Source organism: Chelmon rostratus, chromosome 6 (assembly GCF_017976325.1).
Source record: "Chelmon rostratus isolate fCheRos1 chromosome 6, fCheRos1.pri, whole genome shotgun sequence".
Lineage (NCBI taxonomy): Eukaryota > Metazoa > Chordata > Actinopteri > Chaetodontiformes > Chaetodontidae > Chelmon > Chelmon rostratus.
In genome coordinates this window covers 25,890,247-26,178,604 of record NC_055663.1, presented here as the reverse complement: position 1 = coordinate 26,178,604, position 288,358 = coordinate 25,890,247, and the positions used below count along the sequence as shown (strand labels likewise).

Here is a 288,358-nt window from a genome sequence, read left to right as displayed (position 1 = left end):
TCAGTTATGTAACCTCCTTACCACTGTTGTCATGGTATGCTAGTGTTGTCATAGCAACCTGCTGCCAACAAGTTGCAGCTAGAGGAAAAAGGGGAGACACCAGTGTTGACAGAGAGGGAGCTTAGAGGAGTATTCGTGGCAGGGCAGGACGTACGTCATCTGCGGAGTATTCTGGCTCCCTGCATTGTGGTTTTACAGTGATTGTGTCAGTGTGTGTGTACGTGAGCGTGTGTGTGTGTTTGCATGTTGCTCATTGAGTGATTTTGTCTGGGTGGATTAGCAAGCTTTTTGTTTGTGTGTGACTGTACATTTTTGTGCGTTTTGGCCTATAATTTTGAGAGAATGTGTGCAGACTCATACAGGACTCGCGACACATTTGTTGTCCTTGAGGGTTTCTAGAGAGTCAAGTGTGGAGCGAGGCCTTGCGGTTTGTCGTTGGGAGGCGTGGGGAGTGAGGAAGCCCAGCTGGCATCAGAGGGGGAAGAGGTGACGAGCAGAGAGCCAAAGATGGCCGCTGCTGGGTGCCTGGTGGGACACGTCCAGCAACCAGCATCACCAAATCCCTCCTCATTCATGAAAAGTAATCACAGTCATTTTGTATATCAACCTCTGAACATTCTGTGTAACATAACTCACTATATTTACTCCTCCTATTTGTTAGCCAGTATTGCTTTTGTTGTTCCATAAATGCATGATCTATTTACTAGCTACTAGCATACCCATTCACCTATTGCTGTGTCTTGCTAATCAGCCCATGATTCTGATACGTTTTCCTTTTACTGTTGGCGATAAACCACCAGCATCAAAATTCAAAGAAACGAGATGGAAACAAGTGGAGTTTAAACAGAGTCTGTGTGAAATTTTATCATGCTTTGTGACATGTTACCAGTTGTTGTGGGAGGAGGTGTAGTGGTCATACTTTTCTGCTAGTGAGGCCAAGTGGAAGAAATTATTTCCAAAAAGCAAAAGTGTTGTTCATTTAGGTGATTGGATTTCAGAGGTTTTACTGATTTGGAGCTTGGATGAGCATGAAACTCTCCGGAGATGAGCACTGACAAGAATCAAGGTTATCTGAGAAAATGTCAAAGTGCGAGCCAACTCAAGGAGACTTCTCCTGAGAAACAGCCAATCATGAATCATTATTCATTGCACAACAGTCTTCATTCTGCACAGTTTAAAGTAAAGCCTCTGTCACACACGGCCCTTTGTGTTCCGCTCTCTGTTGAAGGCATTAGGAGTTGCACGCACTGAGAAAACACATACTGTACTGGCCGGGCGCACAGAAAGGAAGAAGGGAACTCTGTTATTCAAAGGCAAGACTGAGTCACCAGAACAGAGGAACACCAGAGAGGGGGAAAAAAAAATTCTTCCTTCACCGCTGAGGACTTCAGGATCACGAGAAAGAAAGGTCAAGGAGAGAGGGAAGGAGAGGACTGTTAATAAAGAGAAACAGGAAAGTGACGTGACGGGAGAGGAGACAGAGATGTGAGAAAGAGGCAATAAAAAAGTTGATGGATGTCATGGAAATGTGGTGGCACTTTACCACGCTGCTCTCATTTTTAACTGCTCTTGAGCAATGTCACATGTTGGATGACAGGTAGCAGAATTCTTCATTCTAACTAATGAATAAGGACATTGGTGATAAACGTATTGTGTATCTGGGTGGGTAAAGCAAACGAGAAGCAGGGATGAGGAACCATCGTGGTCACAACGGTTGCTCGTTTTTTATTAGAGAGGAGTGAAGAAGAAGAAGAAGAAAGACCCCCAAAATGTTGCCTTGCCATCCTTGTTCACAGCATTGTCCATATTTTCCCATACTATGTCTTGATAACAGGGACACCCGGACAGTTTGCATGATTACAAGGGCGGGCTGTGTGTTTCACCCTCTCAGTGTGTGCGTGAGCGAGCGAGAGTGTGTGTTTGTGTGTGTTTTATTATTGTATCCAAGGCAAAGCAGCCGTCTCTAAGTTTCCATCCTCCTCCTCCTCCTCCTCCTTTTCCTCCTCCTTCTTTGGAGCGGCAATTTCCTGAACCGAGGCCAGGAAACTCTGCGTCGGCCATTTAGGCTGAGAGGCCGAGGAGATTGTGGGAAGAAGGGGGCGGGGGCGGGGGGGTCGGATGGGTGAGGGGTGAGGGAGGCTTTATATAGTCACTGCGACGCAGCTACACCTCTGTCTGCTGATAATAGCGCTAACAGGGCGTGTAGAGACACAATGAGAGATATTTTTTTAAATAAAGAAGAAGAAAGGGGAGAAACAAAAAGAGAAACGAGTGAGAAATGGAGTGACAGGGCGATGAGAGACAGAAACAGGAGGTGTCAGGATGAAGAGCAGAGCAATGAGAAACAACTGCGGAGACAGATTGTCAGTTAACGAAGCACAGACTAACAGGCTGCACAAAGAGAAACACGGAGGGCCATTACTGTCACCCGGGGGTAAATGAGACCACCTGAACCCCCACCACCCACGGACATAGCACAGTGCAGAGGAGCGCTTGATTTGAGCACCCACACACATTTTTTTATGCTTACGATCTAATAAGTCATTAACATTTCTTCAACGGTTTTCTTAAAAAGATGAATATGCGTGGAAAAAGTAATATTTGTTATCTGAAGCTGCATTAATATATTTCTGGCCACTAGAGGGCAGAGGAATGTGGAACTGGCATTTATTTTGTTGTGGCTAACATCATCATTCATTTGGAAACATATTTGTGGCCACCTGATGCATGTAAATCCAGGATTGACTCTCTCTTTAGTTCTTGTTTGATCTCCACCTGCTCCTGACCTTCAGGTTGCACCGGACGCTTTTCCATGCCGCATCTGCAGCGCGTTTTGGCTCCGTCCTCCACGCGGCTGCAAACCCCAACGGGTGCGTTTCAGAGGCAGAGCATCTGATTTTGTTAACTTGCTCAGATTTTGCTGATTTGGTCATTTTTCCTTGATATTTGTGCTTCTACGATGCGGGAAAATAGGCTTCATAGTGAAATGATTTCTTTTGTTTGTCGGTTTTGACTTTGACTTTGACTTTGACTTTAAATGTGTTTATTTAACAAATGCAATGACTCCGTAGAACGGAGTCACGAACGGAACGTTGACCTTGGAATTTAGGGGTGAGGTAAATAACAGGCTATTTTCCAGTGAGATGTTCCACTTTTTTAGCCTGAGTCTGAGTTTGTAAGATTTGAGTGTATGCCGATGAAAGAGTTTAATTTCTGTAAGTCCACCTTCACGTACAGCTGCGTCGATCTCTTCTTCGCCTGTCGGAAGAGATTCTGTTGGAATTCCTCATGGATGTGGTTTGGTAACCTGCTAGCTTAGTAGGAAGATGACGCCCATTCTCCCGCCTACGAAGCTGTAATTGACCTGTTGAACAGATCGGACATGTGGGTCGACTCATGCAACGACTTCATGTTATCTTTTGAACACAAACAAAAATGAAACTTTCCGCTGCCTTCAAACTGTTATCCCTCCCCAACCACTGTGACGCGCCCTCCATTCAGACGTCCACCAGCTCCACAGCTGTTGTTCCACAGCCTGACCTCTGAACTCAGTTTTCCAATGGGGATCAATTAAAAATGGCGACCGGGGGCCTGACGGGCCGAGATAATGCCTCTAATGTCATGTTCAGCTGCACAAAGAAAACAAATCTCACACTTCCTGGTTGTTACTAATTAGCCATAGCTCGGTCACTTGTGTTGCTTATCCAAGATTTTATGTCAGATGTTCACACAGATACAAACGCATGGACGCTCAGCTACACGCTGCCCCCTCCCTCCCCGCTCGCTCGTTATCTGCCTTACACCACTTCCTGAGGGGAATGTTGAGGAAGGCTCGTCTTGCTCTGGCACAATGTTGACATCCCTGGCACAGCGAGATGCTGTGTGTGTGTGTGTGTGTGTGTGTGCGTGTGTGTGTTTGTGTGCGTGTGTGTGTTTGTGTGTGTTTCACTTTGAGACAGGCTGAAGGAGAAGAGGTGGGATTCCTGAGGAGTGAGCTCAGCCGAGGCTCACAGTGTCTTAACTACCTGCCTGAGCTCTGTGCTGTTCGCTGTGTGCAGTGCTAACGCTGATCAGGCATCAGTTTGACATGAAGACAGTCAGGACGACCTGGGGGGGAGAAGTTTTGTGACCATGATTAAATTCCAAATAAGGGTCAACAATAACTGCTCAGGTCAAAAAGTAGTTTACTGTTGTGTGATAGCTGAAGTATAGAAAAGTCATTATGAGAACATGTCTGTGCTTCTAAATAGACGTTCTACTTAAATGCATTAAAAAATAATATACTAATTCTGCAATACTTAAAGTGGTATTTCAATGTACTGACAGAAAGTGTACTTTATTTTAAGTGTATTATAAATTGTACTTAATTTTATGTTCTGTCTCGTCGGGTCTGTTGAGGTGTTGTTCACTGGTGTATGGTCTGTGTCTTCCACTTCCTGTATTATTGTGAAAACTAATTCTCCTCTGGTTTCAGGCCCTTGACTTCCTGGTGTTTCCCGCCTGTCTGATTGTCTGCCCCGCCCTGATTGTCTCCACCTGTTCCTTGTTATCTGGTGTATATATAGTCTGCGTTTCCCCTGTCTTGTGCTACCCAGTGTTACATGTCAGTCCAGCGTTCTGTCCTAGTCTACCTTGTATTGAGAAGAGAGTCTTTTGTTTGCATTTTGCCAGAGAATATCCTTAGCGCTTTTTGTTGTACTTTTGTATTTTTTGTTGTACTTTTGTATTTTTGAACACCCTGAGTTTCTACTGTTTTGAGAGCATCCTCAGGTTGTTAATAAATCGGCCCAGAGCCTTTTGTTTTCGGTGAAGTGTCTGAGTCGTGCATTTGAGTCCAGAACCTTGAGCCTCTGCCAGCATTATAGTTTACTTTTAAAAAGTGTACTAAATTACAAACAATTTTAATAGTAATAAAATGTACTTATGAAAAGTGAACTTATTGTAAAGTCCTTTATAATACACTGCCAGCATGCTTAATTAAAGTGAACTTTAATTTCACTTAATTTGAAGTATATTTAAGTATATTTCCAACACACTGGTTAAGTATTACTTAACCACTTAAGTATTATTTAAGTATTACTCAAGTGGTACTCAAGGACTACTTGAACACACTTAAGTATACCTGAAGGCGACAAAAATAATACATAGTGTACTTTTTCAGAAAGTATTATTTAAAGTATGACATTTTTGCACCTGGGTGTGGATGTCCCCAATTCATTTCAGTTACCTGTGAATGGGTTAGATGTTATGATGTTATCATTGTTATAGTTTTATTCTGTTACATTAGTGGAACATTCAACTTAGAGCATTATCATGCTCAAACCTACTGAGGCAATGAAATGTCAAATGCAATGAAATTCACCTTAGCTAATGTTCATAGTCCAATTCCTCCTCCCAGGCTTTGCTTGTTTTGGATGCTTAGCCTCACTGTTGCTGTGCTGGCTTACAGTTAATACTGACATCTTTAATTCAGAATTGGAAGAAGACGCCTGCATCACAGGTGACCTGATTTATCAAGATGCCTTTTGTGTATTTTTGCTAACTTAATTAACTTATTGTCATTTCAGAAGTGCTGCGATTTTTCTTTGTGGAGCTTTTTCACTTCTCACCAGCTCGTATCAGGACATTCCACTCATGCAATCTCAAATATTTTGCTTTGGCATGAAACTCGACCATCTTCTTCACCAAATGACATGTAGTACGTGCTGAGTGATTATGCTCGAGGGTGCAGTCCCTGCAGTCACAAATAGCTCTGCTTGTCATTTCAAAAGTGACACAGTTTGCCTTTGTAATCTGTCAGTCGTGATGGGGTTGATGCCGACGGGCCAAAAGTGCCACGAGGAAACCCGAAAAGGTTTGATGTTGTCAAAAAGAGGCTGAAATCACAGCAGGAGAACCAATCACATTCAAGCAAAGACCTGGAGAATGATGGTCAGATGTGCGATGTTACTGGAGGCCAGCATGAAGTGCAGAATATGTCTTCATTAAACAACATTACAGTACATGCCCGGTCTGTGAAAACAACAGATGACAAGCTGAAAATGGAAAAACAGTCCCAGAGGTGGTTTGCTTTTGGTGGGAATTGCCTGAAATGTGGATAAAACTCATTGATTTACATGAAAACTTCAGTTTGGACGGTCTTCTAAGCATAATAGAAGTCTGGATGTGAACCAGCGTGTTTTTGTCTCGTCTGCCCAGAATGTGACAGACTGCATTTCTTCTCCCAGCACCGCCTGATCCCACGAGGAGTCCAGATTTTTCTCTCTCTGTTCTGTTGCGACCTTTTGGGTTAAAAATGAAGCTCAATTTGAGACAAGTGCAGACGTTTACTCTAAAAATAGTGGACGCTCAAAATAAACACTCTCTCACACACAATTTGAAGTCAGAGTCCATGTGTAACGTGTCTCAGTTCATTTTCATATGACGAAGGCATAAAGTATGTCTTCTAAAAAAGGAGCTGAATGGTTTAGTCTGCTGCCATTTCAACAACTGTTGGAGGAAATTACAAGTGGAGGGATAATTTGTTTGAGATGGGTGTTAATGAGGATACATGATGAAATTTAAACATCAAAATTTTCAAATGAAAGTTTTCAACAAAGTTTCCAAGAGAATCCGAGCAGATTAATGTCTCCATGAAAGGTGTTCGACACCATTTGGCTTCTGGCTTTGCTGCACACAAACACACACATGTAAACACACTTAGTGTCAACATGCTCAAACGCTCGCGTGCACAAATTGCAGTGAGGTGCTACTCGTGTCAGGACAAATGGCTGCATCTAATCAGTCTGACAGTTTCCAGGCGTCAGCGACGTTACACAGCGAGGCAGCGCCGCTCAGCTCCAGTAAACACTGAAACATTAGGGTTGGATAAACAACACGGACGACCTGCGAGAGGAAAAGCTGTCAGTCACACGGAGTCTGGCTGCTGTGATGAGCAGAGGTCAGCAGGTTCTCCTCCATGTCTCTTTCAGATCTCAGAAAGCTTGATTTATAACGCGTAGACATGTGCAAGGACGTTCAAGGTGCTGTTCTTCAAAAAAGCACAGCAGAAATACACATTAGTTACAGAATACGACACCAGACTGGATTACAGAATCCCAAAAAACACCTTTTTCTGTTAGTGCACGTGTTTGTTAGCTGCAGCTGCTCTAATCTTATCTCATTCATTTATTATTAATGCCTGCTGCAGCCGCCTCATGCCCATTGCTCTTTTTATTTTTATGTAATTGTTTGGATTTTGTCCTTTTTCTTGCCTAGGTACAGCTGTACTGAGGAGGTCTTTGCGCATTTAATGAATAGTCTGTTGTGTGCATTGCCTACAAAGCGCCAGTCAAGACATAAAGACAAAGTGTTGCAGTAAACACCCCAAAGAGAGCTAGAGATCATCTTAAGATGGGATCACACCAGCTGTGACAACATGTTGATGTTTCCACCCATGTGTACGGGTCGGACCACGCCCAAAATCTGTCCAAAGGCATTTAAACACCTGGCAAAGTCCTCAAAACTGCTTCTGTGGTAGTTCCTGCTACAGTAAGACCACATTTTGCCATGATCACACACACACACACACACACACACACACACACACACACACACACACACACACACACACACACACACAGAGATTCACTCACACACTGGTAAGTATGGAATATAACCATAACCCTTCTCTAAAGCTATGCCCAACCACAGTCCTTACCCTAACCTTAACCTAAACCTAATTCTACCTAGATTCACTCTCAGGATCTAAAACTTAAATCAGTCCTTACAAAGCCACACACAAATGCGATACTAAACTCTGCTCAGAGGCTTTGGAGGAAACAAGTATTCAGACAGGTTACAGTCTGTCTCTCTCACTCAGCTCATCTTTCGAGCAGAAGATTCGTTCTAGCTGTTCTCCACTAGGGGCGCTGTTTCCATCACATACAACTCAGAAGGCTGAATATCATTTCACATCAGGAATAAACCACCAGCTGCAACAATTTCCTCCCTGGCCATCAGATTAACTGGTACCAGCAAGCTTTTTCTCAGCATATTATTAATTTAATAGAGATTTTATTTGTTTCAGCAGCTGTGTGTGGTATAATGGTAGACCACTATGATGTCAGTCCAGATCTACATTTAGCAAGTGTATATTATACAAGGTCAGTGTGAGATGATCCTTTGTAGTGAGATTGTCATTGTCAATGCAGATGCTCACCTCAAGTCTGGCCACCATAAACGCATCACAAACCTCATCATATAAATAAAGTCATTTTAGCAGTAAGTCGTCAATATACAGTAAAAAAAAGAAACAAATATTTGCTATAACATTGTACAAAGCAAAATGTTAGTATAAAAAAGCAAGGCAGTGTTGTTATCAGAATATTTATTCATTTATTTAACGATGAACAAAGCGTTCAGGTGTGCAGTGTGACTGGTTGAGCACAGTAGAGCTGCTATTTGCACTTGGCAGTATATATTTATATAACAAACCCAACAAGGTATTATGATTAATAATCATATAAAAATTTAAATGATGGCTTTTTTAGCAGTTTAGGTAGTGCTTAAATAAAAGGTGTTTTTTATGTATTTCTCAGAACTGCAATTACCTATATATTCATTTCACAGGCCTCTAAATATCCGCCTGTGGTGTAGCTGCACCCTTTGAAAATCCTCTATGTAAATGACCCCACCCTGTCCGCCACTCCCAGATTTAGTCTAAATTCACTCCCCTCATTTAGCTTCTCATTCTGTTCGTCAGCACTTCTCTGCCAGCTTGTCAGCACAGTTCTGCCAAATTGCCCCTGTCCTCAGGCAATGATTTTTCCACTTACGAGGCTCAACCGCTGTGTCATTCCCCCATTCAAAACCTATGGAACGTGCCAACACAACAGAGCGGTGTGCCACAGCCTCCAGAGAGGCTCTTCGCTCCATCCTTTCATCTCTCCTCATCCAGAATTTATTGCTTGTACCTGAAAATCCCGGGAGTTGTTGCAAGGCGGCCATGATTCTGACTGGTTGCTGAATGTTGATGGGATGCTCTCTGACAATGCCAAAAACGTCAAATACGCGTAAAATATGTGATCGCTGAGTTGAAGGTGACACACTCCACTTGAGGGACTTGAGGGTTTTACTCTGGGATGAGTCCAAATACTCAACAAACCAGAACTTCTATGCTTTGGACTGAATCCTTTTAACTTTGTGCTGAGGATCATTTCATTATGGAAACCCATTTCTGACAAGTAAAGAAGAAAATGAAGGAAAGTTAATGAAAAAATAACAATATTAACATCACTGTAAATCAAAATTTTGACATCTTATCATTCATACTTTTCATTCCTAACATTTCATCGACTTTGTTCTTGTCCTGGCATGCATGACTTACATACTTTATGAGAGAAAGTGTTGCTTTTCTCAGAAGGACCATGTGTTATTTTGGATATCTTGTCCTTGTCTTTGTCCTTTTTATCTCCAGCTTGTGTCTCCGGACACCCTGCACACCCCGGACCAGCTGCTCCTTCTGATTCTCCTCCTGTGTGGAGGCACCGGCTGCGGCCTTTGAACCCCGAGCCGGGCCTATCCTCCCTCCAGCGCTGCAGGTTGCATTCCTAAACGGAGGAAATGTGTGGTCTGATATCTGCTGCTCGCTCTTACACTCCTATTTTTCCAGGAATGTTCCTTGGCAACATGCACGTAACAATGAGACCCAAAAGGCCAGAGCCACGCCCTCCAACACAAAGGCTGGATGACAGCAAGGTGGAACACTGGCGGTGTGACCTTTGACTGAAGTTCACTGAACATTACTGAACATCCTGCAAACTTTCTGATATTTTGAAGATGGCAATGTGAGAATCTGGGAATTCTGGGAAATACAAGCCATCGATAACTTATCCTGCTGAAGCTAACAAACTGCTGTCTGTGCATATACTCAAGTACTTACCTGTATGCATTTGAGGTACTTGTACTTGAGTATCTTGATTTCATTTACTTAAAGGTATGCTGTTTGTGAGCACAACATTCAGACTTGTGGTGTCCATGACTACCTGCAAGAAAATTAATGACATCTTGTCAGTATTTCATCAAATAATATGTCATTAGTGTCATGCGCTAACTGTGTTGTTTGTGTATATGAACATACACTAATAGTTGGATTATTGGCTCTAATTAGTCAGCGAGTCATCTTAGCTCGTTTAGTCATAGTAGTACACAATAATTATGCGTCTCGATAGTAACACAATTACAACACCTGGTAATCTGTTGAGTTTCAGACAGCAGTCACCAAGCCAGGAGCAACATTAGCTAATTGATTGTGAGTCCAGACAGGAGAATTTAGCAGAGCTTCCCGAGCTTCCGATACAGATTACAGCGTCAGCCTGGTCGCTACCTCTTTATAAAGTCTGGACCTCACCTGCGTGCTGTTATTGGCCGGTGGCTACACACCCACTGCCCAAAGGCTGCAGCCCAGAAACATCCCGACCGCAGCAAAATGAGAATAAAAGAAGAAAATACAGGCAGAGGGACGAGTTTCTGCCACAGACTTCAAAGAATCACAGGTTGACCTTCATTTCTTTGCCTTAATTCATGTTTAATCCTGATCTACAGTTCCTGACAAGCCACGAAGAGCGCCATCCTAAAAGCGAGATGCAAATTCATCCCAAATGGCGCTGGATTGTCTTTAAACCTGGCACCACGCTGCCCTGATCTGGTCTTCATCTTGTCGTCTGTCGACAAAGAGGGCAAAACAAACAGCTGCTTGGTCAGCGGCCTGAGCTGTGCATGCCAGATGAGGCCGTAATGAGTGAGCCAATTGAGTTTCCCTCCTCCAGAAGTGGAGTGAAGTGCTTGTTTGTGGAACAAGGTGGAAAGAAAATGGGAGGGGGCGACCCCCTAAAAATATCGTCCAGGAGCTGCTTTGTCAGAGCGCGAGAGGAGGGAGCAGGAGAGCAGGGGGAAGGCAACAGAGTGGGCAGTGTCTGGGCCTGGATGGAGTGGGTTGAAGAGGGAGAGCGAGAGAAAAGTCCAGAGAAGGATGAGAGAGGAACTGAAAGTGAGTGAGTGAGAAATCGGGCGCAATTACAGACAAGTCAGGACGTTTTTAGCGAGGGAACTCCGTGGACCGGAGAGAGGAGGGAGGGGGAGGCTGCCCGTGACTCAGAGAGGGGATGTTTGTTGACTGGCCCTGTGGTTCCTTCCCAACATGGCAACCGCCTGTTCGCAGCGTAGCGACCACTCCTTCCACTTGTCCGCCACAGGGAGATTCCTCGGCACAACGTGTCATTTTCATTAAATGGGAACCAGATACTCATCCTTATCATCAGCGTTACCGGGGCAACTGGCTGAGCTTCCCAGACCAAGCAAAAATGAAAAACACTGAAGATTTACTGACAGACAAGATTGTAATCACAGTGTAGCCTGTGTAGACCTGTTGAACTGTGGTTTGGCGCCATTCAGCAAGTAATATTTGGAATGGTTGGGAATAATAACATCAATTTTTTCTGATGAATTCCGTATGAATCCTTCACGTTTACTGTTTTATTTGCCTTTACACCAAACTAGCTTTGGTTCTTGAACCGTTTCTCTTCGGGATTCTCGCATCCTTGGTGCTCGAGTTTCCACCGAATTTGTGTGGAACAGTTGCACAATGCACAGCGGAAGAAATCAGGAACAGCAAGACCAGTTTATTTTTGGTTGAAATGCTCTGAACAGTTCAGAATTAGGTGCGCTAACTGGAACAAAACTGGTTCCATGTTGGTGGAAAAACGGTTAAAACTGCAAAAACCTGAAAGCTGCAGTTTGTAGAACACCAGAAAACAGTATGAGCAATGCAACCAGCATTTACAACAGAGACCTTCTTAAAAGTGTCACTAAACATTAAATTTCTCTTCTTCTTTGATGCAATTTGGCATCTCAAATACCACACGTTCTGTTCAAAGCTGGAACAACATGTGTTACTCGCAAAACCTCAATGAATCCTCTGTTTGCATCCCTTATTAAACTGGTGCTGTATCAGCTCAAACATCTATTGGTGTTTTTATCAGGATGTGAAGTGTTGATATTTGTAAGAGGGGAACTCTGGGTGCTGAAGTCTAATACAAAGTAACACAGATTCAAAGCTATCCGTTCATTTCCACAAACTTTTAAGGCCTCATTTTTCCTCCCGCCGCATTCGCAAACTGTCAAAAGTCTTCAAGGTCTGTGGGAGCTCTCTCCATACCATGAGTGCATTGAAAGCTCTGTGAAATGTCTCTTTGGATCAGTGCCACCAAGACAAATTCCTGCACGTGGATCGACTGGATGAGTATCAAAGCTGGAAATTAAAAAAGTGACGTGCAGATGGTAAGTAGGTGCACACAGCGACGGACAATGCAGCGCTGTATTCAGGAAAGTGGACTGGGCCGCATGCTCTGTCTTGAGGGGGGAAAGCATGCCACTAAGTAGCATCATTAAAACTGCAGATTTCCTACGCAGTGTTAAAAGAAAGCTTTGTGCCACTTTGAAAGCCGTCCAGAGGTGGCCATTTTGTGTGAAAGCATCATTCACGTCCACGGCTTTAGATTTCTGTGGAAAACTACCGGGGAGGCTCTGTGTGTGTGTGGCTCCTCAGTTCACCACACCCTCCATGTGTGTGTCAGGTGTGGAAGTACCTCAGGAATGAGAATACCTCAGCGCACTGAGAAACCTTACACAGCCGATGAAGAATGCGTTTTTAAAGCGGTATCTGCAGCATTGTTGACCTGGTAGCACACACAGCAGCATTAGTGCAGTTTAAATCTCCTTTTAGCTGCACAAGCATGATGCTGCTTACAAAGACAACAGAGAAGAACGTACCATCAGCATTTCTAAAGGTTTATTGGCCCACTGAGGGACTCTGATCTGTTTACTATCAGCATAGCAACGGTGTTTATCACAATGGCAACACAAAAACAAAAAACAGGAAGTCAATACGTTTGTTAGATTTAGGGTGAAGTTGCTCACAGAAGCAACAGAGAACCTTATTCAGTCGGCGCATTCAGTTTTTTTAGGGGTTTATCTGCAGCTTTATCATCCGGGGCTGTGAATCTACCCCCCCGGAGGACAGTTCTGGCTCACAAGACAATTTCAGAAGTACAACTACATGTTTACAAGCATTTATTCTGCGAATTGGAGAATAAAAGTGGGATCTTAACATTTAACGTTTAGCAAGACAGTTTCTTGGAATTACTGTATGTCCAGAATAACAGTAGCTCATCTCACCGTTTACATTCAATTCCAGAGTTCAGTGCATTGGTGAAAATAGTTTGGCCTGTACGTATGAGGCAAGGTAGAAAGGTACGGAAGGTGTGTATGGTGGGGTAGTGGATGGGTGTAGCATGTAGCAGGTAGCATGTAGCGCTTCATAACCAGTCTTTAACTAACCTTAACCAGGTTTTTGTCACCTGACCCCAACCATGTTTCTTTGGTACAGGAGAAATGGATGTTGAAAATACTCCGCTGCTAACTTTCTGTAACTTCAACCATGCAGCAGTTGGCGAGCACCGACATTTTACAAAAGCATGTTAAGTTAAAAAAAAAAGTTTTAAATTAGGTTTTGAAGTATCGTCCAATATCACTGTTCTTATTTGGAGGTAAACTGTGCAACTTGTCAGCTAAAAAACTCACTGTTATTCACTGTGGCACACCTGTCGAATGTCCCCGCTCATCTCCACCAGCCAGAAACCTAAAAACAACAAATAAAGGCAAGACTACCTGCATGACTAGACGCCACAAAGGCAAAAGTGAGAAAAACTGTTGGTTGTTTCAGCATTTGTGTTTTGTCTGTGTCTTTGTGAGGACAGGTGAAATGGGAAACTCCAACTGTGATACACCTGTCCAGGTGCCAGTGCATGCTCCAATGGGCTCCAGCCTCCCGTGAGGAAGAGGATCGGCAGTGTGTCAGTGGAGGCGTTCAGTCATTGTGTTCTTTGCTCTTCTTATCTGCTGCTCTGTCGAAGTAAACAACCACACGTCATGCATAAATGAGCGGGATGACAACACATCTGTCAGGAAAATCGGTGCGGTGTGTTTGCTATATTTGTTACTTGCATAGTTTCACAAATCTTGTTTTTGCCAAGTTAAAGCCAAGCCCTCGCATTCCTCCGCCTGATGGAGGGTGATGGAGCATACAGGGCTAAAAAAAAAAAAAAAGCAGACATCTTTAAACAGTTATTCAGAGCTTCCAGTCAGAGCTGCTGTGGTTTGGGATGTGTGGGCTGGTGCAGATGTGTGTGTGTGTGTGTGCGTGTGCGTCTTGCAGAGGATGTGCTGATTCTCATGGAGAAGCTGGGTGTGTCACGACCAGCCCATATTTGTGTCAGGGTTAAAAACATGAGTAAGGCTTTATGGTTGGAAGAAGCAGGAGCCTCCTGAGCGATGGAAGCTTATATAATGTTAACTCCTGGAAAATGTGACACACTGTGACACATTGTAAATGTTAGAGATTTGATATTATGGGATGTTTGTCAAGCTCATGCATCATTTCACCCCTGCTATTAGATGAGATGGGCACTCCAGTGGCCCAAATGCTCTCTAAATGCACCTTTGCATCAGTATTTTTTTTTTTTGCTGCAGCCCTGATCCTTAGGCCATGCCCAGCCAAGAATATCACAGCATGAAAAAGCACAGCCTCTTCATTCATTTTTGAGAGGCCATTGCCCGTTCCGGTCTAATCACGATCTGACTTTCAAAAGATTTCCCAAATGTGACTAAAAGCAGAACTTCTTTTGCCAAAATTTGGAGGGCACAGCAAACAAGCAGCCCAGATAAAGGTTAGACAGGAAATCATTTTTAAACTCTCTCAGTGACTAGTTCTACTGTTAGTTTGGAATCAGCTATCATTTATTTCTTGTCCTGAAGCTGTTAGATGGCTTGGCTGTGTGATAATATAACACCTACTAAGGACCTTTTGTGCCACACAAGGGCAGACGAGAGGCAGCCGAGCCTGTGCAGAGTATCTTGCGGCAACAGTGGAGTAAATAACAAGTGATAAAGGACAAGAGTGAAGCAACTTGGCACCATTTGAGTCGGTGGTATTGTGAAAACCTGCAGCTGCACCGCCGAGCGATTTCATAAACAGTTTCACCTATGACTCAATTTACACAAACGTTTAACTGTGCTGTTGCTGTCTGGAGATGAAGTCTGACATCCAGGCGCCAAGACTTGCCAGATCAGAGTTGAAGTTGTCTGTGATAAAATGTGCAACACTGTGACAGAGCTGGAAAATACTGAACTTTAATATAACCTAATCTACTCTTGCAGCTACCACTATTGTTCATTAAAAATGCATCTCGCAAACAACAGCTTCAAAACAAATAGTGGAGCAGCCACAGTGAGCTGCTGGATGAAGCGCTACAGGCAACAGGCTGCAAACCTCCAACTTCTCAGCAGGGAATCAAACTTTCGCTGCGCCCTGCTGTCTCAGATTTGCCACTTTAAAGTGAGCCAATAGAACTGTTGGTATACAGTGGCCACCATGACCACCAGGTCTTATTATGAGATAACGGTACAATGAAGATTAAGAGGAAGTCTAGAGGAGACTGAAAATTGAATCCACTGCGCAGCAATAACTATCGGGAATATGCCAACATTAGCTGATATTAGCCACAACAAGCTACTGATTACCAGACCAAGTAAGGCTGCAAAACCTCTGTGTGTAAAGAACTGAACGATACTTTGAACAAGAATTTTATTGTTTCTAAATTCAATTTTGCAGGCAATACTTCTTCACCTTTATTTATCATTACTCTCTCAAGGCCATAGATGGTCTTCTGACTTCGTCTTCACCTCTGTGTTGGTGGTCAAGTTGTTGAAGACTTCTTTACAAGAAAAATCTATGCGTTAACACCAAATGACCAATATTTCAGGTTTACTGGAAAGAATGTGGACACACCAAACCTGAAGCGACACTGTTTTTGTTTTCATGCTTAATCGCTTTTGTCCAAAACAGCAGAAAAGGTTGCCAACATGCTCAGTGGGTCTGTCAGCTCTGGCTGACTCAACACTACAAGCATTGCACCAGTGTGGTGCTGTGCATGACCCAGCAGCTGCTCCGCATACCTTCCAGTGCCGTCATCCTTCACATTCACGTGATCCGCGGCCACAAAATCGCTTCCAAGGAGGCAGCAAACATCAGCATCTTCCACCTGGTTGGAGCCAGCACTCATCACTTAAGAGAGTAATTATTTGTCTGCCATCCGTGAGAGGAAATTACATCCCTTTGGCACGAGGCGTGAAATCTCTATCAGGCCTGGGATGACAGGGTGTTGCCAAAAGATTAGAGGGAATGCAGCGCAAATGAGGCTATTGCTGTTTTCTCTTTGAGATACGAGCCACATAAGTGACTCCGTAGTTTCACTAAATACGAGCGTAATAACCATATTCCCCCCCGGGATCTCTCCACTTTCGGGTGTTTATATTTCAGTGAAGGAGAAAAAGCAGGTGCACACAGTTCTCCTGCTCCTCAGCACGAGGTAATATTTTCCATTTTTAGATAAGTTCCCTTTGGGTGTTGACACAAGAGGCCGTTTTATGGGTTTTGCTCTCAGCAACAGACCGACACACTGAACTGTGATCAAAAAAGCTATTCAACTGTTTTCCGGGCAACAATAGTTTCCCAAGTGATCAAAGCTACAATGCTGACTTTTCTATTGTGGGGTTTGGTAGATGGCTTCATTCACAGCTCCACACAATACTCTGAATGTACCACAATGTATATGCTGTCAATGTGGCTGCCTTTATAAGGAAGTTAACCCTTAATCATCACGTGTTGACAGTTCTATAACTGCAGCGGCACCGTGATTACAATCCCAATCATTTTTGCTTTATGTTGAAACTTTAACTCAGGAAGCTGATAAACAAAGCAACATTGAAGCAAAACTTCTAGAAAAAAAAAAATCAGGATTTTTCAAGCTAGTTCCACATGCTTCCATTTCTGTGTCCGTCTCTGCAGATCCCACATTAGTGAGAGTGTATGTTTAATATCCCCAAATTCGCTTTAAAAGATGTGCAAAGTTTCAGAGTCTCATACAGACACGAGACATATTCTTTAGCATCTGTATGAGACGCAAAGGGCTTTCAGCTAACTCCAGTTTAGACCCATGTGCAATATTAGACACCGAGAGCAAGGTGATGTAGTATAGAGAGCAAAAAAGTCCACGTATAGGGCATCGGGTGGAGGCTGGGGTAAAACACAAGACTCAGGAGACTGGAGTTCGGAACAATGGCTTATCCTAACTTTTGTTAGGATAAGCCATTTCACAGCATTAACCATGTGTTAGAAAGGCTACCTAGGTAAGTCATACAGACACTAAAGGGCACCTTGTGCGTCTTTATGAGACACTGAGGGCCTTAAAAAAATGTCAGTATCAAACAGGTTGGATCTGCTGTGGCTCCTCAACTGGCAACTGTGACTACAGCGCTATGATTAGGGTGAAACTGAAATGATCCTGTGAGGGTTAATAAAGTAAATGAAGCAGAATGAGCGGTGGGCATGGGGGAGGGCTAGCGTTAGTAACTGTGATTCCTGTTTACAGCCCAAACACAGCGACGCTGCCCCATTCTGCTATCTGTTGTCACACTTGGTCCAAAAAATCTCAATTGAACCCAGGTTTGTTTCTGGGAGCTGGGGAGGAGTCATCGCTGCAGTTTGTCTTGACGTGCTCTGCATCACACTCATAAGACACATAACTTTATATATCTTATTATGGATCTTTCTGTCATCTTGATACCACAGAAGAAGATGTCAAAGGCATTGACAGCTGGCTGCGTGACATGATGATGTATTTCTATTTCAATATTAATTATATTCATACTGTACACAATGAGATATGACACTAATATGGCCGCACCTAACTGGTGTTTGGAGCTCAAGCAGAGGCTTTTCTGGGCTGCACCCGAGTCCCCAACAGCTTCAACAAACATACCAAACTCTCAGGGAAAAAAACAAACCCGCTCCAATCTGTCCAAGCGGGAAAAAGAGTAAAGCTCACAGTCTCTGGCGTCAGAGAACGTGTCTTCTCTATAAACCATTGCATCAAAATGCATTTTACCACTTTTACACTATTACAAACCATTTAATGTGAACGCTGGACGAGACACGCTTCAGTCAGCTCGTGCTCACTTCCTGTGCGACAGACACACACACGCAGGTTTATGGAAATACAGAGCGACAGAAAACTGCTCCCATCAGCTTTTATGATGTTTGTTTTGTACTAGTCATGGCAGCAGATGGTGCCTGCTCCCTTTCCACAAGACAACAGGAAATGATGTCGCCGGATGAGCGCCGAGGCAACCTGCGTGGAAGCAGCTGATAGGAGGGTGGCTGATGCACGTTCACTTCTGGAATATAAACATAACTTATTAAATGTTATATACCTTATCACTGTTTGTGAATGAAGTCTTTCTCGTGCTAGGTTTCCGTCCAAATGTAGAGCAAATTGTAACAAAGTTTCCAGAAAATCATCAAAAGAAAATTGAAATGAACGTGCGTTTCCTTCCATTACAGCACATGAAGACAAGCCATCGGGGCTGCTAATGTTCCTGTCAGGTCCCATTAAACATTTGAGGAAGAAGACAACGCGACAAGGTGATTTAGTTTAAAGAGTGCCAGTCAGATAATGTAAAACCATCTGCACAAAATACATAATATGCACAAACAGAACAGATGAGGCAAAGGTGATGAAGGTGTTAGGATGCCTCTGCCTCCTCCTCCTCCCCTTCCTTGTGTTTTCCTGTGTGTCCTCTCCTTGTGTATATATTGTTTGTGTATGTGTTTGGACTGGGCTGCTGCTCCTCATTCGTGGCTCACCTACACTTGGTCCTCGTGCCAGCCAGCCACCACAGCTGCAGCCAATCCACGGATCACCAGCCGCAGGATAAAACCGGGCTCTCCTCACCGGGTTTCGCCAGATTCTCTCTAACCCGGTGACGCGTCTCGGCCATCTTGCTCTCCTCGTGCCTTGTTCTTCGCTTGCCTATTCCTCGTGCATAACCTGTGTGTCTCAGGATGATCCACCTCGTGTGTCAACCTGCCGAGTCCGCCCTGCTTCAGTCCTGAATCCCGCTGACTCACCTCACCTGCCTGCCCGCTCCTACCTGGATCTGCACAGATCATCGCGGTGATCAGCTACCTTTTTTGTGACAATAAATCCTTTTCTGAATCAGAGCCACGTGAATCTGTGTGCTCCAGCCATTTACTCAGCATTAACAGAAGGTGTTTACATTGTCAAATGTTATTTTCTGTATGTTGGACGTGTCTTTGAATTGCACGTTCCCTTTATGTTCTTCGCCTCCGTTTCACTCAGTTAGTTTTGTATCAGGTTACGCTGATACGTCATAATCCATTTTATAAAGGTTGTAAGTATTGAAAATGTGGCACAACATTTGATCAAATGCCAGAAGAAGCCTGTCCTATCACTGGCTGTGTAAAAATCCCTTTTCCAGCTGGCAGACTGAGAGCAGAGGGACAGGTGACACCAAGTTTACAGATGGCGTCCGACGTATTGCGAGACAGATCTGCACTATTTTGGAAAATGGTTTGAGGGGCTTTCAAGCTTGTTGTGAAATGTTTCCACCGCCTAGAACAAATGTGACAGTCAGTGCCTCAGTATGCCGGGGCCTGTCAGGACATTCCTCCCTCCAAACCCGACATCCATCTTCTCCCCCTCTCATCTCTCCATCCATCCATCCATCCACCACATCTGAAGGCTGAGCAGGAGGAGAGCTGCAGATACAAATCCTGGTATATCCTGGTACAAATACTGCACATACTTCTATATTTGATGCTGAATCTGTGGAGCTCTGTGTGTACTTCTTCCTCACAAGTCTGCACATTGTGCGTGCTTTGACCGACTTGTTGCTTAAAAAGGATCAATGACGTTTTTTGTGTCCTGTTTGAAGGTGATGTTGACACTTTCATACATGGCTGCTTTATATTTCCAAGGCTGTGGTTCAGCTAATTCATCGAGTGACTGTCTGCCCATTGCTGAAAAGCCACTCAGCATTACGAGTAGATGTTCAAGTTGGGTCCCTGATTGAATGAAATCACAAAATTCACAACCTTCACTGCAGTTTGTGAAGCTCCTTCGAAATGTTCTTGCTCTCGCTGTGTGGAAATTATTAGTGTCTGGGTTTTCCTCAGCAACTCAGTCACATTCCAGCATGCACACACAGCAGTGTCGCATTATATCTTATGAAATATTATGCAAATTTGATTTACAGTGCACCACGTATGCTACATGAGTTTGCGCCTGAGCCAAAAAAACAGTCCTCTGGTTACAATTAGCAGCTTCAACCACAGATTTTGACCCAGAAAGTGTGAAAAGTCAAATTCTGTTTTGATGCTTTTGCTTTTGTGTATTAAAATGTGACAAATTATCAGCAGTGTGAATATTTTTATGGAAGAAATTGAAATTCTTTCAACCCCTTGTAGATTTTTCCCACCCTCTGTGTTGTTTTCTTCACATTCGGTATTTACTGGCCTGAGGAATGATGAGCGTCCTCGTCTCTCAGGTTACCTTGCCCCAGGTGATGAGGGGCGTGGTCTCGCTGCATGTCTGACTGGGTACACTGATGGTGAGGACAACAACCTTAGTCCTAATGAAGAGACTCAACTCGACAGGTTTATGATTTCGGTTATTGCTTGTTAACTTGCCAGGAAAAACAGGAGACGCGAGTAGACGGAAGGTGATGCTAAATTTATCTGTTTCTCTCTTTAACAGTAAGAAACCTGCCTCGTATTTTAGGCGTGTCACTGGAGGCCTGTGCATGTTATTCCAGTATTTCTTTACTTTGATATCCATTCATTTATCACAGCTGTGTTGTTTCTGCTGTGTATTTCCCAGACATTTAAATTAGCTTTAAGTCAGGAGTCCCTTAATTCCTCAACTTACCTTCCTTACCTCTCTCTGTGGCAGAATGATGCATTCAGGGCCTCGGTTTCATTTAGCTAAAGTCATTTTCTTTTTATAACAGACCCAATTCTTTACCAGCTGCTCTGAGCCAGAAAGCAACACTCATTATGACTGGAAAGAATTCTGAATGAGTCACTCCCAGAGACGGCAGCATCACAGAGAAAATGGCCACTGGGTTTGCCAGACTGGGCCTGGTTCACCCACCTCCTCTGCCCAGAACATTTCAGAGGGAACTACACATCACTTCAGCCGGGATCAAACCTGCAGCCTTTTGGGGTACGGGACCGTCAGCAACCTCTTGTTCTTTAAAGCAGACTCTTCTGTCCGTGCATCAGCCCGAAAGCGCCTGCACAAGCCTGAAGTGAGAGAAATAAACCACATGGATAAAGAGAAATACACTGTAGCACACATACAGTATACCACGTGTGTGCGCTCCTAAACAGATACAGACATGCACATACACATTTATATACAGACCATCACACAAATCCCGCTTTTATACGTCTTTATCTGCATTTGCAACCTTTGCTGCTCTGTAAGATAAACCGGCTCCTTCAAATAAAAGCTTCCTATGTAAATATGAACTGAGATACAGTAACTTCAGCTTTCACTGTGGTGGAAATGAGGTTCACACACAACTTTTCTGGTTTGGCTCAAATCTGAGCCAAAATCTGTGATTTATTGTGTGCAAAATTACCATGATGCAAATATCTTAAAAATTTTAATTGATTTCTACAATAAATAAAGTTAGAAGTGAGTTGGGCTTCCTTTTCTGGGATCTTTAGTACATAATAAAACTGTCTCAGGTTAGCAAGTGTAGATGTGATGAAATTACTTCAATTCTCTTTTGTGCTTGTCTGCTCTATTGTTTGTTTTTATTCCTTTGAAACTATTGTGTGATGATATCTGAGATTAAGTCAGAGCACGTCTAATAAATATGAGTGTTGGAATGCAAAAACACATCTGAGGTGGAGAGTGTAGGAGAGTTACAGCACATACACCTGCACACATGTGTAAACGTATACATGCATACGTCCGTGCTTGAGTGCATGCACCCGTACTCCCACCAGTTCAGGCAGACTTAAGGTGATCAGTGTTTCAGACCACAGAAATGAGGGTCCTTTGGGTGTAACAGGAAATCCCTTTGCACTGCGGGTGCGCTGATATCATTGTTCCCCCTGGAAACTCCTGGACAAATATACATTTGTTCCCAGTGAAATCATAGGAAACGTTCCACGCTGTTCCACATCAGGACGCAGACTCTCAAGGGAAGGCAGGCCGGGATGTCCTGGAATGTGAATTCATTAAATATTAACCTGCTGGATGGAAGAAGCCCAGAAGAAGGTGACGCCTGTAGGCTAAGCTGCAGCAGCATTCAGCACCTCAACAGGCTATTTATTGTACAACGGCCTTTTTGAGCACTTTGACATGTGTGAGTTCCTGATGTTACCGGCTGTATTCATTGATTGTTGTGAAGAATCACTAGAGCTATGAATATATTTGATGCCGAAGGTTTCAAGTTCACTTGAACTTGAGCTTTCTGCCTTCTTACCGCCCGATCTACCTCTGAAATCAGAATAAACCAAGAGGGATGCTACATGTACAAACCTGCCACAAAAGCCAGAGGCCAAAATCTTTGAGGTCCAACAGGCCGTAGTTTAGTCCAGTGTTTTCCAGCCTAGGGGTCGGGGGCCCCCCCCGAAGGGTCACAGGATAAATCTGAGGGATCTTGAGATGATTAACGAGGTTGGAAGTTCTGATAGCCAGTTTGTATTTATATTTAGGCTTATTCTCATATCTTTGATTTTTTTTGTGTGTGTGTGTGAAATCCAGGATAATTCATTGTCTTTGACCCTCAAACAGCAATTTAAATGAAACTACAGTTTATCCGGGAAATGCGGCAGCTTACAACTCATAGACATCTGAGCTCCAAACCTAAAGGGTTGAGAGCAACTGGTTTAGTCTTGGGCAATTCGAAAAAGTTGGGACACTTTGTAAAACGTGAATAAAAGCAGAATTCAAATCATTCTCAAACGAACTGTGTTCACTGGCAACAGTTTTACAAAGTGTCCCTGAGTCCATGTGTTAATCTCCTTTGTCCAATCATGTGTTCACAAAGTGTTGAACTTCGCTCCTTCCTCGCTGTGAACCACTGAGCCTTTCCAGGATGATTAATACCCAATCATGACGCTATCACCTGTTATCAATCAACCTGATTACCTGTGGAATGTTCCAAACAGGTGTTTTTGGAGCGTTCCACATCTTTCCCAGTCTTTCGTTGCTCCTGTCACAACTTGTTTGAAACGTGTTGCTGCATCAGATTCAGAATAAGCAGATATTTACAAAAATCAATGAAGCTGATGAGGTGAAACATTAAATATATTGACTTTGTGCGGTTTTCAACTGAGTTTATATTATTGGGATTAGCAGTTTTTCACATTCTGACTTTTTTGGAAGCAGGGTTCATGTGTTTTTAATGTAAAATCATAATTCATTATAATTAACTAAAGACTGTGGCTGCCAGACAAATGTATGTAATATTATACAAACAGCAGATACAAATTGCACATACAGTAGGCATCACGTTGGAGAGCCAGTAATGAGTGAAATGCCTGACACACTATGACAACAACATGGTGCGTTTATGTGCACGTGGTCAGAGCCCCGGGATGAAAGAGCAGCTGACAGACGGGATCGTGAGGGACGAGTTGTAAATACTAACTGATGTCCACTGGATCATCCACTGGGATAAAGCTGAACATCGAACAGAGTGGTCCTGTGGTTGTAACTTTCAGCCATCTGCCGGTCAGACACTTCACTCCTCCACAGCTGGACATTATGAAACACTCAAATATTCAGGTTTACCTGCAGTACATGAAGTGGACACGAGAGCATCAACAACACCTGTAAAAGTTATTGTAAACAAGTATAACAGCCCTGCAACAAACACCTCCTCTGTGACGCCTCTGACGTATGTTTATGATGTATTTAATGTGTAAAAGAGGTGTAAATTTTATATGGTCGTTCCTGGGGCTGTACTTTTCCTCATTTTTGAACGACATTAACGTGATTGTGTTTCATCTTGTTAGGCTGCAAGAAAAAAATGAAACAGCATGAGACTGACGTGAAGACTGGAGACGAGAAGACAAGGTGAAGACTTGCAGTTTTTGATTCAAATGGTTCATTGCTTAGTGGATCATTCAGATGTTCTGCAGAATTCAGGACCAAAGCGGAATGGCCAGACATGCTCTGGAGAGCATGAATGTACTTATTATTAATATTATTATTATTATTATTGTTGCTGTTGTTTTTATCCTCCGGCGGCCGAAGTGTCGGTCAAGGGGAAACTTGACCTGAGCTAAATGTCAGGAGGTCACCAGAGTCATCAGCTATCATCCTGTGGAGGCTCTGCATTTTTAAATTTCATGTCAACCTGCCAGTATTTGTTTAAAAATCTTGTTCTGGCCCAAACTTTTGGACAGACTGACCAACGTCTGCGTCCTTATTAGGCTCTGCCACTGGCTGAGCAGAAATCTTGTTGTAATCTCATCACACCATTGGTATCCAAACTGTAACACAGCCCAAAGGCAAGCACTTCCTCTGCTGCTGTCCCTTCCACACACTCACATGCTGTCACGTCAACACCGGCCTCTCTCTCCACCTCGCCCTCAGGCCGGCCAGGTCTCCTCTCCCTGAATGCTCGTCTGTCAGAACGCTTCTCTGTGTGTTAATCCAGGAGCATTGTGGTGGTGTATTGTCGCTTTGCTCGCAGCCAGGGATCGCCCTGATCGCTCTGAATGCCCAGCATCCCTCTGTTCTGCCTGCTGTGTTTCTGCTTCGCTGTCACTCACTCTCCTGGCCTACTTTTTTTGTGTGTGTGTGTGTCCATGCATCACGTCCAGGCCCTGGTGTCTAAACAAAAGAGGGTATTGTTTACATGTTGCCAGTCAATAAGCAGGACGTTGGACCTGCCACGTTAACAAATGAGATGCAAAGTGCAGCAGACTGCAGGCAGGTTGGCCTTTTAGTGAGAGAAACATCAGCCAGAGCTGAGCTGGAGGGACAAACTTGTGCTGGTTGAGTTAAACTCAGACTGAGCACCTGCAGTTTTTCTGTTATGTAATATCTGACAATCCAAGCTGAAAGAGGCCAAACTTTTTCTTGCATTCAGTTTGCTGATTGATGTGAATCAATAAAAATGTGATAGTAACTGACGTCCTTTACTTGTAGCATATTTTTGATTTTGATATTTTGTTACTGCAACCTGGCAGTTTGACAATCTGCCCTCTGAAAGCACCTCCTATTGTTTGTATTTGCAACCTTGGAGACAAGAGATGCATAAAAGAGTCCCAGAAACTACAAAAAATAATCCTCTCTGCAGACATTTATCCACACGTGGTGAAGACAAACCTTCCTGGAACACCACTTCATCATTTTTTCTTTGTCCATTTTGTTGTTGTTGTTTTTTTTTTAACTTGATTTCAGTCCTTGTTGATTGTGTTGCAAGTTAAAATACTTTCTGCAATCCTCCTTTTTCTTGCAGCACTTGTCAATAATTTGTGAAACTCTATCCCACAATTCCTTTAAAGGCAATTTACTCACATTGAATAGGAAATGAATAGTGTGGCTTTCACTGTCACACAAAAACTTACAGTAAATACAGTTCTTAGATAGTCTGCAGATATTTGAGTGTCATTTTGGAAGAATTTTTAATTTTATGCCACCACATTGAAAATGGAAATGTTGCACTTTAACTTACAACTGCAGCACTAAGTTCTGTTTTCAACATGATTGTAGAGTGTGAATTATCTCCATGATATAAACATTTCTTGATATTATGAATATAAAGAGTTTCAGAAGATGTAGATAGATGTTACATATATGCACATGATGAATGCACATGTACATAGGCCGACATTCAAGTGTATGCAGTAAATATACTGTTCGTTTTTATGCATACTTATATGCAAGCTCGATCACACACAGAGAGACTTTAAGACGACTGGACCCCTGCATCACATGTTTAATAAGAAGAGCAGCACCCCCAAACACACACACAACTGCATATTCTTCGTAAATATCGTAGAATTTCTTATGTTGACTAACATCCAAACATCCATGTTGCTGAGGGGTCATATGGTGTGGTCAAACCTCCATCATCAGAAATTAAATCCTCTCCATGTGCCCCCCCCCCCCCCCGGCTGCCTGAGGACAATGTCTTCCTGTTGTGATTCGTGTTTAGACATCTGAGGACCTGCAGTCATTCTATCAACGTCAGCAGGTGTGTCTTGAGCGCGAACCTCCGGAGAGCCATAAATCCACACTCACCAAAAACAGAATCTGTGGTAAATCAGCTCAACAGGTAGAACAGTGCGTTCAGCTACAGAACAATAACAAGCAGGGTTTTATAGTTACAAAGTGTGTGTGGGTAAACATGTGGGTGTTTCTTTCCAAAACACGCCGCCTGGGGCAGACTGATGTTCTCTGCACAATAATTCAAAAGTACAGGTGGTTACATTTTCCAAAACAGCACTTTTCATGTCAGAAAAAGAACAACTCCACTTCACTGACCACTTTTTAAAAGATGAGTGCCTCAGTGGTGAAAAGAAAAGAAAAAAGGCCTGCAGCTTCTGTTGTAATAATCACGCTTTATCACATGTTTGATGAGGCTGCTGTGTTCGGCTGGCTCTCCGTGGCTCATGACTGCAGGCCAGCGCGCTGCACAGTAGTGTCAGTCATCAGTGAGCCGGTGAAACGGTCTGAGGATGTGACTCTGAGCTTGTTGTGTCTCCTCGGCCCCACGCTGCGCTGCTTTCCATACGGGGCGGGGTGCCGATCAGTCCGGCGCAGAGCGCACCGCCACCAGCTGCTCTCCCCGCGCCGTCTGCCCGTCTCACCGTACAGCATGGGTCTGGAAAAGGAGAAATCGGACACCAGCATAATTATGGACGAAGATGAGTTCAACAGATCGATAGAACCCATTCTGTCGAAGAAGGGGAAGGTGTACGAAGCGGCGCCGGACCGAGATCCAAACGACATCAACGCGCACTTGAAGGTAAACTGTTCATTGTGCGGAATTACTCTTTGAAAGTGAAACTACACAAGCTGGCGGTTGTCGGGTTGAGTTATCTCCAGTTTCTGAGTAATGTAACCTCATTGTTTTCATGTAACACACTGTGAGACTGGTAATCTGCAGCGTGAATACCTGGAAGTCGCCGCCTGCGCGTCAATCCATCACCTCCACAGACCTTCCTGCTGTCACTGCTCATTATCTTCACAGCTCATTGTGTGCCGTGACTTGTGCGATCTGACAGGTTGGTTTTGAAGATGTCATCGCGGAGCCCATCTCCTCTCACAGCTTCGACCGAGTGTGGATCGGAAGCCACGCCGCCTTTGAGCTGGTCAAATTCATCTTTTACCGCCTGCTGACCACGCTGCTGGCCGTGCCCATGGCGTTCATCCTCGGCGTGGTCTTCGGGGTGCTCAGCTGCATCCACATCTGGTAGGAAGAAGTTGCTCTCAGTTTCCCTCGCAGGTTTCTGTTTGGTGCTTTTTCAGCCATATCTGGCAGTGACAAATGTTGTTTTTCCAGGAAACAGTACAGAAACATCACATTAGAGTGATCAGACATAAATAAGTACACATAAATACTCAAAAAAGTTCCAGTCAAACATTATATTGTAGTAATGCAAAAGGTATAAAGTGCTGCAAAATATCATAAAACTTATACAGAGTGCTTCAAACACACTACCTACAGTATTACAGTGATATAAAATCTTAAAATCTCTACTATTAAAGTATCATAATATGACTTGAAGCCTGTTTTTAGGAGCAAAAACACACTTTAAATGGTGCGAACATTACAGGACCCTTGTTTTCCTCGGGGGCCACCGCCTCTTGCCAGCATGCTTGTTCTGGCTCTTTAGAGGTTATTTTTAAAGTTAACGTCACGTAGTTTAACATCGAAGCATTTTGTCAGCGTTTTGTTTTTATACCTCTATTTGGATTATTACGTCATGCTTGTGGCAACTATACGGGCCTGCATCAAGTTAGACCAGGTGCCCCCAGGTTTGCATACGTTCTCAGCCGCAACCCAAAGAGTCCATTTATTAACACTTGATGAAACAACATTTATGCCCTGAAGTAAGCGCTCCATGGAAAGTTGGGAGGAATGTTCAGTCCCACTGGTAGTGGAAAAAAAAAAAAAAAAAAAAGACGCCCTATGCCCTTTGCTGGCATTCAGGCCTGTTTGCAGACCAGAGTGGCACATTCTTCAGATGCAGATAGAGAGCTGCAGAGTTACTTTCGCATGACCTTTCACCTCTAGGTGAGGTCACATGCTCTGGATGATTCCTTCAGTTGTTTGAAGGAGGAAGTCACCGCAGGTATTCATTAATAGAGGACCGAGGGGTGACGCAGAGCGGGTCAATACTTGTGGAATGTCAGGAAGGGAGATCGCGCAGAGGGGTGCTGCTTCAAAGGGGAACACAGCGTTCACAACACCTTCATTTTAATGGAGTGAAGTGAGAGAAGCAGAACAATGCAGGTCTTTATAGAAAACAGATGCAAAGCACCTTGCAGATAAGACAATAACAGTAGCTGATGAGATGACGCAAATATCAGACGTTCATTTAGAACATGGTTATAGAATAACATGTCAAATACATATCAAAGCTCCACATAAACTGGGCTGGACAAAGTCTCATAAATTAGAGTAAATGCATCAAAACAGGAACATGCAAATCTGGGTTATGCCTTTGTTAATGAGTTTAATGTTTAACTGTTTTAAGACGTTGTGCAGAGACACTGGAAGCATCAACACAGATGCCCAACAGGCCAAACAAGGAGCGAAATCACAGCATCCTGAAAATAGATGCTATACAGAAACTTAATTCAGTGTCCCTGCAGTGACAATGGAAGAAATAAAATCTGTTCTTTAGTCATTTTAGAGCCGCAGATCATGCACACCTTCACGTTGCTGGTTTGGACACCAGGATGGAGAGTTTGTTGCAATTTCTGGAGCGAACTATGTAGATCAGCAGCATCTTTGAGCAACATTTTCGAGGATACGGGTTAATAAATGTTGAGGAAAGTCGTCCTGTAGGTCAGCTCGTTTGCTCAGGTGAAAGCAACACCTTTTGGGCACAGATAGCACTTAATAAAACCTGCAAATCTGAGCCTTGGTCCTCCTCCCAGAGATGGAATTGGGAGTCAGACAGGCATTTGAATGACATACTTTTTGTAAGCTATGCAATGGAAATGTTTGAGGAACAGCTTAATGCACGTGTCATTTATTGCATGTTCTGAAAGCGTCATTTCTCAGCATCTGATGTGACCTTCTGACCTTTGTTCTTCCAGGCTGGTGATGCCGGTGATCCAGTGCTTCTTGATGCTCCTACCGTCAGTGCAGGTGGTGTGGAGGAGTCTGACAGACATGTTCGTAACTCCGCTCTTCCACAGCATGGGAAAGGTCCTGTCCTCCATTCAAGTGAAGACCACCGAGAACTGAAGCGGACGCCTCTCTGTCCCTGTGGGGAGACAAACGCAGGACAGATTACAGTCAAAGAAAAAGGGTGAATGATGCTTTAGTGGAATACATGAGCTCTTTATAAAGTAAAATACAAAATGCTGAAGAGTCCTGCACAAAGGGCTCATAATTATCGATTCACGCGACTATACAAGAACACACTGGGTTTAGTGATTTGATGATTTGCATGGAAAAGACAAAGCCAGGCTAAATTTGGTGAAAAAGTTACATTTGTGTAGACATCTATGTATGTTACATAGAGTAAATTAATATATTTCAGTGCTTAGTTTGGACCTGAGACAAATAGAAATCACTCATTAAATGCTGTTAAAACAACAGTTAAATCTGACTGAGAAATGTTCACCTTTAAACCAAATTTATCCCAGTTTTATGTTGTTTAACCTGCAAATCAACAAATTAATTGACACACATGATCATTTATGATTTATTAGTCTCATCACTAAATAGTTTTGATACTACAGTATTTGGGATTTTATGAAAAGCTCATGTGCGCCACAGAAAATGGAGTTGTTTTGCAGATTGTGACCAAAAAAAAAAAAAATTCTTGTCATTCCATTTTACTTTGTGGCTGAGAGGATCAGCTGGAGGAGTGTAAAGCTGTTGTCAAGGCAAACATGCTGTTGACTTTGCTGAGAGATGTAATATTTCTGCTTTTTTATATATTGTATATATTGCAAATAATTCAGCTGGAATCAGAGTCGATATCTGGGAGAGCTTCAGACGCTAAGATGCAGCTTGTTGCACATTTTCATGCTTACTGTAACTGCTGTGTTGATTTCACGGTGCGTTGCCAATAACAGTGGACATTTGCTTTTAAGTGAACTGAAGTTATACGCAGTAGATTTGCTTTAACGTGTTACTGAACTATGTCAAAAAAAACAGGACTGGATATCATCCGAGAGGCTTTCTAATTTATTATTTATGCAGCAACCAACTCTTGGTTGGCGAACACTTGACATTTGCAGCATCTGACCTAAGAGGACTTCACTAAAAACAGCGTGTCGAAGGCGAAGCACATTTCCTACTGTGTTAGGACGACGCCGCAGTTGAGCTGAGACTCCGGTACATGCGTATTTAATCTAGAGGCGCTTAGTGTTTGTTACAGCACTGCTAATCTGCAGACTGCATTTTGTCTGCACTGTTTGTTTGCAGTGGAATTGATAAAGTTGAGTTTTAGGTACAAGCATGCACAATCTAAAATTTAGAAATCAATGTGATGCACAATTTTATGGGCTCTGGTAAATGAGAGCAAACAGCTGACCGTTTCACATCCAGCAGACACGGAGCAACGTTTTTACACCTGAGAAAAACATCTGGCTGTTTACAGCAGTATTAAAAGCTAGTTGCTAACTACGACTGCAGTTTTGCAAACAGCAGTTGTTGCTAAAAAATATATTGATTAGTGAAGCACTACTGGTTAAAGGCTATAAACAAACTGTCATTGTAAAGTGCTCCTCCAACATTAGGTGGACAAATCGAATTAATTTCATGAAGTAAAGATTAAATGATCACTGTGCTAAAATACAAATTATCAATCTTATAAACCTGTTGAAAGTGGGATTATTCGACAGCTCCACCTTTTTAACTCAACATTGCACTGCCAGCTAGAAAGCTAACCCGGTGAGCGTCTGAACCAGAGCTCGCCACAGGTTTGGCCTCAGACAACGATGCTGTATGACGTGATGTGTTGTTGCCAGCTGACAGCTGAAGGCCGGCGGCCCTCTCAGAGCTTCTTTTATTCCTTTCACTGATGTTAGACTGCTGACGAGCTGCCACGCTTGTGTTTAGTTTTTCAACTCAGTTCAAGGTAGGGTTGTGCAATAGTGGAAGACACAGGTGTGTGGCTGAAGCGCTTTCTCTCTGCAGAAATACAGCGTGCAGCACTAACCGACCCCAGCTCAGCCCAGCTAATCTTCAAACGTTACACATCCTCACTTCACATGCATCCGCTAATAAAAAAAATACTACTTTTATCATCTATCATCTCTTACTGTTCCTGAACTTTCGAGTTCTTTGTGACCAAAATAAAGACATTTTTTTTCCTCCAGGCCGTTTTTTCTGTGTGTGGTTTCTTCCTCTGTCACAAGAGATGAGTGTGGTTGGGATATGCAGCTGAGTGCCAGAGACGTCTCATAAATCACTCCACTGAGGTTGCATAAGACACTTTCCTGTACAGAGATGAGCTGTGGGTCCATGGAACATGACCTGAGGCTTCGCTGTTGGACCTGCAGGCCTGCACAGCATTTCTACCTGTTACACCTCTCTGCACAGCGTGTTCACTCAACACGAGGGTTGTGTGTATTTCTCTAAGCTTGTGATGCTCCACGCGTCACAGTGCTGTGATACTACTACCGCTGATAGTACTGCATCTATGACGCTGCTGCAGTGTCCTCCAGCACTGCTGCTGCTGTACGTTGTACCACAGTCACTGCTTTGTGAACACTATCCAGCTGTTACAACTACTGTCACCACTGTTGCTCCAGCTGTTGCTGCTGCTGCTATTAATAGTGTCTATACAGTTTTACTGCTGTAGTAATGTTATTTTGCAGCTACCACTCCGGCTGTGGTTATATAAGGAGAATGGCTACTTCTTGCTTGAACAAAGTGCAGGACTGTGACAGGGTTCGTGTCTAGACTCTGTGGTCAGGTTCAGGCAACAAATGCACTTTGGTTAATGTTAGACAAAGATCATAATTTCAGTTCAATGTGATTAAAACGATGTCTGAAGTCGCTTTATAGAATTCACTCAAGCTACGTTTTTCATTCTAATTATCAAGATGCTTTAGTTGCTCAAGTTATCTTATTCATGTGGTGTCGAGTCTGTTTTTTGTTTTCTAGAACAGACCGACATGGCATACATTCGATGTCCGCCTGTATTTAAACATGTCTACTGAGATATGTGGACATGTTTCTGTCTGTACATGTCTATATTCTGTATATCTCTGTGTATGCATGTTTGTGTGTGCATATATTTGGATATTTTTTGGGTGTCTGGAGTATGTGTGCTTTAATGTTTGAGTATATATTTTCTGAAAATGTTATAAATAAAGTTTGGAAGGAAACACTAATGCTGTAGTCCCTAAGAGAGGGACTGCCTATTTTGGTGGAAAACAAATGAAATAAATACTGATACGTTCATCGTCAGCGTTTTTACGACTTTACAGGTAATTAACAATTTTTCCCCATTATGTTAATTGAAAACTTAATTCGGTCAGCATTAGTTTTCCCTCAAAGTTGTACATATACATGATGTCTAGGAGACAGGGCTCTCAACTGGCTGCAACTAAGTTAGATAAGTCGGTTCCAGTCTGAGCCTTTATCCTGCTGTACAGACTCATTATCAAGCCTTTAAAGGTGAATTTATGTCACTCTCGAGCGATTAGTTTGTTTTGAGCCTTCATCACTGTTTCAAGGTCAGAGAGGTCATCCAGATGTTGAGTGTTCACTGTGATCACCCTGCAGGCTGACCACCGGCACTGAGACAGAATCAGCTGTTTAACGACCTGCTCTGTATCTGCTCTGGCTGACACATCTCCATCATTAACCAGACTCAGTGTAAAAGTTCCCACAGATCCTGTTCTGCTATGGTAAACCCTAATTCACTCGTTATACAGCGATGTTGTGTTGGTGGAGGAGAAGTCAAATGTTAACGGCACTCTTTGCATCCTGGAGCCTGAAAGCTCACTTGGTGTCGAGTGAACTTTGATGTTAAATGATAATATTTGCTATTTCTCTGTTGTTCATATAGTTCAAATATACATATTCCAATATTTCTCATACTGTAGAGCTGTTTTCAGATACAGAATGACTCATTATATGTGGACCTGCTGATGTAGCATCATCTGTGAGTCTACAGCAGCATAACATCTTTATCTGAAACAGGTTTACATTTGGATTTCTTTTGATCTGTGTTCAGTGCCACACCCAGCGCAGCAGAGCATCTTTCCAGAGCAGGTGTCACACCGGCTGCATCAAAACCAGCAGAATCAGTGATGTCAAACCGAAGGCAAACTGGTTCACAAAGACGCTGAGGTGGTAAGTTAACAGGCAGAGTGCTGACAACTTCAAACGAGGACTGTCAGAGCAACAGGAAAGGAAAAACAGAGCTGTAGTAAGGCACCATCATCACATGTGGAGATTTCTCATGATGGAAAATCTCACTTTCAGTTAATACACCTTAACATAATCAGTCAACAATTAGCTTTATTAATTGTTAATTAATTTACTAGACTTTATACATACTAGAATGCTGTTCCATACTTCTTTCTCATACTTCTAGACTTACATTTACTAGTGTTGAGGTTAGTTATAAGCCATTAATAAGAACAAGTTGGGGTTTGCACGTTATTAAAAATCCCTTTAATAGATATTCACACCTCCCATCTTATGCTGACATTCACAGCTGCAAGTTTAATGGATTATTTTTATTATTTTAGCAACCAGCGACCAAATCTGAATGCTGCTCTGAAAGAAACACACATCTGAAGGCTAAAAGATGTGGAAACAAGCTGTTATCGAGTGCCAGCTTCTCTTGTTTCAGTATCCATCCCATCATACACACCCAAACATTGCTCCTGTCATGACTTCATGCAGAGAACAGCTGAGTGTGCCAGCTGGTGTCACTCCAAGGTGAGCTGATGCAAGAATGCAACCAAACCAGAGTGACCAGCATGGCTTCCGAGCTTCGTCAAGCTGACAGCAGGAGCGTCAAATCACCAAATTCTGGTTCAAAGCTCCACATATTCATGTATTTTCTGAGGATGGACGAAGCAAGTGTTGACAGACAGGGTTGTGTATATGCTCAAAGAGCAGAGTGAATTCTGAAAAATCCTGTAATTTTCTTTTTATTAATTTCTTTTTCCAGTATATGTTTCTTGGTCTCCTCTGCTGCTCTTCTTTCCCTCTTCCATAACCACTGGATTTGGTTTCCCTGAGGCTCAGGTATGGCAGATATCCACACCTTGCCATTCCCAATTAACGCCTACATTTCACTGCACAAAAAGGTTATTATGCACAGCCCTGAGCCCCGAATAAAGTAATTCCACTCCAATTACAACACCCCTTTAGTATGAGATCAAGTCAGTCTCTCCTCCTGCCGGGCACGTTAACGGTGGCTCTCCTCCCTGCTCACAGGTGACTCCCGGGCTGCAAAGACGCGCTCTGCGGGATCCGAGGAAACACCGGAGGTTTCCCTCACGACTCCGGCATTTAATTCTCGTCACGTTCACGAAAAGGGCAGGCATTAGATCACTACACAGGTCCCTGAGAAGAGCCCCAGTCCTCTCAGTTTGTCTCCACGCCTCCCATTCGGCTTCCTATACTGTCTTCTTGTCTGTTTCACCGCGCTAATCCTTTCCAATTTGAGGACAGCATGACAGGAGGACTGAAGGACGGCGAACCAGAAGAGGTACAGTATGGCTCTCATTAACAGCTGACACTGTTTGTAGTTAAAAGTTTTTAGCTGACACGGAGTATTTTTCATCAAGGAGCGGATTATTCTCGCTTATAATTTGCATTCATAAAGGAAATTTGGTTGTTTTTTTCTGACTCCAGAGCGCTGTGTTTCGATCGTTGCACTTTTTTCTGGCACCTCGTCATGAACGCTTCTCCCGCACGCGCACAGGGAATGTGACACACCATTGAGTGTACATTAGTGTGTGAGTGTGAGATTTTTCCAGCTAAAACCTTTATTAACATTACCGATTGTTGTTTTTACGCATCAAAGGGTCACACTTTTGTGCGTAAAGGCGCACAGGAGAGGAAGTTTTTCAAACATCAGATGCCAGCCTAAAACCATGCACATGCTTTAACACTTCCTAACGAAGCCATACGATTTTTAGTGTAAATGAGAATGTGCTTGAAAGATTCACGGGCAGTGTACGGTCGTGGAGACCAAAGGGGTATTTACGCACACGTTTTTAAAGCCAGCTATGTTTTTACGTACTTTACTTTGTCCATATATTCACGTACATGGCCAAGTCAAATTACAAACACAGATGATAACTCGTGTTTGTTTAAGAATATCCTAACTATATTAAGAAAAGGCCAAAGAGATATGTATTTAACAGTTGGAATGTGCGTTTTTGCGCATATCTGAAAATGTTGCCATGGTCACGAGTACATGTTGAATCAACTGTATGTCAGGTCAGGGCGTTAGGTTTCTGTCCGGGTGGTGAGGACCCCTTGCGGCTGGATCGAGGGGTGTGGTGCTTTACTTTCTATTCATTTAAACCCATCCCTGTTAGTGGGGCAGGCTGGTAACGCGCAGCTCCAGTCGCTCTCACTCTCAGCGCGCTGCACACTATCCCTCCTCCTCTTCACTCTCTTCTTTCTCTGCCTCCTCTGGATCCTGACAGGAGTTTCTGCATTCGCCGTTCATCCGAAAACAAGGGAACATATACAAACCTAACAACAAAGACATGGACAACGACAGTCTGAACGAGAAGACGATGGAGGACGTCCACACCAAAGAGATCGACCTGGTCAACCGGGACCCGAAGCGCATAAACGACGACGTTGTCAAGGTGAGTCAAACCTGAAGGGCTGTTAACTTTTGAGCCTTATTTTGGGGGTTAAACGTGCAGCTGTTGTTTGCGTTCCTTTTTATTTTGATGGCAACTTCACCAGAGTACCTGTTGCACAGTTTGCGCTTTACCTCTCCTCTGTGGAGCCACCTGAAAATCTCTGAAAACTGAAATAAACGTTGGAAAACTGTGCCGAGGGGCAGGAGCTGTCAGATTGGTGTGGTGTGGATGCGCGCGTCAGAGGCGCACGGTAGTTCTTTTGCGCACTGCATTGCGCGCTGTGGTTCCAGCAGGGTTCCCCCTCAGTGACTTTCCCCTATTAGGAAGAAGCTTTGCAGAGGTACTTCAGTTCATTAATGTGACACAATGGCAAGCTGTCCACATGTGTAAATATCTGCGCGTCCGCACAAGCAGCGGGTTTAGACATCCTCGCTCCCCACAGAGGAAACATTACGAATTTCCTGTTGTTGGAACACACATTTCCCACACTCCTTGTTGCACACGCCTTGCTGTTTGGAAAGTAGAATTCTTTCCATAAGAGAGCAGCCTTGCCGCATAAATGGCGAGCGTTTATTTTGTTAAAAGGAGTTAGCAGGGGGAAAGGGCTTGTAGCAGCAGAGGAGTGCCGCGCTGGAAGCCACCTGACGCGTCTGCATGGTAGCGGGGAGCAGCAGCTGTCTGAGCCCGGCCGCCCTGCCTCCAGCTGGGGCCGTTTTTTTCAAAAGAGTGGGGTCAAACGGCTCGCTGCGCGGGACAGGAGGGGTCAGCTCTTTGAAATGCCTGAACTCTGCCTTGTTAAAACAGGGAAACACCCAAGGAGCTGGTTAAGCTGAGGGGATATCCCTCACCACTCCCCATCTCTCCTCCCTTCTTTCCTACCATTCAAGTCCACTCTTCCCTTCCCTCCCCGCCTCCCTCCTCCCTGCATGCCTGTAGTTGCGTCAGAGGAGCAAATGTCCATGTGTTGCTTTTTATTGGCTTGTGTCAGATTCCAAATGATAACTGACAGTCTGATGCTATTGATTTTGTTCACTGGAAAGATTACCCTTAATGGTAGCACTAGATGTAGTTTTCTCACTGTTTGGTGATTCTGTGAATGCATTCAGTGAGGCTTCATTGGCGTTTGGATCAAACATGTTGCCAACATAAAAGCATAAACTTCTTACATTAAAATTGTGATATGTATACATGAAATAGGAAATCTTCAGAATGAGAAGAAAAGCATGTGTGAGATCATGCTTGCACGCCACGTGTGAGTTTTAATAGGTGAAATAATGTCATTTTTCCCCATGTGACATGCTGCTTCACTTGTGTTAATATGTGAAAAGGGTTTCTCGTGTGATAAATTAGGTTTTGCTTTTAAGCGAAGGAAAGAAGGTGGTTTACTGGAGTATGGAAAACCCAGTGCTACATAGATAGCTGCTGATGAACAGCAGGTTTACGTCCCTCTTCCAGATCTGTCACGAAAGCGAGTTTGATTTTCATTTGAAGAGAAGCAGAGACTGAAATCTTCATTTCATCTTTTTTTTTTTAATCTTTTGGGCGTTCTATAATAAAATGAAGTTCAGCCTCTGCTTTCTCCGTTTCCTGCCTCCACTTCTTCCACCCCTCACTGATTTCTCTCCCTCCCAAGTCTCCTCCATTGTGACAGTGAGTCAGAGTCTCCTTGCAGACTCAGAATAGAACGCATTTTTACGATTGCCCCCCCTCCAATCAACTCAGCAGACACTGTTGAATTTATCTGAAATCACATGAGTCTACACTGTAAAAAGTTCAACCGCTGTAAGGAACAGTGACCAGTGGTGGAAAGTATCTAAGTACATTTACTCAAGTACTGTAGTACAGCTCTGAGGTACTTTTACTGAAGTTTAGTTTAGTACACTGCTCAAATCCCAGCGTTTAAAGTAAAATGAGCATATAAAATACGGTACATTCTTATACTCGCCACCAGGGAGTATGAGTAGTAATACTTTAAATGAGCTGCACCTCAGCCAGCTACAACATTTAAATGCTTTGATCATAATGCATCACAAATGCTAGCACAGTGTTATCACACATAACAATCTAACACTGGAAGGGATACTTTGGATACTTTAAGTACATCTTTGGTATAATACTTTAACAGGAATTTTTAAATGGAGGGCTTTTACTCTTAATGGAGCAGGTTTGCGTTGTACTTTTGTTACTTTTATGTAAGCAAAGTCTCTAAATAACTGGAACAACAGACGAAATCCCTTCACACAGAATAAACTCAGATGATCCTATAGTTTTTATAGTGCACCATATACAGCAGCTCAGAGGTGCTTTGAGGCCAATGGAACAGTTCTGTGAAGTGGAAGCGTGTGTTTTGTGTGCCACAATGAAAAGCACAAGCAGGGAATCCCTTCCAGCAACCCCCATTCTGCAATCCACCGTGACCACACACGCCCCCATATATGGTGCTCACACGTAATGTGTGTGCTGTGCATGCACAGATGCATGCACACACACACACACACACTTTAATCATGTAATCAAAGGAACACAAGCTGTTCTCCTGTCTGCTGCAGCTGGCCTCAATAACCTTGCCACATCAAATACGTTCCATGACTGACATGCATGTGGAGTTCGCCCGGCGAAGAGAATTTCTGCCTCTGGAGAATTTGTGCGGCCTTATAAGGCAGAGAGGAGGGGTCAGCGGAGCAAAAATGCCCACACTGGAGACAGTTTTTTTAGAGGGAGCTGTGAGAAGTTTGAGCTCCGACAGCAGATCTAAAGTCCAGAAGGTCAAAGTGAAAGGAATGAAACACTCCCTCTGGGACGGCAAAGCCTATGATTGGTTGATTCTCGATCATACTTGGTCACCTCGTTCTGGGATGCTAGAAATCGTCGTTGTTGTGTGAGAATTTCGTACCTCCAGTTTCTGAGCTTTTATCACAACCAAACTCCTGTGTGAGCGAGATGTTGAGAGCTCATGAAACTCTTTCAAACTCAGTGCAGTGGGATTTGCTTTCATGCAAATGTCATGGAAATCTAACAAAATTCTGGATATGTCACCAAAATATATGCAAAAGAGGGACTGCATCACACAAAAAAAGCACCCAATAAACTTTTCTTTCACAGATTAAAATTGTTTAGATATTTCACAAGTAGTTATTACTAAAAGTTAAAAGTTGAAATTAAAGTTAAATAAATTTTTATAGAGGTTCTCAACTGAAGTGGTTTTGTGATATCAGGGAAATACATGGGATTCTGCTAAAAACATTTCGCTAACAGGCTAATGTGTTGAATTATTTTGCTAATTTGCATTCAGAGCATTATTACAAGATATATGATATTAACTTATGCCCCCTTCATTATTTTGTGAAGGTGATGTCTGAATCAAAAGTGCTTGTAATTAAACAGTTTTTTGTGTATTTTTAAGTAGTAGCATGAGCCTGCAGTCTGTGTCTGTTGGTCACATTCAGTAAATCCCTGCAGCCAATCATCCTAATCCCTCTCCTGAACCAAACCAAACACTTGCTCTGACTACCAAAGCCCTCAAACCAACAAAAGAGTCCATTACCGTGCTATACTCTGACCTTCTCCTCCAGAGGCCCACTTTGTCTATTCAAGCATAGTTGACAGCCTGAAGATAGAGCTCTGGAAATAGCACATCGCCTTATTTACTCAATAATACAGTTGCCTTGGCGACTGGTCACATGCTGACCCTGAGACTCCATTGTTTCATGTCAAACCTCGGATTGGGCCACAGAGGTCCACGCTTTTGACCCAGCATGTCTGTGGCTGCTGCAGTAAAAGTACAAGCTTTTCATGTTTTGAATGCTTTTTACACTGCTGACACTAATCTCTAGTCATTATTATTGAATTTCTTTATTTAATAACTGCTCAGTCTTGAGAACGCAGCCATAAATTGTGCCTGTGACAAAGTCTTCAGAGACCAGTGGGTTGATGTTTGTCCCTTTCTTGCTAAAACTGAAATACAACAATAGAAATTGTTGAACCTGAAGCTGATTATTTTTTATAGACCAGATACCAAAGTGACGAACCTCAGGTAGCTGTGGTGACTCATGTTGCAGACAGAAGAGTATTTATAAAGCTCAAACTGTGGAAAGAACCAGCTTCATGATGTAGAGTCAAAACTCTGCACCGTCCTGCTGCGGTTGTGTTTGTGCCTCTCTGCAGAAGGCCCTCATTTAGTCTCAATCAAAGTTCTGGAAACTGCAGCAGAGTGGGTCCACTTTAAAATTTGTAGCTGTGGAAAAATTAAATGGACGGCTCGCTGGTTTTGCGGTCGCAGTCGGATTTAGTATATTATAAGGCTGTAGTGAGCACCGCCAGTCGGTGCCGTGTGAAAGCCTTGATGCTGCAGCTCGGAGTAAAAGAGCTGGACTGAAGCTGCTGTTTCAAGACAGAAAAAATAACACTGTTGGAACATTTGAAGAGCAAAAACAACACATCCAGGACTGAAAAAACATGACAATTATTCTTACATAATGACTAACAGCATGAAATCAGGACCTAAGATGTGTTTTGTAGTCTGCACTGAATTGTGAGCTTCAGGGAATGATCTATGTGTTTTATTGATGATAGTATATTGTATATTCATCATGTGAGTTTGGGGTTATTAATGCATTGATTCTCGTTATATATGTCAGGTTAGAATATTCATACCACTTATGCAGGTTTTTTACATGTAGTTACAGGCCAAGTTAGGTCAGAAGATCAATGTTGCTTTCATATCTGTCCACTAGATGTTAAGCCGGAGCCAGGAGACAGTTAGCATATAGACTGGAAACAGCCAGCGTGCCTCTGCCTTACCTTCAGGCAGAGCCGCACTAGCTTTTTCCCCTTGTTTGAAGCCTTTATGCTACTGCAAGCTAAGCTAACTAGCAGACATGACAGTGGTCTCAACCTTCTCGTCTAATTTTGGGCAAGAAAGCATTAAAAGAGAGTTTTGCAGTCTTATTCCATTTGATGATAAATAACTGTGTTCAAACATGGATATATGGCGTTACAGAATAGAATTTGATTACAGTTTCCTGTTGTTTGAAGTCATTATCTCGAGCTTGTGTAAGTGGGCATCACGTCTTCCAGACAGTGGATGGTATCTCGGTTTGGAATGAAACACTTTTCCATCTCACATTCCGTGTGACACTGGATAATATCTGCATGACTTACTGATGTTGCAGCCATCAGTCCTCAGTAGCCCAACTGTTCTGTTCGACGGCACGCAGTCTCCAAGTAACTGTAAGATAAATATTGACTCTGCACTCGGAAGCCGGCGGAGAGGATGAGAGAGCGAGGGAGACTCTGCATTGTTTTCACAGTGAGCGAGTTGCCACTTTTCCCTCCATTCCTCAGGCCGGGCCACGCACACTTGCAGATATTGTCTCATTTAGAGGCCTGGGAGACGTGTTTACAGCAAGAAGAGGCACGATGTTCTTGCTCATCGTTAATGGGAGGTGGAGGAGGGGAACCGCCGTTCACCCGTCAATCAAACACTGTGGGCGGTATGGGATGTCTTCCTCTCTGGGTTTCCTGTCGACCAGCTTCTGTAGGTGGCGCTCTTTCTGTTGTTTTTCCAGTTGTAGTGACCACAGCTTCTGTTTATTCCGCAAAAACCAGAAAACTGAAGCACATCACATCCTGTGCACCACAGATTTTTTTTCTGATGAAGATGTAGCAGATGCAAAAGCCTGATATTAAAGAAAAAGATTGTATTCCACTACATTAAACAGTGGCATGGTGTCTTTAAGATATTAAGCAGACGAAGTCCTGACAATGTTTTATAGGCTACATCTGGTCCATCTGCAGCCATCATTTAACTTCAGAAGAGCTGAAACTTTCACTGTTTAGTTTGTCCATTTCCATCCAAATTTAGCCTCAGAGTGACATCTGTTTTATCTCTTTAGCCATTAGCATATTTTACACATGTAAGGCTTAAATTCCTGAATCTTAAGGCTCATCTTTCTGTCTTTCTGTCTGTGTCGTCGAGTTGGATGTTTTGAAGAAGCTCTGAAGACAAAAATCCCAGAGTTGGATTGCTGCTTTGCAGAATTCAAAGCAGATGCCAGAGATAGTGTGTGTAGCAATCAGTTTTTCGGGCGGGGCGGTTTGTTGGTGGTTAGACTGTGTACCAGTCACCGCCAGGGGAAGTGTAAATCTTGTCAGGATTCCTACCCTCCATCTTAGCAAACTGACATGCACAGTATTCAACGGGAAGTGAAGCAGCTGATTTATGTGGAAATAATGAGTTCAGATTTGAAGGATTATTGAGTTTATGTGATGGTTTCATTAGCAACATATCAGGGCTGTTGTGAAATGCTGCTGGCAGTGGATGGAGGCATTTGAGTCTTAATGATGAGTCTAATGTGAATGGATCTCTGTATTCTGGACCGTACAAGTCACTTTTAGTATGTGATGGTTGCTCGTTTTTTGTTTTCGCTTTCAATACTTTAAAGAAATTTTCTTACTGAGCTTCTGTGTAATTGATCATTGCACTTTCAGTTTAATATGACACTTTTTCCAGATACTCATCTAAGAGCTTCCTGCTGCCACCCACACTTGTTCTTGTTTTTTCCTGCTGAAAGCATTGAAAAATTATATTTAACCCGCGCGACACAAAATGAACTTAAAGCAGAGCACTGATCGGCTAATGCTTGCATCAGCTGATTGGCCCTCAGCTGTTTGCAGGTGTACAGCGCAGCCATTATAACCCGACATTTATCACTTTTACTCTGCCAATGTGCTCAGCTTTGTTTGCTGCTGCAGATCCTATGTTACGAAGCATACAAAAAGACAATACCATCATACACCAGCCACGGCCTATTCATCCCGATGCCTGCTGGCAAGCAATACAGAAGTATCCACTGCCTCTTCAGCTCGTCCTCTGCACAGCATTGCCATAAAGAGTTAATAACGAATAGTTTTTTCTTTTGTGTGTCGCATAAAAGGAACAAAGCTTGCATTTCATTGCACAACCCTGCGTCAACCCTGCTTTTTGTTTATAATGATGAATAAATTAACTTTGAACCTTGAGTAGGGATAGAGCATTGATCAGGGTGTCGGCTTACAAAGGATCCTTTTGGTTGGTTTTATCTTTTCTACTTGGTAATTAATGTTAGTCACAACTGTTCAATTCATTTCTCTCTTTCTTTTGCCTGATAGATGAAAGTCTGAATTAAGGTAACAACCAGGGGGGATCCAGATAAGCAGCAAACAGTGATCTATAATAAGTCTTTATGTCAACATTTTCTTATTCTTTCACCTCCTCCCTCCTCAGGTAGACTTTGAGGATGTGATCGCCGAGCCTGCAGGGACCTACAGCTTCGACGGCGTGTGGAAAGCCAGCTTCACCACCTTCACTGTCACCAAGTACTGGTGCTACAGGCTGCTGACGGCGCTGGTCGGCATCCCCCTGGCGCTGATCTGGGGAATCTTCTTCGCCATCCTGTCCTTCATACACATCTGGGCCGTGGTGCCGTGCGTCAAGAGCTACCTGATCGAGATCCACTGCGTCAGCCGTGTCTATTCCATCTGCGTGCACACCTTCTGCGACCCGCTGTTCGAGGCCATGGGCAAGTGCTTTAGCAGCATCCGAATCCGCATGACCAAGGAGGTGTAGCATCCACGGAGGGGAGGAGGAGGATTAACGGAAAGAGGGGAGGGAGGACGGGAGGGCTGGAGCCACACAGATGGAGGGAAAAGTCAGAACAGAAGAGAAGAAGAAAAAAATAGACCTCTGGAAAATGAGAAGTGAGACTTTTCCAGATCGAGTGAAGGGGCGTGGTCACATGGCACCTGACCCCGCCTTTTTCCATTGGCTGCTTTTTCTCTCCAGTGTTGGTGTAACCAAACGGGTGGGCACAGGAAATCAAAGGGTCATTCTCCGGGGTTTTTGCTGTTGTTTTGTTTGTGTTCTCTGTTTTTTTTTAATCTTTGCTGTTAACTTTGTCAAGCTCCATATCTGTTTCCTGTTAGCTTTACCACACAATGTCAATTCCTTCCATTCTGTGGAGAGCTTATCACTTTGATTGACTCATGTGAAGAGGGGATGTCAGGGTGTATCACTGTCTTCTCTCGTGCTTATTTGTGTTTGTTTTTTGGAGCCGTTGGGCAGGGCAGGATGGTGGGATGTTGGGGGGTTGGGAAGGTCAAAGCGGAGAGAAAGAGTGAGCGCTGCCAAATTCTGTCTGACTCAGCAAAAGCAAAACAACTGCACGGACCGAACAGCACAGCAACACGCCGCTCTCTGCCCCCCCGTGACCTCCAACCCGCCAAAACCAACCACCCACCCCCACCCCCCCCTTCACCGGCTTTCCAGCAGTCTCACACACTGAACCTGCCCTCGTTCCTGCATGCATCTGCGTCGCCTTGCCAGCAACTCGCCGTCCGCCACCGCCACGCCTGCCGCACAGCCCCGCGATGCAGAAACAGTGCATCTCGGCTCACTCGCTCTGCGCACCAGCTTCCTACTTCACCTCCACCTTCGTCGTCATTATCCTCATTATGACATGAGAGTGTGACAGAGAATGTTAGCATTTGAATCTTATATGAACATTTGGTTTTCTGAACAGTTTTGCCCTTTTTTCAATTTTCAGTGAAGCTCAGTGCTTTTAAATGCATCACAGTTCCATGAATGCTTTTTTTTTTCTACACTATGAAAATGAAGAACTTTAAGGGGTCCATTGTTTTAATATCCTGTATGTACTGTATGGGGTTTTTATACAAAAAAAAAAATGAGACTTTTCAGGCTATGGCCTCAATCCAGTGCACTAACTATGGCTAAGTATCGTTAGTGAAGAGCACATGAAGATCTCCTTCCTATATTGCAAAGGTAGTAGAATACTCACAGTTACTTTTCTACACTTAGGATGTGTAGTTACAAGCTTGTGTGGAGATTTTCCATACGCACTGTGGTACTTACACAGGTTAATGCATTGGAATTGGACAATGTGAGGTGGAATGTGTGATTTTTAAATGCATTTTTATTTGTTAGCTGGTCATAACTTTGCACCCTACCCCTTTTTTGTCTTCTTTTTCTTTTAACTCTCCCTTATTAATTTGTTCTGCTTCCCTGCTTCCTGACTGTAGAGATGATGCTGAAAAGCATCAGACTGATGCCCCCCCCACCCCAGAGGTGGGTGAGGGGAGAGATGGTTTGGTGGGGTTTCTGGGATGGGCTGGGGGATTATGTTTTATTGAGACATTAAGCTCACTTTGACTCCGTCACCTTCAGTCTACCTGCTGTCTTCTCACAGGGACGATAATATCATAGCACCTGATCTTTGAATTGAGTGTTTTTAAGCTCCAAAGGTGATATTTTTATAAGAAAAAATGTTTTTTTCTCCTCCCTTGCTTTTACTGTACAATCACGCTGTGCACATTAAAATTTAATATAATCCAGTGTGCATTTGTTTGTTTCTTTATCTACAGTTTATGTACCAGGATGGATAAAGCGATCACGAGCATGTGCCTCTGCATAAAAGTCAGATTTGAACAGTAGATTTTCTGTTCTTTTTTCTTGTGATATTGAGTCATAGCAAATCTAATTGTGCAGCGATTCACAGCAGATACATGGTGACTGGTTTCATTCATCTGTACTGCAGGAACCAGCCAGCTGAAGCAAAGCTTTTCATGGAAAATATACATAAGAATGAAGCCGGAGCAGCTGAAAAATAATTTCCAACAGCGGTGCCCTCCGAACCCTCTGTAGTATTTGAATCCGAGTCTGTGTCAGCAAGGCCTCATGCCTGTAGTGCTGCTCACAGGCTTGTTTTTCCAAGCCTGGCACAACATTTCCATGGTTACTCGAGAAACAAATAAAAGCGCTGGGCAATGCTCATGAGACTGGAGTCAAGTCTCTTGACCGTATTCAAGTTAATTTACACCAAAAGCAGCCACATAATTATCCAGCCTGAGGCAAGCCTGGATTCTTAGTGTAAGCTATATTGTTCAACGGCAAGATGTTGAGAATGAAGTCAGGTCGACTTCACAGTGCTTCATTGTTTTAATCTTATGAGGGTGATTTTCAAGGATGCAATGGGTACAATAGAATGCTGCCTCCAGGTTTTTGTCTCAGTTTATGGAGCAATAACTGGTTGCAGCCAAGCACGAGTACGTGCCTCTCATGTATTAACATGCAGTACAGTTACAGAGCTACATTAAATTGCCAAAAGTATGTGGACAGCCAAAAGTTACTCATGTGTGATTGTTGAATATTTTCAAAAGTCGTGTGCATAAATCTGCTTTTATAACAGCTTCACTCAACTGGTTTCAGTCTCTCCACCAGATTTTGCAACCAGACTGCAGAGATTTGCTCCCACCCGGCTGTGGTGTTAGGCGATAAGGTCTGGTTCATATTCACTCTCCCGGTCCGACCCAAAGGTGATGAATGGGCCTGAGGTCGGGGCTCAGTGAAGGCCAGTCAAGTTCTTCCACAGCAAACTGGGAACATCATTTTTTTATGAACCTGAAACTCTGGTTCTCAACCTGAGAGTCCTGACCCCCCACTAGGGGTCGCCAAAGCTTTACAGGAGGTCAAAAGTTTTTGATTTTCTCAGTTTCAAGTGGTGTAATAAACCAGAGCCTTCACCCTCTGCTAAAGAACTTCATGCTGCTTTCAAAAAGTACGTAGTTTAAAGAAACAAAGAGCTAACAGACCAATGGCCAAGTGTCAGGAAGAAAAAAAAACAGAATAATATGATTCAAGATTAAAAATAATACATAATACAGATAATTGTATAAAAAACTAATCCTCAAAAAAATTCATCCTCTCAAAATTAATCCAAACTGCTCTTTTTACAGATGTTGTGTTCACTGTTTGGGTTAATTTAAAGTTTGCCAGGTGTTCTTTACAGCTATTGTTTTGCATTAATATATAATCAAGATTCAAGATTGCCGTTATTGTCATTGACCAAAACATGTCAACGAAACATTTACATTGCAACTCCTGTGTTAGAAACAAGATAGTAAGAAAGATAAGAAAGATAATAAAATGAAATAAAGATAACAGAATAAAATAAACTAACACTGAGTAAAAATGTGCATAAATGCAATAAAAATATACCAGAAATAAAAATATACTAAGACAATAAAAAATATACTAAAACAATAATCCGAAATATCTATAAAATATGTCACTTAGTCAGGGCTCGTATTTACTGAATGATAGAAAAAGGATCCCTTAATGTCGGAAATATCAAATATATGTTGAGTATTTTAAACATTATGATTTGCCCTCATTGTAACTGATGGCCCAAAAACAGGCAAATTACCCAAGAGCAAACATACACAAACACACCTGGACAGAAGTGTGATTCTCAAAGTTTCTTCTGTCAGTATGGATTTTAAAAAATCCATCCACCCCACAATAGAAGTTATTTTTAACCAGTGTTATTGAAAGGTTTTATCATCATGGACATTTATGTGTCTCCATGTGATTTTCCATTACTTAATCCTGTTTGTTCATACCTTCTGAGTTTTTCAGCTATCACGAGCATCAGCTGTGTGATGTACAAGAGAGGCACAAACTGGGGTGGCAGGCAGCCTACCCAGCATTATCTAACCAAATGATGTGAAGTTCAGCCAAGGTGAGCTGAAATCACAAAAGAGGAAAGAAAGCATGCAAAAGGAAGCTATGGTGGAAAATAGAAGGGAAAAAAAGCTTGTGGAATCTTCTGAACACCCAAAACACGTAAACCTAAAGATGCAGACCAACCTCAACAGTCTGCACTCAGACACTCAGGCAGCATTACAGTAACACATCTGAGCTGAGCTGCAGCAGAAGACTCATGAGAAGGACGCAAGAAGTCCTGCAAGAATAAAACCTGCTCACTCCAGAGGGGGAAGTTTCACAGTGCAGGACCGCAGCAGACATAACAGCAGGATGAGAGAACACAGAGACGGCTCTGTTGCCATGCAACTCTGTGACGACAGGTTTGGACAGTGGCACTTATGAGCTAACGGCAGTGACCCGGTCCAACCAGCGTGAGAAGTTGCCACCAGCCGTTAACTCAATGCTGCTCTGTGTGGTGGTGGTAAGTTTGCCTGTTCATCAGACATCTTTAACACAAAGCTCCCTGCACAGTAAACCGGGGGTCTCAGATTAAAATATAACAGTGATTTTGTATGTTTTTACCCAGTTTTCAACAAATCATGTATAATGCACATCACAGGTAATTCATTTGACAACTCACAAGGATATGCACATTTATTTTCAATAATATGCTTCAATAATTGAATGTAAAACAATAAATGCATGGAATGACTGGAAAAAAAACATCCAAGTGAAATGTAAGGTATAGTATGATGGTTTGATTTTGAGTGAGGAGCAAACATTTGTAGAAAACTCGCTGTCCAAGTTTTTGCAGGTTTTTCTGCAAGCCCACAGACCTCCACAGGTCAGTCGAGCATCAGGATTTCTGTGCTGAGGCCAGGGTGGAAACCTGCCCTTGGGGTTCTTTTGACAAATGCATGCTGGGAAAAGCTACAGCATCCTGTGACCATCTTTATAAAATCCTTTTGAGGGGTTGTGTTTTGATCTGTGACTCTTGAGACAGCTCTTGGGATACGAACCTCAGCTTTTCCAATACAACAGCTCCCTCTAGTGGTAAAAATAAAGAAATGCATAGGCATGATATATGGCCAAAATTATGTGGACACCCAGACATGACATCCATCCTAGAACAGCCTCCAGATATCTGGTTTTCAGGCTTTACACCACATTTGGGAACTCGGCTGGAGGGATTTGCTCCCATTCAGCCAAAAAGAGCATTAGTGAGGTCCAGCACTGATAAAGCCTGGCTGGCCAGTCAAGTTCTTCCACACCAACTGGGGAAACCATTGCTTTAAGGACCTGGTTTTGTGCACAGGGTTGCCTTCAAACTGCCCTGACCAGGAGCAGACAAGCGTTTGTGCACAGGGAGTTCCTCATGCCTCGCTTCATGTAATGTAGCCCACTGTTTCTACAGAAGTGTACGTACCAGATAGTGCACAGTAATTATTTTGACTGGGTTGTATCATTTTTAACATAACTAAACGTGGACATTTTTATGAGTGCTGACTGCTTTATCTGCCCTCTGCAGGTGATTTATTACAGATAACTCACTGCACCGCAGCGTCCTGTGGCAACAGGTAGCAGCTCACAGATGTAACAAACATGAGGCAGACATGACGTTGACTCACTCGGAGTCAGGGCTGTTCGTCAGTGGAAAGTCTGAGTCCAGGTGACATAAACATCGTGGTTTTTAAGCACCTGGAAGGCTGCAGGATCAGCAGCTGTTTCCTCTCGCAGGTGTCACTGATTAGAGGGATCTCAGAGATTCTGTGTGATTTGTTGCTGTAAAAATGCATCAAGTAGAGACACTGAAGACGGTGCTGAGGAGGATGCTCTCACAGCTACGCCACTTCAGCTCTGTAAGCTTTGTTTAGCTCAAATCTTTTAAGGCCTGACCCCTGACCTAACTGTTCGGCTGTCTTTTGAGCGTTTACATTGTGAAGTTTAGCTTTGCATTTGCCCGCTGTGTGTGTCCTGCCTTTCCTTTCTTGAACAGGTCACACAACAAGAGATGTTTCTGATCTCATCTTGTTAACTTGGTTATGAAATGTTTAATTTGTCCCTTTGTTCCGTTTTGCGTCCACTTCTTCTTTAATCAGTCTAGACCGCCATGAGGGCAATTCAAGTATTATTTTCCAGAATAATTAAATCCTTTTTTTCTTACCTAAGGAAATAATCACGTAAAGCACCATTTGCACAGTTGATTAAACCTGTTTTAATTTGCTGTGATTTGCCCAAGTGAGTTTTCAATCACTTTCTCAGCCAGTGCTGACAAGAAAACAAGTCTGAAGAGTTGATTTTGTGGTTTTCACTCTAATTTTCACAGCTGGAAGGCAATTTTAAAACCAAGCAAGACTTAAAAAAGCAATGTCAATTGCCCTTGGGTTAAATTTCCAGGTTTAATTCCACACTATGTTCAGAGCAGTCGTTCAGAACAGTCCTCTGTTTGCTGCGTCCTCTAGGGGGCAATATGAATAAAATCATCACAATATGTCATTTTACCATATATCACAATATCATTCTATATTGCATCATGACCTGTGTTGAAATATCTTTGCTCATCCTCACCCACCAGCTTTTAATTTTATTCTCTTCTGTGCATGGTAGTGTTACCTATGTCCTTCCTCTTGATTTGTGAAATGAGAAAACTGAAAATAGAAGATATTCTTGAAACAACTTTGCTTATTTGATATCTGCACAATGTTTCAGGTGGATTTGTTTTGCAGCGTGCAGCCTGTTGCTGGCGGCTCACAACCATCGGTGGGCGCAGACTGACTGCACATTCAACTGCAGTCCAGAGGAGCTCTAGCCGTCCTGATCTGCTAACAGGCGTCTGCAGCTGAGCACATTTCTGACTGTTTTTACAAAGCCAGTTCCTCGGGTTGGGTCGTGCACACTGCCCTCTGTGTTCTCCAGCATGTCCCCTTTATCTGGTTTCAACAAACAAACCCTCAGGGAAGCTGCTGCTGTCCTGGTTTGCCCCCACAGCTTTGACAAGGTGCTGCATCTCTGCAGGATTTTAATTCAGTCCTTTACAGCTTCCCGTACATTAACTTTGTAGCAGATTTTATACACATCAATACATGAGATACCACAAACAATACAATAGTCATATACTTAAAAATATTAAGCTAAGTGTGGTTAAATGACACCTCTGATGATTTCTGTGGCTTCCTGTTGAGCAGAAAGGAAGAACATTTGCTTTTGATGCACATCTGCACCACATTTGTAATGTCTTATGCTTTATTTTGCTTGCTTTTTCTACAGTTTGTCTGGCTGTTGCTAAATTTACAGAAGCTCCTTTGCAACCAGAACTCGTACTGGAAACAAGCCTTGACACACACACACACAGAGAGAGAGAGAGAGAGAGAAACAAAGGGAAAAACCAACATTTCCAGAGAAACAGTCTGAATAGTTTCTGGCCTCTCGCTCTGTCAGCTGTTACTGCAGTGAATACTGACTATGATGAAGCGTGCTATGACATCAAGCAAGAGGAAGGCTGGCCCAGATCCATTCCCTCAGGCTCGGCGTCCTACCACCACCAGCCCTTTACAGATGTTCCTCCCCTCCAGCACACCTGGTTCTCCATAAGTCAGTCAGTGCACTCTTTGAGCGGATACGTCACTTTTACCACATCTGTTCGAGACAGCGTAACAAAGAGGGAATCTGTGACATCCTCCTTTGATGATTCTGTCTCAAATCTTGTTGCTGTGCTGCACTGAAATCACCCATCAATCCGCCTTTGTGACGACATTTTTTCCTCTTGATGAACTTGATTTTCTCTGGCTGCCGCTGTTAAAACAAACCGGGAAGTTGCTGGATCATCTGTGTCGTTTGAGCACCGGCTGCTGCGTTACCTCACAGAACGCTTTTGTTCACCTCCCGGTGTGCTTAAAGTTGACTTATGCACCTTTTGTTAATTCACAGACTCCAGAACAAAGACAAGCAGGAAGTGCGATGACATCAGCATTAACTAAATCAACAAGACAGCATCCTCAAAGATCTTCAGAAAAAAAAGTGTTTTAACATGTTGTTTTGTGACGAAAGTGCGGGTCTCAAACTGAAAACAACAAGAAGGATGTCAGCCAGTGTCACATAAACATGAAAACTTACAGCAGATACTGTTTGCATGAAAACAGGAGGGAGGAGATGAGCAAGAAGAGGAGAGTAGGCGTATGTACAATGCGGAGGGAAAAGTCAAATGCACACGCAGCACGAAGTCAAGATGTCACGCTGTGTTTCACTGGCACTTGAACGTGGTTTATTTTAGTCAAAGCTTCCTCAGATAAACAGGCGGGACGGGTTTAAGAGCTCTTGAAGGTTTCCCATAAACAGTTTAAGACGAGAATGACGCGGCAGAGGGAAATGGAAGTGGAGCGAGCAACCCGTCTGACTGCAATAAAGACCTGAGACTTTATTTTGTAAAGAAAGAATGCATTTTTATCATGTTTCATTTGATGAGATTACAGACACAGTTTGTCAAACAGGAGCAAGGCTGAGGAGGATTTTTGAACTTGGGTCAAGGAGCAAAGACGTTTGTCCTGTAAATCTGCAGCTGAGTTATTTCAGCTACTTGAGCAGAGTGTATTTTTACAGTGTCCTTGCAAAAAATGATGAAAAAGATCTGCGTCGACCAGATTTTGAATCCTCAGTGTTGTCCTCAGTCGCTCTGAGACTCGTGTGAATATTAAGAGCCGTCTAATAAACTGAAACTTCTGACCCGTATCTGTGTAAAACATCTCATCACAGGGATATGGATGCACTATGAGGCCATGTGTGCACTTTCTTGAGCTGATAGCGCTTCTTTATTATACTTATTCCTGATATGAGCCGTGTCGTCGCGAAGCATCCGTGACAGACTGGCAGATACAGACGCAGCAGCAACTTATTGACTGTCAGTTTTCCTCCCTGTCTGCTGCAGTGACCATTTCCTGTCATGTATGAGATTGTAATCTTTTGATTTCCTTTTTCATTAGCACTGCTTTTATCTAACGCGCAGGTAATGCAAGATGAGAGCCCTGATCTGTGTCTGCAGACATGAAAACATAGAGTCTAGCCCTCCAGCATGGCGGTCTGGTGACTGGTTAGCTGTGACCAAAAGGTTCAGACGAGGCAGGAAACAATTTGAATATCAGTGAGCAAGACATGCATTAAAAGTGTTAAAAATCAACATGGCACAAAAATCTTCTATTTCCTTGAAATTTCTTGAATACAGGCCTGATTCTTCAGAGTTTCTTGACTTCAAATTCTAAAAACGCCTGAGTCAGAGGAAAATGCCAGACTCCAGATGGGTTTTTATTTTATTTTATAAACAAATAAATGAATTACCTGTTCAGGTAATCCAGAAGCTTTTCTTTAGCTGTTGTCCAGCCCACCAGATTTTCAATTTATGTGCAGAGGTTTTGAGATGTAATACATGTAAATGGCAACAATTCCAAAAACATCTGGGGAAGAGTTTTATGACCTGTTATTGATTTAAAGCTCGGATTTTGACATCTATTGTTCAAGATCAAAGATTTTGGCTGAACTTCATTATTGAAATGGGCAGAGGCTCCTGTTTCTACCTGCAGAGTCGCAGGAAATAAACCAGCATGCAATGCAGCTGCAGGACAGGTGACTGTTTGAGAAAAATCTAATCATAGCGTTTTTAGTGATCTTTGCCAAACTGCAGAGCTTCTTTAACTGCAGTGACTCTAAACTCTGAACTGCTCTCCCATTGCTGCAGAACAGACAAGAGACTCAGCTAAATCCTGCCTTGCCATGTAACCTTTTATGAGCGACTCTGTCGTTATCTGTCATGAACTGAAGAGGCCTGTCTGTGGAGATGCACAGCTGAGTGATGGAGGCTGCACACACTTAATCAACGCTCCATCCATGAGCTAAAAGATCTGCGAGAGGTAAAAGAGTCCATCTGCAGAATGAAGCAGCCGCGGACTCTGATGGCTCAGGAGCATCAATCAGAGTTTACTGTCCTGGTCAGCAGTTAACCAGGGTTTGTATTGACCCTGCAGGTGATAAATAACCTCTGTTGGACAAGGTTTAGGTGCACAGGAAGGGTTGACATAAACTGTAAAATCAAGACTGAGTGCAGCCCTCCTCCCCCCTGATAATCACTCGCTTCTGTCTGTGTGATTACTCTCCTCACTTTCAATTCAGGAGCTTGGAAATTAGCCTGACCTGAGGCTCCCCTCAGGGCTCTGGGGACCAACAACACCTGTTCACCTGGAGCACCAGCAGATGGCGCCATACTAAGTCAGATACCCGCAGCTGTGGTAGGATTTTAAGGGTCAGTCCATCCAAGTGACAAAAAAAAACACTTGTGAATGTGCATCTCATTTAAGAGTTATGGGCTTCAAGCTGCAGCTATAACAGCCTTTGCTCGTTTGTTTTATTTGATTCAACAGCAGCTTTTATTTCCAGTAACAGTGAACTGACCCTTTAATGCCACTTCAAACTTTCACGAACTACACAGCCAAACCTTCTCCCCCATGTTTTTTTTTTTTTAATCTCAGCTACTGTGCAGCCACAACCAAAATATACAGAGAAAATAGGAAGTGCATAGTTGTTGTGCTGCAGGTGTTCGTGGTTGACAGATGCAGATCATTCCTGCAGCTTGTGTCATACTTTAGGGTTTCCACAGCCTGCATGCCAGCAGTGTGAGGTTCACCACCGAGCCAACCTCCTCCTCCTTCTTCATCTACTTCTACTTCTTCTTCTTCTTCTTCTTTCACTCCCAGCCAAGACACAGGCCCAAGCCAAAATGGTTCACTACCACAGGAGCCACACAGACACACCCCGAGGGCCTACAGTCAGACACACGCCCTGTTTCAGACACACCCCTCGGCATCTGCGTCAGGAACGCCCTGAGGTGAGGCAAAGCTGAGTTCCTCTAACAGACTCCAAAGAGTTATGCAGTGTGTTGTGAAACTTCTGGCTCATCAGTAAGAAGTAAAAGGACATTGAACTTCAAACAGTGTGCTTTTACTGTATGAGCCTGCTTTTTTTCCTGCAAGAACACCCTGGAATTGAATCACATTTGGGGCATTTAGTTGATGCACGCAGCCAGATTTCATTCAGAGAGGCGAGCCGGTAAAAGCAGAGGTTTCCTGGACAAAGTGGCTGCATCCAGTAAAACCTTGATTCCTGAACATAAATTTGATTATAATTACAGTAACGTTTGTGAACCTAAAGGAGTAATTTGACATTTGGGGAAAGAGTCTCTGCTGGCTGCCTGGAAACCTGTCAACAAAACTCAAAGACGTCCTGCACATAAGACCCTGTTAAACCATAAATTGATGTTTTTGCACTTCAGTTTTTGTGCAGATTAAACAAACACAATACAATGTGTTTATTAGTGAGCTTTAGAAGTGCTGGTGGGTGGATTTTGTTGCCTTAGGACAGAACCAGAACCCAGAAATGTCCTGTGTATTTCTGGTTTGTTTCTGGCGTTTCACTTTCAAATTAAACAGCTTTTTTCGTTATTATGCTATTTATGCTCCTGTAAATGAAGACTGCTTTGAGTGATGTGCGGTGGTGGCAGTTTAAGGGCTCTCTGGTGTGATGCCAGAGGTAACGGTGCTCTCCTCTGGGAAATCAGGCAGTTAAGAGCAGAGAGGTTGATGAATTTGTGGGTTTTGTCCAGAAAACGTCTCCATGTGAAGTCAAAGATGATGAGCTCCAATCCTGAGAATGAATGCAGCAGACGTTAAAAACCAGCTGAACCTTTCTGTTATTAAAAGCTGGAAAGGGAGAAGAGAGGACACTATTACTCCATAATGACACTTCAGCTCATTGAAACACTTATTAAATTCACATACAGTTTCAAGATGTTACAGATCCCATCACGTCACTCGACTTCCCACTTGAACACACTCGTTCCCTGACTGTCCGTCTCGTTAAACCTCTCATGTCACAGTGTCTGTCAGACAGTGAGTGCAAACAGCCGCTGTGCAGCTCTGTACCTATTAATTCTCCATCCACACTCCGTTATCAGGGTTTCCAGTCTTCACTGAAACTGCCCTCCATTCAGGAAGTGGGACAAAGGATTTTTGTGTGCTGGTCGCCGTGATTCATGACTGAGGCACACACACATACAGTTGGTTTAGCCTTTATAACTTAGCTCATTATTTATGGCTGAGTGAGCCGTTTTAACACGACAACCAAGTCTGACTCACAGGGGTGCTGGGGGAGAGTCAGGTGAAAGCTGGAGAAGGAGGACAGACCTTCCTTCATGTAGCCTGTAGCTGACCTTTCTGTGGGTTTGTTTAATTCTGAACAACAGTTTTAATGGTCAGCCAAGGGCACCTTGCTGGGCTGTGAAATGTGCTTTATTATTAGTTTAAAACCCCTTCTTCAGAATTTGTTTCAAGAATAATTGGATCTAGTGGATAAATCCCTCCCAGTCACGTAGTTTTACGTCAGGTAGTAAGAAATTTGCACCTAATATGCACTGCTGTAGAACATAAAAATTATATCAAACCAAAAAAAGAGATAAATCAAAGTTCTATGAGGTCGTTACGCATAAAATGATCAATTAAATCTCGCTAAAATAGGTCTTTGAAAGTCTAACTGATTCTGTTGTAGTCTAATTGGTGGTTCTGCGCCACATGATAATCACCAATTAGAGGTCATCATTTGCTGTTTGCTCAGTTTGCCATCTCTGCCTTCCTACCTGCGGGCCCGTCTCACCTGAGCTCCACACACCGAGGAGCCGCGGCAGCACCTGGACGCGTCACACGGTTTGGAGAGGAGGAGGAGGCGGAGCTTTACGCGCCACGAGAGGAGCCGAGCGGCAGCGGCAGCAGCAGCGCGTGTTCTGCTGGATGCAGTCAGTTAGTCAGTGTTGAGTCTCACAGGTTTCAGCCGGAGCGCAACGAACTGGAGTTTAACTGCTGGAAAACAGGCAAAGTCGTTCTGAGACATAAGCCTGATTACTTTTTCTGAGCGCTGGTTCAGGGAGAAGCAAAGAGAAAATCCACAGCGATCAGTTTGGGCTTGATGAGAAAGTCAAGAAGTCCCGCTCTTGGAGACACCAGTGGAATATGATTTGAATCAAGGGAACGCGCACCACTGTTGCTCGCTTACAGGTGAGTTTAGTCTGCTTAAATTTCCTCCCAGTTCTTGACTTTGCTCTTTTTTATTTTTTACCCAAACTGGATTTCCATGCGTAAAAACGCAGAGATTGTGACCCTGGAACTCCCGCACCTCTTCTCCTCCTCCTCTGGATATCACAGCCTGTTTTGAAATGTTTTCTCTGGCTCCTTAACACTATTCGACCAACTTCCCATTTGTGTTTTCTGAGACCTTTCGCCATGAGTCACTTCCCTCTCAAAATGAAAACATTTTCACTGTTTCCCACCGCCTTTTGTCCTTTAAAAAACACGGGGCTGTAAATTCATTGTTTGCTGCAGGTGTGCGATAATATGCCCACTATTACTCATAATTTTAGACCAAAACAAGACGATACTCATCTCACCATAGCTTTAATAAACGAAAACTGTCTCTAATACTGAGAAATGAGAATCTTAAGGTGCGTTTCAGGCTCTAAATTTCAGACTCCTTTTATCTTTATTTTCTACTATATCACTGCTCCTACACTGTTGACGCAGATGCTTATATTATGTCTTTGGCACTTCTTAATTATATTTTATACTCAAAACTTTCATGGGAGTTTTTCTGCAAGCACCTGTTTGTTCTGTCTGTCTTCAGTGTGTCCTTTGAAGATTGTGATACATGAAAAACAGCACTAAAAAAACAAATGAGCTGCGACAGTGAGACATCAGTCATAAATCAGCCAGAACGCTCACACGGGGAATTTCATTGAGTTTATGCATCACTGTGGGCACGGATGTAAAAACCAAACCTACTGTGCTGGTTGTTGTTGCCTTGTTTTGGTTTACATCTGGGGATCATGTCAAAACCACATCCAGATAGGGAACATGCAAATGTTCATTTCACGGATTCTCTGGTGTTGCTCCCCCTCATCCCTCCCTCCCTCCACTAAAAGCATCTCCCAGCGGACTGCCATTTAGTTGCTGGGGGTTATTTATCATTTTGCAGGATGGTCCCCCTTGCCTTCTCCCTCCAGCCTCGTTTGTTTTAATTGAGTTTATCTCCGCTCCCCTGGGCCCTTGCTGTCTAAACTTAGGCCCGTGGTTGCGTCTCCCTGCAGATCGGCCTGCTCTCTGGGTGATTCACTGCTTTGCCTCTCGCTGTGGTCACTTGGGAGCAGAGCTGAGCACCGCAGAAGTGCTCACCCAGGTCCCGCTGCTGACTTGTCAAGGGTCAGTGGAGTCAGAAGTGCAAGTGCTGATGATCAGGACGCTGATATTAAAGCTTTGTGTCTCCATAAAGCCTCCAGTCACTTTAGTCGGAATGATTTCACTGCTTGTGGTGAAGTGAGTAAACCCTGGTTTTATACCCTGACACTGTTCCTTTTATGAGTCTAAAAAGGGATTTCGATGTCCCTCTTGTTTCTCCTCAGTGGTTCCTATTCAGAACAGATTGTGCCTTTTTCCACACATTCACGCTCCAGACAATTGAGGCCACCTATTCAAAGCTATCTGCGATGAATGTTTATGTTCTTTGTGTTCCAGCAGGGATGTTTTACCGACTCATTTCTCGTGTCTCTTATTTCTGGAACAGGATGAATCTCCGCTCGCTTCATGCCTTCCTGCTGCTGTGGGCCTGGTGCCCCAGCACGCAGAGCCAGTGTGATAAATCGCCCGACACCAACAAACTCAACCTCTCAATCACTTACGAGCTCCCGACGTTCACTGCAGACTTCCCCATCCAGAACATGGTGACGCTGGATGGGATCATCTACGTCGGGGCTGTGAACAGAATCTACGCCCTGGCCCCGAACCTCACTAAGCTGTCGGAGTACCACACCGGGCCTCTGCTTGCGAACCAGACTTGTGGCCAGATGCTGACCAACACAAGCCGCAGCGGTAGAGTGGACAACCACAACATTGCCTTGGTGGTGGAGAACATTTATGACAAGGGCTTGTACAGCTGCGGCTCTGCAGACAATGGCGTTTGCCGCCGTCACGTCCTGGATGACGACATCAGCCCGAAAACCGTAGACGAACAGGTCTACTGCTTCGCTGACAAGGTAAGGCAAGGCAAGGGCCAACCCAGCGACTCGGATGTTGTGGTCAGCCCTTCAGGCTCTCAGGTGCTCAATGTGGAGAGCAACGTCATCAAGTTTTTTGTCGGGAACTCTGAGATCCCGGGCATCGGAAACATAACGGGCGGCGCAACACATCCCCATACCATTTCCCTGCGGAAGATGAAGACGAGCCAAAACGGCTTCACCTTCTTCTCCGACCGCTCGTACATGGACCTGATTCCGTCTCTGCGTGGAAACTACTACCTGCGGTACGTTTACTCCTTCGACAGTGGACCATTCACCTACTTCCTCACAGTGCAGCAGGTGAACAGGGACTCCCAGGCCTACCACACCCGCATAGTCCGTATGTGCTCCTCGGACCTTGTGATCCGCCGTTACATTGAGATGCCCCTTGAATGCATCAGCACCGATAAAAGGCGACGACGCACCGCGGAAGATGTGAATGTGTTCAACATCCTCCAGGCGGCACACGTCACCAAGGTGGGCAGCGACGTTGAGCTGCAGAGGCAGCTGAAAGTGGAGGAAGGCGACGACGTGCTGTTCGCCGCCTTTGCCCGGGGAAAGCCGAACTCTCCGGAGCCGACCCCGAACTCAGCCGTCTGCGTCATGTCCCTGAAACACATCAACAACATGTTCAAGATGTACATGCAGAGGTGCAGCACGATGGACCCGTATCACTTCACTGGATCGGACAAGAAGTCCTGCTACAATGTGGTAAGAGCTGGGAGGGGGCTGGGGTTACTGTGGAGGGGCAGCAGCCATTGAACTCCTACTTTGCATTTGTATTTTTTTGGAGGGAAATGCAAATGCTGCACTTTTCTCAACTGTCAAAAAAGCACAATGAATTTTAAAGCCTCGACTTTATCGAGGAAAGATTTGTCCTGCAAGTTTCACCTTTTTTTTTTTTAGCAAAAAATAACCAAATTCTTCAAAACAAAAGGGCTAGATTGTTTTAAACTGCACACTCATAAGTTTGTTCATTTAATTAAAACTCAAATGAATGAGCCTAAAGTAAATGTATTCAGTTTAAGACTGAATAACGTGGGCGGCTGCAGTTATGTGTGATGACCACCTCTACTGTGGCAGCTGCTGTATTAAAATGCAAATCTCTGGCACTTTTTATTACTCAGCGGAGAAAAAATTAATAAATGTTCCATGCATGCATGGTGTCCAGGTTATGTATGGTTTTTCTGCACACTAAAGCCGATGCCAAACACCAACACCAGCAGTAAATTGTAAAATTCTGTGTTCTCAACAACAGCATTTTAAATATTTTAGTTAACTTGGTCAGAGTGATGCGGATTGAACTATAAAATTACAGTCTCTGCAGATCAGCAACCAAGTTTGAGCATCATCACGATGTTTTACGACGTCTTTTAAAGACATAAAATGAGCCTCTATCAGTCATCTGTTGTACATGTACGGCTTGGTTTTTATCTGTACGAGTTGTAGATCTTGGCTGTTTATTCGCTGCAGGCATGTTGGCTTGTTGGCTGGAGAGACCGTCTCAGTAACTGGGTGGTCTCAGGTTCAGGCAGCCAGCGTGTCTACAGCATCTCTGCCCTTGTGTCACTGTGTTCAAGTGTCCTTGAGCGAGACGCTGAAGCACGACCTGCTCCGGACTTGCCCCCCAGACCTGGTCTTTTTGCATCTGAGAGCGATATGAAGAAACAAGTAGCTGATCAGAGTGTGTTTGATTTGATGTTTGGGTTGCTGTAAAATTCTTACACGCCTGTTCTACATCGTGGTTTATGTTTATGGGTCGGTTACAGGAAAGGGGCACATGTTTCATTGTTTTTGCTCTGTTGGATTTGAAATGAAACTCTGAGGTTAAAGAGTAGACTTTCCGCTTTAATTTGACGCTGTTTACATCCATATTTGGTGAACACAGTGAGACTCTTAGCAAAGTATCAGGACTGTGATCCTAAACATGCAGACAAGAGCAGTGGAAACGTCTTGACCGGTTGGGCTGCAACCAACTGATCATGATGTGTTTCACTTGCTGAAGACTGAAGGCAAAAAGGCAGTTAAACATGCAAAAAGTGAAGGTGTTTGAACTACAGGCCTGGCAGAGCATCACCAGGGGAGACACCAAGTGTCTGCTGATGCATTTCAGTTTCGGCTGACAGGTGTTTGAATTCGTCCGATAAAACTGGGCCACTACGTATAAAACAGGGCTCTTGTTCCTTCAGCGGTCATGAAATGAATTAAAGCTGAAAGGCAGCACTTTGCATCGTAGCCATTGCTTCAGTTCACATGCACTGTACTGAAGTAACCCACCCCCATGCTCCTGCAGGCACGTTGTTACCTTGCTTGAACTAACCCCTCCAATCCATCAGCACTGACTCGATCAATCAGCTGAATCACCTGATCAATAATGACATGAAGTTAACTGCCGACCACCTGCCAAAGGGTCCGTCAATATGTGCGCTAGCACTGCCCCCTCTCCGGCGTCATCTTTGCTTAGCCTCAGCACCGGTCATTACTGTATATCTGCAGGATTACTACAGGTTCCTTCATATGTTATACACTCAATACACATACAGGAGTCGTGTGCAAACACCCAGCACGCTTCTGAGGAAAACATTAGCTGTGCGTGCTGCTGTGCACATGATTGTGTTGCCCTGTGAGCTAGTGAGCTGCATGCATCTTCATAGCGGGAACATTTATTACACAATAAGCCCCAGCTAATAACTCTGAAAGCCGGGCTGCTATGTTTCAGACATTTCAAGTAATTTTTCTCCAGATATCCACTGGTTTCCATTCATTTTAATATGCCATGAAAATGAAACTAAGCTGCATCAAGTCACCATCAAGTCTGCATTAATGTGCCCTGTTAAGTTTTGTAGTTCACCTCCTGTAAACACTCAGTGTGTCCTTGAAGCCTAACACACATTGAATTAATTTCCTTACTCATGAATCAATTAGGTGTCTTCTTCGTTCCTGCCTTTTTTTTTTTTTTTTTTTTTTTTTTTTTGATGCATTGCTTCATTTCTTGGCGAGTTACTGCCACTAAGTGCAAGCTTGATGGCAACAATGACGGATTGCACAGCTCAAGCTGACTTAAGAGTCTGCTAACTGATTTTCATAGAGTAAATAAGCCAACAGTTGCATGGAAAGATTTTAAAAAAAAAATCTAAAAGTGTACAGCATGCATTACAAAACGTTTGGCAAAAGAGTAAAGTATCCATGATTTGTAGTTAGAGTTGTAACTTGCAATCACACTGTCTGGTCCTTTAAGTTCAGTGCTGCATGTAGTCATTTTAAAGACTCAAGCTGCAGTGAAGACATCAGACAGACAGACGTGAAGAGTGACATGTGGTTAAGCTCTCAAAACAGATTCAAAGCAGCTTCGCAAATACATGCAAATGCATGGTGGGTGGGTGTTTGGGTACATCAGCACGGCCCTGACAGCTATCAGTGGTGGAGAGCCACAGGGGAAAGTGAGGAATGCTGGGAGCTGGAGGGTTTTGGGGGCAGCGCATATCTGACTCTCAGCGAGCCGTGATGAATGGCTCCGGGATAACAGGGCATCAGCAGCTGGGCGGAAGACGATCCCCTGGCCCGCTGTGGCAGCCGGCCACGCTGGCGAGGCCTCTTCCCCACTGCCCACGACCCCCACCTGTTACCAGCACCTGTGGGAAAGTGGGATTCGCATCAGTAACACTAAAGTGGCTTTTAACTGGGACGATGTTTTCATTCATGAACATTTAGCGTCATAAGGTACAAATTAGAGCCTTTTCACCCAACTCAGGAGAAGCCTCGACACATTTCAAAGTGATTTTCTGGGCAGGCAGCTGGACCGCTGCGATTCTTTGTGACGGAGGGTGTAAGAAAAAGAAAATAGCTCAACATTTGAAGACCTTCAGGCGGAACCTCTGGCTCTTTGTGTGAACAGATGTGAAAAGTTCTGCACAACAGTGAGCAATTTTCATGCACAACTCAGAAGCAGTCCTCAGCTGTAACTCACGGAGCCTGTCGAGCTACTGTGCTCAGGATCAAAGCGCCTCATGCTACTCCGGACTATTTAACAAGCATTACATTGTGCCAAGTGATGAACGCTGAGAAACACCTTTCTCACCTGAAACCCCAAACAGTAATTGTCTGTTTCCACCTCTTGACAGCAACTGTCGGTATGAAAACTGCTGTTTTGATCACTCTGAGCGAGAGTGTACTATTCCATTATTAGACATTCTTTCCTCTTGACTCACTTGATTACTGGGTCGACGTGAGGCATGACATCAGTTTTGCGAGAGGTAAAGGAGCATCTCTGTGCAGTATAATTATCAGGGAGTCGTTCTGTTTCTAACTCTGCTTTGTACTCTGTAGCTTTAATATATCTGCAAACAGTCTGATTTAAAAGTTTAAATTATGCTGACTTCATTCTTTCGCAGCTGCAGTTGTGTCCTCGCTCCGTGATCCCTTTTTAGTTCCCCCAACTCAAACACATGCACGCTCAAAACCAGGGCATTGACTTTTTTTTTCCCTGCAGGACTCAGCAGAGACAAATAGCACAAGATTTGTTTGAGTTTGAGCCTGCAAACATGCAGACGCAGCAGGTCAAGTGTTGAATCGCTGCAGCCAAAAGAGCTTTTATCTCAGTGCAACTGGGAAGGTTTTCCAGTTTCTCTTTTATTGCTGACAGTCTCTGAATTCTCTTGTCCCCAGCTGCCAGGTTAAGAAACAAGCTGTAACGACAAAAGACCATTGAACAACTGCCCATCTGATGCTCGCGCTCCGATCCTGGAGAATGATCTAATCATAGCTCTGCTTAATAGATTTATGACCTGTATTCAGTGGCATATGGCAGGTAGACTCTGTTATCATGAGGTTTGGGCGAGATAAGCGCCGCCATAAATTCATAAAAGGTATAAACACCCAGAGGAGGCATATTTAAGCACATAGGAGGTTATTTTTATCGTTTGCGCCACCAAACTGTGTATTTCTGGTGGAAAACTCCCAGTAGGGATCTGGATGAGCTTTAAAGCTCAGTGTAAGAGCATGTTTGAAGTTTTTAAGTGGTGGTTGTCAGCTCAGACGTACCTCTTAACTCCAGTTTAGAGCGAGATATGATAAATGTTGTAATGATGAGTGGCTCTCTGCTCGGCTGTCTACGTGAACGAGCTGATCTGCTAGTCTTATTGTTTCTGCGGGGCCATATCTGTCTTCAGGCTGCTCTCGGGGACATGGACAGCATAAAACTGAGGGAATAATTACTGTTCTTCACCACGAGACGTTGAGTATGACGCAGCACTGATTGCTGTTTTAGCCCATTTTTTTGATTATGCTACCTCTCTAGGTGCAGTTTCGAATTTAACAGCAAGCCTATCACAAAGGCCTCAGTTAACCCAGTTGTTGATTTGAGCAAAAGGAGAATCGATATTAAAGGGTTGAGCTGATACCATTATATTATTTACAGAGGCCACGTGGAAATGAGTTATCACTAATCTTGGTACACACACTAAATTCTGTTATTGAGTCCGTATGCAACCCGGTGTCATTAGTGTGTAAAGAACCTGCCAGTCTACAGTGTCAAGGTCACGTTTTATCTGTATTTTTCTCATGTTGTGGTCAAGTTAGCAAAAATAAATATGCAAATGTTCTGAGTAACATTTCAGGTGATGGTCACAGTTTGGTTTGGTTTAGACACCAAAACTACTTTGAAAATTTCCTGGTTTGGGTTAAAATAAGCACTTTAGTTACGTTAGTCCTGCTAGAGACACAAGTTAACTTGTGTTATGCATGTGAGTTAATGTTGAGTTTTGGTTTAGGACACATCCGTCCACCCTGACCACCAACTTAATCGGACTTTCTCGCTGTTAATTCTTAATTCGTCCTTTGCTCCCGTCATTATCGCCCCCTGCTGGTACTACACCTTCATACACACATGTTTAAATGCCTCCATTGGATCGGCGGGCCTGTTACACGCTTTGCTGGATGCTTTTAACTGATTAATTCCCAGGCATGTAGCTCTCCACCTCTCATATCAAAAGCACTCTTTAAGCTTGATCTGGCCCCAGAATGCGCCGCTGCCTGACATCATCTCATTAAAAAAGGACAAGTAAGGCCATTTTGTTGGGTAATGTAGTGTGCAGAGCCATGGCAGCGATTTGGAGCATCCCCAGCATGCCTGGCACCCATTCCCATAAGTCTATTGAGGGAGCAGGAACATTTGAGACTAAAAATAAAGAACAGCCATGGGTCAAAATTATCATCAGATTACTATTGATTCAAGAAAACCCACCAAATGCTGATTGCTTTTAAATTGAATCTTTGGTCTGATTGATTATAGTGTGTGTAATATAATTCCAGTCGGGAGACGCTTTTGACCGACAGTCATTTTAATTAGCTGTTTTAATGAACAAGCTTTAAATGCTGCCTTGAAAAAAGCCAAACAAGCAGCCACAGCGGCCCACTGATTCCACGTTGTTCTGCTCAGGAATTCCTTATAGTGTCTTGATCATGAAACAGAACAAAGATCGCGTTACGTGACTTCCAAGATTATATTTGGCTTTGCTGGCCAGTTGTTTGGTCACTTGATAAGACGGGATTTCATTTTATTTGCACATAAGAAACCGGCACATAGTATCGAGTATAGGAATGTAGAGATGAGCATGCAGGTTTTGCTTTTTGTGGACCTCGCACAACATTGACACAACACGCAACTCAAACAACGAGGAGTCCGTAGCTATAAATCTGTAAAAGCCACAGCTGGTGACTTGGTGGAGGTCGAGTGGAGAATTAAGTGTGTAAATACTATCTGCTGTTTTTACTCTTTTTGCTTTGACTTGTTATTATGTGTCTTCATCGTGTAATTATTGGTTCTTCTGTCCACTCAGTGTATATATAGTACACATCGCATGTCGATGCCTTTCCTGAGGTTGCTCCCTTTTTTAAAAAATGTAGGCTGTTTTTGAGGTGTTTTACGTTAGTCAGATTGAGGGTCTTAAATATATGAGGGTGATGCAAGAAAAAGAAAAGCAGCCAGTTTATTGACTTGAGACACAAACATGTGGGCTTGAGACTTGAGTCACTTTATTGAAAGAGACGACAGAGTGCAAACCCATGGTCAGCATGATGAAAACATGAATTTACTGAATGTGAAGTTATCTTATCAGTAAGAATCCCATGTTGGAAATCTGCATTTAGCAAACTTTAGCCTTTGTCTCAGCCGATATGCTGCTAATCTGAATTTAACTGTGAGCTTTGATGTGAAACTCACATTAAATGTAGTATTTACTTCCTCAGACAGTTTGCATCAGTTGACTTTCAGCTAAAACGCTGCAAACTGCGTCTTTGTCAAAGCTTTAAGATCTACATCTCCTGCTGTAATAACAGCAATTACTCATCAATCAATCATTAGTTTAAGTGTTTCTGATATTTGATGCATTCTCTGTAGTTTTCCAGTGATGAATGAGGAGACCCGCAGCAGCCTGACAATAGATGGACTTAATACTGTGCAGCTCTCAGTAATGCTGCTGATTCAATGGGTTCTGATGTGGATGTCGCTGTTTTAGCCCCGCATGCCCGAGCCTGCTCATGCCATCACTAAGCTGCTATTTGTTTGTTTGAACTCTCCCCCTGCATGAGCCAGATGCACAGAACGGTTCTTCTGGGCTGGTACACATAACATCAGCGTTACCATCACCTAGAAGTCTGATTCTGGAGCCCAGAAAAGATGCATACGATGAATAATGAGATTTTTATGTCGGGGTAGTTCTTTGATCTCTTATTTTGGAAATCTATTATCTGCATTTTGTCCTTTGACTTTTTTAATTAGGCACTACTAGACAAGACAGTTGGCACTCAAATGATGAAACACAATACGCAAATGGAACGAGTGGCACCCTGTAAATGCATCATCATTGTCTGGAAATCTACTGGTTTCTGTTTCTCTCAAGCTATTTTCCATTTCACCTCCAGTGTAGACAGACATGCAACAGGCGCCGCATGTGCAAAGTAGACAAGTACAGCAGATTTACATGGAGAAACGTAATTACAATATTTAGTAAATAAAGTAAGCACTGTGGATCAGAGAGAAAACCCCAAGAATTTTTCAAACTTTGTCACAAATTATCTTTAATGCGTTTTTAACTATTAGAAGCTCTTGACATATAGAAGTCTGTTTATGAGTGGCATATTAAGCATCTCTGGTTTCCTGATTTCCAACCTTCCAGGCACCGTTGTTGATGGATGCAGAGGTTGTTTTGTGTGATAAAGCTAAATTAGATTATAGATAATCATATTTTATGTCTTTGCCACGCCACACAAGAAGTCACATCAATTTTATGTACAACATCGCAAATTTGCCTCAAGAAGCTTTGCAATCTGTAAAATATACGACACCCTCTATGCTTAAAACCACAAGCTAATCCTTCCTATGGTATGGTAAACACAAAAATTAGGAAAAACTGGCGCAGAGACGCAGCTTCCCTTTACAAGGTTTTTCACCGCCGATGTCACAGATTGCGCCCCGCATGCCCGAGCCTGTCCGTGCCATCGCTAAGCTGGGTGCAGAACCCAGTGGTGCTCTGAGCAGGCGGGCGCGTCTCCAACAGCGTACGGGAATCAACAAAAGAATGAAAATACTACGTTCTTGTCCTGTCCTGTCCTCCTCATTTTACTCCGTGTAAGCCTCCGATTTGATAAAGAACAACCGCGAGCGCGTTTGCAATGAGATCGAGATTAGATCTGCTGTGTTTCGCTAACCTGCAACTATCTCACAACACACACTTTCACATGTGTGCACAGGTACAGTGACGGATCAGCTGACCACGGGAAATCTGTGAAAACAGCAAATAACTGCAAAATGAGAGCAAATTTACTGCGCTTGGTTTGGATATTTTAGAGCTTGATCTTCCATTGACTGAACATCGTCAACCATTCTGATGCTCAAACAAAAATGTCAAAATTTCGCTGGTTCAAGCTTCTCAAATGTGAATATTTGCTGATTTTCTTAGTCTTCCATGATGTCACAGTAAGTATCTTTGTTAGTTTAATGTTTGGGCAATTGTGATCGGACAGTTTATAGACCACGATTCTTTAATTAAAAAAAATAATCATCAGATTGTTCAATAATCAAATAATTGTTAGCTGCAGCCTTAAAATACTAATTTCAATGTTAATTAATGAGTTTCAATGGAGAGTTTTATTGTTGAAAAAGCAAGAAAAGTTAAAAATAAGGATACAGTAATAAGCAGCTTCAGTACAACAATCAGCCATATCAGTGGGTGCAGAACAAGGTTCAGGCTGGTGCAAGCTGCTGTTTATGTGTTCCAACTGCGGTCTCTCCCGGTATACTCATGGCCATATGGCGATGTGTTGTCAGTGGGAGCTGGCAGCTGCGTGCCCTCCGCCCCTCCACCCTCAGGTGGGCCGTTGCGTCACCTGGCAGCCGAGTCCAGGCAGGTCCCTGTACGTGAGGAGAGGCTTGGTCAGCGCCCACATCCAGCTGCACAGCACATCAGGCGGGAAAAAAACAGAAAAACAGGCAGTCGATCCAGAGCAATTCTAAAACACAAAAGCTTCCCTTTCAAATGACCTTTCCTCGAAGCTGTGCCAGCCATGACGAGCCTCATGTTGATACGCGCTCCAATGGATCATTAATCTCATTGATTCTGTTACTAATGATCACCTCACAGGTTTCATCATTCTTCGACAATAAGAGCTTAAACTGTTGCGCTCGCATCGCACCACCTCGGCGGTATCGGGTCAGCGCGAGCCCGCTCACGTCTGCAGGCATTTCCTGCACCATTTTCTACACGATTTCACACTCACTCAATGCCAGTGTTTAGCTTTGAATCCGCAGAGTTAATCATTAGGCCAGGAGTTTGGTTTCTTGTTTTGCTGGAAAGCTGAACGTGTGTGTAAATCCTTTTGCATTGGCTTTTGTATGCACATCTTATCTTTGTTCCCTAGATAAAGAGCAGAGTAGTAAATATGCAAACCGTCAGTGCCTGCAAGCTGTCTTCCACTAGCAGGGTGGGTGGGAAATTACCATCAGCCGAATACTGTTAAATTTAGGCCACGGCTGATAAGATTTTTAGTGCTACTACCGCTCTGTGAGATAAAGCTGTCATTTGTTGTTGTTTTGTCTTCTCTTTGCACTTGTTCAGTTGCTGGAAACTGAATATCTTTCAGTTTTGGAGCGTTAATGTCAAGTTGTGCATCTGAGAAGTGATTCTACTTATTTTTTTTTAGAATTTATCTAAAATAATCATCAGCTGAAACCCTACTGCAAGCTTTCAAACATCGCCGGTGAGTCTGAAACGTCACTGCGGTTTTCCGTCAGATGAAATCATTGCGGCTGAGTCATGTCACCTCTCTGTTCTGACACTGCCTCGCAAACAAGATGCCCTGCTCGAGTGCCAGACTGCCGAAAGATTCGTCTTTGATTGGATTTCTCAAATGTTTCTCTTAGCAGCACGAAGGCGTTTGCCAGCAGTGCCGGAGGCCATTTGTGATACACTCGTTTAGTGTCAAATATGGAGGGGCTTTGCTCTGCTGAGCTTATGAGTCAAAGCCCCCGAGCTATTTCCTAATCAGTGGCATGCCTCCTACTCTTCTATTTCGTCACATGGTGATATCCTGCTTTCTACTGAACTGAGGCAGCGCAGATGCTTATCTGTCAGCCCCCTCGCTCTCAATGAACGACCAAAAGCAATCTCCTTCTCTCCTGCCACCGTCCTGAGCAGCAGCCTCACCTTGACCCCAGATCGCTCTCATTTCCTTGGCTCTGGATCCGTCGAGCTTTGTCATCAGGTCTGAGTCCGGCCATTCGGAACGCTCATAATCACAAAGGTCACTAGAGCAGCAAATTGTCCCGGACGGGATCTCATCTCCATGTTTCTTAAGCTGAAAGAGCACATGGAAAAAGACAATGTGTGTATTATTTATGCACAGAGTCTGGTCGATAAGACGAAGAAACCTAGACAGAAATTTTCAGTTCTTCCTGCAGATGCATGTTAACTCAGCAGGGTGTTCAGGAGGCACTGGCCTGGCCACCCGGAGCCAGAGCGGGGTTCAGGACAGTTTGACATGTAGACATGGAGAAGCTGCAGGTGGAGCCACCGGTGCTGCAGTTTATGGACCCTTCTGAGCTACAGCCACCCCATAGTGACTGAAATACAGTACATGTAGATTCTGAGACCGTGCAGGGAAAAAGTCACCGCTGTGTTCAGGGCTGAAGACTCTAAATCTTTAAATGATCACACGAATTTTCTCACTTACCTCCAGTGGTATCTGACCATGTAAATGGGTTCTTATCCGTCTCTGGGATTTGTCAATCTGTCAATGGATGTCAGTGGAATCAGCAGCATGTAACTGTCCTTGTTACTCAGGAATCAACACAATTTCACAGAGAGAATTTACTTGATAGAAAGTGCATCCAAAGATACTTTTGAGCTTTTTTTACTAAATTTACTAAAGTTAACCTCCATCGTTGAGTTTAAGCGGAGACTCTGAGGCACATAAATGAAAATTTGGACAAGATTAGATTAGATTAGATTAGACTTTATTGATCTAACAATGGGGTGGGGTGGGGTGGGGGGTGCAAACAGCAAATGGAGGTACAAATAAGAACAATAGGAACAATAAGGTGCAAAATAGGAACAATAAGGGTGCTAATAAGAACAATAGGAAGAACAAGAACAAGGTCCAAATAAGCAACAACGGAGCAAAAAAATTACAACTGCAAGAGTTTAAGTGATCTTTTCCCTGCAGTAGTGGATCTGGATGTTTATAATCAGAGAAGAACAGAGGTTATTGCACATAAAAAATATAATAAATAATAAATTTAGACCAAAATCATCTGCAAGGCCACATACCACCGGAGTTAAGAGGGAACTGAGCCTGTAAGTCTCTATGATGAGGGCAGTCTTCTGAATCTGATCTGACCTTTATCCTTCTATCAAAGATTTCAACCTATTTCCTGAAAACACAGATAACCAATGAAGTGGTCGCCATTTTTTAACCAAATGGAAGTGGACAACAGGTCATTCCAGGGGAAGGTCTCACCCCAGATGAGGACTAATCCCTGGCCATTCCATTCAACCAGTAATCTCCACACAATGCAAGCAAAGGATTGTGTCTGAATGTGAACTCGGGTAATGGAGGCAAACAGAGAAGAAACCCTCATCCCCGCCTCTCTGTCCGCACACTTGTATGGCTTTTATCACCCTGCTGCGCTCCCAAACAATGCACCACAAACACAGACGCTATCAAGTCAATCCCTGGGACACCGCAGATATTGTCTCCTGCAGGCTTTGATCTTATCCTCCTCATCCGTGGCCTGAATCATCGCTCACACCTGAGAGGGCTGAGTAGCTTTTCTGGGAATTGAATGGCGTGTTTTACGGTTAAAAGCCAGATTTTTTTGCAGCAGCTGGACTCCACTAAGGTTGTTTTGGTTTCAGGAGTGACAAGAAAGTCTTAAAAATAACTTAAAACATGTTTTCCCAAAACAGCTATTGACTATTTTTAGTTTTATGGGAATATAGAATTTGTTGTTAGGTTTGCAAACCTGACTAAATTGTTGTTTTTGTTGTTTTTTTGGGGGGGGGGGATGATTACCAGTCTGCTTTCAGGTCAAGAAACCATTGTTATTGTTAGGTTGCATCACACACCTTCCAGCCTGCATAGTTTTCAGAGTAAAACATGGAGCCAAACCCTCAGCGTGAAGTCAGTACACTGACATCCTCCAGTCCTGAACATTGAACACTCTGGCTCCAGGCCCGGTGGCTCAGTAAGTGAGCGCAAGCAGATGCGGCAAAATTATTCAGAACCCGATCCCTGAAGATCTTTGATATGTGTGTACAAGTGTGTGTGAAGGAGGTTGCGCAACACTGCAAAGCCAGACGCCAACTTCCAGGAGTTTTACAAGTGTGAAAGAGCAGCACAATGATGCATTGTTGCTCTCGTGGTTTGCTTGGCCGTGCTGCGTGTAGAGACTCTGCAGCACACGAGTGGCTGCCACCTGCAAGTTGTCACAACATGCAGTGAAGTATTTTATGGTGACTTCATACAGATCTGCCTCTACTAAAACCGCGTCTGTTTTCTGAAGTTTTTTTGATGAGGTTTTTGGCTGTTTGTGTCTCCCCGGGATTTTTGCATTTATATTTAGCTCTGCCGGTTTCCGTGCAAAGCTGCAGGAATATGACATTTGCTTATGTGTCACTCGGCGAAGAGGGACAAATATGAAAGGCCGTGCAGCCGAGCAATAAAAAGATTCTTCCCTCCCTCCCACTCTTGCGCCGTTGCCGGCGCTCTGCACTTGTATTTGTTTGTTTTTCTTCATCTGGCTCTGATCTGACATCTACTATGAATACGAGCACAGTCTTACTGCCAGCACGGCGCCTGCCAGTGATCTCCTCCCATCCAGGACCGTGCTGAGACGAGGAGGCCCGCGTGTTCAGACCTTACATTGACCCTCGGTTGATAAGCTGCTTTGCTGCTGAGGCGCGGGCCGGCGCTGTTTACAACCTGAGGTTATCTGGCTGCTCCTCAACGGCTGCTGTTGGGCTGCAGCTCTCCAGCTGCTGTTTCCCTGCCTTACCTCTTGTATGAGCCCCCGCACTTCAGTCTGTCTCCAAGATAGAAAATCGCCTCTCAGGTCTTAAAAAAATGAGAAGCAGAGCGAGCCACTTATAGTCATGAAGGCAGTGTGCTGTAAATGGTAGCGAGAAGGCCCGAGGAGCTGTTGGCAATTTCTGCTCACAGTGAAATCTTCGCTGTGAAGATTCTGCCAAGTGTCTGCACCGGTGGATGGATCTGATTATTCCAGACTGCTAGGAAGCAGGAATTCTGGGAAAAAAAGAGCTTTGGCTGAATAACTTTGAAAAATGTCAGCTTGAATCTTTCAACTTGTGTGCATATCCTCGCTTCAAATCAAACGTGGTCCTCCTCGGCATAAAGGCCCAATCATTTTGACATTGTCAGTGAGGCTGTCCTGACTGTGCACAACAGAACAGCTGTACTTTGCAACCCCCCTCTGACTGCAGTGATCAATAGGAGAGGGTTATGCTAATGCTAATAAAGTCACTGCAAGATGATTATTGGTGCTAACTCTCTGGAGCAGCCTCGACTCTAAATCACCCCCCTCAAGTTCATGTGTTTCTGTAATTAAGAGCACATGTAGGAATGGCAGCTGCTTTAGTAAATGCGACTGATCGCTCCACTTAGCTGTCAGATTGGAGATTGATATGACCTCAGAAAGACATTAATGCTCTAAAATAATGGTCCTGAGTGAATAATATGCAGGCTGAAAAAGCAAAGCATGATGTGGCGCTCGTTTGCACCCTGAACATTACCCTGTGTGGTTATTCATTCAGTCACAGTGCAGTCTGAAAGGATTAGGACAGGGTGTTTCGGGGTGTTTGCATCCATATTCATCCACGTTGTACTTGTAGCCCTCCTCACCCTTTGGGACTATATATAAAAAGCAGTGCAGTACCTTCACCATTCATCTGTTATGAAGGTCAACTCGCCTCTCTCACAAACATACTTTCTCATATACGCGTTGTCCACTCATTGAGATTTCGGATTTCGACCAATACCCTGGAGGTGAACCGTAAATACAATCAGCAGCAGCGTGTCTTTGGGGCTACTTTCTACCAGGAAATCTTCTCACAGCGAGGAATTATTCAGGGGACGTAATATAGAATATAAGTTTTTCTGGGTACGCTGACTCTTTAAAGCTGAAGGCCAGCACTTCAGCCTGAAAGTCACTGTTATATTTCTTATTAGCTGATGGAGCATTTGCTGCCGGGGCCGTGAGGAAACGGCATGTCTCAGCAAAAAAGAGCCAGTCATTTTAGGCTATTTGTGCACCTTGAACTTGGAGCTGTCTTGGCGTTGCATCTCTCCTCATCACTCTCTGTCACACCCACAACAACGGGATGCAGATTTTAAACTACAAGAGCACAAGGTCAGCACGCACTTCCTTTTAGGCAGCTAGCTTGCTATATGAATGAAATAAATGTTAACATTACATTTGAGTGAGAGCTTGAGTTTTTTTCACGGGAGAAGTAAAATGACTGTTTGGCTTGCATAATTACAGTCTAACCCTTTTTTCAGTAGCGATACCCCCCACCTGAACCCCCTCAACCACACCCCAGCCCTGCGTCCTGCAACACCGTCCATATAGAAGCAGTCAACAATGGAAAAAAAATGGCTGGGAAGCTGCTCCGTACAAAATAAAGCCAAAACATATTAGAATTTATGATTGCACAAATGCAAAAGAAGCTTTAGTTGAAGCTTCTGGGCATCTTAATATACCATTACAAGCAGCTAGCGAGGGTCCCAGCCACGGCAGCCTCGCAGCAGATGTCACAAATATCGACGTGGCCTCAGTATTTAAACAAATAAAAGTCTGAGAGGAAAGTGTGAGTCCGCTGGGAATGTTTTACTGTATGTTTCATGCGGAAAGTGCAAGCCAGGCATGACAAGCCTGGCTTTATATGGTGCAATGTATCTCATGTGTCAGGAGCCTTTATGAAACACCTTGGGTAAGAGCTGCTTGGATGTAGCATGGTATCAGTCATCAGTGGAAAAAGCACCCATCTGTTATGCAAATACCCCAGAAATAGGCCTTATTGAGCAATTTTAGAAAAGAATATCCCATCTCTTAATATCTCGTCTCTATCTGTGAATGTAAGAACGTTTAAAGGAGTTGACCTTTCTAATTCTTTGATCTGTTGACCGTAACTTCAGCTGCTGTGTCAGTCTGACCGAAACGTTGGATTTGCAGGGCAGCTCTGGAAAGCTCATCTGAAGAATGCGCTGCTTGGTAGAAGTGGAATCAAAGAGGTTCTCAGCCAGAACAGAAATAGTGTCTTTTGGCCCCCGATCACCGAACTCAGCAGTCCATCATTCTTCCCCTTGTTTTGAATCGCATAAATCCCAGATGAAGAAGAGAGAAATGTTGATACATGCTGGAAAAGACGTCGCAGCGTCAGGCAGATATGAAAAATCATCCCTAACCCTGTTCTCAGGGATGATATTTGAGTCTCTTATTGGAGGCAGAGGAGGCTGAGGATGCAGGATCATCATTCACCCAGCCTGCTTTCATACAGTTTAGGTGATTTAGTGGCGCTGAGGGGCTGGAAGCTACATTGTTCCTCTGTGGGAGCCTGGAGAACACACACAAATATACACACTCACCAGCAGGTTATTTAGCTGTTAGAATGGACAGTGTGTGGGTGTGTGTGTGTGTGTGTGTGTGTGTGGGTGGGTGTGGGTATGTGTGTGGGTGTGGGTGTGTGCAGGGAGGTAAAGGAAATAGAAAAAAAAAGAGGAAGGCAGTTAGTCAAGAGAAGAATTGAAGGGGAGTCAGGAAAGAAGCTGGGTGATGGGGCAAAATTTAACTCAGGACTGTCTGGAGGGAAGGAGGAGGGACGGAGACAGAGGCTGAAGGACACTCTGTTTAACATTTAACACTTATTTATTTTCAGTGTCTGGGATAAACAACAGAATATCCTTCTGCCCTGCTTTGGTCACTGAAGAGCTTTTGCACAGGAATCGATTTGTTCTGCATATTAGAAAATAATGAGGCCATGGTCTGTGAGGGATTGTGGATGGTTGTAGTTAGTGGATCGTACATCATAGTGGGCAACAAATACAAAAATTATGCAATTAAAGGCTGTTCTGTCCTGTTTCTTGCCAGGGAAAAACTTTTGCACAGGCTCATTTTCTTGAAGTAAGCGTGAACTCTGAAATTCAAATTACATGTTGCGAGCATGAATAATGTAAAGGCCGCATTCCTTCAGAGGAGAGGATACAATATCACATCACGGGCACCATAATTTTCCTCTTTGTGGAGAGGTCAGCTAATGGTTAGGGATGGGCAACTTGAATATTTTTGGTTAAAGAGTATCCCAGCAATGCAGCGTCGTTCTATAACGTTGGAGAGAGAGTAAAAGTCTTTGCAGCAGAGGCTGAGTTATGCTTACTTTTACTCCCTGCTATGGTTAATAATCCAAAAACACCGGATCTGGAAAGTGGACGGATGCACATGTTTATCTCACCGCTCGTGCACAGAGTGAAGAGTTTTCAGTCGTTGCTGCTTGAAGCCTGAGATACTTGAAAATGACATTCGTGGAGTTTTACATGAAGGATGTCGTTCCAGTTCGCTGCATGGCTGCACCGAGGCCGCCACAGTGAGTGATGTGATGATGACCGTCATTTCCAGAGTGCACAGAGTGTCGGTTACCTGTGGCCATAACAGGCTGTGTGCCGCGAAGCATCGCAGGAGGCAGGAAGTCCACTAAATGTTGTAAAATCTGTGAGGCTGAGAAAAGAGCAGACGCTTCTGTTATTTCTTCGTCTTATTATCTTTTTTGTTGTTTGTTTGTTTTGTCCAGTTTTGGTGTCAGATGTGTTGAACACAATCTATTAGACTAAATGCACCTGCACCTGAAAACAATGATTACAGCATTTCATATCAAAGCTATGAGCACTACATCACCACAAACCTTCAAACATGGATGTCCAGATTGCATGGAATGAAAATATTCGTCATTATTTTGTTTTTGGGTTGTCTGTCTGTCCCTCACGTTCTCATAAACGGGATATCTCAGAAACTTCGCTTCGGGAATTTCTTCAAAAACGTCCGCTCAGACTCGACTATGAGGTATTTAGACTTAGACTTGGTGGTCAAAGGTCACTGTGACCTCCCTTTGGTCATAATTTAAGAACTCATACGCTAATTATGGCAAAAAATTTCACACAAATGTCTCAGGATAAAATGAAGTGATGACATTTTATATCCAGAAGGTCAAAGGTCAGCTTCACTGTGACATCATAATGTTGTGCAGAAACTCTTTCTGGTCATTATTCAGCAGCATAACTCAGGACCAGAAGGCAGATTGTGACCATATTTCACATGTGGTCAGATCCTGAACTGGTGTCTCTAATCTTGGGCGTCCACCTTAAAACTGTGCTGATTGTAAAGATCTTCTGAGCTGCAGGTTGAACTTGTGTGTGTGAAGTTCTTCAGTTTGTAGCTTCTCTGCAGCAGCGTCCATATTTGAAGCATTGCAGTCCATCCTGATTGGTTGTGCCGATATTGATCTTCAGGTGATTGTTGTTGCACCATGTGATGAAGCTCTCTATCAGTCCTCTGTCCTCCTCTGGACAAATAGTCTCTAAGTGAAGACAACATGTTTCTCACTGGACATTATTCACTGGAGTCATATATGTCAGTGTAATGAGAGCTTCCAAAAAACACACCAACACGTTTTATTAAATTCCTTCAGAGTCTTCAGGACATATATTAAATGAGTCTGGACACACATGGATGTAAATGCAAACTGACGGTTGGCGGAGAGTCACAACCGCGAGGTGCTAATTCTAGTTTTCTTTGCGGTTTCACGTTTCTGAAAAACAGCACGTCTCGTCCGCATATTATTCTGCGTCTTCTGTTGGACCTGTTTATGTGTGAGGCCATTTTTCTGCGCACCTCAGGGCCCCATTATAAACAAAGCTGTGCTCCTGCCTGGCGTCTGGGGGGTTGGGGCACGCGAGGGCGAGGCCAGCTGTGCCAGGATCTGTCCTCGGCTTATTGTCAGCTACTCTCGCTCCCTTAACTGTCCCCAACACCCTGACAGTCCCCTGAGGCAACACACACACACACACACACACACACACACATGCAAACACACATTAACACATGACAGCACATGCTTGGTGCCACCAGCCACCTGTGTGCTGTGCAGACACACACACACGTCACGGTCGTTACAGCTACTGAGGGTCGGGTTGCAGAACAGCGTGCACCCTGAGTCCTGGTGGAGTACAGTAATGTGTGTCCCAACATACTGCAACAATACACACACACACACACACAGAGACCTCCACATTCCTTTGCATTTCACTTTCCCTTAAAAATGCATTTCCACACTCCCCGACGACAACCAAACCTCTCCACTGACTGGAGCGCACATGCAATCCGGAGGTCAAAGGTCTGTTATTCCAGTGCGAGAGCCAGCTGAGCGGCCAGCAACGGGACAGACTCCACGGGTTTGTGCAAGTGTGCTAACTCGGGCTAAGCCTCTGCAGCACAGTGTGTATTTTTGTACATTAGCAAGAGTGCCTTTACCCTATTTTTACACGGCACTGACAATGTTTACATCCAAATCCTCTCCTGCCAGTAACCCAGTCCATGTCTTATAATTCAGGCATTAGTGAGTCTATTCACACAGGACCCAGGGGCCACAGCGAGAGTATGAAAACGACATTAGACCACGCAGATCACCTTTCACCCCCCTCTTGACTCTCCTGAGCAGCGCCGGAGGGTTCAGGCGCTCCACGACACCGAAACCCTATCGCCATGGCGTTGTTTTGGGGACAATGGCTGCTGGTTAAGTATGGAGCAAAAGGTGTACAATATTTCACGCATCTGCCCCACGGTTGCCTGTTCTACGGCTGACAGACACGTTCACAAAATGCCCTGAGAGATGTAGAACATCAGGAGCACTTCCCAACACATAAATCTTCCAGAAGTTGAATGCAAGAGAAGGGTGAAGAATTAGCTTTAAATTCAGCTTATGCAGAGCGCTCGCTCATTTTGGTATGGCTACTAAAACTCAGCGAGTATAAACTAATCTGCCAGCTGATTTATGTGTTGTGCTCGCCGGCGACGGCAACATTCCTGCAGTGGCGGAGTCAAACACATTTTCACTGGTGGTGAAAGCCGAGAGCCGCCACCGGTGTGATCGTGGCATAAGCTTTGAATCAAAAGTACCGGTTCAGTCCGACCTGCGCTGGCCAGCACAGCTGCTATCAGCACATGTGGTTCTGGCGACTTGCAGGTGAAAAGATGACTTGCCGTCAATCAAACCTGTGGTGCTTTTCACTAAAGTTGACAAGATCATAACATTTATTTCATTTCATTCCTAGCTCTAAAGAAAAATCTAAAGTTATGAACCACTCCCCTTCAACATTTCAACCTTTTTTGAAGTCTTTTAGCTCGTATTCTTGTTGACAAACTGCCGCCAGTGTTATAAAACCACCATTGCCCGGCAGTAAAAGGAAATATGTTTTCCTGGCTCTTCGCTTTTCGTCCTATTTCTCATCTCGTTAGCTCAAAAGCTTATCATGAAACTCTGCAAGCTTTTCAGTTTTTGTGGTCGCTAATAGAGTTTTTTTTAAACTTGTCAGTACTTAATTCTTCTTTAATTAAAAACATACATATTTAAGCTCTTTCTGGAACTTTGTGCACCACTTTGAGGAACAGCAGTGTCAGTGTGACGTCCTCCAAAAGTCTCTGTCTCCGTGCCAAGAAGCAGCCATGGATAACAGCAGCGGAGCTTCAAACGAGGCTTGTCAAAACAGTCTTTCCACTGTCCAATTTCATTGCCTTGATCCTCAGGAATACCTTACAGAGGCAGAGGAATGCCTCGCCGACCCCTCCGGCCCTCCCTCCCGTCGCCCTGCTCCGCTTCAGCAAACACCCCAAAGTCCTGTTTGTTTGCTCTGAAAATAATCAGCCCAGGGCCTGTTTTCTGAGCCGCGTGGCTTAACCTCCGCGGTCATGACGTCTCCGTCTGCCGTGATTTTGAGTTAAGTTTTAGCCGATTCCCATGTTTTTCATATTCGTGCAGATCTCATCGTCTGTCACGATGATCCCAGACTGAAGTTCTGGTTAATGGTAGACATTGTAAAGGTGCACACATCAAAGACGACCTGCCCATCGTGTTTGAGGAAGAGGAGATGTTACTTCGTGCTCAGCTCTCGGACTTCATCAAACCCCCATCGCTTGCTACGTGTCCGAATCTTTATCCAAGTTCAAATCAGTTTCAGTCACAAACTGTCATTCAGTTCTCCGCTCTTTAACGCTGAGTAATTCAGTGCAGATCAGCTGGCTGCACCACCTCACAGCTGTGCGCTTGGCATGAAAACATCCAACCTTTCTGCCAGCTTTCAATTTCCTCCACATTTTCCCTCAGTTTGACCTAACCATTGTCTCTCTAAGTGCAGCCACTGGCCTTGAGGACATTTAATTCGACCAAGGTTTGTTTCTGCGTGCTTGTCAGATAGCCAGGTTCCTCTGCTCTCCGCGGCTCTCCTCTTCGTGCCGTCCCGTTCGCCTCGGCTGCGTGATGTCACCAAGAAAGCTACTTTCCTGATTTATAGCTCCACCATTGTTCTCCTCGTCTTCAAAGCTCTCCTTTGAGATCCACGCTGAACAAATGATGCAGCATGTTTCATGCAAACCACAAATAATGGCCTTATGACCCGGGCAGTGCTTTAGGTTGGGGCAGAAAGCAATCATGAGTCTGTGAGTGATTAAAAGCATTTTTGTTTGATGCAGCTAGATCAGTTTTTTTCCCACAAGTAGCAAGAAAAGGTCAGAGCAAAGGTCAGCAACATGTATGTGAAGAAATCAAGACGTTTAGCATTAGGAGGTTGGTGCTAAACCTGTATGCGCTCTGTGAGGCGTCGTCACAGTCGTTCTACCTGTGCCCCCTCCACTCTCCTTGTGAGTCCAGTGAAGAGGTCACCATCCACTGAAGCTGAGAAAACAACAGAACGCTCAGGCCTGGTCAGGCGGCCAGGTCAAGGACCTTAAGAGCCACTAGAGGCTCGCCACCCCCTGGGTCATTAATAATTAATGAAACCTGAGGCTGGGACAGGAGGCCATGACTAAACACAAAAAGAGCCGGCGCAGTGAGAGAACAGGGCAGGGCAGTGAGCGAAGAGGGGGGGTGCTGAGAGAGAAAAGGCCGTGAATCCAGCTCTGGCTACAGTCTGTGCTTTCACTGTATGCTCCAAAGGCTCCAGACACAACAATCTGCACAACCCAGCGACGTTTGAAAACCAAAGAGGGGAGCTGGAGTGCCAGCTTTTGGTTCAAAACTCCAGCGAGGAGACGCGAGTAGAGGAAGAGGAGGGTGTAGACAGAAGGGGGGGAAAAAAGTGGGGTTGCCCAGTTGGAGAGAGAAAAAGGCGTTTCTGGAATGAAAAACAGCGTGAAAGTCTCCTCGCTGTTTCCCATGAAATCCTGCCGTCCAAAAACTTCTATTCAACAAAGCGTGGACTCGCCCTCGAGGTACTATCACGCCGAGACCTCCATTACGAGCACAGCCTGATGAAAGAGTAGCTAAGGGGGGCTTAGGAGGTTTGGCTCTTAACCCTCCCCCATCGGGCCTGATATGAAAGAAGATAGTTCAACATGATATTATAGAACGAGAAGTTTTTAAGAGAGCAGCCTGTTTGGAAAAAATGACCCAATCTAGCTGACGATTCCCAGAAAGTATGGCTAACAATGCATGATCTAATATTTGAAGCAATCGGCCGTCGTTACAGCTCGTTCCAGATTCAGTGAACTCCTTTGAAGTGGATGTTCTTCAGCGTTAAACATGACCACACGGATGGTGCTGACATCTCCCTGCTGCGCTTTATGTCATATCAGTGTCATGCCTTCAACCACAATAAGAAGCTCCCTGTCCACGGTTATTCTCGCTGTATATTTTGTTATTCCTGGAGCGCGCTGCGGGGAGATCTGTCTAACCGATGCCTTTGGTTTCTTTGCAGAGTTCGTCGGACGACTGCGACCCACATGAGGGAATCCATGAAGGGAAAGAGGGCAAGTACCGCCTGCAGGTGACCCAGTTTGTCCAGAGGCTGGAGTACTGGCACAAAGAGCTGACCAACACCCTGGTCACCTCTATCAACGTGGTGCCGGTGCATGGCCGTGCGGTGGCATACCTGGGCACCGCCGACGGACGCCACATTCAGGTAAAGCAGTCACGTTGTTCTGGCAAGAGCCTAATTTGCATGGAAATACTAGCAGTTAAGCACAAACAGATACCCTGAGGCTGCGGTGGCCAGGGAGGTTTCCTGCTCTCGTTGCTCATGTAAATGCAGCAGGATGTTGGTAGATGAGGAGTGAAAGCACCCCGCTGGAGACACAACACACCGTCAGCTGCAGGTGCTCCTGCTAGAGGCAGGTTGGGGGAGACTATGACCGAGCAGCAGGACCTTTCTGTTTGCACTATTTGCTTACCTTTAACCTTTGCTCAGCGAGCCTCCAAAAAGCCCACGTTCCAGTCTGCCATCTGAGCAAACAGTCCATGTTGTCTGTCAGCACAAACCAACCATTGATTCCAGCTCCTGATCGTTCGTTAGCTGCTTTCAACATCCCGTACGTGACATTTCAGCGTGGCTCGGAGAGGATTTGAGTCAGGGGATAACTTGAATGAAGGCAGGACAGCGACCAGAGGGTGCTATGATCCACATTTCTGCACTTTAATAAATGAGGACAGTTTTAGGGAATAAAATTAGACCCGTGGCTGTCACCGCTCACAGGAGGGGTTTAGTTTTGTGAGTTTGCGTCATGTGGAGCAACGATTATGATTCGCTTCGAGCTTCTTCTGTTGTATTTGCATAGAAATCCATTGTGAACTCGACTCTGACTCACCTCGACTGTCGTCAGTGCGCTGGTATTTCTTCTTCACTAGAGTGAAAGTGAGAGTTTCACATGTGATTCAGGAACAAGGACCTCACATGCAGAATTGACAGCACATGACATAGACAGTGGACTATCCCACGCTGCTTTGTAACAGAACAGAATAATAGAAACCCTTGACAAGGTCTGAAGAGGAGACCACTCCCGTCCTCCATCTTCTGTAAATGTGCTTTTTACGCCAGGATATGCATCCTTGAGCACTTGCCTTGATTGCAAGTTACTTTTGAATTGCAGCGCTGACATTAATACGTGCTTTCTGAAGCTTTAATTAGCAGTTTATGCCAAGACCGTCAGAGGATTTAAGTGTCTGTACAGTCCTGTTAGAGGCCACTCTTCCTTTTAGCAGGTGGTTTCCATATAAGCACTGATTTTGTAATTTGCAGGTCAAAGGATGTCTCGACATCTCGGTTAAAAGTAGATTCAGCTGGTTGAAATACAACATTTTCTTTCAACTTTCATACTTTATAAACAATGCTTGTATGTAACTAAGATGTCAGGTTTCTCCTTTGAACCAGTTTCAGCCAAGGTTTTACATTTAAACATGCAAAGCATCCAATCAGTACTAAGCACGAATATGTTTTCATGACTTTCCAGACTGAGACCTGGCACACGAAATGATTTTTGTTGCTTTTTGTGCCAGCGCACCTGCAGTTTAAAAGTGGATTTGGTCTGTCGGAGGCCTGTTAGTTGCCTTATGTTGTTTTGAAGAGTCATACAAGCACTGATCATCAAGGTAAGATATAACCTAACATAACGTTTTGGCATTCAACTTAATTGAGTCAGTATGACTAGCCTGTGTAGCTGCGTTTCACACTGTGACTCACTGGAGTCACTTTCCCTCCCTTTTCATGTGGTGTTTTCTGTCCATCCACTCTAGCAGTGTAGCTCTATGCAGCTGCAGGGTGAGGTACAGCGAGCGATGCTCTGTTGGTGCATCATTACGGCGGCAGTCGACCGACGGCTACAGCGAGCGGAATGAAACACATGAAGTAAACGCCGAATTACCTCACGTGTTTTTGAAACACAAGAATGAAAAGACACGCCTGGAAGAAAAAAAAAACGGCAAGAGAGACGTGGAAAAAAGGCTCGACAGCTGCACGGAGAGGGAGGGGTGGACGGAGGATGGGGAGGGGGTCGAGGCGGTGGTAGTGGGGGTACAAGGGGGCTTACAAGCCGAACGGCACGTTAATGGTGAACGGCGGGCTTCACTGACACGTTCCCTCGCACGGCATTTTCTGCTCACGGAGCAGCTGTTGCTGTGTGTTTTCTCTACCACCGAGGACCCCCCCCCTACCTCCTGCAGGCCCTGCTTCAGTTTCTTCCTCCTCTTTTTGTTTTGTTTTTTTGTGGTCAGCTGAATTGGCTGAATTTCATTGTTTTAGCTGAAGGGTTTAAGAAGGTCTGAAGAGGAGAGCAGCTGTCCGGCGCTGCAGAACTCCATTTAATCGAGCGTTTTCTGCCGTCATTGAGACAGAAAGCTCCGACAGAGGGAATATTTGCTCACTTTAGCACATTAGCTATCATACCGCTAAGTGTTAGAGAGAGACCAAGCAGGACAGATGTTTAAAAAGCTCACTTTCCAAGAAACATAAAGCAAAAAGCAAAAGAAATCCACAAACTTTATTTAACTAGGAAGTCACATTGAGATCAAAACCTCAAGCACATAACAGGACAACAACATCAAATCACAATACCAACGCTAATTATGACAGAAATGCACCATGTAATACATCTGTGAAGATGCTCATTCATCATATAATACAGTGCATGAGCAGGGAATAATAAGCACACTGTTTTGTGCACGTTTTAAATGCATGCCCAAGTACTTGCTGCAGATGTGTGGGCACAGAGTTTTCCTGTCAATGAGGGATTATTGCCCAGATTTCAGGTGGGTGTGACTTTGTTAATATGTTAGAGTGCTATGATAAGTAAACTTGTGTGTTTTTGTGCTCTATTCTGTGCAAAGACGTCACCTCATTCCTAAATCTCAGCACTTATCCTTTTCAGTAAATTCTGTCACAACGGACAGAGCTGCTGCCAACAGCAGGCCCGAGTTGTGTGACTGCAGCGCCTCGTTCGCCTTCCCAGCAATGATTTTCCAATGCGCGCGCTTGAACTGACGACCCTCCGGCCACCTGCCCTCCCCCGAAGCGAAGCTACATAAAGAGTCTGAGAGAGGGATGGTCGTCTTTGCTCAGGCGGCTCATTTCATTGTTAGATGATAAAAAGAACTTGTCAACTTTTCATGTATTTCAGTTTCCTGCTCGCTCCCAGTGGACTCGACAAGATGGAACATGGAGTTGAGGCAGTGAAAGAAATAGAGCGTTGTACCCCCCCTCTCAGGAAGTGTATCCCTCGGCTTCAGTTGGGCCACTGTGGGAATAACACAGTGGCCGTGTTTATAGGCCAAACTTCCCCCCGCCTGCTTAATACAATAAGCTGTAATTTACACCGCTATTACCTCCAGAGAGATGCCTGTTGTATGGCCTCGTCCCCAGCGGAAAGCCACCCATTATACTCGCTGTTACAAAGCTAACGTTGATCATGAGGCTCAAACAGTGGGAGGAATGACGCTGGAAAACAAGGCATTTGTGAGGGCGAGGAGAGGGCGAGCAGTACATCAGCCAATCAGCAAACTCACAGTTCAGATTTACAGCGCAGAGGGTTGTGGGTATTTACTGACACACACTAACTTTTATTAAGTGGCTGGAAAAATCTTCAAGTGCATTGTACGGTGTTTGGTTTAGTCATAAATCATACACACATGTCATAACTCCCATCCCTGCAGCATCGGTGTGTTACGGGCAGCCAGGTGTGTGCTGTGTGTGTGTCAGTGTGTGCATGTGAGTGTGTGTGAGATTGATTTTGCTGACATTATAAATGTCGCACTGCAACTCCATCTTGACATGGCAGAAAGATTGTGTCTGTCCATGGACTCTGTCTTTCTGCGTGTGTGTTTGTGTGTGTGTGGGTGTGTGTGTGTGTGATGGAGGGAATGGTATAATTTAGAGGGCTTCATGTAACTGGAGCAACCACACACCCCATTAGAGACCCTGTTCTGTTCTGTTTGCTCCCAGGCCTGTAATTGCAGCGTAACCGCAAATGATAAATGCAGTTCCAGGTGTGCGGGTGTGGGTGTGTGTTTGTGGGTGTGGGTACGTTGGAGTGTGTGTGTTTATGACGTATGACCTGTGTGTTATTTAAAGTGTTTGTGTGTGCATGCGTGACACCGTCTGTGCAGACTCGTGCATCTGTGTGTGTGTGTGTGTGTGTGTGTGTGTGTCTGAGAACACAGTGTTTCCACCGCCGGCTGCGTCTTCTTATTCTTTGCCCTGAAATCAGTGTGCCAATTCCCTCTGAACCGTGTTAGAAGTTTGTTTGAGAGTCTCTCTTAAAAGTTAGCTCTTAGCCAAAGATATTTACCGCTTATTAGTATACAGACAGTGATGTGTTTCAGATAAAATGTTAATTCAAGACTGCAGGCATTGCAAAGGCTGAAGCTGACCAGTTTTAGAGCTCTTAAACTTGTGATTAAATAAATAACCCGTTTTTTAAATATCCTTATTAAGCGTTGGAGGGACAACGTCTAATTTTGTCTGTGTTTAAACAGTTGATGCATGAAGTGTTTTATGTTTTAGCTGGAAGCAGGCAGCAGAAATCACCTCAGAATATATACGCCATCCAACTGCAACTTTACATGCAGTGTCTTGTTAGCTACAGTCACTAATACATTTTCTGTATTAGCGGTTTCTGAGTATTCTGTTTCTACACATGTTAAAAACAGAAAAAGATGTTTAAAAAGCAGCTTTGTTGTTGTTTGAGGCCCCAATTGATGGCTCGTTCGCTGTTTCTTCTTCCAGTGTTTGTTAAGCGAGGCTTTACAGGTCCTGGATCAGTTTGTTTACTGAACACACAGAAGTGAAATTGATATTGTTCTTTCTTTCTATCAAACTCTCAGAGAGATAACAAAAGACGGAATCTCCCAAAATGTCAAGTGTGACTTTGTTTGGTCGTTTTAGACAAATAACATAAAGCCGACTTTATGATTCTTTTAAAAGCACTAAAAACATCACAGGAGTTTAAATGTATTAAAGTATAGTTTTTCCCTCTAAATGACGCATAATCTAAAATAAAAACCAGACCTTTGACAGGACAAGATGACACAACCCGGATCACTTTCCTTCACCAGCTCCCGGTCGAGGTGTGTCGTCCGCTTTTTCACCCTCGTGGCTTGATTCGTCTTCAGGTGATGCTGCGGATCCATTGTTGACTCCAGATCATGTGTTCCTCTCATTTAATGTACGCTGTGTGCCATGACCAACGTTGCGAAGCGTTCCAAATAAACACAGCGACAATGAAAAGCTGCGGTGACGAGTGAACAAGATCCCACGTCGGAGCCAGGTGTCCTCACCTGACCTGCGTGCTGGTTGCTTTTTTAAAAAATGAGCGTACACAGTTAGGCATCAAATGGAGCCACTGTATGAGAAAAGGTTGTGATTATTTAATGAGAAATTCAAAGGATTGACTGCAGCTGACCATCCAATAAAGAACAAACAGATTAAGGTGTCATCTGCTCCTAATTCCTGACAGATTATGTTATATCATACAGGAATTGTATGATTTCTACTTCTACACGTGGAGTCTTCTGTGAAGATGTTTTGGTGACTGAATGATTGAAATTTTACAGTAAAAAATGTCCATAAGGGATCTGTTGATCAGTGCCAATAACTCAATACTTGAATCGGCCAAATTTTGAATGGTGTCTGGTTGCCTGCATGCTTCATGTGTCTGTTGGAGCTCGCCTGCAGTCGGCTACCTTCATGCTCTGTTATTTGACTTTATTGTTATTTTCAGTTACAGTCAGCGTGAGATGATGTAAGCTGAGTCGTGACGATGTTGTAGCGTTACGTTTAGAAATTCCCCTTTAAGACGACTGCGTTAACGCGTCCTCTGTCCTTCAGGTGCTGTTCTCCAGATTTGCGTCTCCTCATGTGAACGTCCGTCTGGACTCGAGACCCGTCTCCGCCAGCGTGACGCTGCTGGACGCTGACCACTCGGATGGAGCTCTGCTGATGGCCACAGGAAACAAGGTGGGTGTCGTGCCACAAAAAGGATTGCTGTGAGTGTTAAAGATATTCAAACTGGTAAAAATGATGGTTGTAATTGAGCAGGTAAAATAATGCAGAGTTGGAAGGATAATTGCAAAAGGAGATGGTTTCTTTGTTTCTGTATAACCCATCATCTTCAGTACAAGCTACTTTCCAAATATTGGCCTAAACAAGGACAATATACAAATTACACACATATAAACATCAGAAACAATAGTATAGTGTTGCCTTGAATCAAATAAGTGTCATGACACTTCTTAGATTTCATTATTCGGTTATAAAAAGTCAGACAAAGACTTACGTTTGATATTACCTCAAACATAAAGTTATGTATATTTGCTTGTTAGGACTGTTTAATCCAGATAAAAGCGGCTGTAGACGCAGAAAAGTCCTTCTTGGTTGTATCCTCTGCAAACTGGGAAGAGGTTTGAGAAAACGGCTGTGCCATGTAGAGAATATACTGCTGTTCTACACATTCAGTAGGATCAGACGGTCCCGCGTTCCTCTCTGAGCCACAACCAGAACATAATCCTGACAAATTTCTTACATTAGTGAGAAAAACAATCTTTCACTGAGAGCAGAAAAACAACAGCAGAGCAGAGGCAGTAAATAACAGAGAACGATGTTCCTGCAGGCTCGCCGCCAGCGTTCTGCACCCAAACATTTTTCCTTTCTTCTTCTAATCTCTTTCCATCTGGCACACTTTGTTCTTGTGTCTGACAGGAATTAAGAAACATTTAATCTATGTTTTCTGTCCTCTTGCTAGATCACTAAGGTCCCTCTGATTGGCCCCGGCTGTGGTCAGCTGACCACCTGTACTTCCTGTTTGCTGTCGTCACGGGTGACCGAATGTGGCTGGTGTGACGGACGCTGCACCAGAGCCGGCCAGTGTCCCTCCCCCTCCCTCTGGACGCAGGACTACTGCGCACCTGTCATCACTAAGGTGAGCTCACGTCTTTGCTGCTGCGTCAGTTTACTGGGACGCCGATCACGTGATCAAATTAAACTTTATTCAAACTCTCTCTCACCCTGTGCGTCTGCAGAGTATTTGTCTCAGCAGTCGTGGTCCCTCCTGAAACAGCAGCGCTGTCCTACTTAACGCCGCTCTGGCACTGTGAGGCTTTACCGAGCTCAGTGTGGGTGGTGTTCATTCTTTATGACTTTAATGCTGCACCCCATGCTGTCAGGTTGTCTCCAGAAACAAACCCTCCACTGCCCTGAATGCAACAAAATGGGTTAACAGGACAAGAACCTGTAAAAGCTTCTCTTCCTCTGGGCCTGTTTTAACAGGCAGGATTATGAAAAGAGCTGGAACTCACTGCAGAAAGGTTGTTTCTTACACAACACTTAGCTGGTGGATCTTCCAAGTGCCAGTTTATTTTTCTAAAATCTTTTACTGCAGTAAGTGGCAGCATTGTTGATCTAGCAGGTAAACCAGTTAAATGCTTAAAGAAGCTTTAGCACAAGAAACTTCCAGAAACAAAATCCAAGCCTATCCACAAGCTGCATGATGAATATAATTATGGCAGCGGTCAATCTATAGAAGGAATGAAGCTCCACTGGAAGACTTTCAGAGTCGCCATCAGGCTTCATGTAGACTGTAGACACTGGCGTTTCAGATCAGGTTCAAGGATCCGTACCATGGCAGCTGGTGGGCTTAGGGAAAAAAAACACCCATAATGTTTAACCTCCCAGCAAAGATGAGAAAACAAATACACCTGGAACAACACCAGGCAGGTGGTGGAGCAGCTACATCCTCTTTGAAACAGGAAGTGAAGAATTTATGGCAAAAGTTGCATTAGTTATATCTGTAACATTAGATTGTAGTCACTGCTGATGCTTCATTTTATCATGATGACCTCGAACCGATGAGTAAATGCTTACAATGCGTGTGTGCTGTAGGTTTTCCCAACGTCTGGACCAATACGAGGCTCTACGATGGTGACGGTGTGCGGCCGCAACTTCGGCTTCGACAAGACGGAGAGCTTCAAGCCTTCTCTGGTGACCATGGAGGTGGCGGGGGCTCCCTGCAGACTTTCCAGACAAGAGAGCATCAACAGGTGTGTGTGTGTGTGCTGTGGATCGGGAAGCACGCAGCGTCCGCGTCATGCTAAGCGCATCCCGGGCCGGCGTGCGTTTCGTGGAAAGCCGATGCTTTGCACTGTGTGTGCATTTTGAGACGAGCATCTGAAAAGGCACCTCTGAGAGGCAGAGAGAGACAGTGTGTGTTCGGTGGTGGGTGTTTGTGAGGTAAAGGGACCCGTACGCTGGCGTCCTATAGGGGCAGAGCAGGTTTAATAGAGCTTATTGTGTTGAAGAAAGAATGTTAAGAAGCCCCCCTCCCTCTCTCTCCGCCGGCCGCATTCAACACATGACTCCTCTAACTGAAAAATTGCTGGGAAAAATCGCTGCATCCAGACTTTCCACTCTCCCAAATCCACCGGGGCCATGTCCCATTCAAAAGGCGCTTTCACTACAAACAACCTCATTACAAATTGGGGGGGAAAAAAATAAAAACAGCACCACCGATGCCAGATGAAGATGGCCTCTTTGTGCACTACTGCAGGGCAGTAGATCATCATTGAATTAGGCTAAATGCCGGGTGGCTCGGGGTATAATGCCTGCTCTGTGTTGTGTTTGGGGGGGGGTTGTGTCTAGGTGGACTGAGATTCAGTGTTCCCCAGTGTTCAGTGGGAACTTCACCCCATCAGGACACACAGTGAAGGTCACCAGTGGCCACAAGGTAGCCAAGATGGAGGGCTTCACCTTCGTGGTAAGAGTGGTGCTTTTTCTTTCTTTTGATTGAACTTTTTAAAAAAATCTGCGTATGTTTCAAGAAGTTCATGAGCCAGTTTGGAAAAGACACAAAAACAACATATGTGCATGTGGCATGTGTCGTACTGTAAATTTAAGTTTGATGAAGTAGAGAACTAGCATGTAAACAGCTATTCATCATGTCTGGTGGTCTCTGCATCCAGGACCCTGTGATCCACGAAATCTTCCCGACATTCGGGCCGAAGTCTGGGAACACCATGCTGACCATCAGAGGAGCCTTCCTGGACACTGGAAGCAGGCGAGAGGTGACGATAGGGAAGGCAGCCTGTAAGATCCAGAGGTCTGTCGCCTTTTTATCCGTTCTTTTCTTTCTTTTCTGCAACATTTCTTGTCCTGGCCCACTGCACAGCAGGAAAAGTTTGCATATCAAGCATCTGCCTTCTTTTTTTCCGTTCTTAGAAAGGAATTTGGAAGGTTGCACTGTACATACTGTGGAGGAATTGTTTGCACACACATACTCCAGTGTCCCTTGGCATTGCTGTAATTTTACTGGGACAAATTCAGCCTGGAGGATTTGTTAGTGGTTCTTTTTGTCTCATGTATTCAGTCACTTCCTCATTGTGTCTCCTTTCCCGCTCAAGCAGGAGTCTTCGGGAATTATCTGCTTGAGGCTTGAACAATGGCCACCACTGTACGTGCTAACACAAGAATATATCCTGTGTGTTTACTCATTCCCCTCAACCCCCCCCCCACCCCCCCCCCCCCCCCCCCCCACCCCAATCTCCACCATCAGCTTGTCGTCGAGCATGCTGACTTGTAAGACTCCCCCGCACGCTGTTCCCTCCAAGCAGCCCGTGAAGCTGATGGTGGATTGGGTGGAGCGCCACGCCCCTGTGCTGTTCACCTACAACCAGGACCCGATCATCAACAGCATCCAGCCGTCGCGCTCCTTCGTCAGGTTAGAGCGACAGTTATCCTCCATGTGTGTGCTGACCTGTGTTGAGCTGCTTTTAAAGATCACAATTCCAGCTGGACAGATTTCCTTCAAAGTTGTGCTCTTGTATGTTCCTTCGCCTAAAAAGAGGACATAGAGAAAGAAAGCGAGGGCGATTTTTAGCTGAGGATATCTGCGGACGAGCCGAGACAGATTAAAGCTGTAGTTTTACAGCCGGAGGAAACGAGTAGGAGGTGATGAGTGGCTAAACTGCTAACGCTAACAGCAGGTCCCTCCCAGTGGGGATCTACTGTGTCTCCGTCTGAGGCCGATGCTAACATCCGTTCTCCCCCCCCTCGCTGTAGCGGAGGCTGCACGGTGGCGGCTCACGGCTTCTTCCTCCAGTCCGGCCTCCAGCCCCAGATGGTCCTCACCACCGGTCAGGATGCTGAGGTGTTTCATGTGGTGAGTGCAAGAAGGGTTTCATAGCCCAAAATGCGTTGTCCGTCATTTGGATTACAAAGATTGCACAGCCTGCCCAGTTTGAGAAGAGGATTCCTGGAACTCAGAAATATTTCACGGTGCTTTTCATGCATTAGATTTCACATGACTTAATATTTATTTAGCTGACGGGTTTATCCAATGCAGCTTACAACGAGTGCTTGCTCTCTGACTGTAAGGACCCAATGCAGGCTCTTAAAAACCTCCTGTTCCTGAGGGAATAGTTTCCAGGCTGCAAACAGGGAAGACCCTGAAGCAGGGTCAACCATACAGCAGCTACTTTTTAGCACTTGGGATGGGAAATTCTTTTAATGCTGTTAACACTGAAACTACATTTGTGTAGAGAGAGAAATACGAATGAAACACCCCCTTATACATCCCTGTTCATCTCCTTTCCAGCACCTGTTCAAACCTTAAACTGACATCATAAATAAAGCCATTGTTTTCATCTTTGCAGTTCCTGAGATGCTGTGCAAACACAAACATGTTTTAGTTCCGTAGTTTAGTCCCTCTGGCTCCTTATATCCTGGATCTATCTGGTTAAAAAAAAAAGATTAGCAAAGCACAAGATGAACAGCAGGCAAAGCTGAATAACTCCTCTAGCTCGCTGTCACATGCATGGTATTGTCATTATACATACTAACGCCCCCCTCCAAAAACCATCAAGAAGAAAAAAAGAGTTCTCGACAACGGAAAAGAGCTAAAGTGTCGGACAAACATGAGAGGACAGGAAATGGAAAATCCACAGTCTGATCTGTCGGATCCAGCTGTCACCTCTGACGCAGGTACGGTAGCAGAGCGAGGCCTTTAGGATGCTCTGGCTCTCTTCACCTCCGTCAGCCTTAATTCTACTTATTGCAGGAAAATGATACACACACACACACACGCACGCATGCTTGAAGCACGTCATCGCTTGGTTAGCCTGGCTGGCCTTTACGGCGATGGCCTGAAGGTGTTTTAAATTATCCGACCCTGACGCTCACCGGCCTTTCAGCGCGCTGTCTGCAGGCCCTTAAAACGTCTCAAATTGATGTAGCTTAATTATAAGGGGTCTTAAAAAGGTGCTAAATGTATATAACATGGCATTTATGAGTCTGTGCCGATTCCCAGTCATCCAGGTCATAAGTCAAAGGCAGCGGGACTTGCTATGTGTTTAGTCATAAAGACATTTAGAGGCTTCATCAGTGCGACTGGCTGATCCCAGGCATGCAGAGCTAGACTCCTACAGCTTCTGTGTTGTGTTGCCTGAACAGGAGGATGGGGGATGAACAGAAGACGGTGTTTCCACCTCACTGCAAAAATGTGTCGGCTCAACTTGTGTTTGAGTTTTTATTTTCTTTAAAAAAAGTGAGAAGGATCTGCAGCTTAAATTAAGCTTGATTCTAGCGCAGGGATCGCCTTTATTTCATGTTTCGAGATACTCAAGACAGTCGTTTCTAGAGAAAGTGTTGATTTATATTCGAATATAGTTGAATTATCCTCAATAAAATTGCTTCTTTATGACAATATACATAAATCGAGGATATGCAGAACTGTGCTGTGCTTCTCTCTGTCCGTGTGGTTTTTGTTGGAACATCTTTAATAACTGCATGCAACCCTCCATGGGAAGATGTCGACCTTCACTTCCTAACACACAACATTCAGGAGGAAAAACAATATTCCTTTGGCCAGTGTTGTGCAGTGCGACCAAAGTTGCAGCCAGACGAGAGTCAGCGCTGTCTGCGGTAATAATACCGACCACAGAAACTACCCGCCGCGGCTTCCCTCTATGTGAACTTACTGACCGTCTGATCCACTCTCATAACGCGCTTGGATAACGGGCTCACAGCTTGGGTTTCATTGCAGTTGTTGCTGAAATGATCCCGCAGCCTTTGAAAGAGAAGAGAGGAACGGAGCACCTTTTTTATCGGTTGAACTGCACAAAATTCTCCTTGTAAAGAAGTAATTCAAGCTCTTGTGGAGTCCTGCTGTACATTAGCTGGACTGAAACAAAATATGTCGCAACAGGAAGAGTTGATAGAAGTTTTTTTTTTTTTTTGCTCTATAAACGTGTCGAAATTTTTAATGTTTTCACCAATTTCAAGATATTGATCATTTTTGTGGCTTTTTAACAATGTGCACTTTATTAGATGATAGAAGTGGCTTCTTGGGTGTGTGTGTGTGTGTGCTTTGAGTGAAGGTGACATATTGTGAGTCCTAACAAGCAAACAGCCCTTTTGTTAACATGAAGTGTGTTGTTCTCTGTGTGTGTGTGTGATGTTTGCCTTTGGGAGGCGGTTTGAGGACAAGCAGTGCTTTGTAATGATGCTATCTGTCATCCTGAGGCACACGCTGCTGCAGGTTCAGTCAGGAGATAATAATACACTCAGTAAACACACACACACACACACACACTGATACAGAACGTGTACACTCATGGAATAAGACTTCCATCTCAAACCTTAGTGACACAATATCCCTTTATCTCTGATCTGTCTCTCTTCCTCTGTCTGTCTCTCTCTTTTTCACACACACACACACACACACACACATACGCACACACACACACCCTCTGCAGTGTCTCATCTTTCAGTTTTCCTTTCCCTGGTCATTGACCTGTGTTCAGGTCAGTGGCTGATGGGTCTCTGGGGAGCTCAGGCTTCGTTACACACAAACAGCGCGAACAGATGCAGCTTGAGGACTCTGAAATCAGGCTTGTGATCCAAAAACTGCTGGTTCGAATCCCGGATTCACCCAGCGAGTATTTGGACCGCTGCTCACGTCCCTCAGCAGCTGCTCTGAGGGTCGGCTCAGTAGGTGATGGCTGCTGCGAGTGGACATTTCCAGGTGTGAATGTGTGCAGCTGTTTGTATTGACGCAGGATGATTGGTCAACTCCCTGACGATGAATAAAGGTTAAAAAAAAACAGTTGAAAGGTAAAAAAAAAATGGTACATAGTTGCTTTTTACCCACAATGCCCTTATTGTATTACTTCATTTTTCTTTACCCACTTTTTGTGGCACCAGGTGAAGCTGTGTTGAAACTGTGAGTCAAGTTAACTCATGGTTTGGTCTGTTTCACCTGTGAGTAACACAGGACAAAGCAGAGACACCGTTGCTATGGTTACCTGCAGTTTAATATACTTTGCTCACTCATTTAGAACACCAGTTAACAGACTGGAACTGTGTTTCAGGTGTCGCCTGCCAGCCAGGTATAATTTAACAAACATTTTCTTACAGATGGAAATTACAGAAAATTAAATTTTTGCTGCCACGTAAAAAAAAACGCCCAAAATGTGCTTTTTCGGTTTGTTCTGAACTGTGATTGAAAGTTACAGCCAAGATTAGCGGTTGTAACCTCAACCGTAATCTTAGACCCACAGGGTCGTTCAGTGTGTTCGAGTGCTTTATGTGTCACCTGGTGCTCCAGTAGTCAGGGCTCATTTCACTTTCCAGTCAATAGCACATGCTGCGACTGGCTTTAAAATCACGCAAACTTTTTTTTTTTACTCTGAAAACTTTTTTGAAACCCTCTCTGCTAAGCTGTGAGGAATGAATGACTCTAGGATGACTGAAGCAAACCTGACCTGATAGTTTAAACTGGAATAACAGACCAGAGAGAAACGGCAAAAAGAAATTTCAAGCCTCCCAGCGAGAGAAAGAGGGAGAGCATGAAGTGAGCAGCCTGTATAAAATAAGACTATCATTACTAATGATTTAGGATGGGATCATGCCCCGTAGGGCCCCAGCTGTCGCCTGTTAAATTCCTTCCAGTAAACGGGATGAGTTAAGGCTCAGCCTGGGAAGGGACAGTATAAGTGTCTTATTGTCTTAACCCCTCAAAATAGAGGCAAGGATCTTTCACATCCCAGAGGTTTCCATCGCCAGCAGAGTGGAACTCTGGGTAATGTGAGCCAGGCTGTCATGCCTCCAGAGCTGCGTTCATAAACCTAAACGGCGGCCTTGCAATTGGTTCGGTCTCTGACAAGAAGCCGCCGCAGCTCGCTTCAGTCTCTCCAGTCAGACGAGAATCTGTGAGATCTTCAGGCTGAAGCAGGTTGGCGAGGGGAAGCAGCAGAGGTTCAGAGCTCTCAGCTGGAGCTATAGAGCATGACAGAGAAGAAGAAAAGGAAAAACTTCCAGCGTTGACTTGATATCTGCCTCTCAGATCTCCAGTAAAGCCTGGTCTCAGCCAATCTCAGCTTTCCCACAAACATGAAAGAGATCCGTCGTGAAAAGCTGGCATGGTCGCAAAGCTAAAGAGGGCTGCGCATACGCAAAAAAAAAGCAGCAAAAAAAGTCCTTCGCAGGTCACTCACGAAGCTCGGGGAGTTCAGACCAGCGCCGCTCCGCCAGGCTGCACCATCACAGATAGCCAGACACCTGTCGCCTCCACTCACACATCGGCTTGTTCCTTGTCAGGCTCCTCTTCCTCTCTCATCCCAGCGGGCTAAATCCCTCCAGCTGACACCTGAATGCCTCGTGAAGCCTCGTTCCTTTCCCATACCCCCCACAGCTGGGGGGTGTCCGAGAGAAGGAAGTGACTGGAAGTGGATGAGCAACATGTCGATTTATTAATGTAAAACAGGACATGGAAGCAGGCATCTGTCGTCGTATGGACACATCAAACTGGAAGTGCTGTCATGCTTTGGCCTCAGCTGAACGATTGCTTATCGCTGCAAGACATCTCTACCAGACGACCATTTCTTTTGTTCCTGCGTGGGACATTTGTACATAATTTATGAATTTGTAGAACATGCTGCGAAACATGAAACGACCTGTGAAGAGGTCGTTTAATCTGGAGGCTCCTGCTGCAGCTTCTTTTTGTAGATCAACAGTTTATAGCTTGATCTGTCTTCGTCTGTGTGTTTTCTTTTCAACAGATAAGCTGTGTGTGCCATAGGCTCACATATATCACAACATCAGGATGATATAGTTAATCAAGGTACTTGCAATAAATAATGATAATAAACTTTATTTGTACAGCACTTTTAATACAAGAAATGCAGCTCAAAGTGCTTCACATTAAAAACACATTTAAGGAACATAAAAACAGGGATGGAAGATAGAAAACTAGAACCTGTTGAATGCATAAAATCGGGTAAAATACAACATAAATAAATAAATGAAGTGCAGCAGTGCGAAGCAAAGCACCAAGGTTTCAGGAAAGCCATAGCTAGTTAAAGGCTAAACTGAAAAGATAAGTTTTTAAAATATTTAAGGAGCTGCTTCCCTGATATCTGCAGGTACCGTGTCCCAGAGCTTTGCTGCATAATTGACAAACGCTGCATTTCAGAGTTTCTTCTTCTTCTTCTGGCATGAATCAGTCGTAATACTGATGTGCAACATGGCTCACAATGGCAGTCTCAGCATAGACATCACAGCCAACTTCCCTCTCGTGCTGTGTAGCTTTGTTATGCGCATATCATGTGGAGTCCTAATGGGACAAACAAACAAAGGTTTGTTTTAGAAAGATTGCATGTGGTCAAACTTGGGCCAAGGACTGGATCGCATCTTGGAGATTTTGCAGATTTTGGATTCAAACGTGAGAACCTGCAGCTCAGAAAAACATCAGTAAATGATTGATTACTGTAGGTGAGTGTTTGCTCGTTTGCACAATAGCAAAGAGCGAAGTCTAAAGCACAAACAGGGGAAGCATTCGGGCGCAAAACAGAGCGAGATGCGAAACACATTATGTGCAGGTAAAAAAACATCTGATGCAGAAGAGGAAAGAGTGAAATTTACTCCTGAAGAATCAAGATAATAAGCAAAGACATGTCTGAATTGGAGCCCTTAAATCCAAAGTCAATAATAGCAACACAGCAGGGTAGGAAACTGCAGAAAGCTCCACGGGTATAAATCACTCTAGATTTGACAAGCACTTTTGTACGTGGGAGCTCCGTTATGACTTGACTTTTTCGCAGGCTGTTACGCTAATGATCCTTCAGGGACGGCGGAGGTTTTCGGGATCGCTGCTTCTCTCATCACCCCACAGTAAACCTCTCGGCCCGCTCGCTGCCCGGCTCCGCGAGCGATTGTATTTACAGCTGCTCCCAACCTCCAGCGCCTTTGCCTCCTCAACCTTAAATAAGAGGAGACATCTACTGAACAATGAAACTGACTGAGGTTTCCACTAATTCACAGGATATTTTTCCTTCGGCTGCACCCCTGGGAGAGCGGTGGAGAGGGGGTTTACCCTGCAGCCCTGCTCCTCTCGCTCCTTATTGGTGTGTGGAGGAGGGAGGTTAATTGGATTGCTTTTGTTGGGCGACCCAGCGGTACCCTCAGACACACACACACACACACACACACATTCTATACGCCTGCGTGTGTGTGTTTTACATGTGTTTTTGCCTGTGTTCGAGCGTTCGCGGATGCCTGTAGCCTCGGGTGCGTGTTCGTGTGTGTCCATCTGGTCCGCTACAGCTCGCTGGGGAGTCAGGTTGGGAAGTGTATGAGGAAGTTTCAGCGATACTTCGACAGAGCTGCTGCTGCTGCAGTCAAAGCGACTCCCCCGGAGACTCAGATATCAATCAGCGTGTTGGAAGTCAGCGTGTTGGGCTGCTTTTTTGGAGCATAACGCACTTTACAGACCAAAGTTCACAGTGCAGTGGTTCCCAACTTTCTTCTTTGTCATCAAGTCGTGGTCCACATAGGGTGGTCCCAAGAGGATTTATTTCACAAAATAAACATATGAATAAAGTGCAGATGGGGCTAAACCTCATGAAATGAGCAGTGCTGCAGAAAGAAAGCACAACCTGTGACAAGAGCATTAACCAAATGTCTTGTGAAATAACCAAACTTGGAAGAAAGTAGTGTTCATGTCGAACCCTGTCACTCTTAGTGAGCAAACTAATAGGAAGCTACAGGAATTGGGGAAAAGTTGCTTATTCTGGCTTTTATAACGGTGTTTTAGAAGGCAAACAGTAGCTTATCTGAAAAAGGTCTGGAGAAGAAAAGTTGTTTCCCAGCCTAGCTTAAAGTCAGATCAGCGCTTTGCTCCTTGTGACCACTGTGAAATTGAATATATGTGTGTGTTTCTGGATCAAAAACTGTGAGACTGCACCAAGGCCAGTATGTCCAGAAGGATCCTCAAGCCCTGCTTCCCTCTCTGCTCTCTCAGTATCAGTCATTGTGAATCAATTAAACAGCCACGGCAACAAGCGCCCACTCACTGAACAGCAGAGTAAATGTGGCATTTGTTGTGTTCAAAGGTTAGGCGCATTGATCTGAGCATCTTTTTTTCCTACCTCCTGTCCTCATGGGACGTGGACTCAAGGACACGTCAGCCTCTGTAGCCCAGAAGACAAACACACTCTATCACCGGCCACCGCAGCGCAAACATCGGCATTGATCTCTCAGCGTGCAGCCGGACGAGTCCGGTTAGTCGCGAGCGCACCTGTGACAGGAACTATCATGCCATCACACTTTTTAACAGCTTTCGTATCGCTCATATCACATTGGTATTTGCTTTGCATGATGAATAAACCACAATTTCTGCAGTGATAGATCACATCCGCCCTTCATCCTCGCCTCAGGTTTCCCACATGGAAGCGAAAATTCTGGAGCAGACTGACGGGCAGAAAAGAGGATGATCGATCACTTTATCAACACCACTGGCCTCTTAACTGCTCCTATTACTGTTTCTTGTCAAGTCATATAAACAACAGCTTTCAGATTAGTGCGCCCATTTATTTCCCATACCTCTTTCAGTCTGTCTGTGATTTCTTGTTTCTGGGAACATTGCCCCAGATCTGGATCCCAGTAACACCCCCGTCTGGATGCTGTTCCCTTCCTGGACGGCTCCTTCCCCAAATTCCCTCCCACTCTGTTTGTGAAACTGTGGACGGATCAGTGACTTTGCTGTTTACTGCACGGTATAAAAGTGTGAGTTTTACAACATGTTGAATTTCAAGCCTTTAACCAACACTGGATTTTGCACTTGTGTGTGTCTTCATGAAATCCTGACAGCTGGGTGAGATGAGCCACATTTTACAGTTTGACAGATTTCAAACAGTGATTGGTTTGGTAACAAAAAGCAGATAATTTGGCGATGAGCCAGTTTAGTTAGATGTGCCAAAGTCAATTATATTTTCTATCATAATAAACAATGAGCAGAAAGTTTCTGACTAAACATTTTAATAGAATGAGTGAGCTGCAGGTATCCAGCTGGTATCTGAGTGTTCAGCACACCAGTCTATATTTGGCTAGTGCTTACATGACCTCTGCCATACTTTCTTCTGCACAAGTTAATTTCCCTTATGTGAGTCTGTGGCTCTGTGCCGCCTTATCAGTACAACGCTGCATTTCCCAAAATAACTGCATGTGGCAAAAAAATTAAGTGAGGAAAGCTCTCAGAGTTCCTCTTTGAGCAGCCGATACAAGGCCGGGTCAAACCTTAACGCAGGCCCAGGAGTTTCAGATCTTTGCCATGTGAACACAGGAGATGTCCCTGTTAGATACCCGTGCTCTCTTCAGACAAGCTGAAACTCTGCCACACCTCAATAAAACAGGGCTTAGGGTGTTTTCTGAGCTTTCTGGCTCTCACTGGGCGGTCTTAATGAGCACAAAAGCTGGGAGGCCTTTGTGGGCTGAATCCAACATGGGATGAAACTCTGTTGTGCCTGCAGGCCACGCGTGTAAACACAGCAGTGGCGTCTCATTCAGTGTGTCGAGTATAAAAAAAGCTACTGCGGATTACTGCTTGCTCGTTCTGCATTGTGACGGAGAGAAGACCTGGAGGGAGGCTTTACTCTGAGCAGAACCTCAGGAAGGTTGCGGTGTTTAATCTCTTTATGTAGGGAGTGTATACAGTGTCTGTGTGCGTGCGTACCGGTTTCATTATACTTTACAGGACCAAAATATCATGAAAAAGTGAAAGGTGTGGAGCAGTTTTGGTCTTTCACCTCTTCATGGGACTAATTGAGATGTATGACCAGGTTAATAGAAGATAGTTTCAGGTAAGGGGTTGATGTTTTGTATGTATGATGGAGGTCAGTGCAGTGCAAGTGCAGCAGTGCAAACCTTTGGCAGTGTTTGCTTGACAATGCTTTAGGGTGCAGAGAGCTTGCACGATGATGTATTCAAAATTTGGAAACATGAATGCTTCTTCTCAATCAGTTACAGTTGAAGTATGGTTCCTGTGCAGTCAAAATGCAATACACACACCCACAGGAACAGCATTTGCATGCACATATCATGATGATATTGGTGGTATTCCTGTATTGTTAGCAAGAAAATAACAATAGTAGAAGAAGACGTGTGCACGTTCTTCACATTAGCTGCAGCACCTACAGGTGGTCGTGTTCCCTTTGGTTGTGCTCATGTGACTACGACCACACGTACATACTCCAGCTTCCCTGCAGACATCAACACGTGTGCGAACAGTATGACTAAACCCCAGCCTGCATTTACACGGAACATGTGAGTGTACCTGCAGGCCAGGTGTGCAGTTTTTCAACCTGTGTCGCCTCTCTCCTCTAGAGCTGCGTGTATGGCGAGAACCGGACCTCCATCCAGTGCACCACACCCTCTCTGGCCAAACTGGCTCTGCAGCCGCCCGTGGTCACCAAGGTGGCGTTCGTCCTGGACGGCTACTCGACGGATCAGTGGGACCTCATCTACGTGGAGGACCCCCTCTTCCAGGACCCCAAGCTCACCTCAAAGGACAACAAAAGCATCGTGGAACTCAAGGTCAGAGAACAGTTTGCGTCCTCGGTCTTCAGCTCCTTTGTAAGGCTGAAAAAAGGCTCAGCTCTAGTTCTAACAGCAGAGGTAAGAGGTCGGAGGTGTGAGCCAGCTAGAGAACTGCACCCTTTGGTAAAGAGTGAACTTTCTGAGAACTCCAGCAGGGCAGACACCTGCAGAAACAGGTGCAGAAACTCAAGACACCAGCAGAAACTCTGTCCGGTTGTTAAGTAAGGACATTAATATTTATGCCCTCTAGAAAATTTCAAAAGCTTAAGAGGCTTCGCAGAACAGCAAGAGCCAACGAGTGGAATCAGAAACCAGACCCGTGCACTGCTCTGCTAGCAAACAAACAGCGCTGCCACGGGTCTGCGGAGCTGCAGTGTTTAACGAACTCCACAGATTTGTGAGACTTTTAAACTCTGCAAACAGCACAGCACTTTATTCTGACTCAGAGCTGCAGTTGGCAGGTTGATGTTCACGCTGCTGGTTGCCTCCCAGTCCACACATTCACACGTACAGCCCTCCATGGTCCAGGTCAAGTTGGGAAGGAAACAATACTGAAAGAAAAACAGGAAGTGGAGTCTGTTTCCCATCGTTTACACCCCCATCCCAGCGTCTCCACCGCTATACATCTCTGTGTATTCTCTCTGTTGACTTGCATTGTTCTGGCTGCCGAGGTCAAAGCTCTTGACATATTAATGCTGCTTTTCAAACAAGCCACCACGTTCCCCAGAGCCTGTTTTAGGAACACAATGAAATACATATTTCTCCTCTTTTCTTTCTTTCGTTTTTTTGTTGACTGCAGCTCGACGGTTTGTGGCAGCTGTGCTGAAACTCTCGCAGGGGATCCTGGCTGCGTTTTTTTTTTTTCCCTTCTTCTTTCGCTCTTTTCCCAGACGTGACCTTGGCCCCGATGCTAAATCCACCACCGACCCAACCTCCACCCCCCCTTCATCCCTCCCTTCAGCCCAGACAAACCCCCAGCTTTTACCCAGGGGGGGATGGTACCAGCCATTGCACCGAAACAGGCCACATTTAACGCCATCTGATAACCCTGCCCTGCAGTGGCCTCCAGTAAGGGGCGAATGCTGGGCTCATTTAGTGCCATCTGATAACTCTCGCTCCAAACTGGCCGCCAATAACCGACAAATGAAGGAATATTTAGCTGTGACTGACAGCTCCGCACCAGTGCGGCGGCAGATGAAAGAACCGGGCTGTTGTTGTGGTTTGGAACGCGGCCATGCTCTTATCGCTGCCGATAACGTCACGGGAGACTGAGAAGCACCTCACTGTTTCAATTACCATCCCAAGTTTATTTAGAGTGAGTGGTTTTACTGAGACGCCGTTCAGATCGTTTGAAAAACTCCTCGCCGTTGTTTGTGCGTACAGTATCGTCACGCCTGCGGCCGGGAAACACGGATTGCATTGGATGATCCCGTTACAAAGTGTTGTCTTTGTGTGCGTCCTAATTGCGAGCAAGTGGGTGAATCGGTGGTTTGTGTTGCTGTGTGGACTGCAGTGTGTGTGTGTGTGTGTGTGTGTGTGTGTGTGTGTGCGTGTGTGTGTGTTTGTGTGTGTGTGTGTGTGTGTTTGAGAGTGCAGGAACAGGTGCGAGCCTCCACTCTGTGTCAAATTGGAAAATCCCAAGCTGTCACGCAAGGAATGTGATCATTCTCTTTATTGCCTTCTGCTGCACTCAAACAAGTGTGTTTATGTGAGAGAGAGAGAGAGAGACTGAGAGAGAGAGAGAGAGAGAGAGAGAGAGAGATGGAGTCAGAGAAACAAGAGTGAACAAGAAGAGAAAGCAAGCGAACGAGACGTAAAGAAGAAAATTAGGCCGCGTTGTGCTTTCGCCATTTCCCGTCAGCACACGCTCACTGAGTTGCACGCGCTCACGTGGACGATGGCTGTGTTTGCTTCCAGTCAGATCTCAGAGGGGGGGGGGTGTTTGCTGCCATCCCAGCAGAGGTCACACGAACAGAATGAGCTGCTCTGTCTTACTCATATCAGAAGCAAGCAAGCAGCTCATGCTCGGTCCTTTTCGATCACGATGAATCACTCTGAGCTCTGCCAAGAACAGAGATCTGCACCTAATTTCCTTCACTCAGGATGCTTCTGCTCTTCCAACCCGGTCGAAGCCTTCTGTTATGTCCTAAACAAGCCACGGCGTCAGACTATAAAACCTCTGTAATTTTGTCAACCATGTGCACATCTCACTTATTGAAAAGTCCTATAAATACGGTAAGATATCTACTTTAGCCCCCCGTCCATCCCCAAACAGCCCCCACACAGTGTGCATCCTCCACTGTGAACAAACAAAGTGCCTTGTGAAGGATTTGCAAATCTTTTTAGGAACGTGCATCATACAGGCAGAACATCTGTATGATAAGGTCCTTCATCTTAAAACAGGGTCCCTCCACATAACAGGCCAATAGCACAGAGCCCCCCCCCCCCCCCCCCCCCCCTCTCTTTGTCTTCTTACTGTGCAGATTTCCAAAAGTACATGCATTCACTTATTTTCACATGGAATTTTTTGTTCGTTCCATCTACTATCTGGACACACTGACCTTTGACCTTTCAGTAATAGTCACTTGCTATGCTGCAGGCCTGGAAGTTGACCCTTTTGCAATTGTCGACTCTCACAGGTCTCTCTCCCCCTGTTTCTCAATCCATTTCTCCTCCCTTTTTGCCATCCTTCCTTCCATCGTCGTTTATTCTCTCCACCTCTCGCCCTTCCCTCCGCTGCAGGGTGACCGGATGGACAGGGAGGCGATGAAGTGTCAGGTTCTGACCGTTTCCAACCACAGCTGTGAGAGTCTGACTCTGGTTGGAAACACGCTGGAGTGCACCGTTCCCACCGAGCTGCAGGCCGCCACCTCCAAGGAGCTGCAGGTGGAGGTGAGACACACACACACAGACGTGTTCACCCAGCCAGACTGCAAACACATACATGGGAGTTCACACACAGGTGCACACACCTCCAGTTGGTCAACAACACTTTCTTTAATTAAGATGGCCTTTTGTATAAAGAAACACCCAGCTCACCACAAACACACATCCACGCCCAACCACACACACACACACACACACACACACACACGTATCCTCTTCAGTCCACTCAATAGAGGTCTTGTTCCAGCTTCCCTGCATGTTGACAGCAGAGAGAAGCTTCAGTGTGTGTTTGAAGTAGTATTTGGATGGCTGTGCGGTGTGTGTGTGCGTGTGTGTGTCAGGGTGTGTTAAACTTATTGTTGCTCATGTTAATTTAATTTGCGTGTTAGTGAATTAGCTCATTATCCTTTTAAAGAAAAGAACAGAAGAGCATGCAACAGTTTTCCAATCGTAGCGAGCGTTTTACAGACATATCTGTATGTAAAAAAGCAACGTCATTTATTAACTTTTAAACTCTCCCCTGTCAGTCTGATTTTCTTTCCAATTCAAATTAGCTTGTTTTAAACACTGAAAGGACTGAGAGCCCAGACTGATCATGTCTGACAGCGAGGCTTTTGATGTCTGAACTGAAATACCCTCTATCAAACGTCGTCTCCGAGGTGGATGATACAACACAGCAGAGATCCATGAAGCAGCTCATAATGCATGTGCATGAAAATTCCCCTTTGTTTGTATTATCGGGCTCATGAAAGGAATTTTAGCAATAAAAGGTATCATCATATCACAGCGCCTGCTGCAGGAGGAAGAGGCTGAGCAAAACATAGCACACAGTGGTGATAGACAGGCAGAGTATGTGCACTAAACTTCAGTTCTTTAACACGATTATTTTTTGTGTATTTTATTGAATCTGACTTCATTTCAAACTAATAAGTCAGGTTTTATTCTGTCCGCCTCCTGTTTTATATTTATTTAATTCCAGGCTGACGGTAATAAAACAGAAAGTGCAGACAGACTTCACTGTGAGTTTTCTGACGCCGGTAACAGGATCATTCTGCCACACTGAGCTCTTCATTCTGCGCTCTGGGATCTTCATGGAAAACACCACATTCCTTCAGTGTTCCAGATCATTTACAGGAGACTTCAGTGACTCTCCTGTCCTAATGCAGCCCCTTATAAAACCGGCTCGGGGAGAATTTATTGCACGGCGTGTTGAGTGAAAGGGCTCAGCATCCAGCTGTCTTGTCACTTGAATATAAGTCAAGCATCCTGTGAGTCGTGAGAAGGGGACGAACAGTATGGAGATGTGGAATGAAACCGCCACGCTCGCTGTCTCATTGACGATGAAGCCGTTTAAACACGATAGATTTCTTAGATTTGACTCCTGTCACTCAAAAGAAGATATCAGTGATCATAAAACATTGAGAAATTAGTTTTTAAAGAGTCTCTCCAGCAGTTCAGTTTCTCACCTACCTGCAGTGATGTACAGTTGTACTCCAGGACCCTGTGACGTCACTGTTGGTCGTGGTTGCGGGTGCGACAAAGAACCTCTGACCACACAGATCAGAGTGTGGTCAGAGGTGAAAACAGACGTACAACTTTTCAGCCGGAGAAACACTGAATCAACCTGGTGAAAGTGGTCTTGTTATAACCTTTATTCTCATCAGTAAATACATAGAAATGATTAAACTCACTGTATGTGACAGTGTTATAGCCTGTGGTTCGTCGTGCTCCATTGAAAACTCCCAGTTCAAGGGAAAAACTGCTAGTTTGTTGCCTTTTTTCTCCCCCAAGTCCATTTCTTTGTTTTTTTTTTGTGGATACCTGGCTAAATGTACGCACCACAGCCGCATGTCAACGTATTTCCAGCAGCTTAAGTTTGACAGCAGGAAATGTTCCAGTGATCCAGAACATCAAAACTGGACCAAAAACATTGGATGATGTTTAGCGATCATAGACGAGGTAGAAAGACCAATTTCATCATCAGATTTTGTGCTCTGGGGGCTCCTCTGGAAGTTTTTCATCGTTGTTTGCAAGAAATGGCCTCCAAACATCCCTGTAGGTTATACAAGGTTTGATAAGAGCAACGTCTAACCTTTATGATACAAACTAATATTAGATGCTGAGCTGGAGGCGTCCTCATGTCATCCTTAACGACAGTATCTGCCGCCTCCTGGCGAAACAGCGGCGTGCTCCAGACCAGACGCTATCAGCCTCATCACTGTTGACTTGTGAACTGGCCTTCAGAGGAAAGCCTTTATCTCAGGGGATGGTCAGCCAATATCCCTCAGCACCGCCATCCTGCATACACACACACACATTCATATATCCCCTTCCTCCAGACATGCCCAGATACACGCTTATGCACACACACACCGTCTGCAGCAGCAGACAGCAGCAGAAACCTCATTTCCACTAAACCTAATAATGGCAAAAGCAATATCACTGATGTAATCTGCCTCCAGACTGTGGCAACAGACTGTGTGTGTGTGTGTGTGTGTGTGTGTGTGTGTGTGTGTGTGCGTGTGTGTGTGTGTGTGTGTGCATGCATGCGCGTGCACTCAAACGTGTGTGTGTTATTGCATACCATATGTCTGAATGCCAGTTGCATGCCTTTTAGATGCTTGCATGTGCACCATATATACCACGCACAGCATGCTGTATGTGTCACGTAGGCAGTGGTAGTTGGTGTTTATCGAGCAAACGCCTTCATGCAGCGCAGTGTGTGAGAGTTAAGCAGTGACACACTTCTGAGTGCCACAACAGGCAGTGATTGGACAGCAGCAGACACTTGGTGATGCTCTCAGGCCTCTGCTGCTGCAGCCGTCGTCGACTTTCACGTCTTTTTGCCTTCAGTCTGCTCTTCAGCAAGGCTGAGCAAGAAACAAACACGCCTGCTCAGTTGGATCGAGCCAGGGTGGTTTACATACATGCAACCCAAAAACAGTCCACTGTTAAAAATACATCCTTGGTTGTTATTGGTTGGTTCACCCAGCATGGATTTAAACATCGTCAGACACCATTACAGCTGGAAGTGAGAGCACTAGCTACACTGTTTCAGTTCACATCCATCGTGGTGAGTTGAAACAGTGAAAAACTGCAATATTTCTGATGCAGACATGTACTCTGAGTCAGGCCGGCTGGATCCTGCAAAGAGATGTCAGACAGACAACTTTTTTCTCTAGACGTGTATCATTATAATTTGATATTTAGATTAATGTTTTTATATATAAAACAATCTAATTGTTAAATTTAGGGTTTAAAATGATGCATTATGCAAATGAAAATGTACCATAAGTCACCTCTGACCGCCCGATGGATGGAGGAGAGTTCAGTAGTAATGACTGGTGTTATTAAAATTCACTTCCTTCACTCTATGACGACTGAACCTCTCCGCTTCTCGCAGTGGCGCCAGGCGGACTCCATCAGGCACCTGGGCAAGGTGACGCTGGCTCAGGAGCAGGACTACACAGGCCTCATCGTGGGCTGCGTGTGCGTCAGCCTGCTGCTGCTGCTGCTGGGAACTCTGCTCATGTGGAGGAGAAACAAACACATCGATGGTAAGAGCAGAGAGGTCAAAGGTCGCTTCACTCCACCAGCGTCTGACATCCTGAACTCAGTTTTTAATCTCAGACAGTGGCCGACTGGCGTTGATTTCTCAGTAATGTTATGTTTATCAGACTGTTAAGAAATGTGTGGCAGGAATATCTTAAACTATTATATTAATAATAAAAATATTTTGTGATAAGAAGGTCGCCGCACAAGTTAGTAAAAATTGTGAAAATCTGCCAAAAAGAATGAAATACGTGACTCAGGATGATAATGATTAATACAAAAACATAATTTATCTGTCACAAATAAGAGGAAAAGAAAGTTATGAGGTTAGTGACATATAGTTTGATATATAGAGACTTTAAACTTATAATATACATATTTTATACATGTATATTCTTGTGGCGTGATGCCGTATATCAGTGACAAGTCAGTCATAGTTACAAGTATTTTATATTTTGAAGAAGTTGAATGAAAAAGTTCATTGACCCCAGCCCTGGTAGGTGTGCTGTGTGTGTGTGTGCGTGTGTGTGTGTGTGTGTTCATATATTTGCGTACTTGCTGTGTGTCTTTTCTAACCTGTGTGCATGTGTGTCTGCTGGGTTTTGTTTTGCCTGGTGGGTTTACAGGAAGTTGGTGCGTGGGGCGCACTGGTGAACCGCTTTGCCTTCCGTAGTAATTCTCTCATCTCTCCCCCTCCCCTTTGTCTCGCTCTTCATCTTCATCACCCTCACTTCCCTCACTCTCTTCCTCCCTGTCTCATCTACGCGCTCCTTATCCCCTTATGTCTCTGTCATTCCTTCTTCACCCCCCCTCCCTCTACTTCTAGATCTGTCTGAGGTGTGGTATGATGGCCGGGGTCACATCCAGCATCTGGACAGGCTGGCTAACGCGAGGAGCGTCAGCCCCACTAACGAAATGGTCTCCCACGAGTCAGTCGACTATAGAACAACCCTGCTGGAGGGTACGTCAACCAGATAAGCCCCTCCCCGCCCCCCACCTGACATCTTCCTCCCCACATCCCACCTCCCTCCCTCCCTCCCATCTACCTGCTTCCCTCCCTGTGGGGCTGAACGCTGTGCTGGAGGTGCATGCCTTACATCTTCTGAACTAACCCCCGTAGCCATCAGGAAATGCCCAGCGTAGATCATCGTGACCCCTCAAATAATGATTGAGTTTTCATGTTGCACCCAGGAGGTGCACTTAAATGAGCTCAAGCAGTCTTTGAGTACTACATGAGTAATACTTGAGTGTGCTTGAAGTGTAAATTAGTTGCTTAATTGGCAGAACTGAACTACAAGCTGAAGTCCACCAGTGAAAATCAGGATTCATGAGCATCAAAACACACTCGCAGTACAACTGTGTGAAACTATACTTAAATATACTTAAAATGAAGTAATATTGAAGTACACTTTCATTATTGCTCACAGTGTATTAAAAGTATTAGTACAATTTATAATACACTTACAATAAAGTACACTTTTTTGAAAACCCACTTTAAGTACTACAGAATAAGTAGCATAATTAGAACTTAATGACATTTATTTAGTACACTTTAAGTACACTTTTTAAAAGTTTTTTTAAATCAAGCACAAATAGTAGAAGTGTACTTGTAATGACTTTTCACTAAAGTAAAATATTTTTTGACCATCTAAGAGCACCACTAATGCCATGAGACTAAAACAATGTACTATAAAAGGCTAAAAAGAGATAGAGCTGTGGGTTTGTGGGTTTGTCACTGCGAGAGAACTCTTACATATCATATGCTGTGATTTGATAAATTATTAGAAAAATAGTAACTAGTGGAACTTTACAGACAACAGGTTGTGTTTTGCATAATGTGGCCTGTTGATTCAAGCAGTCAGACACTGAATCTTAACCTCCCTTCAGTGGGTTTGTCTGCTGCAGACTGAGTTTGTCTTCTGTCACTTCACCAAGTGTGAGCACAGTCTCAAACCTGCTGGTGAGACGTGGATGATTCTGTGCTCTCGTCACAAGTTGACCAACCACACTTTGATGGAGTCTTTAGAGGCACCTGTGGCTTTGGTTTCCTAAGCTTGAATCCTGAGGGCGTGAGAGGGGCTCCATGTATTATGATCCCGAGGATGATGGGCAAAGCAATTTTCCTTCTGCTAAAAAGTGACTTGAAAGGCTTAAAATCTGAGAAGATAGTCTTACTAATGAACTAATGCTTGTCCTCAGGGAGAGTTGAGCAGGATCAGTGGCTGCAAATGCATGTACAGTCCATATTTGAGCTCTCTGTTTATGTCTGTAAGTCCTCTGTGTCTTCTCTTCTGGATAAAATTTGGATATTTTTGCTTGCATTTATTTTCCTTCCACTTGCAGCATCAGGGGAGAAATCAGAAACTTTGTTTTTCCAGCTCAGCCACCCTCCATCACAGTCTCGAGTTGCTCTCTGCCTTTGTAGACTTCCCTTTCTAACCATGCAACACACCTTGACCACTGGAGGCCCCGCTGATACAGTCGCTGACCTTTCACCCCCTCCATCTCCTTTGCTCCTGCAGATCAGGGCACCGACAGGCCGGAGACATGCCGGGCTGCTCCTCCCATCTACGGGGGCAACGGCGAGCTGCTCTCTCCTCGACTGGGGGCACTGGGAGGTGGGATGGGTCTGGGAATGGAGGGCGAGCTGGTGTCACCCTTACTGATGGCCCCGGTCCACATCGACCCGTCCTGCCTCCACCCAGACCTGCTAACTGAGGTGCAGCACGTGGTGATCGCCAGGGAGCAGCTGCTGCTCCACCTCAACCAGGTCATCGGCAGAGGTCAGTCCCAGAAATGCTTTCTTTACTGTTAGAAAAGATAATTTTTAAATATTCCACATCACTAGGTCTCTCTTCTGGTGCTCAGGTGTTTTTGTTTTTTATGCATCACATGTTGCTCAAACAGTTTATTTTATTGTAGATGTGTTTTATTGTCTGCTCATCAATGGTGCTGCTTGTGACAGCTGCCCAGTTCTTCCTCTATATAGGGTTAGGGTTAGGGTTAACCCTTCTAAGCAAGGGGGAAATGTAAAATGCATTGTTTCCTGTGCATTTTCTGGCAAAAATATTCCAGGAAAGAGCTAATGGCTGCACACTCTTATGTAGTTGAAAATGTTATATATAAAGATCCAGTCAAGGCAAAATGCTGCGTCAAAGCTTTTAAAGCATAGATGCAGAAGTGTGCAATCATTAATCCAAGTGCCAACAATGTCACAACCTACTCAGGGCATGAGGGGGATGCAGTGCTTCTGATGCTCTGTTATCACTGAGGAATGCATTAAAGAGCCTCATGAGGGGGGTTCATGGCTTTTTATAGCAGCTACAAATGGATGTGCATCATCATAAATAACAATGAAAAATAAAAGAGAATGAATTCGTTAAAGCATGAACGATTGTCAGACCGATCAGTGTCTGCCTAAAAACAATTATTTTGTAAAGGCACCATCAGTGTATTCATGCACTACATTTGCAGCTGTAGCTAATCGACTGAGCTGCTCCACAGAGCTGAGATCAGATCAAATACTCACACACAGTCTTAATCGTAGCCACGATTGTTGCTCTGCCGTTCCTGCGTCAGTTCATTCTTATTTTGGACTGTTGCACTGCAGGGCTAAGCTTCCTGTATCGTATCAATCACTACATATTTGTACGTTTTTACACAATATTGAGACATAGAGAGAGTAATTTAACTCGCATAGGCTGTGCAGATATTTTTATGTTTGCATTAAGAAAGGAAAAAAGTGCAACCACGTGGAAAATCATCCAGAATCTTAAAAAAATCGTGTTTGTAACTTCTGACCTGCTAAAAAAGAGGAATAATAATGAAAACCTTATTTTTTTTGCAAACAGTTCATGATGGAATTATAACTGATGTGGAGTGAAACTATTATCCAGCGATCTTAGATCAAATTTGGGGTTTATGTAAAGCTATACAAAAGCTTAAGTCGCCCTCAAAGAGCTTAATTGCCTGCTTCATCAAACCGCAAGCTCGACATGGAGACGCGAAATCACCTCATATTGTGCCGTTTAAGTAGGCGGGTCAGGCCCCTAGATCAGATTTAACATGGAGAGGAGAAAGACCCCAAAACAGCCCTGTGCCCCCTCAGCTGAATTATCCCCTGAAGAAAAGAGCCTTGATTTCGAGGCAGGAGTTTTAAAGTGGCGTAGGATGATTTGTTCACAGCTAGTATTCCCAGGGTCCATTGTTGGGAGTCGTAATCCAACACCCTCAACCATCTGCGAGGACGTGATAGGAGAACGCCGCGCTCATTTTATTCCTGCACCCCTCCCAGTCTGGGCCAAGCCCTCGTGTCTTAAGAGATATAATTCAATAAAATGCACAATAACTCAAGGAGGTTTGGCATAGGCTATTAGCTTGTGGGGGTATTAATGAATAAAGCTTCGTACTGGGTTACTTGCGGGGGCAGATTTACTGTGAGAGTGACGGCAACTTGAGATAATCAGAATTAGCTGTTAAAGGTGTGAAAGCATGCAAAACACACATGCAAGAGTCAGAAATGTTTTCAAAACCAGAACAATAAAGCTGCACGCACTAAATGAAAGCACCTCCATCCTTCTGTTCCAGACTTTAATTTCTATGTGTCAGCGGTGGACAGAAATATTTTTATCTGATTTGTGGAATTGCTGTGATCACGGAGCCAACTGGCAGCACGCATGTTCTTAATCACGGGGCTTTGTCGAGAAGAAGGCTTCAGCAAGCCAAGATATGAATGAATGATGCTGACTGCCTGCGCCGTCTTCCCGCAAGTTGAGTTGCTAATTTAGATGGAGCCATGTAGCTGCTACCTTTCAAAGAAAGATGTAGAAACTGTGGTTTACTCACTCATCTATGAAGGCATGGAACACATGATCAGAATCAGGAGTTTATTGGCCAAGCATGTTCACACGAAGGAGCTCTCTGCGTGCATCTGTGCTGTGCCACGATAAATGTGCATGCTCGAGTGATGTTTCCCGGCCATGGTGGAATTCATCTGACACGGGCCCAGCTGATGTCGTTCACCTGCCTCACAGCTGGACCTGAACGCGGCGCATGTCATGAGCTGCTGTCTTCTATCTGGAAGGACGCACTGACGCTCATTCTGACTAATGCACCGTGTTGTTCCTGCAGGTCACTTCGGCTGTGTTTTCCACGGTACTCTGCTAGAGCCAGACGGCCAGAAGCAGCACTGCGCCGTCAAGTCCCTGAACCGTAAGTACAAACCACCCCACGCCTTTATAGGTTAGCTTCCAGAAACAAGGCAAGTTTTCATCTTAACTGAAACAGTTTGCTCAGCGTAAAAGCTGCTTCTCAGTTATACCCTTTTGCACACATTCATTCAAACCGTCTTCCCAGTGCAACAGCAGCTTCAGCAGTTTTTTTGGAGAGGTTTAGGGGTGATGTGTCCACCTGAAGTGATTAGCGTAGAGCGCTGTCATTACAGCTCAAAGCTGAAAATTCAGAAACGTCTTATTACACATTTTCATTTAACCGGCTATTGTTGCAGTGTCTCATGCTTTGCTGTAAATCAAACGTGGTAAACTGATATTAGTTGACTGCTGACTGCATGCCATCTTTATGTGCTGTCTTGTCATAAACTACAATTTACAAAAATGCGCCTGACCTCCTGATGTTTGTTTTATGGTTCTTTTTATTGGGCCTGAGGAGTCCCGATTTATGACTTTACAATCAAATGCAACAAACACACACACACTCACACACTCTCTCCTTTCCCTTCAAACAAATTCACATCCAACCACAATTATTCCATCCTACATCTTCTTATGTTGCATACTTATTGTATGATATCACAACGCTCCAATAGCATTACGGCCCTCATCTCATCAGAGCCCTGAATCCCTTTTGGCTGAGCTGATGGTGATGAACGAGTGTCTGATGGTGAGGACGGCATTAGGGTCCCCCCTAATCGTGTAACCTGTCAGTTGGACCAGAGAGATTGATGCTGGAGTAATATGGAGGGAAGCTCAGAGCAGCCACAAGGAGCCACCAACCATAGAGGGATGGGATGAGCTCGGCCTGCTGGGGTTTGGTCCGCTGGGATTTGAGCCCTTTATTACGTTTAGTGATTTCTCAGGGCACCGTGTCATTGTTTTTGTCTTCTTTTGTTATATTTGAGACCTTGAGTTGATGTCCTCATATAACTATTACTAGGACAAGTAGTAGACGAGCCAAATACACATACTGATGATGAGCAGAATGATCAGTGGATGAAAGAGAAAGGAATAACCATCCTCCACTCAACAATAACGTAATATTCCTCTTTAACGTTCAGGCTCTCACATCAAATGTCCTCTCTCTTTATCTTTGGGGTTTAGCCTCAGTGTACGACCAGTCAGCTGCTTTCTCCAGACGTAAAGAGCTTCCATCTATAACCCGATTACAGCGGAGTCACTGGGGCCAAAGTGCGGGACATCAGAAGCAGGGATGCAATTGGCAAATGGGAGTATGTCTTAGGTCAGGTCTGGGCGAGGAGAGCCGGACTCACAGGAAGTGCGATGTCGGTGCAAGCCTGGCCCACTGTTTCTGTCAGCATTCTCCCCCTCTTCTGCTCTCTGCATGTTACCGTTTGCAAGGACACCATCGCTGCATTCACGATTGTGGTTTAAAGAACTGCAAACAAGTCAGAGCGGTTTTTTTTCCCCCCATACCAGAATGATAACGCATGCAGCCAGACCTAAAACGAAGGGTGAGGACGTGTGGTCTGGTTTTGCAAGATGAGGATGAGGATATTCATGGAGGTTTACTTATTTATTTACCTCCTATTAGAATTGTCATCCTTTTTTCTGTCAGCACAGCCGAGTTGCCTCCACTGTTGTCCTCTCCCTGCTCCTCACTAGCTCTAGAACCTGAATCTGTTTCTTCATGTCCAACGTTTTAATTTCTTCTCTCTATAAAGGCATCACAGATCTGGAAGAGGTGTCCCAGTTCCTGAAGGAGGGGATCATCATGAAGGACTTCAGCCACCCGAACGTTCTCTCTCTGCTGGGAATCTGCCTGCCGCCAGAGGGCTCGCCACTGGTGGTTCTGCCCTACATGAAGCACGGCGACCTGCGCAACTTCATCCGCGATGAGGGACATGTACGGCAACACACAAAATACATGCATGCCTGTCGTCATTTATTCACAGCACATATTGCTACATGTAAGGCATCCCTGCTCAGAAAGTGCAATCCTCTGATGCTGTTTCCTGCAGAACCCGACTGTGAAGGACCTGATGGGCTTCGGACTGCAGGTGGCCAGAGGGATGGAGTATCTGGCCAGCAAGAAGTTTGTCCATCGGGACCTAGCTGCCAGGAACTGCATGTGAGTTCACATTTATTCATCAAGTGTCAGAGCAAACTACAACAGATCAAACTAAAGTAGAGTTAAATACAGCTGGGGAAGGAAGAAAGGGCAAGAGAAGAGAAAAGGGAAAAAAACAGCACAATAGAAAGTCATTTGTTCTTGCTTTGCGCTGACAGGTTGGATGAGAGCTACACGGTGAAGGTGGCAGACTTCGGCCTGGCGAGAGACGTCTATGATAAAGAATATTACAGCGTCCACAACAAGAGTGGAGTCAAGCTGCCCGTCAAATGGATGGCTCTGGAGAGCCTGCAGACACACAAGTTCACCACCAAGTCGGACGTGGTGAGGAAACCGTGATGTCACAACACCCAGTTCTTCAATTCTTTTACATTCAAACAGAAACGTGCAAAATGACTTCTTTAAGCTGTGCTATGATGAGCTCATTTTATTATTTTTTTCCCCATAGTGGTCATTTGGCGTGTTGCTATGGGAACTGATGACCCGTGGAGCTCCACCGTATTCTGACGTGAACTCCTTCGACATCACCGTGTACCTCCTGCAGGGGAGGAGGCTGCTGCAGCCCGAGTTCTGCCCCGACGCCCTGTGAGTGCACACACACATTTCTATATAAACACTTTTCATTCACCTCCTCTCGCAAAGTGCCACGGCTCGGCTAGTGTGAGTGATACACTGTGAAGCTGCACTTAAAAACGTCTTGAGGAGAGTCTGAAAGCTGGAGGGAGCAGCGGGGGGAAAACAGTGCAGGTGAGAGAGCTGCAGAAGTCATAAATAAAACCCACTCAAGTTTAGGCCATCCATCATCTACCTCAGCGTGAGTCTGAAACACACTCACAGCTCCTCAGTCTCTTCAGTCGAGCATTACACCTCATCGCAGCTGTGGGTCATATAAAAGTCACTTTTCTTGCTTCACCACAAAACACGAAGCGAGTTTTAAATGGAAATCCAAAGCCGGTATTGTATTTCTTTTTTATTTGTCTCGTCCTGTTGCTAAGCACTTGCTGTTAAAGAACACCCATCATACTGAACCGCGCTGGCAGGGCTGAGCTTCCCTTTTTCTCTTGAATTTTCTGTCAGCAGAGTTTTTTTAGTTTTCTTTGGACGTGTTCACGTCAGGGTTTGCCAGGCAAATCTGCCGACATGCTGCGGCGAAAGCAGACTGTTTAACTGTTTCAGGTGAACTCGCCGATCGCTGTGCGCTGAACGTCTTTCACAAAATGCATCGTTTCTGCTGATAACGTCTTGCCACTTCCCGACAAGGCCAAAAGCAGCCTCTATTTTGTGAGCAGTGAGTGATATAGAGAAGCAAAACATACAGTTTTGTGTATAAAAATGTCACATCTGCGGAATGTGAGCTGTCCTTAAACTCTGACCCGCTGGTTCGGTGAAACGGATGCCAAGTGTGATCTCATACCGGGCCGATAACATCACGAGGTGCGCCTCATGTCTGCAGTGTGTGTGGAAATTACAGGGGAGTGGGAGTGTTCAGGTGAGGGAGGCAGAGGCCCGAAGTTAAACAGAGACATCGGGAGGTGATGCACGTCTGCAAACATTCCCGCAATTCTTCTGTTTTGGTGATAGCGGTCGCTGGCAGATAGCTTGGATGTGTGGTGATGGGGCCGTTTCTCTTCATTTCCAACAATGATAGGGCGGCTCTGCCAAGTCAGGAACAGGAAAATAACAATGGCGATACCAGAGGTGTCAGGGTAAAAAGGTTTGTTGGAAAATGATAAAAGTGACAGATTGTCGGTGTGAAAGTCAAACTTATCTTTGAGACACATTGAAAGAATTAGCAGACGAATAACACCAGTAAGAACTTGTGTGTTTGTGGACTAATGAGAGACGAGTGACAACTATTTATAATAATAATAACTTTATTTATGTGGCACCTTTCATGCAGCGATGAGACTCAAAGTGCTGACCAAAACAGAATAACAATAAGTGAAAGAAAGCAAAAATAGCAATATTAATAACAACAGTTTGATCAGAATTCAGTAAAAAGGGAAAGAGAGTTAGCTGTTCTCAGATCTGAGGGGAGGATATCTCCAGGCCATAAAAACGAAAGCAGCCGGATTGGGACACTTCAGGAACTTCTCTGCCTCAGAGAAAGGCAGCGGAAGAAGAACAATCCAATAAAATGAAAATGTTGGCTAATGGATGATTTATCGTTACAAGAGGAGAAGCTCAACAAGGAGTCTAAAAATGCAGCAGATGTCTCGTTTACTGCGATAGAAATTACAGAAAAGCAGAAAATAGTCAAATTTTGAAGCTGGAAAAAGTAAATGTTTAGAATTTTTTACATGTTAAAAGACTTGAATGATTGATTATCAAAGTATTTTACTTTAATATATTTACTGCAATTTCCCAGCTTGGGATAAATAAAGTATATCTATCTATCTATTTGATGGTTAGTTCTCAGTTTATTGACTCATGATTAGTATGCACCCTACTGAAATGAACCCACATCAGTGCCGTCATTGCTTCTTTACCAGCTGTAGTTATTGAAATATGCTAACGCTAATAGCTTTAGCGTGTCCTGCCTGAGCTTCGTCTGACTCCTCTGCCCTCCTCTTCCTCCAGCTACACGGTGATGATCGAGTGCTGGCACCCGAAGCCGGAGCGGCGGCCCTCCTTCTCCGAGCTGGTGTCTCGCATCTCCGCCATCTTCTCCAGCTTCAGCGGGGAGCACTACGTCCTCCTCAACACAACCTACGTCAACATCGACAAGATGAGCCCTTACCCCTCCCTCCTCGCCTCCTCCTCCACCGCCACCACCGCCTCCTCCTCTTCGTCTTCCTCTTCCGACCCCACCACCTCCTCGTCCCTGCCGACTCAGTCCCCCCTCTTTTGCCACGTGGAGCGAGACTGCTGTACCTGAGAGGGGACAATGGAGGTGTGAAAGGCAGGCGGGAAAAGACTCAGAGATTGAGAACGAGAGCAAGGAAGAAAGCAGTGAGGTGATGAAGAACTACTGTATGTACTCGCCAAACACTGGACGCTGTCTGCTGGGGAAAAAACACAGTGTATATAGATCATCCACCTTTGACCTTCTCAAGCATCCCCGAACAACAGGATCCACCGTGAGCTATCGGGCCGACCTCATCGACCTTCCGGACCTTTCATCGACCCCGAGGAGCCGATCAGCCTTCCTGCGTCCTCCAAGAGACAATTAGGCCCAGGAACTCATCCTCGAAGACTCCCAGCAGACAAAGCCACTGTCACAGAAGCACAACGCTATCCGTCAAACACCCACAAAGTCTCACCGACCGCTGCACCCAAGCAGGGAGAGGCTAGATTTTATGTTTCCGCTCTCCCCTGGGCGCCATGTGCTTCGATATGCAGACGTGGCTCGGACCTTTCTCGCTGTCTGTAATGTGAATGTTTGACCAATGGCCGTGCATTGTGTCGTGTAGAAAATATCACACCTCCACACACTGTAAACATGACATGCGTGCCACCCTCGCATGCCCTGCGCCTGCACTCGGAGTGAAAGAAGCCTGGTTTTGATCGATTGTGGCGCCTCGGGTAAGTAAACCAAGGCTCTCTGGGGGTCTGTAACAGGGGAAGGGCAGTGTAGGTGTGAGGCGGGACGTGGAAAAAAAAACCTGCTGCCTGTGTGCAGTTCACTGGATGTTTTATTTGTGTAATTATCTTCAGACGATTAGCTTTTGATGTGCTCAGAAAAAAAAGCCTCGCCGTGACTCACCTGTGTGAAAGCCCCAGATGTTTCCACGTGAAAAGGGTTAGAAGTGCTTTTTATTTTCCTTTTTTTTTTTTTCTTAAACCTGAAGCGTCTCTTCATGTCAAAACAGTACAACTTTAACATGCACACGCTTGACAGCTTTGAGGTTTTCTTGGAAAGAAGAAGAAATACGAACCGTAGCCTCTGGTTTTTCTGTCGGCTGATTGTCTGTTCAAGTCGCTCACGGTGTGTCCGCTCTGTGTCTGTTCTGTGTAACTTACATTTTATTGATGGAGAACATGCTGTAGCTGATAAAAGACACACTTGACAAAGGACATGAGCGTTTGCAGCATGAAGTTTTTTAACTCACGTTTGGTTGATTTAAGCAGAAACCTGAAGGTTAATCTGCACTATTTTAATAATTGAACAAACTTTGCTCCAATCTTGGAGCCCAGCGGCTAACATCTGACAACAGTTTGGCCTGTGGGGGCAGCAGCCAGTGTTTCAGGGCTTTGAGTGCTGCAGCGGGCCAAGACTTCCTCCTCCTCCTCATCAGATGATGAGATTTAATTTTCTTCTGTTCTCCACACAGGCTGTTTACCTGCATGCAACCAAAGCTCAAACGTGATTCTGCATTCATATGCAGATTTCTGTTTCTAGAGATAAACAAAGAGCTTGTTGGTCCCCGTAAAACTGCTTTCAGTCCAGCAGGGTGTTATTATGTGAGTATCAGTGACAGCTGTGTATCACTGTATCTTTATGAGGACTGTGCATCAAGTCATTATGAAGAAATGTTCTAATGTTAAAAGAGCAAACCAGCGTGTTTGCAAAGTTTAGCTCCTTAACCACAACTCATGTACAGACCGTTTCACAAAGCATGCTCCAGGCAGACACTGGCTTCCGTTCATATCGTAAAGTATGAAAATCAATGAAAAGATTTCTGAAACGTGCTCGACTTGTGTAGTCAACATCAAGTCTCTATCAAGTGTGTCAGTAAGTGTGTATTACATGACCAACTAATGATCCCATCAACTACTGATGACTGAATAGCTGAATGGGGCCCCTGAGGATTTATTTTTGATGGCGGCGACGCAACATGTAGCCAAAAATTGTATAAAAATCCTCATCAGTTTGCTCTAGTAATCCAATACTAATTTCCTGAATAAAAAGTTTTACATGTATGACTGAAATATGATAGAAAATAGGCAAACGTCTGCTTCCTTCAGCGTATTTTCTATGTGCGATTATATGATGATGGATTACACAACGCAAGCAAGTTTCAACAGTAGTTCTCGTATTTAATAGAAACTAAAAAACATTAAATAAAGTAAAGAAATGTGTTGTTAATGGGCTAAAACTTGCAAACCACTGAAGAGGTCAGTTCCCCCTTTTATCTTTGCTTTGTGTAGCAGATTATGTTTTTGTGTTTAATCTGAATGGCTGCTGATGTGACTGGGCCATTGACGGACAGGTATGAATGTTTGCTATGACAAGAGAATTGCTGTACTATATTTTTGTATTGATGATGAGCCTCTTCTTTTAAATCTGGTCCAATTGGAGGACCAGCGGTGAGTGAACGGCGCCGCGGACAATGAACAAAGCCGCCTGACCGCTCCTTCGCTTTCGAGACGAACCACTGCCATTTTGTAAATAGAGAGACGGGATCGCAGGGATGCGTGTGCAGCACGCGGAGCTGCACATCCGCCTGTGATTGGATGCTCATTCGGCCTGTGATCATTCCTGCTGGATCGCTGTGCAAACACCTCACGCCCCGCACGATGCTCAAAGACTGCTGTCGCGTTGATTATGTGATTCTCCACCACTTCGTCTGTGCTTGACACTGTCTGTTCTGTGTGCTGGTTTATGTATAAAGAAATCCTGAAGGTACATGTTCCTATGTATTGTCAAATCAACTTTGTCAGTGTAATAAAGCTATACTATCAAACGTCTGTTACATCCTTTGTTGTACAAGACAAACAGCTGTAGCAGCCATGTTAATCTTCTGTGCTGAACAAACCTGCCCCGGAGGCGAGCGTAGAGCACGGCTGCACAGACCTGCTTTTACAAGCGCCCACTGTTTGAATTACTGCCTGCTCTCACTTTATTCTTGCATCATACTTTCAATGCAGTGGGTGTTGTGCAATTAATGTGCAGCAGCCACAGACGCATCAGTGTCCCAGTGGCAATGAGACTAGACTCTGCAGATGTGGGAAGCCTCAAAATGCTTTTAAACCTTCAACCTCTGAAAGGTTTAAAGGCCAGAAAAACCCTCATCATTTAGACAAAGATGATGATTATCTGTCCTTCACTGGGTCAACGCACTCCATGCGTGCCTTTTGTGTCCGCCTTTGTGCACAGAAATTCAACCTTTTTTGTTCCCATTAGTTGGCGGTGACCTCTGACCCTTCACCTCTAGCTCCCCTCTCTTCTTTTGAAGCCTTTGAGTACTCTGGTCTAGACTTCCCCCCTCCTCTCTCTGTCCAACTGAGCCGTGAACATGGCTTTCAGGATGGGTTTTCCTCTCGCAGTTGCTTGGCGACCCGACAGTTTTAAAGTCACAACATACAGTGTGTGGTCTCACTTACAACAACCTCGTCTGTAAAGAAGAGAGAAAAGTTAGATTTTTCAAAACAATACGGACAGCCACACAAACGGGTGAGGCACAAATGAACAAAAATCACAACTTCTCAGGCATAAAGCCATATTTTGTACATGCACAAATCCTAGAAGTATGTAAGAACTAAAAGCTTTTCATTAGAATTGAGCTGAGATGAACAATACAGTTTCCAGCAGGAAACACTCAGGAAACGATCCCCAAACCTTTCTTCCTGTTTCGCTTTTGTGTGTGCGTCACTCTTTCTGAAGGAAAAGTTATTAGCATGTGCATAACCAAATGTGTAACACTTGTTTCTCCCCACTTGTTTCTTTGCTGTGCAGGAAACACATATCTGTCCACTGGAATTTTCTATTGCTTTTCTAAACTTCCAAAGATTTTATCATACTGCACTGCCACCACAAATAAATTGCATAAATTTGCGGTATTGAAGATATGATGATTTAATCTAACTGGAGTGATACATGCACGCATCACCATTTATACTGTAACAATCTTAGTGGAGTATTAATAGAGTGTTAACCCTCCTAAACTTTTGCAAAAAAGACATTTTAAAGATGCTACATGTAGCATGTTAGCTTCAATAAATCACTAACGGAAAGAGGAGAATATAAAAGATCACCCTGACCACCCATCGTCAAATTGTGTGCCAACAAGCTATGTGGTTCCTTTATGGCATAAATCTGAACTGAATTGTTCTGGAAAAACATGGATGAAGGTTGAACATTTCACCAAGAAAAGAAATTTGATCTGGACAGATGTTACTGTTTTTAAACTTAAGCTGAAGAAGAAGCAACACGTGCTCCGTTTGGGTTGAACCTAAAGATCTTTGATGTGTTAAAAGTTAAATGTCATCACACCCAGGGGCTTTAAAAAATGTGGGTACGACTGGGAGGATTTACATGATTCTCCTAAATCCAGAGAAACGCTGTTTGAAGGCCTGCAGCGATGCACAGGGCGTGGCCCGCAGTGTCTCTCTCCATAAGGTGAGTCAAAGAGTCTGCTGGAAACAAAGGCAGGAAGACAGAGGCCAAAAACAACAACGAATCATCTCATGTATAGTTTTTTTGTTGAATATTACTCACAATCAAGAGCTATGCATGTACAATTTCAGAGCATTTGTAAGTTCTGAATAAGGATGTCGTCGTTAGTTGTCATTGTCTTTGACCTTAAAGTGTGACCTGAAGGTCCTGTAAGCGAGAGAGCCAGACGTACTGTAAATAAGGAGGCTGTGGTGGAATTTTCCAGCCCGTCAGGACGACATGGACCATCAGACGTAGTTATCTTCCACCTCGCTGAAGCATCTTTGTCCGAAGGCTTAAACTATTCCAGTAAAATCCATGTTAAGCCCCGGCTAACACGAGCATGAGGCATGTCTGTCTTTGCATCTCACTCGAAGCATCCATCTCGCCTGCCACACCAGGCTTGTCTTGTCTTTCATCCCCCCTTTCATCCTTCACTCAGCTGCCTCCACTGCCGCTGCTCTCCTCTGATTATGACTTTAAGATTGTGTTTTGACACATTAAAGCCATACGTATGCGTGCGAAAACTCTGAAATGTACACAGAAGACATTTTTCATGACCTAACAAAGGATTTTAGTTGCAATGCTGCAAAAAAGCGATGCACTGCATGAGACTGTAAGACAAGTTAAAGAAACAACATTGTGATTTCAAGTGACAACAGATTGCAATGAATGCATGAAGTTAATGTGATCTGTGTATTCATTACATGGTTACACAAATACATAAACAGTCTCAAGTCAGCCTCTCCACTCCCTGTTCCTAATCCCCCCTAAAGTCAACAGCAGCAGCCTTTAATTCTCCCATCCTTCCCTGCCTGTGTCAGTGTGTGTCTCTGTGTTTGCACGCCTCCTGTTGTAAGTGATAGACGCTGAAAACATGACCACACGCGCGTTCAAAGAGACGACAGGTGCGGCCGTTGATGGGATCTCAGCGAAAAGTTAAACGGGATGCAGGTTTTTCTGCGGGAGTCATCGGGTGATTCAGCAGCGTTGGTATGTGTGTCAGAGGGACCGCTGAACCCGAACACACACCTCACGTTACACACTTGCATGTAAGCACACATGCACATCTGTAAATATGCAAGTGTGTATCAGCACATGTTAAAAAGACAGTCTGCCTAAAAATGAGCTTTTGAGTTGCAAACGTTGAGCCCCTGCAGGTTTGAAAGGTGGCTGTTAAACGTTTCCTCGTCGATGGAGAACAGAGACTTTGGTCAGCTTGAATTTAATTTCACTTGCTTCATCACATTTCAAAGGGCACTATGACATTTTATTTCACTACTTTTATCTGACAGATGTCGTAGTTACTCCGGATATTCCAGTCTGTGAAAAAGGGGAGTTGGAAATCATGTGAGAGACAGCTAAAAAAAAAAAAGTATTGTCAAAATTGACGCATCAGAGGCTGAAATATCCTCACTGTATTCTCTAGTACGGGTCAAGCTCCAAAAACATCCCACATTTCCTATAATACAACTCAATGGCATCTTTTGTTGGACCCTTACTGGCAAATAAATGGCAAGATCATCTCAACTCCACATCTCCAGCTTGTAACAAAGGCTTTCTGTCATGAATTAGTCTTCTCCAAGCCCAAATTGAGATGTCGTCAGAGTTATTTAAAAAAAAAAATACGGAAAGTCTGTCCAGAGTCACAGACGATACCATGCAGCTGTTTTCACAGGCCGATTAGAGCTGCTGCTGATGAGTAAACTGAACTCAATGTGAAACACTGCCGGACTTCCCCTGTAATTGGGGCCGAGTTAAGATTTGCTTCACCTCCATCACCTCACCAGATACAACAGTAAAAAGCTGTTGACACATAGATGAATTAAATGAGTCACAATATGACTTACTTTTGAGATTTTAAGTACATTTTGTTGACTATATATTGCTGACAAAAGTTTTACAAAGTGTTCCTGAGTCCAGGTATTAATCTCTTTATCCAATCATGTGCTCACAAAGTGTTGAACTTCGCTCCATCCTCGCTGTGAACCACTGAGCCTTTCAATCATGACACTATCACCTGTTACCAATCAACCTGTTTACCTGTGGAATGATCCAAACAGGTGTTTTTGGAGCGTTCCACATCTTTCCCAGTCTTTTGTTGCTCCTGTCCCAACTTGTTTGAAACGTGCTGCTGCATCAGATTCAGAATAAGCAGATATTTACAAAATTCAATGAAGCTGATGAGGTCAGACTTTAAATATATTGACTTTGTGCTGTTTTCTGTTAAGTACAAGTGAAAAAGGATTAGCAAGCTATCACATTTTCACACACATCACACACACGAACGCACACACAACCTTATCATCTGATAAAGCAACTGAAACCAGTCAGTAAAGTTCTGACCTGCTGAGTCAACTCACACTCATTAAACTGTTAATGAGATTTGGTCCACAAGAAACCAGGGAGGTAGATGGTACCAGGCAGTAAAGTTTACCCCCCCAAACACACACACACACACACACACACACACACACAAACACACACAGAGATACCATGGCTGCCTTCATTAAGGATTCTCATCAGCGATGATTTATTTTAGCTATCAGTGCATCTATCAAAATGTAGTAATGTCAAGCGAGTAGCAGAGGGACTTGGGTTTTTTTGGATTGCTGGCACCCCCTATTGATACTGCATCATTTCTACACCTACATGCACACTCCAGCTAGCATATGGGTACTGGCACTGGACAAAATAATGCGAACACCACATGAAAGAGAAGCACTTTAACTTTGAAGTTCTGCTGCACTGCAGCTGCAGCAGTGAGTCATGGATTGGCTGCCAACTAGCAGCACTGATCAGTTTTAAAAGATTGCAATTAGTACTTGACTATATATATGTGAGTTCATAAATAGAAGGGGCAAATTACAGAGCAAAGAGGCAAAAGTCGCTGTTCACGAGCGAGGAAAATCTTTGTTCCTCCTTGATGCATCAAAACGTCACAATCTGGCAGTTCTGCTGGGAAGAGAAAAGCTGCGTTTATCTGCGGGTGCATTAATCACATGAACTGCAAAATGATCAAATGTACAAGAGAAACTGTCTCTAAATCAGGGCAAAATAAGCCACAACAAAAAAACAAGTAGCTGCAAATCAAAGCTCACTGACGGGGATGTGATAGACTGCTAACAAGATTATTTCTAAATGCCACAGAAGCCTCGGTAATCATGACAGGATTGGATCAGCACCTCTGTGAATCATAAAAACCCCATGAAAGCTTAGCATCGTGAACACAGAGCTTGAATTTATGGCAGGGCTGCCATTTGGAAACAACTTCTATCCAAGTAGAGCACACAGAGACGTGTAACCTGGTGTAAAGAGCACAAAAACTGGAGCCTCGAGCGACAGAGAAACGTCTGATGACTCATCCTTGAGCCTCTTTATGGACACGTTTACACTGGGATAAGGCCGGTGGATGCGTTCAGCCCACAACGCCTGTTAACTGTTGCAAAAATAAAATATTTTCCACCATTATGTTTCCATATTCCAGATGATGATAACATCCCTGAAACACACGGCTAAACGATTTAAGATTTGCTGCATGAATACTGGATTGAATCAAATGCCTCCAATTAAAGATCTGAACATCATCTGTAGTTGTGCAGATTCCTGCGTTCCCACAACAACTGGAAAATGTTCCTCTTGAAGATCCGTGACGCAGTTCATGAGTGGTGTATGATAACATTTGAAGAAAAATTGAAGCTCTTCTGGAGGCTCGGTGCAGGTATTTTCCTAATTATGTCCTCTGAGTTTAGAAGAAGAAAAATAATAGCAGCCAGTTGTGACCCATGACCGTTGTCTCCCTTGTGATCCAGATTTCTGATTTTGTGTTAAGAAACATGGGTGTTGTTTCTTAAATTTTGCACAAAAAATCTTAAGTTTATGTCAATATTTCTAGAGAAAGATGAAGCACATTTAAGAGCTACAACAAAATGCTTGAGTTCTGTTAAAACAACATGATTTCTGTATTTTCCCTTTACAATGAATCATCACAGTGTGTGCCTCCAGTTGATGAACATCGCACTTTGGTACATTTCTTCTTTCCCTGCTAGACGCTATTAATCACAGTCCGGCTTGTTTCTGCTTTGAACAACTCAAATGTGAGCTACGTCCCATATTTTTCACCTTCGGCTGCAACGTGTTCGTGTGAGCCAGGCCTAAATCCACAATTCGACATGTGGCCCAGGTGCTCATCTTAAATTCAGACCTATGGCTTGTTGGCTGAGGATGTTCATTCCAGCATCCCGTCTCCTCCAAGGTCAGCAGACCTTACCGTGAGACCCTGCAGATGAGTTGAAGAGTTTTCTTTTTCGCTTGCTGAGAATTTGTGTCTGTTGCAATGTCAAATTCTTACAGGTGGGGAGACACCTAATGCATGCAGTGTTGGACACAGGAGGAGCTTAGCATCAGTCATTTCATCATGGTTTGCACGTTTCTGAGAGGTTAATCCAGAAATGTAAACTTTAATCCTCAAATTTCTTACTGACTAACCTGGTTTGAAGCCTGCTCACCAGAATAACTCCTCAATCACTCAGACAGAAATGTAATCGCTGTGAAAGGACCAATAATCAGGACTGGGAGTGCTGGTGTACCGTGGAATTCCAGGGGAGTGCGATCACAGCCAGACTGGCGTTGAAAGCCCATATCTGTGGCTTAGTGGGGCACCAAAGTCCCAGAAGGCCACGTGGAGTGTCTGAGGTGGAGGTGGTTTTTTTTTTAAACCATTGGGTCTCAACATTTTCAGCCAGAAAGGAGTTTAAATTCAAGGCCCTTTGTAGCCACATGTGGCATACAGCATCTTCAAAGGAAACCAGTAACTAAGAAATACTACTACATGTGATAAATCAAAGTAAAGATACACATTTTAAACACGCAGAATTACACAAAGCAGTAATTAACCCAGACCTATTTGCACAACTTTGAAGAATGTTAACACAAGCGAAATTTTGTTTTCAGAATGATGGAAAGTTTGAAAATCTACAGATCTGTGACACTAAGCAAGCTTCATCCCCTGATTAACACTGAATGTTAGAAATTCAAAGACTCCAGAACAGCCAGTAAGTGAACTTTGAGTTGAGATGATTTTGTCAACTGCTATACAAAGTAAAGACTGAGCTGCAGAGCTCAAGATTTCTTTTCATTCACTCGAATTAGCAGTAGAGTCCACATCCATATTACCAGCTCTGTGAGGCTGTCCTTGGGCACAACAGTGTATTGAGCTAAAGGCTAATGCTAACATGGCAATATGCTCACAGTGACAGTGCTACCATACAGATGCCAACATCTGCTAATCAGCATTCAGCACAAAGTACAGCTCGGGCCGATGTGAATGTTGTTAGTGAAAATTGACCTGACGATGGCACAAGAGGAAGTTAAAGACCAGACCAGAGTGAAAGATTTAAGGGATCTGTTGGCAGAATTTGGTGGAAATGTAATTTTTAATTTGTGTATAATCACATGAAAATAAGAATTGTTTGTATTTGTTGTTGTTTTTTTTTTTTTTTTACCTTAGACTGAGCTCTTATTTTTAGAGAGGGAATGGATCCTGACTTGCTCTAGAAACTAGAGGGACTTGTGGCCACTGTACGTTCTCCTACATGATTAGTAAGGTAAGGTAAGACGAGGGGGATTCATTTGGTTGCAATCTGCAACCTCACCACTAGAGGCCACTGAATCCTACACCCTGGACCTTTCAGGGATCACCAAAGTTACTACAATTCATCCTGAGGGGAACTGCAAAATGCACAGTACTTGAATGTTTCAACCAAATTCATAGAAAGCCTTATAGTAATTGTTGAGTCATTTCATATTAAACATTTCTGGTGGTCCTATGGTGACACTGGAGGAAAACTCAGTCCAAAACGTCATAACAATTCATCCAGCAGCTGTGAGATATTTCAGTCCAGACCACAGTAATGGACAGATGGACATACTGGCTAAAAACCAGCTTGTGAATATCATCTCACAATTCCCAAAAACCACATCCTGACGCCACCCAGAGGTCCCTACCTGCAGGTTTAAACCCCTGCTTTAGCTCGTCTGTGCATTCTGTCCATCCGCATGGCTGCCGCCTGCATTTCAACACAGCAGCTATTGAATTGGCACAAAGCAGGCTACACCAGATACTGTCAGGAGGTGTGGAAATACAGTCTCACTCGTCCCCATGGCGCTGCCTCCTTCGACTTTGATGCACTGCCAAGAAGACATTTCTCACACTGATACTCAGATGGCTGGAGAACAGAGGGGGACACAATCACTCAGCGTGGCATAACCAAAATGATACTGGCACACAAAAGTTGCTACTTTCTTTATCTCATCACTTCATCATTCTGCATCTTAAATACCTCAACGTTTTAGTGTCTTTTGAGTCTTCTGGGTGATTATTGTCTAAGTGGGAGCAGTGTAATGAGTATCCGAGGTGACTAATCAGTGGCTGGGGGGTGAGTCACAGAGAGGGCCCCTTTTCAGATGCAGAGAATCTGATTTCTCAGTGCCCGCTGTGGTCCCCAGAGGTGATGAGTAGCTCCAGTGTCGACACAATGGCTGCACTGCAGGCCATTCAAGTTCTCTGCAGATTACAGGGCTTTTAAAATCTTGCAGTTTGATCCTCCAGCGTGCCTCATCATCCCAAATCTGCACAATAATTCAGCCACTTGTGCTGATGGTGGGGCCTCACTAAGGAGGGAGTTAAAGACTTCGGCTTCATCAATCATAATTTAAACTCCACTGTGAAAAGCAAAGAAGTGTTAATCGTAGAGTCACAAAGTTTCAGCAAAGTCTGCCACTGACCTGGATTTGATGGGATTCAGTCTTAAATGAAATCAAAAGAGTAAGAAACAGCTTGACGCAACAAACACAGAAGATGAAGCGCTGAAAAGGTTGGAAGTGTCAGACTGGAATTGAGTGCTGCAGATCTGTAATGATAGATTCGATAATAGTCTATTAGAGGACTTGTGATGAAAGAGAAGGTGAAGGATGGACAGAGTCAGGCTTGTTGTAAGTACATTGTTTTGATCACTTCACCGCTGTTACCATGCAGGAGTAATACAACATGAGTACTGAGGTGACCCCACCTAAACAAACAGTGAGCTACAGTGTTGGCATCTAACGAAGGAGGAATCTTTTCAAAGGAGGTATAAATTACAGTCTTGGAGGGAGAGGGAAAGGACAAGGCATTGGGGAAGAACATAGCCGTCAGGCAGCAGTTTAGTTTGAAGTGTTCATTTTGTAGCTCAGTGGCTCTTAACTACCTTTTACCTCACAAATCTACCCGTGAATAATGAGCTGTAGGCATTTTAGTAATGTTACAGTAGAGGTGGATAGTATAATAAGGGGGCTTTTGCACAAAGGTCACTGTGTTACAGCGCTGTCTGAATTGCACCTTGAGAAAATTCAACTCACGTTAGCCAGAAAGCTAATCAGCTAGCCTGCAAGTGGGCAATAAGGCAACCTGAGTAGAAAGTAGATCATTTCTCAATTACTATAATATTACATTTACAGAGAAAAGTGTGCAGGACTTTTACTTATTGTGGTATTACTACTTTTACCTTAGTAAAACATCTGAAAGCTTCTTCCGTGACTGAAGGCGACAAATATAGATGATAACATCCAACTACACTGGAGCTAGATTTTAAATCCAAAATGTGTGTTTTTGCACATGTAGAGGCGTCTGCACAGATCAGGAGGACGCAATGACCGAGACCTCAGCGAGTCCTTTCAACCAGACGTCCTCAAACTGAATCCACTGAAGCGAACCATCATTTCACCACCTGTGATAATATTTAACAAACCTCTCTGTCCGCCTCACCCTTGTCTCTCTGCGGCTGTGGCCTTTTTGTATTGAGTGTTTAGTTACATGTCACTTTTTTTCTTTGCTGGCAGTGTGAAAGAGAATGAGTCAGTCAGTGAAACTGATCTCATTCCTCTTACCAGCATGAGTCCTCAACAAACCCTGAGCTTCAGAAATTAGTTCAGATCGCCATCTAGTGGTGGAAAACATGGCTTACACAGTGTGACAGCATCTCTGGTAATCGCAGTGTTTCCTCAGAAATTTGTGATGATGGATAGACAAAAATAATTACATTTTCTTCATGGATGGAAGACATGTTCTTCATTTCAACAGCTCTTCTCAGGTACATCTAATCCCAAGGTATTAACAAGGCACTTAAGATCAGGTGTAAATGTGATGGATTACACGAACAATTTGAAAAGATATTGCTGTGAAAGAGCATGCACGCTTAGTCAGACCGTATCCACAAAAGATGGAATACTTCAGTTTCACTGATTGTTCTGTAAAACGTATTAGGGAGGAACTTTTTTAGATCACAGGCACCCATGTATAGAAAAACAGATGGCATGTCTTCTCAGAAAGAAGTTCCTTGGTTCTGAATTTACCAAATGGGGCTCAGTGGTTTAAAATGGTCCCTACTGGAGTCTGTAACATGAAGGACTGAAAACCCACGTGCTCTGTAACTTTATAGGAATAACAATTAACTACACACTACAAACGAGAAGCAAACAGAAGGCAATGTTCCTTATTTTATATCCAAAAGCTGTACAAAAACTAGAACTAGCTTTCATAAGGAAGTAGAACAATTGTTAATATGAACCTCAGATGTACTCACTGTGAGATAATTGTTATCCAGTTATTGATCAAAGCGAGGAGAATTTGCATTACAGCATCCCAAGAAGAAGACCAAAAGACGGCAGGAACAGGACACAAAAAGGAAGAGAGGTATTAACTAATAACAAATAAATGAAGGTAGGAAGCTGTACAGTACATTAGCCCAATGTTAATGAATGTTCAAAACGAAGAGTGCAAGTATTCATTTTTTAATGCACGTGTTTGAATTACTTCATGAATTATGCAAATGCATAAACTTCATGTGGTCCAGCACTGCCTCTGTCACGCGCTGTGACTGGGCGTCAATCACAACCGAGCTCAGCCAGGCTGGGAATCCACCCATGCCGTGACGTCACGGGGCTCTGACAAGCTGGTGGTGCCGGAAGAAAAGATGGCGGATCATGAGGAGCAGCTATCCGACGAGGAAAAGGTAAGAAGCCACTTTAATCGCCGAATAAACTCCGGCGGGGAACATTAGCACTCGATTTTTGAGTTGCATTTCAGTCCGTGTGACCGTGCATCCGGGCGTCGACCGGTTTAATTAAACTAGGAGAAAACCCAGGCCTCAGCACAACCGCTGCTGCTTCTGCTCTTATTATTTTTAGCTCAACTTCCGCTCATTTGCGAATCTCAAACGGAGGCTCCTTGTACGGTCCTGACTCAAAATAGGAGCCGTGTACATATTGTAAATTCACCTAAGCTTACCTCCCGCACCATTTTCGTTTTATGGACATGTCGTTTCTCCCGTGTCTCTCGTCGCTTGTGTTATGGAAGTTTTCACACACCAAACATCGCTAGCTAGTTAGTTTAGCATAGCCGTAGCCTGCTAACGTATAGCTTGTCTTACCAACACGCCCTTTTCTCTGTGTGATACGGCTTTTCCGCAGTTGAACTAAAATAATGGACGTGGTGGATTGTCAGACTATTTAATGCTGAGCAGGATTTAATTCACCGTATGACAGCAACCGCAGGCATTCTACAAGCTAGCTTGCTAACCACGGTACCTCTAATAACTGCGTTTCGGTTAGTAAATAGATGAGGGGACTATTGGCTCCAGTTGATCAACGCGTTGATGAAAGCTACTCAACATTTAACGTTACACTAAGCAATTAGCTATAGTTAAGAATCTGTATTCGTATGTGCGTTTCCCATTTGAAGTCTATATCTACAACTTTAAAGGGCTCACACCAACATTTATTATTTTTAAAACGGTGTAACCGAATACTCGTATGCAAATTAGGTAGTCAAGCTCATACTGTAGGAAGATTTTTGCACCTCATCACACCCATGCGAGTGTCTGGCAGTACGAGCACTGTTCATTTTCTCATTTCCTTAAAAGTGCATACACACACACACAGCCAGTACCCTGAGACAACATGAGTGTTCAAATGCATGTGTCTGAACTGTCTGCAGGAATCCTACTTGCACTTAATTTTAATGTCCTGTTAAATGCGTCGATTTTATTTAGCAAACTTACATACATTGTCCAATTTAGGCTATATGAAGCCTTGTTTACCTTTTGGTCAGGCGCATTGGGACAGGGATTTGAGGCATAACAGTGTGAAAACTGCTGCTCGAAGCATTGTTGCTTAAACTTTTTTATCAATTGATTTAATTCATTTTGAAATGGTTTTCTTATTGTTTCAGTCAGTTGGTAAATATGCCAAGAATGAGTACCTAGTTGCACAGCTGTGAATATTTACTTGAGTTTCTTGATTTTTAGTCAATGTAAATCTAATACTTGGTTTTGTCACTGTCGCTTTTTAAGCACATTTTAGAAATCTCTGCTAACTTTTTTTTATTTTTTATGTTTTGTTAATTAAATGACTTAACAGTTACATACAAAAATATTCAGTAAATAATTAAATAGTAAAAACAAGCTGTGGTTGCAGCCTTTCCATCATTCTTAATGGGTTTACATGTTTAGACATGTGTACCTGATACCCTGTGAGAACTTGCACAACCAGTATGAGCATTCTTCTTAATAGACAGTTGTGAACTCTTCAGTTGCCACTCTGTAGGTTATGTAATACACGATTCAGAGTTAGAACAAGGCCTGGTTTTATTTTGTTCTGTTCCACATCATCCTGAGTCAGAAGTTTTTTAGAGTTGAGGCAGCTCATTGACCCGCAGGTGTGACCGTGTCATGCATATCAACACCCGGGCATCAGCTGTTAGAGAAGCATTTCATTACAGGGCTAGGCTGTGATGACGGCTGTGGCGACATTGTGACTTTGCAATACATTAGGCTCGCTTTGGATAATGTTTTCAGGTGTGTGCTTATGAAGTGAAGCTGTGGTAAAACAAGTAACTTTGAATGTTTGTGCTGTGAAGAGGATGGGGGCTGTTTAAAACGGTCAAGCCACTTTCACTGTTTGACTGACAGCTTGATTTCGTAGGTTTGTGACCTGCCAGGCTGACTGGTAGAGAACCGAGCACAGCCACTACACAGTTTTCAGCTGGGGGAAGCTGTTCATTTCCTTCTCTGACTATGATTGGTGCGGGACCAAGTGAGTTACTTTATGCATCCATCGACTGTATGTTGTGCTGTTAAAAGCACACATGCAAACACCGCAGTTGCATTTTGTACTTTGAAGGCCGTCTCTCCGGTGCATTAGCTCAGAGCGAATCAGCCATCTGCTCTGGCCTCTCAGCTTGTTTTGTGCACCACCAAGACTGCAAAGGGAGGAAATGAGCATTTTAACACCGTGACAGTGGGTAGTAGTTTCCAAAATTCACTAGTTAATTTGATTAACTCTTTCACTGGCCAGTCATATTTTTTAGAATAAAAGGACAAGTCCAAATGATGTTTGGTGACCTGCCAGATACTGGTAGTGTGGGCAAAGCCATCAACCACAGCCAGAATCTCCTAGCACTCAGCTGATGGTACTTTCCCACATTGAATGACAAATCTGCAAACTAGCTTCTAACTTCCTTGATCTGATATTACCATGATGGCTTTTTAATCTATTTTGGAAAAAGCAGCTTGGAAATGCTGTTTTTTTAATAGGTAGCCTTAGAAAAGCTAACCCAGGACATTTATTTTTGATAGGAGGACTGTGTCCATGTCGAACGCAATAAATAGCTTTGAGTTTGTCTCTGTGAAACACTTCCTAAATGTGTCTCAGGGGATTGAGACATTTCTGCCCTGCTGTTGTGGATGTCAGCGTCACTTTGCTGTTCCAAAAAAAGACCTGAATGCTCCCTAATCGGGAATTACTAGAGTCTCTTCCATTTGTAAATGATTAAACAGCAAGAAGAGTCTCGTCTCTGCCACAGATACCAAGTAGTGCTCGTAGTCTTTTTGAGTCATCTGGGAACAGTCCTGCCAGCTTCCTGATTACAGTGCAGAAACCACACATGTATTACAGGAAACTGCTATTACTTAATGTGTTTGCATTCGTTTCCTTTGTCTTTATATAAGTGCTCGGGCAGATACCAGACCCAGAAACCAAGCATTTATTACCTGTCAACTTGATTGTCACTTGAAGAAGAGCGCTGAATAAGGATATGGTATATGGCAAATTGATCGCAAAGGTAGACAAACCCACTACCCACAGCCTAAATATATTAACAAGTGGCAGCTGCCCTGCTGACTATGCTGTGGCTTGCACTTGGTTCTGCAGTCTACATTTTATCTTTACAAAAGAGGTACATTTTTTGCTAGGCTTTTTGAAGCTGCAATATGTTAGAAGAAAGTCTGAGGTGTCGGCGCAGTGGTTCCTGTTTCAGAAAAGGGCAGACCTCTCTGTCAGCAAAAAGTGGTTTGCTTAGAATACATAATCTTGTCAAAAAGGCTTATATTTGAGAGGGGAAGTAAGATGGTATATTTATAGTCTTGTTTCTTCCAGGCTTTATTGATGGGATGTTGTTGAAGCACTGTTAATGATATCCATTCGTAGTCATGCTGACGTGATCAGTTGTAGAGTTGTTAGTTGTGAATTCAGCACAGAGGTATCTGTACGTTTTAGCATTTGCTGTAACTCTAGTTTGTTGGCAAAATAGATGTTTATGTAAACAGTGATTATGCCTGATGGAGTTAGGTGTCATTTTCCTTTCATACGTCTGATAGACTATTGACAAAAATATTTAATAATAACTTGTTGATCACCAGCACTTGGAGGGAGGACGAATTAGCTTGTGCTGTATGTGTATGATTTCTTGTGGTAGGTAAAACAACAAATGAGGTCTGCGGGATGATGCCTGTGCTACAATAAATGTAATAAGGCAGTTGCCTTAGACAATTCTTTTAAGCAAGTGGCACATAATGTTCTTCAGTGAAGCATTTAAATCTTTTCTGCATAAATTTAAGAGCAGCGTTGGTTCTTTTTCACTGCAAGAAAAGTATTGGACAGCAACAGCTAGCTGCCATTCTCACTGGCACTGCTGCAGGTAAAGTTAGCATAACAAGTCAGTTAACTTATGTAACTGTCACAGAAGGTCAACACAGAGTGCTTACAGTCACAACTGCAACTAACGATTATTTTCATTTTCTATTATTTTCTCAATTTTTCTAAAAAATGTCAGAAAATGGTGAAAAAATTCAGTGTTTCTCAAAGCTCAGGATGACGTCCTTAAATGTTTTGTTTACAACGCAAAAATATTCAGTGTACTTTCAAAATAGTTGCAAATGAGTGATTTGATAGCTGACAACTAACCGATTAACCATTGCAGCTCTGCCGACAGTACCAGGGATCGTGGCTTGATTGCTACCTTGCACCAGTGCAACTAATGCGCATAGTCGCGGTGAAGTAAAGCGTTATAGAAAGCATCGACTAAATCCCATGAATAGAATAAAAGCCTTTCCAGGTTTTTAGGCTAGGTGTCCGACTGCATCTGTACAAAGATTAGGATGGCGAAAAATGTATGTCAAATAAATGAACCTTTAGATATACCGTAGATTACCTTTCATGCACAACTGAAATAAAGAGTGATTTTCATAAAACAATAAATTACAGAAATTGAGGTAAAGATATATTCATCCCCTGATTGGAGATAGAAAAATATATACTCTAGTATAGACCAGCTTGCTTAATGACTCTTTAGACCACAGCTCCTCATTTGATAAAGCTTTTTCTCAGATTTTCCATTTTCAAAGTTTTATTGCTGTCTGGGCAAGAAGGGTCATAAAGAAACCTCCCTCCTCCCTCATTTAAGTGGGGAGACACTGGAAACTCCGAACAGCTCTGTGTGTCCCTGAGCTCAGCTTGTGAACAGCTGTCTTAGACCATAATGTTACAGCACAGTTGAATGCTGAAAACTTAGCGGCATCTCCCTTTAACTGAAGAATGCAAAGGCAGAGGAGCGCTGTCTGTACGTGCCTGCTGCAGCAGTGCAAGAGATCTGGGAAGAGATGAGGGAAGAACTATGCTTGTTTTCTCTGCATGCACACTCAGCTAGAGTTCCCCGCCTTGAGAGACACAATCTGGTGTCCTGTCTAAGATTTAGAACAAACTGGAGCCTCCTTCAAATCACCCTTTTCTCCTTTTTTGAAAGCTGTCACTTTTGTTGATAGGTTGTATTAGAAACTTGAGAATCTCTCTAGTAAATTAGTGTGCAAATTTGCGCAATGGAGCCTTTAACCACACTACAACTTGGCTGACTCAGAAGTTGCCTATAGAATGCTAAATTTTGATTTGTTAAGACTGGTGGCTTTACGCTGTGATGTCTGCATTCTGGAGATGGCAATGCAAGCCAGTGATATTCCATATATTGCATAGCTGGCGGCTTAGGGTACATGACACTATTTTACCTGCAGGTTCAGTATTTATGCAGCACAGTGTCTGTCCAGTAACTGCAAGGTCACAAGTTTGATCCCCGCCTAGGTATACAGCATATGTTTCATTTCGTTAGGTGATTCAACACGTGTTGCTTATATTTTGTGACGGGCATCTGTCAGATTGCACAGCTGCATTACCTCAAAATGTTTACATGCATTTGACAGGAAAATGTTCACAATGAAGGATTACCAAGCAAGTTTAAGGTCTTCACAAATTAACACCAATGCTGCCTGGAAGGAAGGAAATCAATCATAAAACTTACAACACCAGAAATACCGTTTTGGTCAACTTGCAAAATCACTGGTGTGATATGTGAACCCCCAGCTAAGGCAGTGGAGTTGGTGGTATTGTGTCATCCTGGGTGAACATGAAGCATGGTGTTGGCGTAAAATGAAAGAGTTGTGATCCTGACTGTTAGGAAACCCCCTTTAATACAGCGACAACCTTCTGCTTCTGTTGGTATTTGTGTCTCGCATCACAGAAGTTGGCCCTTATTTCTTCAGTGTAATCCTGAGCCGACCAGCCACCACCTCCTCCTCATTTTGATTAGCAGAGAAACATTTCTAGTTAGCCTACGGCTGCCCAACAGTCCTCCTCCTCTCTCTGCCCTCACGCCATAGACTTATTATTCATAAATTATTGCACCCGCACACCAGCCCATCACCCAACCCCCCAGTATTCACCCACATCAGACTAGTTTTCCTCTAAACTTGGCCCTGTGTCTGCGTTAGCATTTCAAGGCGCCAGGGCCCTCTTTTTCTTCTCTATCTAGGATATTGAAATGGAAGTATGCCAGAAAAGGGGATCAAACTCAGGGAGATGATGCAGCTTAAAATGCCTGCGGGCCAAAATATTGCCTCAGTTTGTTCCTGCTGTGCTTTTTTATTATTATCATTATTTTCATGGATCTGGATTGGCATGATAAGGCGATTTCGATGCCTGGATTAGGATAAATATGGTTTTGGTGTCAGTGAGTGTCGTTTGGGATTAAGAAAGGATGCTTGCTAAGGGAGGGGGGTGGGGGATTTGTATCAGGATAGTGCATTGGAAGTGTCTGTTGCAAGGAAAGGAGGGGTTGCTGGGTAATATGAGGATGAATATACAGTGAGCAAGTTGAAAGAAAAGAGACCAGCTGGTGTCCAGGCCAAGAGTGCACAAAGACTTAAGTATCTCACTGTATGGGGGGGTGCCTATGTCCCATGTTCTTTCTGTTTGTGTCTGTTAGCTCGAGTATTATTATTCCAGCTCTTTGGTTAGCTCCTCAGACTCCACCCCCTCAGAATCCTTAGAAAGATAAGGCAGTTGTCTATAGGAGATTTAAAAAAAATCCTTATTTCCAGCAAAAGAAAGACTTTGTTCACGATTGAGTCATATTTAGGTAACACTCACTAACACACAAAAGCACATACAGCAGCAGTTGTCAGCCTCGCTTGTTGTCTCTCTGTTCCTGTGAAATGTCTGAACTGCAGTCAGTCCTTCTGTTTCCCCCAACCACACAAAGCTATGTGTATGTGCAGGTGTGTATGAAGAGATCTCAACAGCAGTGCAATTTTCCAAAACCGCACCCTACACAAGATGCGGTTCATTATTTCTCTTCCATGTCTGATTTTCTGTGAAAATTGCACCTAAATGCAAGACCCATTAGCTCACTTCAAAGTCCTATATGTAGATGTTAAACTTAAACTAATAGCACGGAGACAACACAATGACAACACAAAAAAAGTGACCTATTTTTTATTCATTTATAAGTTAATCTTTGTATAGTATACATTGTCCAAGCAATTTTGAATAACTATAAGTTGTTTAACTTACATGCGTATAATAGAATAAACAGCAGTAAATCCTTACATTGTAGAATCTGGAACCAGATGGATGATATAAATCATTATATATGATATAATCATAATCAAAAGTTGCTGTCTGTTGATTTTCAATTGATCACCTTATAAATTAATTGCCAATTAAGTCAGCATTATCCTGGATATTGGATCATCTCTAAATTTTCATCAACTGATCCTTCTCATTTAAAATGTCTCTTTTTGAGAAAATAACCATCCAACCTCAATGGTAGAGACAGTAATTATTTAACAAGTTTGAGAACACTTGTATTAAATGTGTCTTAAAAATGTTTTAGGGCTCAGTACAATTAGTCAGCATTAGCTTAGACTTGGGAAAGTCATCTGATACCACAGCGAGCATGAAGAACTTTGAGGTAGTTAGTCAAACCCCCCCCCTGCGAGACTCTTCGCCTCGAGCTCGGCCTTTCATGTACCATGGTGGCAGTCAAAACTAGGTCTCAGAGCTCCAGAGTGTCCCAGTAGCCTGTGTCCCAGCGTAGGAGACCGCCATTGGAAGGAACATTTAACCTTCCAGCTTAACATTCAAATTGCAGCGCTAAAGTAATTACCTAACAAGATGTCTCAAACTTTATTAGTTTTAAGCTTGGTCTGAAGTTGCGATTTTGCCGGCTCTACATAGATTACTTTGCTGTTGAAAGCTGGTGAAGTAGTGCATGAAGCAGACTACTTCCTCCTATCTGCACAATAGGTTTGTGGTTTCACCGCTGGCTGTGCCATCTTGCTATCCAGCAGCATCTTATAATTGCAAGGGGTGGGCAATATGGCCTTAAGATAACATGAAGCTTTCAGTTTCTGAAGAGCTGAAATTATTTTTGGTATGGAACTCACAGCTGTTGAGCGCTCCTTGTAGGATTTTTGGCACTCCTGGTACTCAGCCAGCGTTTGTCGTGTCCCCCCCGCCTCTTCTCACACTTGTTTCATATTACTGTGGTTTGTTGTAAATCAGGTTTTTCGTAGCCAAACCGCTTCCACACTACTGAAGTCATTCCCCTTTTTGGAACTAGCTCCCCCGCCATGGAGCTGGTAGCAATGTTACTTCTTCATTCAGCCGTGCTTGTTGTTGCCGTACATAACGAAACCATGTCATTACAAGTCAGAATATTGCCATTATCACCATGTGATTTTTTTTGTAATCATATTCAAATGATACCAGTGTTATTGTGAACAATATGATATGGCACACCCATAATCGCTACAATAATATTTTATTCCTCCATCCATAACAGCACAGCCAACCAGGAAGAAAAATGGTAAAATCCATAATTTTCAAACACTATTTTTGTCTAGCATCCTTGTAAACATAGAGGGATGCAGTTTAACAGTTAAACAACCTGCAAGAAAAGGTGAAATGTGAATGAACTTGTTTTTATTTAATGTTTCATTCATGTACCGTCATAGGTGGATGTAGACTGACGTCTCAGTGCATTACTAGAACTGGTTTGAGGTACTTAGATGAAGAGGAAATATTAGCCTGTTTTTAACAAGCTTTAAACACTCATTGCCTCTCTCATAATCCGCTAATGGAACATCCCTCTCGTCCTCCTCCTGTCAGTGATTCATTTTAAACAGCGTCTCATTCCCTTTGCTTCACGTCCGCTCCTCTCCATGCACCTTAAAACAGTTGGCGTAGTTTCGCTGTCAGATGTGATTTTAAAACCAGCCCAGTCTATTCCTTTGATGTCTTTACCGGTCCCTCCCTACCTGTAGGCGCTACACAATTAATTATGCAAATTCACCCAGTTGTCCGCAGCAGGATTTAAATATCTGTGATCAGCATTATTTAGTCGGTGTCTTGAAATCAGTTTTTATGCCAGCTGTTAGTGGGAACAGTATTTTACCGAGATCTTTGTTCATTCCAGGGTGGACAAAAATGTCTGAAATGTCATCACAGTGCCTTGCTCAGATTATTTCCATGATCTGCCTATCTCGAGGCAGGTGAATTGGAAACTAAATTTCCTGTATTTGTGTTTCTGTGTGTGTTAGCCCTGTAGTAGACTGGCTACCTGTAAAGTCTGTACCCCGCCTCATGCCAACTGCAAGCTGGGTTTGCCCCCATTGACCCTGAATGGAATAAGAGGTTCAAAAAATGGATTTATTAATATCATTCCAAAATTACATTACATTCGGACAGCACGAGAAGACACATAGAAAAGCATAGTGTAATGTTGTTATTTCTGATAGTGAGACTGTACACCTCATGCCTAACATTGATCACAGTGGTCCTGCTGAACTTTAACTCTCTTAATAGACTTTACTGAAACCAGATTTGGGCATGTAGTTCAATTTTGACACAGGAAGTGCCAGGATTGAATTAATATAGTAGTTGTCATAGTTACCAACTATTTCATTCATCTCCAACTACCATATTTTATTTCCAGCTAAAGTTGATGATGAAGATGAAAGCCATGAGGCAGATAGATGTGATAATGGAAACATTTTTATGTCCATGTTTCTTCAAAAAGATTTGCCTAGCATTTTGGCATTTATCCCTTCGGACTGCAACTAATGTTCATTTTTATTATCACTTCACCTTTCTGAATGGTTAAGTAGTTGTTTCGTTTACTGAAATGTCAAGAAAATGCAGAAAGTTCCTGTTGCGGTTTTCCATTACATAATCAAATTGCTTTGTCTGACAACAATTAAAAACCTCAATATATTCTACTTACACTGTTATAAAAATAAACGTAGAGAAAAGCAAATTTCACAAGCTGAAGCCAGCAAATGTTTGACGTTTTTGCTTGTTTGATAACTGAAATCAAAACTTTTGTTGATTCATTTTATGTTGAACAGCTAATCTGGCACAACTAATTACATCAAATAATAAATAGTTGCACTAATATTTAAAAGATATATAAATGATCTTCATCCAGTGTGGATAGGAGACCAAAACAGAGGAACGGAGCTTTGAAAAGAGCCTTGTGTTTTATCTGTGCTGTGTAGGAGGTCCAAGGACTTTCTGGCATGTATAGACAAGTTGAGATGTGTTCATTGTTCCAAATCAGTTGAGTTCAGGTCTTGAGAAAGCCAGCATTTCAAAGAAGAAGACACAACTGTTGAATGTTTTTAAAATTTTCTTCTGGATTGAAAATAGCAAAGGGTGTATTGGGCTTGTTGCACCTGAGGGCTTTAAGACATGTTGTATCTTCCTTCAGTTTAAGTAAGCGAGCTACAGACAAACAGTAGTGTTCAGTCATAAGGGCCTGTTCCAAGAAGCCGCTGAATGAAACCCAGAACAAATCTTTTTCTACATCAGTCCATGTCACAGACCTGAAGAGGTTCCACTCAGCAACTGATCAGCTAACGCTCTGCATATGTAAAGTCTGTTTACACTGCCGTCCAGTCTAACGAGGGATACCCAATGCAAATTACTCTTCCCACAGGGATTTCAAGTCACAAACACAAGCAAACACAATTTCCTCTGGCTGTTTAACAGAATGCACGCATGTGTCGTGCACTCACACACGCACACACTCCTCCATTGTGTTATGAATTGTGCATTGTTCAGCATAAGTGGGTCATGATGATCTTGTGACAGAGGATTAGACTAATGCAGATAAACTTTGATCTCAACATCACACACACAGACACACACATGTTCCTCCCCAAGTGTCTTCCTTTCTCTCAGCGGCTCATTAGCAAGAATCAATCTGCAGCTCTGCGCCAGTGCCAGAGCACTTGTATACACACACTGCTAATAAGGGCCCGGGGGACACACACACACACACACACACACACACACTCACACATGCAAATATGAACACCTTCCCTGATATACCAGCTTGTGAGCCCAGGGGGAACCTGGCTGAGCCACTCTATCCTGCCAGTGATAGAGAGAGGTGGAGAAATATAGTGGTAGGGCGAGAGAGAATCTGTATGAGAGTCCTCAGCACATTTTTATGTCCTTATATGGTTGTAAACCAAGCAGGGGAGGGAGGGGCCGTTGTCTCGCTGTCAGTTTGACATGTGACCTGGAAACAGGAAGTGTTGTGGTGCAGCAGCAGAAGAGAAGTGAGGAAGGGGAATAATGACTGTTCAGATGAACTGTAGACTGAGAGAGACATTGAACTGCATCACTCCGCCCTCCAAGCCAGTGACACAGTAACATTACACCCTCTGTTGGCCACATCACATACAAATATTCAATCTTTACACAGTGAATTTTAGGCATTAAATTGGTGTACTTACAGTGTGTACAGCACTAAGGGTGAGCTAAAACCGAGTCAAAACTGCTTTCCATGATTAAAGAACTTTTTTAAACATCTTTCTTAGTGGGAACAGTGAAAATTATTTGTTCTTTGTTCCAGTCTGAACCTGTACCTTTTTTTTTCTTATTTCTTTTACAGGTACGCATAGCAGCTAACTTTGTCATCCATGCCCCACCAGGAGAGTTCAACGAAGTTTTCAATGGTGAGTATTCTGTTTCTCTTCCTTTGTATAAGTCTGTAAAATGTGATGTTGTTTCTCAGAACAGGCTCTATTCAGATGTCTGTTGGTTATGTCTTAGTCCCCAGGCCAGGGGGCACCAAAGGCCCCCAGCTGGACCTGTTCTGCCTATTAGTGAATTAATGTCCATTATGTGACTTTGGCAGTCGATTCTGTGTTTCATTATGTGCTCAAGATAAATACGTTTTTTTTTTTCTTTTTGTTTTTTACTCCGGCTGTATGCTGTTCAATAAAATAAATATTCTTCAGTTTTTCCAAGAATATTGCTGCATTAAGAGTTATGTAAGCGTGTATATGAACATAGCATTTTTTTCTATTTCTATTAGTTTTGTAACTTAATTGCCGCAGGATCTTGTGCACCACTAGAGTGTTTTGGATGCTGTCAGAAATCATTGTTGCAGTGTCACAATTGTGATTTTGTTCATTTTTGTCTTATTAAATTGAGCATATAAACATAGGGTTTACTCTCCCAGCCTCCCTCCGGAGGAACAGTTGGAAACACGGAAACAAAGCTGCTTTTATAGCTTTATTAACTTGCCGTAATTTCATATATATGTGTGTGTGTGTGTGTGTGTGTGTGTGTACATATGTCTGCAGAATAAACAGCCTGACACTAGTGCAGCAAAGTTTATCAGAAGAATAGACTTGTCAAACATGGGTGTAACTAATAATGTTGATAGAGGCTGCATTCCAGTTCCGGGGCCCTGATATAGTCACGCCACCTCCTGACATGGCTCTAAGTGGAATGAAGCCATTGTTAGTGTATTAGTCATACCTGTGCTTTTCCTGCAATGACTAGTCATATTTTTCTAGTAACAACCAACCAAGCGCTTATAGTTGTTTTTAGTCACACTTTAACTCTACATGTTTTGAACTTGCATTAAAATGTACAAAATAAATCCACTGTAAGTGAGCAATATTTGAATTATTAAAGTACCTGATGAAAGTACCTGATACACATGAAGCATTTGGTAAATTGTGGAAGTTTTTAGTCTTTTGTTTTTCTTTTTTGAAGTTCAGTGACCCTTGGAACTTAAACCATAAGTTTATTTTTGTTACTGGAGGCGTATGAAAATAGATATACTGACTGCTGCAGTTTCGAGCATACAAGAGGTTGTAGGGTGAAGTTGAATCTGACTGATCCCACTTCTGCCTTGTGGAAACAAATGTTTCACCTCTTCAAATCTTTGAGCTGAAATAAAATAAGCAAGGAAGAATTACCCTGTATTGGTCTGAAAAGCACTGATTACTAATAGTACTGGAGTTTTACTCTGTACTGCAATTTTACAGCATGCATTGCTGTCTACCATAGTGTCTTATTTGATACTATGGTGGTGCCAAAATGGTGTTGAATCACAAATCTCAATATAGAGCACATTTTCTTCCAATTTACAATATTAACAATACTCTCTCTTCATTATTATTCTTAATTATGCTTCACTTAGATCCCCATTAGCTTCCAAAGTGGTGGCTCTAAAATAGTTTCTGCAGTTGCTTAAGAGGAGCTGAAATTGAAACCGTCTCAGTTCATATGCTACTTATCACACCACTGTGGCCACTCAGAGAGCAAATAAGACTGTGATGTTTTTGCCAAATTGTAGCTCGCCCTGCAGTGCCAGTGTTGACACCACACTGCTAAAGTAGTGCCCCTTGAGAGAGTGTGTGTATGTGATTTGGCATCGTTAAAGCCTCGTCCTGCCTCAATAACTGTCGTCACCTCAGAGGAGCGCCGGTGGGCTCTGTGTCTGCCTGCCTCTTATCACAGCCTGACAGCCACACACACTGAAACTCAGTCCCCTCTTGCCACTTTGTCCCCTTTCATCTGTGTGTGATTTTACAGCCTTTTCCACTGAGCTAATTTACCATGTCTGCTTCACTCCCCTGGCATAAATGCTGCAAAGACTGACTGCAGGCGGCTTTGTCTTTTGTGTGTTTGTGTGTGTGTGTGTGTGTGTGTGTGTGTGTGTGTGTGTGTGTGTGTGTGTGTTTGTGTGTGTGTGTGTGTGTCTGTGTGTGTGTCATGGTGCTAATCTGCTGTACCTGTCTTATTTCTCCTCTCCTACTCCCTCGCTCATTATCTCACCATTTTTCTCCTCAGATGTGCGATTGCTGCTCAACAATGACAATCTTCTCAGGGAAGGTGCTGCGCAGTAAGTCTTGAGCTATTTCCAGGTCTTGAAAAATGTTTTTTGATTTTGCAATAAGACTTTTAAGTATGAAGAGCCACATTTGTCATGATTCATCAAACAGATTGACTGTTATTTTAAATGTTGTCAATGAAAACAGTGATATTGTGTCTTAAAACACAGCTGGTTTTCAGCTGGTTGTAATTTTTGTACCAGCTTTGTTTTCTTTTTATAATTTAATTTTGCAGTCAGTGATAATTAAAGAGAAAATGAGTCCTCAGTTTTTACTTATTATGGCTTTAGTCTACAGCCATAATGCCCAAACACTGTCAGCATAAATCATATAGTCAAACATCTTTACCTCCAGAGTTTGAAGTGTGTAGTAACTTTTTGTCTCTCGCCGCAGTGCATTTGCACAGTACAACTTGGACCAGTTTAGCCCGGTGAAAGTCGAGGGCTACGAAGAACAGGTGAGTTAATGCTTGAGCTCGGACCTGAAGTGGTGGCTGCTGCTAAGAGGCTGAATGAAATGAGATGACATCATGGGTCTGAATGTGCTGACTGTTGAATTTCTCCTATTTTTCATGCTCCCTCCCACACCCTTCACACCATTCAGCACCCTTGTCTCGAACATGTTGTTCATGCAGTTCATGTCACATGAGAATCTGTTGCTGTTGCACTGTATGCATTACTTCTCAGCTGAGACTCCTCAAATATTAATCTGCTGTTTTATATTGTGATGTTTCGGCTCACTACAAGTGTTCAGAAATGTTATTTATCATGCCTGCTGTTGCCTGCCGCTCAAAACAACCAATTCATATGGCAATACGCATAACATGAGATTATTTAAATGCAGAACAGTAGCAAAGAGGATTTGTGCAGATTGGGATGTCCGTTTCTAACCAGTGACTAAACTCGCCAAAGCCACCAGACTCCATCTACAGAAACCTACCAACCAATCTACCAACTCTGGTCAAATTAAACCCATAATTCACGAAATTGGAAGAGGAGTTAGAGGGAGGTTGGACATCAGAGAAGCAGCTTGTAGCAGTGAATATTCATTCATTATCAGAGACACATTCATTATCAGATGTGTCTCTGGAATTATTTTCACTGGACATTATGAGCGCAGAGATTTGAATTTGTCTGATTTAAGCAGTAAAAAACTACAGGTACTCCCAGTCAGGACTGATGAAGTGATGAAGGTAGTTGTGACATAGCTTTCGTTTGTAAAAGCAATCCAGCAGTTGGTGGTCAGAGTTAGCTTGTCTGCTCTGGCTAGCTTCACTTTTGACTCAACTTTCTTCTCCTCAAAGTGTTTTTAAATGTGTTTAGTCACAGTAGCTCTCCGTGGCTCGAGGTACTAGCTCTTTGAATCTCTCACTCTCTCCCACACTGATTGGCAGTATATGTGTCCCAATTATACAACACACCAACTGGGTGATGGCCTCAGACCGGCTTGCATCACACTGTGTTTGTATGCAAATTAAGATATAGGCTAACATGCTTAACTGGTCAAAAATATTCTCGGTAACCACTGACATCCCAGGTCCAGATTGAAATGACTCATGTTATAACTTCAAACACATCATTTCAGTCATGATGAGTATTGCATACAGCTGATGCACATCAGAGGAAAGTGAGATAGCTGTGCCATTTATAAACTATATCCATATGGGTTTAACAGTCAGATGTGTCACTGTGCAGGCCAGCAATAAAAACCACAGTTTTCAGCAGTAGTGCAGCACCACAACATGAAAACTAACGTGCGAAGTGGAAAAAGTTAAGATCCATTATTGAAAACCACAGTTTATCTGAAACTGAACAAAAGATCAAGGTCAAAGATTTTCTTTTTCACCGACTTGCACAGCATTCAAATTGTTTTACAGTATATAGCACATTTTATATAGAAGCAAAAGCAAATGTGCTTTTCAAATGTTGAAACAGGATAAAAAAGAGCCAATAATAGAAAAAGACATGACTCATAAAGGTGCACAGAAGCAGGGACAGCAACAGGCTTATTCAGTTTTCATTATTGTTATTGCACTAATATTATGTCTCATGGGCTTTAAACCGGAGAGAGGGTGCCATCAAACAAGTCCCACTGTTCTCCTTTGCTTCCACAGGAAACAAGATCACAAACACGCTTTTGTTTTCATGTCACTGTACTCGCTGGCTGTGAGCTTGTGTGAAGGTTGAACACAGTGGTGAATGAATGTGGCTGTGTGTTTGCTTCAGTAATGATTGCAGCGTCTTATGCAAAGATGTCATCATGTCCCTCTGTTCCCACATCACGGGTTGAAATTCCCCCGTCTGATACCCAGCAGGCTAAGCTAAGTGTTGAGGAGGAAGACAGTAGATGGAAAGTTCCGGCTGACGTCTGTGTTCATGTTTTACTTTGTCCCCACCCCCCTTTTCTTTTTCTTTTTCTTTTTCTTTCTCCTTCGCTTTCTGTCATTGCATCCCTTTAATTAATTTCTTGGTTTTTCTCTCCCTTTTCACAAAACCTCCTGCCATCTGTTCTCTAACCTCTACCCCTCTCTATTCCATCTTTACTTCCTCTCCCTCTTTCACTGTCTCCTTCTTTCTCACTCTCTTGTCATTCCTCCCAGGTCTTAATCACAGAGCATGGTGACCTTGGGAACGGCCGGGTCCTGGACCCCAAGAACAAGATCTCCTTCAAGTACGACCACCTGAGGAAGGAGGCCAGTGACCCCCGGCCCCACGATGTCGACGGCTCCATGGAGGGCTGGAGGAGCGCTGTGGACTCTGCCGTCAGGGCCTACGTCAAGGAGCATTATCCCAATGGAGTCTGCACGGTACGTCCCTGCCTGCTCCATAACCGCGATGTACCGGTAGTCGATTAAAGAGAGAGATTCTCCTCCTCAAGTGAAAATCCTGTCATTGTGCTAAATTCTGTCAGTTGGCTCAGTGGTTTTACTACCACAGCTCCATCCCTGACTTACACCTTGCTTTAAAATACAGCTCATGTAAAGCCAAGGCAAGAAGTCATAGAGCAACTTTCAGAGGTGGGTTGATTGCAAACGCCCAGCTAATATCCAAAAAACTAGATGTTTATAAATAACAGCCCATACATTCAACATCGTTTTACTTAATGTAGCTTCACAGATTTAGATATCCAATTTTATGCTAGGCTGTCTGTCAAGGTAATTGAAATTACACTAACTTGTTGCTACACCTTACAATCTGATGTATTTATACCACCAGAAATTATAAAGAATCAGTGCAAACACAGAACACCTTTGGATCTTATTCCTGTGTAAAGAAAGCAGGATGGTGCACTAATAAGCTCCCACCAAGCATTCATCAAAGGTTGTTAAGCAAGATCCTGACCTGATTTCTCCCAGCAGGCAAAGGAGAATTTAGCTGTAGATTTTTTTTTTTTTTTTTTTAATTTTAGGAAATATTACAAGGACAAAAAAGTACAGTGTTTGGATTGTGTCAAAAGGTGCGTGACAACTGCTTGACTTTTAACTACTTTCTGTCTTTGGACAGAGACCTCAACATACCAGTCTTCAGTATTTCCATTTATTGATCTAATGTGGCCGTTCACAGTGAGCAAAGACTAACAGACAAGAAGAACGAGTAATTATTTCAGCTCACCCACTAAAGAACAGGAAGTGGTGGTATTTAGAAATTCTTGCATCACGTTTTGTAAAGCTTGTGATGTGCTACTTATTTTATGAAGCAAAGTCAACTGTACAGTTCTGAACACAGAAGAGTTCACAGCTGTAAATTTGTTGTGTGTGGTTATCTAAATTAACACGTTGTGTATACATGGAAGTATCTGAGTTGCAGGTCAGCATGAGCTCAATTCTGAAGCTGTTAACCACAAACCACTTGTCTCAATTCAATTGTTGCACATGTACAGCAGAAAAGCAGAACCAGAGTAGAAGAAAAGTGACCATTAACTAGCAGAGAAATGTGAGAAGAAACGTTCCCTGTGTGTGAAATGTTTTGTCTTCTCCCTTTAGATTTATGGGAAAACCATTGACGGGCATCAAACGATCATCGTGTGCATCGAGTGCCATCAGTTTCAACCAAAAAACTTCTGGTATGTTTCCACAATATTAAATGTGATTTTTAATTCTCTCTCTTTCCATTTTCTACCGCTGGGATTTGTGATATTTGATACATAGATTTTGGCATCACAAAGCCTTTTCAGGTTTAGGATAGAGCAAAGATTACGGGCTAGATTATCATTTTCACTTAAAAACAAGAGATTGACAGGGTTAGTAGAATTTCCAGCCATCATATCTTAATCAAAGTTAATGTAGAAATACAGAATAAGCCTAAAAAGCCTGAAATGTTGTTTGATATGTACTTCAAAGGCATTACTTTAATTAGCACTTAACTCTGGAGTGTAGACTGTTGCTCCTCATAAGAGTTTCTGAGCTGTTTCTGATCGGGTTAATCTAATTGGATAAGAACTGCACCAATCCTCTTTGCTGCTGGGTTTTACTGGGCTTATGGGTTGTTGGGTGTAATGATCCCACAGCTTCTTGTATGTGATTGCCGCCGTTATTGGCCACGTTTCAGTAATGAGGGACCTATACAGCAGATTTGGCATAATAGTTTAATAAGATTTATCAAACTGAAATTGGCAGAGACACCATATATTTTTCCTCTTCAATTTTTGACTCAAGGTCTATAATGTGCACATGAAGGGCTCAGAACAAACAGGTGGACTGGTAACACCTGGATTCAGACATTTTATGTGATTAGTTTTGGTGTCAGATGCCTTGTTTCCACTGATTGGGACTTCCACCACTCACACCTTTTTGGTCTTCCATTGCGAATGTTGTGGTTAGTACTTGGTGCTTTTTTTGGGTAACACCTCAGTCGAAGTGCCACAAAGTAGCTGAAATGATACTAAACAGCGGAGTGAAAACACTGCAGACCGCTGATTGGTCAGAGAAAACCATCACTAGAACTGTCACGTGCATGACATGGACATCCTGAACACCAACTGCAAATTGCAGCCACAATTCTTTGATTTAGTCAATGGAAGTGCAGACGTTCCTGTGTTTGGTTGCCAAGGAAAGGATCTCACAAGGAAAGGATATCCTTAAGATATCCTTTAGAAAATTGTGTTCTGTGATCGTGATTGTAGATGAGTTACAAATTAAACGAGAATCTGACAAGGGCCATAAATCAGCCCCCAGAAGAGCTTCAGTGCTTCAGTGTCATAGATTGTGTCTGAAACTCTACTGGAGGCATAACACCATCCACCCAAAAGCTGTTCCTTCATTTGGGGTATGAAGTTGGGCTGACATCCTAGTCACTTGTGATTCACACCATTTTCATACTCATCATGCAGTGACTACTTGTCATGTTGCTCTACAGGTTTGTCTTAAATTTGTCTGTTGGAATAGATTAAAATCAAATATTGGGTTAGCTCATTTACTGGTTTCCTCAACAAAACTGTTAGTGTTGAACTTCTCAACTGACAAAAGCAAAGCACACGGTTACAGGTTCAGTTTGATCTCATGTGAGGGGACATCCCTGTAACGCAAGGAGAGTTTATAGCTAAGTCCCCTAATGCTTCTGTGATACTGACATAAGTGACGGTGTTAAGAGATGTAATGAGTGATTGAAGTCTGGCTTTCCTCTTCCTCTCTGCACAGGAATGGACGCTGGAGGTCAGAATGGAAATTTACCATCTCCCCCTCTACCACCCAAGTGGCAGGAATCATGAAAATCCAGGTATTTTGTTTAAATCTTCCACTCTGTAAGATAAGATAAGACTTTATTAATCTCACACTGGAGAAATTTACTGTTACAGAAACTCTTTAGAACACACAAGGCAGGGCGGGGGGTGCAAACAGCATTGGGAGGTGCAAATAAGAACAATAAATTACAACTGCAAATAGCCTCCTGACCAGCTTGTTTAGTCTCTTCCCGGGGCCCAGCAGACGACAGCATAGAGGATGGCAGAGGCTGCCACAGAGTCAGAAAAAGTCCTGAGGAGGGGTCTACACACTCCGAAGGACCTCAGTCTCCTCAGGAGGTGGAGGCGACTCTGGCCCCTCTTGTATGCCCTGTACAGTCAGTGTTGTGGGACCAGTCCAGTTTATTGTTTAGGTAAACACCCAGGTACTGTCTCAATGTCCTCCCAATGTATGTTCACTGGTAAGTGTGGTTCTGAAGTCAACCACTATCTTTGTCTTACTGGTGTTCAAGCTGGTTGTCCTCACACCAGTCCGCCAATTCCATGATGACCGACTGGTACTCCAGCTCCCCTTTCACAAACTGCCCACTATGGCGGAGTCATCAGTGAACTTCTAAAGATGGCAGCTGTCCGTGTTGTAGGTGAAGTCCGAGGTGTAGATGGTGAAGAGGAAAGGTGTTGGGAACAGTCCGTGTGGGTGAAACTTTGGGATTCCTTGTTTTATCCACACAGCTTGCTTTGCTCCTTCTCTACATTTTTAATTGTTTTGAGTTACAGAATGAATTTTATCTACGCAATGAAGAGAAATTAAACCTTTAATCATTCCAGGTTCATTACTATGAAGATGGCAACGTTCAGCTGGTGAGCCACAAAGAGGTCCAGGAGTCCATGTCAATTTCTGTGAGTATAACTGAAGACATTGTTTTATGGGTGCACAGACAGATGATTTCTGTCCCAGCTGAATGGGAGAAGTTCTGGTCACATATTATCTGTGTGTATGGACCCTATTTTCCCATTTTTTTGTGTCCAAGTGACCAATGGGGACAACAATGTGTCGCTCTCGCCAAAGCCACCAGACTCCATTCACAGAAACGTAATTTAGTTAATTTTATCATTGTAAAGCACACTTCATTCAAACTCAACAGACACAAAATAAAACTCACCAAAACTGTGTTGTAAAATGTGTGTGTGGTAAAAATAAACCCTTAATTCACAGAATCGGGAGAGAAACAAGAGAGAGGACAGACGTCAATGAATTAGCAGCAGAAACCAGCGTGTAGAGCCGAAATATTTTCACATCTAACTCTGGAATTATTTTCACTGGGCATTGTGACCAGAGAAAATTAAATATGTCAGACTTACCAGATAACTGAGATTCTGCTCCCAGTCAGCAGCTGAGAAGTCGCTTTCATTTGCTAGAGCTGTCCGGCAGTCCGTGGTCAGAGTTAGCTTGCCTGCTCTGGCTAGCTTTAATTTTATTTTTTAATTTTTAGCTCATCCTTCTTCTCCTCAAAGTGTTTTTAAATTAAGTCACAGTAGCTCTCAATGGCATGATGTACTCGGGCTCGAGGTACTGAACTAGCTCTTTGAATCCCTCAGCCTCTCCCAAGCTAATTGGCATCATATGGGTCTCTATCATAATACACACCAATCGGATGACGGCCTCAGACCGGCTTGCATCACACAGTGTGTGTATGCAAATAACACAGACTATATGTAACTACTCAAAACTGGTAGAAACCATTGACATCCCTTGTACAACTACTATTTTTTTTTCTGTGCTCTTGAATAAATTATGTGTCGTGTCATTTTTCAGAATGAGGCTTCAACTGCAAAGGACTTTGTTAAGCTCATGGAAGCTGCAGAGAACGACTATCAGGTATATGAAAATGTGAAGTAGATATTGTTTGTCAAACATGATGATTACAGGCTTATTGTTGCCGGAAACCAAACTATGTGAACTGCTTTGGCTTGTGGTTTTTTTTAACCTCTGCCCACAGGATTAATGATAACACATGTGTACACTCATGGTTCTCACTTATGTGAAACTTTTGCTCATTTATTGCTTGAAAAGTTTGGTGTGAGAAATGCAAGTGGATAAAAATGAGACACCATGAAGCACTCATGTTTTACTCGCGGCAGGATTAACTGATGAAATCCTTCACTTTCACACTGTGAACATCCATCACAGGATTTTCCTCAGAATGTCAGGTTTTTAGGCTACGACAGAGCGGAGCCTTACTGATGAATTTGAATATTGTATTTTAATAGAGGAATGCTAACCATTCATAAAAGAAACTATTGGACTCCCCAAAACTCACAGCAAACACTGTCATGCATACATTTTGCCTTTTTAAAGTATTGTCTGATATTCAAATTAAGTAAAAAATACTTCAAAGAAACAAAAACATGATTAATTTAGCTCACATTCAGATTCAGCTTGTGGCAGCGAAAAGGTTTTCATTCTGATCGCTCCCACTTTTCAAAACCTGCAGATAATTTAAATTCATTTTCCATATACTCTTCCCTCTTTCTCTGTCTGTCTGTCTGTTATTCCTTCCAGACGGCCATCAACGAGAATTACCAGACCATGTCGGACACTACCTTCAAAGCCTTACGCCGCCAGCTTCCTGTGACACGCACCAAGATCGATTGGAACAAGATCCTGAGCTACAAGATTGGCAAGGAGATGCAGAACGCTTAAAAACGGCAGAGAACATAACAGACAACTCCCTGCCCCCCCCCCACCCCCTCCCAAACAACGTTGCATGACTGGATAGTTGTATTGTCTTTGTACAGAAATTAGAGAAACAGGGACAAAGAAAGGTTTGGTCTCACAGCCCGATGTCACATTGGATGTCTACTTACAGCGGTTATTTTGTTTTTATACAGACACTGTTAACTCCTCTGTATATTGAATCTTAGATAAACATAATCATATTTGGGAAAATAAAACTTGAGGAATTATAACAAGACATAGGAAAGGGAACAGACACCTGTATGCAAAAACATCTTTATTAAATACAATATCACATGTGCAGTATTTATTGTGTCAGTGAGACCACGCCTTCTATTTGACCTGCTGAAAAACGGTTTGAATTTGCGATGATGGTGACACGAATCATTTTTGGGGAGAATTTTGTCTGCATTTACTAAAGAGCTCAGATATTTGGCTGAAAAGAACGTCTCCCTTCACTTCACGGTTAATGTCCCATACGGTCAACGATAAAAAAAAAAAAAAAAAAAAGAGTTCTTTGTGTTCATTGGCTGGTATCTTTGGCACAAGCAGTCACCACTGTCAGCCGCTCAATGTTCTTGTTCCCACATTTTGGTACTTCCCTCACCGTTTGTCCTGTTTGTGAGTTCTCAGGCTCACAGTGCTCCTGGCTAAATTGCCTTCTCGACTTGACATCGTCTGAACTCTCACTCAGCGCAGGGAGTTCTGAGACCACTTAACAAGCTTAATTAACAAGTCATCAGTCGCTAAGTAATGTGCATAATGTCCAATTTACAATAAAATCCAAACGTATCACTTTCTCCTCCAGTGCTTATTTTTATTAAAAACAGAACCTGACTGTATTATATAACAAGGCACATTGTAATATATACCTGTATGAAACATCCTGTCTGTCAGTTTGGTGATTTATTTCCATGAGATTAATTGTAATTCAGTCACAAATATGTTGCATTAAATGACAAATTTTCTATTTACTGACTCACTCATAATTTCTAATATCCTTTATTGTGATACAGGAATAAAAAAAAATAGTCTAACTGAAGATTTTAAATTAGGGTTCTTTGAGATCTTAAACCTTGTCACACCTGCATTATTTCACTGCACTTTGTGATTTAATAAAATGTGTTTGTTAGATATGACTACACAGAAGCTTTGAACTAATACTAATGCATGGTGTCAGCAGTGAAGGTAAAATATCCCCCTGATGGTGGAGATTGAAAGGTCTTGAACCACACTCTGGAAACTAATTAGGATGATTACATTTTACACTTTAACTTTAATTATCATCAATTTGCCACCTGCTCACATTAGTGGTTTGTAATTTACCAGTAACAAATGTCAATGTTATCAAAACTAAGTATCAGGACTAGCCAAAATTAGTAGATAGAACACCCTAAAATACCTTGATGAGAAAGTGTAGTGCATGTGTAGTCATGCATTGTCAAAGTGATGAGAAAAGTGTACATGTAAGGTGCTACTGATCTGTGTTTTTGATGGAATGAACAGATGCAGATCTTGGTTTTTATTTTTCAAGTATTTTAGGAGCATCATAATGTCATTTCTTTCTAAAGTGATAGCTTTAGTTTTTGTGTCGTCCAACTGATAAATTTCTATGTAAAATTTGCCCTTTGAGTAGTAAAAGGAAGGTTATTTTACTGACAAAGTCAGCCAGGTAGCCTTACATTTCTTTATTTACTTTTGATGTACGAGGAGAACTTTGATCATTACAGCAGAGGCAGAACCAGACAGAACAGTGTGAAATAAGTCCCTCTGGAGTAATGAGCCGCTCTTGGTGTGGCTGAGAAAAATGATCTCAAGTGTGAAAAAAGATGTTGCTGCCATTCATTCATTTGCCTGTCTGAAAAGTTTTAATATTAAACCAGGCAGTCTAACTGTGGCATCACATGTCAGGGCAGTTAAAAGAAACTTCCTTAAAAGCCCTCTTCATCTGCAGTTATAGTATAAAAGATTTTTTTGGATTTATCAATGAAGTTTATATAAAATCTCCCTCCAGATGATTTACCTCTCTTCTTCTATGATTTTAGAGGAATATTTAAGTACCTGGGTGACATTTACACAGAAAATATGTTACAGAAGCACAGCCTGTATAGAAGTTTGACAACAGAATGACAAGTGCTGCAATTAGTTAGGTATTATTTGGACGCTTTGGTCTGCGCCTGCGCAGTAGGATGAAGTTTGGACACTCACATTGATAAACAGTTAACCAGTCGCAAATGCTCGTCTTACAGTCGGGTAATCTTGACGGACTTGTATTAATGTTCTCTTTTTGTCATTTTTATACAGATAAAAAAGATGCTATTATTACTCTGGCTGTTGGTTGAACCTGCTTTGAGATACAGGTAACTTAGTGACAGCGACATCTTCAGGCGGCGGGAGCTAACCGTCCAGGTTAGCGAGCCGGTGGCTAACTGGTAACTGTAAGCTAGCGCTAGCCAGCCAGCACAGTTTGCAGACACGTCTACACAGTCCGCTGCTGCTGGATACCACTAGACACATGTTGAACTGCTGCTGGAAGAAATGCTACCTACGAACAAGGATTTAACCGGCTTCCGCACGTACGCTAACTGAGGTAAGCTCATACACACGCACGTCCCTTTAACGGTTCCCCGAACGCTGCCATTCACAGTGCCCCCGCTTTTTAAAAAGTTGTTTTTGTGTTTTGCAAACGTTAGCCAGTTAGCAGTTAGCTAGCAGGATGAGTGGCTAAAGCTTAGCCAAGTTTAAATGGAAATCCTTCATGGATTGGAAACGTGCGTGGTTAATGTTAAATGCATAGTAGAGCATCGATAGGATGTTCCGAGCCACGATGTAAATAGTTTTCCTTGCCGGGCGCTAAAAGCCAACTCAAGGGAGCGGAGCGTTGTACTGTTTTTAAAAGTCTCCATCATGGATCAATACAGTATCTCTTATCTGGTACTCCAGAGTTGACAATGTCAGCCGTGTCCCGGTGTTATTACTTCATGCTGTCTGTTTGCCAAGTTTTCTCTCTTCTAACAGAGGAAAGCAAACTCGACGTTAGTGACTGAGATCCCAAGTTTAGCAGTGCTTGTTAGCCTTGTGGACCTCAAGTGCTTACCTCTGCCGGCCAGTCAATGTGGGCTCTGTGGTTCAGTTGGCATTATTCGTCTCCTTGCAGCCAGTGATGAGTCTCCTGTGACTGTGCCGAGCAGCAGATGGAAGAATGTGCTCTTTCAGAAAGCCAGCTGGCTCCAGCTGGAGAGGGCAGGAGAGCCTTGTGCACGCAGGCTGGTGGAGGAGTCATAATAGTAGTGTGTGTGTGTGTGTGTGTGTGTGTGTGTGTTGGAACTGAACAGTCATAACCAGCAGCATAGGCGTTGGAGGTTTATGTGTCAGGTTTAATGTGGCACTGGAGCCGCAGACTCTCACCTTAGCACGTCTTGCACTGACAGGTGTTAATGTACAGTGTGCATGCTACTTTTGCCTTCTGAATTGGCAGTCTGACAAACCCCACACCTCCTGCATGAGTCTGAAAAAGTGTGGAAGATGATTTTTATATATTTTTTTAAGTAATTAGTAAATGGCTCTAAACCTTGATAAATATTATTGCTGAGTTCTTGAACTTCTTGCTTCTTGATCATATTGCCTACCGTTACAGCATACATCATTATCATCATCAACCATTTCCTGGCAGTAGACAAAACACTGCAGGAAAAAACACACAATTTTCAAATTGGAAAATATGCATCATAATGTTTCTGATGATTATGGCAAAATTGATCATGTTTAGGTTTTTATTATGACCTGTTGTTTATCAGTTATTATTTTTTACATCCGTACCCTTGCACTGTCTTAATACTGCTTATACAACCAGGCATGGTCTGACATCACCTTCATATTATCTTATTTCTTCTTCAGTTTATTAATAATTAAAAGAGAGAATAGAATAGTTTGTGTGCACAATATAGTACTGAAAAATAAGCAGGATGTCAAAGTTCTTTCAAAAACATAAATAAGGTATTTAAGCAGGCACTTCAAATCTGGTGAGGCAAAATGTAAATATTTGACACCATGTACACCAACAGCAGATTATCATAATCAAATGAACTATGCGGCACTGCTGATATGCAAAGTTCTGCACGTATGTACTGTGTATATTGATGAGGATGGATAAATATGCGTTACTAGATGTACTGTGTTATTTCTATGCTGCTGCGCCATTAAAGCAAAATATAGTTTTTGACCTAGGTTGTGTTTAGTTTCAGCATGCCCCCCCTTATCAGATTTGCCTATTGACATACAGGCAGTCACTCTCTGCTGCAAATATTATTGCAGGTAACTTCATAGTGGGTTGTTGGATGTAACTGAAAAGCCACAGCTACTCTTGTATCCTGATTGCTCTAATCTTATAGACCTTAAATTGACCGTGATGACTTACACTGATAACAAGCTTTCACTTCCTCTTCCTCATTAACACCAGAATGTTTGATTTTGTTTTCTTAGTTCCCCTCTCCACCTTTACCATGAAAAAGGTGATCTTTGAACTGTTGGAATCCCCCTCAAAACTTTTAATGGTTTACTTCATAAGACACTTTCTCTCAACTTGCTTCCTCTAATTTTGGTTTAGTTCATGTTTTCTTGTATTTCCCAGAATGACTTTTGGCAACCTCAAGAGAACCTGCCTGGTCTGAGGTGCCAATATTGATAGCTTTAATAAACAGCAGGAGTGAGACAGACCACCCTCGGGGAATAAAGCAAGACTTGTGTCCTGTACTATATATTAAATATATTGTCTTTGGGCTGTTTTTATCTTCAATGTACAGGACCTCCCGTAAATAGTGGACAAATGGTGCTGCACACAACAACGTGCTGTGTAGCACCATTATCACTTACGAAACATGCATATTCTCATGTTGTTTTAGCATATGTGCAATATATTGGCAATGCATTTTTGAATGCACGATCATGAACAAAAATAAATGTTGCACAACGTCTTATTCAGCACACCAGGCTTTATTCACCAGCCGTTTTCAGCTATCTTGCCGTTATCTGAGTGTTATCTGAGGTTGTTTCCGGTTTCCTTTTATACAGTCCATCGATGAGTCATGTGACTCAGATTACAGAAGGTACTAAATGCATTACTGTGTCCATAAGTCCCATAACTAATTGCTGGACAGCATAAAAGAAAACCAGGAACAACTTACACCACAACTTAAAATACATATGGCATGGCACATAGCTGATGAAGGTGAAATTGCCAAAAATATCTGACGAGTAAAGCATAATGTACTGAAGAAGAGCTGTGAGACATGTTTTCATTTTGATGGACTCGAGCTCACACAGGCCTGCACATCTCTGCACATTCTTAAACTGTACCATAATCCATCATCATCATCAGATATAGATTGACTTCAGCAGTAAATCTGCATCCTGTATGCTCACAAGCAGAGATTGTTTTGCATAAATGATCATCCATCTAGCAAATTCTCACACCAGCATTTGCATCTCTTTTCAGTCACCTGTTGTTGGAGTTGGAGATTGAACTAAGCTGAGCTCAGCTGCTGAAAATGAGTGGTCCTGGACGCAGTAATCAGTATTATAATTTGACGCACAGCCATCATACTGAAAGCTCAGGGCGTAAAGAAAGTTTTACAGACCATTTGAACTCCCAGTAGCCCTCAGTGACCATTGGAGCAGTGCTGTAATCGAAGAAATGGCATATGATATGTATTTATGTTTTTGTGGAGAATGTTGGCAGGCTCTGCCTTGAGGGACTCTGATGGTAACTTGTATCTGGGTTCAGACAGATTCTGCAGGGTATTTTTCCCAGGCTTGATATCCCCCAGAGAATGAATTCAAGCACCAGAAATAAAATCTCTTTGAAGACTGGATTTTTTCCTACAGATTTTTTCTGCTAAAAGATTCCAACGTCATCAGCCTGTGATGGGCCAGTGATGCCTCTGTGCTATGAACAAGGTCTTTCCACAGTCTTTGAATACACAAATAACCCTGGAAAAGGCAGACGATTTTCTTGACATGTCGCAGTACAGTAAGACAAACATGTTCACACATCACCCTGAACACTGACCTAAGCCAATCCAAAATCAAGGTGCAGTACAAAAGTCTGGGGTTTCAAAAACTGAAGAATATAAAGGAACCCTCTGAGTTAGCTGAATGATGTGACACACACAGACACAGCACTCATTCACCACAAAGCCAGATCAGACTGGTCAGGAACCTTTATTTAGAACCTGTGCACAGCTTTGGTAATGTGATCTCAGCCAGAAATGTTTGCCCTACCTTTGACAGGGCAGACTGCCCTGCCCCGCCTGGAAAGAAGCCTATAATCAGTGTCAGCTTTTTGTCCACTCTCTGTCTGCGTTTAATCGGCTGTACCAATTGAGAACGTCCACATCTGAAATCCCGAATCACTCTTTAGACTTTTGCACCTTGAAGCCCCCAAAGTGGTAATTCAAGGCAAACGCTCTGAAGCCCTCACAGCGGGCTCTCTAATATCTGACCCGCCATGCCAGAGAGGGCTCTGGCCAAGTGAGGGAAAGGTCACGACTGCGACGTAGGCACCCTGACTGTACGAAATGTCAAACACCCTCTGCTAGTGAACTACAGTACTGAGGTGAATCCAGGTAAAAGCCATTATCCAATATGGATTTCCCTCACCAAGTGTATAAGGATGAGAGGTAGATGAGGAGAAGCGTAGAGACTCAGAAACATAAAAGTCTTAGGCTTTAAGGCTTGGACAAAGTGGAGGTGTGGGCCTGTAGCTAAGTAAGTGGAAGATTTCTGATATTTTCTAACGTGACATTTCCAACAGGTAAGACTTGCAGAGGATGGTGGCTTGCTACCAAATTGTCCAGCAGTGCATATCTTACATTTCACAGACATTTGTGGTTGTGGAAGTTCACCATTTGTAAGTTACTATCGGACTTTTGGCAAAAGAGGAAGGTTTCGGCCATTCTGTACCTAATGAAGAACACAATTTTGCTACAAGGCTTGCTAAATAATGAAAGCATAACCTTTGTAGTTTCACCACAACAGAGCACTGACTTCAGGTGCTGGCCCCAGCAGCACAATGGAAAGTAAACTCTGCACACTGGTTGGTTACATGCCAAAGAGATTAGTTAATCAGACAAGGCTAACAGCCACAGTCAGGTGATGTTATTTCCCCACCCTGTGTTCCTCATCGAGGCTTCCTACTTTGCATGCAGAGACAGTTTGATGAATGACATGTCCACTGGCTTGTATTTGAATGCACTGAAGATTCTCCAGATTTGACTTCCTGCACACATTTGAATCTATACAAACCATATGATAAAATCAACAAGCGTCTGTCTAATACCATACACAGTCTTCAAGCACTTATCAGGCATGTTCTGTTTCATTTCACAGATTGAGACAAGTTCAGTTTTTAATGGTCTTGAAGTTGTGTTTGCTGTGCTGAAGCTGGTCGTTTACACTTGCTGGTACAGTGACAGTCCTCTTTCATACTTAGACCCATGGTCACTATATGCCATATAGGAAAGTCAGGTTAGTGTATGTGATTTTGTGTCCATTTATAGGCTAATTTTACCTCACTTTTAGTCACACTGGTTGGCCTTTTTGTTCAGGTTAAACCTGAGCAATCCTGCAGTCTATACTGGCCCATTATATTAGATCAGTACATCCCTAGTCCTTTGGTTCAAGAGTGGTCTCTTTTCTTAGTACACTATGTTCATAGTGGGACAGATGGAGAAATATACAGAAAGAGGAAGGGACAAAAATCGCACAATACAGCACAACTGCAGTTACTGAACTCAATTCAGTTTGTGCTTCCCCAAACTAAACACATAACTGTATGTGTGCACTTATGCTTCTAGCAAAAATAATAAAGGAGTTGGTATGTTAGTTCCCTAAACTAAACTAGTAGACAGAATGGAGAGATTTCTCTTTCCTATCAACACGTTCAGTGTAGATTTAAGTGTTGCTGCCACCTTAACTGTGTGGCTATGAAGCAAGACACTGTGGGAAATAGAGACTTTGTATCCTGGATAGAGAATTAAAAGAAATGAATTCATCCTTCCTGCATCATCTGCCCTGACTGAGCTGAGCTTGTCTGGACCTATTCAGATTAGTTCTACCATTCAAGGGAACTGCTGAAGAAGAAGTGACAGCCCACTGCCCCTGTCTCTTATCAACTTTTTTTTTTCTTTGTGCATTCACTTCAGTGAGTTTCCGTCTTTGAAGCCATTTTATTGATGGTGCAGGGGATGCTGGCCAAGCGCGACATACACTAATGTAATTCTACTGCGCTTCAAGCACATTTTTATAAAGGAAATTTATTCTTCAGTTTCAGCTGTAGTAGCTAGGTTTGCTCCATTTTGGGGTGTTGATTTATTGTTTTAACATTCATGTTGAAATGTCTCTGTATCAGACCAGTAGGCTGTAATTCAGTTGATTTCCCTGATTGTCCGTGCATTGGTGGAGTAGTAATAGCAGCTCTGGTAGCCGGAGACACACAGTTCCCCATTTTGACCAGTTGGTGTCAGCAGTGACAGCAGCAGCGGTCCTGACCCAGTTAGCTGAATGACTGTGACCCAGTGGAGGTAATCAAAGCCTCACCGACCTTCCTTTTGTGGTAGACTCTGGTTCCTCTGAAAGGGAAACGGGGGGGATGATTGTCTGGTTATCAAAAGACCACCAATCCCTGCTGTTGTCTGCACAGTGGATGTTGTGGGCACAGTCTATTTTTCACACCAGCTGGCTTTGAGTGCTGTAAATTCATTCTCATCGGATCAGGAAATGACCACCAGTTAAATGCAAATCTGACTGCTACAAAATATGCCTCTGGTTGGGTGGTTTGTCATCTCTAACAGAAACACTGGTGGGAAACCTGCCACAATTTTGAGATCCTGGCCATCTCCTAAAATAGATTTGCAGCAGTATTCTGTGCTATGAAATTTGATGGTTATCATACATGTAGATTTGCTTATCTACAGCATCGAATTGTACAGTTTTTAGTTTTATTGAAAGAAAATTCACGTTTATATCAAGTTTGTCAGAACGTAATATATTGTGAGATTATAGTGATGCTTGTTCAACCTAAAAAACCTTCTGTATTCATTCCTTTGAGGGCCATTGTAACTGATAATAATCTTGTAATACGATATACCCTGATAGAGTGAATCCATGATTTGACGGAAAATCTCATACTGTAGCAACCATATCCTAGAATCTGTTAAGATGGGTAATTTTGAAAGAGGCTGGTTAATTTTAGGAGGTGCAAGACACAATGGTCTAAGCAGCGAAGGGCTTTTCTTCCCTGATTCTTCCATTGAATATGTTGGTATATGCACCCATTTGTTTTCTTTAGGATTTCTTTGACTCACTTAGTCTTTGTAACATGAGTCAAAGATGGGATGGCACATAACTGATGGCTCACTGGCCAGATAGCATATTTCAGTACTGAATAGTTTTTTGTGATGTTCTGCTTTTATGGCTCGCGCCTCTTCCCGCCTCATTATCAACACACTTGTGCCAACATCAGGTCTTGTGGAGTATCTCAGCTTGGCCTTCTCTAATAGGCTGTCCCTCGCCTCCTACCTCCTCCTCTTTTATCCTTCTCCTCATTTTTCCTCTTGGCACAGGATGGCCACACTCCTCTCACGCTTATTTTCAGTTTCCTAGCAACCAGGAGGAGATGCTTTTTCAGGGTGGTACTTTGTGATTGAAGCGGGGGCGGGGTGAGGTGTGCATTGTTCAGGAATAAATGGCTCGTGAATGCTCTTCCACCGAAGAGAGGCGGTGAAGAGCATTGTTTTAAGTAAAGCATTCGTTGAACGACAGCATTGTTCCACTACTCAGTGTCTGACTCAATTAGCACCCCCACTCACCTGGGCTTCTCTGCTGTTATGGCAGTGGGTTTGCATCCTAATTATCAGCGTGGCAGTGAGAGCAGGGCCTGTTGCCAGGGTGTGTAACCATAGGTAATGTGTGACTCAAACACACTTTGACCGAAGAGAAAGAGGCTGAAGCTGACAGTGAGGAGCTCTTCACTCTCTGTCTCTTCAGTCTCTGTTCTCGTTCTGTAGCGTTTCATGACAGATCTCAGTTGTTTTGTGGAACAAATACATTAAACTTACAAGGACTTTTAGGTGACACTGAGGCTGGATATGTGATACCTCTGTCCAAAAGAACTGTCAAAAGTGTGTGGTGGTCTTTCACGCAGGGGCATAAATATAGGTAGTGCAGTGTGATTGCACTGGGGCCCGTGAGTTGGTGGGGCCATAGTGAGAGCGGGCCCTCCAGCAATATAGAATGGGCCCTTGTGAGTGATTCAGATTGCCATCTCTAGAATACACCTGTAGTCAGAGAACCTCCATTGAAATAAAAATGGTGCCATTCACTATGTATGTCCTTGAAAATGCAAAGCCACCTCCATTGCGTTTCTTTTTGTTTGTTTTTTATTGACAGTTGCAATCTGTCATGTGCTTATTCTGCATTAACTATAAAAAAATATTTAATTAAATAATTTCTTACTGTATTTTCATCATATACATATATGCAATGATGATTGCTGGGTCATATGTATGTTGATGTTGCCCAATGTCAAGTCTCTATTTGATCATGTGATGAGACGATATGCGTGTGCTTCGTAGCTAGTAACTAGCGTGCAGTAGGGTCTGTCATAACAGTGTGCACTGGGGCCTGTTGTAACGACCTTACGCCACTGCTTGCATGTTCAAACCGCTCAGTGCTCTGAATTGGGAAGCACACTCTTTACTGCCAGATGTCCAATTAGTTTATTCAGTTACTAAATTAGTTTAAATCAGAATGTGGTGCTGTGTGGTGCTTGTTCAGCCTTAAAGTTTATGAATTAAGTTACGTAATTTGAACAATTGTGCACACTGCTTGTCACACAGGTTGCATGTGTTTCTTCATTGAAGCATGTGGTGTTTTGGCAGAAACTGCACTGACAGGTTGTGTAGTGCCAGCACGAGCCTAGTGATACATTTTGCTGCATATTTCAATATGGATGGGAATCCAGTTACAAATTGTCAGAAAAAAATCCTGTTGTAATAACTTTTGCAGGCAGGCTCAACACTTTCTTCCACACAGGAATTTGATCAGGAACCATTACAACAATCAAGAAACAGCTTTCATAATGGCATTTGTATCAGTAAAATCTTATCTATTCCCATCCCTGTTTTTTAGTGTATTTATCCAGTTGCTAGTAATAAGAATTTACCAGCACAAACCATTGCACTTGCAGGTTAAAAATGACAAATGTCTCTGTAGCAGATGATATCAGCTGCCACTAATTAATGTTAACTGTATGAGTAACTTGGTTGGCCATAATGTAGCTCGTCTGTTGTTTGGTTTTATTGCTCTCTGCAAGCAGGTGTCTGTACTCGGCCAAAGATCGTTAGTACAGGACAACCCTCCACTCTGTAACATCACTGTACAATGCAGTGTTTATGTAGTTCCTGTAACTCTAGCAGAGTGAGACGTCTTCTGTCACGCCAAATTCAGTATAAATGTACGATTTTTGAACCAGGGCCCTCAGTATTTGGATCGACTTGTGAAAAATACAGTATGTTGTGTTACATTAAGTAGGCCACAGCTGTTATTTCGATGTGTTGAATACATATTTAAGTAAAGGACCTGAATAAGGATTGGGACCAAAAAAAAAACTTGTCAGGACATCGATAATTTATATATTTGAAATAATTTGGAACAATAATTTTGCTACATTTTTTGCAGTGTAGCAGGAGTAGAGAAGGGGTCTCTTGCCTGTGCTCAAAGGACAAAGACGTGGGGAGAAGAGGAGGAGGGCGACTGGGTATGAGACACAAAAGAACAGAGGCCTTCGTCAGTACACACTCCTCTATTCAGCAGCAGAGCTAATGCACATGCTAGCTAGCTTCAACCCATTCACAGTGGGGGACACAAGGACGTCCGGCTGACCTCCCCATCTATTTAGGTTAGCAGGCTGTTGTCAAGACTCACCACTGTACCCAATCATATGCTTAAAGCAAGCCCAGTATGTACCACTGGTGCACAGTTACTGGGTCATGTGTGCACTTAACTACGTTTAAAGGCTCCATACTCCAGGCATTAAAGTTTTACACTATGCATCAATAATGAGACTTATTACTTGCAGCATCTTCACCATAAGCACATCAGGGTATCCATGCATCCCCAAAGAGGCAGAAAAACTTGAATCATTTAGATTTAGAGCTTTGAAAAAAATTCAGATCTCCTGAATACCGTGCCGGTGCAACATACCATGATTTGTGTACAGTAGTAGAGCTGCAATGATTAGCTGATTAACAGATTAGTCAGCAACCGTTTCGGTAATCAGTTTCTCAAATATGATGATTTGCTGTTTTTCTCGTCTTGTCATATATGACAGGAAATAGATTTTACCGTTGTTGTTTATATCTTTCATAGATTAAAAGATTAATGGAGAAAATAATTGGCAGATCATAAAAATAATCAGTAGTTGCAGCCTCATAGAGCAGGAAGAGGTAAATGACAGCACCAAGTGTTGGTATGTTATGTTCCCTTTATCCGACTTTTACTTCCAGCTGCCATCTCTATGCTTGTTCACTCTGAGCTCGATGCAGTGGAACTTGTACAAATGGCTTTCTTCATTAAGTTTGATGATTGTTTTGGATTGGGGTTTGATGGAGGGGTCGTATACTAATGATGGAAGAAAGTCGTAAATGTTTCTCTCTGGAACCTGCAGATGCCATAGCATGTAGATGCAGGATGGAGAATGAGTGGTTGAGGAAATGGTCTTTCATTCGGTATGCGCCATGTGGACCGAAACATATTCAAATCCATCACGGTACATTAAGTATGTTTTGCTTGGATGAGGTATTAAACAATTCTAGTGTTACAGTCCGGGACACAGGTTTTTGTATATCATTTAGTTTTAGTACCTCACATTATCAGAGGTTTTTCTATGACATGCAAAGACGATGTATGATATGAGATTTATGATATAACATGACTCCATATTTTCACATAGTGTTTTCACAGGGTGATGCAGGTTAGGTTTATGCAGGTTTAACTGATGATGTTGTGATTGCAACAGAAAATTTGCTTGTCTCCCTGATGTGTGTGCGTGTGTGCGTGTGTGCGTGTGTGTGTGTGTGTGTGTGCACGCTGAGTTAACAGCGGTTAAACACACAGCAGTCCCCCGTGCTCTGCTTCATACTCATTTCAATTTGTCGAACTGACAGACTGCAGCCCTGTGCCCCCCCACCCCCATTGCTCCTTCCAGTGTGTGTGTGTGTCCCGTTGTATCTCAGAAGTCTCTGTGGTAGACAAACCATTTTGATTGGCCTGTTTCCCTCTGTTTCTCCAGTGCCCCCTCAGCCCCAGCTGCCTTCCTCCACCCCCCTCTATCTCTTTATCTGTCCCCCCTCTTCTCCGTCTTGCCCTCCCTCTTCCTCCTCTTTTTTCATTCCCTCCCTTTTGTCACCTTTGCTTTCACCTCCTCTTTCCTTCCCTTACAGTACCTCCTCTCTCACACCTCCCCCCTTTTCTTGCCGTCCTTCCCTTATTCACCCCATTTTTTGCTTCTGCCCTTCCATCTCTCCTCCTCTACTGTCTTCCCCCTCTTTCTCCTGTTTCCTCTTGTTTCTTTCCTCCCTCCCTCCCTCTCTCTCCCTCTCTCCATCTGGCAGCAGTAGTCGGTCCGTCTTTTTACAGCTCTCTCTCTCCCCCTCTGTTCTGACGTCACTCTCTGTTTGCATAGCTATTGTCTTACAGCGGCTGCAGCGACAGCGGCTCTTCACCAGATTTTTAGTCTTTCAGTCCCCCCTTCTCTCTCCTCTCCCCGGGAAAGCCTCTCTCTCTTTCTCTCTCTCTCTCTCCCTCTCCCCTCTCTCTCTCCATTAGTAAATCCTACAATGGAATGAGAAGCGAGAGAGTGACGGAGAGGAGAGGATGAGAAGCAGGATATAGACTGCAGAAAGAGGGGAGATGCGATAGCTAGCCACAACCGCATCTCTGTGTCTGGATTTGACCACAGTTTGCCTTGGCTGTGAAGGATTTCTACTTGATTTTATTTTCTATTTATTCATTGATTGATTTAATCCTCCACAAGGCCTTTTGTTTTTTTGCGGCCGGACTAGCTGAACGCGTGTGTGTTTGTGTGTGTGGAGGAGGGCTTTTAAAGCAGCGACGGATAGCGGAGCTGGGGCATCTGGCCGTCTGGGAGGCAGCGACGGCCGGCTGGCTGCATTGTGTTGCTTTGATGACCCCCGCTGTGTAGCTGCCTGCTCATCAACCTCCCCTCTCTCTCTCTCCCCCTCTCTCTCTCTCTCTCTTGCTCTCTGTCACCCTCCCCTTTCTCTCTCCTCTCTTTCCTTCTTCTCCTCCTCCTCCTCCTCCTCCTCCTCTCCATCACAGCTCCCGGCCCAGCCATGTTCGGCACAGAGTCCTCATGTAAGTACCACCAACATCCTCACGCCTCCTCTGTGTTTGTCTGTGTTTATCTGTCTTTTTATGTTTATGTTGTGCGTTTTATCAGCGGGAGAGGAGGAAAGGGAAATGGCAAGGTTTCCTCTGTTCCTGCATCCCTCCTTTCCTATCCTCTCTTCTTCCTGTTTTGCCTCCATGGTTGCTGGTGGCGGACTGCATGGGGAGAAATCTGGGATCTACCATTTTAGCACGGAGGGTCGGTACTACAAGCTAGCTGGTCACGCTGAGCTTACCGCCTGTCTTGCATTCTCTCACTCTTGGCCTGTGTGACTGCGTGTGCATATGTGATCATCTCCTCTCTGTACGTATTTCAGTCCTTTTGAGTGTAATGGCGTGCCGGTTGACTGCCGTTATAATGTGTCTTTGTGCATGTTTGCGTGTGAGTGAGTGAGGATGTCAGAAGATGGATGCTTTCGCCGGAGTTGCATCGCTCCAGAAGCATCAGCCTCCCCTATCTTCTTTCTTCGGCTCAGTCAGAGTGCTGTAAGGTGTGAACGCAGCATTTCCAGCCATAGATGCTACAAAGGCTAACATAGTGTCCTGCTCTTGTGTGTGTGTATGTGTGCACGTGTGCATCTTTGGGAACTGTGCAGCTCCTAAACCTCCCTCTCAAGAGTTGTAGTGCTGATCTGTTGGTGGGCCGATGTCTCCAGGCAAATCCCTTTCTCCCCTTCTACCCCACCCTCTCAAGAAAGCCTTTCACTTTGATCAATACCACGATGCCTCACTCCACTACCTGCTCAATACTTCAAGGAAGTCTGAGCTGATGTAATTGATTCTGCCATGGCTGCAAAGTCAGCGCCAAAAGTAACTTGTTTTTTAACGCCAGATCAGAGCTAGCGTGCACACCGGCAGCAGCACAGACTGTGGTGTGCTAGCATCCTGGCTGTTACAGTGATGGAAAGCTGTCATGCACCACCTCTCCTCTGAGCAGCAATCTTTGTTTATGGAGTGTGCAGCTGAGTGGATGACACCGTGGAGCATTCTGGAAGTCTAGCCAGGTACAGATCACATCAGACATTTCACCAAAGCCTGGTTGAGGTTGTCCTGTTGCCTTGTCCTTGTCTGAGATTCTGAATTCTTGCCAAAATTTGAGGTCATTTGAGGGTCAAACTCAATGCTTTCACTCAGTCAGCTTGACAGCAGCTAGTGTTTTCATCTTGGTGGGTCTGTTTCATGCATTTTGATGAGCATTGTTGGAAACATCCTTTCTTTTGAAGAAATTTTAGAATTGTAGCGATCATGTTATTTTACGTGTTGTCTTTCTTTGGTGGAGACTGAACGATGCCAAAGTGTAGGGGGAGCGCTCCAAAATTTATGCTTAATTTTAAGGTTTGCTTGGATGTTTTACACCAGTTTTAGGTGGCAGTTGCTTTTGCAAAGATTAGGATGTTGGATATAGAACAAGATAGAATAGAACAATAACAGATTGAATGGAAGAAGGGCTCTTTAATGGATAGGATTATGTTGCTCCTAAAGCATTCAGAGAGATTTAAATTACTCCAAGTGGAAGAGTAGAGCCCATTCTTTTTATGTTTCACCTACAAAGTAGACAATAATTTGCACTTTTGTGCTCATCCAGTATTTTTCAGCGGTGTTAAGTTTTTATATACAGGATGTATAGTTGTTAATAGACATATCAGCTACAGCAGAGGTGGAATCTGTGACCCGTTTTATCATGTGGCAGTTTGGCAGTGGCCTTTAGGCAGATCGGTGCAGGTTTGCTAGAAAATAATAACAATGCAGTTTTTTAATGCAAAACTAAATGGTAGTGGTGCTGCACCAAGGCCACAGTACATACACAACGCACAGAGAAGATGAATGAATGTGAGCCAATGAGTAACAGCTCACAGGATCTAGTTTGAAAGAGTGTGAAAAAACAGTTCCAAAGTTGTTCCTATTGCATTTCCTAATACTATATAGAAAGATTTGATTGGTTGTTACTTACAGGCAATTTATTGGCAGACTTACTTGCTGATTGTAGTGTTTTCAGTGTGACCAAAGTAGAGGGTTAATACAGTACATGTACAGTATTATCTGAAACAAAGTCAGTCCCTCAGTTGCTTGTTTGGACTCAATCGCACCGAGTTGTTGCTACCGCCAAATGCCACCACCAAGCAGTCTTGTCAATATATGCCTGTTTGATGTCATATTTTCGTAGAAAATGAGCAGTTTCTTCTATCCACGCAGCTTAGCTCAAATTCATTCATACCTTTCTGAGATTCCTCTTGTAATAGACACAGACAGAATGGGACAAAATCATAACACCTGTTCAACTGTTCGGGTTTAGGTCGTAAACTCACCAGCATTTGTTGAAACACTCAGAGGTAAGTGGAGCCCCTTTTTATAGGCGATTCCATCGGAATTGCTTTGCCAGGAAACAGCTCGGGTCCAAACACTGCATCATCACTGCAACAAGAAATGAACTTGGACACATTTAGAAAGTATTTTTTTTGTGTGAGACAGTGAGATTGTCTCAGGAAATGGAGCTCATGTTAAAAATTATCCTGAAAGTGAAACTGCTTACACTGTATGAGCTGGTGATCTCCTGCAATCTTCTGACTGACCTTATCTGCTGTTTTTTTTTCATAGTATATGAGACTTTAATCATTTAATAATGAGCTTTTCCATCTCAGTGATCCACATCATGATCACTGCCATCATCACAATCCCATTGGTCAAGCTAGTGACCTGGCTTTGACTCTTGTAACTGGTTTGTCTCAGGTCTACCACAGCAGATGTGTTTCACGGAGAAACACATTGAACCTGTACCTCAGGGCTGTCAGATTTGTGTGTTTAATAAGCAAACTCTAGTCTCAAGTATATCCAGATCGAGAGTAACAAAAGCCTGGCCAGCACTCACGCTCACGGCTGGTGTTCCCAAGCACTGCCCTTCTGCTCAGCCTCGCTCTGCAGCGCTCTCGATAATACAGTCATCTGAAAGTCTAAAAATTTGCTTCTATCATAGTGTCCTAAAACAAGCCATAACCACATTACTTCTGAGACATTAGCGTAATTACTTTGAATGTAATGTTGCCAAACTGTCAGCGGGGCAAAAAACGTCATCCTCCATCAACCTCTGCGCTGCATTTGACATTGTTGGTCAGTGTTCAGGTTTGGTGGGAAATGTGCCGAATTGCTTTCTGGCAACAAACAGGGACGACTCTGTTCCCCTTTTCTCATAATGGCAGATGGTAGAGGGAGTGAAAAACTAACAAAATCACTTCCAACATGTTTATCCTCTTCAGTACAACCAAAGACAAAACAACGCAAATCCTGTTTGTTTATTCTTACTATATCTATGTACCATACATTTGACGATACACAGAGGATAGTTTGATCTACTTAAGATACGATTTCCCAAACATATCTGCTGATTATGCTTAATCAACAAACCTTTTTTGATCATTTGAACAAAATGAAATGTTATTTTCTAACAGTAGAACAAATTTATACGTGCAACCATGGATGACAGAATAGTGCAAATATAACTTTTTTCTATTTTAGAGATATTGAATGACTTAAAATAAAGCTTTTATTCAGGCCTTTTGGAAGTGATGTCTTTGTAGGCTTTGCCAAGTGTTAGACTTTCAAGGCCGAATCAGGATTCGATGGTTTAAAACCACCACATTCAAAGCTGGCCTCTCCTCCCCACCTCAAAGACACCAGAAGCACACGCAGTAGCTTCCTCTTGGATTCTGCTGACGAGCTGGCGATCTGGATGTGCCTGCTGTTATTGGCTGGGGGCTACACACCCACTGCCCAAAGGCTGAAGCCCAGAAACATCCCGAACACAGCAAAGTAAGAAAACACAGGCAGTCTCTGCAGTCAGAGACGCTGCCACGCACTTCTGTTGGGTCATAAGTAATGAATTAGAGGGATTATTTTTGTGTGAGTCCATACTTAGTTTTTTAGGTAACTATTCAGTCAAAAGCAGCCCTTCATGTGCCATTTCCTTCTGTTCCCAACAGCCAGGAGGACTTAAACGCACCTCACTGACACCGGTTTGAGCAGAAACATCATCCTCTGCACACAGTTCTGGGTTAATGCAATTACCTTGTAACACATAGACGGAGCTCGTTTCTAGACATTTGACCTCATCAGCTGTCACCTCCCTGCCCCCATCGCTCTTTTCAGTTCAGCATAGGTTTCGGTAAATGGCGACCACATTCTGTCTCGCTTTCTCTCCTTTGGCCTGAGTGTTGTAAGATGTTATGAGGAAAAAGTGGATGATTCAGTAGCTGCAAATAAGTCTGCACTTTATCGAAATGGAGGTCAGTACTTGCAGTTTCCTGGGTGGTACAATATTATATTCCTGCCTGAAGGGGTATTGATTTATTTTTTCTTTTAAAGTCATTTAAACGTTATCATTAGTGCACAACAAACAGTGACAAAAAGTAGGAGAGAGGGGAAGTGAATAACTTATTGCAAAAACTTCAAGGTGAGATTGAAACTAGTGACTTGCAGTTAAATAAGATGCACCTCAGCCCGTTCAATCAGTCCTGCAGCCTCGGAGCTATTGATTGTCTGATGTCAAATTGTCTTGGAGGAACAAAGATCTTATTATCATTGATGTGAACTGAAGGGACCAACAGTGACATAGCACTCTTTCTGTTAGTATTACTATCAGTTTGATAAGTTCTTGGATGCGGAGGTTGAGGGGTCCATTGGGTCTTGTGAACCTCAGAGTCCTGTGATGACACAGTGCTGCTGGAATGAAAATGTAGCTTGTAGTTAATTCTTGTGTTTATTTTGCTACCACAGTTTGTAGGATATGATCGCACACTCGCTACTTATGTAGGGAACATGCATTGTGAGCTCTTTAAGCTCACTTCAAAAAGCACTACACATGAATGAAGGAAAGAAGACAAAGCATTGAAAAGACTTTCCTTTAGTCGCTTGTTAATTTGATAGTTTGTTGACCAGAGTGCATAGTCTGGCTCCTGCCTGAACCACATTCATTTACTCACTCCATGCGTCTGACATATTTTAAGTATTTTTGCACATTTTATTGGGGAGGTAGCAGGAGGGAGATGACAAGAAATGGCAGAGCAGTTCGCAGTGAGGTGAGCTGGCCTACCTGTGTTAAATATGATAACAATGCAGGGAGAGTTGGACTTCCTGTCCTGCAATAAATGTCAAATCATAAACAGTTTTTCTTCTCTAAGTCCAGTTTAATCTACGACCATGTTGCGTTGCGTATTATTAATAGTGATCTGCATCGGTCTGCGTGACTCCCTGTGTGATTGCAGGTCCTGACGTCAGCAGGATTATATCAGTTACATCATTATGTATGTGAAACCCTGACTTCCTGATCATCTGGTGTGAGCATTCTGTAATATGCACCATTACATGCATGATGCGATGCAATTTCAAAATCAATGAGGATTTGAAAAGTCTTCTAAGGTGTCCCAAACCTAAAATAGAGTGACAGTGGTCCACAAAGTCTGGCAGCAACCTGAACACTACACCAACTGGAGACGAGGCTATTCCTGTATAAGACGACTGTTAGATCACTGACGGTATGCCTACTGATAAGGATGAGCTCAGGGAAATGCAATTGGCAAATGGAGGCATGTTTTGATTGTGGGAGGATTGCTGTAGGCCATGCCGTAGTCATATCACTCAAACGTTGTATAAGTGCTATTTCATCAGAATCTGGATATTATGCCCATTGCCAGACAAGATCCCGTCATCTTTCCCTGCAGTGATAAGCCACTGATGGGCTTCGGGCTGTCTTGCTGAGGTAGCTCCAGGTCTTTGTGGCACTGTCGGTGCCCATGAGCAGAATAAGGTGCTTACTGAAAATGGCCATTTGATGAAAGCCAAACAGCACTCTGACAGCAACCAGTTATCTCTGTTGCTGTGGTAACCCCCGTAAGAACGGCAAAACGGCAGAGCGATCGGGTTTCTGTGGTAACTGCTGACTTCTGCTATTTTTGTCTCTTGAGCTCATATCGTGGCTGGAAGTTGAGCTGTTCAAAAATGAGGCTTAATTTAGATAAAGGATCTTCAGTAAAGACTTAATCTCATATACTTTGAAAGAGACACTAATGTATTCTCATGGATCATGACCTCTTTCCCTAAATCCTCACCCGACACATGCAAGAACTGGAAACCTCTGTACAAAAAGCTTGTGCACTCTGTTACACGTCCAATATTGCTTTTTAAGAGAGGAAACCTGCTTGTGAAGCTGTTGTTTACATGCAGTGACTCAGTCACCTCCACTGCTAAGATTAGTGTTTCCATTCTAAGACTAAGATATCAGCTGTTGATTCTGTATGGCATGTTATTGAAAAGCAAAAGGAGGGGATTGCTTTGGCACAATTTGGTATTTATTGCCAAATTAATGATTAATTGGGAGTTACACCAGGTTTGAATGCAGAAAACGTTATTTCCATTTGCCTAAACTGTGTAATACTTGTAGGATTTGTCCAGAAATATTACACATTTTAAAATGACTACACAGATTCAGAGTAACCTTAGATTTATGTATACTTCACAGTCATTAACAAATATTTATCTACTGCCTTACAAGTGGATTATTTCTGCCAAAGGCATTGTCTGTTTTAACAGTGTTTGTCACTGTTAAAACAGTGAGGCAGCACTGTTAGCTCTGTGTGCGCATCAAGGGAAATAAGTCTTCATGTGTGTTGTTTCATGAATTTAATTGTTTTCACTGTGTTGTTAGTCAATTCTGAAGGTGGTGCGATGCCTCGACCATTCATGTTCACTGCTGTAGAATTAATCCAACCATGAGTGTTCAAACAGGATCTCAGCTATTTAATAGAAAGACCTGGAAACATATTTACATCTTCTATAGTCATTTTACTGGCATGCACAATCTCCATATATGGATCCAAGGCTGGTTGTGAAACTACTCAGCAAACAGGACCAGCTCCCAGGCCATTTGCTGCTGCCATCCATAACGTCCGCGGTCCACGGCCCGTGCCAACAGCAACAGACCTTAGACGCTTGGCTTTAATGATCATAGGCTTGGCCAGAGCTGGGGGAGGTGAGGTCATTCCATTGCTCTTTAATTCAATCTCAGCACGCTCACCACACTTGCTATGGAAATTGTTAAATATGTCTTTTTTTGTAGCTCAACATATTAAGCGTAGGAGAACCATTTCAGTGGGGCGGCTTCCCTCCAAGGCCACAAATAAGAAACACACTGCACCCAGTCTGTCCGCCACTTTCAGGCTCCAACTGTCCACTAAACGTCTTTATATGCATCACTTTTATGTTCTGGAGCCTTTTGAGTTAAATATATGTTTTTCATTCATTTTCTGTGCAATTGTTTGATATTGAAATGTTCTAATTTAAGAATTTAAAACATTTGAGAACAATCAAATATTAAAATTGTAAATATTGGCACACAATGTTGTTTATTGGCAGCAAACAACGCTCAGAGAACTTCCCAGTTCATGAAGTTGAGACTCATCTCTGGTCGATGTAAAAGCTAGTCTGTGAAATGATGAGTCCCTGACAACTTACCAAGTAAGAGCTGTAGCATTGATAAAAAATTACAGAACTGCATGTTACTGACTGCATAAACCAATGGAGTGCAGTGGACTGGTGTCAGCCAGTCAGATAAGTTGGGTTGGGTAGCTTGCAGAATGAGTTTGAATATGATTAACACCCAGGGTTGCATGGTATGGACAGAATATTATTAGGCTGAAGCAGGACTGTCTGCTTGGATGCTATGATGGAGTTACAACAAAAGGAAGGCTTACGACTTGGAAACCTCTTCCTCCCTGACAAAACAAAAAAAAGTCTAATTCCTCTGTTGCGTGATTGCAGTCACATCGTAGGTCTTCTAGAAAAGGAGGAATAAATTACGCAGACCATAATTTGACAAGCCTTTGGTATTCAGCCTCTCATCATGTCGCCGTTCGCGCTCTCCAAGAACCACTGTTCAGCTGTTAATGCAGCAGCTGTGCGGCTGCCTGTTTTCTAGTGTAGTTTTTAGTGTAAACACCTGGATTTAAACACTCTTCACTGGCACATGGATAATATTTGACAACTCAGTAATGACCAACCTCACTGCTAATTAACATTTCTTATCTTAAAGGGACCCCTCAAAAACAAAAGAAACATTTCTGTACTGTAAAATTGAGGTTAAAATGTGAAGTTGCCTCCTCTTCATGATCAGAATTGTGCTCTCAGCTCTTGTTAATAGTGTTGTTGCTCATACCTTGAAGAAAAGGGGTTCATAACAGGGCTTGCGGTCGAAGACTGCTGCATGATAATTCTTCATGGTCGATCTTCAAGGAAGCGCAGTGATAATTGAATCGGTTCAGTGGGATCTCGTAGAGGAAATCACCGCATTTGTCATCATCGTGTTCACACACTAACATAGAGCTGCGGCTAACCTCGTCAGCCATTTAATTCCACCGGACTCTCCTCCATCCTCCTGTTCTAGTATGTCGGCGGGCTGAAGAAAGAAAGTGTCTCGTGACCAGAAGGCCACTGGATCTAATCAATGGCTCAAGTGGGAAATTCTGTGTCCAGTGAAAGTTAATGATAATGTTTCACCCTCTCCTAACAACTGCTGCTGACGGGCTCTAGAGCAAGGCACTTAATTACTCCACTGAAGCGGGTCAGTGGCCATATGGAAGACTGGAGCGATACTGGGCTGATTGTTGAGCAAATGAGTGTAAAGTCAAACAAGCTGCTGCTTAAAAACAGTATGGATTCTCAGGAAGGCTCTCTGGGTAAATAAAGAATATTTCCTTTACAATAATCCTGACTCTTGGCTATCTGTAAATCTGCACCGACGCTCCTTCATCCATTCTGCTGTAGGGTCATTTAGGGGGTTGTCATGGTTACCTCTGCAGGAGGAGGCTAAGGAGCACTTGCTCCCGCCCCCTTTCATTAAAATCCATGTTATTGATTGGCTGCACTGGTATCTACAGACCCCATCCACCCCACCCCACCCCCCGTACTTATTCTGCTGGGTTACAAGCAGGAGAGCAGGACAGAGCCGGCTTACAATTGCGTCACTGCTCTGTCACTCACAGACAGCAGCCAATCAAGAAAAACAAAGCAGACCAGGGGCCCCTCCACTTGTAAATGTGCTCTATGAAAGACAGCTAGCTGCTGCTTGGGCTGCTGCATGGATGTGGACAGCCGCTGGAGACATAAGCTTGACTTCTGGTGGACGAGGGACAAAATATCACTTTCACTGTGTCTTTGCCAAAGATAATTTTGTTGAGAAGGAGAATAGGCCTTGCTAGTGTGTTGGTGGCTCTAGTGGATGTTTGAGTGGAATGGAGGGTAAGTAATGTGGCGTTGCTTCATTTCGTCTGCTGCTGACATGCTGTGTGTAGTCAGGAACTCTACGGTAGCTGTGCCTCTGATCTTTTCCCTTGCAAATGGCCTTTGTATTGTGTACAGCAGGTGGCCCTGTACATTTTGTATTGATATTCATGAAGTGGACGGTTTGCTCAACGCGTGGGCGAGGGCCTGCTGGCTGTTTGTGTGTGTGTGCGCGCATGTGTGTGTGTATGTTGCTTGCCTCTTTATGTCTCAGTTGTATATCTGTGTGTGTGTGTGCTGTATGAGGGACACATTGGTGGAAGCAGATATCTGTGTTTACATAGTGGCTTGTTGAGCAGAGCTAGACGAAGCCCGGGGAGAGGGAATGTCATTCAATCTTTGTATTTATTTTCCATTGATGTCCCATATGTTTGTTTTCTTTGTTTACTTTTATTCTCTGTAGTAAAGGAAAATGGTTAAAAATAAAAGGTTGTTTGACAGATTGTGTCAGCCTTCACAGCCTCCCGCACAACATCTTAGTTGTTGTTTGAAAGAAATAGAGCCAGGGAACTGCCTTATCTGTCAGCCAGCAAGTAAAGCAAAGAAAATTAATAAATGAATCTCTCTCCCGCCATCTATTCTCTTTTTTCTTTTTTGCGTTATTGACAGAAAGGGGAAATGATGATAATACTAAAGCATTCCAAGGCTCCACAAAGCAATTTGTCCATTGCATTCAATTTAGAATGCATGACAGATGTTGACAAAGCAAAACAACAATGAAAACACTAGTGTTACAAACTGAAGGGAACAAATCTCAGACAGCACTTATATGACATTGTTATTTTCTTTGGCACGTATTAAACCGGGACAAATCAGTAAAATAAATAAAAAAGACTTAGCTCTCAGTTTGTCGCCAGAAAGGCTGAAGCTACTGCACTTCCTGACAGCATCAAAGATCTCGTTGAAGACAAAACCTTTTGGAACATTTTAGCAAATTCAGGATAAAATTCTGTCTTGTTGAGAACCAAATACAAAATAACATATAAAGCGAGTGACAGCTTGACACAATCTCTTCTCTCTTGGCAGAAATCGCTCTTTGTTATTGTTTGGCTGACAAATCTTCATTTAGATAATGCTCGCTTGGATACTTTTATTCTATTTTGCAAGAGCAGTCCAACATAAAAATATAAAGATTCAAGCTAAAATCTAATGCCATCATTTTATTCCACGTGTGCATCTCGTTATTTAGCAGCATCTTTTCAAACTGCTGTGACTAATTCTAGGATGATTCTCACTTTGTCATGTGGATCAAGTTCAATATTTACAGGTTTGGATGTTTAGCATTAACTACTACGACTCTGGATTTGATTGATTTCCTGGTGTGCTTGGTCAGGAAAGATTTTCCTGGTACTTCTTATTGTAGATCTCTTCTGTGTTTTCTGCACACAAGGGGAAAAGTACCAGTTCAGCTGTACATCCGTTGTTTGGAGGTACGTCTACTGACACCCAAAATAGATTTCCAGAATTTTAAATGAGAGATTTTGAGTTAGTCCTTCATCTCTCTTTGTCCTTGGATGACATGCTCTCTCTCTGTACTTACTTTTCATGTTGAAGATAAGCATCAGTTGAGCAGTTCTGGTATCACCTCACAGCAACCGGCAACTAAATGTCCGTAGGAAGAACTTGACAGTGATCAATTTGTCAGTGTTGATCATATTGCTAGCCTATTCTTCTGCATAGTTTACCGGGTTTACGCTTGCAGATACATGCATACGTTACTAACACACACACAAAGACAAATATACACACAACAACACAGAATCTTATTGACGCTTGCAGGAGCGCTGCACATGATATCCATACACGTTACACAGAGAGAGACTAACTTACCTGCTACTGCTGCTGCTGCTGTGACAGATGCTGGCCACACTCTGTCTTTCTCAAAGGTCAACAGAGGTAGTTAGACCTAGACAGGCTCTGCTAGCAGCCCCATCAGTCAGGGCCAGCCACCAGAGCCTGACTATGAAGAGCACCCTAATCGGCCCTGCCAACAAACATTTCAGGCATGAGCAGCCGAGCCAGAGTGACTTACAACTCAGCTTAGGATGCAGGTGACCTGCAGGAGGTCCCAGCTTTGTCTCATGTTACTCACACGCTGCTTCTTATGATGATGTTTGACATTAATGCATCTCCTGAAGCAGCACTGCTTCATCAGGACGCCCTCCCATGAATACTTTCTCCTCTAAAAGGCTGCAAATAGGTTTTACAATCCTGTCTAATCGACAAAATCTATTGAAAATATCTCAATGCCCTTTTTCATTTCCTTTAACAATCCGATACTAATTTGTCCGTTTTAACATCTGCTAAGCAGTTAAGAAGCACTTTGTGATCAAAAAATGAAATGTGAAAACAGAAACTGTCAAGTACTCAGTCTCACAAATGAATATATGATAAACAGTTTGTTGACACAGCAGCAGCGTTTTATAAAACTAAAGCTGTGAAACTCACCACTGCATCACTGTTTTCACAGTGTTTCAAAAGGAATTCAGTAAGTCCTGCCACTAATGCTGCAGTGTGGAGGCCTTGACTCTGACTTGGCTACTGTACTACAGTAACGTTTATGTTCCTAAACCATTTCTGCATGCCTGTGGCTTCATGTTTTCAGTCTTTGTCTCACTGTTTTGCAGACTTTAAGATAAAACAGTCGCTGTTAAAAGTTTCAGGGTGTTCGATCGATGAACAGAGAACTCAGAGGGTTTAAATTCCCAGTCTTGCCGATTTAGAAGAGTGCAGTAGTGCAGTTCCATCCATTGTAAACACACTTTTCTGGCTGAAGACCATACAGAAGACAAAAAGCCCCCTAAATGAGCTGTAAGTGAATCTGCAGTTCAGACCTGTCAGAGCATCACTATCGAAGTGTCTGCTGATAACAAAATGTGTGACTGCCCAAATACTTTTACTGCATGGAGTTGGTCAGCAGTCAGTATTCTTAAATACTTTGTTCCAGCAATACTTAGAACTCTACTGGAGATAAACTTTGAACTTAATTGGAAGTTTCACTGACCACAGACAGCGTGTCTGTTGTAAGGAAGAATATGTGGCAGCTCACTGCAGTCAAATCAGCCGCCAACACCTGCATCTGCGCTGTTACTGTACCGGTGCTTGGAGCGGCCAAAAAGGACGAGAGAGTCACATTTTGGCAATCCCTGCTCACATTTCATATACCAAATAAAAGCGACATTATTATATATCATATATTAAATAAGTCTGTATTACATTAGATTTATAATTATATTTATATTTCAAGGAAATCTACTGTTTAAAAGTCAAGTTTTTTTAAAGTTCAGTAAATGCAAAGTCAATGAGTAATTGTGCTCAATAATCTCAGTATTAACCAATTTTGGATGGATTGATTTCTGCTGTAAACGAGCAGCCCTGGGCAGTAATAAGAGTTTTTTATGACTACATAATGAAATAGACTTTCATTTGTTCTCTTGTGCAGTTAAAGGACATAGCTCTGTGTGCATGTGTGTGTGTGCATTAATGAGAGTCATTGTATGTTTGAATGTGTGCGTGTTCACGTGCGTCTCAGTATGTGTCTTTTATCATTCCGGTCATGCCAGCAGTCTGCCGACCGTCCCCTCTTCAGTAAAGGTCACATCTCCTGTTGTCTCTGGTGACATTTAGTCCTGAGTCTGTCTGTTAGAATTTGTCCCTTCAATTCATCACGTTATCCTCCCAACATGCTCTCTGGCTGCCTCCTGACCAATAAAAACTCTCATGAGTGTTAACAGCCAAAGAGGTGGAGAAGTCATCAGTTTATTTGAACTATAGACCAGCAATGAAAACTTGTGAATGAGAAATCTCCCATTAAAGTTAGACTTGCCAAGCCCAGTGCTGAACAACGATTAGTCAAATTAAGTGACTGCAAGTTAATGGACTGTATTTTTAACCACTAAGTTAAAAGATGAATTGAAACTATAACTGACTGATTACTTGATAAAGAAATAAAGCTGGATGCTTGAATAGCTCAGGCCCAGTGGCGCTGGGTGTGAACTCTCTCTAGCTCTCTATTTACATTTGTTACACAACCATTTCTATAGCTTCTCATTTAAACAGACGAGTACAGCACGACGAATGCCTTCCGGGACAGACGGCCTGAAAATGTGTGCCATTATCCCCGTATTTAAATGATACCACATCACCCCTCACTCCATGACAACTGGCTTTTCTCCCCACTTTTGAGTGTGGCTGTTTGGAAAAACTATAAACGCTCTTGATTTCCAATGTGGTCAGACAGCACATCTTATGAACTCGGTCTGACTTGGCGTAAAGCCTTTCTCAATGACAACGGGATGCACAGCTGCTGTTTGAAGAAGCTTTTAGATAATTCAACAAAAGACACCTTTTAGCAAGGCAGTCAACCCCCGCTGCATAATTGCAGCTGATGTGGAGCTGTATAGATGTGAGGATATTCTTCAGCAGATCTTTGTTGTGCAGAACCGAATAAATGAAGGTTAAAAAGGAGCCGACTTGAGCCTGGCTGGCTGCAATCAGTGAGCTGATTTTAACACAACACAAAAGCCACATTTGCTGAGAAATGTTCCTGAGGAACAATCCCCTGTCCTCCTCTGCAGTTTAAGTGTTCAAAGGTGAACACATTCCTGACAGCAGTGACTCTTCTTTCCTTTTTGCTGGCTTGGTTGATGATTGCTTCATTTGATGCACACAAAGAGGGAACAGGGACATTCAGTCTCAGTGACCTTGTTATATACTGTACATGGAACAAGTATGGCAGAATCACTCTGTGGCAGTAGTTGAACAAACCATGATCCTTACAAAGGAAGAAGCCGGAAGTTTTCGTGGAAGAGCCACTTTGCTGTGACATTCCTGTCTGCATCTTTTCTGACATTGATGGATTGACTTTATTGTCCACCTCAATGGAAATTTGTCTTTGGCATGTCCCAAAGTACAGCAAAAGTACTACACCGTGCACAGCACAACACACCATTAAAAACATGCAATGCTGCAAATGTGCAGGTAGCAGCGAGTAGGTTACAGAGCTGATCTTATAAAATAACAAGTGTTCACTGTCTGTATGACATAGGGAATAAATGGCTGCTTGTGAATGTTCCGGCTGACCCTTGGGACCCTGACTTGACGTCCAGACGGGAGCAGCTCACACTGTGAGTGTAGTGGGTTTGCAGTATCTGCAGTTATGTTTAGCTTTTCTGTGCACAGCTCTGTCAGATATGTTGCTAAGTCGTTTTTGTGACTTGCCAGTCAACCTCCCTGCCGTGTTAACCATTTTGGAGAGTTTGTTTTGCTCTTTATGCTCAAGTACCAAGCTGTTATATGAAATGCTAAAATGCTTTCATCCAGGCTCCTTTATGCCATTTCAAGTGTGTGCCGGCTAACACCAAAGCTCCTCAAACTCCTCATTAAAAACAATCACTGATTGGCTCTCTTAGAAATGCTCTCTGAGTCCTCATTGAAAGTTAGTGTCTGATCAATGACGCTAACTTTCAATGAGAACTCAGCTCCCTCATTGTGATTCTGAAGTTAATTGTGTGACATTGAGGCTTGATCACATTTTAGTTTAATTTAGTTTAACACTCAGTTGATCTCCAAATGGGAAATTCATTTTAGGACTTTAGAACCGAGGTTTATGTAATTAAATTACACAAGAAGGATGTATTGTTTCTGTGTGTCAGGCTTCATTCCAGGACATCCAGTTAATAGAGGATCTGTTTTCTCATGGCGTAACCTTACTAAAGGTGTCGTGCCTAAGACCAATCAAATAGTGTTCCATTTCATAAGTTATATAACCCCCGGGATTTCATTTACTATGACACAGAATGGAGAAAAGTAGGATATGTTTGATTTGTTTTGGAAATGCAAATCTGTGACTTTTGGATTACGCCCACTCTGCTGTATTGTTTTATGTGAACAGACCACGTGTTAATTATGGCTGAATTTGTTGGATCGACAAAGATGAGAAAGTGCATTACCAGCCAGACATCGGTATCCTCTCATCGGTGCAGGCTGACAGCAGCTGTTCGGCCTGTTTGACCACAGGCCAATCTGAAAGACCCTTTTCTGCTTGGACGAGAGCCTGCACTTCACAGCGATGAATAGCTGGCCAGCTGCACTTAGCTTATGCACGTGTGTGCGTTTCTGCGTGGGCATGAGCTGGGGTTCATATGAGTGGAGTCTTTGTCCCACCCTCCACCCTCCCTATCAGCAGTGTGAATGCTAAGGAATTAACATGACAACCCAACACCCCCACCCGAATGTAGTGTCTGTCAGTCTAGGAGAATCCTTGAGATTTTAGCCAGGGATGGAGGGGCAGGTCATCCGTAGCCACCAGCAGAACCAAACATCATGGGAACGCCTCACTTTATTATTAAAAAAACTTTATTTTTTCTTTATAATCTGTGCTATTTGGCTATTTTTGTCATTTTGGCTGCTGTTCCTGTCGGTCCCGATGACATTTTGATCTCCACCTTCACTGCTGACATGTGGGGCTTCACTCACACTACTGAAGCCTCCAGGTTTGCTGCTCTAAGCAGCCATAGGTGTTTGAATTTGTTTGAGGAGTCAGTTATCAGTTAATCTCGCTAAGCAAATCATTATTTATGCTGTATGCTGTCCCTGATACGCCATCTTTGTCAATTACGCCTGCTTATTTATCTTCTGATTTTTTCTTCAAGCTCAGATTTCTGTGGCTAATGAGTCTATCGACGGCAGCAATTCCTTACCCGCATCTATCTTGATGTGACCAGCATTAAAAGCATAAACGCAGGCCTTCAAAATCATAATCCACCAAAGAGAGAATTTCAGCATGGAAAAAGCGAGGTGTTCGATTTGAAACTGCAAACAGCTCTCAGGTAGCGAATAGAAAGGTCACAACTCCAAATATCATCTGTCGTTTTTTGTAACCAGCCCCCCCCCTCATAGAGATGAAATTGAAAACACAAATGGAAAACAGATGGCAGAGGAGGACTTGGTGACACGGTTTTGCTGCTTCATCCCGCAAGCATAATAATATCGCCAGTGTTACAGCTACAACACCTTAGTCACACTCATTCTTTCCAACAGCCAGGACGGGAAACTAAGTTGCGTCAATGACTCCAAATGTTGTCCACGCAAGTGTAGGAAAATAACCACATAATCTGCTCCAAAAACCATAACTCCACTACGTTCCAGGACCGCTGGTACAGTAGAAACACATTCCAACTATGGCCAAAATGTATCATCATAACGGCGCTGCTTGCTTGTTTAAGGGGAGCATGGACCGGCTCTGTGCTGCGAAGGCTGGAATTGATATGGATCATTGACTTGGAGTTGTAATTTTCCAGTTCACAGGATCTCACATAACTGGAACAAGAAAATAAATTGTATAGAAAACCCGACTTTGCTCTCACAGGATTGAAGGGTGATGAGAGCTGCTGTGGCATTTGGGATGTAAAGCAAACCCGTGATACTTCGGTGCATTTTTGATAGTACGTTCTGACATCTGTCACATTTTATCGTCACTGGCAGTGCTGATGAAACGTCCTTGTGCTGATTAGAGTGGTAGTGTGCAGTAGAGGTAGTGGATCTGTAGACTCTTACTCACCGCAGAAGCCAACGTTCAAGGCTGTCTGCTTGGCTGATAAGGAGAGCTGGGCTTGGAAAGTGAGCTACTCGCTACACACAGAGATAAATGCTGGTAAACTGACCACTGTTCCTCCTCTGTCAGACCCTTTGGACACACCAAAAGTTGTATTTGCATGGTGAAAGTTTGTAAATTGCTTGTGAATGTATTTTAATTAAGGCTGCCAGTTGAGCTTAGTATCCTCCCTGGTTTTCTACCCACAGTGCGTCTTCAGCCTGTAGTAAGGCTTACCCTGGTCCCCTGGTGTTGTGTAATTTCACGTCTGAGCAGCAGGGCTCGCTGGGAAATGCCAAACCCTGCATGTGGATGATGTGTTTTAACTTGGATTGTTTCATGTCCTGAAATCACAAACGTCCTTGAATCCTTCGAGTGTTTTTGATGTTTTTCACGCAGTCTTCAGTCGTCTTCTGTGCAGACATAACCCAGTTTTATATAGACGTACAGCGTTTGATTCTACAAATATCTTTTCTTAAGTGTCCTCTGTGGTGTAGAGGAAAGATTTTCTAGTATCTCATAGTGAGCTCTAACCCGTTCTTCTTTTTGTGTCCTCTCCACAGTAAGCATGTTTCTCAACACCTTGACGCCCAAGTTTTACGTGGCTCTGACGGGCACTTCCTCCCTCATATCAGGACTCATATTGGTAAGAAACACTCATTTTGATAGCAGAACTGATTTTAAAGTAAAATTGATGTTTCCTCATAAGCACAGGTGTCACCTGTTGGAAAATAATCATTCCTAGATTCACTGAACACTTCTCAAACACAGTGTGTGTGTGTGACTCCTGGCTAATAGCACTTAAGCTGCCTGCTGTTATACTCATTGTACGTTGTTCTGGTGCATCAGCTAAATGTACAAATCACTGTCGACGACTGTGTGCTCTCACTCGACATTCTTATTCATAATGTTAAAAAGAGAGAATTAATTTTCAGAGGTGGCTCCCTCGGTGACTTTATGAGCCCAGGATGTAATTTGTTAGGACTATAATCACAGGTTCAGAGGCCACAAGGAGCTGAGGAGAGAGGAAATCTATACCCGTTTGGTCCGTCATAAGATGAGCTGCAAAACCATGGCAACCTCTGGCACTGTTACCGTATATCCTCCTGACTCATCATACCCTGCAACACACTTTTGATGTTGTTAGTGCTTTTTTAAATAGAGAGAGTCCTTTTTGCATTAAACAATTAGATTTTATCACCTAACTGGTGGTTCCGAGTCGTTGACCTGCATACTGAGCCACCCCTGAGCAAGGCACTCGTCCCTTAGCTTCTCTTGAGAAGGCAAATGTTTGGGTATAATTTGGGTATGCGACTGTCCCTCAATCTGCAGCTTGGCAAAGAGTTTCTTGTCTGCTTAAAATAAATCGAACAAATAGATAGAATGGAACTGTTGGCAAGGCTGTTCCCTCTTATGCAGGTATTTTATCTCTCTTTCAAGTTCTGCACAGAGACAGCCAACTGTGGAACAGTGTTTGGTCTGTATTTTAAAATAGCTCCTCTCTTAATTAACTGACTCTCTCTTCCCTGCGGGCTACGGGCCAATATGTGTAGGCTGCTTAGAAAAGCTGTTGAGCTTTGCACATGCTCTGTGAGATGATTAAGAAATGTGGAAGCCAGTTGGTTTTGTAGGAGCGATACTGGTCATTTCTCTGTAATTAGAATGGATTTTTATCTCCCGATTAGGTAGGTCTTCACTGAAGGGTCCTAGATTAGATCTACACTCAGTAAAATACTGTAGCTCTCATCGGTATTCTGGATGTTTGTGTCACGTTCATTCATTCATTAAAACCTTTATATCAGTGGTTTTTATATTATTATTTAGTCTTTTTTTCTTTACACTTTTATTTTTTCAGTTGTACACAGAATCCTTATAGGATCAATTCTGTCATAATCAGTATGATATGATGAGCTAATTGTTAAACAGAATAATAAAACAAAAGATAAAATAAGAATAGTAGCAGTAACATATTGGTAATAATGGAAAAAAGTGGAAACAGAAGAAAAAGATGAGGTGGAAAAGAAATAAATAAACTAATAAATAAAAAATCATCATAATATTATTGATCATGCAGAAGTCTCACCTCGCGTTATGTATGGGAGGGAAGGAGCAGGCTCTACCAGTGGGCTATATCCTCTACTTTTTGTGACGTGCAAAGTCAACTCTAAATCAAATAAAGGGAAACACACCTTCAGTAACTTGCATTACGAGTCCTTCAGAGTGAATCTAATTTTTTCCAGTTTAACGAAGTCAAGATTATCTGTAATCTGACAAAAGTGAAAGGGAGGAGTTCAGGCCCTGCAGCTAAGCAGCATCAGTCGTATGTGGTGTTTTTGTTACAAGCAGACAGTGAGGAAGAGTGAGAGATACAAAAAAGAGATATAAAACAGTACAAAGACAATATATTTAATGTTCGACCTCATCACGCATCAGCAGCATGTTTCAAAGAAGTTGGGACAGGAGCAAGAAAAGACGGGGAAAGTTGTGGAACGCTCCAAATTCACCTGTAATCACTCTTGTAAACCAGCGAAATTAACCCTTTGAGCAAGTTGATGTAATTAGCAAAGTTCAAACCCCCATTTTGTTTTTCCCCCTGTTCTTTAAGCAACATTCACACTTAATATCTATAGTCACAGTCTCCTCCTCTTCATCATTGAACTGCTCCACCACAGCACCTGGGTGTGCCTTGCTAAAAAACGATTTGATGGTAACTGCCTGTCTTTATGTTCAGTATGTGTTTGTGAAGCCCCGCAGCTCCCGGCAGCCTCCACATATTGTTGAAACAGTTAGATTTTAGTAGGGCATCAGGACAGATGTGTTTGAAACTAGTGTATACAAATTTGTTTGACAAATGCTGAAAGGATAGTGATACTGAACCCCGGTACAGGGGCGAGACATGAAGGTAAATGGATTGCACTTAGAGTATACGGTGCTTTTAACCTGAGAGCACAGCAAAGCACATCCTGATGACAGTGGAGCTGCCCTGCTCATCGGGAGCAGTCTGGGGCTCAGAGTCTTGGTCAGGAACACTTTAACACACAGATTAATGGACGGCCCTCTCTGCCCTCTCAGTGAGTCTCAGACATGTGTCATCGTGACCCAGTCTGCAGACTCTCAGTCCGACCGAACAGCAGGTTTCACTAATTAGCTCCTCCTCTGTAGCTGCAGGTGCTAATGGGTAGATCACAGGAGAAGCACACTCTGAGCCTCTGTGGCAGCAAACCCACAGACCCACTGATGCATCACCGGAGAATCTCTGTCCACATTCTGATTAAAATCATAAATATGTGTTTGGGAGTCTCAACGAGCAAAGCACAACCAAATTTCTTGAGCAGCCAAGGTATTTTTCTCAGCTGTGTGCCAGCCAGTCACTGTCTTCATTGAATGTTGACCGGAGCGTTGTACTTACTCCACTTAAATTACTTTGTAAATTTAAGAGAAATATGATTTGTTTAAAAAAGTGTTCAGCAAAACTCAAAGAACCATCTCTATGGTCTTCATTGAGTGAAATTCATGTGAACTGTCTCCTTCTATCTCTCCTTGTTTCTCTCAGATATTTGAGTGGTGGTATTTCAGGAAATATGGGACCTCCTTCATAGAGCAGGTGTCTGTGAGCCACCTGCGCCCCCTGCTGGGCGGAGTGGACAGCAGCTCCCCCAGCAACTCCAACACCAGTAATGGGGAGGCCGATTCCAATCGACAAAGTGTGTCCGGTAAGAGCTGCTAGCAGGGAAATACCTCCGCAGACGAAAGAGCACCTTATAGCGCCGCGCTTAGCATCACTATAAAATAAGATTTTAACAGCACCGAATCAGAGCTACAGCTCTGTTTGGTGTTTTGACATCTTAGTCGACATTTCCCGTCACTCACACTCGAAAAAATATTAGTAAGAACATGTTAATATTCACTATATTACAAATTTACCAGCAAGTGCCAGCAAGTATCAAGATCAAGAACATATGGAGGGAGTTTTGCAGCACTAAGATTTGTCCCATGGCAGATGTTTGGATGCAGTTTTTTCACCCCAGTCCCCGTGTTTTAAACCATTTTCACCAATTTTCAGCTCAAACAAACAAAATAGAAGAACACCACACACACAAGAACAACACAGACAGAAGCATGGATGCCTTAAACGTTAATGCCGGTCATGGGTCTTGTGATGTTTATCATCGTCACCATCTATTTATTTAGCTGCTGCGAAGGGCTGCTCACTCCAGCTCTTCCACTCCAGATCTCATTCTTCTGCCGGTCGCTGTTGCAGTGATACGGAGCCTTTCAGTTTGGTTCTGCTGCGTTAACTTCAAAAAGGCGAACTAAACAGCCAAAATGCTGTAAAATGTCAAAGCAATTTTTCAGCTGTGCCGACTCAGATCCCACTGGCCCGCTGAAGGCAGTGAAAGCATCGATTTCAGTGTGCGGTGTTGGGAGAAGCTTCCACACTTGTTTTTACTCGTGCCTTCATACACATGCTCTCAAAATACTTGCTCTGCAGACGTGGATCGCTCTTAACACCGAAATGCACGACAGAGACGTCATATAGTGGATGATGTCATCCTGGGACGCTCTCTGGAGTCTGTGCAGTGACACTTCATCAGAGACTTTCTGGGCTCATAGAAAGTTTCTTTGAGACGCTCCGTCCAGATGAGTTTTGATGAGTGTGAAGCTTCCAGCTGTGAGTTCACTGAGTGCTGTCACGCTGCTCTGAGAGTTGCTCTGTTCTCACTGCTCATACAGCAGCTACAAGATTTGTCTCTGGATGACACCTCGATCTCCCTGCAGCTATAGATTCACAAATTAAAACCAATTAATAAAATCTAACAAAAACTGTGAAATATAGTGGAGTGGTGTCTTCTTGAACATTCTTGAACGTGTTTGCAGCCTTTTAGCTGTAGCGTAGATTTATATATTCCCGAACATGAACTCGCTTTTACTGTACATGCAGCCTGTGCAATATCTGAAGTGCATACTGTTTTTAGTTTATTGGATCAACAAAATTTGCTAAGCCAAAAAGTCTGTGATTGCTGTTTTAAAGTAAAGTCAAATAAAGAAACATAGCATAAGAAGCTGTTAGAGGGGAATAAAGCCTGTGCTTGTTGATCTACATTAGAGCATATCGAAGAAATTCAAGTCTGTCCAGCAGCGTCCTTCACAGTCACTCTGAGCTCTGCTGAGCGCCTTCTTGGCTTCCTCTCTACATCAGCGACACTTTGATCACGCTTAATCCCTCAAATGTGTATTCGCTCCCCCCGTGGAAACTCATTCATTTCATAAGACGAGATGTCTTAGTGCTGAATAATTCCTATGGTTCCATTACAGATGATAAAAGAAAACATTTATTCCACATATGCAGCCATAATGCAGCATATATTAACTGACTGAGCCTGCTTTTTTTTTTTTTTTTTTTTTTTTACAGCGTTTTTATTTAACAGCAGCAAACAGTTGTTCAAATGATGATGATGTCTAAGTTCACCTGATCGGGATAATCTTCACCAGCCACTTCCAATCTCCTGTTGCGGAAGTCTTTGTGGAGGTTTGATGCAGCCTGCTTTGTTTTCAGCCAAACAACTTTGAGTTAAATAGGATTATGTGTGCTGCATTAAATCAATAAGCCACGATCGAGAGAAGAAAGGCAGTCCAATTATTTCGACTGTACTAATCCTCAGTTTCCTGGCTAATAATCTACTCGGTGTAAATCCCTCCATTGAAATCAGGGTTGCATATTCTTTTTTTTTTTTTGTTACAGCAGGAGTGTAAGACGGACAGTTGAGGTGAAGTCAGTTGATTGATTAGTCATAGGTCTGCGCTCAAAATAAAAGAATGTAGTGCAGCATGAATTCAACAGGCGTGTGGGGCTGAACTGTTTAGGTTTCATTCATTCTTGAGTGAAATTGTTCTTTGCTCGTGTTGCCGGGCTTTAGCATTTCTCCTGAAAGTGTTTTTTTTATGGCTCTCCTACTATTTGTGGAGTGAAAATGTGTGTATCTTTGATGTGATTTAGGTATGACTGCGGTTAGATTTAAAAATAGTGGCTGGTGCTGAAACTATTGGGGAATAGTTCATCATTTAAAGTTATTTATCAAGGTGAAATATCGACCCTTTCCAGGCTCCAGCCTTTAAAATTGGAGGATTTTCTGCATTTCTTTAGTCTATATTATTGTAAATTGATTGATTTTTGAGATTTCCAACTGTTGGTTGGACAAAACAAGCAATATGAAGACGTCACTTTGAGCTCTTCACGGGCGTTTTGTCAATATTTTGTGACATTTTATAGATGAAACAATTAACAGATACTTACAAAAACTACAATGCTGAAAATGATAATTAGTTGTCGCCATAATAGTCTCTATTAATGAGGTAATTCAGCAATGTTGTATTTGGGCTACCTTTATGTTTGGGGACTTGCAAGAGACAAATTTTAAAAAATCTAGATTTTAAAAAGAAAATCGACGTAATGAGGATAATCTAGCTCTCACTCTTCACTTCTAGTGAGTAACACAAGTTTTCCCCAAGCCAAAGCCGGTAACCACGGTTACATCATGAGGGGTTATCTGAGAAACAGTTTTTGCAGGTTGAGTTTTGCTCCTCATGATGAACGGCCAGAGTTTCTCTGTCTGTCAGGAAACTTAGAACAAGTCCAAAAGTATTTTCTGTATCAACATTTCCAAACTCCGTGTTGTTAAATCCCACGTTGATCTGTTGAGCGCTGTTAGCTGTCAGCGGGCTTGTGGCTGTTTTGTGACAGCAGTGAGAGTTTGTGTAGAAGCATGTTTTGGTCACTGAGGAGTTTGAAGGCCTTCTCGCCGTCGGCCGTGCTCTCAGAGAGGTCGACGTGCCGGCCGTGGAGCTGCAGGGCGGACGGCGGCGCGCGCAGCCGAGCCCTTTGAAGTGCGCAGAGGAGGCTCAGTGTCGACTTTACCCTTGACACTCGTCACCAGTGTTGTTCTCTCTCTGTCTTCCCCCCGCAGAATGTAAAGTGTGGAGAAATCCGCTGAATTTATTCCGCGGGGCCGAATATAATCGGTGAGTGAAGGCAGCTAAGCTACCTGCATGTGAAACCCCTCGGCGGGTCTGGAGCTCAGACCGCTGCTGTCTTTCTTCTTCCCCCTCTCTGATCTGTATGTCTTCTCTTTTGTTTGTTTTCCTGATCAGTGTCGAGTCACTCTCCCGCCTTCTCTTTTCCTCTTATCTGTGTTTCATATACTTTCTTCTTTTCGCCTCACATTCTGCCATCTGTTTGGCATTTTCTCCTCAGCGACAGTATATTTATTTTCCTCCTCTATTTCGCCATGTTTCATTTATTTTCTCCTCCGACCAACTCCTTCCTCCTCCGTTTTAACTCTCATTTGCTTTTCCTCTGTCGGATTTCTTTTTGTTTTCGCCCTTTTGATCTCACTCATCAGTTTCTATTCTGTCACTCCTCCTTTGTTCTCTCTTTGAAGCGTCTGTCTGCTGTTCCTCCCATTGAGTCATCCTCCACTTTTCCATTCCTCATGTTGGAATTATGCTGTCATTTTCTCTGCCTGTCACCCTCAATGCTTAACTTTGACCTCTCTCTGTCAAGTACAGGTCCAATTAAGTCAGCGCAGCACACGGCTCATACACAATTACCTGAACAACATCTTACTGATATCTGAGATAGTAAATCAGTCACTCACACTCTCTTCTTTGCCTTTCATGGGATACTTTCCTCCTTCATATCGTCACGTGTGTTCTGTCATTTTTTCTTATTACTAACGTGTCCCCGCGCTGGTGTTCAGGTACACGTGGGTGACAGGTCGAGAGCCGCTGACATACTACGACATGAACCTATCAGCGCAAGACCACCAGACCTTCTTTACCTGCGACTCAGACCACCTGCGGCCTGCTGACGCCAGTAAGCAAATGCACGCTCACGCATGCACGCCACATGCATCTTGATGTATGTGTGTGTGTGCGCACAGATGGCGATGTGACCCCTTTGTTTGTGTGTGTTTGTTTGGGGGCAGTTATGCAGAAGGCGTGGAGAGAGAGGAACCCGCAGGCTCGTATCTCTGCAGCACACGAAGCTCTGGAGCTGGAAGAGTGAGTCCACCTCCTCTTTATTATTACTTCTTATTGTTTTACGACTGTCTCCTTTGAGAGAAGCAGATACTACGAGTGTTGGTTGTCTTTTAAAATAGAAAAAGGTGGACAATAAAAATAAAAGTCTGGCAAATTGTCTTTGCTTATAATAATTAATCATAATGGTAATACCCGTTCTGACTTTTTAAATTGTAAATTTAGAAATGTGATACGTGTCAAAATGCTGAAAATGCTGCGTCAATATTTAATTTTCTTGGTAAAACTTTTATGCATCCAGAAAACACGGATGAGCCCTCCTACAGGCTGCTTTATATTCATGAAGCTCAGTATATTCGTGCATACAGTATAAACACAGACCGGCAGTGGAGAAATGTGTTTTAACTGAAGCTTTTTCAAGGGCACCACGACAGCAGTTTTTTTGCGCACTTCATCCAGATTTTCTCTGCTGGTTATCCCTGACCAGGTCGTCTTAAGGTCACGAGCCATCTGCTTCAGTTGCTGCCATCAAACTGGCATCTCGCTGGTTACACATCTGCTACGATTTTGACAAACTTGCACGGATGGTGCGTCACTTATTGACGCTCTGGTCTGATATCGAAGACACAATGACGTTTTTTGATTGTGACCCTTTAAAGCAGAGCAGTGTCTCCTTCTGACAGCACATCACACTTTATGGTCTCAATATGGCAGTTTAATCAAAGCGTGGTCTTCTCTTTCTCCTATTCTTTCATTTAAATGATTTTTCAATGCCGTAACGTAAAAGTATCCAGTATTTTACATAAAAAAAGGCAAAAACTTAGAGGAAGTCATGCATCATTTTCTGTAACAGAAATTTTGGCTTCTTTCTTATCCTTTAAATCCTTTGAGCCCTCACCTGTTTGCATTTGCACTTTATAAATCTTGATTTTAAACTATAAAATTCTATCAGCAATTAACACACGACTTTTATCTCAAAATCCCAAATGATAATAGAAACTGTTTTTTTAGGTCAATAGAGTTGAATGTGGCATATACTGAAAGATTACAAGTGCGGGTTTGGCTGGTGGGATGGATGATTGGCCCTCTGGGTCGCTGCATCATTCACCGGGAAAGACAACTTTGCTTGTTTTCATGGCAGTCTAGGTTTATTTTTAGGAGCGTGCGCGACTACAAAGGCCTTGCAGAGGGATCGCGGCGCTGTCGCGAGCTGCTCTCAGCTCGTATCAAGGCCGTGACAGCAGGTCGACTCGGAGGAAAACTTCTTTGATCAGATCTCTGTCAGACGCTGCTTCCAAATACATGAGGCGTGAAAGGCGCTGTTTTATAGCGCCGAGATGGCGTGCTGTGCAGACAAACAAGGTGCCCTGTATGTTTAGTTAGTAAAGTAATGAATGAATGAATGGGATAATTTCCTGGTTAACAGATCCTGCTCCTCTCGTCTCCTCCTGTAGTTGTGCGACAGCATACATCCTGCTGGCGGAGGAAGAGGCTACAACCATCATGGAGGCCGAACGTTTGTTTAAACAGGCGCTAAAAGCTGGAGAGAGCTGTTACCGCCGCAGCCAGCAGCTCCAACATCACGGTACACAGTACGAAGCCCAGCACAGTGAGTATAATCCACCCAATACCGATGCTGCTAATAATCAGGTCTGCTGGCTGTAGCGCTGTTTGCCAAGCGTCATATTGCAGCAGGAGAATTGATCACTCTTTCAAAATGTATAAATATCTGAGCTTCAGAGAGCGTTGCAAGTGAGTTTTATAATATGGTCAACAGTGGACAGTAAAAGTGAACTCAGTGTGTTATATTGTGTGTTTGCGTGTCTCCCCCAGGAAGAGACACCAATGTGTTGGTGTACATAAAGAGAAGACTGGCCATGTGCTCCAGAAAGCTCGGCCGAACACGAGAAGCAGTTAAAATGATGAGAGATGTAAGTACACAGCCTGCCAGCAGAACACACACACACACACACGCACACACACGCAGACAAAAAGACACAAGACAGGGCTGAGAGGAAGTTGCTCTTTGATATGTGAAGGTTTAAAGGCTTCGGTTTAGTCACCAGCGTCAGAAACGGCACACAAAGCCGCACGTTTCATTTTCTACATCCCGTCAGATTGCAAGGTTTTGCGTTAGCGTAGTGACGACCCAAAGCTCTTGTGTGCTGACTGTGCATGTGTCGCCCCCTGTCCGGTATTACATGTAACAACAGTTGTGTGTTTTCCAGTTAATGAAGGAGTTCCCTCTCCTCAGTATGTTCAACATCCACGAGAACCTGCTGGAGTCGCTACTGGAGCTCCAGAACTACGCCGACGTCCAGGCCGTTCTGGCCAAGTACGACGGTGAGACACACACACACACACACGCACGCACACACACACAAAGTTCCATGCTTTTATTTCTGTTCATATGAAAAACACCAAACATAATTGTTGATATTGATTGATTGATTAATGTTCAGACACAACAAGCAATGTGAGGTTGTCACCTGTCCTTCATGATGGGCGTATATCTACGGTGGCCCTGAGAGCTCAATGCACTGCAGCTTAAAAACACACATGCGGATGAAGCTAAGCGTCACTTTTTAGCGCTCAGTTTCTGTTGTAGTTTGTGCTGCTTTAAGCGTTTCTGTATTTGGTGTTTCCAGAATTTTCATTTTCCGACAACGCTTATAGACAACCGACTAAGTTCGTGAGTCGCCATGGCAACAGCCAGCTTGTTCCGGCTGTGTGCGTCACTCGTCTGTTTTTAATTTGATTTAATCAGGGTTAGCTTTGCTGGTTTCATTCTTACTGTTTTATTATATTGTGATCAAACTGTTCGTATGTTTGTTTTTTATTGCCACTGTTATTATTCTATTTATTTCTCCAGCTGATCTCGTTTGGTTAAACATGTCTTTGCAAAAAAGTTGCTATATAAATAAAGTAAAATGATGATGATGAGGATCATTATTATTATTAGTAATAGTAGTAGTAGTAGTAGTATTAGTAGTAGTAGTAGTATTAGCTGCAGCGTTTCTGTATTTAGTGTTTGCAGATTTTTTTCTAGCTGCTGCACATGTTGCCAGTTTGCTGAAGGTGTTTCCTTAATTTGCTGGTGTTTTGACTACTCGCGTGTTTTCTGAACTTGCAGTGCATTGAACTCTCTCTGAGTTGAGAAAAATAATGGGATTAATTGGTTAACAAATAAATTATTGCGGCCCTAATGCCAACCTACATGTAGCCGCAGCGCCTAGATCCCTCAGGATGTGTTTGCACTTTGGTGTTTGTTTGTTCTAAACCACCAACAGTTTCCACCATCTCTTTATTTATTCATCTTAGAGCTTCGGACAATCATCTTCATCACTGGTGTCATGTTTAGTTACATCAGTGAAGAAAGGCAGGTGACATTTAACTGTTAGATAAGTGAAAAATAAGACTTGATAACAAACAACCTGAAACCTTTGAAACCTAAACTTATTATGTTCACTGACAGGCCCCTCTGGGCGGCTGCAGCGCCATTAAAAGCAGCCCCCCCACCTTTTAACTATCACCTGTAATTCCAACCTTTTGCTGTGTTCACTTACCCCCCCCCTCCCCTCTGTCTGCTTTGTGTCTCCTCCACAGATATTAGTTTACCCAAATCTGCAACAATATGCTACACAGCCGCTTTGCTCAAAGCCAGGGCGGTATCGGACAAGTGAGTATCTCTTTTCAGGGGCTACAATGCTCTTACGGGGGCTCGGCATACCTGCCGCGCTGCTTCAGAGGTTAAAATAGAGCTGAAGACGTCCTGCGGGCCTGGTTAGGGTGAAGGAGAGGAGAGCGCTGAGCGGTGGTGGAGTAACAGTGGCTTAAATGGTGCTCTTTGCCTTGAGGCTTGATGTTGATGATGAGTGTGAGTGTTTCTGTCTCTCCAGAGGTGCAGGGTTAGGACTGTAAAACATATAATACAGCCTTACTGGCAGTGCACAGGCTAAACCACCAGAGTAGTTGCACTTCCTGTTTATTGCTTTATTGTTTTGTCCCCTTCTGTTTATTTGTTATATCCTTTTATACACAAAATTGGTCTTACAGCCCGTCTTTTCTGTTCACCGTTAAATCCATTAGAAACCCACTAGAAATATACGGTGATGCTGGATTTCAGCGTCTTTTTGTGGGAGTGGGAGTCATTTCCAAAAACACTTTGATCATATAGTGATGTGCGATCCCAAGTCAGATTACTGACAGCAGCATTTGTGTGTGTGTGTGTGTGTGTGTGTGTGTGTGTGTGTGTGTGTGTGTGTTCAGATTCTCTCCAGAGGCAGCATCCAGGCGAGGGCTGAGCACAGCGGAGATGAACGCAGTAGAAGCCATCCACAGAGCGGTGGAGTTCAACCCTCACGTCCCCAAAGTGAGACCTGCGCACGCACACACACACACACACACACACACACACACACACACACACACACCACGATCACGTGTTCACCGTGTAACACAGCCGCCGGCCAATGAAGGTGCTGAACTGTGAACGTGAAACGTGATTGGCTGCGACTGAGTCGTCCTGTTGCTGGTGGAGCCAGACTCACGCTGCATTAATGCTCTTCGGTGGACAAACGATGAGACAGAGACACTGTTTCCAAATGATCTCAACATTTCTCACACTTCCTGTCGGACACATGTGAGCCAGCTAAAGCCTGCTGGTAATAATGGCTCATGCTGATGTACGTTAAAGGTTTTAATTAAAGGTGGGAGACATGATCTCTTCTTAGGTTGCCTTTTTCTTGAATGATTCAGCATTGATGCACAAAACTCTAAAACATTTGTTCAGTACATGAGCAGCAACATATAAAGACACAATAAAACTGTAAAACTGAGCTAATGCATGCTAGAAAGTACACACTTTTACTACTGTTGCATTAATGGAAGTATGCTCTGAGCATGTTCATGATGGATCTTCATGATAACTACTGTGAATGTAGAGAAATTAAAAAGTGGGTAAGGTGTCATATTGTAGTTGAATCATAGCAAACTGGATTTTAAATGGATCTGGGATCCCTTCGGATTTCCAGCGTCCTCGCTTAATCCTGCCCGTCGTCTGTCTCCCTTCTCCTCCTCCTCCTCAGTATCTGCTGGAGATGAAGAGTCTGATTCTTCCTCCAGAACACATCCTGAAGAGAGGAGACAGCGAGGCCATCGCCTACGCCTTCTTCCACCTGCAGCACTGGAAAAGGGTGGAGGGGGCGCTCAACCTGCTGCACTGCACCTGGGAGGGCAGTGAGTACACACACACACACACACACACACACACACACACACACACACACACAGTTGAAGTGATAGCAGGTGTCATCAGATGTCTGAACCCCTTTGCTGAAACCTGGACTGTGTGTGTGTGTGTGTGTGTGTGTGTGTGTGTGTGTGTTTTTGTGTGTTTGTAGCGTTCAGAATGATCCCATATCCTCTGGAGAAGGGTCACCTGTTCTATCCATACCCCATCTGCACAGAGACGGCCGACAGAGAGCTGCTACCCAGTAAGAGACGCCCTGACACACACATTTACACACACACACACACACACACCGTGTGTATTCATACAGCACAGTAAAGATGCTCCAGCGTGTGACTGGAAATCCTCCTGCTTGATTTTGACTGTTTGGTGGAAAAAGTGGGAATGCTGCGTGGTCGTTGGTTTGTAGGAGAAGCCGCACAGTGTGTTGAAGTCATCAGACGTCATCATTCGTCCACATTCATGAGGATGATGCAGATTTGCTCTTTTCGTTTAAAATAATGAGTCTAATTTTGATGCATGGCACAAAATCAAGTGTTTAAAGTCGCAATTATTTAATTATGATGATGAGAAAAATTCCTGAGTGTGTGTGTGTGTGTGTGAGCGAGTGTGTGTGTGTGAGCTGATGCGGAGTGTGTGTCGTCCTGCTGTCTGCTCAGCAGCTCGTCTGTCTTCACACTCAAACCTCCACTTGATTAAGTTGGCTTCCAGCCACCAGCAGCAACACACTGCACTGTGTGTGTGTGTGTGTCTGTGTGTGTCTGTGTGTGTGTGTGTGTGTGTGTGTGTGTGTCTGTGTGTGTCTGTGTGTGTCTGTGTGTGTCTGTGTGTGTGTGTGTGTGTGTGTGTGTGTGTGTGTGTTGCTGGGTGGATGTATACATACTGTACGCTACATCACCTCACTGCTGTTGTTTGAGGCGTCAGAGGGTCAACCTGCTCTAACTTTAGGAACTTTTTTCAGTCCAGATTTTGGAGAACAAACAAACACCAAAGTGCAAACACATCCTGAGGGATCTAGGCGCTGCGGCTACATGTAGGTCGGCATTAGGGCGGCAATAATTTATTTGTTAACCAATTAATCCCATTATTTTTCTCAATTCAGAGAGAGTTCAATGCACTGCAAAACACCAGCAAATTAAGGAAACACCTTCAGCAAACTGGCAACATGTGCAGCAGCTAGAAAAAATCTGCAAACACTAAATACAGAAACGCTGCAGCTAATACTACTACTACTACTAATAATAATACTAATAATAATAATAATGATTATCATCATCATCATTTTACTTTATTTACATAGCAACTTTTTTGCAAAGATGTGTTTAACCAAACGAGATCAGCTGGAGAAATAAATAGAATAATAGGCGTCAGAGGTCAACCTGCTCTAACTTTAGGAACTTTTTTCAGTCCAGATTTTGAAAACGTGGCTGATTTAGTTTAATGTTACAGCTGGGAGGAAGTTGTTGTAGCAGAATGACTCAGAAAAAGCTTTTATATAATATATAATTATGGTTTGACCTTCAAATTCTAAATCAACTTTTCTTTTTTTCTGTATGAAGCTGGTGTTTCTGCGCAGCTACAGAAAAAGATCAGCCGATCACTAATGTTATTAGTATTTATAGAGATAAATCCAGCGGCGGCGCCGGCGTTGTTTCCGTCTCGTGTGATTCAATGAATCCAGAGTGCTGTAAACTTCAAAGTCAAACTTTATTGAATGCCCACATGGAACTGATGAGCTATATTCATTCAAGAGAGTTGATTTAATAAAGAAAGACTAATTTAATCCAGTGAATTACTTTACTTTTAGTGTGGTTCAGAAGACATTCAAAGCTTTATTCAAAAATGTCAACGGAAGCTTCTCATGTGAAAAAAATGACGTTCAGTGCAGCTCCAAAAAAACAAAAAACAACCTCACCTGTGCTCAGTGAAGTCTGTGTGTGTGTGCTGTAAGTGTTTTGCTCTAAAGTAACATTGTGTTGTGTGTGTGTGTGTGTTTGTGTGTGTGTGTCTGTCCCACGTGGAAGCAGTGTTTCACGAGGTGTCGGTCTACCCTAAGAAGGAGCTGCCCTTCTTCATCCTCTTCACAGCCGGCCTCTGCTCCTTCACCGCCATGCTGGCTCTACTCACACACCAGTTCCCCGAACTCATGGGAGTGTTTGCTAAAGCTGTGAGTACACACACACACACACACACACACACACACACATACACACACACAGTAACTTGTTTGGAAAGTTTTAGCTGAAGAGAAAACACAGAACTTTGATTTTTGCTGCAGGATCAAGCTGCAAAAATCAATCAAAGCATAAAGTCTGACCTTTCCTCCAGCGCAGAACTTTGGTCTTACCCTTCACTTCGGTTGACGACAAGCGATCTTAACAGCTAATCTTCATTTCCATAAAATCTGTTGAGAGGAATAATATATCTATTGACCTCGGACCTTTCTTTGTGTGCCACCCTCGGGCTGTTTTTCACTCAATATCGTAGGCGAACGGGCAGATTGCTCTGAAGCTTCCTCCACAGGGGCAAAGCTAATTTGATTTTAATGACTCTGTGACCTTTCTTCTGCCGCCGCGTCCAGGACAAACTGTCTGTCTCGAGCCCCTCAGTGTCAGAGCTCTGCCCCCACACAGTCATCGCTTTGTTCCACAGAGTAATCTCCATTTACCTTCTTTCTCCCTCACGTTTTTTGGTTGTTTGTGAAGATTTGTAACGTCTGGTAATGTCTGACAAGCTTGCCGATGATTTGTTTCATTGACAAATTGACCACCAGACATGTGCAGCCAATATGTCGGCTCCTGCAGCCGCTCAGTCAGACCGTCGATTCAGGACGAGACAGTTCGAAGCTGCTGAGGTTCAGTGTCCTCCCGCAGCCTCAGTAACACACAGCCACCTTCAGCTTTCTCACCTGTATTCATAGCAGCCAGTGGGGGGCGCCGCCTCCCCCGCCCCTCCCTGCAGCCTGCAGCGCTGTGCTGCTCACCTGGAATGTGGATGAGCTCATCTCTCCCCCCCTGACGTGACACTATCAGCAGATACCATCTACACCATCTACCCTCTGAGAGCTGGAGCTCTGCACACACACACACACACACACACACACACACACACACACACGTGTATCACTATCCCTGTGGGGACCCTCCATTGACATCTTCCCTTCCTGAGCCCCTTCCTCTAACTGTAACCTGAATGACAGACATTTCTCGTAGTGGCTGCTCTCTAGGCCGTCATCTCCTGATGGCTACGCTAGGACCAATCACACCTTTATTATTATTACGAGCAGGTTACCTCATGTAAACCCCAGCAGAGGGCCACTCATCCTGAACCTGACTTGCACCCCGTTTACAGCTGGTACTTACACAGAATCTGTATCCGGATACTCCAGAGGAAAACCTGTGTGTGAGTAATCTGAGGCGGCGACAAATCAGAGGATCAAATCTGATAAATCTGTGATAAATCTGTCTGGTTAACAGCAGACCAGCTGCACAGACGAGTGCAGCACACACATTAATACCAGGTGTAAACGGGGTCTAGGGGTCTAATGAGACAGGTCAGGTGTATACACCTGCATTCATATAATGACTGTGTGCTGTTTGGCTCCAGCGTTCTGACCAAATTTATACTTTAATTTGAATTTTTCTGAACTTTCATTGGCTGAATCTAATTTGTACTTTTAGGCAGAGACGCCTGCTCAACTCCACCTGCACCATCGTACCAGTGCTGTCTTTTCCAATCAGGCGGTTCGCTTGTTGCACAGCGATCGACACGTGACGATCTGAGCTGAACATTTTCAGCTGAAGGGAAACGCGGATCAGAAGGCGTTCCCATCGTGGCCAATATCCACTTAATGAGGTCGATGCAGATCTGGTGTGTCTTGCATTTCTCGCCCCGCCGCACGCACACGGAACACACACCTTTACTTTGAAGTGCTCTTTGAACAGAGATGTGTGATACGACGTGTGAGGCGGGCGTGGACGACCAGAAGGAAACATGCAGGTGGAGAGGAGGCGGCACAGAAAGACTCTCCACAAACCCTGTCACAGCTTTTATCTGCCATCTGACAAAGTGGGAACCTCTATGACCCGCCGTGCTCTGCTGGAGCCCCTATTACCCCCCCAGCTCCCACAACCCTTCGCCGATTGTTGCCACAACACACCTGAGGACACCTGACAGCGAGCTGCTCTGGACTCACAGGCACAAACCGGAAATGTAGATGTAATGGAAAGAACTGGAACATGACACAGCACGCTCCGTTGTTTACCTTTTTAAACCTAAACCAGTGGTGGTGGGGGGGGGGGGGTTTAAAAAAGAAGACGTGGGCCACATTTTTTATAGTGAGAAATAACTGTTTTAATCTCTAGTGTTAACAATCCTGAAAGAATAGCAGTGTAGTTACTAAGTAGTTTAATTAAACTGGCTTTTCCCAGAGCTTTCAGGCGTGTCACACCGTCTTCATCAGCTGATGGAGTCGATCTGTCTCAGCTCTCAGGACGTCTCGCTCGACGTGCTGCAAAAGTGGAGCATGAAAGTTCCTTTTCAACATTGGAAATAGTGGTTTGAAACTACTTTCAAGGCCCTTTACTAGCTTTTTCTGAGCTTTCAGCTGCATCACATGGCCTTCTTCAGTGATCTGTTTTCGGTCTTTGGCTGATGAAGGCTGCGTGTGTGTGTTCAGGTCTGAATTTAAAAAAAAAAAAAAAAAAAAAAAAAGCTAGTAAGTGGACCATGAGTTGGAATTATTATGAGAAACTACTTTTCTTAAGTCGAGAATGAACTTTGATGTTTAAATGAATGAAGATTCTGTGGTTCTGTGGTGAAGATTTGCAGATTGTCCTGAGTGTGTGTGTGGTAGCCGGTCCAGCTGTGAATGCAGCTTAGTGCATGTGAGTCCCTGCCTGTGAAACTGTTGGACAGCCGCAGGACCTCCAACACAGCAGGGTCAAAGCAGAGTGCAGTTCAAAGCGTTCATTCAACAGAAACCATCAAACCACCACAACATGTTTTACTGTTTTAACTAGCTCGTGTTAGCAGGATAGCTAACCAGAATATGTTTACATCTAACTCTGTTACTTCTGGGTTTGTTTCGACCAAACCAGAGCGAGAGACTGTTGGAACAGTGGAAAGACTAACCAGGTATTGAATTGTGTTTCATGGTGAGCTGCGAGGTAAAATGACTGTTTTTGTGAATGGAGTCTGGTGGCTTTGAGGATTTTGACTGTTTCTGATGCCTGTTTGTTTTGGTCTGAGATGCTGGTGCCCGAGTGCGACATCTAGTGGCAGTGAATGTCGTGTGTGTGGAACTTTAATTACTTCATTAATTAAAAAAAACATCACATATTAACTAATATTATTTTAAAATGTGCAGCTTTTGTGGGATGAAGCCATCGGCTGACAGGAGGTGAGGTCAGCTGAAAGGTGCTCAGGTCTCAGGGAGTCTTCCTCCTGAAGCTGCTCTGCGGCTTCTTACCGTTTGTCTGACTGTTGTTCTCTGTCTCTCCGCAGTTCCTCAGCACACTGTTCGCTCCTCTGAACTTCATCATGGAGAAGGTGGAGAGCATCCTGCCGTCCAGCCTCTGGCACCAACTCACCCGCATCTGAACCCGACCGGACCAGAATCAGACCCAGGACCGGGAGCCAACCTCCACCCAGACAGAAACAGCTGAACTGAAACCCAGAACGCTGCGTTGGACTGGACTGACACACCTTTGTGCCAAGATTACCGAGTTCAAACCAAACAGAACAGAACAGACGAGGACGACGGGAGGAGGCGGGAAAAACAAAAAGGCAAAACAACGGAGTCCAGAATTGGTTTTGACTTTATTTGATATGTTTGCATTTTTTTGGGTTTTCAATCATTTAAAGCTGTTTTTGTTGTACAAAAAGAGGTGATCAATTGCCATCATTAAAAAAGTGAGAAGACAAAAAAAAAAAATACAATAAAGGACTTTTTGTGTATTGCTGCAAGCCGGCTTCTTCCCGCCATTTTGATTGCGGCGCTGTTTAGCGGCTGAGACGGTTCATCTCGCCACCTGGAGCTGCTCAGACAGCCACAAAACACAAACCTGGTAAGTTTCTGCCGTTTCACTGTCTAACATGTGACTCCACAGGTAGAAGAAGAGCTTCACCTGCAGCCGCCAGGTGCTTTAGTCTTTGATTTAACTTTGATAAAAACACACATGAAACGTGTTTTAAAGAGCGGTGCTTTTAGACTTTTGAGCCCCTCGACCACAACATTCATCGCAGTGAATAAAAAAAAAAAAAAACAAGCTCCTTTGTTTCAGATGAACACAAACGGTGATGCAGAGGAGTGAGGAAGATTAATCCAGACTTGAATTGATTTTCAGGCCACACTGCCTGGAAAGCCAGCAAATTAAAACTGATCAGCAAAAACCGAACCGAAGAGTACATGATTTGTAGGTAAGAGCTGAACCTTGAACAGACTTTTAATCGCCGAGAACCAATCAGATGTTTCTCCCTGATGGACGTCTGCGATCAATCTCAGCAATTAACTTCTAACGATTATCAAAACAAAAGCTGTGACAGACATCAGCAGTTTTATGCTCCGGCAGGCTGTTGATCAGAAGGTCCTGTCCTGTGATTGGCTGACACAGCAGGAGGAAGTGACGTGTTTATTGGTTAAAATGTGACTATTGGTTTCAGATAATGTTTCCATACACTATACATCTGACTTTAATTTACACAACCACATATTTACAGAAGGAAAGAGAGGCCTGGCAGGTCTGCTGTGTGTGCTGAGTCATTTCTTCTGCATGTACAGGTTGTATTTTCTTCTCAGGTAGCCGGTTAGTTACAGACTCAGCATCAGTCATCTTCTCTCAAAGGAATTCAGATGTTTGCTCATGCTGGAGAGTAAATAAATACAGTAAAACAGAGAAGAAACAACTGAAGATTAAATCTGGGTGACAGCAGGTGGCTGAACTTTATTCCTCTGTGAACCGAATGTTTGTCCAGACTGAGCAAGCGTGTGTGTGTGTGTGTGTGATGGATTTGGGGGCTACAGTTAACAGTGAGTGTGTTTACATGCAGGTGTCTGAAATTGCATTTAGAAAACAATAGATGTGATCCAGGTGAAGCCAATGACATCCATCCAGTGTCAGAGCTGCACCACCTTCAGGTATGAAAAGCTCAGCAGCTGCAGATGCGTTAATGTCTCCACCTACAGGCGAGGAAAGTAATGGCTGCTGCAATGCTAGCAGGTTGTCTTTGCTTTTCTGCTGTCAGTCAGGCGCTGCAGCTCTTTCTTTCTTTGCGAATGTTAAATGTGAATAAACACAATCAAAACTGAAGCTACAGAAATGACGTCTGCACGTGTTAAAAGTGTTCATCGCTTTGCCTGTAGGAGGCAGCATCCACCCACATACACCTGCAGGCTCAAACAGGTTGCTGTGTCTTACCTGTAGGTGGTGAAGGTGTGCAACTGGTCTAATAATAAGTTAAGGGTTCACCCCAAAATCTAAAACCTTTTTTTCTCTCAGCTGCAGTGCTATTAATCCATCCAGACTGTTGTGGTGTGAGTTGCTGAGTTCTCAGGATTCGTGACCTGGTTACTGGAGATAATCCTCTGATCTTGTTGTGAGCAGTTTCAGGTAGGAACTCTTTCTTTCTACCGGACTACACCCACCAGCTGCATCACAGCGCAGAAGGTCTGACAGCTAGCTTGTGGAGATGAGTTTTTAGCCAACAGATGCAGCTAGCTAACGTTAAACATTCCCCGCTGTCATGAGCACGAGCCTCCAGAACTCTGCAACTCAGACCAAAACAATCGAGATTGATGAACAGCACAATAATGGATGAACAGCGCTCCAGGTGAGAGGAGGAAGAGCGTGTTTGATTTTGGGGTGAACTGTCCCCTTAAAACAAGATGTCTCACTTGCTCCCTGAAATGAGAGCAGGGCCAGAGAGGAGAACTTAATTATCTTAATCGCTGTCAAACTGATTACAGCGACACATTTCAAGTTTCTGTGCATGTAATCACGCTCACTGAATCACCGCTAAGAAGCCGACCGAGAACCAACACACGCAGCTGCTAACTTGTTGCCTTTCGGGGGAAATGTCTTTAAAATAAGTGAAGCAGGTCCCCCTCATGTTTCCTGTGGGTGTGAAGAGTTGTTGCTGTTTAACTGAGCTTCAGTCCTGTAACTTGAGCTTTAGCTTCTTTTGACCCGTCGGCGACACGCAGAGCAGCGTGTTTGCACCGTCATCACCAGAAGGTCGACACGCTGCCATGTTGGAGGGCGAGGAGCCGCCGACGTGACAAAAACTAATTAATGTTCTTCGGTGAGGACGTCTGGTGAAACCGTGAAATTAAAAACACGCAGGAGGAGACGCTGCAAACGCTGACCTCGCTGTCGTGATCGGCTGCTGGTGAAAATGGAAGGTGCCGCTTTAAGAAACCTTAACGAGAGGAAAACATCCCGCAGTCAGCAAAACTAAACCTGTCAGACAGGTGATGTGAGCGGTCGTTTGCATTAAAGAGGCTCTCAGCAACACGACAGTAGATTACAGAATTTAAGATGTTCTGTCAATATATTTCTTTTTTACGAGTAGATTTCCCCCCAAACGATTTATCCATCGGATCAAATTCTGCATCTGTTTGTGACGGAGCCTGAAGCGACTTTAAAGATTAAACACGGGAGGAAACGCGTGCCTGGAGGGAAAGCAGCTGCAGCGTGAACCAGTTTGTGCTGACTGATTCATTCTGAAATAACAGCTCGTTACTCTTTGGATCTGTAACACGTTGATGAAAGCGTTCGTGTGTGGAGGCTCTTTGTGGGAAACGTCCTCCGGCAGACAGAAGCGACTCCTGTTTGGAATAAACAGGAGAGGAGTGATTCGCACGTGCAGCAAAGATAAGAGCGCCACCTACAGTTTGATTGACAGGTGAAGTGCAGTGAAATGAGTCTAAACGTCCTCGCGGCCCAGTACAGAAGCAGCGGTTTTGTACTCGGCAACCGGCGCGACCAGTTCAGCGTCCCGTCACGTCTGGCTCTTGCAGGTGTGCACGTCGACCTGCTGGTGGCAGTCTCGGCAGCGCACGGCGCAGCACCAGTGGAACTTGCACTCGCACTTGGTGGTCCGGCTGACCCGCGACGTGTCGTAGCCTCGGCCGCAGCACATCACCTCGCAGCCGTCGACGCCGCGAGACGTCCGGTTACAGACACGCCCCCCCGTCCCCATCGACCCTGAGGGGGGGACACAGAAAGAGAGGGGGGGTCACTGAGGGAGTTAGGGAAGAGAAGAAAACCCACTCAATAGTGAAAATAAGGCTGAAAATAAAAATAAACAATGCATAAAACTACGGAATAGTACAGAATGTTTTTGGTGCACAGGTGCCAACATGCAAAACAGGAGGGATCTGCGGGGATCTGGGATCTGTTACACAAACCTCAACATCAGATCTGTGGAACAAATCAATTCATTTTGCTTTTATCTGTAAAACTGATTTGCAGTTTGCAGAGTTGAGCAGCTGATGTCGATCTGCAGGCTGGATGTGATCCAGACGCTGTCCAGATGAGGAAGAAGCACTTCTATTCGAGTAAAAGATGCAGTACTTTTACTGCATTCTTCTGATTGTGTTTTGTATTGATAATCTGAACCTAAATGTCGTGGAGTCACAGTTTTTCTTCTTAAACTTTGAGTTGAGATGATCTTTTCTGCCTCGGCGGCAGGATTTCATTTCCCGCTGCTCGTCTCCACTGGACCAACATTAGATTTATCCTCTAAATGCAAAAACACATTTCAGTCGTTTCCTTCCAAAGTGAGATTTCCTGCTGGAGCCGTTTCACACCTACACTGACAATTATTCCAGGCTAAAAAGGTGAGAAGCATCATGGGAAATTACTCTGGATTTAAGGCGTCTTAAAGGGACACTCCACCGATGACACAGATGCTCCAGTGTGGACTGAGGGTGTGACTTGGCGGGTGCGTAAGGCACAACGCGGCCAATCGGAGCAGTGTTACTGGTAACCGAGAACCAATGGGAGCGCAGCGTGCTGCTGGCAGATGAGACAGAGGGGCTGAGTAAGATGATGAACGCTGGATGGAGGACAGATGAGAGATTGATGACAGCAGCCGTCAGCCTGCAGCCTGCTCTTCATCAGCTGTTCATTTTACAGGACACACACACACACACACACCTCAGACAGAGTACACACTGACTTTCCCCTGAGTGTCACCTGCAGCCACACACACACTGTATCTATGTGTTCAGGTGTGTCTTTCCTCTTTCTGATGCTTCTGATTCAGATGTTTTTACATTAAATTGACGTGTAGAGATTTATTTTCCACTACTTCCTCACATTTCACAGACTAACTGATTAATTACATGATTGTTAGAATAAACAGTAATGAAAGTCATCCCCGGCCATGAAAACACGTGCAGTTCTGATGCGATCACTGCGTCGGCTGACATCAATCTGTCAGCGGCTGCTTTAAACACCTCGCTGCTACACCTTCTGTCCTCAGCAGGAATGTTTCGGGGACTTTTTCAGCAGCTTTTATCTGCCGGCGGTAAATGCGAGCAGCATCGCGGTCAGCAGAGACGGCTACGTGTCTGCTGATGCCGCTGCAGATAAACACACGAGATTCTCGTGCGGTGATCGTCTAATGACGACGACAAGACAGTTTTGGTTATCGCGTCGAGATCTGCAGATAATTACGCCTCAGCATGAGAAAACAGACCTTGTTATGTCGAGTCAGAGACAGAATCATTACAACGACAGTGAAACACCTCACGAGAGGCTTCTAACCAGCAGCGGAGAGCTTCCTGCAGCTGTGGTGGAGGGGGTGCAGATCCTCCATCACCTCAGAACCATGACTCATCATTTTACATCACATGCAAACTAACGAGTTTTTAAAAACTGCACAAATGATTTCATTTCTGCAGCATTTCAGACGCCAGAGGACGTGCAGGAAGCATTCAGGTCACGATCAGCACCTTCCAGACACACCTGGACCCCCGTCACACACACCGAGCTGAGTCAGCAGATATCACACGCAGACCCCAACCTCATTAAAATCCTCTCGTCTCTTCTGCCTGTTACGCCCCCACACAGACAACAGCTGTACAACATATATACAGCTGCATATTTCTGCCTTCATGAGCTAGAGCATAGCTGACAGAGGGTGAGGTGACCCCCCTCAGTCACCCACACACCCTTATCAAGAAAAACTGCCAAACAATTCGCTTGTTCCAGGTTCCAGGATCTGCTTTTTTGGAGAGTATTACTGTAAACTGAACATCTGGTGGTTTTGGACTGTTTGGTGAGACAAAACGAGACATCTGAAGACGCCACCTCGGACTATTTTCTACAAAGAGTGATGAGTAATAACAGAAAGAAAAATCCTCCTTGACTCTGCAGACTTCCCTCGTTTCATTCTCACGCTGGAGACGTTTGAATGTTAACTGTGGAGGCCCGGAGGCGTCCAGGAGCTGCGGTGGAGCCATCGGAGGACGACGGCGGCTGCATCGTGCAGGTGTGACTGACCCGTACTGTCTCGCCGTGAAGTGTTGCTGAGGAGGAACATGTGCGTCTCCTGTATAAATAAAGTTTTTTTTTTTTAAAAAAGCACCATCTCGGACGCTGTTCTGGAATTCGCTCGTGTTTACATTCTGCTTCGCCGCTGCATCGTTCCCTCGCCAGGTAATCTGTCTGGGCATGACCAGAAGCCCCGCCCCTCTCTGGCAGCCCGCCCGTCATCCGCGGTATGCTGCCCCACTGGGGATGACATCACGGCCAGAGTCTTCCTCACATCCTTCGCTCTCCCCGCGTCTGCTTATTGAATTAAGATGAGGGGGCGCCGAGAGATGAGTTTAGCACCTGAGCCTCGCCGGGGCCGAGGGAAATTGATTTCACACTTTGAAGAGGCACAGAGGGGCCGTCTCGCTATCTCTGTGGGCTCCGAGCCTTGGTGTGTGTGTGTGTGTGTGTGTGTGTGTGTGTTTCCACAATGATTGAGGGTGAGTTTGCATGTCTTTGAGAGCTTTTCCAGTGTGTGTGATGGGAACAGGAGCGAATGACTCAAAGTGTGTGTTTCAGAGAGGCAGCGATTCTCATGATTGGCCCAGGGCGAATTCTGTGTGTGTGTGTTACCTCACCCCGCTTACATGTCCACAGCACCTGAAGCCCTCATGTCTGCTGTGAAGCCTCTACTTGTTCCCAAAAGGGGGCCCTTAGACCTCCCCGGGTCCATCGGGAGGCTACAGGGAAACGGTTTGAGGAGGATTTGCAGAACCCGGTGAGGCCACGTTCAGACTGCCAGCAGCTAATGATTATTTTCACTCTCACATAACCTGACACTTCGTTTCTCAATTAAATGATTAATTATTTGGACTATAAAATCGAGACGAATGCTCATCACACTTTCTCAGTTATTATTTCTGAAGGACGGGGTGCCAGCTTGTTTTGTGAGTCTAAAACCACAAAAATATGTCAAGACTTTATCACATAAATAAAGGAAAAGCAGCAAATCATCATAATTAAACAGCTGGAACGAGGGAATGTTTGGCTTTTTAGCTTGAAAGACGAACAAGAAATGACTGTTTCACCTGCAAAGTCTCCACAAATTCAATCATTCAGCAGATTCGACCTTGTTCAGGCGTCGGCACACAACTTCAATTCAGTCCTGGTGGCCGACGGGTTAGGATGCCCTCCATGTAACTACTGTCTCATGTTCAGTCCCAGCCTGTAACCGTCCTCCCCCTCTGTGTTTCCTCTCTGTAAACTGTCACCATCCAAAAGCAAAACATAAAAGAATCCAAAGCGCGGCCCCTCGGTGGTGTAATGACACCTGAGCTCCAGCAGACGGCGAGATGCCAAAGATCAACATTTAACTTCCTGGCTCTCGTAGCTTTTATCTCCACAGGTGAAACAGTCCTGCCCTCTACGTTCAAACCAAGCTTCTGAAAATTCTCCATGCTTCTTTAGGGCCATAAAACTCTCGTAGCGCCTGAAAGACCATGACGGTGCCTGATAGATGTTACGACTGCACGCACAACACGTGACGGACAGTTCCCAGCTTTGAACAGCCAACGTTTGCGTCCTTCGCCGACAAGTTTTACCCATCGTGCAACAAGGTGCAGCTCCGTGCAACTCAAAACACACCTGTTTTGTTTCAGGGTGGGCTGTGATTGGTTACCCACAATGCAACACATGCAAAAGATAAGTTTGCACATAAACGCAGTCTCGTCACAAATGCACTTAAAGGTGCAAAACATAACAAAAGCATCGAAGTGCGTTTGGGAGAAGCTTCTCCACTCTGTGTGTGTGTGATCCAACATGCCCATGACATCCGCCTCTCTCTGCAGGCCAATCGTGCCCTCGGGCGTGTGTGTTTGTGAGTGTGTGCTTTTCCAGCGGCGGTGATTTATGGCGATCTGTGGTGTTCTAAGGTTTCAGCCTACAGAAGTGTGTAATGGGTCTTAAACTGGCCGACACCCGATCGCCACGGATCATCTGCTGCCTGACAGGCATCCACCTCCACTGGAACACACACACACACACACACACTGCTGGTCTCGCTCTCACACAGTTTTCATACACAAACGTTTTCCTTCTCACACTCGCTGTCTTGTTCCGAACCTCACATACATAAACACAGATTTCACCCTCTCTGATACACATCTCTGTGACGGCTTACGTGTCTTGAACACCAGTGTCTGTAAGTAACACTGTCAGAGCCGTGGGAAGGGGCTTTGAGCTGGGGGCTGCTGTGGGAGTACAGGTGGGCCATATTATATTGCTCAGGATAATACTGCTGTCATTTTTTAAAAACTTCACTTCCTGATAAAGGCAGTATTCTGACTTGTTGATGGCGCTACCGGCTCCACGGTGCAGGAGTTTACTCCACAGAGGGGAATGATGTCTGGAGTGTGGAAGCGGTTTGGTTAGAAAAGATCCGATTTACAACAAGCCAGATGAGCATGAAAAGACGTGCAACAACAAAAGGGGACGACACGACAAACGTATTTCACCACCTCAAGCAGGAGCACCTGGCCGAGCACGAGCAGCGCTCAGCAGCTGTTTTTACTGTATCATAAAGAATAGAATTATCACAGAAATACCCTGAAATATTATTTTTTACGAGATTATAAAATGATAACATGTCGCACAGCGGACAAGAGCACACAAATACCCGAAGCACAGTTCAACACGTCCTCCAGCACACAAGAATGTAGGAAGAGAAAAAGCATGACAGTGGTGTGCACAGCAGGCGAATCCAGATACGAAACAGTATTTTAACTGGTCCCATGATTAAAAGCCCAGTTTGCAGAACACGCAACAACAGAGACAAATATATTATTCGCAGCGAGAGTGTTAGTGCATTATATGAGTGCTCCACCTGTATTACTCTCAGGGGTTGAGGAGGTAGCGTCTGATGACCATGATGCTTGCTGTTATTTCAATAATTATTCAATATTGCTAATTATTTCTCAAACCTTCCTCAAGTATTGAATGCTCAGGTAAAAACAACAGGAGAGTTATTTACATTTTTTAACAGGTTTATCTTTTTGCATCTGGCAGAGTGCTGTGCATGTCTGCAGCTCGATTCTTTCCCAGCAGGGGGTGCTGCACCACCCGCAGGACCCCCCACTACACACAGCCCTGAACACGGTCGCCTCGATGCCGTCTCAGGACTGCCGTTTTTACATTCTACTGGTCCAGAGGTCCAAACTTTTGTGTTTTATTTAATCAATCAGCAGGAAAGCTACAGAATTCTCCACAGATAGCAGTCTGTGTGTTGTTATGGTCAATTTTGAGCAAAAGCTTAAAATAAAATGCCGCCCTCAGCTGTAATGATTCTGTCACTCCTGATGAGATAAAGTGTGTGTGTGTGTGTGTGTGTATTTAAACTCATCACTTAAAATACAGGAAGCTATCACATCAAGAGGAACCAGATAATTATGATCCAGCTGGTGAGCAGCACCTGGAATTTTGATTGATGCTAACACAGCTAAGCTGCACGCCCCCCCATAAAGCAGACTACTTTTCCTCAACTCCGCAGGACCCAGAAAGACCCGAGTGTTGCAGCGATACTGTCAGTACAACCCGAACCCATTGCCTCCATAATTACACTGTAAAAAATATTCACCAGCTGATATCTGCCAGCTGAAAGTCCCAGTTCACGCACTGGAGACGCCATTCATTGTGAACAGAACCTTAAAACAACATCAATCATAACAGCTCAAAGACTCAGACGTCACCCAGCAGCACGATGTGGAGAAGCTGACAGCGGTTTAAACGTCCTCTGACGTAAAATGACTAAAAAACTAAAAACACCAGCTCTGAGCTCAACCAAACACTTCAGGCTTCTGAGTCTGTGATCGCTGGGCTTCCTGGCGCTTTGCAGCTTCGCTCTGAACCCGAGTGGCACAGGACAAACACCTGATAAAACATACTGGAACCAGCTCTGTCACGTGTTGCTGAAAGTGGTTCTGCTGGAGGTTTTGTTTGTGTAATTCAAGCATTTGATCACCCTCATGGCTGATCTGTTCACACCCCTCCTCTCATTAAGCACCAGTCAACCATCTTTGTTGGAGGGGTTCAGTTGAACTCTGGAGTGTTTCCTTCTGTTTTGGTTCATTTAGTGAGAATTATGTCATTTCATCTCAGCTGGAACCGAATAATGCTTAAAATCTCAGGCATGTACCATGAGAATAAATGTCAGAAGTTAACTGGCATTAAAATTTAACATTTTTATATGTCTTATTTACATATAACTGTCTCAAGAGCATTTAAAGGATAAATATTTCAACACATATTTTTGACCTGCTCCTCAACAAATCAACGCTTACTGGAAAGTTCAGTGCATCAAAAGCCACGAGTGAAATCTGATTCATTTAGTCAGCACAGCGATTCAGGTTGGAGGGTGTTTACCTGACTCGTGGTCCCGTATGCAGTAGTCCGGCGAGTCCTCGAAGTACACGAGGTCATTCTTGCTGGGTCGTTTGAAGTGCGCGTGCGCGGCAGTGAACCCAGTGCCGTACTGGTTAACGGCCACCTGCACGGCGCCGTTGTACCTCTTACGAAGGTGGTCTCCCGTGCGCCTGAAGTCGGCCATGGCCAGCCAGCAGGTCCGAACGCTGCACGACCCGCTGACGCCGTGACATTTACACTCCAGAGTCATGAAGCGTTTCACCGCCTGGCGGGGAGAGCGGGAAAGAACAGGAAGGAGGTCTCAGAGAGGACTGTAGGTGAACGATGCAAGGTCAAGCTTCGCAGGCACAGCAGTCACCCAAACTGACTGCATAATCAAACTGATCAGGGGTTTCACCCAGTTTCACTCAATTCTGGAAGACCGGACAAGTGTAAACCCACCATAACGTCACCCATTGATTGTGGACTACAGTTGTGAAGCCTTGAATTTGGCATTAGGGTCGTCGCCATCTTGGTTTTTTGGAGCCAGAAGTGACCATTTTTGGACAAGAATGTGGAGCTGGGGAGGATACACATTGCTACGCCTCTATCCTGATTGGATCTGACTGAGAAGCCGACACGTCACGGCAGCGACTTCAGTCACATGGTGGTCACGCTCTAAAACATCCAGTTTATCGTCTATTTTACTCTAAATGGGACCATAATTTACAAAATGAACATCATGCTATATTGAAGAAGACATGAAACCAGTGACTGAGACCATAAACTCATGAGGAAGCTATTTATTGAGGTAATAAATCAAGTGAGAAGTTGGCTCATTTTCTCACAAGCTTACATCAGTCAGAATTCTTGAGTCGCCCCCTGCTGGCCGTTAGGAAGAATGCAGGTTTTTGGCTCTTTTCAGACCCAGAAGCGCCGTCCACCACTTATACTGTTTAATGGTTGATTCCAATGCTCAACACTGAAATCTTACCAAATTTTTGACACTTTTTTTTGTAAATGTATTGATTTGTTAGCACTTTTGTATCGTTCTTCTGAATAAAATACCCAGAACATCCCAAAACACATTTGGCGAACAGAATCATTCGAGTTCCTCCAGGTGTTGAGATGTTCAGTGCCTCCTCACCTTCCTGCCGGCTCGGTTGTTGTGCAAGTTCATGAGCGCCCGGGCGTCCCTCTCCTTCCTCTCCTTGGCGTCCACAAAGGCCTGGCTGAAGCGCATGGCGTGCTCCACGTGGTCGCTGCAGCCGCCCCAGTCAAAAGAGCCCTTGGCGTCCCGCGACGAGCCCTTCTTAGTGGGATCGCAGGAGCAGGAGTCCAGCTCGCCTTGGCTGCAGGCTCGCGCCAACGTGTAAACCACGCCGGCCGAGGAGATGGCGTACATGAAGGCCACCTCGCGGCTGCCTGAGGGGAAATGAGGAAGCGAATGTTTGTAACAAGAGCAGGAATTTTCTAGATTCTCATATCACAGAAGAATCTAATTTATCTGAAACATGTGTACAGAAGGTGAAATCCTTCATCTAAAAAATAGCCTTGTTTCAATTAAAAAAAGGCAATTTTCATCAAAATCGATGAAAATGTAATGATGGAGGATTAGTTATGTAAAAAACACTCAACTTCTAACAAGACTAAGAGTCTACAGCCATGCTCGAGCTAAATGCTAATGTCAGCATGCTAACACGCTCACAATGACAATATTAAAATGCTGATGCTAAGCAGGTATACTGTTTACAATGCTCACTCTCTTTGTTTAGTGTGTTAGTGTGCTAACAATCGCACATGTGTGTGTGGCCAAAAAGCACAGAGAGCTGCACACTGAGGTCAGGTCCGACACCGTTTTCTTTCCCCAAACACTGCAAACCAGAAGTTCAGCGTTAAAAAAAACACATCAGCACAGTTACTGGTACACTTCTCTACATCAATAAACTCCACTGATGTGAGATGCGTATCGAGCGTGACGGTTTTATCTCTCGCCGATGTTGGATGCGGTGTTTCCCAACCCGGGCTGGCTGACGGCACAATTAAGCCACGACAAACAGAGAGATCCTTCAAATGTTTGGCCAGCGCTGCTACCTGTATGACCCGTGTTTGTTGTTGTCTGCCAGAAGCTTTTATTTCATGCAAACGCTTCATCTACCTCCAAGATGGATAAACAGCGAACGTTTACCAGCAGTGCCCTGACAGAGGACCTTTATCTCCCCCCACATGTAACTGATGAGAGATTGGAGAGAGATCAAAGGCTGAGGGAAAGGGTGTGTGTGTGTGTTTGTCTAACCTCTGCTACAAAGTTATGACATATGCGAAGGTGCACAGTGAAAGAAATTAAATGTGGATTTCTGACATGTTGTAAGCTGCAACTGATGAGTACAGATTTTCAGTAGTGATAAAGTGATAATTTTCTTATTCATGTATTGTTTTACCAATAAAATGTCAGAAATAATGCAAAACCTGTCATCTAAATTTAAATGATTCATTTCATCTCTTGTCCAGTCATCATGATCCAGGTGAGAGACAACAGGAGTTGCTAAAAAATGCTAACACTCAGCTATTAGCATGAACTCAGGTCTGGATTATTGATGCCCAGGGTTTCGCCTGTCAGACACCTACAGACAAAATTAAGGGCCAGGAAAACAGGTAAAAGCATATAATCAAGGGAAACATATTATATATATTTATAGATATTTTAATTTACAGTTGACATGGTGTAATCAAAATATGAGAATTGTACCAAAGACAGCAAAGAAGGGTTAATAATGCCTTAATTTTCAAGCTGTAGTATTTCTGATTTGTTAGATACTATTAAAATGGAAATCCCAATAATTTTATTATGTCTCATTCTCCAGATCCACAGAAATGCAAGAATGGACATTCACATAGAGAACCACCAGCCTTCACTTCGCCTGCATCCTTGTGAAAAACAGGTAAAACAGAAGAGAAAAGCAGGAAATCCCCACTTGAAATTATAACAATTAGATATTTTGTTTGATAACTACTGTATTTACTGACTGTCTGATTAGTTATGTTAGATTATGTAGGCGAAGGTCTCGTACTTTTAACATTTCTCAAAAAATTTAAAAAGGGCTTTTGCAGAGAAACAGTCTCTTAAAGTAAAGTTGTGTTAACAGTATTTAAACTCAGATACCGTACTAGCGTAAGTATTAAAAAACTACAAATGACACCCAGCCCTGGCACACGCGCGCGCACACACACACACACACACAGTGATGTCTGTGTTAGTGTGTGTGTGTGCGTGTGTGTGTGAGTGAGTGAGTGGGTCCCGGGCCAGCAGCTAAGTTGAGCGTGCCTAACGAGGTTAATGAGGAGAACGCTGAGAGAACACGACACCAGAGAGGGAAAACTCCTGTGTAATTGTTTGAAATTAGCCCGCTGACATTGACAATAAGGAGCTTCTGACGGGGCCCCGATGCGCCGCGATAATGCTGTGTGACACGGCCGGGGCCCGGCTGGGAGGTCCGAATACCACACGGCTGATTAGAGGCCCCGACATGAAACGGAATAAGTCGAAGGATCCGCCTCGCAGGTTAAATCTCGGGGCATGGGAGAGGAACATCAGGCTGCGGGGTCCTGCTGATCCTCCAGTGGCAATAAAAAAAGATCAGGACTTGTTGTAACACGTCCTCGCAGGAGACACGGGCTGATTTTAGCTGCTGAGATGCGCAGTGACGTGTCTTATTTGACAGGACGCTTCTGTCCAGAGATCACATCTGTCACAGGCAGCAGCAGGCTGCTCACTGCTGCTCAATCGTCTCAATCCCCGATGCTGCTAATCGCACTAATTACTGCATGGGAGGAGGCATTTGTCACACTCTCCAGAACATGTATTTTCCACTACACCCCCTGCCCCCGAAAACATATGTGACTGTGTCTTTCACTTTGAAATGCTCAGTAAATCAAGTATCTTCTTCTGCAAATGAGCGGAGGAGATGAACAGCGCTAATGACCCGGCGTGGATCTCTAAAGCGGTGGGATAAAAAAAAAAGGCAAAATTTCTACCATTTCTCATTTGGACGAGCTGAGTGGCGAGTAATCAGCTGACTGCGACAGTAGCTGAAGTGGATCTAACACCATCATCATGATCGTCTGTAAATTATTGTTCAAACTCAAATCAATTAATCGTCTCATTTATAAAACGTCATAAAATAGTGAAAAATTACCATCACGTTTTCAGAAAGACCAAGGTGACGTCAGAACAAGCAGAAAATCCTCATCTGAGGCAAATGTTATTCTGATATTTCTTCTGTATTTCTGCTTGAATGATCAATCAATTATCAAGATGATTAAGAATAAGTTGCCTTCCATTGACTCTTCCTTTCAGCTCTAAATCTACAAACCAGAAGTCATGATTCTGCTATAACAAAGCACTTAGCAGCATGTTAGCCCCCAACACAAGAACACACTGACGGAGAAACCAGTCGGCCGCACCGACGTGATAAATGTACAGATGTAAAGTGAGCCGACGAGTGGAATGTGATCTAACCTCTGTGAACGAGAGGACATATCTGCGAGGGAACTATCTGTTTCCCAGAAAGCCTCGGTGTCGCAGTAAATCTACCCAACACTTTGAAAACCTGCCAGTTGTTTAGGTTGGTCAGCATTAAGTTCAGGCGTACGGTCAAACATGTTTGTCACTCCAAACAGCACTCATGAATCTGCTCTGTAGCCTTCTGTTTGTAGCCGTGCAGTGTTTGAGGCACCTGACGTCATCACTCTGTGAATACGGCGCTTTATAGACACATTGTGCACCTCATCCCTGCATGTCTGTTACAGCAGGTAACAGGTAGCAGGACAAACACAGTTACCGCAGCATTACCTCACTGCTGATGACATTAAAACATCAGTTCTGCTCACGACAGCGAGTCAAATGATTGTTTTTTTTTTGCAAAGAAATCTTTTCACTTTCTAATTTAGGTTCAGATTTGATCAAATTTAACTTCTCACTCATTTAGAGATGAGAAATCTCCAACATGAGAACAGAGAGACACCAAGTGATAATTTAAGAGCTTTCTTTTCATGTAAATTCAATCCGCTATCAGACATAATAAATGAAGACAAGTAATTAAGAGGGACCTGATCTTATCTGGTTACAGGTAACAGACTAAACTCTAAGAGCTTACATGGAAATCTATCCTGAATGATGTGATTCTCTATAACCTCAAACCCGTCCAATGTTCATTTATCATTTGTCTCTAGCCCTGAGGGGTCAGAGGTCATCTACAGAACAGCAGCTCTGGACCAGAGAGAAGCTCAGCGCCTTGCACAAGGACACTTCAGACATGAAGGTTAGGTTTCAGATCCTCTAGATTAAGGACCGTCAATCCTAGCTTAAAATTGGACATTTAAGGCCAAAGGCAGATAAGTGTCCCCTCCTGGTTCTAAGGTTCCCTGCACTCACTGCGTAGCAGCAGGCGTCCGAACAGGTTGTGGTCCCTGGCCGTGGTGTTGCAGTTCCAGCGGTGGTTGCGGAATTGGTGCTGGCACTCTGAGATCCAGTCCTTTATCCCGGCCCCGATGGCCTGCATCACTTTTGGGTGCTGGCGGCACAGCTGGCGCTGCTTGTTCACCAAACCAGGGATGTTGTCGCACATCACCTGGGAGCCCAGGGTGCCCATGTACCTGCAGAGGAGGAGGAGCAGGCAGAGAGGAAGCTGAAGGGAAAACGTCTTAATCATTAATCAAGGAAGGTGCAAAGAATCTGGACAGGCAGGCGATGAAGATCAATGGATTCTCTCAATGATCTCAAAGAGAATTAAAGAAAATGAACCTGTTCTGTCAACAAAAGCGCAAATAACTCAATAAATGTCTTCACTTCCAGGCAGCTGCAGTGCAGAAAAGACATTACTGCTTTGTAGGCTACTGGAACACAACTACTGCTAAAATACAAAACAGGGAGAAAATATTATAAAATAATATTATGTGTTTGCTGGAAAAGGTGTTGAAATCTCATGAACACACTCCACATGTACCTGCAGAACAGGGTGATGAAAGACTGGCAGGGAGTTTGAACACATGCAGGCTGCAGGGATTTCCTTCAGCAATTAAAGAAGGACCCGAGCAGCAAGAGAGAAGGAACTGAGGGGAATTATCTGTCCAAACAGCATCTCAGTATCACAGGCAGTGCGAGGTTTGGAAGGAACACAACCGTTTCATTAAAGATTCAAGAGAAAGACAACAAACAAAGAGAAATTCAATTATATCAAATGACTTTATCCTGGAAACGTATCTGCCCAAATATTCAGTCATAGTTATAGAAACCAGAGAGGGAATTTAGACGCTCAACCTCGAAATTTCCGATTAACAAAAGGAAAACAGTTCTTATTACACAGTTTTGAGGGTAATTTAGAGGGTTTTTTTTAACATTAACACAAGCAGGAGGGAAGCAGTAGTAAAGAATATTTAAGACAAGTCAAAAAAACTATTTTGCAAATCGTCCGATTCACAGATCAGACAACGTTAAACGCGTTAATTGAGCGCATTTTGCGCGTCGCGGTAAACGTGACAGTTTAACAATAAAGTCACGCATTCAGCGCAGGGACTTCAGCAATGCATTTCAATAAAGATGTAAAAACGACGCACAGCACTTACCACCAGGACGCATCGACCTCGGCCGTCAGCCAGCAGATTGCTACAGATAAATAAAAACATATTCCACTTGGCAATAAGTTCATATTAACCAAACGTTGGTCCTTTATGGATCCGGACGGAGCATTTCCACTGATGAAAGAAGAATATAAAACATTAGAGAAGCCACAACTTGTTAAGTCTCCAAATCAAACTTGGATTAAAACTGGATCATCACAGGACGGAGGTCTGCGCGTAAAAGCCATGACCGACTCTGCTCCTGCGCGGTGACTAAGCGCGACCGTCTGATAGTCCAGCAAATATTTTCAGAGGAGATGATGAGCTATCAGGTTTAAATTGCTTTACACAAGGGGTGGGCAGAGTCCCGTCTCAGGAATGAGGTGAAGAAATGAGATGTCTGAGAGTATCTGTTCAGGCTGGTTTGACACCAGACAGGCTTGGCCCGCGTCCAGGCCGGAGCTCAGCTGCTCCGAGATGCGGTCCAAGCTGATGGGCTCTTCACTCAAACTGCAGCGACGCGTTCAGGGAAGGAGCCGACACACTCAGCCGACGCCATTCACCACAAAGCCGCTTCAGCTCAGATTCACAGGACGAAGTGGAGCACATAGGAGAGATGGACCGGCGCGTTTTGACGCTTGCGCACAAATCATCTCGTGCAGAAGATGGAGACGTTTGTGCACAAGACTATAAAAATATGACATTGAGGAGTGCGGGGCTGCACAGTGGCCACTGATAATCTGACATCAGACTAAACACCCACATCACTGAATGACCATTCTGTTTCCTCCGGGCTCACACATGCAGTTTGTAGACGTTTATTTTCCTTCTATCCGGTCATTTTCTGTTCATTAAGGCCTGAAACTTTGAATTAACTTCTGATTTAGTTAAAGGTGAGAGCCCACTGACGCACAGGTACCAAATATTTCTGATCCCCAAAGCATGACACATTGTTATTTTACAGCCTTACACAAACCAAGACTCAGTCCAACTAATAACTCTGGAATGTTAAAAAAAAAAAAAAAAAAAAAAGGGGGAAAGAAAAATTACGCGCTGCTTCTCCCAAACCGGCACCTAAAGGTGATGTGTCCATTTCAATTGGATTATCTATCACGGCCTTTTTGAAGTCTCTTGGGGAAATCTGAACCACTGTCACACGGCATTTCCTCCATCTTTGATCTGGCCCGGGTGTATCTGGAGGTCCGGAGACCCTGACCAGATGAGATTAATGGGCAAATTGGATTTTTCCCATGATCCCCGTGGAAGAAAACCATAAAACAACAAGGAGATTTAGAGCGCCCTCTCTGCTCTTCTCAGCCCATTGAACACGACTTTGTTGTTGCAGCAGCAGCAGTTGTAATAAGTCTGTAATATAAATCCAATTTAATTGGAGTAATTCGTTCACCTTCGTACCAAATCGCATTAAGGCTGGTCACTGCATTTCACATCGTGTTTTATGAGGAGAAAGACTGACAATGCAACATCACTGATGTAAAGTCAGGTCACGGCCCGAAGAGACTGACTCTAATTGATCTGTAACGAAGTTTGTGAAAGATGCAAAATGAAGTATGGAGTACTGAGAGTGATCAGAGCTGAAAACGCTGCAGCAGCCGAGGTCTATTCTAGTTTCTGAGCTTCTGTCTCTAGATTTCAAAATCCTTCAGGATTAGTGGTTCAGCAAAGTGACCCTTCACTGTCACAGCGCTCAAGTTCGAAAGCTTTTACGGTAAAAAACAAACATTTCTGTTCAATGGTTTTGGAAATACACTTCTTGGATTTCTTTCTGAGAGTTAAATGCGAAGTCCAATGTCACTCTTGTGTCTGTGGGAGTCAGGAGACAATCATCTGGGCTGGTTCACGGACCGATCCCCTCCCAGCTCCTGCTCACAGTCAACGCACAAGCACAAGGTCGACATCAGTCTCCTCATCCCACATCTCAACCCTCTTTCCCAAAATGTTGAAGTGTTCCATTAAGTCCATAAATTCAAGCCCACACTCAAGTATTTAAACCGCTTTATTATCCAGATCAGAACCAAACATTTTAAAATTAACTCAATCCTTTTTTTTTCTTTTTTTTGCAGGCAATGAAAACAACGTTCTGATCCCAATTTTAATTTGACTGCAAGAAATCCTTCTAAGGAACTTTAATTTTGACTTAAATACTTAAAACAGAACAAAAAACACTTAAAAGAATTCAGAACTAAAGTCAGACGAGTCAGAACAGAGTGGGAACAGTCTGTCTTATCCGTCTTGTTATAATCAAACTTATCAGCCGCAGTCATTAAAACTAAATATGATGCTGAGCTCTTTAAATAACTCATTGGGCGCAAGCGTTCTGGTGTTCACCACTCATTCCCCTACGTCTACAGGTAAACCTTGCCGCGGGCAGCTTTGCAGAGGAGCAAGACGAAAGTGGCTCCCAGCACGCCCAGTATGCGAGATCGCATCCTCCAGTTGCTGCGGGAACCAGGCCGAGGAGGCTGACAGCAATCTTCAGCCTTGTTAATCTGAGGGAGGAGGAGATTCGCATGAGAAACTCGTACACAATCCTGTGGTTAGAGCAACGTGACCTCGTGCAGGAAGCGGAAGGGCTGCAGGTCACTTTAACTTTATCCAGTCTGGATTACGGTAGTTTCCTGGTTAGACAGTTTCATGCCGGTTAAACCTCCACTGGGTGGGAAATATCGGCTCAGTTACTACTGGGTGGGAATCAAACGGAGGCCAGCTCATTTGGAAGATGAGGGCACGTCTGGTCTCATCGTACCACCACAACATGACTCGCAAACCTGAGTCACCGAAACTTCCTGTGCCAAATCCTCAAGGATTCATGAGCCGAGTGCAGAGTCGGATCTTGGTCATGGTCAAGTCACGGAGGAATAATGCTCCTCATAAACTCCCAAGTCAGGGGGTGACACAGTGTCACACTGAATCCCCGTCATGTGAGACGAGTTCAGCTTTCTTCTGGTAAATGTGACTTGGGAACTTGTGGTTTGGCAGTAAACCCAGATTTCTACAACTTCCTGATTTCTGACAACAAGGACATTCTTGTAGAAGAAAGTGCCAGGAAGGTGTTTTTTCCCACAGGACAAAATTAGTACAACCCTGATTCCAAAAAGGCTGGGACACTGTGCGCTTAACTGAAAACAGCACCAAGACAATATATTCAATATATTTCATGTTTTACCTCAGCAGCTTCATGGATTTTTGTAAATATCTGCTTATTCTCAATCTGATGCAGCAAAATGTTTCAAACAAGTTGGGACAGAAGCAACTAAAGACTGGGAAAGATGTGGAACGCTCCAAAAACACCTGTTTGGATCATTCCACAGGTAAACAGGTTGATTGGTAACAGGTGATAGTATCATGATTGGGTATGAAGGGAGCATCCTGGAAAAGTTCAGTGGCTCACAGCGAGGATGGAGCGAGGTTCAACACTTTGTGAACACATTGTATAAAGGAGATTAACACATGGGCTCAGGAAGACTTTGTCAAACCGTTGATGTAAACACAGTTTGTTTGAAAATGATTGCTTTGTTTTTATTCAGCATTTAAGCAGCGTCCCAACTCTTTTGGAATCAGGGTTGTAATAATATCTTTCATGTTCAGTCGACTTCTTCATCAACATGACTACACACATCGCTGAAGCTGAAAGCAGAGTATTTATCAATTTACTGCCAAACTGTGGATGGTTTGTTACTCAGAACATTTGGGTCACCAGTAGAGAGATGGATTATGGCGGAAAGATGTTTTCGACCCATGTTTTGAAAGGTTGTCATCTAGTCTTTTCAGTTTGGTTTTAGTTGCTGACTCTCATCCCAACAGCCCAGACTTTTGGGTCAGGTTGTCGTCCTTCCCTCTCTCTCCTCTCTTTTTTTGTCTGTCCCCCCTGTCTACTCTGCAATAAAGCCATAAAATGGGCCAAAATACTTAAAATACCAAAACTGAAAATAAGGAGCACGCTCTAAACTTTGCAGTGCCACCTGTTAAACCTACAGGGGGCAAATATTTGACACTCAAAACAATTTAAAAATCTTTAAACAACTCAGTTACCACTGCACAAAAAAGCCACTCCAAGTTGAATCTGAACATTTTGGATTTTGGTACCTCCTGTTGTATCAAAAAGCACAATTGCAGACAAAGAGGTTGTAATCACATACAAAGCCTACACACAGCAGCCTTATGAGTGAGCATGACATCAAAATATATTCAATTTTAACAATTAACTTGTTTGGCGATCACAGTATGTGGATTCTCAACATCTGATAGGATGCAAGACTAGACCCACTAAACACCCATAATACCTATAAATGGTTGATATGGTTAATGATCAATACTTTCGACTTAACAATTACTTCACTACTTCTGGAATTCAGGAGTCATTTTCCCTCCTGTGCTCTGTTTTGGATGGATAACATCCCACCCACTGGAAGATACCAGTCATTATTTCAACAGCTCAACAATAGAAGGCGGTGCTACGATTGAGGAACCAGCATCTCAAGTCACATTTTTAAAGCCAATGATGTGAATGAAAAACCAGCATGATCAGGTGTTGGTGGGCAACGGGGCTCTGTGGTTCATTTGTTTGTGATCGGGGCTTTTTGCAAAGAACAGTGGTTTGGTGGAATTACAGTACGCACTGCTGCATTAACTGACATAGAGCTTCAAGAGTCCTGCATGAGGTGTGTTCACACCTGACAGAGCGGTCACAGTCAAAGTACCAACAACCAACTGGAGGCTGGTGCTCTGAACATGCACACATTCCAGGAAGTAGATCAGGGGTTTTCAAACTACATCAGCCAAGTCATCACAAGAAGTCTTTATTTGGTTCAATGACTCTTGCCTCTATACTGCCACAGCCCTTAATGTTACCGACTGAACAGTGATTTTAAAGCTCGTACCGTATATACCTCAGGCATGCTATCAGCTATTAAAGGTGCCCTGTGGAGTTTCTCACATCTAGTAAACCTATGGAGCATTTTTGTTTCATCAGTGGGTCCTTGTTTTGTTTTTCTAGTGGACAAAAGGAACATGAGTGCACCAACAATGGCAGTAAACATGAATGTAAAGAATGCAGGTTTCAAAATGTCCAAGAAGTTAAATAATTGGAAAAAAAAAAAAACCTGCCAACAGTTTACACCTTGAGCAGACATGGAGCAGCATCATTATTCATTTAGAGAGATTTTTCTGTCTACCTTATCAAGTCCAATATTAATAACATAACTCCAATATTCATTCTCCTGTTAGCTCTACACCAACTGCTGAGAATCTCTTCAGCTGCTAGATGTTCCACTTCATTCATCAGCTGGCTTCATCTGCCGGCCTGTGTGATGTACAGTGGATTTATCAGAGCCTGTGTGCTGCAGCAGGAAACAAGTCTGAAGAGAAAGCTGAGGCTGAACATCACAGAGTGGGTGATAATTCCCTGTGGGGTCACACAAAGCCATTTGAGCCAGTGTTCATATAAAAATATTGATTAGTGCAGTTTTAAACTACATAATTTGACTCCAGTCATGCTCTCCCTTTATCTCAGCATACATATTGCTTTTGGCACTCATGTTTACACATACATCTTCATTGTGGAAATGGATTTATGAGCACCAAAAGCTGTGCTGCAGGCTGGTTTGTGTAGAATTTCCTGTTGGTCACCGAAGGTTTATATAAAAGTCGGCTCAGTTCATATTCCTGCCAATTTACCAGGTGTCATACATTTATCAGCTCCAACACTAGATGGCAGTGATGAGCACGATCACCATTCACACTCATCGCTCCGATCTCTGGTTTAGATGTTACTGTTTCATGTGTTCTTCGGGTTACTGCAAGGAAACAAATCAAAAAGGTTTGCTTTCAAAGATGTACCAAAATCCACCAAAGTGTGTTTCACAGCTTGTGATGTGAGAGCTCCAGCAGATGCAGTGATAGAGTGTTTGTGATTCAAGAGTGTGTATGTTTCAACAGACAAGCTTCCATCGTAAGATAAGCTCATATTGTGTGTGTGTGTGTGTGTGTTTATAGAGTGTGTATGGTTCTTCCTCCCTGGGCTGAGAGCCAATGGGTCCAAATGGGCTCCATTGGCCGTCAGATTCTTGTCTGACACAATCGAAGAACTTCTCCTGCACCCCAACCAACGTTATCAACACACACACACACACACCTACACTATAAACACACTCACACACCTCTATCTGCTGCTAACCCACCTCCTTTGCGCTCCCCGTACCCCCGCCTCTACCCATCCCCTTTCTCCCCTCTTAAACTCCCTCACCCCGCCAACCTGCGTCCTCTCCTCGCTTCCCTCTGCCCCCACCCTCTCCTTCCCATCAGCCCCCTCATCCCTCCGCCTCATCGTCTGTGTGCTGACAGGTCGATGTCACAGTGGTGCTGACTTATGGGCTGTGAGGACTCTGCCCTGTCAGGAACGACTCTCTCCTCTCGGAATACAAATGAAAACACACACATGCACACACACGGAGTCAGGTGCACACATGCAAGCACTCCCGCACATACCTGTTGGAGCTCGCCGAAATTCATACACCCCAACATCTAACACACACACTTTGTTCTGTTCATGTTGCTTATAATCCCAAGTGGTAAGAGGAAAGCTCTCAGAATGCCAGTCAACAGAGAAAGGAATTTAAAATGACTTCCATGAAGTATGAATGTGTTTGAGCCTGAACAGTTTTATCAGCAGTTGCAGCTTATTACCTACGTGTCACCATCAGGGTCAACAGACGCACAAATAAATTATAGCACATGAATATTTTACAACCTTTATATAATATATATATGTTCACATTTCTCTTTCCATATGGGCTTATTTTTAATTTTTAGTTACTGCTAGAATTTATATCTAATTTCGAGCTACTGTGAAGTTTTTTTTATTTCCTGTTACTGCCATTTTTCATAACAAACATTCTTGTTCAGCAGTAAAATATCCTGCCCCACTCTTTCTCACAGCTGTTTTAGAACAAAATATGAGGCCAGAAATCGATTTCTTTCCGCATGAGAGGTCTGCAGTAAAGGCTGTGGCATCGTGTGTGGTGGGCTGTGTAGAAGCCTGCTGTTTATCAATCACTGCAAAGCTTGGAAAATAAATAAAAACCGATTGTAAAGTGTCATATTGGTGGCCTTATATTTAATTGCAGTGCCTGCAAACACAAACATGGTCTAAGCTTGTCATTTTAGCATTTTCTAAGGTAAAATATTTGACAGGAATCAGTTTTAGAATTTTAAGTAGTATAAGCTCTTGCTATTTTGTGTGCGTGTGTGTGTGCGTGCTGACCTGGCATAGTAGACCACGGAGGCAGGTGACTTCCATCTGCAGGTCTTTTGTCTGGATCACCAGCTGATTGCAGACGGCCTGGACCTCCTTATTGGAGTACGGTGAGAAGACCAGCTACATGGAGGACCAGAGAGACAGAGATTTTTTTCGAGTGTACAAATCAAGCTGGAAGGCAGGTGACACAGAATGAGCGAGTAACAAAGACATCAGCAGACAGAGCATGCACACATAAAGGCACCTGGTCTCACTATAGTCAGGAACACTGGACGGTGCCCGGCGTACAGCCTTCACTTAAAAAAAAAAAACATGCAAATGATTGTCATCTTTTCTATTATGTTTTGTTGAAGTTTACTTGTTCAGCCACTCCAAGAATTATTCTAAGAATTATTCCTGCTTTTCATGTTGTGCCCCCTGAAGCTATATTAAACCAACAAGCCTTCATGCAAATATATACATCTTTTAAATTCAAAATGAGGACTTTCATATTGATTTTTGGCACATGAACTGCACCACAAGTGCTTCTGCTGTCAAAATGTTAGCAAGTTGGCATGAACTGGCAACCAGTGCATCACCTGACTGGTGGTAAACCCCAAAGGAGTGCACTACAACAGGTGACATGTACCTGAGAGGCTCTGCAGGGGAAACGGCTGATGACGTCCTGAATGGACTCTGTCAGGTGGCAGCACTGTTGCCTCACACTTATCAGGAAGTTAAGAAGCTCCTCGGTCCTGCAAAACACACACAACTTTATATATATATATATATATATGTATGAAAATATCTGCACACCTACAATTTTCATTTGTTACATATTGTTTGTACATGCTGCATTTTTTTAGTTCTGAGAGCAGCCAAATCTTTTTGTGTGTGTGTTTGTGTTTTATATGGGTTTTTGACTGATGGTTCATACAAAGCAAGTCATTTGAAGGTGTCACCTTGAGCTCCTCAGAACTTGTGATGGCTATTTTTCACAATTTCCTGAGATCTTATACTACACAATTGATAAGATTAACCGCAGAAATGAGCACAGATTCACCGGTGATTGATATTAGCAATAGTTGCAGCACTTGTGTTTTGCAAATGCAATGACAATTCAGTAATTAGTTTTTCAAGTTGTGATTACATTTTCAAATTGCCAATCTCACTCTGCAAAATACACTGTAATTTGAACAACCGGATAAAGGTGATGAGGCATATCAATGTGATGCATTGCTCATCTGCGTTTTCAGGCATACAGATAATACTGTTGGAGCTTTAAGGCTGAGGTCGGTAAGTTTATCTTCTTTAAAAGTGATCCCTAAGGAGATGTCCACATAAAAAAAACAAGGCAAGGCCTGCTGAAGATGCCCGGCTGTGACAGGGCAGACAGATTGATAGTTTGGACCGAACTTTGTGTTAACATTCTCCATGCATTTTCCAGGAGACCACCTCACCAAACCCTATAGAAAACTGAGCAGGTGGCCGAGCCTTCTCCCCACCTCCTCCCCATGCTGTCATCCCTCCCTGAAAACATCCACCTTAAATGATTAGTTATTTATATTCATCAACCTCTCTGTCCCTATCTTCCCATCCCCTGGTCCGGTGGGATATTGATAGCTCTTATCTTAATGGTACATTTCCCTTGGTGAGGGGACTGGGCCGCCAGCCGTCCCGGCCCTCCTCACACTCTGTCAGAGGGGCGAGTAAACACTGTCAGTCAGCCTGCACTGCACCTTCACCTCCCTTCTCCCGGCTGTTAGTTTATCTAGGGAGCAGAGAGTGATGATGGGCCCCCAGAGGGAAGATCGTTGAAGGAATTGCAGATGGAAAGGACGTTATGTTATGTGGGAATACAGATAGAGGATGCATGCGTGCCGTTTTGTTGTGAACTTAATTTATCAAGGGACAACTGGGCATACTGCCCTTTTCCAGTGGGCACCCACTCAGTGGTAGCTGCAGAGAGTGATGCACATTTTCTTTCACTGGCAGTGAGACTTGCTCGTCTGGCAGTTTCAGACCAGCAACGTTTCGGCCACATTTCAATTCCCTACCTTCCTATGGAGGCGTCAGTGTGGGTAAGTTACCTGCACTGTGCCAATCCAAGTTTATCTACGCAGGGCTACTACTTCAGGTACCCACAGGGGATTTTTTTGTAAACAAAGTTGCATTTACATTTTTCTGTATCTCATGAAAAGTATCCTTGAGGCCTAATAAGCATGTTGAATGCATTTACATGCACATAACACATATGAAACATAGAAAATGACACCTACATTGTTTTAATCAATGTTTGCTCCTCACCAAACACTGATTCTTCCTTGCTTTTGTTGGCAAATTGCCACATTTCTTGGAACATTATCGCCACCAACTGTTGATTAGTGGAAGAGCATGAAACCATTTGAAGAACTGTATCACATCACATGTAAAACAGGGGCCCCCTCTTAAAAACAACGCTCTCTAGTGCTACTCGTGGTCAAACACTTCATAGGGGATCTTTAAGATATTCTGTAAAAGAATTAAATGGCACCAACAAAATGATGACTGACTGGGTTCCAATTATCAAGCCACACATTTTCTGCCTATTATCCAGGGTGGGGTCATGATGGCAGCAGACTGATCAAGGTATCCACTGGCCAGAGACTTTCTTGCCAGCCAAGTCCACCAGCTCTACCTGGCGGGTCTCAAGGAGTTTCCAAGACCAGGTAGGACATGATCCTTTTTAGTATGTTATTGTCTGCTCAGGGGTCTCTATCTAGTTCATCCACAACTGGTGTGGTTTACTTCAGTATAGATTTTACACTACCACAGTGACCTCAGAGGGCTGGGCAAAGCATCCTCTTGAGTCTTTTCATATTGACTCACTGTCACATGTGGTCTGCCAGTTGGATTCAGAAGCCCCTAATAGTACCTCTTTCACTGCCCACAAGATCCCCTGCCAAGGTCAGCAGTTCTCCTCCAATAGCCTGGGCATGGCCCTGTCTCCCCTTCCTGAGTCATCCGATGGTTTGCCAGAACATATCTGATGCCAACCACAATCGTTCTTCATGGCCTCCCCAAACTGTTTTGCATCTCCATAAATGCATTCCCTTTGGCCTCTTGCATTGCCTATCTGTTGCCTCAGAAGTCCCCTTGGATAACCAAGCCCAAAAAGTGTTTAGCTGTAGCTTTAGCCAAGCAGCTGCCTTGGAAATGCACACTTTGGACATGGCCCACTACAATTACAAGTCCACAACCTGCCCTGAGATTCAGGAAAAGCAGCAGCTGGTTAGTTTTGTGGGCTTACTCTGATCAGGCTCCACAGGTGCAGACTCCACCTTTAGGTGCTCTACCTTGAGATGACAGAGCTCAGTTGATTTACAGACAGATGGGCAGACGTAAATGAATGTTTCAGTTCCTGCACATCACTGTATTTCAGTTCATTAAAGTCAAATAAGGATTTAATTGTTTCTGACATTAAAAAATTGCATTAGTGAAGCTATATTTTATGACAATTTCTCCAGGCCCAACTTTCTCCACAGGCTCTGAGATGTCAAGAAAATATTTTTTCGGACTAATTTTCTGTTTTCCAATTTTTTTTTTGTGAAATAAGGATCCCAAAGGAGCTTCCTAGGAGGTCTGGCCCTGATCAACCTTCCATCCCTCTCATTAACAATCGAGGGGATTGTATTGGACTGTCTCTCATCCGGCAGGCGAGGGCGGGTGAAGCTCGCGAGCCCAGTTCTGCTGAGGATTCATGAAGTGATGGGGTGCGGTGCGATGGCTCTGTTTGGCCCCCGCCGCTGGCTCTCCTTTGCTCATTGCAACCTCCCATCATCTCTCACCTTACAAATCATTACAGCTGCGCTTAAACCATTACGCCCTGGCTCAAGGCTCGACTACAGAGATGGAGTGAGGGGGATACAGAACTCGGACAGTGAGATGCTCATGGGGCTGATGGATGACTTCCAGTGGAGGAGGACAGGCGGAGCATTACGAGGAGATGGAGGTGGGTTGGATGTGGGGGAGGGTTTAAGGTGTGTGGCTGACAAGTGTTTAAATTCTTGCTACTACAGTCAACTTGTTTCTGGCATTGTGCAGCGTTAGTGGAATCGTTTTTTTTGCAGCTGACATCTTATCAGATATTTCTACTTGACTGAAACGCAAAGATTTTCAAATACTGTACAGAATCTCAAACACCATGTTTTCTGTCAGACACCACGATCTACAATGATTTTTGCAATAATTTGACTGAATCATAGATAAGAAAGTTAAAATGCAGAGAATGATGCTTCTGATCAGATTGTTACTCATTCTAATCTCATATTAGTGCCTTCCTGATAAAGCAATGCTCAAACTAGCTCACAGTTTTCCTTTGAACACTGAGAACCTTCTGAAGGTTCTTAGACATTACTAGACGTTACTCAGGATACTCCCTCTCGTTAGCAGAGGTGTTGATCGCCTCAGGTTTGCTGGGCATTAAGATGTGGTGCCCTACCCGGTATCTGTGACTCCCAGTTGGCAGATTGTGTCTAAGTCCACTTTGTCCATGTGTATCTGCTGCAAAGCAATCAGCAACTTCTGCTGGTCCGCCGCGTCTGTGATACCAATCTGATAAACGGAGAAAAACTATTTGTCTTTCTTGTTGATTAAAAGATAAGATGAGATTTAATTTACCCCACGCTGCAGAAATTCACCTGTTACAGCAGCAGAATAAAAAATTAAAGGTAGAAAACAGAACAAGTAGAACAAAATAATAAATAAAATAATAACAATAAAAAAGATAAAAAATTTAATCAACTATAGAAAGCTATGTACATTACAAAGTGCAAAAAATAAATATGAAATAAAAAATAAAGTATATACAGGATACTTTCACAGATGTTAAGATATTAGCACATTAGTACATAATGGAGCAGTGCAATAAGTAGGTTTGTGATGTTGTGACATGAACAACATGAACACAGTGTTACATTAAATGATGCTAAACAGTCTGACAGCTATTCTTACACAGTGGATGCAGCAGTCGTAAAATGTCTTCACTGTAGGATTATTCTCCCGCTGCTTACACCAGGAATTCTCTGAAGCTTTATCACGCTTCATTGAGTTTGAAGTTAAACCCCAAGGCATCTTCATTACTGCACTACTATATCAAATGAAAAAATCTTGATGCAAAGGTGTAATTACTTACAGGTTTGTCTGTAATTCACCATGAAGTATGTTTCATGTCTGCAAGACTTCTGGACTGGAATTTAACGTTCAGTTCTGTCAGTTATTATAAATGTAACATGTTCTTGTAATACTGAGCAGAAATGTGCGATGTGGGCGAGGTTTAGCGCACCAGATGAACTCAATTTACATTTGTTTACCTCTTATGACAGATTTGAGGTCTACCCAAGTTTACAGGAATATACTGCAGTTGATTGAAAGAATGATCCAAGAATAAACTGCCAACACACAGTATCAGTTTAACCTCTCACCACCTTCTTTCTACTGAACTTGTGGCCTAAACAGCGGTGACATCAGCAGCTACCCTCGTCTTTTTCTGGGTCACCCTGAAGGCTGCTGGTGAGAAAAAGAGCTGACAGACAAACAGATGTTACAGTCATCCTCTACCTTCTCAAGGTCCTCCTTCTCCATGGTCAACAGGTAGCTCCAGGTGATGTCATTTTCCTGTGCGTGTGTGTATGTAAAAACCAGAGTAAGAAAGAGAAAACATCACTCAGCATTTACCGAATCAAAACTTCTGTATCTGCTCCTGACCGCACCGCCTGAAACAGATGTACCTGCATGAGGCTTTGCTATACGGTGACGACAATCTACCTGCACCCATCAAACCCAGTCCTCATACATCAGACAGGGCCTAAAACTTGAGCTGACCCTGTTAATTTTAATTCGGACCAACACAATTCAGTACACTAGATCCATTATGAAGCACCAAGTGAAATATGTAAACTAATCATCTCATGACATGTTCCCAAGCATATAAATGTCATTCTGTTAATAATGCAGCAGTGCTCAACACATTCGAGATCACTGTATCTCACCCGTAGATCTAATACTGTACTACGCTGTGTGGAACAGCATGTTATCTCTGCTCACTATCTTGGCATCAGCGAGATAAGAGAAGAGAAATCTCTCACATTAGAAAAAGGCACTGTGCATACAAAAATATACATACACTTCAGAAAAAATTCTATTCCAGCATGTAACTGGTACTCACAGTCATGATGTCAGTGAGGTAGCCAAGATCAAGGCCGTGTAGGAGGAGCCCAAGTTCATCAAGCTTGGTTACACTGAGGAGAGCAGAGTGTTCATTTGACTCCTGAGGACTTGTGACTTATTCTACATTATCAACCCAAGAGTGAATCAGGAATAGAGTTAAACTAAAAACTGCATGTATAGAGACTTTCTGAATAGTGCATGTCAAAAAAAAAGCCAAACAGCATACTGAAAAGAGGTCGTCCTTTCAGTGCAAGGCTCGGTAAAAGACTTCACAGCAACAAAAATCTACCCCTCTGAAGCGTGCTTGAGCACTGAATTACACAGCCCAAGTGCTCTGAATTGAACCTTTGACCTCCCTGTAGAAATGACTGGGCCAAAGGAAACATCTCCTTTTCCTTTAGGGATCAAGTGGGTACAACCAAAATGTCACTGAGCTTGGACCCATCACAGTGACCGCGGTGTACACGCAACTTCAGTTTGACTGTTTATGAACAAGCGTCTCCTCTCACAACATTCAAAATATGTGAAATGCGTTACTTGTTTTTTAATGTCTTTGTATCTGACGTGGGAGAAGGACAGCTAAAATGTTTGCAGGCTGTAATTCCTGGTGCCAGACATGTTGGAATACAATGTTTTCGGCTGATGATAACACTGCGGTTACTCTGATGTGTCTGAACTCAATGACACTTTGGTTGCGCCCACTTGATACCCAAAGGAAAAAGAGATGTTAAGATATTCAGGGCACCATTCCTCCCCCTTGCTGTACGGTACGTCTCTGTTCTTTTATGTACTGCAGTACGCCTTGCTGAAAAACCAATTGCCCTCCGGTGACAAAATAATGTTGAATATGCCCAGCTGTGCCTGAACCGACTAAACACTCATGCAAAAGGTTTATTATTGTTTATGTCTGGTTGAACAATGGTCCAACAACACCTGCTGCACAGGCACTGACTCACAGAAATCCAACAGGGGGCGACAAGCACACAGGCTGCTGTTACTGATGGGATGTTACTTTGAGAAGAATAGATAGGTGTAAAGAAGAACAGTGAATTCACTGATGCGTTACAACTTCCTGGCTGTATAAACTACACTAAACTGCTGACCATCAGACAGTCAGAAAAACTTTGATCCTTATTTATGCAGAGAGGATTCAGATTCTGCTTAATATCTACTTTACATAGATCCACACATGCAACACTGAGTATCAGCATGGCAGGCTGCAAACTGAGTCTCGTCTCTAAATTAACTACACAAGTAGCTGTGCTGAAAACAGAGGGCAGCAAGATGGAAAACAGTGCAACTTCTTTGTGCTGGCTCCATGGATGCTCAGCTCTTGTGCTAAATGTTAGCAAAGCCAGCTAGTTATTTCTGAACCAGACATTGACACAACCTCCTCAGAAGCTGTCAGAACGAGGCAGGAGAGACGCTCTGTGGTGCACTAGGATTTAAGAACTGAACTGACCAGGACACACACTTCCTATTTTTTCTGGCTGTGTGGAAATGTTTTCATATGATTAATAATAATGAAAAACACTAAAGTGTGATTCTTGTAGGTCAAACATGCGGCCCGACATGTATAAGAAATGTGGGGCAGCTGCTCTGCAGATGTGCTGGACTGTACTGTAACTGGGCGGAGTGAATACTATATTTCTGATAATCACAGGAAAGGTGTATTGATGAAAAACATCACTAATGATGTTGAAAATTCATGAAAAATATCTCTAGATAAGAAAAAGTATGAATTACAAGCACTCCCCCATTCCAAACCTGAGTAGATGCATTGGCCTGAGACAGCCCTACAATTAGCTATAATGAGTAAGCAAAACTCTCCAAAACTGTGACATATATGTCGGTTTATGCTGTAAAAGCTACAGAGGGAAACAACATAAAATTTAACTGCATATTTTACTGCATCAAAAAAGGCTTGAAGAAAAGATAGTACTAGAAGAACATGCCCAAGCCCTGAAGGTGCTGAAGGCACATCTCAGGTCAGCTTACCTTTCCATGGAAGGTGGCGATTTAGAATTAGTCTTGAAGAACTCTGAGAGGGTCTCCTCCATGGAGCCGACGGCCCGGGTGGTGCTGACGTGGGGTGAAAAGGCCAGGATCTTGCATATCTGCAAATAGACACCAGTGTTAAGATACTATATGGTTTAGTAGTTTCTTTAGACCATGAAAAATGTCCGTCTGTACAGCACAGCTCAAGTACCTGAGTCACTAAGGTTACAATGGATTAAGAGTCACGTAATGTTAAAAATTATTGAAATGGCCATAAGATGTCATACTCGGATGAAATTATACTCATTTGTTACTTATTCAGCTTCATTGAACTCTTTCCATGCATGTACCTCTGTGTGTTTTAAAGTCACTGCCAGTTCAGCAGGGCTCTTGCCAGAGTTGGTCCTTATGGTTTTGTCTGCTCCCAGCTGGAGGAGCTTTAGCACTGCCTCCTTTCTGCCATACTGCACTGCTATGGACAAAGCCTGACAGAAAATATCAGTATTACTTATCATAAGCAAAGTAAACTGTGCTGAACTGTGAATATCAAGCTACAGCGTGAATTACACATTCTGACTAAAAGGACCTGTTATCACAAAATAAAAACTGACACACCGAGTATCCGTTCATATTCTGGACATTGAGTTCTGCTCCATGGGAGACCAGCAGGTTGATGACTTTACAGTAGCCTACTTGGGCTGCCCGCATCAGGCAGGTGATCTGACACCTGAAAACGACAAGCGAAAAGAAAGCAGAGAAGAGATGAAGGTGCAGAGAAACCACCAGGGGACAGCAGACACCAGATTATAGGCAGCGATGTACTTCGACAAAAACACTGACAGGCAGCAATACAAAGACACAGCATAAATCTGTGGTCTAAACCTAATGCATTCACATATTTCAAATGCACACTTTTCTATTAATGTTTGGAGCATCTAAAAACTCCTGCAGGCTTGAAATGTTGCTCTACAAGTTTGGTAGCTATAAAGTAAAGTTGAAATGATTAGAGAGAAAACTAATCTACCAGTTTGTGATTGCATTTTAACTACTTTCTGGCCAATTTAATCAATTATAAAAATAATCACAACTTGCGGTCCTAGTTGGTGGCTTAGATTCATTGCAGTTACAAAGCCTTCATATGGAGACCTAAAGCTCAGGACAAAACCAAACTCAAAACATCTTTAGAAACAGACACACATAACACTTTCACAGCTGAGCACAAATATCTGTGTCGTGCTACCATCTCCTCATATTGTGGCTGTAAAGCTCATTTGAAGGCATTTTTTTTTTTAGCTATTAATTTGCAAATTGACAGTTGTTTGGAGCATAGCGAACACACAGAACAATAGTGTTAGTGTTGGTAGTAGTTCTATGGACATTTACTCTGGGTCTCTGCTGGCTGAGGAGCAAGCTACGAATGTCACAACTATGTTTCAAGCCGACAGAGGGAGAGTATCTGCTAATCACATTATCATCTGAGTATTTCACTACTGATTAATCTGTCAATTACTTTTGTGATGAATCGATTATTTGTTGGCGTGATGACATCCTCAGATGTTTTGTTTTGTCCAGAACCCACAAATATTCCATTTATTGTCGTAGAGGTGTAAAGAAACCAGAAAATGTTCACATTAAAGGAGCCAAAATCAGAGAATTTTGACTTTTTGTCCCTTAAAATAAAACCGATTAAACGATTAACCAAACAGTTGCAGATTCATTTTGTGGTTGACGACTTATCGATCACTCAAAGCTCTAAACAAACAGGATAATCTACTGTAGCGGTGACGGACAGTCATCCTGTAATCACACACAAGCACAACAATGTTTAACGTGTCCTTCCACAAGCAACAACTGTTAAATGCAGGCTGGACCCGGTTTAACAGCTTTGACCTTTCGAGGTTATAGTCATTCCTCTGTTGCCTTCATGTATTTGCTTCTATCAGAACAAGCGCTGTATATAAATAACCTCTGTACTTGTGTATCTTATCACCTCTGACTCAAACTGACCGGGTGAGAAAAATACATCCATCTAGAGTGGTGGGAAAGTCCGAGGGCAATTCATCACTTAATACTTTCACAGGAAACTGCTTTGAGTGTGCGTATGTGTGAGAGAGCAACACAGCAAGAAGGGAAGAGGAGGCATTTAAAGAGACAATCCATAACTCACATGTAAACAAAAGGGTAGCCTATCACTCTCAATTTGATTGACAGCTCTTTTAATACATGGGCTTTTAACGCATGACCAGCTACTGAATCCAAGCCAATGCTTTCTGCTGCGGTAAAAGGTTTTTTAACATCAACATTTCCTGTACATTTTTTATTTTTTTTTAAAGAAACTGCTAGATCGGTATTTACAAATTTTGGTTTTGACAATTGACAGCTTTCTAGTGTCATATAGTGCAACCACAAATGTCATTCACAGGCCGGGTTTTCATCCACATGTATCTCAAACTGAAACTGTATTTTGAGAAAACTGGCAAAAGAAAATGCGAATGACGAGTTGTTTTTTTTAGGTGTTTCTATCTCCCATTCAGAACATTACCTGTTTTTCAAAAAAGTTTTTCAAGCACGTGCAAAAACTTTTTCACGAAATCTTTTAGATTTCTATATATAATACATCGATTTGTTTTTTGCTTTGTCACTCTGAGTTGAACTGTTGGTCGGCAACTGACTTCGGCATCAATAAATTATCTTGAACTGAAAAAGCTCCTGGACAGAGGTGATGTTTGTCAAACAGGTGTGAATCTGTGGACCGTCTCGCAGTAAGAACAGCAACATCATTCAGATTCAAAAGTTAATGTTCTATGTGAACTCAAACAAAGGAGCCAATGGCTGTGACGTGATTGATCATTTCTGTCTTTTATTTCTGCTTTCCTGTCCTGTGCTACTGCATTTTCCCAAGGCGTGAGACAGATACCAAGGACACGCACATACTGTTCCAGAGTGCTTTGAGTGTGTGTGTGTGTGCGTGTGTGGCCTTCAGACTGTGAGATTTGGCCAGTCCTCCAACAGATGGCTGATCAATAAGCAGACAATTCAGATTAAACATCGTTCCTGGCATCAGGACAGCAAGAAGAATGACTTCCAGAAACACCTGACTCACAGTAGCAAGGCAAACACACTACTTTTAAAAATGGCTTCCACAGACTGAATCCTAAAAAAAATCCAAAATAATTTGCATGCAGGCTTGAAAAGATCACATCAAGACCGACAAAATAAGACTGATGAGCAACAGGTTTGGGCAATAGGCTGGTATACTGTATACCACGTTATGGTAGAAATGTGTCTGAGAGATTTGGCAATACCGTTTCCACTGTGGGAACTATCTCTTAGTATCTCTGCTTTAGATATGAGGCAGGCTATGGGGCTCTGAGTTCACACTCGTCGCACACAGGAGTGGACATACACACCTTCTAAATCTCAGCAACACACCACACAAATCTGTGCATCCTCCTGTTGGGAGCTGAGAAGACAAATGTCTCAGAACGACCCCCATGGACATTCATCTACTGCACTTGCAGCCTGAAGAAGCATGTTCCGGCCTTAACGCAACTATGATCAACACAAATCAGTACAAAGAAGGTGAAAAAAAGGGACACATGGAGGCAATGGACCCCACATCGTGCTCCTGCAGGACTCTTGAGACGACAGACAATGCTTGTTTACACTACGAGAGAGGGACGAGCAGCTGGTGTTAATCATTGGTTTGATATTCAGACGTAAGAGGCGACGAGGAGGAGGAGGAGGTTTATCCTCTGCACCCACATGAACCTCATATTCTTCTTTCGCTCTGGATGTTAGAGGGTGTTGGCCCCTCCTCCTCACCACCTCCCCTCATCTGCATCCTCCTGTGTCTTGTTACTTTGCTTCAAATATTTTGTCTGGGAAGGAACCAATCAATTTCCTAACGCTACACCGTGTCCATGTGTGTCGTCAGGGGGTTTCAGGCAGTGTGTGTCGTGCATGTAATGGCATACTGGCAGTGACAGAGTGGCAGGGGATTAGGGAAAGCTAAACAAGAAAGCCACTGGGGGCTGAATCCTCCCTTTGACACGACAAAAATCCACACATGGTAACAGTAAAAGTGCTTCGAGAATAACCTCCCTTCACTCTTTTCCACGAGATGGAATTTTTCATGTTCCTCACCAGGACAGGAAACCAGGTTTTATATCCACTGGCTGCGATGACTGATGCATTCCAAACGTCTCTCATCACAGGTACTAACCTACATGGTGAGATAATATTCAAAATCCAAAGAAACCTCTAGGTTATGTTACCTGTCGACATGTTTGCTTCGGTGTGTTGGAGCAATTCCTACTGCCAGCACTTGGAGCATCAGTTTTCCATCCATCATTAACACAAACACAGAGACATATGCGTGTGATATGTTGATGATATTTCTGACATCTACCTGTGTACAGATGTGCTGATCACAGCTGGACATGAGGACAGTGACGGCCGAACAGAGGTCGAAGTCGAGTGGATTGATTTGATGGCTCCTTCATCGTATAACTTACACATCGCGGATATTTTGTGTCTGCTGTGATCTGGTCTGAACATATTGGTTTAAATGCCTTTAGTGATGTCTGGACAATTTCTCTACACTTAACTTGTGTTTTAAGACAGATAGAAATAAGCTTTTTTTTGGCCTCGGGGCAAAATTTGCTTTATTCTGTTCAAACTAGTTTGGAAAGTAGGTAACCACTAATAATGATGGACAAATGTACCAGAACAAAAGCTTACTTGGCTTTAACGGATTGATAGCTGCTCGTGGTTAAGCGTGAACTTAATGACATCCACGTTAAAAACTGTTAAATATCAGTGTACCAAGTCCAAATTACATGTTGAAACATTATCACTGACATACTGTTGAAACCACATGCTGTACCCCTAAAGAAATCTTCACATGGATTGCCTCTCCTGTGTTTGTGTGGCCTGTCCTTTCTGAGATTGAGAGGAGGTCGGGTGGCTCAGTTCCTACCCATCTGGCAACACCTGAAGTCTCTCAACCAACTCCTGAATCCATACTCTTCACTTGTTTTCTACAACTATATATATCTGTATCGATTGACTGCATGTCTGTAAATCCTGGGGGAGGATTTTTCCTCTGCTGCTCTTCCTGACATGTCTTCCTTATCTGAGTTTTTAGTTCAGATAGGACACAGGCTGTCATATGCTGTACACACTATATAGGAAAATTGTGATTTGTGATACTGGGCTGTATAAAAAAAACTGACTTGACTTTGCATTTGAACCAATTCTAGCCTTGTTCTTTAACCTAAGGGCCAAGGCCACTTTTGACCCACAAATTACCGAAACCATGCTTACTGGATTGCATCCAAGCTTCCAAGAAAGCTTCTAAAATCCTCCTGCCCACCCCCTACACTCACTGTGTTTGTTTGTCTGTCTGTCTGATACCCGTCCGTACATGCACATGCCATAACAGGACATTCCAAACAAAACACCCAAATATACACACACTGTATGGAGCGCCATGGTGCATAATGCTACCACATGGCAGCTAAACATGACGAGAACCATCAAAGGAAATTTGATCCAGCGTCTGTTTTTTTTCTCCCCTGTTCAAGTCAAGTCTGGAGTGTTTTTATTTGGCCTACATCAATAGGGGTGTGACAGTGCGCATTGTGCTGAAACTCCTATAAACATTTTGACCTGAAACACATCTGTACCTCGCCCCTCAGCCCAATCACCTGTCCGCGATGTTGGGATCAGCTCCTCTGGATAGCAGAAGCCCCACACAGGAAGCAATTTTGTCTTCGCTTGCAGAAGCTAAGACACTGGCCATGAGCACCGTCACATCATCTGTAGACAAGAACACATTAGTGTGGAGTGCATCTTTACAAGCTTTTATCTGAAGCCAACATTTAGCTTAGTACCAATTATTAACAACTCCATATAGAAAACTACATAAAAAGGTACTGAGCTGGCACTTGAGGCTATGAAGTGTTTCAGACAAATGACCAGGAACAAATAAACAGTAAGTGCCTGTTTTACCCTTTTTAATGCTTTTTTATTTGCAGTTTACACAGCCCTCAGACAGGGAGAACTACAGGCACAGACTTTGCAGCTGGCATCAAAATACACCAGTGTGTGGAAGATGGAATATTTTCTTCTGGCAGTTTCAAGATGTTACATGAATACAGACCTTGGTTTACTCTCATCGGCATGACAGATAAGCCACAGTGATGTACAAAAATGCAATGATGCAACTGGGTCAACTACAAAACCATCAGCTAGTGTTTGTCCTTGTGGCTCCAAACGTTTTGTCTGAACAGACAAGTGTTGCCCCTGTTATCCAATTTCAGGTTTGTTTTTGGAGAATGATGTAGTTTGGTTACTGTAGTTACCTTGTGGAAACAAATAAAAGGTATGAAATCCTCATTATTGGTAATCATAGGTACAGTGTTTAGCTAAACAAATTAGAGGAAAGAGAAGTGACATTTTTTCCATCACAATGAAGTCATACATCATGCTGTAGTTAGGAAAAGAAAAAAATCTGGACGATAACCCAGTGATGGAGATGGATAGCCGTTTATCTGTCATCAGGAAGTGTGGCGGCCTTTATGGGACCCAGTGACTTCAGAGGAGTTGTCTCCTGATCTCATCCTGATAAGACAGGCCTGGGACCCATGGCAATGCACTCAATTCCTGTTTTGTTTTGCAAATGCCTGAATCACCAACCTGAGTGTATCACAGTATGTATCTAAGTGGGTATTTGTGTGTGTGTGCATGCATACCTGGGCCTCTACATCTGTATGTGGGTTCCTGTGTCTTTGTGGCTGTGCATGTTTGGCTATATCTGTGTGCAAGTGTGTGTGTGTCTGTTTATATTATGTGTGCGTGGGTGTAAACCAGACAGCCTGGTTTGCGTCTAGAGAGGACTGGAGTAAATAAATCTGTGGCCTGAGAATTGGTGAGAGGGTACGATAGCGGCATGGTGACCGTTATCAATCACTCATGCATTCCTCCGCTTAGCCTCGCTGCTTTGACAAACGCCATCAGGACGTGACCACACGTCATCCTTCTGTTTAATTGCTTCCTTCACCTGCCTCAAGCATCAGATGCCGAGACCATGTGAAATCAGGCACACACACACACACACACACACACACAGTTTAACTGGACTGAGAATTAATTGATATCAGATATCAACAGCATGACTTGTTGCTATGGTTCCAAATGTCTGTCCTGGGATGTCCAAGAGCTACAGGAAGGGTTTTAATGGATCCCCAGAAATATTTAAATGCCAATAATTTACTGTAATGGCAGCAGAAGCAGTGACAGGAATGCAGGTATGCATGATGAGGACGTTTTGAGAAAGTGCACAAACTGTAGCTGTTACAGGTGTACACGCATTCATTTAGATTTATATGGAGTGCTCTTTGTCATGCCATTTGCCAAACATATTCATGATGGCTTTGCACTGTTTTGTACTAAACAGAAGATCAACACAATCACCACGGTTTCAAGATGGACACCCAAGATTAGTGTCACCGATTCAATATCTGACCAAAAGAGAAATCTCCCCTTCTGTTCCCGAGTTATGGTGTTAAATAACTGCCAGAAAAGTGATTCTGTAGAACATTATGACGTTAGAGTAAAGCTGACCTTTGACCTTCTGGATATAAATGCCATCACTTTATCATTTTCTCCTGAGACATTTGTGTGCAATTTTGTCATAATTAGCGTATGAATTCTCAAATTGTGGCAAATAAATGTGTTTTGTGAGGTCACAGTGACCACCAAAAAGTTCATCTTTGAGTCCGAGTGGATGTTTGTGCCAAATTTGAAGAAATACTTGCATAGAGGCCAGTAAAAACTGACTTTGAGCAAGTAGATTTCTGACTCACTTGCCTGACAGGTGTAACATTCAGTGATCATTCAGTGTGATGCAATGGGAGTCATTTAACCATCATTTCCCTCTACAGATTAGAAATTGTGAAATACTGACCTAACTCTTATCTACTAACAAAAAATTTAACGTTTCTAGATAGATCTCTAACTGCATTTTTACGACAGGATTCATAGTATGTGTATGTAGCTGCAGACTTCCCTGTTCTTCCCTGTGCTTATTTTACCCAGACTGACCTCGATCCAACAGATGCCTTCAATTTCTCTTGCTTTGGGATGAGGGTGCAGTGTGCATAAACTAAAAACAACTCAAAGGATCAGCGGTGTGTGATGCAAGAGTTCCTCTTTGGCGTCATCACCATTAAGTAATGTCAGATGAAGAGTATTGGTGTGGAGGCTCAATTGGTCCCCTGGCCTTTGGCTGTAACAGGTGAGGAAATTGAAAAAAGGTGACGCGGGGAAGGATAGCTCGACACCAACGCAACAGGGACTGTCGGGAGGATTAGGTATGGCTGTTTGATATCCAAGCCTGGAAGGCAGCAATGTAACAGTGATGCCTAATCAACCTACTGTACCTGTCCTTGTTTTTTTCTTAACGGTGGTGGGTGAGGGATTTTATCTTGGTTTCTATGGTTTTTTATGATATCTGATTTGATAATGGTGCCAGTTTGAAGAGTATTCTGATAATGACTAAAGAAATCAGAGGGTTCATTTGTTGAACTTTAAAATATAGTTTACCAACATAAAAAATAGAATAACAGACATTTAACTGTGCAAAACACAGCTCCACTGTGTACTCTGAACTTACATTGTGTGGAGGAGCTCAGATCCGTCATCATGCAAACACAGAGAGCAGAGGCACACGGACAGCAGAGCAAACTGACTGGCTGCTGTCACCTTTATTCTGCTCTGTGATAGGCTGTTAGATCTATCCATATTGACTAAAAAAATTCCAGAGTTTATCATTGTTATCAACACAAATTTTTATCACAATCCCATATCAAGAACGGCCAGCCCTAGCTCAAACCTTACTTTAGTTTGAAGGCAAGTTCCTATTTTGGTGTTAGTAGTCTAAAAAGTGCTTTGAAAGACCGGTTACAGATATCAGGATGATCTATTGAAAGACTTAGTTGTTCTGCTGAGAAACTTTGCATTGATACTTGTTTGTCCTCTGGCATCATTTTTAAGGTTTGATTTCACAGGTTTACTGCCCATTTTGTTAAAAGGTGCATCACTTACGGCCAGCCTTTTATTTATTTATTAATTGATTGACTGTGTTAACTTATGGTCTCTTAGAATGTGTTTGTTTAAGACAGCATTTCTTTCACATGTTGTGTGTTGTGACGTGTCTGACTTGTGTTTCTTTAGTCATTTGTCACTGCACCACTAATTAAGTTATCTACTGAAATCAATCTCTACTCATTTGAAACTGTAAACAGACTATGAATATAATGTAGCAATGGAATAAGAGGTGTTGAAAGTGGACTGTTCTGTTCACAGGTTAGAAATCCCATATACATCAGTGCAGTCTTTTTACCTCCATCTTGATATATGGTGCCTTTTCCTGTGAGCTGACTGTGACAAACTATTCATTCATCAATACAACAGACTTACAGATTTACTGTAAAACTAATTAATATATTGTAATATATATGTATAACAGAGGGAAGTCTGGTCTATACACTCTATGACTGTGGTACAATTTGCAAGAGTGTGAACTAACTCACTTGTTCACACAGGGACACTGAGGTTGTGCATCCAGATGCTGTAAAAAAGACGGCTGACGTTCTAAGAGTTTTCTCTCTACAACGCCTCTCTCCTGCCCTCTAGTTCAATGTAGTCAGCCCATTCATATTGGTCTAACCTGTGACGAAGTTGGCACTGGCCCCTCTGTCCAACAGCAGTTTGGCCATGTCGTAATTAGCCACACAGAACACATACATCAGAGGAGTCCAGCCAAGGCCAAGCCTGGTCTCCACGTCCATGCCTGTCCACACCAAAAGGATCAAATTAAGTGAGGCGATGAAATGATTAGATAAAAGGCAAATCTGTGCCGAATGCCCTCCAGCACACACATACATACACAAAAAAACATCCTGTTTTTTTTTGTTTTTTTTTAACTTCCTTGCTCAAACTTTTGTTTTTCCTATCCTGCTTGATTTCTGGAAATCACTCTCTGACAAAACTGTTTATGTTTGGGTGAGAAATCACCACCAGCCGCTTGACAAATGTTAAGTCTGTCCCCTCGACCTATTCAAGCACACATACATAAAGAACACAGATTATTAGACAACAAGCCTCATGCAAGAACATTGTCTTATTCTTATCTTAAACCTCTCTTACTTAGGTAGACAGGAGATTGGGAGAGAGACGGAGAGGTACGACATCAAACAAAGGTCGCAAGCTGGAATCAAACCAGCGAATGTGGCCATGTGGCCTGCGTTGTAACCGTTCAGCTACCAAGAGGCTCCACAGCAAGCTGTTAACTGGACAAACTTACTGTAAATAGATCGTTTCAGCTTGGTGGAAGCTAGCAATTAGAAATGGGCATAAACTATGCCCTTAAAATTACCATTTAATGCTACCTGCTCGTGGTTTTCATTCTCAAAAATGTTACAGAAAAGTAAAATGAAGAATTTCTCACCTCAGATCTTCAAAGCCTGCTGTTGGATATCAGCAATTTTAGCAGTGTCAATATAGTGGTGTGTTTTTATGGTATTAGAGGACCAAAAAAGAAGTTAATAGCACCACTGTCAACAACCTGTTACCAGATGAATGCTGTACTGTACTACGAGGGGTAGTCATATGACTGTCAGAGAGATATTAGATGGCATAATATTACAGACTACAGTAAGTGATGACTAGAGGATGACAATGGTTGGAGACCTACATAAAGTCACAGAAGAAGCTGAGTGCATCGTGAGAGAATTGTCCTAACAGCTACAATCAGTTGTTTGGTTGAAATGTGCCAATAAAACACACTATCAATCCATAATGATGAATAAAATTTGTCTTAGTTTTATATAAATTATAAAGTAATTCCATTTGTTCATGACTCATATGATGGACTGAATTACATTCGTACCAACAAAACTGGCCAACAAATTATTTTATTACCATATATAATTCTTAAACCTCGCGTACATGTCACAAGAGAACAAATCTGTTTGTAGAAGTGGTTTTTACCTGAGGCACAATATTTTTCAATTGCTACTTAAAGCAAACTGTGAAGTTGCTTTATATAATGCAATAAAATACATAATAAAAACAGTGAATACATGCCCATGCAGTCAAGAAATTAAGTGCTAAAGTGTCATACAGAAAATGAAGAGACTACTTGCCATTGTCCAACAGCCGTTCAACAGTCCGAATGTCTCCTTGACAGATGGCTGTTTTCAACATCGACACATCATCTTCTGCATGCGGTGAAACAGCATTCAGATCCTGTGACAGTAGAGAAGAATCAGAACGAATTCACAAAATCTCTCCGAAGAAAAAAAACAAACAAAAAATACCAAAAAAATACAGCAATATGGAAATGTAATAATGAGAAAAAAATATATAAAAATGAATATTATGGAAATTTTCACATATTTTTAGCAGAAATATATGCCACTAGGTGTAGGTAGCAATGACAGGTGATTGAATTTTTTAGGTGTGCAAGGTGACTGCAAAGATCATTTGTGAAAGTACAAAGCATATTAGACTACTGCGTTATGTGTCAATTTTATATTAGAAACTAATAGTACACAATAAGTACTGTGCACTAATCTTACAACTATAAATGTAAATATTTAAGGGGTGCAACTGACAATTTTCAGTATCAGCTAATCAGCTGATTACTGACCATCGATCAATTAAGTAACTCACTATTTCAGCTCTACATTAATCACTTTAGTAAAAGTAAAAACAGGCATCCATGAATAAAAATTAACCTGCATGTGCAGATCATTAATTAATTGTCATTAACTGAGTGAGGACAAAGCTGAATCTTCTTATAAAGATTTAATATTTTTTTTGTTTCCAGACCTTCCTGAAGCTTTTCCATCTTGCAAAATTAGTTTTAATCATTTTCAGCTGTGAAGCTGCTTTATATCCCTTGTGCATTACTTCTGGGCCAATGCGGTCCAAACTAACCTCATACTGACAATGTCTTTATGGATTTAAAATAAGTATGCAAGTTAGAATGGAATTAGGACATTGTGTTTGTTGGCAAATAAGTCACACACGGCAATGAATCAAGAAGAATGGGAGTTTATAGAAGGTACTATAATAGATTATTATACAATTGTTAAGCTAACACAGCTCATAGTTTAATGCTTCCACCTTCAGATTCACATAGCAACCACAGATCACTATGCAGCCGAATTTTATTAATTCAGTGTTAAGACATTGACTTAGTACTTGGTAAAGCTAGTTGGACCATTTTAAAACAGACTTCTTGACATAACGAATACAACTAAATGTGCGGTCTATTTTAAGACACCGGTGCGCATTTTGCTACGTGCGGCTTTAACACATTGAGTGAAGATCGTGGCATGAAGGGTGAAAGAGCGGCAGATTGCCGCAAAGTTCACCCCTCTCACCGATTTCACCACGGAAACAATCTTAACCACTTGATCATGAATGCTTTGTGCCTCTGTGCCTGCTTTGCCACAAAACAAGCACTAAAGCGGAGTGTTAGCTTGCGAACGTTAACGTTACCTAAAATAGAAACTATAGCTAGCTTGTGTGTTGCTGCTAGTGTGACGCAGTTATTTCGTTGCTGCTAGCTAACTTTGCCGCCTCATTCAAGTAAGTTTAGCATTGAGCTTTCTTAAGTAACCTTGATGCAAGAAGCATATTTATCCGAAATCCCAATGTCCCACTCGTCACAGCTGCTGTCGCTTTCGTATCCAGCTGGGATGGCGCAGACCAAGCGGCTGTCCATAATTTGGTTTAGCCGTTAGCTATCGTAGGTAGCCTTACCGAACGACCAATTAGAGGCACTCCGCCGCAGGTCAGAAGTGGTTTTCCGATGAGTCACGACTCACTGTAGCTGTGGTGGGTGGAGTTTGGCACGGAGCCACGCCAACCAGCGTACCGAACAACCATATGGCGAACAGTGCGTCAGAGTTCGGTTTTTAAACCACTTACTGTGCTACGGTTTAACTCCAACATTAGCCACTTAGCTAAAGTAAGTCAAAATTAGCCTATTAACATTCCACACATTGTTCTAAATGCTTAGTTATATGAAACGTTGACTATAATATATATTATCTTATATTGGCTAGCTAGCTAACATCATTGGTTAGCCGTCTTGCTAAGCTACCTTACAGCCAAGGCAACCCTCGAAGCATTTTGAGTGCATGTAGCTAGCTGTAAATCGTATACCATCTTATGCTAGCTAGGTAGTTAGTACTAGCATTTATTTTTCTGTTTGTTCCATCTTCAATTCATGTGTAATGTTAATCCTTGTGTCTTGTTTATCCAAAAGCTGTTCTGGGAAAGGAAGAGGGGAACTCTGCAGACTGGCTTATGGAGTTACCTTTGGGGTTGTTGCTATGAGAGGTGAGTGGTTTGGTTGCTCTCTTTTGGTTTACATTTCAGTATTTCCATCTAATAAAATATTTACAAATATGCCACTAATGGACTGGTTTCTTTGCTATCATGCTGACTGAATATATTAAATGTGTAGTTAATTGATTAAGGCCTTTTTTAAAGCTCCTGCACACCTACAGTCCACCCACACAGGTTTTTTCACCTATGAGCCTGATTAGACCTTCTCAGGGCTGTGGGTGTTCACAGACTCCCTCACTTACCTGTCGGGGTTTTAAATTTTTGCACTAGTACATGCAGTGTGGTGATACATAGCAGAATCTTGTCATCTAGATTTAGTGCAGGGCTTTTAAAGTATTTTACTTGGCATACTATCCTCATACAGCAAATATCTACTATGAATGATGAATCAGTTGTCTCAGACTTTGACTTTGGTCCTTACTGAAGCTGAAATAGAACGTACTTGAATAGAGGCAACCATTATCTATTGCTATGTGTATGTATTTGGACTTAAATCTTATCTGGCTGCAAAGGCAGTAAATGTCCAGTTGAGGTCACTCTTTCCTGTAGGCAAAGGCTAACAACCTCTGTGCCCCTCAGCAATAATGAGTCCAACTGCAGCGAAGTTGTCTGCAGAAACAGACTTCATGTGATTCTGCTCATCCATAAGCTCCACTGGAAAGCTCAGGCTCAGTTTTCTCCTGGCACAGAGATAATTACAAGATCCAAATAAAGCTTTATGAAGCAGGAGAGAGAGACCGAATTCTTAATTCATCCAATCCCTCAGTGACCCAGCCACAGGCTAGATTTTGGGAGATGGAGGAACATCGGGTTGCTATTGAAACACACACAGCCAGAGCCTTCCTCCGTCTTATTAATCTTTTCATGTTGTTTTCAAATATGCTCTACCAACTATTTGGATCTTCTATTTAATATTCTGATTCGTGGTTACCCTACAGAGTGTGTGTGCATTTTTCTGTTTTCAATGATTGAGGTAGAGTTGCAGTTAAGCAGGTGCAGTGCTACATGTTTTGATCATGTGTCCAACTCAAAGCTGAAATGAAGCCTGCTCTCTTGACCATCATGTTCATCTTCTCCTGTCATACCATTATTTATCAAAGAAAAACCTCATAGGATTATTACCTGACCTATCAGCAGTAAATTTATGTCTCTTGTCATCTTGGGCATATGGGAGGGAATCTCGACCAGAGCTGATCATGATGGTGGTCAATGTGAGCTTAACATATATTTCTTCAGCAGATTTACCCAGCCTGTGTCTCACTACAGCTGAAGACACTGTGTGTTGATATCCTCAGTAACCAAAGGTGCAGCACAACTTCACATTTTATCGCTGTTCTCTTATGGAATGTCTGGAGGTTTTGATCCTCCCTCTGCTAAAACTGTGTGTAGCCTGAAACTGATAAAAAAAAAAAAAAAAAACAGTTTCAAGTTCATTTAGGCGTCCCAAACTGTTTTTGCTGTTTTGTGAATGATAGTGAAGCAGCTGACTGGAGTGAAATAAAAAGCCACAGTGTTCAGATATAGTTCAGTAGATCTGCAGCAGCTTCTGGGATGAGTTTCAACTATAAAGCTGTTCTGTTGTGTTAATCTGCTCATAAGACGCAAGAGAAGACTCCCTACACACTGTATGAGCAACATGGCTAATTAAGAGCATTGCAATGAGTTGTGCTGTCAGTTTTTGCCCTCTTATCCGTCCTTTTTACACATGGGTAGCACCACAGGCTTTTACAGATCAGTTGATGGTTTTTCAGAGCTCCACGTACTGTCACCTAGTGTGGGAAATGTTTGTTTTTTCACAGATCAGTGATTTGAAGATAGTAAACGTTACATGATGGGGTTGCAAAGTGAGATAAACATGAATATTTTTAGGAAGCATTCTGTAGTTGAGACATATCAGAATCATTCCACATTTTGTACACTTAAGGCAGTTTCAACTTTACATATTTGAACCGCAACATAGATTATTTAAGAAACTTGATTTCCTCTGAATTAAATTTAAGTGCACGAAATATTCCATATTGAGCTTTGCACTCCCATTGTTCCAAGTGTTGCCTGGTGTTGTATATGGATCAATATCAGTCCGCTGAAGTGACCTCATTCGGATCAGCTGGCTTTACCTCTTCAGCTTGTTGCCACAATACGCAACCTGAGGCTCATCGGCGTGGAGATGACGTGTGTCTCCGCAAGTTTTGGCGAGCCCATAAAGGATGGACTGTCCTCTCTCTGTCGCACTGAACGAGAGAGCAAGACAACAGGGGCAGACAGAGCGAGCGGGACCAGAGAAGACCAGGGAGATACCAGTCTTGGTTTTGGAGAGAAGGAAGAAAACGTAACAGTGATATCACATTTACCGGAGGCACACAGTGGAGGATAACCCAGGCGAGCACCCTCTGCCTGTCTGTGGGAACGGAGCCACTCTGGGGACCCACAAATGTGAGCGACGCGCACGCAAACGACTCAGGTGCAGAGAAACCAAACTGGCGGCGCACTTAGGATGCAGAAGTCACCGGTGGAAGATGCGAACTTCTTCTCCAAATTTTTCTTCTGGTAAGACATGCTTGTCTACGTCTTTTATCTGAGGAGCTGGAGTTTCTCCGCATGGAAACGTGCAGACGCAGCTCTTATTACCTCACCGTTACCAATCGTACCTATCATAATGATAAGCGCAAAAATCCATAGAAATAAAGCTGTTGAGCATCTCTCAATACAGTGCAAACAGTAAACATTTTAAACTTTAAACATCATTTGGTGACTTGCGTGAGAAAAATCTAATAGGAATCAATTTTGTTAGATGAATAATAAGAGCTCCACTTGCTCCAATTCTCAGCTGCTGATTATTCTGTCGAAGCGTGTTCGGAGGAACTGAAATAATAAATGTGAAACTTTGGGTCTCTTTTGTGTAGAAATTACATTAAACATAAAACCTCTCAAACATTTGTGATTGCGATCTGAAGTGCTGTCATACTGGCATGAACCGTCTTCACGTCTTATTTTCTTTTCAATGGAGATTAGAGGCATATTTCACTCACAAAGTGCCACTGAGACGGAGTGTTCGCTCTCTCCGTGCGTAAAATACGCACCGAGTTGCGCTCAGTGGAGGTATGTTCTAGAAAACGCTGTCAGGTGGGGTGGACGCTCTTGAGAAGCGTGGTGAGACACGTTGAGTAAAACATTTCTGACACTCTGAAAGCATTACAGCTGCGTTTTGAAGTGTGACTGGTTACACCTGAGTGTGTCATGGTATTTTTGAGAATAGGAACTATGGTGTGTGTGCTTCTACTATCCTACAATACTCACTCTGCCCAGCATCATTAGTGAGACATTTGAATATCCTCCACTTAAAAGGATAAAGTGTGCACTGATAGGTCCGCTCTCCTCCCACTAATCACAGGTCATATAGAAAAATTCAAACTGAAAAAGTCTGATGATGTAAACTACTGTATGTCACAGCCTTTCTTTAAATGATTTAGTCACAGAGACTGGCAAACATCTCACTTAATCTCCCTTCTCTGCCATTAGTCTGACTGTGAAACCTCAGGGATTACTTATATTACAGCTAACACCAGGCTACTTTAAAGGTTCCAGACACTCCACACCAGCTTTTATGGCAAGGGCTTATCATCTAACCACACAGAGACAAATGCATTTAAAATAGTCTTTCACATATTTTTACCTAATTATATCATATGTTTTATAAGAGTTTAATATACAGTGTCTGTCAGCAGTGGATAGTAAGACATCCCGGTGCACTTAGAATAAATGTGTGTCAATACAAATAGATTTTAACTGTCTGTTTTCAGACGTATGCTCTCAGGTGCGCATGCATTTTTTGCTGGAGGCGTCCCAGCTTCAAACAGCCGATACCCAACAGCCTGTCTAATTTGCGGTTTTTGTGCAGGTGGACGTCACCGCTGCTGAGGAAGGGCTTCAGAAAGAAGTTGGAGCTTGCAGATGTTTATAAAGCTCCTTCCTTTGATCTGGCAGACAACCTCTCTGAGAGACTCGAAAGGTTTGTGCAGTTTAAGTTTGTGAACCTGATTCTGTTTTTGTTTTTGTTTTTTTTTCCATTAAGAGATCTGGACCTTGGGAGAACAGATAAGAAGTAGTCTTCTCCCATACTGTCGTCTGATTCATTGATTATGACATTTTCACATAGTGGGTCCTAAGACCTCCGGTAGCATTGTGGTGTGGTTTCTTGTGGTCCCGAGCATGATATAATTAATAAACCTTGTGTTTTGATCAGTTAACGAGCAATTGGTCTGGCTTGTGTCCGTGTACGGACAAAGTGCCAGCCACATGGTGCAATTAAGCAATGCCCTGGCATTGCTTAATTGATATATAAAGCAAATTCCACCATTATGCAAGCGGGACTGTGACATAAACATGGAAGTGTCACCTGTTAGGTAGTCAGAGATATTCTAAACCTAAAGATTCTGGTTTAAAATTGAAGTTTTTGTCCATTTGGGTAACATAATAACATCATAATATATAACCTCTTAGGTGATCTGTCATCTTAGGGAAAACATCCATCCTGACCCATATCAACACGTTAAAAATTTTAATTAAATTTGATTGTTTGGTGTGGCAGTTTTCACATTGACAGCTTGCTGACAACAAACAAATTGATGTGTTAGCATGTTTTCTGCACCTCCATCGGATTGTGCCACCATCACACAAGTCATCAATTTAAAACATCAACACCAAACATCAAATTTTGGTGTCAGTCCCTCAGAATCGAAGGCCGCCTTCTGTGGAGCGCTGCCACTTTCCACCAACGTTCAGTTATCGCACACAGGGGCTGACAATACTGTTCCTGCTGTGGTATGTTCCGGCTACATGTACAACCCACATCCCAGTGCAGTAAGTTCAAGCCCATTTTTAGGTGCTGCTTGTAAGGTATTCTAGGAAGAGCATGAAATCACTGACTGAACTGCACCTACAAATGATGACAACATGTAGCGACAACACATGCATTGTCGATGTATGTAGTTATTCACTGTATAAACTACAACCATCCACTTCATCATAAACACACATGTAGGTAGCATGTACACTGCACACTGTGCACCTGATATCTATCTAACCAGCGTGCATGAAGTAAAATCATAAAACCCTTTAATGGTGGGTGAATTCGTAGAAAAACTGCAACCTGGAAGTCTGCACCCATGATGTTTTTCATTCGCGCCCTACATGTGTTTACAGTAGCCGTCCCTCCATCAGAGTCAAGTTAAAATATGGGCTGGCATTTAAACAGGGCGAGACATAAACCAAACATGTGTGTGCCAAACAAACAGCGAGGCAGCAGATGATGGACAAGGTTAACTCTTCTCTCTCCACTTTCAAATTGTCTTCCCTTCCTTCTCTTTCTTTCCTCACACTAAATGAACCTTTGGCTGTTTTCTTGCTTTCTCATCTCTGTGGCTGTCAGGCTTTTTTTTTTTTCCCCCCTCTGCTCCTTTAACCACTAGGCCGCCACACATCCCTTTCCCTCTCACTAACTCATTTACTCTTCACACCATTGAATGGTCACTGGTCATTAAAAATCTTGAAATAAATAATTCAAGGCTAAATAATAACGTTTCTCAAGCCCAGTCATGGCCACACAGTAACACAATACAGTGTGCATAATGGCACTGAATATAATGTGTTTTTCTCTCCCTCCATACTGAAACGGCACATTTAAGATTCTAAATATCCAAACTTAAAAAGTTATCTTGTCTTTTTGTTCGTCTTCTTTCCATTGTTACTTCTTTCGTCTCCTCCCCATCCTTTCTTTACTGTTCTTTGGCAAATGTTATGATTTTCTTAAAGCAGAAATTAGATGTTAACCAGAATATTAAATCATGTGTCTTCTTTATTTAAACAGCCACAGTGGTGCCCCACACTGGCCCTGCCTCTTGGTTACCCAGAGGCCTGCGTCACGCTGAACGGTGCCAACAAGCCAGTTAATGTACATGGGTGTTAAAAAGTCGACCTTTAGAAAGGGCTCAGCGCCCACCGGGTGATGAATGAGCAGTGGTGGGTGATTTTGCTTTCATGATTCCGATTAGGCAAACAGTGGAGGCTTCTGGGAATGTGAACTTTACCTTCCATTAAAGCATGCTGTGTACCATCAGCCCCTTCATCACCCGCTCAGTTCAATTCAGAGATGGTTTCTGGCGTGGAGTGGATTTACTTATGCTGCAAAAGCTAATATTGTATATATATTAAATGGCCCTCAGAGAACAATGTAGCTACTTACTGTAGCCTTAACTGCTTGCCAGAGCAGTTGTGGGAAGTTAATCCAACAGGGTTGTAACAAGGGAAGCAAACTTACCGCTACAACAGCCAACATTCAAAAGTATTTTTAGAAAAATCAGTAAAACCTGTAAAAATTGACAGAAAGTTGTGATTCAACATAGACAAGAGTTCTACAAACTGAACAAACCATTGGTGGCTAAAGAATTTCTGACAACATGAAAATAAATAAATGCACTTCAGCCTCTCATCCAGTGAGAGCCAGAGCTGAGAAAGGACTCTTAAAAAGTGGACAGCAGCTGGTTTGTTGCAAAGTAGTAGTAGACAAATAGAACAGCCAGACTCTGCTGGCATTTGGCTGGTGGATGTGTGACTCTTCACCCCGCCTGCACTGCTGTTTAACTGTGTTGTAACTCTGTCCTCCCTGCAGAGAATGGGACAGAGAGGTGGTGTCGGCCAAGAACCAGCCCAGGCTGTTGAGAGCGCTGGCCCGCTGCTTCCTCGGCCCTTTCGCCTTCTTTGGCGTCCTCCTCTACCTCGGGGTGAGTCTGTCGGGTCTGTCATCTCTGCAGGAAGCAGATCTGACATAGCTCGACTTGTGGCGTTAACTCTCACATGATGGATTATATTGTTGATTTGCAAACATAAACTCACGATTGTCTGCAGCTAAAAGTAGAGAGAAGTTTTAATTTGAATTAAAGGTTTCTGAAGGGATGTTTTAAAGCTCTGATTTGGGTTGACAAATTAACATTGTTTGAGTCCAAAAAAATCCACATCTGGGCCAATGTGATGAGGGTGAGGTGTAGATTTGGGGGAGATTAGCAACATTCACCCCCCTATCATTCAAGCAAGAATGTCCCAAAACACAGTTCCCTTTAAGCCTTTTGTATCCTTTATGGAACAATTAAAAAAAAAAAAAAAAAGAAAAAAAAGCACAAACAGCTTCACCATCACCAACTAAATGCACATCAAAAACATGAGATCAGCTATTGAAACTTTAAAATAAAGAAATAAAAAATGACTCTAATTTAACACATCTTTTAAGTGCATCTCTTTACCACCCACATTTAACGATGCTGCATCTTACAGCCTGTGTTTATTCTAGTCAGAAACATACAGACACATGAAATATACACTCATGTCCCTGCCTGTCTTCTGGGAGATGGTATGCTGTCTAATTAGTTGTTCAAACATTTGATATGTTTAACCTAAGAAATATTGAGAATAATCACAACTTCCTAGAGCCTAAATATCTTCATATTTCTTACTTGACCAATGGTATAAAAACAACCTAAAAGCACTCAATGCACAGTAAAGAAAGCAAGAAAATGCAGCAAATCATCCAGTTTTAAAGACTGTAACCAGAAAAAGTTTGGTATTTCACTTTTACACAGGTTTGTTCTCTTTATTATTCTTTAGATAATGTAATATTTCATTGAGTAAATGCTGCCTGAGATACTATACACGATATCCATCCTGCTCATAATGAAACAATGGTCGCCACTGAAACCGCTGAGTAACTGTCATTGCTTCACATTAAAAATGCTCAAATGTAATGATACTGGATGTCAACACAAAGTACAGTATAGGAGGTCATAGCCACATTAGTTTTAAAGCTTCCAGCTCCACCTGCATGTGTGTGTATGTGTCACCTGTTAACACTGTTCGAGCGGCGAGGCCCTATTGAGCTGCAGGGCAGTGACGCACAAACATCACAAGCATGTCGCACCATAGTGTCGCAAACCAGCTCACTGTCCGGGACTTATGGGAAGGTGGTGACAGCAGCCGGTGCGTCAGTTAGTGCAGTTGGAGGTGGTCGTCATGACAACAAGAATGCCCGTTAGGTCTTAAAGAGGCTGTGTGGGAAAACGGGCGCTTTGGGGGAAGGTTCTCGGTAGAAGCCAAAGGAGTTTGTGGTTGTTTTATTTTCTGAAATATTTAGCAGAATCTCAAGTATGTTACGGTTAAATACGAAGTTGTGACAGCGATGTGCTCTTGGCTAGCTGGACATGTCCTGATCCAAATGTGGATCCATGCATTTTTTTAAATGTGTGACATTATTCTTGTATTTTTCTTCCTTGTGTGCTGCAACAATGTCTGACTTGACTTGAATGAAAATCTGTTGATGCTCTATATCACAATGTATGTTTTAGGTTTAGGTTCAAGATATAAATGAACATTGCTAAATGATGAAAACTATTTTTAAAAGTTTGGATTTGTTTGTGCAAATAATGGTGATTATGAATGACATTCACCGCAAATATGTGTATCGTCTTGCCAGTGATTGACCACGAGTTGACTACTTACCTGCTCCACTGGCACAAGACAAGCATCATTTTTGTTTTTCACTCAGGCAGAAAAAATAAGGAGTTATTAATGTAAAATTATATAAAATAAGTTAATCTCTCCTCTCATTGTCCCTCCTCTTGGTGCAGGAGGCTTCCAAGACGGTGCAGCCTCAGCTTCTGGGTCGCATCATCGCCTCCTTTGACCCGTTCCACGCTCCGGAGCGGAGCCAGGGATACTACCTGGCACTGGGCCTCTGCCTCCTCTTCACTGCCCGCTTCCTCCTTCTACAACCTGCCATCTTTGGCCTGCATCACCTGGGCATGCAGATCCGCATCGCCCTTTTCAGCCTTATATACAAGAAGGTAAGAAGAGAGAAAAGGGTGTATTTATAGAGCCGACACTCATTTGTCTCTTTATTTATGTGAAACGTAAACCAGTCTTCACAGGTGAGGATGACTTTCCAACCTAATTTCCTTTTGTTAGAGCTTTGTCTGAAGATATATCTAAAATTTAGTTTCACAATGAAATAATGTGTTTTTAAATTTATTCTAAAATGTTGACATTTTGGAGATGCTGACATTAAATAATATCTCATTAAATTTTAATTTGCAACAGAATGAGAGTAAAAAGTACAGTATTTGCCTCTGAATTGTTGTGGAGTTCAAGTGTAAAGTCTCTAGAAACTTGTATCTGTTTGCACTGTGGGTGTTTATCTCTGATTACACATGAATCGAACGATCACCACTTGTAGTCACTGCTGTAACAACCAGCTCTTGGTACAAAACAACCCAGCTGATAAGATAGTAAGACGGTTGTGTGTGAGCTTTTGTCAGCTTTTGTTTTGCTATTGTTTTGAAGATCAGACAGAAACGTCAGCTCAATGCTTCCCTCTCATTCAGCATGCCTGACTGAATGTTCCCAGAAAGCTTCTCACATGTGGAGGTCCAGCAGAGGCGGCTGAGAGGGGGGCAGCCTGGTGCCAAAAGCGTGGCCACGTGTCGCCAGCGTCCTGTCAACCAGTTCACGTTCTCCCTTTGTGCTTCAACTGACCCCTGACCTTTGACCTTTTCAGACCTTGAAGCTATCCAGCCGAGTCTTGGACAAGATCAGCACCGGTCAGCTGGTCAGTCTGATGTCCGCCCACCTCAACAAGCTGGATGAGGTGAGAAAACCCAAGCATTTTTCCTAACTTGAGCAGGTTTTTCTTTCCTTTTTACTATCCCATAAACCATTAATCTCTGTAATCTCTGACAATTCAAATGCTCCAAATCCAAAGGTAAAATTCCTGTAATTTACTGGCTCCCTGAGTTACCAGCTGCAAGGAACAGGGATGTTTTATCTTCCACCAAATGAAAATCTTTCATTTAAAACCAATGAAGCATGAAAATGTTAAAGACATATCAACTCTGGGCTCCAATTGATGGTGAGATGTAGAGAAATGGAAGAATCCTCAACACTTGTTTGTAAAATCATCTTTTTTAGAAAGAGTACAGAGATGAATATAAAATGAGATTTTAGTGTACACTGTGGAGATTTCTGAACTACAGGAAATGCTTTTGAAAGTGACTGTTGAATGTTAATTATGTCCCATCGTTTGGGTGCAAAAATCAGATCAGTTCAAGTGAAAGGAACAATACAGTAGTTTTCCACTCATGCGGAAATAGCTGGGAGAAAGTTTTTGTCTCCACAGGCAGGATGAGGGACAGGAGGATTGACAGTTCACACCCTCACTGACTTCAGTGAGTCTGTTTTATGACCCATCACCTTCACACTGAGGGACAATTAGAATACAGTAGATGCAGAACAATAGACACACACATATACAAACAAACACTAATTGTTTATTAGGAGTGTATACGTAAACACCCTGTAACTGAATCAGTGTTGAAAAACAAATTCCTGATTATGCAAGACAACATAGCTGGAGGTGTGTGTGTGTGCGCGTGTGTGCGTGTGTGTGCGTGTGTGTGCGTGTGTGTGCGTGTACACGCTGAACTCAGTCTTGCCTTGGGTCTCGCTCAAGTGTTGAATGTGGAAACACTCTGCAACCTGCTTTGAGACAATTATCACCTGGCCTGGATGTGGCTTGGCCCGGTGCACCACTCTCTCTTACACTATAATGATTGGTTGGGGTTACCTAGTCTGTGTGTGAGCTGATTCCCTTGTAGGTGAGTGGATGAAAGGGAGCTTATTGAGGTGAGCTGACTGGATGAAATCACTCATTCTTCTATACTGCAAGTCTTTCATGCACAGTGTGTCAGGATGGGGAATTTTATTCAGAAAAAAAACAGCTGTAAAACATTATCAATGTGACGTCATGTCTCAGTGTGTAGTCCTGCCAAAATGCCCTGTGGTAAACCCAGCACTCTCACTTCACTCAGGTGAATGAAGGTGTGCTGCAGTGGTTCAGATGGATTTTCTTTTACAGGCTTTTACCAGACCTCGTTTGAATATTTGCCATTGTCAAAATAACACTCACAGAAAACATACAGTACGTTTTTAGTTTTCATTAATAATTAATCATAAGAATTATTGTTTTGGTTGACCCAAAAAAAAGTATCAAGTTTTCCTTCAGAACTTGGAAGTAACATAATTATATGCACATCACACGTAGATTCAAGGCTGTTGGAAAGCACCATAGATGAAACCTACATTTATTTGAATGAAAATGTTTGAATCCCAGTCGCATCGTAGTCAGACCTGGCTCTTCATGTAATAGCCTATATTAGCATAATCCACATGCTATGCTGTCTGCATGTATGCTCAGCATGTTCCAAATCCTCATGTTTTCACAAAAATATGGCTTGATATAGAGTTTTAGTTTGTTGCTGCCGTAGTAAACACTTCACCTTTGATGCACATGACTGTCTCTAGCTCTGTTTTGTGTACATTGATCGAAGCTGAATAACGTTTCAGAGCCACCCTCCAGGCACACAGGTAGTGATGACACTGAAAACAATGTTTTCAGTCCAGTGTTCCTTGAACCTGACCTTTGACCTGTGGTCAGAAGCAAAACAACATTTCCAGTTTTACTCCTGTAATAAAAGTCATATTCCAGTTACCTTATATACACTACTGTCACTGTGTGTTTTATTCCAGAGTTTGGGTTTGGCCCACTTTGTGTGGATCACCCCCCTGCAGTGTATACTGTGCGTGGGTCTGCTCTGGGAGCTGATCGACGTGAACAGCTTTTGCGCGCTGGCATCTCTGACTCTGCTGGGCATCATCCAGGCTTGGCTCACACAGAAGATGGGACCACACCGGTGGGGAAACACTACCACACATTCACTCATACAATAGAACATATATCAGTATATTACAACCATAACATAATTTATAACATAATGTATTTTGTCTGCTCTCTGAAAAAAATAGCTACATATATATATTCATCTTTTTCTCCGATAACCACTTTCAGAAGTTGTTAAAGAAATACATTTATGCATTTTGTGCTGTTACTTTCATATTCACATACTGCACATATACATACAGCACATATGTGCAGCACACATCATGCACAAACATTTGCTGTGTACAGTACAGGTGCGTTGAGCATGTGTAGCTGCATGTTCATACTTGTACATATGCAAGGTTTCATGCTTGCACGTGTGTGCTCATGGTGACCACGTGCATTGCTCTGTCTGTGTACCTGCCTGTGCATCTGCATATACAGTACATTATTTCTGTGTACTCACAGAAATCTGCCTCTGTGCACGTATGATGCTGATGTAGTTGGTAATGTAAAAGTGTGTCCTGCAAACAGGGTGAAGCGAGGAGGGATGATCAACCGCCGCCTGGCTCTCACCTCAGAGATCGTGGAGAACATCCACTCTGTGAAGGCATACGGTTGGGAGGAGGTAATGGAGACCATCATCAAGAACATCAGGCAGTAAGACACCAAAACACACAGCAACTGTACCACAAAAGGAACATTTCCTCCAGATATTTTGCAGTCTTTTAATACCCAAGTTTACATTAGTTTACTTGTGTTTGCTTCATGCTGACTACAACAGTTTATCTGCTGGTTATTTAAAATAGCTTGAAAGTCTTCAGAAGAACAGAAAGTGTTAAAGCATCTAAAAGTTGGCTGTTAGTAGTTTCTTTCCCTCAACACAACTGTTAAAGTAGACAGTAGTGTAGAAGGAAGCAGCATTACTCTGGTCATAGCCAACATCACACTGAAAAGGCTTTGACTGGACAGTAGAAATGGAATCAACCTGGTGCTAAAATTGAGAGGGAGATGTTAAAACATGTGGTCAACCAGCAGAGCCACGCTGGCGTCACCGGTGGCTGTCTGAGCCAGAATCGGGATCTTTGTAATTGACAAGTACAATAAACGTAGGGCAAAGAGTTTTGGTGTTGTGGTGCAGAAATATGTTCATAAGTATCAGAGCTAACACAGAGCCACCAAAACTTCACATTTACCTGATAGTAGCAGCATGAAAAGCTGACACGTTGTTAAGCAGAATGCCTTTTTGGTAGTTGGTTGCTATCTAGCAGTGGTTTTCTGGTATAAATTTTGATGTGGCCCATGTTAGATATGGTACATGTAATCATCTTCTCCTTCCTTCCTCAGGGACGAGATGACGCTGACGAGGAAGATCGGTTCTCTGCGTTACTTCTACAGCGCCTCGTACTTCTTTTCCGCCATCTTGGTCATCGTGTCTGCCGTCGTTCCGCATGCACTCAGTAAAGGCATCATCCTGCGCCGCATCTTTACCACAGCCTCCTACTGCATGGTGCTGCGAATGACGCTGACCCGCCAGCTCCCAGGATCCATCCAGATGTGGTACGACACGCTGGCACTGGTCAAGAAGATCGAGGTTGGTTCAGAGGGGCGTTGAGACGTGCGTGCCTGCTAGAAATGTCAAGGCGATCAGCAGATTCCATTTAAAAATGTCAGATTTGGCATTGGCTCATAACAGGACTGAGCAGTACATGAGAAATACATATATAATGCAGATGCATCTGCCTGCGTTTTGCTTTCTCCAGGAATTCCTGATGAAGGAAGAGTACAGAGTGCTGGAGTACAACCTGACCACCACTGAAGTGGAGCTAGTCAACGTGTCTGCATCCTGGGACGAGGTGTGTTTATCTGTTTGTCAAAGCTGAATGTGAGACTTAATGAAAATTACTGTCATTTGACACGTATAGCAAATACTGTATGTTTAGTGTTACGTTTCCTCCATTAGGTGAGAACAATGCTTCCTGAGGTCAAGTAACACCAAGATAAACACTGAGATCCCCATGATTGCATGGCTTGATAGGAGCAATACACATTTTAAGCAGGTTTCTTAAACTATCATCAGTTATGTTGATGATCAATAATAAGTATTACGTATTAAGTAAGTTAAGTACTTACATTCAAAATGAAATGGGCTATTTTCACAGCACAACACAGGTAAATTAGGTATTTGAGTCATGCAATAACTACTGTCATAGCACGAAATGTTTTTATTCACCATATAGCCAAACGAATGCAAAAAAACTTAACTTTCCACCACAACTATCAGACTTCTCTGGATGACATGCAGGAAACAAAGATCCCATCCTTGTATCAATCAAGTGTTGTAGCCTACAAATGTTCGGCTGCTTGGATTTCACAACACACTAAAATCTTGCTGATTGTTATGTAGATGCCATGCCCACATTATAATGAGGGTGGCTCAGGGTGCAGCACTGTTACTGAAATCCACTGAAAACCAGCTGAAAACACCATGTGAACCGATCCACCAGGGTTACACAAATACTGAGACAACTTTCTTAATTGATCAAAATCTGAATGTTCATTGATCAGTCATTGATAAATCATCATTATCCTTAGTTTGTAGTGAGAATGATCCCGAAATCATATGTTTCATGGGTTCTGTTTCAGTAGATGGATGCAACTATCAGCAGTTTCTTGTGCCTCGTGTTATTATTTTAATATTCAGCTTTTTTTTTTATAATACCACAAAGAGCAGTGGAGATAAATAAAAAGTGACCAGTTTGATCTATTGGCCAATATTGGTTTATTGTAGATAATGTGGCCATATGTCAGCCAATAGGAAACAAGAAATGTCAGTGCAACCTGTTACCTGTAAGTATCAAATATTTTTGTTTATGTAATGTATTTATGTAAAAACAGAAGAATAGAAACAGATAATAAAACATTATCTGACTCTCAGATGTCAATAATGATATGAGTCCCAAAAACCCAGTAAGGCAAGTTAGAACTCCCACAACCCCTAAATGCACCATGCATTACAGGTATAAATGTTAATTCCTCACCATCATCGGGAGTGGGTAGTATAATCTTATGTATAGGCAGAAGCTGTAAACTTAGTCTAACAGGTGTGATTCAGTGACCACCCAACACCGTGAGAAAACCAACGCCCCACTGTGTTTTTTCCCGTCACTTTGCATAATTAATTATCCCAGTGTCGTCACCAAACTTTGCCTTTGCTGGGAACACTCTGAATCTGCCTTTGAGATCCAGAATCGCCTTCATCACCTAATTCCCAGATTCTCCCCTTGCCTTCTCCCCTTCCTGGAATGTGCCATTCGCAGATGAATGGGAGGGGTGTTGCCTTTCTTTACAGCTGACAGCGTGTACGTCAGCTCATTAGAATAAGAATTGCACAGGCAAACATATACGAACCACAGCAAGTCCCGGCATTGGAGGAACGGTGACCCATAAAATGCCGCAGGGGTCAATGATTAAGCCGCCGAGTCAAGCAGAGTTCCCCTTTTCTAACAGTGAGATGTGTCAGCCATTAATCTTTACAGAGGCGGTGACAGATGAGGTGAAATAAGGCCATTGTGAGACTTCTTCTGTCTTTGGAGAATCTCTTGTTTCGCACTGCAGTTTGGCCCGGTGTCACTATCTGAAAGCACAGCGTGACGGACACACTCATTCAGCCCTGAAGCAGGCAGTTATGTAAACTAAACGAACAACACTTATCAAGCACATGCCATGTACATGTGCACACTAGGCTGTGGATACTACAGCCTAGTGTGGTGCATTGTTTTTACTATAACAGCATATTGTAGTGCAGTGTAGTATTACATAATATTATGTGCTACAGTATAGCTGAGGCTGATTTTGAACTCTTCTGCAGGGCATTGGGGAACTGTTTGAGAAGATCAAGCAGGAGAACAAAGCAAACGGACACCTGAACGGTGACCCCGGCCTCTTCTTCACAAACCTCTACGTCACACCTGTCCTCAAAAACATCAGCCTGTACCTGGAGAAGGGAAAGATGCTGGCGGTGGCTGGATCCACTGGCTCGGGGAAGGTGGGTCAAAGAAATCATCTCATCCAAATTAAAGTTTGGTATGAGTGTTTATAGAGAGTACGCTGAATCTACTCGCTACAAAGCAGTGAAACCCGACACGCCCAGGTGTTTCTATGTGAGAGAAAAATCTTAATGCCTTAGAATAAAAACGTAGTTGGATGAAGTGTAACCTGGTTTTTCCTCCAGAGTTCTCTGCTCATGATGATCCTGGGAGAGTTGGTGCCCACGGAGGGTAAAATCAGACACAGCGGTCGCATCTCCTTCTCACCGCAGACTTCGTGGATCATGCCGGGGACGATTCGAGACAACATCCTGTTTGGTTTGACCTATGACGAGTACCGTTACACTTCCGTTATCAAGGCCTGCCAGCTGGAGGAGGTACATTCACTTTATCGTGTTTTTCATGCTTCTTCTCTCCCTTCTTCACACCGTCTGTTCTGCAGGTGAAGTTGATGTCTGTAGGTATGTTCAACCACGCTGGCTGAACATAACCACTTCTTTTATAGCAGAGGATTTTTGCCAAGACTTTATTTTGGTGATAAATCGATGCAGTCACCCAGGCAGCAGTGTTCTCAATATTCTAACAGCACTCCTGCAGAATATTCTACCAAGAAATCTAGTCAATATGGTCAAAGAGCCTGAAACACTCATATTTTCCAAATAAATATGAGTATAAACACCCATATTTTGGTGAAAACACAAGCATTTGGAACACACTGGACATGCAGATATGGTGCACGAGTGTTCAATGACCTAATGCGCAGGATCAGTGCTGTTTAAAACGCTCATGCACGACGATTTGGGTGGAAGTCATGTTTTTAGAATTATTTTGAAAGAATTAAGAAGCGCCACTAAATATTACGTCATGGCCAAACTTTCCTCTCTCATACTCAGCTTCCTCCTGATGTTCTCTGCTCAGTTTTCTGATTGCGAGGCGTCAAGAAGGTTCAGGTTTCCCCCGGTCCACATTTACACCCATTATGTCCCTCACACACACAAAGACACACATGCCTGCACATTCTCTGTCTCTTACACTGATACACACACACACACACACACACACACACACTCGCGCTCTCATAAGCCTCAGTGTTGAGTGACGTCCCCTCAGCAGAATAATGTCTCCTCTGTTGCCATGGAAATCTCTCGTTTTGTCACTGGGATGGAATATGAGCTTGTTGGTTCTCAGTGACAGACGTTACAGCACGGACGAGCTGTATGGACAAACCGCCAGACCTGCGGGCCTGTTCGGTCTGTGAGTCAGTATTAGCTAATATTATGAAAAATGGTTTATGTTGATGAGCAGAAAAAAATGATGCTGCATACATGAAAGTAAAGTGGTGGTGAAAAATGTTTTTTTTTAATATTGCACATGCATTTTACACACCGAGGCATACTTAAAAAAAATACATAGTGTGTAAGCAGACACTATACATCCAACATGCTGTACATACATACACATAGACGATCTAAAATGCATTATTCTTGTAAATCTATTTTGTTAATATTTAGGAATTACGGTACATTACAGTGATTTAATGAACTGTCACATACTCTATATATCCAAACTACTCCAACTATTAAAAAAAAACCATTTTTGATAATATTTCGATTTATGCTGATAAATCAGTGACTTTTTTAAGAACATGTTGAGATTTTAAATACACTTTATTAATATTATTTATACTGAAATCAATGCAGCAGCTCATGCAGAGGGTGACACCATCATATTTATTTTCTGCCACGCCCGATCTCCTGTGGCACTGACAGCGCCTCAGTGGTTTTGACAAAAACACAACATGTTGTCACAGCAAACAAAGCTGGCATGCAATCTTGACGTCTCCATGTGCCGTAAAAAAAACAGCCTCCATTTTGTCTTTGAGGCGTCAAACGCTGGCGTGAGGTGTCGAAGAAAGTGAGGTAACAAAAGCAGTATGGAGAGGAGTCACACTGACAGTTCTTCTGTTTATTATATGGAAATGGCAGGAAGGCTGACAAACAGGAGACGATTCCTCTGAAGTTTTGTTAAAGCAACCTCTAAAAATGACAGATTGTTAAAAAAGTAGTTCTCCCTCGCAGTGTTGAGGTTGATGCATTGCTTGAAGTCGTCATTTGTGGTAACTAATAAAAAAAAGTGAGCGTAAATAGTGTATTAGTCTGTCGTTACAGTAGGAACATTTTAGAATTACAGCTCATATATGCTCATATTTTTCATGTTTTCCAAATTCGAAACACAAGATTCTTATTTAATAGCACGATCTTTATCAATATTCCTATTGAAGGTTGTCTTTCATAGAGAATCTGCATTTATTTTTTCTAAAATGATCCTGACTTATTTGCATCATAAACTGCAGTATTGACATAACCCATGTAAACGAACCCACTTGCAGCATCATTCGATGTTGTAGTGTGTTACACTTTAAATTTTAAAGCCTGTCAATTAATTTGAGAATGATGGCAGATTTAAATCTTGAGTAGCAGCACTATGCTCTTTCTGTCACTTCAAGAGACTAGAGATGACTTAAAATGAGGAGAGAAGGTGCACACAGGATTTTCTACTTCAGGAAAAATCCCCAAGGCAACCCTGACAGGCAGGAGTGACAACCGGAGCAGATTTCTCCAGACAGAGACGAGGAGTTTTAGTGGGCTTGTGACTGTAATTCCTCACTATTGTTGCCCCCTGAAGCAGCAGACAGACTGCCGTGGGTGGTCTTCCCACTGTAAACTCATCTTTCACCTCCTCCAGCCGCTAGCTGCTGGCCCGGCAGGTGCTTTTTGTTCACAGTGAGACACACAACATGTGTTTTTTTATGATGCTTCCTTATTTTACAAGCTGTTAAACAACATGTTAACTTGATTCCCTATGCGCTCCTGTCAGGACAGCGGAAGCTGCCGTTAAAAAGGTAGGAAGTTTTAACAATGATAAACTTGTGCTGTCACTTCATTCATATTGGTGTGGGCGTCTATTTTCATTATCGATTACCACCGAACACAGTTTATGTCTCTACTTGTGACATCCTTCATGTGCCTACCCCATCTGTGGTTTGTGCTTTTTGTGTGTGAACTTTTGACAATAAATCTGTGATCCCATGAACATGAATTACTCCTGTTACCAGGTTAAAGTCACGTATGTGTTTAAACAGACTTTGCTGATACTTTACCACATTAGCTTTATTCAGTTCTTTTAATGGTGCACTTCCATTAAACTGTAAAATAATGCATCTTTGTGCATATTAGTTAATAAATTAGTCTTTTAAATGGTTTAAAGTGCTTGAAACGGCAACCACCCAGACAGAAAAAACGTTTATTTTTGTTGTGCTTTCACTTTGAGACTTTCAGGGTAAAAACAGTGTTTTCTGCTGACCGCATGGTGCCAACATTTTATTGCATTTCCTTGCCCAGACAACATTAGAAATAGCCATAGCTACCAGATCCCAAAAATCATTTATACACTAAATATTTTCACAAACTACACCTTGAATAGGAGATGTCGGGTCTTTGCAGCCATCTTAATGGGCAGAGAAGTGTCTTTGTAAGGTTAACGTAACTGTGACACTCTGCACAAGGACATTGTGCAAGGACAGGTTGCCCTCATGCAGTGCAAAGGGGACAGTTCAAAACAGGTGAACAGAAGACTACACATGTCACGCTTCAACCATTCGTGTGTTAAAAACTCATCACAAGCTCAATAATAGACACAAAGCTGGTGAAGCTGTTTCATTGTTGTGGTCTTGCATATTGCAGATATAGTGTTTTAATCTTTAGTTTCAGCTTCATTTCATCTGCTGAACATATTCAATGTGTAGAACTTATGCTTCAAGAACAACCTTTATCCCAGTGGCCCAGTACGAGTGCTGTGTTTTCATTCCAGAGTTATCAGAATTAGTAGATAAAGTTTAAATATCTTCAAACTAGTTTCAGAACTGCAGCATTTAGCGCCCTGGTAGTGCACCTCACCCCCATCACATTTGAAGCATATCTGAAAATAACTGAAGGAATAACAACTGAGAGGAGAAGCAGAAGTGATCAGTTTTACTTTGATGCATGAGCAAGTCGGTGCTGATGCAGAAAAGGTGGATATGAGATATTCCTTGGAGTTGGTTTGACACAGTCCCTCTTGCTATCGTACGGTATGTGATCATGCATGTAGGTGTTTGACCTGCTGACCTCTTCTTTTCCTCTGTAGGACTTCGCTTTGCTGCCTGAGAAAGACAAGACGCTCCTCATCGAAGGAGGGGTGACCCTCAGCGGCGGCCAAAAGGCTCGCCTCGGCATGGCCAGGTACTTCCCGTCACACCTGAGCACCTGTCAGCACGCCTCCTTCACCCTCTTGCGTCTGTCAGCGCAGACCACCACCGCTGTTTACTCATAATTACAGTCTGTGGCTGTCCTTTATGTGACCATGGACAAGAAGACAAAAATAGAACAAGATTCAGGGTTTGAGTCATGCCCCTAATTGATGAAGAGCTATTGAGAGCTCTGAAGAGATAAACATACCAAGAGTTGAATTGAACTGAGATCATCAGTTTGTTTACTAGGATCTGCAGTATATTATGGTTCAGTGAGAAAGGGGAAGGAGATTAAAGGACCAGTGTCGAAGATTTAGTGGCATCTAGAGGTGAGGTTGTAGATTGCAACCAGCTGAACACCTGTTTGGTGTGTCCGCTGTTGGCTACTGCAGAAACATGGCGGTGCAACATGGCTGACGCTGTGAAAGAGGACCCGCTCCCTCTGTAGATATAAAGAACTCATTCAAAGTTAATGAAAACACAATAATTGTTATTTTCAGGTGATGAAAACATACTTATGAATATTCCATTTCTGCTAATCGATCCCGTTAAATCTTACACATTGGACCTTTAAAGGACCAACATCAACTCAAAAAATAGCTGACTGAAGAAAACACCCACCAGCTTGTTTTCCTGCATGCACGCTGTCATTCACAATGAGTAACTTCAATTTCAGGGCCATAATCTAATCACTGTTATCAGTATCATAATCATTCCTTGTAAGCAAATAAAAACATCATTGGCGATGCTTCAAGTGTCAGTGTTGGTTCCCAGCAGTGTAAAGAATCGAGCCTCTTCTGTGCACACTCATAACCTGCCAAAGCTGATTCCAAAAGCCGTCACCTATCGTTCTTATCTGTTTGTCTGCCGGCGCTAACTTTTGTGCTTTATGGTCTCCCGTTGTAATGACGAGTGCTTTCTACGGCCTCAGAGGAGCTTTATGACTCCATTAAATCTGTGTTGAGATTACAGCAGTCAGACACTCTCGTATTCCCATGCATTATTTATTGGTGCCGGGTCCTGACACCAATTTGCCGCCACTCACCGTAACTAGAAGCACTCACCGGATTTGATTTATCTCCACAGGGACCCCACTTCCTCATTTGCTCTGTTTTCATATAGAAAGTTTTCTTCTCTTTCTCTTTCTGTGTCTGTTACTTTCCGGTATTATCTCACTATTATCTCACTATTTCACTTACATTATCGTTTATGTTTTCTCTCTACGTCTCATTATTTCTTTCATATTCTAACATTTTTTCCCCTTCTTATTTCCCTCTGACTCACTATGTGTTTCCTCCCCCAGGGCTGTGTATAAAGATGCAGACCTCTACCTGCTGGATGCACCTTTCACCCACCTGGACATTGTGACAGAGAAAGAGATCTTTGAGAAGTTTGTATCCCAACAGAGAGTCTTTCATGTGGAGGAGGTGGGGGTGGTTGAGCTGAAGTTTAAGTACAAGGTCAAGGTTATCCCTTGTTGTGTCAGACACACTCGGGTTGGTGAGTTATGGCTGCTTCATCAAACTGTTGCCTTCTCAGGAAATGCTTTTTTTTTTTCTTAAGTTGAGCAAAAGGGAATTATCCTTTGATGAAATGTGGACTTTGGCAATTTTTCAAAGGGGAGAAGCAGACAGAATCAAAATCATGGTCGAATGAGCATTTTGGTTAAGCAGTCAAAGCCTGAACATAGCCACAGTAATAAGAACGTACAGTAGCTGGTTAGTTTCGGGTGTTGGTTATTCTTTAAAGATTTGACACTCCTTTGTTTGACAGTCAGGCTTGGTTCACAAAAAAGAAATATGTAAAAGTTGACTCATTGATTTTTGTATTATTTTTTTTTTAAATCCATTTTCTGTATCACTGCACAGATGCGTCTGTAAACTTATGGGCTCCAAGACGCGTATTGTGGTCACCAGCAAGTTGGAACATCTGAAACGAGCAGACAAAATCCTCCTTCTGCACAACGGGGACTGCTACTTCTACGGCACCTTCTCGGAGCTGCAGGCGCAGCGGCCTGACTTCAGCTCCCTCCTCCTCGGCCTGGAAGCTTATGACAACATCAACGCAGAGCGCCGCAGCTCCATCCTCACAGAAACCCTCCGCAGGGTCTCCGTCGATGAAACCGCCGGCTTCCGAGGCCCAGAGCCTATTCGCCAGTCCTTCCGCCAGCCGCCGCCTCCAATAATCGTCTCTGGATCCCAAGGCCATCCTGGAGGTGATGGCTACCCAGAAAAACGCAAACAGTCCCTCATCCTGAGCCCCCTGGCGGCTGCTCGCAAGTTCTCCTTCATCGGGAACTCCCAACAGACTGCAAATACCCCCCAGTCCATGGCGATGGAGGACGGGGTTCGTGAACTTTCTGAGAGGAAATTCTCTGTCGTACCTGAGGATGACCAAGTGGAGGAGGTGCTCCCCAGGGGGAACTTGTACCACCATGGGTTGCAGCACCTCAACGGGCAGCGGCGCCAGTCAGTCCTGGCATTCATCACCAACTCTCAGGGCCAGGAGCGCAGGGAGCAGATACAGTCCTCCTTCAGAAGAAAGCTGTCCATCACACCGCAGTGTGACTTGGCATCTGAGCTGGACATTTACGCCCGCCGCCTGTCCAAGGACAGTGTCTATGACATTAGTGAGGAAGTGGATGAAGAAGACATGGAGGTAGAGCTTTGTTAGACCCCCTTAGACATGTTAGAGTATATTTCATTTTTATCTTTAGAATTCCAGAAGATTCAAACTGTTTTCTTCAAACTCACCTTGTGAATGTCCACAAAATGTACCTGATTTAGTCTAAATAAAGGTTTTGCTGGATATTCAGGGTGCTTGAGTTTGGGTGGATCTGTGTGGTAAAAGAGTTTCCTGTGTCTTCGCAGCAATGCTTCGCAGATGAACGTGAGAACATCTTTGAAACTACCTCATGGAGCACTTACCTGCGCTACGTCACCACCAACAAGAGCTTAGTCTACGTCCTAATTTTCATCCTCTTTGTCTTTGTCATTGAGGTAAAACTCAATTTTCATGTTTTTTTGTTTGTTTTTTTATTATGTGAATTTAATCAACAATAAATGCTTTTCTTTCTTTCCACCAACAGGTTGCTGGTTCAGTCATCGGCATTTTCCTCATTACTGAGTAAGTGTCATGTTTCATGAGAGACTGAAACAGCAGAAGACATTGGTGCCAGTGTTGTTCAGTCTGTACTGAACTGCCATTTCCAATATTCCACAGAAATGCTGAATATTATTATTGTTAATGAAGTCTTTTTTATTCAACAAAAGTATTTGATGGCTAAAGTAATTTTTAACATGCATGTTTAATGGGAATATTTTTTAATTTGCAAACTACTGACTACTTTATACAATCATGTGTTCACAAAGTGGTGAACCTCGCTCTATCCTCGCTGTGAACCACTGAGCCTTTCAATCATACTATCACCTGTTACCAATCAACCTGTTTACCTGTGGAATGATCCAAACAGGTGTTTTTGGAGCGTTCCACGTCTTTCCCAGTTTTTTGTCGCTCCTGTCCCAACTTGTTTGAAAATTGTTGCTGCATCAGATTCAGAATAATCAGATATTTACAAAATCAGTGGAGCTGATGAGGTCAAACATATTAACTTTGTGCTGTTTTCACTCGAGTATGTATCAAAAAGCATTAGCAAGTTATCACATTCTGTTTTATTTATGTTTTAGACAGCATCCCAACATTTTTTGGATAAAATAGGTTTAAATAGACAAGAAGAGAGTAAATTCTAATATTTCTAATTGGTAGTATTTCTGAGGAATCAGTCCTTTCAAATGTCAAAGATTCCTTATTGAAGAATTTTTCAGTTTTTCATGTATAAAGTCTCACATACTTCAAAGATTAATTTGCATATTATGCATGCATATCAGCCTCTTGGCAACTATGTTAAAAATTCAGTTGCTTTAATGGTGCAAACTATGATCTGTATTCTTGAGTCTCCGGGCCAGCAGGGCGACAGTGTGTGTTGTGTTTCATTCTCAATCCTTTGCTCTGTTCCACCAGCACGATCTGGAGGGACGGCGCCAACCCTTCATCACCCAACTACGTCGATGAGCAGCACCCCAACGCCTCGTCACCCCCCTTCCACCTTGCAGTCATCGTCACACCGACCAGCGCCTACTACATCATCTACATCTACGTGGCCACGTCAGAGAGCGTGCTGGCCTTGGGATTCTTCAGGGGTCTCCCCTTAGTGCACACGTTACTCACGGTGTCCAAAAGACTGCATGAACAGATGCTTAGCGCTGTAATTCGAGCCCCCATGGCTGTACTCAACACTATGAAGACAGGTGATTTTCTCAGTTTACGTTTCTTCTTCTTCATATCTTCAAGGATCTTTTTTTTAGTTTAATTAAATAAAAAAAAAAACAGCTAAAAATGCCATGAAATATTGTGGTTTAGTATCCTGGTGTTCACCTGTTTTGTTTTTGTCTACTTGTTGAACCACAAGCCATATTGAATGCCAGATTAATATAACGAGCCAGTACAATGCTAGAGTTTTTTCTAATTTCTTCCAGGCCGGATTATGAACAGATTCACTAAAGACATGGCCACCATAGATGACATGCTGCCTCTGGTGCTGTTTGACCTCATACAGGTATTTAAGAATAGTAATAAGGCTCTGCCAGAAGTTCCTACATTTATTTTGACTGTATTCTCCCCTCCACTACAAATGTCACATCAAAGTATCATTAAGACTATAAGGTTAGCATGCTTCACATTCAAATTTTATCTTTGTATTACATTCATAGCGAGAGAAGACACAATGAGAGCACTGCTAAATGTTTGTACTTCCCTCAGTAACCAACTATAGCTCATGTGGCTAATGTTTTATACTCTACACCCTTCAGACATGTATCAGTGTTAGCTTGTTTCTGCAGCTTATCTCTCTAAATGTTTCCCCTCCCACCAGCTGACATTGATTGTTACGGGTGCCATCTTCACCGTGTCCATCATGCGGCCTTACATCTTCATCGCTGCAATCCCATTGGCTGCCATCTTCGTAATCCTCAGAAAGTACTTTTTACGAACTGGACAGCAACTCAAGCTACTGGAGGCTGAAGGTGAGAACTGGGGGAGAAATGACAAGCGAAGACATTCTATACTAATGCTTCTCGTCATAGCATTGTGTGGGAAGTAGAGCATTGAGTAAGAGACTGACCCTCTCAGAATACAGGGAAAATATACATTTGCAATATCTAAATCCAAACAAAATATGGCAAAATTGAAAAACGAGCTGTTGCGTGATGGATACATTTCATTGAAAGTAGAAAATGTCTTCTTAAATTTCAAATATGGATCAGGAAATTTACATCTGTTACTTAAAAATGCATTCTGAATGCATTTAGATGTATTTCAGATGTATTTTAAAGTTAGACCTTGATATACTTTATAATATGTATGTATGAAAGGTTACTACTGGGCATTAGGCTACTGTGCATCAGAATCTATTGCATTGTGGGTAAAATGTAACAGTACATTTGCTAAATGGGACTTGCTGATGTTTTTGAGGCCATCTTGCTGAAGTATTCTTGAGTAACAGGCTGAACTCCTACCAGCCTAAAGGGTGTTGGTCTTCAGCTCAAAGAGAATTTACTTCTGAAGTTAGATTAAGTTCTACATTTTTATTTCTCTTTTATATGACAATACAAGAGTGTGAGTTTAGAAGGAGGACAGCAGGCAGAGAGGGGACCGGCAAGAGTTCAAATATTCAGGAGTAAAAGTGAGAACATGAAACCAAAAGGGCGAACAGAGGAAGCGAGATTTGGGCGCAGACGCCACAGTCATTGTAACTGCCCGTCAGCAGGCAGAGCTGGTGGATGGCCCAGGGCCAAGGGGCCAAAGGTCAGGCTGAAGAACAAAAACATGACAGAGGAAGGGTTGATGGAGAGGATGGATGGGCTGCCGCAGCGGGGCGGGAACAGTTAAAGGACATAAGGCATGGTGAATAACAGAACAGCTATCCACCAATTAGCAAAAAGTTTGGTATCCATCTGAAAAGAATAGGACATTTCTAAAAGCTTTTACATATTGACATGTTTTTCCTCACTTGAGCCCCTTTGTGCCATCGCTGGGTTTGTACGGGAGCATCTGCAGGACAATCTCTTAAACTACTGTAACACCTCAAGCGGGAGTAATAAGTGGTGTGTTGCAGAAATGGTCTGTCTGCTGACATTGCTTTGCCAATAATGAGGTGGCAAGGAAGCTGCTTGGACCAGTTTTCCTACAGTTCAAACCGGGAGACGTTACTCGCTCATAAACCAAAGCTGGGATTGTTGCAGCAGCGGGTCACGCTGCAGGAGGCTGCTTCAGTCAGCAACACTCCACTAGAAAGTCCAAAAAGCTCAAAACATTGTCACATTATCACATCAAAACATGAAAATGCGAGACAGTTGCTGCACATAAATACCTCTTAAAGCGTAAGAGAGACAGTTGACTGTAAATTTGACAGAAGAAGCTAGTGCTAAAATGCTTGTGTTTTCATTGCACTGAAATTTAGCATTGGAGTTCAGCAGCTTGATGGAGGCTGAAAGAGGTGACAATTTCAGGCGGTTTGATTTGCACTTTGGCACACAGACTCTCTTCCTGATGGCAGAGGGTCGTGTTCAGAGAAGAAGGGGTGTTGACAGTCCGCAATGATTTTTGCTGCGTGTTTCATGGCTGCCTTCCCATAATGGCTCTGCGTGGGCTCATATTCTTTCAATCCTGCTACGTTCATCACTGTTTTGTGCATGCTGGCAAGCCTGCTTGTCAGCCGCACTGTCAGGTTGCCAAATCATGCTGTAATTTGGTAGCTAATGATGCTCTCTCGGATTGCCCGGTAGAACATCAACATGATCTGGCTGCTCACTCATAAAGCCTCAATCAGCAATTCAGAATAAGCAAACAAAAATCATTGAAGTTGATGATGCAAAATATTAAATATATTGTCTTTGCACTGTTTTCAGTCGAGTATATGTCAAAAAGAATTAGCAAATTATCACATTCTGTTTTGTTTGTGTTTTACATCTCAACTTTTTTGTAACCAAGGTTATACTTTGGCTGCTCTGATCGTGAAACACGGGTTTCATTGCATTCTATGTGTTATTTAAAAAGTCTTAAAAAGCATTCACATGTCAGATATGGATAATAAATACAGTGTTTTGTGCTTTTATACAATAGGAAAATAATGAACAGTGAAAGATGTAATATTGCACAAGTTGATGTTGTGTTTTTATATTATATATATATATTATATATATATATTATATTATATATATATATATATTTATATTGTTCCAGTGGAGGTTGAATATACTTATTCAAAGTCAGCTTTATTGTCAATTCTGCGGAATGTACAAGACAAACAGAATTGAAATTACGTTACTCTCAACCTCTGTGACAAGACATAAAACATATATTTTAAAAATAAATAAATAAAAACTGTACAATCTAAACAATGACACATTAAGAGAATGTGGTAGTGCAAAAAGAAAAAGGTTAGCTACTATTGTCAGTCTCTTTGCATAAAAGTGAAACTGAGAATTATTTTTCTTTTTTCGAGTACATACTACAAAAACTACATAATTTAAAGAGATACTAAAAAACAAATTACATACATCAGAGCCGAACACGTTTATCTAAACATTGTAGTGTGTTAGCCTGCAGGTCAGTGCAGCTCTGTACAGCCAGGGAAAGAGAAAACAGATCACCGGACTGCTGACGAAGAGGCCGCTCTTTGTTTTTTGGACTTCCCGACCTGTGCTCTCGACTCTTTCACTGCATGTGTGTGTCGGTGATGACGGCGGGGTGTTTCCGGAGCCGCTCAGAGCACGTCGGGGTTGGAGAGATGAGCCGAGCTGGGATTTCCTCCAGCCCCATCCTGGTGTCGCTGCCTCTGGTGTCACAAGCAGCAAAATAGTGGAAATTATGTCTATTAGTCCCTCAGCATGCAGCTGCATTGTTTTATTTACAATACTAAAAGAAAGTTGAAGTGCAGCTAAGCAGTTTACTATGGAAAGAGAGAGAAGACTGTTTAATATACAAGCTACAGCCAACATCTGTGCTGTCACATTAACATTACTATTATATCTCCTCTCCTGCAGCTCGCAGCCCCATCTTCTCCCACCTCATCATCTCACTCAAGGGTTTGTGGACAATTCGGGCGTTTGGGCGTCAGACCTACTTCGAGACGCTCTTCCACAAGGCGCTGAACACTCACACAGCCACCTGGTTCCACTACCTGGCCACACTGCGATGGTTCCTGTTTCGCTGCGACATGATCTTCGTCCTCTTCTTCTCCGCCGCCGCCTTCATCGCTGTGGGAACCAACCGTGAGTGACGGATGACTGGTTGCATGTATAAATTTCAGGATGCTCTGGTGATGAGCGGACTTGTTTAATGCCTTGAGCACAGCATCGTTTTTGGATTGATGCAGGTTCATTTATTAATCATTCTACAACGCAGGGTTATACAGCGAAATGCAAGCTGCAGTCCCTTTATGCTAGTCATGGATCAAAAAGCAGTTATTATGGAGGAGTGTGGTGGTTGTCTGGTGGTACAGCAGAGGATACTTCTGTATTGCTTGTCAGCCGGCGTCAGGGTGAACAGGATTTGGTTGGGGTGGGTTTGTCTTTTAGTTTAGTCACTGATATCACTCATGCTCAGTAGATGTGTGCCAATTATGTTCCAGGTGGTTTTAGTCACCTGCTGCAGAGCTCTCAAAACAAAAAAAAATAATGCAAGCTTTCCTCAGGTCATTGAGGTAAATTGAGGTATTTGCCTCTGAATCTGCCACCAAGCAAATACAGCGGAGGCCAAAGAATTTCGCTTGTGGTGCTCAAAGCAATGAAACATATGTAAGTTTGTCTCAGTGCTTTGAACAAAGCAGACCTCTTCATTCATTTACATATTGTGGGAAGGCTCTGGGGACAGCTTCAGAGGTTGGTATCTGCATGCCGAGAAACCTGTATGAGCACAAGAAGAAAGTAGGTTTTGGAGGATTTGGAGGAAAACTGACTCTTTACCACAAATAATCAAAATAACACAGTTGAATGGTTTTCATATTACAGCAGCGATTTACGCTCCCAATGAGGTGAAACTGAGAAAATTGCATGACGCTGTTGTTTTGTGAGTGGAGCCTTTAAGGGAATGAGAGCAGCAGCAGTAGTTTACACACATAGATCCCAGAAGGGAACATGTTGAAATTCCAGTTAGTTAGTAAACACCTTATTATTTTCCACTGGGCCGATCATGTGAAGAAGCCTCGGCCTTATCTGTGTGTCACAGTGTGTAAAGTCAGACATCAGGATCATAACAGACGGCTCGTCTTATCAAAACTGTCGGAATGCCACCGGATAAAATGTCATGTGCAAAAGGAAGCGTGTGCCTGTGTGTACGTGTGTTTCCCATTCATTTAATGAAACACACACAAACAAACGTGTTGTTGCGTCATACCCTGTCATTATGTTGAGGGCGCATTAAAGGGTCATTTCACAGCTCATTAGTTTCCAATAGAGCCAGTAGCAGAGCTGCAATACCTGAGTGCTGCTCTGACATCAGAGAGCAGCTTTGATTGACAATATTGATGTGCGTGTGCGTGTGTGTGCGCGTGTGTGTGCGCTCTACAGAGGACAAACCAGGGGAGGTTGGCATCATTGTTGCCCTGGCTATGCTCATCCTGGGGACTTTCCAATGGGCTGTCATCACCAGCATCACTGTAGACGGACTGGTATGTGGTTCACACACACGAAAATCTGTCATCATAGCAACACCTGACTTGCATTAACATACCAGACAACCAGTGGCCAGTCAGGAGTGTGTCAAGCGTTACAAACACACGCATTACAGCAGGTTTTTGCTGAGCATGTATGGGTTCGTTTTTTTAACACCTGTGTCAGCAACCAGATCCCTGCAGCCGGTCCAGAACGTTCGTGCCTGTCTGGTGTTCAACCTTTCCACATCACCCCAATTCCTCGTTCATTAAACCGACTCCCTGTCGAAGTTCGCGTGCAGTTCAGAGCTCTGGTGCTCGCCTTCCTCCCTCCGAACTCAGACAAAACCTGCACTCTGGCCCATCACTTATTAAAGTCTCTTTAGACAAAAGCATCTACCAAATGCATTCTGAATTTATCCAGATGCAATCAGACTTTTTGCCATCTGTCAGTAATTGCATGATTGGTGGTTTGGTTCCTGATTCCTCTTGTCCACATGACAGAGTCACCAAATTACACCTCATGTTAAGAAAAATGTCATTTTGGACAAAAGCGTCTGTCAAATAGCTATTCTTTGAGCTTCACTGTGGTTTGTACACATCCTCAGAAGGGCAGTCAGCAGCAAATCTGAAACCACTGATGACGAGGGTGCCGTCTTCTTTCTTCCTCTTGTGCTGTTTAGCAGCAGTTGATACTGCTTTAGCACTCTGACTACGGTTCAGAGGGTGTTTTTAGAGGGCGCGAAGGAAGACCAGGGTGAACTACAGGAACCTCAGCAGTGGCTGCTGTTTTCTGCAGACTGTGTGAGGCTCTTTTGAACCAGTTTGCGCCCCTCCACTGGTTGCTTTCTCTCCCATTTTGGTTAGCGGAGCAGACTGAGCTTATCACAGTGCAGGACGTTTTGTTCTGTGCACACTCGCACAATGGTGGTGGTGGTGGTGGTGGTGGTGTGTGTGTTTGGGGGAGTTTTCAGTGTTTCTTCACAGTGACTGATCTTCTAATGTAAGAAAAAAGCTCCTTACAGTGACTCCCTCTGAACAACAAGTTCAGTGACGGTAAGAGAAGCTGCTGTTGAGGTATAAAGCTTCATGATGCATGTGTATTTCAGAAAATCCCAACTGGTTTTAAAAGGTTTATTTAGCTTAAGAAGAGGGAAAAATTCTCTGTTATACTTCATATTATGGTATACATACACACCATGAACTGAGAACATACAGACAGATGCTAACAAGGCACTGAGTTAACAGTAAAACATGATTAATTCCACTGTTGACCACCAGGGGCAGTGCTACTCTGGTTACAGAAAAGTCATCTTGTGACTGAGAAACTGCTGGTTAGACCAGCTAAGAAATGTTTTTTGAGAACAGGAGTCAACTGGATTTACACTGTGTGACTCCCTGAGACCCACAGCTCCCCTCACCCTCTCTCTCCCCCCTCTCAGATGCGTTCGGTGGATCGGGTGTTCAAGTTCATCGACCTGCCATCAGAGGAGCCGCTGCCGGGCAAGTCCGGAGGTAAAGGAGACCTCATCATCGACAACCCACACGCCCAAGATTGCTGGCCCAACCGCGGCCAAATGGACGTCCAGGGCCTCACGGTGAAGTACACGGAGACTGGACGCGCCATCCTCAGCGACATCTCCTTCTCTGTGGAAGGGGGGCAGAGCGTAAGTCCTGAGTGATGGGTAAAGGGTGTGTGACTGGGTTTTAATGAGACTTGGCAGAGTGATGCATGTTAGCTCTGCTTTATTGGATTTTAAACATCAGGACACGGATAAGCCCAAGAGGGGCGCTGCAGTGAAGGGGTCACAGAGAGGTTAGAGCAAGGTGACATTCATTCCAACAGGAAGGCTGAGTGCTGCCATGTTTTATGTGTTCAAAGCTGCTGTAATCATGATTTTTGTACTAACACAGTGTCGTTCTTTTGTCGTTCCAACGTTGGATGTGTAAAGAGGCAACTCTTTGCTAATGAGCGAATGTAAACTTACTGTATGAGGTGATAATGTCAGCGTTGTTTTTTTATTATGATTTCAAACTCACATGCACTCAGATCTGTGATATCTCCCGTCCATCTGGATTTCAAGTGTCTTATACTCTTTAATTAGGGCAGCCAGCAGTGGCCAATAGCTTTCAGTTGACAGAGAGAAAACATGTAATATGTGACCGCTCTCCCCGTCTCTCTGCTCCTGGCAGTAATTACAGTCAGAGTGAGCTCCTCATAATGAATCCTGGAGGACAGCAGAGCTCAGTAAGTGTCAGCACTTTAGCCTCGTCCCATTAGCTTCTCTATAGCCTCCTGATAAATGGATTAATTGTTGCCGCTAGGATGCTGAAGAAAGGACAGAGAGCTTTTAGACTCCCGAACGCCTCAAAGCAGCAGTTCAAACCACAATGTCACGACTATACTTTACTTTATGCTACATGTGCAGTATATGTACATGCAGTATATACAGTATTCTCTAAGAATGCATACTTAGATAGATGCATGCACAGAAGGACACCTGATAAAGGATTTCTAGAAAATAGTGAATGAGTAAATTAAGCTTTTTAATTAACAGAAAAGCTGGAAATGGATTAATACATGTCGCAGATTCAAATGTGTGTGTGTGTGTTTGTGTGTGTGTGCAGATGGGTCTGCTGGGTCGGACAGGCTCAGGAAAGAGCACCCTCCTCTCCGCTCTGCTCCGTCTCGCCTCCACTGACGGAGAAATCTCCATCGACGGCGTCTCGTGGAGCTCCGTCTCCCTGCACACATGGAGGAAGGCCTTCGGAGTGGTGCCGCAGGTACGTCTACGACTGCTGAGGCGCTTTTCAGCAAGACTGCTGGTTCAAATTCAAATAGGGTTGAGAAAAACTGGGTGTGTGAAGGTGAATGAGAGACATATTCCATCCATATTTCACTGAAGTCTGATATCAGTAGCAGGATGATATGAAAGTGCAGCCAGGAAGGTGAAAAAGGCCCTTTTTAAAAGTTAAAATGTCAGAATTCACCTTTAGAGAGTCACAGTTATCTCATATGAAGAGTGAGGTTGAGCTGGTTGTTTAGCGACACCACCAAATGTTCCTTTTTGCAAATTGTTCTGTTTTGTCAAAGTGAGATAAAATAGGTCATTTTTATTTCAACACAATATCAGGATTGGTGAGAAAAGCCAGAAAAGAAATGTATGTTTATGCTGTTTCATTTGTTTTTAAATTGATTTGTTTCCTAACATGAATCACTTCATACACTAAATTAAACATAGAAATAAATACAGTTTCTATTTTAAAACCTAGAGATTAGTTATTAATATAGTTTTTATTGTTATTTCGAATAGAAAACATTAACACAAACAGCTCATAGCCTGAAAGCACATCATTAACAGCCGCTGTAACTGATCTGATTTAATTACGATCAAAGCAACTTCTCTAATCCAGCAGCTCGACTCTGATTTTCATGTTTTGAACAGAAAGTCTTTATTCTGACCGGCACTTTCCGGATGAACCTGGACCCACACGAGCGTTACAGTGACGAGGAGCTGTGGAGGGTAGCTGAAGAGGTGAGCCTCTGTTTCCTCTGTTCTACCACACGCTTTGACGATTAATCAATCAATTAGAGGTAACGAAGTTAAGATTTTTTTGTGAGTTGCAGGATTTTCCAGATGGATTTTCTTCACACATCACTAGAATATACATGAAAAGGATGAAAAATATTGTATATAATCTGTTTTCATTGCCATCACATAAATTTTTTTGGGTGATTTTGTTAATAAAGTATTGAAAAAAGCATAGTTTTGTGTCTGTACATAAAAAAATCAGGTATCATATTGGAAATAAGTATCAAATATAAATATATAGATATCACTTCAGTATTTAAGTGTATTTAAATTAAGGTGTTTGGTCAACACGTCTTTAAATGTGTATCTAAAAACACACAAAAATGTTGTGACGTGTCAGAATCGACTCGTTTAAATCAAGCAGCAGCGTCGGTCAAAGAGAAACCGTTCAGGATTAATGTCACAGTCTCGACCTGACTTCTGAGATTAAAACACAAATGCATGATGGTCAGTGGGGTCAAATCTGTGGCGTGTCCTCAGGTGGGCCTGAAGTCGGTGATCGAGCAGTTTCCAGACAAGCTGGACTTTCAGCTGGAGGACGGAGGCAACGTGTTGAGCAACGGACACAAGCAGCTGCTGTGTCTCGCCCGCTCCATCCTCAGCAAGGCCCGCATCCTGCTGCTGGACGAGCCCTCCGCCTACCTCGACCCCATGTCAGTATTAACGGCAACACACTCGCATCTATGTGTGTGTGTGTGTGTGTAGCTAAAGTCACCCAAATTCAACGTGTGTGGTGTTCCTGTCCCTGCATATGGTGACAATCTTGAGTGCTTGTGTGTGTGTGTGTGTGTGTGTGTGCAGATGGTAAATGAAGCCTATAATGAGCAGTGTAGTTTAACCTGAGGCCAATGCTGCCTGCGCTTTCATGTCATGCAGAACATTGCAGGTCCTGAGGAAGACCCTGAAGCAGGCGTTCTCTGGCTGCACCGTCATCCTATCAGAACACAGAGTGGAGCCGCTGCTGGAGTGTCAATCATTCCTGGTAAGCTTTAGGTTAAATTTGGATTCTACAGATCATTTCTGCTGATATTTTAAAGCTCAGGTGTTTGTAGAAGCCTACGAATCCCTTATGCTGGTGTTGGAGTGTTTGTTTGCATGGGGTTTTGAGGTAACATGAGGGAAGTGACCCGAAAACTGAGAGCTATTTTTCCTTTTGGATATATATATAGATATATAGATCAGGGGTGCCTGCGGGCGCCAGGTCGCCCGCAGCATCCACATCAGTCGCCCGTAAGCCAGTTCTAAAAATAGCACTAATCACGAATTAGCTCTGTCTAAAATTTTATTTAATTGTGTTGCTATTCTTTTTGAATGACATTTACAGTGATGTAAATTTAAAAACGAATACATAAAAACGTAAAAAAAATGTATATCATAAAAAAAGTTTAATATACGAACTCTGACGTAGTCTGGGTGGGAGGTCAGTCTAGTGCGCATGACGAACCAGCTTTGCTGAGATGAGCTCGTGAGCGCTGCAAAGATGAGGAGACGAACGCGTTTTCTACCCACGAAAACATGGCAGAAAAAAGGAAGGAAACTGATCATTTTCACAGTGAATGGGAGGAAGAGTTCTTTTTTACTAACGTGAAAGAAAACTGTGTGTGTCTCATTTGCGGTGCGACTGTGGCGACGGCTGAGCAGCACAACGTGAAGAGACACTTCAGTACATGTCACAAAAGCTACCATGCTAACTACCCACCAGGCAGCCGGATTTTGTTAAATCTTACATAATTGATAATAATAATTACAAACATGGTTCGGAGTTTATGATTTGATAAAAACTGTTAGTGGCTAGTAAAAATTGAAAAAGATTTCCTGCAAAATGTTGTGGAAGTGATCATTTGAAAATGAAACAATTGGATATTGCATATTGAAATGTATCTGTTTCCTACCTTGTTTAATCATTCTGAATAACTATTGTGATGGATCATATGCGATCAGTGTCTTCACATAGAATATCATTAATAATAATATAAAATGAAAGGTACACTGTGTAACTTTGTTATTTCAGAAGTGTATTATCAAAGCCCTTTGCATTACTCAGTGCCCTTGAAGTAGCTCTTAGTTTCAAAAAGGTTGGTGACCCCTGATATAGATATTTATTGGCATGTATGGGTAGATAAACCAGAACAAAAAGGAAATGAGTGAATTTTCAGAGGTGAGAAAGTTTGTGATCAATACTTGCAGCCATGAGACATTTTGGTGCTTCGGGTTCTTCCTGGTGGGTCGATAGTTGACAACTGACAACTCTGTAAGGCGAAAAATGTCTTTAAAAAGAAGGTTTTGCTTCAGATTGCCTGAACTGAACCTGACACTGTCTTTCTTTGCTCGAAGATGTTTGTCCACAGAAAACTCTGCAGTTTCATGTTACTGATAGCAGCAGCGGGGGGTGCTTGCTGCTGGCTGTGGTTGTAGAGCGGACCTGATGTAGCTCAGTACTGAGGGAAGGTTTGCTTTGTTCAACACAAAACATGGAAGCTGAAAGTCTCATCTCAGTCTTCACATAAGCTGGATTTCTACATTTCCAGTCATTTTCAGATTTAGTAAATACGTCATGTAGTTTTTAGGACATGTGATCATCAACTGCACTGTTCAACTGAGCCAGTTATTTTCTTTTACAATAAGTCTCCATCTCTAACCAGCTTTTTTATGCCTGAGCGACAGCCGTGGCTGAAGGTCGTCTGTCCCATTTTCATGAACGTGACATCTTAGGAACACCTCGCGGGAATTTCTTCAAATTCTAAACGTTCGCTTGGATGAACTGATTAGAGTTTGGTTGTCACATTTTCAGCCATAACCCAAGAATTCACACACTAATCATAATTATTCCAGGCAAATATCTCAGGGTAAAATGAAGTGATGACATTTTATATCCAGAAGGTCAAAGGTCAGCTTCACTGTAACATCATAATGTTGTGCAGAAACTCTTTCTGGTCATTATTCAGCAGCATAACTCAGGACCAGAAGGCAGATTGTGACCATATTTCACATGTGGTCAGATCCTGAACTGGTGTCTCTAATCTTGGGCGTCCACCTTAAAACTGAGCTGATTGTGAAGATCTTCTGAGCTGCAGGTTGAACGTGTGTGTGAAGTTTTTCCAGTTTGTAGCTTCTCTGCAGCAGCGTCCATATTTGAAGCATTGCAGTCCATCCTGATTGGTTGTGCTGATGTTGATCTTCAGGTGATTGTTGTTGCACCATGTGATGAAGCTCTCTATCAGTCCTCTGGACTCCTCTGGACAAACAGTCTCTAACTGAAGACAGCAGGTTCCTCAGTGGACATTATTCACTGGAATCATGCATGTCAATATAGTGAGAACTTCCATTTTGCCAAAAAATAACACTTAATATGTTTTATTAAATTCCTTCAGTCTTCACTTCATATGATTCTGGACAGATGGATGTAAAAACATTAGAAGTTCACATAAACAGTAACCGTCTTCTCCTCCCTCGCGTCCGTCCAGATGATCGAGGGCAGCTCCATGAAGAGCTACGACTCCATCCAGAAGCTGCTGAATGAGACGAGTCACCTGAAACAGGCCATGAGCCCCGCCGACCGGCTCCGCCTCTTCCCGACGCTTCACCGCCTCAACTCCAGCAAGAGGGCGCCACCGCAGACCGCCAAAATCTCGTCTCTGCCAGAGGAAGCTGAGGACGAAGTCCACGACACTCGCCTCTAACCGGCCAGGCTCTCAAACACACACACACTCACACACTCACTCCAGTAACTCTGGACAACAACAAGGACGTGATACAGTGTTCTGATATTTATGATTTAGGGTCTGAAAGGTGAATACAACACTGAATCATAATTGATTAAAGTCTAAATTTTAACAAAACTGACTTGTTTATACTACACACACACACAGCCGCTGACGTCTATATTACTGTCACGTAATGAGGGATAAAGCTCATTTACTGACAGAAAATTACACTAACATGCAAGCGATAGAGGATGTAACGTGTGCAAACACTTTGCAACATATCTGCAAGATTAGACAAGACTGTAGAACCATGATTCTGAAAAAGTTGGGACGTTGTGTAAAACAGAAACATGTTTAACTGCAGCAGCTTCATTGATTTTTGTAAATATCTGCTGATTCTGAATCTGATGCAGCAACATGTTTCAAACAAGTTGGGACAGGAGCAAATAAAGACTGGGAAAGATGTGGAACGCTCCAAAAACACCTGTTTGGATCATTCCACAGGTAAACAGGTGGATTGGTAACAGGTGATAGCATCATGATTGAAGGCTCAGTGGTTCACAGTGAGGATGGAGCGAGGTTCAACACTTTTTGAGCACATGATTGGATAAAGAGATTAATACCTGGACTCAGGAACACTTCAGGAAACTGCTGTCAGGAAACTCAGTTTGTTTTGTTTTCATTACGTTTCTCACAGCGTCACAACTTTCTTGAATCTGGTTGTATGAAGGTGAATTGGAATTTTAAAACTTCAGCTGTGTGACAAATGCAAAAGTGCAGAAATCTGCAGGTGAAACTTTTGTTGTAAATCTGTCACTAAATTAGAGAAAACCTGCCTGTGTGTGTGTGTGTGTTGCAGGGAGCTCTGAATGGCAGGATCTTAGTAATGTGCCTCTGAAATGCACATTAAGCATCATAATAACATGTCCAAAAATCCATGGTTCAGTCTGACGAACTGGACATTTAAAATGCCTTCGAAGGTGTTTTTAGGGGCTCGACAAACTGTGTGAGGCTCCTTCACTTCAAATAATTCTCAAGTTTCTCCTCTGAGGCCAAAACATCGTATTTGCTTTGAAAAAGCGTAATTCACGTCGTAGTTCTTTTCAGAATTGTTTAAAAAAAACATTTGAATTGGTTTGAACTGCGGGATGACTTTGAACAACATGTTCTGACTCGTTTTCACTGCAGCCTCTTTAGTTTTAACTCAGACTGAACACAGAACAGCAGCCACTGTAGAAGTTTCTCACATGAAGCTGTGATCAGACTGGAGCTTTTCTCTGCTGTGCAGCTAAAAACTAACAGAGCAAACAGTAAGAGCTCAGAGAGCACAACTTAACTTATCATATGCACCCAATCCGAGCAGCTTCAGGCAGCTCGCACGATGAACGATGCAGATGATCCTGTCTCAGCTAACCTGACTACATTGGAAAATACATCTTTTATTCTCCATTTAAGCCTTTGTCCACACTAAAAGTGGGAGCATTTGAGGCCAGATCACACAAAAATCCTGCCGTCTACATGTTAATTTACGAACTATATCCATAATGATCGATGGAGGCACACAGGTTCACCGCCGGTGTCCTGTCAATACATAAAAAACATGTAAAGCTGTTTTTTGTGACGACAGCCTGCGACGCTGCAGCGTGCGTCAGAATCATCATACATTAGACGGATGGATGCTTCAGTCGAGCTTACTTACCGCTGACGTCTCGCATCAGATGTGAAATCTCAGCAAACGTCTGCTTTTCACGACCCCAGACAGCG

The 288,358-nt window shown here is 43.2% G+C and overlaps 8 protein-coding genes across 12 annotated transcripts; 6 read left to right on the top strand and 2 right to left on the bottom strand.

Annotated features, from left to right (window-relative positions):
- The first annotated feature begins 26,701 nt into the window (after positions 1-26,701).
- cav2 (caveolin 2) lies at positions 26,702-31,501 on the top strand. The gene is made up of 3 exons (XM_041939141.1): positions 26,702-26,961; positions 27,221-27,408; positions 29,265-31,501. Exons 1-3 carry the CDS (start codon positions 26,812-26,814, stop codon positions 29,413-29,415), a joined length of 489 nt encoding a protein of 162 aa, XP_041795075.1. The 5' UTR covers positions 26,702-26,811; the 3' UTR covers positions 29,416-31,501.
- A 3,144-nt stretch (positions 31,502-34,645) lies between these two features.
- cav1 (caveolin 1) lies at positions 34,646-45,366 on the top strand. The gene is made up of 3 exons (XM_041939140.1): positions 34,646-34,861; positions 35,811-35,978; positions 43,243-45,366. The coding sequence occupies exons 1-3, from the start codon at positions 34,826-34,828 to the stop codon at positions 43,582-43,584; spliced, it is 546 nt and encodes a 181-aa protein (XP_041795074.1). The 5' UTR covers positions 34,646-34,825; the 3' UTR covers positions 43,585-45,366.
- Positions 45,367-56,348: 10,982 nt separating this feature from the next.
- Positions 56,349-117,875, top strand: met (MET proto-oncogene, receptor tyrosine kinase). 2 transcript variants are annotated; one of them, XM_041939010.1, is made up of 21 exons: positions 56,349-56,603; positions 58,162-59,362; positions 81,179-81,382; positions 87,074-87,202; positions 87,987-88,163; positions 89,123-89,280; positions 89,879-89,993; positions 90,199-90,335; positions 90,789-90,953; positions 91,295-91,394; positions 100,892-101,101; positions 103,847-103,996; positions 107,394-107,547; positions 108,369-108,503; positions 110,065-110,325; positions 112,673-112,753; positions 114,459-114,640; positions 114,756-114,865; positions 115,024-115,189; positions 115,314-115,450; positions 117,446-117,875. In XM_041939010.1, the coding sequence occupies exons 2-21, from the start codon at positions 58,163-58,165 to the stop codon at positions 117,741-117,743; spliced, it is 4,269 nt and encodes a 1,422-aa protein (XP_041794944.1). In that variant the 5' UTR covers positions 56,349-56,603; position 58,162; the 3' UTR covers positions 117,744-117,875. The 2 variants fall into 2 exon arrangements, with proteins under 2 accessions (XP_041794944.1, XP_041794946.1); XM_041939012.1 differs by lacking the exon at positions 108,369-108,503.
- Positions 117,876-131,139: 13,264 nt separating this feature from the next.
- On the top strand, positions 131,140-154,410 carry LOC121607855 (F-actin-capping protein subunit alpha-2). The gene is made up of 10 exons (XM_041938863.1): positions 131,140-131,233; positions 142,786-142,849; positions 144,984-145,035; positions 145,418-145,481; positions 147,624-147,830; positions 149,007-149,086; positions 150,660-150,738; positions 151,532-151,603; positions 152,520-152,582; positions 153,267-154,410. The coding sequence occupies exons 1-10, from the start codon at positions 131,195-131,197 to the stop codon at positions 153,405-153,407; spliced, it is 861 nt and encodes a 286-aa protein (XP_041794797.1). The 5' UTR covers positions 131,140-131,194; the 3' UTR covers positions 153,408-154,410.
- Positions 154,411-155,669: 1,259 nt separating this feature from the next.
- LOC121608579 (suppressor of tumorigenicity 7 protein homolog) lies at positions 155,670-204,085 on the top strand. Of its 4 annotated transcripts, XM_041939913.1 has the most exons (17): positions 155,670-156,030; positions 167,838-167,873; positions 168,739-168,910; positions 185,388-185,470; positions 188,378-188,537; positions 191,790-191,844; positions 192,582-192,697; positions 192,810-192,885; positions 194,316-194,470; positions 194,695-194,792; positions 195,090-195,204; positions 196,468-196,540; positions 197,131-197,233; positions 197,949-198,099; positions 198,264-198,356; positions 200,137-200,279; positions 203,618-204,085. In XM_041939913.1, exons 4-17 carry the CDS (start codon positions 185,393-185,395, stop codon positions 203,711-203,713), a joined length of 1,512 nt encoding a protein of 503 aa, XP_041795847.1. In that variant the 5' UTR covers positions 155,670-156,030; positions 167,838-167,873; positions 168,739-168,910; positions 185,388-185,392; the 3' UTR covers positions 203,714-204,085. The 4 variants fall into 4 exon arrangements, with proteins under 4 accessions (XP_041795847.1, XP_041795844.1, XP_041795845.1 ...); XM_041939910.1 differs by lacking the exon at positions 168,739-168,910 and having other exon boundaries at positions 200,140-200,279; XM_041939909.1 differs by lacking the exon at positions 168,739-168,910 and having other exon boundaries at positions 155,671-156,030; positions 203,618-204,084.
- On the bottom strand, positions 203,914-221,110 carry wnt2 (wingless-type MMTV integration site family member 2). The gene is made up of 5 exons (XM_041939914.1): positions 220,615-221,110; positions 219,425-219,645; positions 215,138-215,415; positions 214,012-214,276; positions 203,914-207,318 (listed from the first exon to the last, which is right to left on the bottom strand). Exons 1-5 carry the CDS (start codon positions 220,695-220,697, stop codon positions 207,113-207,115), a joined length of 1,053 nt encoding a protein of 350 aa, XP_041795848.1. The 5' UTR covers positions 220,698-221,110; the 3' UTR covers positions 203,914-207,112.
- Positions 221,111-222,971: 1,861 nt separating this feature from the next.
- Positions 222,972-248,867, bottom strand: asz1 (ankyrin repeat, SAM and basic leucine zipper domain containing 1). The gene is made up of 13 exons (XM_041939783.1): positions 248,763-248,867; positions 247,279-247,381; positions 245,802-245,924; positions 241,777-241,888; positions 236,681-236,792; positions 236,416-236,550; positions 236,066-236,184; positions 234,066-234,138; positions 233,459-233,515; positions 232,341-232,453; positions 228,510-228,615; positions 227,888-228,001; positions 222,972-223,115 (listed from the first exon to the last, which is right to left on the bottom strand). Exons 1-13 carry the CDS (start codon positions 248,865-248,867, stop codon positions 222,972-222,974), a joined length of 1,416 nt encoding a protein of 471 aa, XP_041795717.1.
- Positions 248,868-251,740: 2,873 nt separating this feature from the next.
- On the top strand, positions 251,741-287,040 carry cftr (CF transmembrane conductance regulator). Its single transcript, XM_041938147.1, has 27 exons — positions 251,741-252,043; positions 253,395-253,505; positions 256,164-256,275; positions 258,169-258,384; positions 259,095-259,184; positions 261,122-261,285; positions 261,786-261,911; positions 262,599-262,845; positions 263,015-263,107; positions 265,123-265,299; positions 265,486-265,677; positions 269,486-269,580; positions 270,892-270,978; positions 271,457-272,246; positions 272,459-272,587; positions 272,677-272,714; positions 273,609-273,895; positions 274,124-274,203; positions 274,519-274,669; positions 277,691-277,918; positions 279,215-279,315; positions 280,740-280,964; positions 281,926-282,081; positions 282,744-282,833; positions 283,371-283,543; positions 283,767-283,872; positions 286,355-287,040. Exons 1-27 carry the CDS (start codon positions 251,991-251,993, stop codon positions 286,568-286,570), a joined length of 4,533 nt encoding a protein of 1,510 aa, XP_041794081.1. The 5' UTR covers positions 251,741-251,990; the 3' UTR covers positions 286,571-287,040.
- Positions 287,041-288,358: the final 1,318 nt, after the last annotated feature.

Bases quoted from the DNA above. Each gene is read 5' to 3' on its own strand.
- cav2 (XM_041939141.1), top strand. From the start codon at position 26,812: ATGGGTCTGGAAAAGGAGAAATCGGACACCAGCATAATTATGGACGAA. The intron at 26,962-27,220 runs GTAAACTGTTCA...GCGATCTGACAG, and splicing joins ACATCAACGCGCACTTGAAG to GTTGGTTTTGAAGATGTCAT. The intron at 27,409-29,264 runs GTAGGAAGAAGT...TTGTTCTTCCAG, and splicing joins CTCAGCTGCATCCACATCTG to GCTGGTGATGCCGGTGATCC.
- cav1 (XM_041939140.1), top strand. From the start codon at position 34,826: ATGACAGGAGGACTGAAGGACGGCGAACCAGAAGAG. The intron at 34,862-35,810 runs GTACAGTATGGC...GGATCCTGACAG, and splicing joins AGGACGGCGAACCAGAAGAG to GAGTTTCTGCATTCGCCGTT. The intron at 35,979-43,242 runs GTGAGTCAAACC...CTCCCTCCTCAG, and splicing joins TAAACGACGACGTTGTCAAG to GTAGACTTTGAGGATGTGAT.
- met (XM_041939010.1), top strand. From the start codon at position 58,163: ATGAATCTCCGCTCGCTTCATGCCTTCCTGCTGCTGTGGGCCTGGTGC. The intron at 59,363-81,178 runs GTAAGAGCTGGG...GTTTCTTTGCAG, and splicing joins AGAAGTCCTGCTACAATGTG to AGTTCGTCGGACGACTGCGA. The intron at 89,281-89,878 runs GTGTGTGTGTGT...GGTTGTGTCTAG, and splicing joins AGACAAGAGAGCATCAACAG to GTGGACTGAGATTCAGTGTT.
- LOC121607855 (XM_041938863.1), top strand. From the start codon at position 131,195: ATGGCGGATCATGAGGAGCAGCTATCCGACGAGGAAAAG. The intron at 145,036-145,417 runs GTAAGTCTTGAG...CTCTCGCCGCAG, and splicing joins CTCAGGGAAGGTGCTGCGCA to TGCATTTGCACAGTACAACT. The intron at 145,482-147,623 runs GTGAGTTAATGC...CATTCCTCCCAG, and splicing joins TCGAGGGCTACGAAGAACAG to GTCTTAATCACAGAGCATGG.
- LOC121608579 (XM_041939909.1), top strand. From the start codon at position 167,852: ATGTTCGGCACAGAGTCCTCAT. The intron at 185,471-188,377 runs GTAAGAAACACT...TGTTTCTCTCAG, and splicing joins TCATATCAGGACTCATATTG to ATATTTGAGTGGTGGTATTT. The intron at 192,698-192,809 runs GTAAGCAAATGC...GTTTGGGGGCAG, and splicing joins CCTGCGGCCTGCTGACGCCA to TTATGCAGAAGGCGTGGAGA.
- wnt2 (XM_041939914.1), bottom strand. From the start codon at position 220,697: ATGAACTTATTGCCAAGTGGAATATGTTTTTATTTATCTGTAGCAATC. The intron at 215,416-219,424 runs GTGAGTGCAGGG...ATTTCCCCTCAG, and splicing joins CGGACGCCTGCTGCTACGCA to GCAGCCGCGAGGTGGCCTTC. The intron at 207,319-214,011 runs GTAAACACCCTC...TCCCCCCCTCAG, and splicing joins CATACGGGACCACGAGTCAG to GGTCGATGGGGACGGGGGGG.
- asz1 (XM_041939783.1), bottom strand. From the start codon at position 248,867: ATGGACAGCCGCTTGGTCTGCGCCATCCCAGCTGGATACGAAAGCGAC. The intron at 232,454-233,458 runs GTAGAGGATGAC...TCCGTTTATCAG, and splicing joins AGAAGGAGGACCTTGAGAAG to ATTGGTATCACAGACGCGGC. The intron at 228,616-232,340 runs GTAGGGCACCAC...TGTGTTTTGCAG, and splicing joins CTGGGAGTCACAGATACCGG to GACCGAGGAGCTTCTTAACT.
- cftr (XM_041938147.1), top strand. From the start codon at position 251,991: ATGCAGAAGTCACCGGTGGAAGATGCGAACTTCTTCTCCAAATTTTTC. The intron at 252,044-253,394 runs GTAAGACATGCT...GTTTTTGTGCAG, and splicing joins TTCTCCAAATTTTTCTTCTG to GTGGACGTCACCGCTGCTGA. The intron at 283,544-283,766 runs GTCAGTATTAAC...CATGTCATGCAG, and splicing joins TCCGCCTACCTCGACCCCAT to AACATTGCAGGTCCTGAGGA.